At 41.8% G+C, this 288,358-nt stretch overlaps 5 protein-coding genes across 10 annotated transcripts; 2 read left to right on the top strand and 3 right to left on the bottom strand.

Annotated features, from left to right (window-relative positions):
• Positions 1 to 16,368: 16,368 nt before the first annotated feature.
• On the bottom strand, positions 16,369 to 130,128 carry LRP6 (LDL receptor related protein 6). Its single transcript, XM_036401559.2, is given in 25 exon segments — positions 16,369 to 16,531; positions 16,533 to 16,773; positions 19,411 to 19,508; positions 20,693 to 20,829; positions 21,593 to 21,823; positions 23,618 to 23,728; positions 25,381 to 25,617; positions 26,966 to 27,091; positions 28,326 to 28,535; positions 32,698 to 32,888; positions 33,068 to 33,279; positions 34,739 to 34,941; positions 38,696 to 39,022; positions 41,141 to 41,325; positions 43,493 to 43,605; positions 43,607 to 43,720; positions 44,829 to 45,118; positions 46,592 to 46,808; positions 61,444 to 61,615; positions 62,140 to 62,536; positions 71,120 to 71,251; positions 71,987 to 72,183; positions 83,172 to 83,369; positions 114,990 to 115,383; positions 129,882 to 130,128. Coding segments are annotated over 25 exon segments (4,851 nt in total). The 5' UTR covers positions 129,937 to 130,128; the 3' UTR covers positions 16,369 to 16,468.
• Positions 130,129 to 142,671: 12,543 nt separating this feature from the next.
• Positions 142,672 to 147,096, bottom strand: MANSC1 (MANSC domain containing 1). 2 transcript variants are annotated; one of them, XM_036401116.1, is made up of 3 exons: positions 146,817 to 147,096; positions 145,820 to 145,960; positions 142,672 to 143,992 (listed from the first exon to the last, which is right to left on the bottom strand). In XM_036401116.1, exons 1-3 carry the CDS (start codon positions 147,034 to 147,036, stop codon positions 143,025 to 143,027), a joined length of 1,329 nt encoding a protein of 442 aa, XP_036257009.1. In that variant the 5' UTR covers positions 147,037 to 147,096; the 3' UTR covers positions 142,672 to 143,024. The 2 variants fall into 2 exon arrangements, with proteins under 2 accessions (XP_036257009.1, XP_036257010.1); XM_036401117.1 differs by having other exon boundaries at positions 142,672 to 143,989.
• A 3,753-nt stretch (positions 147,097 to 150,849) lies between these two features.
• Positions 150,850 to 212,155, top strand: BORCS5 (BLOC-1 related complex subunit 5). Its single transcript, XM_036401627.2, has 4 exons — positions 150,850 to 150,942; positions 151,388 to 151,531; positions 192,006 to 192,163; positions 208,482 to 212,155. The coding sequence occupies exons 1-4, from the start codon at positions 150,885 to 150,887 to the stop codon at positions 208,710 to 208,712; spliced, it is 591 nt and encodes a 196-aa protein (XP_036257520.1). The 5' UTR covers positions 150,850 to 150,884; the 3' UTR covers positions 208,713 to 212,155.
• A 2,451-nt stretch (positions 212,156 to 214,606) lies between these two features.
• On the bottom strand, positions 214,607 to 275,110 carry DUSP16 (dual specificity phosphatase 16). 5 transcript variants are annotated; one of them, XM_054514998.1, is made up of 12 exons: positions 274,973 to 275,110; positions 264,247 to 264,417; positions 260,421 to 260,599; positions 259,385 to 259,460; positions 258,455 to 258,563; positions 247,102 to 247,179; positions 240,605 to 241,199; positions 239,331 to 239,469; positions 227,135 to 227,298; positions 223,485 to 223,644; positions 222,676 to 222,799; positions 214,607 to 218,300 (listed from the first exon to the last, which is right to left on the bottom strand). In XM_054514998.1, the coding sequence occupies exons 7-12, from the start codon at positions 240,833 to 240,835 to the stop codon at positions 217,166 to 217,168; spliced, it is 1,953 nt and encodes a 650-aa protein (XP_054370973.1). In that variant the 5' UTR covers positions 240,836 to 241,199; positions 247,102 to 247,179; positions 258,455 to 258,563; positions 259,385 to 259,460; positions 260,421 to 260,599; positions 264,247 to 264,417; positions 274,973 to 275,110; the 3' UTR covers positions 214,607 to 217,165. The 5 variants fall into 5 exon arrangements, with proteins under 5 accessions (XP_054370973.1, XP_036257517.1, XP_054370974.1 ...); XM_036401624.2 differs by lacking the exon at positions 258,455 to 258,563 and adding an exon at positions 250,077 to 250,190; XM_054514999.1 differs by lacking the exons at positions 258,455 to 258,563; positions 259,385 to 259,460; positions 260,421 to 260,599; positions 264,247 to 264,417; positions 274,973 to 275,110 and adding exons at positions 250,077 to 250,190; positions 274,686 to 274,772.
• Positions 272,426 to 282,180, top strand: LOC129046709 (uncharacterized). Its single transcript, XM_054514923.1, has 5 exons — positions 272,426 to 272,429; positions 274,106 to 274,605; positions 275,497 to 275,581; positions 276,573 to 276,707; positions 282,130 to 282,180. The coding sequence occupies exons 1-5, from the start codon at positions 272,426 to 272,428 to the stop codon at positions 282,144 to 282,146; spliced, it is 741 nt and encodes a 246-aa protein (XP_054370898.1). The 3' UTR covers positions 282,147 to 282,180.
• Positions 282,181 to 288,358: the final 6,178 nt, after the last annotated feature.

Here is a 288,358-nt window from a genome sequence, read left to right as displayed (position 1 = left end):
GAGGTGCTCCAGCCTTTTGTCCATCTTTGTGGCCTCTCCTGGACTTGCTCCAACAGATCCATGTCTTTCTCCTGCTGAAGGCTGGATGCATCACTCCAGGAGTGGTCTCATTACAGTGGAGTAGCAGGACAGAATCCTCCCTCACAAACAGGAATGTACAGTAATGGATAGTTCAAGAATCTGAAACAGCTCAATGATGTCAGGAAATTCAACTCAGATGAGAAAATAATTTCCACAGACAGCTGTATATGACTTTTTAGTCAATGCCTCTCTCATATTTCACTATTAATCCAGAAATTTACATATTTTGTGGTTTGGGTTTATTCTTATAGAAATAAAGGAATTAAGAAAAACTTGCTTAGAGGGGTTTTGTCTCAGTGGCTTTTAGGGAAACACTGCTAAATGTCTTATTGAAAAGGCTGGGAGAAAAGAGGACGATAGTCAAATATTTTGCTGACTCCCATGCTCTGGAACATATCCTTGGCACTCAGGACAGATCACAGCCTACAGTATCCTAAACCAAACTGGTTAAAGGGCAGGGTGGTGGAAGACTGCCGTGTCTTTACCTTATACCACCTGAGCTGTGCTGAGCTACCAGTCAGAAGAAAGACAAGAAGTGACTGTAAATAACAAGAAAAATAAAAGAACATGATTTCCACCATGCAGTGTACCAAAAGAAATCCAGTCCAGGATTACTTTTCTACTGGCAGCATCATGGCACAACTGTGAGGTTTCTGAGAGCCTGGGTGTCACCAGAGCAGGCTGCTCCATAGGAAAAGGGAGCCAGGAGCTGGAGATGACAGCAAGCAGCCTGGAGCAGCATCCTCATGGGCACAGGACAGCCCCCAGTACCTGTGCAAGGTGGGCAGAGCTGGCTTGGTGATCCTTGGGACAGCCAAGAGGCTCAGAGGAGTCAGGTCTGGATAGGCAGAGCTGCAGCACAAAGAGTGAGGGCCTGAGTGAGATGTGACCCTGAGCACACCAGGGAAAAGCCTCCTCCCCAGTGAAGGCTCCTACTGTGGCTTTCCCTGGCATCCCATCTGGTGTCACACCACATCTGGTGGCCTGGAGCATCAGTGCCAAACCCTGGGGAGAGGAGGGAATGCCAGAGTGTTATAAGAGGAGGAGGAGGAGAGCAGTGCCTCCCTGACCCCCAACCTCACTGTGCCACACCACTCACTCCATTGCTATACACAGAGAGAAGATGAGACAAAACACTTTGGAAAAGCTCCATCATCTGGTAACTTAAAAAAAGAAGAAAGTTTCCATCGAAAATTTTCCATCTAAACCAAAGAAGCAAGGGTAGCAGCACCTCTCAGAAACACGCTTTAATGCACAGTTTATCTTTGTGTGATCTCCCCTTGCACTCATTTCAGGTCTGGCACAGTGACAAGCGCCAGGAGGGGCACTCAGCCGCTTTTCGGTGCCTCGGTCTTCCCTGGAGCTCAGTGTGTGTTTCACGGCTCTGGCCGGGCAGAACTGCCCAAGTCCTTCACGCCGGGTCGGGCTCTGGCCCTCTACGGAGCCATCAGCTCGTCCCGGGCTGCGAGTGCCCATTCCGAGCCGAGGGAGGGCGGCTCTGCCGGGCCCGGCAGCCGCTTCCCCCACCGGGTGTCGCTGCCCGACGCCTTTTCCGGGCCGGGGCCGGGGCTGGATTGGGGCCGGGGCCGGGGCTGGGTTGGGGCCGGGGCCGGGGCTGGGTTGGGGCCGGGGCCGGGTTGGGGTTGGCGTCGGGACTCGGCCAAGGCCGGGCCGGGGCCGGGCTGAGGCTGAGGCCGGGGCTGGGTTGGGGCTGGGGCAGTCCCGGGGCCGGGGCTGCGTTGGGGTCGGGCCGAGGCTGAGGCTGAGGCCGGGTTGGGGCCGGGGCCGGCCGAAGGCGCTGCTCCAAACCCCCCGTACCCCCGTGAGCTCTTGCTGAGCAGCCCGAACGGCCATGGTGGCAGCTGCTGGGCAGAGATGCTGGTGTGAAAAATGCACGTATTTTATGACTGGCTCTTCGCAAATATTAAAACGAATATTATATGTGTTGTGTTAGAAAGTGATGCTGTATTAATTCTCTTAAGTAGTGTGTTGAATATAGTTTTAAGTTATAAAAAATGTTAAAATAGAAACTATGCTATGGAGGATACTTTTTTTAAAGAAAGGACTCGCAGCGAGATAGCAGCCACAGGACACCTGAATCTTTCAGAGAAAAAGAATTTATTGCCCTCTTATCAGAAGAAACGAACTTCTTCCCTCCTCGAAGGTGCTGTTAGGATTCGGAGGAAGTTGACGATGACAGAATCCTGTATTTGATTGGAATTTATGCCTCATGTATGAAGTGTATGAATATGCAACAGGCTATTGTTTTTAAGGGTTAATCCTTTGTTAACGTGGGTCCTTTTTCGGGCTTGTGCTTCCCAGAAAAAGGTACCCAGACGTCCATAACTCTTTGTCTCTATTGTCTCATATTGTCCTAATTCAAATTGTCCAAATTATTATTACTCTAATTGTATTACTATTTTCATAACCATTTTATTACTATTAAACTTTTAAAATTTTAAAAACAAGTGACTGGCGTTTTTCACCCTGGCATTTGTTGGCAGATGATGTGCGGAGGCACCGCTGAGCCGCCCGTGCCCAGCTCCGTGCCCTTGGAAAGCCCCCAGCACTATTGTTGCTGGTGAGGAAAAACTGTAACCCAAGCCTTTCCATCTCTCAAAAGAAGTTCTTTCCCTGTTTGATTTATTTTTCCCTCCTGGAAACAAATATTTCCTCTCAGCAGAGCTCACAGTCTCCTCCTATTTTTAAAGGGAATCTTCTTACACTTTTGGCTCGATACATATCATAAAAATCAACATAGTTTTAGTCTTAATGTGAGAAGCCTCATGAAGAGAGCTGAGAAGCTGAAAAGAAACCAAATGTGAACATCGTGGAAAGTGGGGAATAATAATGCCATTATTCAGAATGCCTGCTCTTCTATTGTCTTCCAGGAAAGGCTCTTTAAATAAATTTTCCTTGTGAGACAAAGCAGTGGGATGAAAATAGATAAGCACAATGAAGCAAAAATAATTAAAGCACATTAAAAATTATATTGTATTGTCTCTATCAGAGTTTCCCCTTTACATCCATCTTGCCTACTCTGGGACAGTTTCCAGTTCTGTTTGAAAAAGCTACTGCTGAAATGAAAGAAGGAGTCAGATCACACCTTCCCTTACACCCACATCCACCCAGGCTGGCTGTAACACGGTTCAGAACTATCTCTGTTATACTACTCCATAATGGACAAAGTCAGGTCCCTCCACCCAGAGGTTATAGGAGCCCAGAGCTCCAGGCAAGAAAGAGAGCTGGCTACAGCTTCTCCTGTGTGCAGCCAGCACTGGCAATTTGCAATCATGGGCTGATGCACTATTCCTTAAATACCACCAGAGATTTAAAAGAATCAAGCTGTTTTGTTTTTGATTTTCAGTTTAAAACTATGGGTAGAATGGCCATCTCAAGGGTATATTCTGAGGTGGAAAGTGGCAGAAGATGATGGAAGTAGCGGGTTGGGTTGGCTGTATGTCAGAGGAGGACATTGCTCTGTGGGTAGTGATGCTGCCTCAATCCAATCCAATCCAATCCAATCCAATCCAATCCAATCCAATCCAATCCAATCCAACCAGATGAAACTTATTCTTTGTCAGTATATTTCAAAAGTTATGCAGGACTATAAATACAGGTGTGGTTATAAGATCAACATAAATGCCAAGTGGAAAATGGCCAATTTTCCCCTTTTTTGTGGTGATAGGACACAGAACAAGGCAATAATTTCTATGGGAACAGGATAGATAAAATGGGGCAGAGTTGACATTAGCTTGGTTTTGCTCAGTCTCTTCTCTTTCTGACTGTTTCTATAAAATACAAAAGTACAAAAGTTCACCTTTAAACCTGTGGTTTAGTTCTTTTTTTCCTGTTCCCTTCAGGCTGCCCTTCCCTTTACTGGGCCTCAAGTACCACTTTGCTTTCCCCCCACCCCCTGCCCTCCTTTTAGTGTTGGAGCAAATATATTCTGCATCAGGATATGGGGTATGTTTGAAAAGAAAACAAAATTTGAAGTTTTTGCAGTTCAGGGCATGACAGATCATTAATAATCCTTAATATGCGAGCTTTCCCTCAGCTATTCTTGCTCTGAGGTCAGCTGGTCCAAGGAAAGCAGGAAGGAAATAGGAAGCTTCAGTGAACATGAACAAAAAGCCTTCTATAAGCCTGCAATGTATATGTGAACTCCAAGCTGCTATTCCCTGGAAAATCCAAAGTTCATTCTGCCCATATTTCTGCTCCTACTAGTAAATTCCTCTGTTGGAAGGAAAGGCACCAGGATGAGCTCATCCATGCAACAGCCTCAGATGAAGGTGCAGCCTCAAGTGCTTTTGTTTTCCTCCTGGACCTGGACAAAACAGAGAGATGGGCAGTCAACAACCATGTGAAGTTCAACAAGGGCAAGTGCCAGTCATATTTCAGAGTGACTGGCTGTGCCTTCATTTTACATTAATCTTTCACAAAACATCTTTGTGTTCTGTTGTAGGACCCTCTGGTGCCTGTTTGGGGTATTCCTGCAAAAGGTAGAGAGGTTTATTGTTAATACAAGTGCCAGTTGGGATTTTTCTTGTATATCCACCCAGATCAGCATCAGTACTTGTTGTATCAGCAAGCTGAGGTTTAAAACTTGCTGATTGCATGGCCACAGTGTTCCTTGCTCTAGCAAGTAAACAGGAGGCAGAAATACTAGAAAACAGCCTTCAGTCAAACCCAAATATTTTACTTGCCTGTTGCTTACCTTTGCTTCAGCTCTCAGGAAATGATGGTAAATCCAGTATTTCTCCAAAACCAGGCTGATGAGTCATAGAAGGCATCCTTGGCTCTTCTCACAGCATCACAGAGTTTTCTGTTGTAACATGACATGAAATGAACGACACTCACACACTGAGATGTCCAAGGCAAAAAAGGCACATTTATTTCTGGACCTCGATATTTATAGAATTCCAAAAGTGACAATGGATTGGATGATGAAATTGCCACCTCTCCAACCACACTGGTCAAACCAACAGTCCATCGATTTTCTCTTCTTCCAGAAAGGAATTCAAAACAATCATTATTTACATGAAAAGTGAGTGAGAAACTCCATTACAAAAATGTAAGCCTCAGAAGGCTTAGAAGAACTTTAGAAGAACAGAGTGACAGTCTTCCCTTTCTTAGGCTGCCCAGGGGTGAGCAGGATGCTGCTCCCAACTCCTGTGTGAGTGGGCAGAAAGGCAGCAGGCAGGAGGGAGGTGAATTGCAGGGAGGCACAGAGGGGAACAGCTCCATTCCCCTGTGCTCAGGCACTTGTCTGAAAGTAGATTTACTGCCTGGGACTTGTCTGCTGCACAGGCTCACAATCTGGAACAAGTTCAGGGTTAAAAGTTCACAGCTGGGGTGTTGCAGTGTGAGTGAAGGGTGAGAACCAGGCACAAACCATTAGAGCTGATGCTGTGCTTGTTTGTTATCTGAACATGGGGCACTCTTGCCAGGGGTGGTGCAAACTCCAGCAGCCAGTCAGGAATTCTGGTGCTGTTGCATGAAATCCCACACAGCAGGTTGTGGGCCAGGGTTAGGAGACATCTGGGCTTGCAGCTACTGCAATCCTTCCTAGCCAGCCCTCAAGAGGGTTTCTCCTGTGTCCCATGTCTTGCTCCACTGGGTACCTGCTGCAGCCAAAGTAGAAAACTTTTCACTGTACAAAATGCAGAGATGATGCATCTTCCTGCCTGGGGAGGTAGAAGTGATGGGTTCCAAAATTTTCTTGCTGGAGTCAGCAGCTTTACTGACTGATATTATCTCTACGCTGACTTTTAAGCTAGTCTGCCCCTCACCTTTCCACCCCAGAGTCCTTTTGGAAGACCCATGCCAAACATGGCTCTTTTCTCTTAGGGGAAGCTCAGATGCTTCCCAACCAAAGCTGGCATGCTGAAAGAGAAACCAACCAAATTCATCCCTGGTTGCTGGAGGGAGATAAATTTCAGAAGTCTAAAACCCAATGTGGAACTTTCTGTCTGCCACTGCAGTGGTCCTGCCTTAAATATTAATTACACACAGCACTGCAATGGAAACTTTGGATTATGCTTATGATACCTTTCCTAGAGATCTGGACCTGGATTTCCTTGAGTGCCAGCATGGGTGGTTTCCATGTGCCTTTTCCCCAGGCAGTGCCAGCACAAGGACAGCCCAGCTCCAGAGGGGAGCGTTCCCCACCACCTCAAGCCTTAATACACAATACACAGAGCTCCCTTATTAAGCTTAAAACTTCCTAATATCTTGCTAGATAACCTTTTCTGCAGCTTGGTGAGTTATTCTAGACAAGTGTTAATACACAGACCATTGTTCTATTTGTCTTTACTTTTCTACTTTTTACATAATTTTTCTGCTGACCTATCTCATAACTGCTAAACTCTAATCACAGTTCTGCTGTCTCTGAAGCCTACCTTTTGCAGCTTTCCCAAAACCCTCAAACTTTATAGGTTCCCACAACCTCTATACCCCACCCCTTCAGCCCCTGCTGCCTCCTGGTTTGCAGCATCTGTACACCAGTTTGGGAGAGTGAGGCTTCCTTTGTTACACTTCCACTGTGGCCAGGCCAGGGTAGCTACTGCAGAACCCTCCCAGTTCTCAAAGAAACCCAAGGGCTGCTGAACACCAGAGGTCCTGTGCTGAAGTAAGTGATGGGGACCTGAGCACACAAAGTCCTAAATTTAGTCATGAAAGATGGAAACCCCAAACCTTGAAGGTTTAAGCACCCGACTCCAAGCCTGAAACCCAGACTGGACATTTAACAGACAACAGAATATCTACTAGATCCTAGGTCCTGCCTGAAAATGGAATTCTGTCCCCCCAGGAACTTGCAGGTGCTCTGTTGTGCCTTAGCATGAAGTAATATGTGAAGGTCCTAGCAAGGGCAGAGTTCAGGGCTGAGGCCACCCCTCTGCTCTCAGTTAAGGCAAGTAGGAGAGACAATATCCTATTTTTGAGTGCTCGAGCCTGTCATGTTGGACACAGTGTCTGCATTCAATTAAAGAACACAAATTGGCCCTTAGTGCCAGAAGAAAAACCAAAATGAGGGCAAGTTTGATGGACCAAAATAAAATGTGAGACAGGAAAGATTTCTCACCCCCACAAAAATGTTTGGAATACACACTGGAAAGAAACTTCAAGAAATGAGTGGAAATGCTTTGAAAGGGGTGTGACTCACCATCACTTTGAAGGCTAAGTTTTCTTTTTATTTTCTGCCTTGGGAAAAGGTTTTAAGATTCAGAAAGTGTATTTTGCTCTAAGTGTGGGGGCCTGGGGTAACTTTCCTTTCCCCTCAGCACCCCAGCACCTTGTGTTTTGTACCTCAGCTTTGGGGAAGGGAAGTGGGTTGAGGCTGCCACCTCCTCTCCTGCTTGGACAGAGCACAGGACAAAGCACAGGAGACCTGCATGGAATCACTCACCAGGGCTCTCACACAAGGAAAAGGAGCAGGAAACCTGCAGAACATCCTAAGTGCCAGCATTAAATACTAGGGGTGTTCAAAAAAAGGGGTGAAAGGGGTCATATTTTACCTACAGGTAGTGGCTCAAGCAAAGCAAGGATGGAACTGGAAACAACTCTGGGAACAAATCTGGTGTTCATACCATGCATGTGAGCTCAAATTTATTCATGAGGGTTCAGTAGGGACATTATCAAGCATCTCAGCCTTAAAGTAAGTCAGCTAATTACCTTCTGGCCTCAGGGTCCCTCCTTCTAGCAGCCCAAGGATGGATGAAGATTGGTGCTCTCACAGCTAGCACAGAGCTGAGCATTTTTGCTGTATCTGTTCCCAAGAAGGATGGGACATCAGCTTCTTGTGCACATTCTGAAATTAACATCTACATAAAACCAAAAATCCACCATCTGTGATTTTTTCTGAAAAAAATGCAACAAAAACAGTGGAGATGGCTGTAATTACAAATAAGGCATTGAGTTCTTCTAGGCATATATATTTAATATAATATACATTAAAAGCCCACAAAGAAGTAAAAGATACATCAGATCACTGAACTTATTATGTCTGGAAGGAACCAAAGTAGAAATCATTAACTATAAAACTATCACAGTAGCAATGCAGAAGGAACAGAAAGAACATTCAGAGGAACATTATTCTCTTGACGCTGCACGTGAAATTCAATTCTTTCCAAGGACTTTTAGACTTACAAGAAGCAAATTACTTTTGGACATGGGGGGGGGACCTTCACATTTAATATAATCTTTGCCTGCAGTGCTTTTTGCTTTTCACCAACTCTTCCATGTCACAAAATAACACAGGAATAGGACTGGCTGGGGATACTTTCAAATATGAACTGGTCTCACACAACTGTGCAATAGTGAAGATCATCTGCCAAAAACAAAGCCAAAAAAAGCTCACCCTAAATCCTTTTCTCTGGAACAATCTTTTTAGTGGCTTACAGCTGGCTTCCAGTGCATGCTGGAGACTAAATCCACCAACAAATCCACCAACAAATCACCAAGTACCTGCTGACAGCAACTGCAGTTAAATGTGCACAATGACAAGTGCCAGCTCCATTGGGAAAAGATGTTGGAGAAATCCCACATTCAATGATGGATCTGAATGGCCAAGCCCTCCCAGGTCTACAGGTGCTTTGCCCATTATCTTTTACTCTCATGGAAAGACAGAAGTTTCATTACCAACATAAAATTAACTGGGACATGATGGTTACATGTCTTGTCTTTTTGGTCCTCATTTTGGAGCCATCCAAAGCTGAAGGACAATACAAACATTAAATGAGAAGAGGAAAGAAATTCCCATGTGGTCAAAGGAGCCAGGTATCCCAAACAGCAGAACTCCTATCTCTCCCTTTCCCCCCTGTTCCCACATGCCTTGTGCTGACAGAGACCTGCAGTTCTTCCTTACCTGCTGCCATTTGCCAAAATCTGTCTCTCCAATTCCAGCTTTATCACAAGCCCATACTTCTGATTTTTTACTCCTAAGCATTTTTGGATCTTTTTAGGAGTCAGAGGGATGCCAGTAAAGGAGAGAATTGGTAACCCTTCCCTTCCTTTTTCAAAATTTGTGGAAATCTGGTTTTCTTCTTCCACTACTTAAGTTGGAACACAGAGTGGAGTGAACCTGTGGCCACTTACCATCACACTGAAAGGTAAGAGAGAGAAGTGAATTTTTTCAAGTACATCAACCTTCTTTATTAGTGCTGCTGGTGGAACAGTTTTTTATTAGAAGCATCTGAAAATGGGTTTTCTTCCATCAAATAATGAATCCCTCACAGCTGTGCTTCAGACGATCAGCCCACATGAAGCCATCTGCACAGCAATACTGCAGCCACAGGGTTTCTTAAAACATTTGCAGGATGGAAAGAATACAGTGGCATTTAGGGAGGAATCACTCTCTCTATATCAAACAGAGCATTCCCAAAACCCACAAAGTTAGGAAAAAATACACCAATGGATTTTTATTTTTTAAGCATCTATTGCCTCATGAGCCATTTAAATTAAAAATTCATCTCCAAACTCTTCTCCTGTCCACAGTGGGTGTCACGTCCTGGTAATTTCTTCCCTGACTTTTCAGCACAGGATGTGTTTATCTAAAATCTGGCTCAGTGTCAGGACTCCCCTGCTGCTCCCTCTGCACAGGAAGCAGAATCAGTGCCAGCAGCATTCCCAGGGGTGTGATTCCAGAGCCAGGACAATGGCTCTGTGCTAAGGAAGGAGCCACAAAAGCTCAGGGAATGCCCTCAGAGGCCAAGGTCTGGTGTTCCTTAGAGAGGCAGGGGGGGTGCAAGGCAGGAGGGAGGCTGAGCACAGGTGCAGCTCAGAGGGGAATTTTGGGAGAAGGAAGGGCTTGCTCAGATCATTCCTGATGCCATCTCCTCTTCTAGCTTGCCTGTTTCCCTCTGGCTGGCCCCAAGCTCTGGCAGCTGGTCACCCTTGGTGTATTACACAAATTACAACTGCACAGACACCAAATGTAGCCACCATCATTTAAATGATGAAAAAATAAATAAATAAATAAAGGGCTGTTGAGCCTTTTGCAGCCCAGCAGCAATTGCCAACTGGCACTTTTAGGGAAAAACACAGCACCCTGTAGCTCCAAACTAAAGGCTTGTTTTCCAAGGTGAAATCAATGTAGCACCTTGAAACAAAGTAAGCACAGCACCCTGGCTGAGAGTGAACAGGAGGCGTTTTTTCACTGCTCTGTGAGATTGAGAAATGCAGACCCTGACTTACTGACCTGGGAAGTGGGTGACTTGTCCAGGCCTCCATGCAGGAAAACTGGAGCTGCAAAAGAGTCTCAGTAAGCCAGACACAAACCAATACAAAACCATGCAATTTTTTTTTCCAAGACCAGTGGATGCAAGTGGAGTGGGGAATTCCACTCCAGAACTGGTTCTTCTCCAATTACTTGTTACAGCAACAGGATGAGGGGTTGGGGGAATTTCTTTTACATTTTGAAGTTAAATGCTTCTCTCTTGCTGAACATTTCAATAGAGATTTCAAGAATCAGCAGTGTCCAAAATGGTCACCTGGCACCTGATAAAGATTCATGTGGTAAAATAATCTGGTTGGTATCATCCAGTCAACCAATCTCAGGGATCAATAATTGAGACTTTAAGCTTTAAAATATCATCAGTTGCACTTCAAATCCATGTGTCTGCAGAGCCTTCTACAGCATTAGAAAACTCAGCTCATTGTGACTTTTATGGAGAGCAAAGACACACATTGTACCTTTAATTACCTGTCCTCCAGATGCTGAAATAAAATGAAACATACTTCTCCTTTTTCACTCTTAGTTTTATTATAAAAATCAACATTTCATTTGTTACAACTCAGTTTATAGTAATAATTGGAAAGGATTTTTGTACAAGGTTTATATACACCGTACAAGTAAAGCACTTTATTTTACAAAAAAAAAAAAGTTAGTGAATGAGTGAATAGGGCTGGCCAAATGTTGGCCATTATAATATAAATACATCCTTGCAAAGCACCATCATACTGAAGTTGATGAACAAGAGACACCAGCTGGCTTTAAGACAATGACAAACAGTGATTAAAGCTTACAAAAAAAAAAAAAAAAGAACAAACAAAACAAAGCAAAAACAAAACAAAGAGTTAAAATCTGAAAGCAGCACCAGATCCTTCACTTTCAAACAAGGCTAGTTCAGCTTAAGCCTGGTGGTATCCTCTTTGCAAAAAAACCCCTTCCCTTTTCCACTGACACTCCCCTGCATGGCTTAAGGCTGCAGCCATTTTAATCAGGACTTCAGAGCTGCTCCTGGTTCATTTAGTGGGGAACACTGGCTCTCCAACACTTTGTAACAACTAGGACAAACCTGAATGAAACACCAACACTTTACTTACCTTGCCCTGCACAGTTCTGGTGTGAATCACCAGTCCCTATAAATGCTAAAATCCCTTCCCTTTTTAAAGATGGAAAATAAAGAAAATTTCGGGTCACTACTGTATTTTGACTTTAGAAAATAAATCTACTGTTTTGTAACCCTTTTCAAGCTATTAGTTCATTCCAAACTTAGTGGCAACTTTTATCTGTCACCTGCTGTTAAGTTAAGGGTTAATTTTCAAGCCATACCAACACCAAAATGCAATTTTAAAAAATCTCATTGCTAAGAAAGCAATTTCTGAATAGCAATGCATAAATTACTTTTGCACTCAATGAGCCAGTTATTTTTCTGCTGCAGAACTAATCACAGTACAGGTTCAGAAGCAGATTCTGTCACTAACAATACTGTGTGACAAACATGCTCAAGGCAAAAAGGTCAGGAAAAGAAAGTGATTGATTTCTTCTAAAGAGGTATTTTGAAGAAGTCATCTGATCCAACAGCATGTGTGACCAGGGAGTTCTGTAGCTCAAGCAGTTCCCCCAAGAATGGTCCTAATTAATTAATCTGACATTTGCCAAGCAATCAGGAATGGAAATAATATTCAAGACAGTGTCCTTTTCTTCATCTTAGCACAGGTTTAACTATTTTAAAGCTTAAACTGTGTTTAGGACTTACCAATGAAGCCATGCCTAGAGAATAGATAGAGAAGCAATGCAGAGCTGGAGACAACAACACAATCAAGGCCCATTAGTGTAATAAATAGGAACGACAGGGATTTTCCATGTGCACCTTCACTTGCAGCTGACTGCAGCACCTGCCCTGCCAAGCAGTTTGGGTGCAATTTTCATCATAATTACTCTAGGGCTGCAGCAGACTGCTTTTCCTGTCCCTACAAAACACAGAGGAGCTTTACTCATCTGCAAAATGGACTCCACAAGTAGGGGAGCAGTGTAAGAAATGTGCTTCCTCTCCTGCCTGGCCTGACAGAGCATTAAGGATTCAGGTGCTCTGCTGTCTGTTGTAAACCTGGCCAAAAGGAGCCCAGGGCAGGTGAGACACAGCAGGACTACACTCTGGGAGTCAGGGAGGCTGAATCTTTGCACAAGAGAAAATGACCAGCTTTGGGTAAGTGCCTGGTACAAAGATTTGGGTACCTGCACGCCCACTTGTACTTGCACATGAGGAGGGAAATGCTGGGGCAGAAATCCGGAATTTACAGTGCAGAAAGTTCCAACTCACAGCAAAGGGAATCCTTTGATATCAAATGGCTCACTTATGTATTTTGCATTACTGTAAATATTTAATTTAATGTATGTGCACAGGTTGCATGAATTTATATTCATGGAAATCATTCTTTATTTCAAATGCAGATGCCATGTGCCTGTTCCATTTATCTCATCCAAGTTATTTCCTAACAAATACCATGGTATCCAAAAGCAGTAGCCATGAACTGCATGCACCATGACACGCCAGGTATAACTATAAAAGCTAGACTTGGGTCTCATTAATGCTGCCATTTAAACATGCAAAGTTAGTTTTCAACAAATGATGCTGTAATTTGTTGATTATGCTGTAATTATGCTGTCTTGCTTTGGTTTTTAGCTACAACAGACTGGGCATTCCAGCTATTCCCATCACCAGCCAGCCAGCTCAGAGCTGCCCAGTATCTACAGAGAGAAAAAAGTACAAAGGCTCCCTGTGTTAATGCCCTACTGAACCTGATGCTGCAGGATAAGGACTGGAAGGACAAGGAACAATTTCCACTGCCATCAGTGAGATCTAATGCTACAAACCCACTTCAGCAATCTCCTGGATGGGCATGTCAGTGTTATCTATGGTCCCAATATCTCAGTCAGCTGGGGAAGCAGGAGAAAAGATGATCCTCACTGAGGGAAGGAGAGAATATGAATCACAACTGGTTCAGTGCCAAAGGGGAACAAAGAGAAAATGTTCAGTCTCAGCATCTATCCATTGATAAAGTGTCAGGTGTAGGTACTGGTCGCATCAATACTTTTGTAATTTGGAGATCTGCCCAAGGGGAACTTCACAGATCAGAGCCTCTTTCAAAAATTTACTCCACATTTATTGAGAAAATACATGTATTTGCAAAATCATATCCCAGCTTCCTGCTCAGAAGAGGAACAGCCTGTTCTCTATGCTGGGCATTTTCACTGGAAAACCCCAGCCTGTCCACTTCCCCTCTCATGAACCTCCCAGAGGCACCCAAAATATTTGATGCACAAACTAAAACATCTGTATCAGAAAAACCTCATCAAATCCTACACGGAATTCTATGGCAACCCCACTGACTCTAGGTGGGTTATGTGGATGTGAACCAGCACAGGAGACAGCATGATCCATATGCAGAGAATGTCTTTCTTTTAAACAAATCCTTGCTTATCATTAACATCCAGATTTACCTGCAGGAAGCTCCCTCCAAGGGGATGCCTCAGTGAGGCAGTCCAGCTGCACCAGAAAGAGGATACCACTCCTTAAGCTCAACCATCCTGGAGTTTTTCAAAAAGAAATTGGCACACTGAGAAAAGCATTTTGCAAGAAGAGACCATTGCCATTGCAGTACAAGCACTTGGACTGAAATACAACAATACAATATTCTTCTGAGTTCATTAGTGCAAGTTTCCACATGTGAACCCCACACGGAATGCTGCACATGAAAAAATGTAAACAACAGAGAAATTCTAATTCTCATCGGTGTGCCAGCCTCACCCCCACCCCGACACACCCGCCCTCCCCCCCTTCATATAAAATGGTTTTCAGTTCCCTTATAGTTCACAACACCCTCCTCAACATCCACCCTGCTGGACAACACAAGGAGGCTTCTCCACCAGCAAGGAAGAGCCAGAAGAACAGCTACCACAATTCCTAGAAACCTAGAATGAAGCTGGGCAAAAAACCCCTTAGTACACCATCTTCAGAGACCAACAGCAAGAGCCTGGAGATCACCAAGGCTTTTTAAAGGTATTCTGGACTAGTAGGAAAAACCCTTTATTACAGATGGAATCCCAATGAGACAGTTTTCCTTGGAGCTGAAACCAAATGAGGATCCAGTGCTCCAGATGAGTGGCAGCTAGCAAGAGTAACTTGTCACTAATTTTGTCAACAGTGTCAACTGCGAGCCCATGCCGTATTTTCAGATAACTTCTCTTTTAGGTGAAACTGGCTGGCAAGGAAGCAACAGAGAACAATAAAACCCCAAAGGCGCCTCTGGAAAGTTGCCATCCCCATTCCATAGCCAAAGGTGAGGAGGCAGGAGCTCCCAGGACCTTTGTTTTGAGAGAGAAGAATCAGAGGGCCAGTCTGTGAAGGCACTGAGCACCTTGAGTGGATGTGATGTCAGAAGAAGGTGCAAATGCACAATGCCATCTAAGACCAGGTATACTGTGTGCTCTGCTGCAACAAAACAAATCCAAAGCACTGCACTGGAGTCCAAGAGGAGTTAACAATATCCTAGGTTGCCCCTTAAACTACACAAATAATGTTTTCACTTGATTAATAATCTCCCTGTCAAAACCACCATGGTGAGGCTGATGGGAGAAGGGGCTAAATATGACAATATACAAAAATAGAGATGTGAATATAAAATGGTTTGGTTAAGAATATCTTAAAATTTGACATTCACAGCAGTTAATACCTAAGTATTAAACTCACACCACGCAGAAGAGGAGGTATGTCAAAATCATACTGAGAAAAACTGGCTTTACCTAACACAAAGAAAACAGAGCAGTTAATACAGCAGGGGAACCCCTTCCAATGATCAAAACATCTATTTTTCTTACGGACAGTTGTTCCACTGAAAGTTAAATGCTTCCTTACTAGGAAAAAATAATATATATATTTATATATATATGATTTGTATACTGTGATATCAATATACACTGAAAGTACTGCAAGGATATATTATTCATTTACAGTAAAACTAACAATCCATGGTTAAATTTATAGATTATAAATATGCTGTCTATATTATATGTGGTATAAAAATATTTGACATTTTGTGGGCACTAGGTCAAAATAAGATTTTCTTTTTTAAGGGACTAAAAATCATTCAGGTATATGCATATTACCCTTGTCAATAATGTGAGAATTGTACTGACCTGGTACAAAACAGAGTCCTACCATGCTGGCAAAATGAGGAGGGTAATGTATAGCATGATTAGCATAATAATCACTGCATGACAAGGCTAATTAGGAGAAAACCCGGCATTTACAGCAGCCCAGTTCTAGCAGTACTTTAAATAGAAATACCATGAATTTAAGTGACACGGGCAGGAGGAAAGGATGAAGAAAAGACAAGAAAACCTAACTGGGATTAAAAACCAAATTTTAAGATACACCCAACAAAAATAATTGAAATTCCAGAAGCGGGGAGAAAGCTTTAAACGCTCTCATTTGTTAAATGCATTAAGGAAAAACAGAGGTGCATTCATTTAAAAAAGTGTGCAATTGATTTTCTGGATTCACTGCTACGACTGCTGTATTCCTGTAGAAAACAAAGCCCTTTGTGTAAGGTTAATATCTGTCCTGACTGCATTTTCAAGTTTAACTTTAGTTGCTGGCCCTCTGCAGTTAACATAGAGGTTATTTGGCTACTTCCAAGTATCTATGGTATGCTGCTCTGAGACGGACTTCTTTATTATTAATTACTTTAAACATTTTTGGTATTGACAAAACCCACGTATCACCTCACCGGACAAGAAACACATCCCAGTCCTTCCATTTCCTTATGTGCTCAGTCACTTCACTGGATTAAGGCATGTTTTTGTGTTCCATTTGCAAAAATAAAAACTTTTTGTACAAACGTCTGGGTTCTTTTATACAAAAATTTCTTTTCTTCTTATGGCACAAGCAGCAGCTGCTGTTTAAGAAAATATATAAATATCCTTTTTTTTTTTCTTTTTGTGTTTGGTTTTTTTTTTTTTTTTTTAATTCTTCTGTACAAATATCTTCAGCGCTCCTCCTCCTCCCCACATTTACCTGTACACGCCCGGCTCCCTCCCCCCGTCCCCGGCGGAACCTTTCGTATTTACAGCGCGGCGGGCGCGGGGCGGGGGGGCCGCGCCTCAGGACGAGTCGGTGCAGGGCGACGGCGGCGGCGGGTACAGGTGGTGCGAGTAGCTGCGCTCCGGTGTACGGCGACGGCGGGCAGCTCTCGCAGTTCTCCTCGGCAGACAGGTACTGGCTGCGAGGCGTGGGCGGCGGCGGCACCGGCTCCGAGTCGTAGTTGAGGTCGCTGGTGTAGCCCTTGGCGGCGGCGATGGCGGCGGCGGCGGGCGGGCGGCGGCTCGGGCCGTAGTCGCTGTCGCACACGTCCGTGCTGCAGGGCGTGGTGGGCGGCGCGAAGTGCCGGTAGCTGTAGGGCCGGTAGCTGTGAGGGGACATGGAGCGGGGAAAAGGTCACTTTTCCTTTCTCAAGGCGGAAACAGAAAGCAGGGTGACCTCTGCAGAAATGCACAGCATCTCCTGTCTAAACTTCCCTGTGTGAAAAATGCACGTATTTTATGACTGGCTTTTCGCAAATATTAAAACGAATATTATATGTGTTGTGTTAGAAAGTGATGCTGTATTAATTCTCTTAAGTAGTGTGTTGAATATAGTTTTAGGTTATAACAAAATGTTAAAATAGAAACTATGCTATGGAGGATACTTTTTTAAAGAAAGGACTCGCAGCAAGATAGCAGCCACAGGACACCTAAATCTTTCAGAGAAAAAGAATTGATTGCTCTCTTTTCAGAAGAAACGAACTTCTTCCCACCTTGAAGGCGCTGTCAGGATTCAGAGGAAGAAGCTGACGATGACAGAATCCTGGGTTTGAATGGAATTTATGCATCATGTATGGGGTGTATGAATATGCAACAGGCTATTGTTTTTAAGGGTTAATCCTTTGTTAACGTGGGTCCTTTTTCTGCTTGTGCTGCCCAGAAAAAGGTACCCGGACGTCTGTAACTCTTTGTCTCTATTGTCTCATATTGTCCTAATTCAAATTGTCCAAATTATTATTACTCTAATTGTATTACTACTTTTATAACCATTTTATTACTATTAAACTTTTAAAATTTTAAAAACAAGTGACTGGCGTTTTTCACACCTGCAGAAGTGCTACAGCACTGGGCTTTACTGGTAGAAAATGAATTTTGTGCTCCAGACTGCTGGGATTGGACAGCGGGCCGCGTTTGGTGTAAGCATTCTCTCACTATGTTCAGGTTAATTTAATCCATAATGCTGTGGGGTCCCCATCCCTGGAGGTGTGCCAGGCCAGCCTGGAGTAACCCAGTCTAGTGGAAGATGTCCCTGCTCATAGCAGAGGGTGGAACTGGATGGGCTGGTCATTCCCTCCCAGTTCCCTCCCAGCCACAGCGCTCTGTGATGCCAAAATCACTGCAGAGCCCAGGTTTGCTGAGTGCTTCCCAGTCTCCAGCTGTTCCCAGTGACCCTGGCACTGCCTGCTCAGAGATGCAAGGAGCACCTGTGACTGCTTGAACAGTCTCTCACACAACAGGCTCCCTAAGGACTTCATTCAGGTAGAAAAAGTTGCTCCTAAGACAGTGGGGCAGGGGTGTGCATGTGCCTCTGTAATAGCTGTGTTCAATTATGGAGAAGATAATTCTGTTTCCATTACGAAGTTTCTGGATACTAACTTCCAAAGCCAGACAGGAGGACTGAAAATTACCTGGGCACACTCAAATCAATCAGGAGAAGCATTCCTTAGAGAAGTAACAGGGATGAAATTCTCAAAGGCTGCTACCACAAAACATCTTTGAAAATGAGCCCGAGATAGTTTCAAGGAAACAAATTAGAAAGGGAAATGCATGGTAACTACAACTCCCAGCATCACAGTCAGTGGCTGGGAACACCAGGGGATGCAGCTCCTCTATAGTCAAGTCAGAATATTAGGAAAGAAGTAAGATCAGAAGCAGCAAGAGCAGTGTTTATTTTTGGGTGAGGGAGCATTTGGAAAATATCAAACCCTCTGCTACATCCCTAATATAATTTATAATACTGAAAGTCACATCAGCTAACCAGCAGATGACCCATGCTGGTGCCTGAATTTGGTTTCTTTCATTAGAAAATTACTTGTAATTTAAAAAGATTTTTCATATGGCTGCAAGGGATCATTATAAACATCTGGTCTGACCTTCTGCACAACAGAGGCCATATTTTCTGCTAATGGAGAAGAGATGTCTGCTCAGCCCCAGAGACCTCATTACCCAGAGCCCCCAAAGGCTCTGTGTTAGGGAGGCACATCTTTCAGACAAATACAGCACTCTCTTCTCACTGACCACACATCTACTGGTGATTTGGGAGGGGAACCTTTACACCCTTGGGTAGCAGGGGTCTGTTGCTCTATTTTTGGTAACTTGTTATAAAATCATAACTAACTCCAGCATTCTTACAGGGAAAGTAAGAAAAATACATTCAAACAGAGATAAAATGCATGCTTATAAATACTAGTCAAGAGAAAATAAAGCAAAAGATAAGCAATCTTTTCCAGGTATTAACCCTTCATGGATCAACTAGAAATTCTGTGCTTTATCTAGACAACAATATTAATGTTACTTATGACTTATTAGCCTTTATATTGCCAACTTTTCCTCCACAGGGTATTTGCTTATAATTTCTGATAATTACATAACAAATTATTTATGGCAGAAGCCTAAAAAAGGCAGGGTTCACTGCAGGGTAAGTTATTTTGGCTCAAAATTCTCATGGCATTGCATTTCTTTTGGCACGTAGCTCGTTTTGTGATGAGTGCTCTCACTCTCCCTAAGGAATATACCCCAGGGATGTATCACTACCCCCTTAGTGTATGATTTACCTCAAACAGTGCTGCACTTCCACACAGGCAGCAGTGCCATGGTACACGTGAGCCCATTTAAGCACCAGTTTAGTGCTTGCAGAATTAGGGCCTTTGATTGTAATTCTTGCAGAGCAGAGGCTGCCTTTATTCTGCATTTTCTACACTAACTGCTTTGATCCTGACAGAAGCTATTGTAATAGTAATTACCTGTAGGATCTATGAGTGGATGGGCTGTTTGAAGAATAACCAAATTCCATGGTGTAGTGTGAACGTTCAGTGGCTGGTGATGGTGGTGGGTTCAAAATCTAAATAGTAAGAAAGAAAAAAAGGCACTTTTAAAAAGGAAAGATACAAAGGGAACTCGAGAAAACATCAGTTTATAGTTTTTAGTACTGTCTAACAGGAACCTGAAGTAAAGAACTGCATAGATAGCCCACCCAGCAAATGGGATTTTTTCCTGTTACTGCCCAGGTCTGCTTAAGAACAGAAGTGCCATTTGTTGCCTTTCCTGTTACTTACTCAAAAAAACTCTTCTCAAAAAACATTGACTGCTTTGGCCATTTTGACATAGCCAGTGCTGAGAAGTAAAGTTGCAACAAGCTGTTCAATTCTAGATTGTCACTAGGGCCACCACTGCCCCAGACTGTCACTAGGGCCACCACTGCCCCAGGCAGACTGGCAGAGCTCTGCTCCTGCCAGCTGCAGTCCCCAAGTATTGCTCTGCTTACAACACTTGCAGCGTGCTGGCCAAAGCAAGCATTCCTCCCCTATGCGGGCATGTTCTTACTCCATGTGTTTGGATTAATTTAAAGCTGCTTTAAAGCCTGATCAGTTGATTCTCAGAACTGAAAACCAACCATTGGGAGATTCCAGCCTCCACTGACCAAGCATGGGACTCTTTAACACTCCACAGTGGTTTGGTGAGCTCCATAAAAATTCCCAAACCGTCCACCACAGATGCTAGAAGTGAAGAGGCAGGGAGACCTCTAGGGCTGGCACCAACTGTTACACAGCAGTTAGTGCAGCACACTACACATTGGTGATGGAGCTGCAAAACACTTGTTTACTTATTTACCTGTCACTTGTAAGACACAGACACAAAGCTTCATTTTAATTCCTTGAAAGGTCTGTACAGAATCAACCTTAGTTTTACCTTCACAGGCACATGGCAGAGCATAATGAAAGGAGATCTCTCTGCCAGAGCTGCTCAACATCTGCAGGGATTTTTTCATCTCCCCTGACAGTCAATCTTATATTTTTGTTCCTGGCACTGAGCTCTCTCACAACTTTTTTTTAATTAAGTGAAGATTTCTAGACCATTTTGGAAAAAGACAATCCTCTTCCCTTTCAAAATCACTCCATATCCAAATAAGTTTATTAGACTAGAATTCTAAATCAAAACATTAATCTGTCAATTGATTAACCTTTAGAAAGATAGTGTGACTTCCCTGAAAGTTATTAAAGGTTTATGAACTACAGAATGACTTACTGGAGGAAAGTAAGTGCCTTTGGTACTTGAGGAACTGCTGGAGGAGGCTCCTGTAACATGGGCCCTGTCATAGGGTGGGCCACTGCTCCCTCCCATGATGCTGAGGGAGCTGATGACAGATTTACCTCGAGACATACCTGAAGAACAGAGATGTATGTCAATATTCAATTTTTCCTCAATTCACAGACAAAAGGAAGCTTAAAAAAATAATCTGGAGGACAACAGCAGTATAAGCACAACTTGCAAGCCCAGAATTAATTATCTTGGTATTAAAACCAAGTTATGCTCTGAGAGGAGCCTGCTGGATCTAAAAGCCACAAGTTACAGTACATATTTAATCAATATATACAGAAGTAGTGCATACAGATGATGTGCAATGTTGTGGTTAAGTTTTACTTTTTAAACAGCAGTAGCATCATGTGCTTGGACTGATATTGGAAAATTTATCATTAAATGAAATAAGTTGAGACCAAAGTTATTGCTGATCATTACAGACTTGGCAAGAAGTCTCACAAGCATACAAACCTAGACTGCAAACCCACCAAGAATGATTACATAATGTTTAAAGTCCCATGAATATAACTCTGTGTAAATTTACCTGTACTGTTGTGAAAATTTGCTGCTGCTACAATGGCCCAAAAAGGGGATTCCTTAGTAGCAAAAGAAGAATATGCACAGTGCATGCATTTATTTAAGCTTAAGTTCTGCTAAGTACCTAAATGCTTGGGTAAAATAGCAGTTCATTAGTGTGAAGAAGGATGGCAACAAGCCTGGGCAGTCCTGGCTTCCCACAGCTTCCAAGAACTGCATCTGGAGCAGATTCATTTCCTGTACACAGATGCACAGCATCCTCAAGTACAGCTGTGGGGTGCCAGGGACAAGGATCAGCCCTTGACTTACCAGGCAGAGAGCCTGACAGAGAGCTTGGGTGAGGCACGTAGCCCAGAGGCACCGGGGCTGGCCCGTGCACCACGTAGTCATTGGTCATGGTTTCCCCATCGCCCTTCATGCGTGGGCACAGCACCCTCTGGCAGATGAAGTACATTGCTCCCACCACAAAGACTGTAAGGATCACACCAATGATGGAGCCTATGGTGTTGTTGGGCTGCGGTGCAGGTTCCTCCGTTGTGTCTAAAAGAGAAAAGGAAAATCAGACCATGGAAGTTTAGACCAACCTTAGGTTTTCTTGCATCCTGCCACTTTGCTCCTCTTCTGTAGGCAGACAACAACTTTCAAATTAATATATGGGAGGAACAAACAGGCCCTAGGACAGGTCTGTTCAAAGACTCTGAGTGTCCATAAGGGCTACCTGCAGCCTCCAAGATGAGCTCCAAACATGCCATGAGGTTTTTTGGATCACAAATGACACAAAATGAGTAGTAAGTACATGCATGTCTAGGGGGAGTGATGGCCCTGCTCTTGCTTCAGGCTGACAAGCAGAGCTTTCCTTTGAACTTGATGAACAAGACCTGCAGCCACGTCTCCAGATAACACTGTGCAGGGGACTCCTCTTGTGCTTTTCTTGTCACTGAAGATGGCAACAACTGCTTTTCATGTCACCCTCGGCTATCAGGGTAAGAGACTGGCACTGCCTTTTCTCAGCAGTGTAACAATCACTTATGGTGCACCACCTGGACTGTTCAGCAGTGATGAATTTGGGGAGTGCTGCTGTTTATTAAGCTACCTAAAGTATTCCACATCTGACCCACTCTTCTGGTTACAGATACAGCTGAGCATCAGCCTGAGAAGTGCCATCTTACAAGGAATCTGTACCCAAAACAATTATTCAACAGTCAAAATGAGTGGATTTCCCTACAAGACCAGTTCTAAGCAATGACATTTCTGGGAGTAACTGACAACCCCCTGCCTGTGCTCATGAATTTGACAGAAAGGCAGACTTTAAAGTATTTTCTGTTCTAGTCAGTGTTTTACATCTTAAGCATTACTGAAAGTTTTTTTCTCTACACATTTTCTTCTCCCTGAACACCAAACCCACACTTGAACCAGCTTGTCACAGTCTACAGATATAAGTAAACAGACTTCTGATCATAGTGAAAGAGGGATGGTGACAACTGCCATCTTATTCTGGGTGGGCCAATTTTCCATCCTCTGTTAAAAAACTGGAGAACATACAAACTCTAATAAAGGGAACTAGACAAGCCTGTGATAATGTCACTAGTGACTTGGTAGCATGACAGAACATCTCTTAATACTCCTTCTTAAGATCAAGGGTCCAACTCTGGCTTTGCATTTTCAAATTATCTGTGTGCCAGCTGTGATATATGGATCTCTAACACAAGACAAGATGTCCCTATTTACAATTTCTTTTAAAGCACCAACAGTGAAAGTGAACTTTGGAGTTTGAATTTTAAAGGCAGTGGCTTTCTTGTAGAGCCCTGGAGATTTCCAGGTAGGGGATATCACATGTTATAAATCAGAAATCAAGCTCAGAATTACATCCTTTCAAGATAAAAAAAAAAGAAATTTTAGAAGGTTTGCTCTATAAACAGAGTGTTCCTCTGATTCTAAAAGCACCTGCTATTAATTCTCTGGATGAGAAAACCATGAAGCAGAGAAGTTATAGATGAACGCCTCATGCCAATAGATATTTTTTAACATTGCAGCGACTCAGCATATAAACATTATAGTAAAACAAACCTTTTACTTCTTTTAAAATTTGAAAAAGTAAGAAGAAAAATAACAGGCATTCTCTGCCTCAGAAACTACTTGTTCAGAATACTAATTATTTTTGCTATTCCTATTCCACCACGTTGTGCATTAATTGCATGACAGCAGTTACGAAGCATTAACTCTGGGAACAACTAATTCAGTCTGCTTGGCAGAATAAAATCAGACTCATAGGAAAGGTGAGAAGCAAATTTTGGATGCTGCAACCAAGTCTCCAGTCTCAGGCAGTACACTTACAACATCCTTGCTCATCAGAGCTGTCACTGCAGTCCAGGTTGTGATCACACTTCTTGCTTTTCCCGATGCACTGCCCACTGGCACAGCGGAACTGATCCGTTAAACACAGCACTGCAAAGAGCCCCCAACCAACAGTCAGCACCAGAAACTGCTCTTGAAAACCATTAAGAAATAAAGACACCAAAGCATACAATCAGGAGTATCTTGGGAGAGCTTGGAGTGCTGCAAGCTTCATTTCTGGAAGTGGCCAGTGGCACACAGAGTCCCTCATGTGAACCAAGCAGATCAAGGGACTCAGTGTTCTGTTGAGGATGGTACCTGGGCCTTACTGCCTGCCCACAGTAAGAACACTACAAGATAAAGTGACCCTCATCTAAAATAACTCAGAGGCCATTGAGAAGACAGGCACTAATCCCAGGACATGGTTATTGCAATATTACTATAAGAATCTCCAAACCCAAGCATTTACAATATAAGAGAGAATAATTAGGTTATGAAAAATAAGTCTGCCAAACCATGATAATAAAATTGTTTAAGAAAGATCAATGTCCTTCTTAATGTCCTTGTGCTCTTCCTGTAAACCAGAAAAGTCCTCAAACATGAGACAATATATTGACTTGATAGTATGTTTTTAAACTGAAATGAAGGACAAAATATGAAACTGAAGCTTTTCTAGTACCCTGAAAAAATAAAAGGTGCTGCAGGCAAGATGTTGGCTGCTGCTGTTTCCACATATTCCTGCCTCCTGTTTCTCATAAATCCAGAAATCCTTTTTTGTCTTCAGCTGAATTAAGAAGTTAAAGTAAAGGCTTTTCTGATTTGTAATGAACTTGAATACTCTCAGCAACAGGACCCCTTTGAAGGTGATAAACAGCCCCTAGTCTGACATCTCCAGTTGCTGAATGACAACTGGAAGTTAACTTGCACAACAGATTTTCAGATGTCAGCATCTCAGCTGGCTAATAATCACCTTTCAGCACACAGGAATTTCAGCTCTATGTTTTTGTTTGAGCTGGAGCATATCTTTTGGAAAGAAATTTAGCCTTGATTTAAAGTCATTTCAACAGTCTCCACAAAGAAGGAATATGCACTGAAAGGATATAAAGAAGAAGCATCCTTTCAAGCTTACAAGCTGTCCCTACAACTCTTCACTGCATCTGCAATAGGGAAAATCTGAGTTTGCTCAGATTTAATGTTTTGTAGTGGTGGGGCAGTTCAGATTTCACCAGCAAAACCTTTCCAAAATGAACTAAATTCTTATTGTGCTGGCAACAGCACTTCCCTCTGTAAAGACAGCTTAAATACTCTCTTTTGCTGTGCTCTACAGGAAGAAGAGGTTTCCAGAAATCTCCTGTCTCTCACTCCTGCTTACTCAGAAAAGCTCATTTTGTTCAGGTATTGTAAAATAAACAATCCCAAAACCTTTACTCGGTACAAGACACACAAAAAGCTATGAGAAGGATTTGCTCCACTTTGTAGTTCAATCCCAGATACTAGGTTTTTAGAGCTTAAAATCATGCCATTTTTGATAGTACTTTTCACAAACAGCATTTAAGCCACTCTGCTGGAGATCACTCTTAATTTCCACTTCACATGTAGAGAAACAAAAGTATGGAGTTATGAAATAACTTCTATTTAACAGAGCAGTTTAAAAGCTAGCAGAACTTTGGATTTTTTCAAATCCTACTCAGCAGTAACACTGGTACTCATCCCTGTTCCTGTGACAGGTACATCCCCATCCCGGTGGGCAGCATTCCCCGTACCTTCGCAGTTCTTCTCATCTGAGTTGTCCTGGCAATTGGCTTCGCCATTGCAGCGCAGGGCACTGTCTATGCACTGCCCACTCTCACACTGGAACTGGCTCTCAGAGCACACTGGGCAGTTCTTCTCATCACTATGGTCCTCACACTCAGTGAAGCCATCGCAGCGCCAGGCCACCGGGATGCAGTCAATCTCACCTGTGAAACAGGTGAACTGCTGAGGGGAGCATGTTGGTGGTTCTTTGGAAATCAAGCAAACAAACAGAAGTTAAGAATCCAGGTGAACAAAGAGCAGGACAGGTAAGGACAGGTAAGCTGCTTTCCTATATCAAAGCAACTGATGAACAGCGTGCCACATCATAAGGTCACTTCCACAGCCACTGCATTCACAGCCACTTTTGCAGACCTCGAGGCCAGTGTGACTGATGCAGGCTCACAGCAACAGGGGCTTGACAGATGAAGAACAAGAGGAACAGAGAAACATGCACACTCAAAACACAATTCTTTTCTTCCCTTCCCACTTCAGACTGTCACACCTTTCTCATAGTAAGACTTCATGTCAAAGTCATCACACTCTTCAACTCCCCCTTTCCTGCAACACCACCGAGTACATAGCCAATGGCTTACCCTCTTTTTCAAGTTTGACAGCCATTGTATAGAAGATGTTAAAAGGATGTAATTTGCTGCAGATGGATGCACTGTGTGACTCAGTGTCTAGTTATGTGCCCTTCACAGCTCTATTCAGTCAAAATTATTTAAAACAAAAAACTGCTCCATCTAGTCAAGTTCCACTACCTCAACACATCTGTTAGCTGTTATTTAACATTTACTACGTTAACTGTTAATCTCAGGCAGTAAGTAAGTGTAGATCTTTTCCTTTTTTTAATCCCCCTTTTCCTCCTGCAGCTTTTTGGCCTGGTATTAAACTTGCTCTGAGAAAATATCTGGATTATGTTTGCTCTTGTTCCATTGTGAGACCCCACGTCGCCTCGATGGCGAGATGATTGCATAATAAACCCATTCAGTCCAGTGGCACCAAAGTGCCTGTCCTCTCCCCCATTCCGGCCCCACCCCTGGAGACACCAGGGCGTGGGCTACAGTGGCCATGGAAGGAGGCAACTCGCCCTTCTGGGACTGCAGTTCAGAAAGACACGCACAGGGGGAGCTTGGGAAGGACAACAGAGAAGAACAGAACAGCACAGACTGTGCAATGTGCCAGAATGTGAGAATCTACCACTGCCTGAAAAGGCAGAAAATGGGGAGTGACAGCAAAAAGTAATAAAAATCATACAATTAAAGAATCAAGTTGAAATAATTCAAGTTGAGTCTTAAGTGTAAGTCTTAAGTAGAAAGGGTGAACAGAAATCCTTATTCAACAGTTAGGGATTTTTTTTCCTCTTCCCTTACTTCTTCTCAATACTTGCAAATTTAGCTGGAGGGTGGAGGGAAAGAGGTGAGTCTGTACAGGTGTGTAACAGCACCTGGTGCACTGTCACATTCCTTGGCTCAGAAGCCATCCCTGAAGATGGAGACACTCCCCAAAGCTGAAGCTAAGAGCTCAGGGACACAGAAGTGGGGAAGGACTCACCTCCACAGGACAGCTCATCCTGCAGCAGCACCAGGTGCACGGGGCAAGAGCAGCGCGTGGAGCCGTCCCCCTTCACAATGCAAATGTGGGAGCAGCCACCATTGTCCTGAGAGCATGGATGTTGTCCTAGGGTTTTAAAAATAAATAAGAAATAAGAAATCCCCAACTATTTTATGACCTTTTAGTCATTTCTTCATTACCTCCTACCCCCTGGGGAGAGGATTAATGAAAAATCTCTGGTAATGTTGTATTTTGTTGTGTGTATTTCTCTCTTTACACACATCTAAAATCATACATGGGTAACTCTCCATGATCTGAAACTACTCTAAGAATTTATACTAAAATGTACTCAAAGCATTTTGCTTCTTGTGCGAGGTAGCAGTAGTTCTCTGCAGCAAATGGCACATTAGTAATACAAAAAGATGTCTTGGATTCCCTACTTCATTTTCTCTACCAAAGACCATTAAAAAAATAAACTTCTCTAATTTACGAATTCTGAAGCTTCCACACAATCTCTGAAACTCAAATTAACATGCTCTAGATAAATATGTCTCTTCATTTTAATGTTTAATAAGGACAACATACTTCTCTTGGAACTCCTGACAGATTTACTGAGATTAATAGCACACAAAACTAGTAGTAGTCTGCACTGATGTTTTAATTAAACATCCCCAGACATTTTTCTACATATTTCTCCAAGGCATGCACCAGAGCCTACTAACCAGGCCTATTTCCTCCAGGATGACAGCAACTCCACTGCTTTAACCATTCACCTCCCACCACTTCAAGCATGTGTGTGTGGAAAGGCCTGGTAAGCAGAAACTTTTTAAAAGTACAGCCACAATCAACACAAATTGCTATTTAATACACACTTCCTTTGTGCAATGCAACATTGCTCCTCTGTCAATTCACTTTCAGTATGAAATACCACCACCAAAAGTTGTTCACTTTGCCTTCAAGGCAGGCAGTCCACTGAAACATTGACAGCTAGTGACAGGCCCTGAGAGCTGTGCTTGCCTAAACAGTGAACACCCAATAGCAATGCACTAGCACGATCCAGAAAGTCCTCTATTAAGGATAACAGGATGTTTCCACTGTGTCTAGAGACACTCAAATGCCAGGTGCCTGCATGGGACTACCAATCAAGTTGTCATCAGCAACAAAACACGATGCTGGGGTTGTGATAGATTTCCAGTCTGTTGCCAAGTGCCTGAAGGAAACAACCTAACAGCAGTGATACCAACTCCTCACCCCCTCCATCTGCACTGATGTGGATCAGCAACAAGGCACGACAGGCTCGTGTCTCTTGGCTCGAGTCTCACAGGCCCTGTTTGCACCTGCAAGCAGGGATTGCACTCACTGTATTCCTGCAGGTTGAGCTCCTTCACAGCATGGATGTCACTGAGTTGTGCAATGCGAGCCTGGACCTTTGTACGTCCTTCTCGACCGGTCATATCAATCTTCTCAATCATCTGCTGCTGCCTGTCAATCCAGTAGAGCCAGTTCTCAAAGACAGTCAGTCCCACAGGCTGCAGGATATTGGAGTCTTCCAAAACGATCCGGTTAGCACCTGCAGAAGGGAGACAGGGCTTTGGTTCAGCTAGGCAAAACTATCAGAAACATCTCCTACACCACTCACACCATTATTTTTCACTCCTTTTATGCTATTGGGTAAGCCTACTACAAAACCCCAGGCAATTCTGGGCCCTCTGATGCAAGACTGATGCATTTTGCAGACAGATGATCAAATTTTTTTTTCTGCTTTCACCAAGAAGAGAGTTTTTATGCACAAAAAATATCTAGTGTATTTAAGAAGCACCTGGAATGGAGGGGCTCATCTCTCATGAGCCTTTCCAGTCTCTTATCAATATGATGGAAATCAGGAGCTCTTTTCATTCTTCTTTCTCTTTTTGAGAGATTAATTGCTTTGTCTTGCAGTACAACGGGGAATAAGATGATGGATTATTGGCTTCAGCTAACCCATACAAGATAAATTCCAAATGAAAGGAGGGTAATTAGGACTTCTCACATGAATGATGAGATTAACACTTTTGACTTCCTCATGTTCTTTCCTTTCAGCTACATTACCTTCACTAAGCTATTAGTGCTAAATTGGGAATGCTCCTTTCTTTCTAGCAAAGACTTACTTTCCTAAGTTCCTTTAGCAATCACCAGGAGCAGACAAGAGGCCTTACACCTCTGAAGAGTGGGTGTTGATTTCTCTGCCAGATTTTCCGGCATTAAATACAGTCAAGAGCAACTGTCACATTTCATGGTTTACTCTCCGCATGAACAGAACACAGCCAACAGTTGTTTTAAAAGTATCACTAAGGTCTGTCTGAAGACAGTGAAGACTTTGTAACTCACACAGAAGAAAAATGTTAGTCAAAACCTGAGGGCTCAGGAGGGAGGCTTAATCCATGCTTCCTTTATTTAACATGATGACGTGGTCATTAACAGTCAAATATTCAGTGAGTGGATCAGATTCTGAGCACAAAATTACTTGCAAAGCACATGGAATCTGCTTCACTTTTGAGAAGCTGAAACAGGATCACACAAGTCAAGCTAAAGCTTGAAAATTTACCTCTAAATCCTGGTATTTCTGATATGTAAGCTCACTGCTGTGCTTTTTTTTCACTTCTACTACAGCAAACAATAGCTTTACATTGTTCATCCATAGAATGATTTACTGTATTTTTTTTATATTTTTGTTCTGTACAAATATACTGGAATTACTGAATACCAGGGGGAAAAAATCTACCTTAGCCACACAAGATAACCTTAGAGGACAAAAGACACATGTACTTCATGATTTTATACTTCAAATAAATTCTGTCCCTCTCTGCTTTGTTTAGTAGCACGAAGGGTTTTTTTTGCTTAATCAACATTATGTCAATTATGGTGACTTAGAAACAAATTGAGCTATGAAAAATGTATTTATCTCCTTTTCACGAAATGTACAGAGAGCTCAGAAGTTAAGTAACCTTCCAAACATTTACCAAGCATTAAAACCTGAAGGAAAACATGGGAATTCAAATCAGCTAGGCTGGGCTCTCACCACCACTTTGGAGCAACACCAGCAATGATCTGATTAAGAAAAGACGTTGATGAGTTCTGGAGGAGGTTATACCCAGACTGACGTAGAAATTAATAGACTGAGTGATGTAAGTCAACCTAAATAACTGCAACCATCTATTATAAACTCCAATAACATGACTAATTCTGTCAGGAAAAGGTAAGAAACAGAAACCTGCATCTTGAGAAATAAAGTTAAGCTGAGAATAGGGCAAAATGCAAGGAAGACAGGAAGGAACACAAAAGGTAAAACCTTGACCTACCCAAATGGAGTCTGTACACGCCCTGCTCTGCCATGCCCACGTCAATCAGCATGGCATTTTGCACTATGTTCCTAATGCTCTGAAGCTTAATATTTTCATTCCCTTAATGTCTTAATCTTTCTTTTTAATATTTGTGACCAAGTGTAACTGACTATTTCTGACTAAACTGAGACATTAAATCCCTTCTTCCATAAACCAACAATGAAACCCAAAGCTGACTCATCAGGGTGCTAGTCTCCTTTATTGGGAATGTCAGATGAAAGGGAGACATGATTAAGAGGAGCTTTGTCTCCTGGCATCACCATCCCCTTTCCAGCAATACCATTTACAAAAAGACTTAAAACCAACCAAATAAATACAAAAATCAGGACACACCCGTAGCTCATTCTATTTCCAAATAAAAATTACTTAATTCCAGAATCATTAGACATTTCCAAATCACACTAATTATTCTGGAATAGAAGAACTAATTTCCAAATAGTTTCCATGGTAGGGAGCTAATTCCAGTCATCTTTTCACAAACAACCCCTTAATCATGTGAAGAATCTGGTTAACTTCAATAGGATCTCCCATTTGGGCAGAATAACCAAGTCCTAACTGCATGCCTGAAGGACAGGGAGGAAAAGAAGGACTACATCACATAAAAGGCATCCTAGCTGTCCCTGTCTTTATGGGCACTGGAATCTACAGAATTGACAGAGCAAGAGACTAAATGTTTTAAGAAGCTAACATGCAGAAAAATTACTCTGCTGGTCAAAAGAGCTTATTAATCAGCATTCCTAAGCACAGGAATGCATCTCAGCAGTTAGCAATTTATCCTGGTGATTATAGCAATCTATCTGTGGTGCAAATGCCAAAAAGCAAGGGAGGTTTTGGAACATTTTTTCTTCGAAATATGGTTTGTAAAGTAAATCTTTTACTACATAGCATTGGTGATCCAACAGCCACATCTTTAAGGAAAAAAAAAAAAGAAGCAGAATCATTAAACCTAGACTGAATTAGAATTTAGACCCATCTCCTTGTCTGATGTCCTAATTTCAAGCAGAGAACAGACAAAGACAGAAATAAAGCACATGTAATATTCTCCTGCCTGTTACTCTACTCATGCAAACCCTGGATCTGGGACAGCTTGGAACGTACTGAGCAACACCACAGCACTTTTTTGTTGTTGTTGTTGTTTAATAATTCACTAACTCAGGTTGTGTCTGCATTTTAAAACAGTAAACAATCATGATATCACAGTTCAGTAGTGACCCTGAATCTTCCAGTGACACACCACCGAACAAAAATTACTGTCTTTCTGAGCTTTAATTCCAACCATCTAGGAAAAGCAAAATGTTTTCCAAACCAAAAGCTTATTCTAGGAACTTAACAAAAGGCTGAAAGTCCAAGTGGTGTCAACAGGATTACATGCTGCCACTTTGAATGAAGGTACCATGTCATAAGTGGAAGACATTACTACAAACATTACTGCAAGCTGTCATAACTCCTTTTATGTTTTCAACTCTCACTTCCAGCAACAACATCCAGCCCAATCTGTATCACAAATTGGTACTGATGTTTCATGAGGCAGCTGAGCTGATCCAGCACTTTGCTGGATTAGGCAAGTAAATGAAAGACATTTGTCTTTCTTACCCAATCTGGACCATATAATTTTCCCTCTCATATATTCCCTCTTCTCTTGCTCCACTTCTGGTTGCTTGCTGGACTCTTTCCTGAACCAGTGCAGCTTTCCAAGCCAACAGAACACCATTCTCTATTTGTCTTTTTCTGTATAATGTTGTTAGGTTATTGTTAAATGGGCTGAATGAGCTCATAGAGGAGCTCAGACTAACAGCATAACCAATCTTGGGGAGCAAGCAAAGAGAATTCCACAGCTGGAAGAGGGAGGTTTTTGTCTTTTGAGGGCAGAGAGATGTTACATCTTCTCTATCCTTCTCACATCTTTTCACCCCATATGACAGGTACAAAAGTAAACTGGACACCTGCTGCTTCAACTCTGCAGGGCATATTTTTCCACTAACAGGGAATTTTCCTCTGATTGACAGATTACTGCACCAAAAGCAATGCCTTTGAAAAGCAAAGCGCTTTTTCTCCTCTTTCCAAAACTGCTGCTATTTATTTGTCAACTGACTTTGGGAAACTACACAAAGGTTTTGCAGTGAGAAACCAAAGTAAGTAGCATGTATAGCAATTAATAATGCAAATCACAGAGTCATGAAACTGTAAAGACACGCTGCATGAATCATGCACATTCCCTGGCTGGGAATTCAGGGAGTGATTAGAATCATAGTACAGACTGTTTATAGTAGGAAGGAAAAGATGACACCTTTCTCTGCATTCCCCCACACCCACACCACACACATGAGTCACTGAATTAAGGTGCTACTCTACCTGAAAGGTCACTGCTTTCAATCCTGCGCAGATCTGAGTCAGCCCAGAACAACTTGCCCAGCTGGCTGTCAACAGCTAAGGCGATGGGCTTGCTCAAACCACTGAAAAAAAGGACTTCTCGCTCAGTTCCATCCAGTGCTGCTCTCTCAATTTTAGGAGATCTCTCCTGGAGGTTGGTGAAATACATGTATCTGGAACAGCAATGATTGGAGGAAAAAAAAGGTTCATTTGATCTTTCCACATTTTTGCTACAAATCCAAGACATCTTAACAAATGTCAAAGTTGTTTTTCATTCTGCCAGACAGAAAACAAGCTGCAGCAAGAAAATAACTTGATTCTCAAAACCCTGGGCCTGAGTTTTCCCACATACCCTTTCTCTGGATTGACCACAATGGCTCTGGGCCTATCCTGATCCCCCTTGAGCACCACTCCCATGGGTCTCCCATCCAGGCGAGTGACATTGATGACGTTGGTGGCCTCGCAGGTCCAGTAGATGTAGCGGCTGTAGATGTCAATGCTCAGGTCATAGGGCTGCATATCCAGGTTCTGATTGGGAACTGGACTTGTCACAACAGTGAGGCTCTGCAAAGGAAAGAGAAACAACACACATCTTAATCTAATGTGAATAACTTTATTTGCCATGGATGCACCATTTCTACTGCTCAGAAAAAGGAGACAGCCAAAATATTAGCATAAAGTAAGGAGAGACCCAGGTTCTGTTGCCACACCAACACCTTTGATAAGATAGAGACATTTAGTCCTGATAGTTTGCTGTAATGGCAATCACACAAGCTGACTGCAGCTTGTAAAACTTTGCAAGTTTGACCAGTAAGTCCAAATTGTCTCGGTGTTCAAGGTCCAGAGTCAGCTCCTGTATTTCCTCTACTTTTTTGACAATTCAAGAGTTCAGTTTGGATAGACCCAAACCCAGCACATTTAACACTCTATAATAGAAATGGACCACCACTAATTCCCAAAGCTGCAGTTGAGCAGAGAAAAACAAAGGCAAAGTGAGGCCAGAGAGCACTTGAATGCTGGCCTCATTCTTCTCTACCATTGCTGCCATCTCAGTTGGAGGACGTGAGGGTGGTTAATAAATGGAAGGCAGCTCTGCCAAAGATGGAAAGGACATCAGCTAGCGTACAACACTGACTTCAGAGCACTTCCAGCTAACACCTTATTTGTTCAAGGTCTTGCCTTCTAGTGGTCTAGACTTCTGGAGTTGGCATGCCTTTTTCTTCTTTTTAATTATTACTACTTTTAGAAAGAACCTCATCAACATGTTTCATAGACTTTTCTAAAATTCTGAAGAGGATTAATAAATCAGTAAACATGGCCTACATAAACATTTTGGAAGCCATGGTTATGAAGTGAGCAGCACATCTACCCTCTCATCCCCAAATTAAACTTCACCAGAAAATTTGCCTAACTTTATTTGGCCTGTCACCTCTATGGAATGGTGTGCCTGCAAGTCTTCCATTTGCTTATTCTGCTGAAGCTGGCAAAAACATGGTGGCTTTGACTAGTTTTGGGTATTATTTAGATATTCCAAAATTAAAAGCATTGCTAAATTAAGAGTCAAGGCTGAAGGGCATACAGCAGGATCCAACTACTACCACACCCACCACCAGAAACCACACTCTTAAAATTCAACTGAATATGGCACCTCTCCTGTGTTGTGTTGCTCATCTTAGTCTCTCGCTTGCCCCACATTCAAAAAATCAGGAAGAAAAGATCTATTTTAAAATGCAAAATTGAATAAGCAGTCACTGGTCACACTTAACCTCACTAAACTTCACCATTCTACGTTTGGTACCTACACACCTTCCTTTCTCTTCCACCCTCTTTTCCTCTTATTCTTCCCTTTTTTCCCCAATTCCTCCCCAACTCATTTTTCTATGGTCATTCAATAAAGGCACATTGGTTTTTGATTAATGCTGCTAAAAACACCACGGTGTTTTTTTGCACTCTGAGAGCAATCCACGAAGCATCACGAAACCCATTTGTAAGGAGGGCTCCTGACAGCACCCCCTGAGGATACCTGGCTGCCATCTTCCTGTGCCTTGCGGATGATGTTCTGCCGAGAGTCGATCCAGTAGAGCTGCTTGTCCAGGGGGTCGTAGTCGATGGCGCGCACGTTGCGGAGGCTGTGGATGGGCAGGATGATATCCGGGCTCTGCTGCTCGTCTATCACCATGCGGTTAATGGCGTTCTTCTGGCTGAACAGCAGAAAGGTGGTAGGAGCTGCATGGGTTGAAAAAAAAAAGGGGTTGAAAGGGTTACACGTGGCAATAACATTTTTATGTTTAAGAATGACAACCACAATCCATAACCAGACATTTATTTCCCTTTTCCCTCTTCCTTTGCCAAAACTAAACAAAAAATCAAAACATAACAATCCCAATCTCTGTTGAGTACGAATAGCCTTTCAAATTAACTCTTTTTACAATAAATGTCTGTATGTGAATGTGATAGGCAAAGATCAGATTTTTTAAGTGGCAGGACTTGTGATTGTGAAGACTTCTGTCAAAGGCATCTCAAAAAGGAATGGTCAATTATGCCTCTCAAAGAACTGTCCATTTTCTTTCTAAAGGGGTCTCAGGGAAATGCAGCTCCACTGTATTGAAGTGGACCCCTTTGCTAGGTGCACTTCTACGAGCAGAGGAAGGTAAGAAAAAGCCAGCACTGGTTCCTTATTTAGATGTTTCAGGGAAAAGAGATTGACAGTGGTTCAGTCCTATTCCTACAAATCCTTTTTCTGCCTGTACTGGAATGAAACAGCTAATTCATAGGAAAATTTCTGAACTGTGTGTAAGGCTGTGTTTTGGAGAAAAATGCATTTGTTCTTCTCAAAGCTATGCATCTTTACTATTTCTAGGTGGTTATCTGGGAGTGACAACCTGCAATGAGAAAAAGAAATCCCATATTCTGTCCTGCAAAAATTTCCTGACAAATGTTTGTTCTTTGTAGTTAGAAATACCATCAAAGAGCAGAAGGTAAGACTTCAACACCCCATACAGCTGTAGTTTACCAGCTGTAACTTACAATAAATACACAAAACATTTAATACATCATTGAGAAAAATTATCTGTGTATTACATAGCGGGGTCAGAAATCAGAGAAGGTAGTGAAAGCATTTTCCTTTTTCAGAGGGTTCTTTTCAATAATGCTCTACCTGAAGCCACTGCTGTGCAAGATGGTACAAGAGCAAATTGCCAGAAATGCAGCTTGAAGCCTCCCTGAAGTTTGTACAATCAATTCTCTACAGCCCAAGCCTGTAGAGAGATTAGCAGTGGGACACTGCATTCATTTACCAGCCTGTAAAACAGGTAATGCAGCACCTGGGAAAGGGGAGGAAGCAAAAGTCTCCTAGAGAACATCATCACCTTGCTTTGTTATTTTAGCATAGGCTTTGAACAGCTATTCTGACTGCTGGAAAAAAAAAAGGCAGGGAGGAGTTTCCTTGGAAACCAACACTCTCTCCTAACATCCTATAACAATCAGGCCTAATTGCAAGGTATTTTTGCTTTCTGGAAAATCTCTATTTTCCCTCCAAGCACTTCTCCAATAATTTAAGCTGCCTTCTACTTAACTCTAAACTGTGTAAGAAAGCACAAAAAGAAATAAAGTGAAGACAAGTTTATATGAATGTGTACAGCAAAATAATGGATTCAGAAACATCAGAATTCTTACCAAGAAATTATGATAGAAATGGAAAGGGAAAAAACTTAAGGTAAAACAATGCAGGTAAACATATAAGCACCTAAAATTATTTCTACTCTTCCCCCAAAGATACCCTCTCACTTTCTAAGACTGCCTGGCTTACAACCTTGAATTGATGGCTCATTATAAAAAGCAACGGTAGAATTTCTCCCCTTGAGACTCCACATCTCTGAAACAGTACCAATTTCAGAAATCCCTTTCCAGTTTTCATCATTCTCCCTCCCAATAGTCACATATTTTAACTGTATTTTTGGCAGCAGGCAAATGGAGTGCATTGAGTATGTCTCCTGTGTAACCCTGCCTTCCAACTTCATGACACGTGGTAGGTCTGAAGAGATCTCACCAGAGTATAATTAAAAGAACCTATGCATGCATGAGCAGGGGATTCTGGAAGGGAGGACCTCTAGACAGGGCCTGGACTAATAATGTTCAGGGGGTACATAAGCAAGTAATACAGGCAAAAGAAAGTTAAAACAATTCATGCTCCAATTATGGTGTCCAAAAAAAGGAATTAAAATATACACAGAGAGGCCTAAATCTCCAATTAGCTACAAATGAGAAGCTGGAAATTTCCCAGGTTTTAATATAGCAGAGGAAAACTCCTAATACCACACAAAGAGCCCTGAACTGTACCATGGGGAAATGGTTCTATTTGCTCACAATGTATTTCCTATATTTTGCTCCTTGCTCTGTTTCCAGGAGCATTTTTGCAAGAAAAACATGACCTTTGATTTTTCTGCTACTTTTTCTCCACTCAAAGTCAAATTCCTCCACCTAGAAGATCACAGTCACTATCAGAGAGATGCCAGCTGTGCCTCTAACTTGCACAAACACGTGAAAGTATCAGGGTGCAAGAATCCAGCTATCATGCAAGGGGCCATTTTAGTAAAAAGGAGAGGAGAAGTACAGAACACATGGGGAGTAGAAAAGCACAGTGTTTTGAAAAGCATGGTTTTCAAAAAATGCCATGAGGTGGCATTTGTGCAACAATCTGCCCAGCTTTTGGCTTTAAGACAACAGTTGGATGTCTCTACTCATGCATAATGTGGATGAGATACAATCTGTCTCTCTGTACCAGGAATCTCTTCACCCACTGACTAATGTGAATGACACCAGTGGAAATCAGCCATCCAGAGTCGCTGCCAAAATTATGAGAGCTTCACTGCAGCCAGTTATTGAGAGATGGATAAATTATTTGGTTAGAAACTAATTACACACAGCCTGAGGGGCATTGTGGTTTGTATTCTGCACAACAATAAAGAAAAATGGGGCTTGGCTGCACTGAAATCAGGAACCAGACTGCTGGGGAAGCCACGGAGCCCAACCCATCCTCACTGAGGAAAAACACTTGTAGAGGTCTGAGAGTGGCCCACCTCAGCACCTCAACAGCCAGCAAACACAGCTACTGCAGAATGAAATCCTGACCCCATAAAAGCTGCACAAAGTCCAGAATCCAGACTAAAGTATCACATACCCTTTATGCCAGGCAAGACTAGGAATATATAAGCAGATACATAAACAAGCAAGCAAGCACTTGAAGAGGGTCTGACAGAGACACAGAACCAAAACATTTTTAGCTTTTGTGTTTATACAGATGTAGCCAAGCCACCAGAAAAGTTCACTAACAGCCATTCTTCTTCTTTAATTAAGATATTGGTATGTTGCAAGATTATTTTCTTGGTTTTTTTTTTGTTTTCAACCTCCTATGTTGTCTTAAAACTCAGTAAGATATTACAACTGGAAAACTGTAAAACTCTTCTTTCCTCCCAGTACAATGCTGGCATGGGTCACTAAACACATGTGCTCCTGCATTTCCTGTTCGTTCCCTATGGCTTACTGTCAGAACCCAGGAAATTCCTCTGGCTGCCCTGGAGGACTCAAGCCCCTGGCCAGGGGGACTCAGAGACCTTGGCATAGGGCCCAAGACCCCTGTGCCTTTGATTTAGCCCTTGGAAAAACCAATTACCAACCTTATATGAAGAATTACAAGCCACAAAAGTTTAAGTAGAATGATAGTGAATTTATCGTGGGGAGAAAAATAGATTTTTGGGGTTTTTAGAATGGGGGTGCAGGGGGCAGGCAGAGTGCCTCTGACTGTCTTGCTGAGCGGACCTCGGCAGGCCAGGAGAAACAATTTTATGGATAAGATACAATAAACAACCTTGAGACTGAGAAATGAAGAGTTCTGACTCCTTCTTCGACTGCAGGCTGGGAAAAGAGACTTTCTAATGTATCTTGGGGTCACTCTGACCAGCGAGAGACCCCTATGGCTTACCACTGCAGGTCCTGTTGTCAGAGTTCAAGGAATAGTGAGCTGGGCAGCCACAGACAAAGCCTCCCACGGGGACAGCCAGGCACAGGTGAGAGCAGTGCCCGTTGCTGGAGGCACACTCGTTCCAGCCCGCCTGGCGGGAGGAGTGGAACACCAGGATGTCCATCACGTAATCCAGGTGGCCCTGGATGATGGTTCGGTTCTGCCCGCTGGTCTTGTTGGCGCGCTCGATGCTGCGCCGGCTCCAGTCTGTCCAGTAAATGTAATCCTGGTACTGGGTCAGGCCAAAGGGGTGAGGCAAATCATCAGCTATGATCTCACGGTCCAGGCCTGTGTCCAAAAAGAAGGCACAGAAAAGTGGGGTTACATGGGCACAAGCAGAGATGTTGAACGTGTCCCCTGCCCAGAAAGGTTACCACACAATTACTTTAAAGTTATATTTCATCGTTGCAAGACTAAATTACAAAGCAATGTACAGTAGTCAAAAGGAATCTCAGCTTATCACAGAAATGTGCTAATCTTGCTTTCCATTCACAGAAAAAAAATGTAGTTTACTGAAGAAAATTTTGAAATTATCAGGGTTCTCAGAAAGATTCTGTCCTTTCCCTCCTGTGGTATTTTTTGGGGTTTCCTGTGGCAGGAAGGAATGAATTTGACTCGATGTTTTTAGAAGGATATCATATCCTATCCTATCATATATTATATCATATCTTATACTAAACTATACGAAACTACACTAAACTATACTACGCTATACTAAACTACACTCAAGAATAGAGAAAGGATACAGACAGAAGGCTTAACAAGATAATAATGAAAAACTTGTGACTCCCTCCAGAGTCCTGACACAGCTGGACTGTGATTGGTCATTAAGTCAAAACAATTCACATGTTGGATTAAAAATCTCCAACCACATTCCAAAGCAGCAAAGCACAGGAGAAGCAAATGAGATAATATTGTTTTCCTTTTTTCTATGAGGTTTCTCAGCTTCCCAGGAGAAGAATCCTGGGCAAGGGGATTTTTCAAAAAATATAATGGTAACACCCTCCTTCCCAAAACTGACAGGATGCCTCTCAATCTAATGCAGGATCCTAACACTATTTCCAGCTGAGCATCTCTTGCAGCACACTTTTCCTACTGCTTATAAAAAGAAAATTGTTATGAAGTTAATGAAATACTCCATTACCTTATGAGAAAAATTAAATGTACAAGGCTAATATAAAGTGTCTATGGAATGTCACAACATTCCAGAACAGCCAGAAAGTCAGGACAGGGAACAGCTAATTGTGTACACCATGGAAATGTTAAGAGACCTTAAGAAGCAGGACATGGCAGGGGGATATTATTTCAACTGTTTTATTAACTACTTCATTACCATGGTACCTCCTGCTGTGTGGTCACACAAAATGAACAGGAGATTATGAAGCACAAAGTCATTCCCTCTTTGCATACAGAAGTCAAGGATGCACAGCCCCACACTCCGCTGTCACCAGCCACAGGCACAGGGAAAAAGAGGCTCTAATGCTGTTTCCAATCCCACATTTCAGAGGGAAACATGGAGCAGGCCTCTACAGAACATCAAAATATATGAGAAGCTGAAGAAAAACTTTTCTATCACACAATTCCCATATTGCATTTTGCTGTTTTGATCTTTCTAGCTTTGTTCCACTACTGCAAGCATACTGCTTAAAGCAGACTAATTCTTTAGCATTAAATACTGGCTAATTATTAATGCTTAAATATTGACTACTGTTAATGCTAATCTGAATAATTTAGCACACAACAAGGCAGTTCACTCCTGTGGGTGCTGAGAAGTTAAAACAAGGTACTATGTAAATCTGAGAGGGCCTAGGTTCCCCACACAGTACTCTGGAACAGTGAAAGAACAAAATATTCCACCTCCATTTAGCTGCAATTACCAGTTTATAAAATCATCACAGACCCCAGCACAAGAGAACTCTCCTGCTGATAAGCACTAGCCAGGAAAAGGTCCTTAACATGCAGAATACAGGGGGAGAAAATGCCTGAGGATACTTACAAAGATATAAAACCAAATTGTATTAAACTGCATGTTGAATAAGATGTTAGCTTCTTGTTGACTTTCTTTCTACCTTTGTTATGTATTTTTTAGTGCTCTTGAGAGTAGCAAAACAAGACCCTCCAAAACACTGCAAGATGATATCTTTGTCCTACATATAACTGGAAATGTGTACACCTAGTGTAATTTTAACTTTCTGAGCAACCCAATCACAAGAAAATTGAGGCCTTGCTAACCAGTGTCACATGAACATGAATTATAGAAGCAAACATTAAAGGCGTGCGAGGTTGGGAAATTTTATTTCTGTCTTATGATGTGTAACTTTGCATTATTTAAGCCACAATTTGCCACGAGGGAGCTGCAAAAAGCAGCACTGCCCTGAGGATGCTGCCCAGGGCTCTGGGGCTCACCTAACATGTTGGAGGACTCGATCAGGTTGGTGTCCAGGTCGGTCCAGTACAGACGCCTCTTGGCGTAGTCGATGGTCAGGCCGTTGGCGCGCCCCACGTTTGGCACCAGCGTGGTCCTCTCACTGCCATCCATGGCAGCCCTGTCAATCTTGGGCTTGCCACCCCACTCAGTCCAGTACATGAACCTGAAAGAAAAATAATTGCACTCAATCCAAGAGAACTCAAGAGGAAAACCAAAACCAAAATCCTTAGAAAGCATAAGAGAAAAAGAAGAGCTGTAAATTCAAGCATTTATAAGACTCATTGTGCTAAATTAGGTTGGCTTTTTTTTCCAAAGTAGAGGCAAGAAAGTGAGTCAAGTTTCCTCAAAATGCTTCCAAGATTCCAATATTTTTTCCCACTTGGACCTGGATTTTCACCAGCAAGTTCTGTGTGACAGCACTTTGCTAGTAACTAATCCAGGCATGTCATTTAAGAGGCAGAGGCTGGCACTCAGGCACCTTCATTTATACCTGGCTATTTAGCAGGGTGGTTTTGCAGAGCACTTATCTTCTATTTCTAGTCAGTTGTCTCTCAAATGAAGGAACACAAAAAGGCAGATTTGCAGGGTACTTTTGTTAATAGGTGCCACTACTCATGTCCACACAACCAAGTTAACCAGCCATGTACACAAGACACACAAATCTGTATGGCATTTCCACTGGAGCAAAAAATACAATTATTACATACTCACATGCCAGCTTATGCCTTATTTGGAAGAAGGATAGACTTGCACATGTTTACATTTTCTTTAGGCACTGCACAGTAGAGTAGGATGTATATGTGTTTATTATATATTTGATGGCTAGTTAGTAACTTCTTCCAAAATATGAAGCTGATACCATTCAAAAATAAAAGTGAGAGGCAGCTATCCAATATTTATGCCTTTGGGTTTTAATAACTCTAGTGACAAACCCCTGGGAAGTCTTTCAGTTCCAACCAACTGCACAATAGGAAAGGTTGCTTCAGAAACTGAAGATCAACAGGGAGAAATTCACTAGACACCAGGAATACTTGCAAATTTTTCTTAAAAATTTTGCAAGTATTTTGTGTATAAATTTTGCAAGTTAGTCACAGCACGGAGCCAAGTGTTGGAATTGCCCCCATGGCAGCAATGCCTTGAAAACTTCCATTTAAAGTACAACTATACTGTATGTGTATTTATATAAGTGTATATATACATATATAAGTATACAGCTACGCTATTGCTGTAAGGAAAAAGGGGCATTCTGACCCAAGTAATTTTTTTTCTTATCTGTAATGAAGACACAAAGCACTGAATGATGATAATCCTTGGGAAAAACCTACTTCCAGTATAAAACCAGAATCATCCATCACAGCCTTTTGTTACAAATTAGTAAATGGATCTAAGAATCTGATGTTGAATTCTCATCCAGGCAACCCCTGGCACATCTGAGCTGAATCCAATCTGGGATCCCACTGGAGGTGACCATTGCCACCACTTTGTTGAAATAAAACAGAAGGAATATGTTTCAAGTTCTCTGTATTGCTGTAGCTCTCACAGCGTGACTGGGAACTGCGATCATGTCATAACCCTTGTAAATGAAGTTCCTTCATTTGAAAAATAATGCAATATTGGTATAACCTCAAAAAGTTTTTGCAGTAATTAGTTACTGTCAAGTGAGTGTTTCAGGGTAGAAGAGCTATTTCAGAAACTGAATAGCTGGCTTGATTTGCCCCATTCCTTCCTCCCTCTCCCTGTTTATTGCCCTACTTTTGCTATTCCACTTCAATCCAACTGAGAAGTTTCTTCTCAGAAAATCTTTCATTTGGGGCATAGGTGAATATAATTGTTTCTGCTCCTTCTCTGTCCCTCTTCCTTTGTCTGTACAAACTAAAAGGTTTCTTATCTGAAGAAATGAGTACCTTCCTCATGCTCAGACTATAAACTTTGCTCTCCCACTCTCAAATTAAATCATTTAATACGTTTATTGGACCCTAACTTGTGATAAAAAGAATCCTAATTTCTAAAATGATAAATATATTCCTTTCAATGCTATAGTCCTTTTCTGATTAATGAATTCCATAACCTAAAACTACTTTGATTCTGTGGTTAATTAAAAAACTAAATATAAATCCCTTTCTAATGAGCTGCTCTGATATTTTTTTTTTTTTTAGTATTTTTAACGATTATTCAGGACACTAAGAGTGTATTTCTCTAAATTAAAGGTTGCATTCCCCAGCTCAGTTCTCTCAGGGTTTACAGGCAGCGCTTAACTACCATGCCCTAGAGGAAGCATGACAATGTTGTTTTTCCCCGTTCACAAGCACAGAATTAAATCAGTGAGTTACCCCTCGGCAGGGTCGAGTGCCAGCGCCCGGGGACTGTCGAGATCCTTCCAGACGAGCACCTGGCGGTGCTGCCCGTCCAGCTTGGACACCTCGATCCTGTTGGTGCCAGTGTCAGGCCCAGTACAAGTTCTTCCCCAGCCAGTCCACAGCCATGCCCTCGGGGTAATCCAGGCCAAACTCCACCACGTGTTCCAGCGCGCTGCCATTCATGAACGCTCTGCTGATGGTCTGCAGGGATGCAAAGATACACAGGCAAATTAGAAAACTTACCAGTCTGTCACTGGGCTGCTCGTTTTCTTTGTTGGATTTTAAACACTTGCAGATTTTAGACATCTCATAGGAAAGAGGATCTTACAATATGCTACTTATTTGCAAAGCAAACAATGCTGCTATTCAGAAGTAATGATTTACTGCGCTCTGTGAATGTATTCTGTGTCAATTACAATAGCATTTCACTGGGGAAATAAATGGGATAACTAGTCTGTTTGAATTAAGCATCTACATGACAAAGTGACCTTAATAACTCAGTGCCAACTTCGAGGGGGAAATATTTTGGCTCTCCCAGGGCTATACAAAAGCATCAATGTTATAGCACGGAACACTATTTAAAGCAGCCTAATGAAAAAAGTGCAGGACAGAACAGCAAATAGAAGAAAACAACCAAACGACTGATGAGCTCAGTAGCTTCAGTACTGATGGCTAAATTTAATTTCACTAAACACAATCTCTTCCTGGACTTTTATTCAAAAGACTTTTAAAGTCTGCCATCAGGATCAGCCTGTGATAGCAGATACAGCCACAATTCCATTTTAATAATATATTAGAGTTTAGGCATTCCCTGATAAGCCTGAAAATGTTAGAATAGTACAGAATTCTTTTGGCAAACATGAGCTACCTTTCCATGTCCTCAATATTTTTATCTGCACACACTCCTCATACTCACAACCAATCAGAAGTTAACAAATCCCTGATTTTGGTTTACTTCATAGTTTGAACACAACCTGCTAATTATGCCAGTTTGTGACAGCACACTACAGGGCAGTTTACAGATGAGTCTTCATGTGTGTCACTTATGCAGCTCAAAAGAATATCATGCTTAGGGAGTTCAGCCAAGTCACCTCTTGCAGACTCATTTAAACTTTGTGCTTTTAACTATTATTATTCTCCAATTGCAAAAGTCTATAAGTTATTGTTGGCACATGTCTCAAGTCAGTTACAGAAAATGTAATTAAAAAGGAAACTATTTACATATCCCTTGAATTTTGTAAACCCCAATAATCAACCTACTCTTAAACACCTCAAGGAGTATAACAGCCAACATGGACTGAATCCCTACCTTCAGTGAAATGTCAGTCCAGTAAATGCGATTGTCTGTCACATCAAAATCCAGAGCAGAAGCTTCCTTGACTCCGGTGAGCGGGATAGCAACGTTGTTATTGTTGGTTTCTAGGGAGATGCGCCTGATGTCTGCTCTCCTGGAGAAGAGCAGGAAAGCTTCTGGCACGATGCAGGTCCTCATGTCACTGATGAGCTCCAGGCCGATGGGGCAGGCGCAGCGGAGGCCTTGGGGTCGGTACAGGCACAGGTGGCTGCAGCCGCCGTTGTCTTCTGCACAGGGGTTTGTACCTAAGCAGGCAGCAAGAGGAAAAGCAACCATGGCAAACTGCCTGCAGGTGAAAGGTGAAGCTAGTCCTCACATGCATCAGCCACACTATGAGTCCTCCAAGCAAACATGCAGTTTTTCTCCTTGTATTCTCTGATCAAATTATTTTTCATTCATTTCCTGTAATCCTTTAGACAGACCTTACTCTCCTTTCCTCACGGCAAGAAACAACCCCAGCACTTGGGAAAAGGATCTGGGCTTCAACAGCTACTGATGATCCCAATTCACAGCACAAGCACTGAATGCATGGTAGGTGTATGTTCTGCTGCCTTTTACAGTACACTGCTCCAGCTACATAGCCCCTTGCATTCCTGCAGGTAAAAAACTTGCAGAGCTATTTTCACATCCATTCAATGGTCTCTCCAGGATGCAAGTGAAGCAGCTCTTTGCAATACTCACTTATGTACATGCTGGAAATTGAACTAAGAGAGGCTTGGCACTAAGGAGTTCAATTGGCCAAACAGTTGCAAAGAGGGCTGCATTCAAAACATGGTACCTTGGGGCATCTGCCACACAAAGATACACATCAACTACATTTTACTCCTTTCCTGCAGTACAATCCAGATAGCGAGAAGCTGCAAGCCTTTTCCACATAGCAGGATACTCAGGTACTGTGATGAGTTCTGTGATGCTACAATTATACTGCTACTAGTGCTTGGGTAGCCTAGGATAGGCAATTTAAAGCTAGATGCTGCTTTTTTACAACACAAACACTACAGGGCAGGAAGTACTTCTAGGTATTTTTAAAGATAATTTTCTAATATTAATGTAAAAGCTACTGAATGGACCTGAAACTGGCTCATTCTTAGCTTTTGCATACTGGGAGCACATGTTCAGCTTGATATTCTTCCAAGCTATAGAGCTGAAGCTCCTCTCAGAAGACCTAGCCTATTGTATTTCCTGGGAAATGTCCCAATGAAGGCAGGAATGATGAATCTGACTCCATGTTCTCAGAAGGCTAATTTATTATTTTATCATACTATATTATATTAAAGAATACTATACTATACTAAAGAATGCAGAAAGGATACTTACTAAATGCTAAAAAGCTAATAATGAAAACTCGTGACTCTTTCCAGAGTCTCAACACAGCTTGGCCCTGACTGGCCAATGAGTCAAACAACTCACACCAGAAACCAATGAAACAATCACCTGTGGGTAAACAATCTCCAAACACATTCCAAAGGAGAAAAACACAGGAGAAGCAAATGAGATAAGAATTGATTTCTTTTTCTCTGAAGCTTCTCAGCTTCCCAGGAGGAAAATCCTGGGCAAAGGGATTTTTCAGAGAATGTCAATGCTACGCTAACTCACTTTATCAAGCTTCAGCCTGCATTGCCATAGGACTGAAATCTGCCCATTTCTAAAACTCTGCAGGACAGCACTGCTGACATTTTCTCTCCCATTGTCCCTTGGCTGATTAGCAGCCCACTCACCGATGACCTGGTGGACGTTGGTGGCTTTCAGGCCCATCAGATCGGGCAGCTGATCGATGATGATCTCTCTCTCTGCCGTGCACTTGTGCACGCGCTCAATGCTGCGCCTCTGCCAGTCTGTCCAGTAAATGTAGTCTCCCAACAGAGTGAATCCAAATATATGAGGCAGCTTGTCCTCCACCAGGACTCTCCTACCAGTTCCATCAGCATTCATGACCTGTGAATATAGACAAACTTTTTAGATATATAGAATAAACCTGCCACTATTTGGCAGATTAACAAACTAGCTACTTCATGCTCAGACTTCAAATTAAAAAATAATCTCCTATGCATTATAATGCCATTAATGTTACACAGCACCCTAATAAAAAAGAAGAGACTCTTTATTAACAGGTACTTACTCTAAAAGCCTTATTTAGAGGTTAGTCTTGTAACCAGATCTTAATGTGGAATTCTGACACAACACTCATTACCTTTGCTTTAGGAATTATTATTATGTAATAATAGTTACTTCTGTTATGACTCTCTCATTTCTGACATGAGTTTCGGTTCAGTTTTAAAGAGGAGTCACTGTGTTTTACACAAATGAAGACAAATTTATAATGGTGAAGGCATTCTGGCTCAGCATCTTCTAGTCCACAGTCCCTCCCAAGTGAGCTTTGCCCATATTAGAGAGAGCATTAAGAGGAGACCCCACAAAAATACTGGGAGGCAAACAGTGAAGAAGATCTAGAGAGTATATTTATATTCCCCAGTATATTTATAGTCCCCAGTCTGAATACGGAACCAGTTTTACATTCTTCAAAATTAAGTACAGTAATTTTTTTTACTACAAGGAACAGCTGTAGTCTGTAAATAATTGCATGCCTTTGATCAAGACACTTAAATTTACTGTGTCATTTTTCTCTACTGCTGAAAAGGAGTAATACCTAACTTCCTCAGTGAGGAACTGAAAGGATTAATTAAACATATGTATGCATGTTCAAGTGAGTGAGTGCCTTATGAATGCCAAGTATTATTATAAAATGTACCATACTGACAGGAGTAAAGAGTCCTGTGTTTTAAGACAAGCTTAAAAATGGTTCAGTGCTACAATTTTTCAGAAAAAATCCTTCTGAAATATTTCTACTTGTTTCAAGGCCATAGCTTAAGTTTACAGTATGTATACCACCCTTCCAAAATCAGGAAAAAACTCCAACCAACCTTAATATAAAAACTTTCAGAAACAATGTGATTCATAAAATCCAAGGTAGCATACTAATTCCTGAAACATTAAAGCATCCTTCCCACCACCCAAGCATGTTCTAAGTGAATGACTGGAAAAGGGGTGGTTTATTAAACCACTGTTTTCAAATCTCTCTCACTTATGGAACTGAGATAACCACAAACAAATCTATATGGCTTCCCATCCTTCCCATGGCTCAAACCCAAAGATTTATGCAATGACAACCTTCAGGATCAACTGGTTTAGTACCTCAGACTAGACTGATGATAGCTGGTGGCCAAAATATCTTCCCAGATCACAAGAAATGTAAAGGCTAGTTTGGAGCAACTCCTACACAGACACATATGAGAAGAGAGGAAAGCAATAGAGAAATGGAACTGAAACATACACCTTTCCCAGGACACAGTATAATAAAATATTTATAAATTGCCTTTAAAAAGTGGAAGAAATGCTATAACCTTCACACTAATTCAATTCCTCCTTAAAACTGTACCTTGTCAAACTTCCCAACATTTTGGCACTTACTCTCAGTATATTAAAATAGGAACTGAATCTTTATGTGCACATTTCCCTAAAGGGACACTGCATATTTGCTGGATTGTAGGAATGAGCTCCATATTTACTTTTGAAGAAAGGTTATAATTACTTGATGGAATTAGCTTACCAAAACCCTTCAGTCCAGCAAAATATACAGCATGCTCCTACAAATGCATTAATGCATATGTATCTCAAAAATAGGTGACTTGTCTGTGGTGACTTGTTCCCCCTCCCCTTAAACTACAGAGATAAACCATTTGTTTGCAACTAATTAATACATGGCAATTAGTGCTTGCTGAGCAGACCAAGAAGATAAACAGAATGGAAGGATGTTGAAAAGTGAACCAACTAAAACCACACAGTAAAAAGCAATAAAACATCACCACACAAAGTAGCATTTTTTTAAATTACATTTTTTGCCTTGTATTTAAAAAGAAAGAAAATTCTCTATTTAAGGGAGTGCTTAACTACTGGCAAAGAAAATTAGTTGTAAAGTGTGTGGTGGGAGATGAACTTTCTCTGGCAAACTTTAAGAGATGTTCAAATAAGCTTCCCCCTATACTGACAAGAGTCAGGAAAAGAGAAGGGACTTAAGGATTAAGTATCTGCTTTTAGGTTTGACACATAAAGGCTATTTTGAAAGACAGCTTTACATCTCCTAGACAAAACATGCAGTTTTCTGAAAGTATTTACATATACCTGCCACTCTGCTCCCACTGCAATTTTACCTGATATACACATATACATATATATACACACACACACACATACATGGTAGCAGCCAGCTACCAGCATATATATGCATATTTCCATGGCACTAAGTTGTCTGCACTGACTTTGGCTGCCTGTTAGGTGATTTCAATAGAATTACATCCATTGGCTACAGAATCAAAGAGTCTGGTGTAAGGCAGAAGGGAAGTGGCAAGGGATGTAGGGGTGATACCTTCAAGAAGAATAAAGCAAAAAGGAACAATCACTTCACAACCAGTTTCAAGGGATTTCAGCATCATCTTTTCACATACTCAAACTCAGACAACAACCAAGTCCCAGGCTATAATCCTTGCTGGATTCTTTCCCCTTCCCCAACTCCACATGGATCAGGCTCCTCACAGTGAAGCCCCACAGAATCCCCCACAGAATAAACCCACTTTCAGCTGCTATGAGGCAGTGTCTCCAGAGGTTTTATGCTGCTTTTAACCACAATGTGGTGTGAGTTTCACATTCTGAGGCCATTCTGAATACTGCAAATCACACTGAGAATATAGGCTGTAACAGGAAACAGATGTGGTGTAACCACAAACACCACCTTTACTGAAAGAGCGAGTAGTTCCATGAAAAAAAACCCCTAAAAGTGCAAAAATTAAATGGCCTCAGACAAAATACCAGATATCCTGCTTGAAGAATAAGGGCTTTGTTTATCCTAAAACAATAATGAATGCAAACCTATAGCCTCATGAACACACAGCTTATTCAAAGTAAGTGAATTACTGCTGAGAATGTAGTCACATTTTAAAATGCTGTACTTAGTGACCAGCAGGAACAATAAAATAACAACTTTGAAGCACTGCTTCTAATTTAAAGTTACAGACTGGAATACACAGTGACATATTCTAAGGGTCTTTCTTGTTAGAAAGATACCTTGCATTCAATTCACTTCTAAGTAGCAGTAATCACTGGGATAAATAGGCTAATGCAGTGAATTTACCTTTTTGATAATCTGGGATTTGAATATATGGTAGTTTAAACTTGTCACTTGACTGCTTTAGGTTTAGAGTTTCATCATGAAATCTCTCTCATTTATGAAGACCATGTTCAGCTCTGTGTGGAGGTTGAGCTGGGACCCTGGCAGAACCACATACTAGCAGTCTCCTCAGGTGCAGTGCACCAAGGGCAGGGGCAGCAGACACTGAGCAGATGTGCACAGGTTTATGTGCACAGCACTGAGGAGATGCCCACCACAGAAAGGGTCTGCCCCTACCAGGGATGCTGAGATCAATTCCAAACTAAGAGCCCAGTCCTACAAGGTGTCAAGACTGAGATGAAGGTGACAGAGGGCAGAGTGCATTATCTTTCATCTTAACTCATAAGCACAGTTGAATGTTCAGTACAGAACCACAGAATCATAGACCAGCCCAGGTTGGAAGAACCTCTGAAAGATCATTTGGTCCATTTTTCTGTGGGAAAGAAGCCTAGATAAGATTACCCAGCATCCTTGTCCTGTTACATCTTGAAAACTTCTAGTAAGGGGAGGGACTCCACTAGATGCCCCAGTAAAGTATTTCTTTCTTGTATTAAAATGAAACCTCCCTCAGGGCACCTTGTACCAGTTGTCCCTGTCCTCTCCAATGTGGCACCATCCATGTACTGGGAGAGCCTCCCTCCTCCTCCATAAATACTGGAAAATTGTGAGCCTTCTCTTCCCCATGGAGAAAAGACCAAACCCCTTCTGTCTTTCTTCACAAGGTGAGTTCTCATCATTCCTTTAGGTGCTCTCCACTCTCCCTGCATCTCTGTTGAATTTGGGGACCAGAGCAGGGTATGGCCTGACATCCCTGAGAGGGATGATCCATGTCCCCATGGATGCAGCCCAGGATCCTGTTTGCCTTCATTGCACAGCATCACTGGCATCATTTGCCCTCAGTAAACCTGCACTGGCTTGTCCCAACCCCCTGCTTCCTTTGCCTTGCAGGTTTCTAGGGGAACTCTTTCCATGGACTGGAATAGGACTAATGGGCCTGGAGCTTCCCAGGTCCTCTTTTGGATGTACTTGTAAATGATCAGGGAGCAGGTTAGATAGCATGCATGCTAAGCTCTTTCTCTGGCTGACAGGAGCAGAGCAGGGCAACAATCAATGAAAATTAATAAACAACAACTGGTAACACTATGTTAAAAAAATATATTACTTGTGAGCATGGAATAGGCCTCTGTGATGGACTGTAAGTCCCCAGCTACACTACAAGATGTTTCCAAAACTTTATTTCTTTCACAGACACACATCAGTAAAACAAAAATCCAAGCCCCCCTAAAACAAACAATCCTTCCAGTAAAATCCATAAGCTCCTCTAATTTCAGATACTTGAACCTAAGCCCTGATCTTTAAAATCAATTTTTTAAATTTGTTTTTGGACAAATGACAGATACCTTATCCATTATTGATTCTTGAACTTCAGCATCTTTACTAGCACCACCTTACTCATCCTCAGAGAGGCCAGAAGACCTCATTTAATATGCAGGACCTCAATTGCTCTGCTCAAGTACTACTGCCATCACTGCTCCAGCTCTACAAAATTTTTTATCAGGCATCACAGCTGGAAAGGATCTTCCCCCACTGAGAGATAGGAAGCATGCAACTGTAGCATTCACATTTCTTCTGGAAGGAAAAGGAATTAGAAAGCCTTCTGACCCCATGGTAATGCTTGGCATGTCACATGTGCCACAAATGCAGAGCACACTGGCTTGTTGTTTCCTTGGAACATGTTGAAATAGACTCTGGATATATAGGTGTGGTTTACCTTACAGATGCACAAAACCCCAGACATTTGGCACAGGCTTCTATGGTGGAACTGTCACCAAAAAAAAAAAAAAGCTAAACTTTTTCTGAGCAGATTTTAAATTCTTAACTCATTCCAATGACAGCTTGGGTTTCTCCCAATACTCCCAATAGTTTTAAAGCAGCAGAAAAATAATCAGAAAGCATTACCACCTTCACAATTTCAATGTGGGTCATGCTAATGCACCACAGGAATAGATACAACTTAGAACAATGAGGTAAAAAGGGGAATTTCTCATGAGTTTGATCATTAACACTGATCTACTCAAGACAATGACAAGAAGCATTACTGTAGAACCCTGAAATACTGAGTTCAGTACAAATGTCCCAGATATTCCAACATACCATGGTAAGCAAGGCTTGCATTATACCTGAAATAATTTAGGAATGCTCACACTCAAGGCTTAGTTACTTCAGCCCTGATTATCCAGAGGTAAATGCCTGCACATGCTGTTTGATGCAACAAGTAACAACTCAGTTCATGGAAATGCTCATCAGGGATATGACTGTTCATTGTCTACCTAAATGCACATGAATCTTACTTTACAAGGAAAGTGAAAACCAACACTACATTAATTAGATTTATTTGGTTAAAGAAAAGAAACTTGGGCAGCATCTCTCTTAAAAATAACTCTAAAAGATAGCTGGAATGCCTTATAATCATTATATTTGCATTTTTTCAGACTGGGTTTAAGAACAATGTATTTTCAACTTCTCTAAGCAACATAAAACAGACTGGAATTATTTCACTGTTATGGCTGCAGCAATATCATATAATTAACATATGTATTTACTGCAAAACAGCTGCTGTAAGAGAGAAACAAAGATATCTTGTCTAAATTTCCAATTTTATTAGTCAAAAAAGTCTTGATCAACTATACTCTCTTTAAGTGAACAACTGAAGCTTTCAACTCAGTTTGAAGAAATCATTCTGTCAGTGTCATTTACTTACTATTAACAGCATTTCTCCTCAATTCTAAAACATTAAGGAATGAAATGGGAAGTCCTCTCTTCATTGTGGTGAAATCCTGAGCAATCAGCAGAAGGGATCCCTGGAACCCTTTGGATTTGCTCCAGAAACCAAATGCCTCCAGCCAAGTCCATGATTTCTTACTGTTAATTATTTTATAACAGCCGTTAACAATTCCTAATTTAACAGTTCCTCAGCACCCTCAGTTTCCTTTAGAGCTCTAACAATTTTTCCAAAGAATTCAAAATATATTTTTTCTGACCATGGATAATATTCCTAATAGGACTGCTGTGAAGATAAATATGTACAAACAGTACCGAGATGACTTCATAAACACCCTTTCTATCAGGCTACACACACTCTGTAAGCTCACTTATTTCACAACAGGATAACTTTCTTAGCTCACTGACCAATGCCAACAGCAGAAATGTTTTCTCTGTGATGGAATTTAATTTTAGAAACAAGTGGTTCAGTTTTTAATGAAATGGTTAAAGTCAGGTAAAGTTACAAGTAGGCAAGGAAAAGATTTTAGAACCATTGTGACAATCACAGATGACATCTCCTAGGCAATTATATGCAACACAAAAGAACCCCTGCATTTGTAAAGAACAGGCTAAGACAAAAAAAATGAGCCAAAATGACAAATAAGATGAGAAGAGAGAAGGAGGTCCTCTGAAAAGATTCAGTGGTAAAACAGGTGACTAAAACCACTTTACTATGAAGATTAATTTTGGTATGTAATCCATAGGGTGGAGAGGCAGCAGTCAGGGAGTGTTCTGTTACCTGGGCATAGGCTGTGGGGGCAACAAAGAAACCTAATGACTGCATTTTGCAACTTACTATTTAGCAACTAAGACCTGTGGGCAGCTGCACAAAACACTTTGGAGAATGTAAACCAGACTAGCCAAGACCAACCTGAAACCTCACAGTGGGTTTGGGGGAACAGTTTTACAAGTCCAGCACAGCAACACCTGATGCTCTTGCATGTGGGCAAAAGCCTCTGTGCTCTTCTTTACCAGGGCTCTTTCTTTCAGTGCCTTGCCCCAGAAACTCATTTTTCATTTGTTCTCTACCTAACCTGATGTTTTCCACACTCTTTAGTGAGCAACTATAATTGTTTTTTTTAATAGAGGAGAAAAAATGTGGAAAGTTTTTTACTGTTTTACCAAGTCCAAGTGGTTCAGGGAATAGTGCAGTGAGAGATTCAGCCATTTATGAGATACTTTTCACCTTTGGTGGCAGTAAGCTTTCAAGCTGATTCAATTGCTTCTATTCACTAAATCACTTCGATTCCAAGGGTCTTGCATGTCCAAGAGCTTGGTTTTTCACCTTTTTCCACAGACTCTTTGCCACGCTACAAGATGATGCATGGTACCAGAAAAGATATTCAGGTTAAGACTACAAATCAAATCTCCCAGCAAAGTAAGAAGCCTGTGTGAAGAAAGCTAAATCATTATTGAGAGTGATTGGAGGTCAGGTGAATACTTCCAAAGAAGCCAAGGTCCAAGATCAGTACAAGGTTTTGCACATCAATGCAACTCAGCTTGTGAAAAGGGGAAAAATCAAAGCCAGAATTTTGGAGACTAAGGGATAATAGTGGACTGACAGACAGTACTCAGCTGACTCAGAAACACAGACAATAGCTCAGTATCTCTTCACATTGCTCCCCAGCTTGCCATGGAATATTTGAAGCATGTCAGACTCAGCTGAGCTGGTGACTCTGGCTGGCTTGGTTTGAGGGATTTCAGTGTTTTCCCTTGGGTAACCGATACTGGCTGCTAGCAGAGGCTTGTTGCTTTCTAGGTGAGACACCTGGGTAAACCAAAATACAGTTTCCTAACTCCAATGTGAAAAATCTGGGAAGCGTGTATGACATATGAGTGTAGATCCAGCAGTTATAGTCCAATCAGCTGCATGCTGGGCCATGGGGACCATGAGGCTTTCGGAGCTATCAGCAGCAAACCAGGACTGCTCATCTTTTAGCAAAGGTTGTGAGAAATGTCTCTGAATTCCCAGGGTGAGCCAGTCAGCACAACTTTCTGCTCAAATGTGTCTCAAGCATGGGTACTTGCCTCTGACATGGTGATTCCAGGCTCTCCTTAGAGGTAACAGGAAAAAACTCAATGCTTTTAGAGTAGGATTCATCTAATATATTCTAAACATTTTCAGTGTGGAAGTGCTGATTTCCAACATTTTTATAAAGGCAACATAAAGGAATTTAAATGAGCTGAATGTATCTACATCTCATGAGATGAAACCCACTACAGATTTCAGGATGAACTGCAGATCTGTGACAGAAGAACCATTTGAAAACTGAATGCCAAAGTCTTCTCCACATAATTTTTAGGGCAGTAATTTCACTTAGAAAATTACCATGTTTGGTACTCAGATCAGAGAGTCAAGTTACTCTTGGGCAGGAGTTCTGGCTCCATCTCCCCAAGAGCTTCCCTCAGTAGCCTCTTTGGTAGGAGCCTCTCCCTGTCCAATGAAGCATGACAGCCTGGGATAGCAGATCCCTCAGGACTTCTTGGAGAACTCCTCAGCACAAGTGGCTTGTAATGTAAGGTCTCAATAATCATACTTTTCATATCTGAATTTTGTTTAGGTAATCTCAATTTATCAAAAGTTAATTTTTTAATGTTCCAAATTTAAAACTAGCATGGATGTTTTAAATGTTTCTTTTTTATTTTTGCATTAAAACACCTGGGGTTGACAAAATGATCTCTAGAGGTCCCTTCTAACCCTCAAAACTCAATGATTCTAAGTGATAATTCTGTAGCCCTATGTTCGAAAGTCAAAGTAAAAATGTTTTTGTTTTTTTTTAATGAATAGTAACAAGCTTACAATGCCAGGAGGTCCTAACTCAGCATTGGAGTCCATGACAAGGGACCATTCAAATCCTTGTATCCAGCTCTGCAACAGCCAGGAGACCTTACTAATATGTTGTCTGTAGCTGTCATTTGTTTGCTTTTCAATAAAGCTTTACTATCTCGGTCAGCATCACAAAATTTCATTCAGAAGTTCAAAAGAAACCTCTCAAATGAAAATAACACCAAGTATAAACTAATACTGATTTGGAGTTTTTTAAAATAAATCCTTACTCTACTACTAATTTCAAAAATTTATATTTTTTTCTTAATACAGGCTTAGCAGATGTTAAGAAATAGCTGGAAATACCCCAACAAAATAAGCTTTAAATTTCTGAAAGTGGGATGGAGTACAGGAATCTGTCCCTACCCTCTACAGTACATGCTTATTTTTTGTTGAATGAAATTCCCAAGTGCCACAACTATCCAAAGCAAAAGTAAACAGCAAAGCAACTTCAGGCATTTGTTTCAACTACCTTACTTCTCATACCTGCAAAAGTTTAATGCAAGTACACAAAAGCAGCTGTTTTCAAGAGCTAGGAATATAATGGATTCTGCTTCTCAATTTTCAAACCTGTGCTTCAAGTAGGCTGGATGGGGTAGGATCAGTAACCAGGCTTGCAAGTCATCAGCATTTCACAGTACAAAGACTAATGGTATGAGAAAAAAATTCTCAGTCAGAAAATAATTGGTGTATACTTAGAAAACAAAATTTCCTTATTAGGGTGGCAGTAAAATTGAGGGACTTGTCATCAGAGGAAAATATAGCCCTGCAATTTCAGGATTAAAATATGAATTAGAGCATTCTCTAGATGCCAGACTATTAGCTCCTAGGTCAAAGACAAAATTGTCCTCTCTGTTCAAGATTTCTGTGCTCTATAAAGTCTTAGCAGCATCTGCTTTTCTGTTGTCCAGCAAGGCTGAGTTCTGAACACTGGTGTGTACTTAGGCTGAAAAACAGCAGGATATAATACTTTCCATATTAATCATGAGGATTAGAGACAGTAATGCCAGGCACGGCCAATAGATTTGGGAATGCACAAACACTTCGAGTTGGAGCTGCACTCAAAAATCACCAGATAAAGGTTGGCTCTGAGCAGGAGGTACATCCTTTCTTTACACTCACCACTAGTAGGTGTTAGTGGGTGCCATCTCTGGCTCTGAGAATGGAGAATAGGAGAGGATGAATAAAGAAAAATGAAGCAGAGATTGAAAAACTATGAGAAATCAGCCATATCATCATGACTTCCCCTTAACACACACAGCCACACATGCATGCAGCCATTTATAATTGCTTTATCAATAGCAGCTTTGCTGACCATTTAAAAATCCAACCTGTGCCTTAAAACAGGTAGCGTACGTGCCAGGAACACAAATATTCACTAGAGCAGGAAAACACAAGACCAATTCAACAGAGCAGATCATACATTTTTAACCTCATAGCACGGCAGGAAAATGCTTTAAACCTGTAGCAAGTCAATGAGAAATCTTCCCCACTGGTAAGCACAATAGCAGCCATCCATTTCAATAGAAGTTTATCAGCAGTGAAACCTGACCGAGATAAATGACGAAGCTGTTGAGCCACAGCCTGCTTCTGCCTGCTGCAGGCTGCCAGATAAAATGGGAACAAAAGCTCCCTGCTGTACCCCCTACCAGTCTCCATTAACCCCTGCTGATGCTTTATTATCGTCTGGGGGCTCCAGAACAGCATAGCATGAATCAGTGGGTAAAAAATAAATAATAAAAGCTCCTATGCAGCACAAACAAACCAGAAACGTGGCTTGCAAGAATGACATTCAGTTTGGCACCCCTGCAATTAAATAAGGACTCTGAGGAATCCCACATGCAAAGGCGAGTAAAATGAGAAAAGCACCAAGTATGTAAAATAATGTATGAAAAAGGCAATAAAGGCAAGTACACAAATGCATTTCTCCTGCTTTTACCCCCCTTTTCAACGATACACAAACACATGAAGCAAAGCAGGGACCAGGGATTTTATTCTGATGCCTTCATGTCCAATTCCAAGTTTCATCTTAGGAACCCGTCACAAACACCTTTCTTCTTGCACCTACGCCAGTGTCCTTTCTTCAAATATAAGTTTAAAACATTTACTGAAGGCCAAAGCATCTTCTCTTACACAGATATAAAAAAATGGATGGTGAGGGCATGGAAAGTGCAGCAAAATCTCCTCAAGATTCCTCGCTGCCATTGGAGAGTAGGCAGTGTGAGCAAACTTGAAATGTTAGTAGTATTTTAGCTATCATAGATTAAGATAGGAATGTACATTTAGCAAAGGCCACCTGGTTAGTTAAAACAGAGGCTCTACCAGTCCAGCTGGCCCTGCCCAATCGAAATCTCCACTTACTGTAGAAGGGGATAAAGTCCTTGTGGTGTCTATAAGGAATGTGTTAGGGAAGACAGTTTGGATCAGCTCTGCCTCAAGCAAAGGCAAACCCATCCGTGGGATTGTTTTTGGTCAGGACTGGGGTGCACTTGGTGAGTGATGTGGAAACAAAATGGGTACCTCAGGGGGATTTATTTTTTGGGTGAGAACAGTGTGTGATGTTGAGCTGTATAATATTGGTTGCCAAATGACACTGTCACTGCATGCCATAACTCCATGGACAGTGAGGATGGACTGCTCCAGACACACCAGTCACGAGCTCCTGATGTAATTTGCAAGCAGCCAACATCACAACAGTCCTCTTGTTCAGGAAGACACTTGGGACAGATAAAACCCACAGCCATGGACTAAATTAATAGACATTTTGGGGGGATGGCCATTGACTACAGAAATGAGAGCTGTACTTTGTGTGTGTATATAGTTGGAAGGAGTAGGACTGGGGCATGATGGCATAAAATAAGGGGTAGGACATGTCCTGGTTCTGGCCAGGACAGGATTACTTTTTGCAGTAATCAGGAGGGGGCATGGCCAGGACCTGGAGGTTATTCTGTACCCCCTCAAGTCATGCTGAGAGTGGGGAAAAGGGACTCTCTTCCAGGGAGAAGTGGTTCCTTCAAACTGAGGAAACACAGCAGAGGAAGCCATCCAGTTTTTTCTATTGTCAGGGATAGTCCGAATGAATCATTTCTTTCTGTCATTACTATTGTGCTGTTACTGTTAGTTTTCTTATCTCCTCACTGTTCTCAGTAAATTATTCTTATCCCAACCAGTGATCTTTACTTTTAGTGCCTCCAATTCTCCTCTCCATCCTGTTGGGGCAAGTGAGAGGTGTGTGGTTTGGAGAGTCTTGGTGGGAGCACCATTCCTTAATCATGACAGGTGTGGACAAAAAAAAAATCCCCTTTAGATTGAACCATTCTCTTGGATGGACACCCCCACTGCATCCTACAGAGCCCTTCCATGCTCTACTAACTGCAGAAGCCACACTGAACATGTGTGCTGATCATTACCAGGGTAGGGTCACTGATTTTCAGCCCCTTTCTGCCCCTGTGAAGTGCAGTTAGCAAGCAGCAACACTGCATCTAAGGAAGAACATGACAGAATGGCCTCAGCACAGGAGAAGAGAGGCTGTATGGGTTCCATCCAAAGGTCTACCCATCCCAGTATCCTTTCTCAGAGAATAATCAACACTTACACTCACAGAACTGTATAACAAAGGAAAGACATACAGAAACTTTTCAAGAAGACTCCTTCCTTCTACAGCAATTTACAGTTCAGTGATTTGTAGTTCAGAGGCAATTTTATTTGCCACTAAATTGCAGTGGAATTCCCTTCCACAAACCTACTCAATCTTCCTAGTAGCACGTGTAAGCCTTTAATATCTACAACCATTTCCACAACTTACAACATCTGCTTTTGTTTGTTCTGCACCCACCACCTAACATTAGTTACAAGGACCAACATCTTCTGTCAAAAAAGGTGTCTGTGTGGGAAGTGTTGGTCACCTTACACAAAATTTTATAGATCTGCGTCACATATGCCTAAATGAACACCTTCAGGAATCAAAAAATACAAACCCACATCCTCAAACAAAACTAAAGTCCAAAAGCACCAAAGAAAAACTGTGGGAGAACTTCTCTGTTTTAGCCCGACTGTTTCAAAATTTACTGCAAGCTGATAAGAGTTAATAAATGTTAACTTTTTATAAAAAGCAGCAGCAGTAATATAACTCTAACACTTGGAGACTCATAGGAAAAAATAACTAGTAATTCTGAAATTCTTAGAGTGATAAATCTTTTCTGACGCCCTGCAGAGATGGTACATGACAACCTGGAACAAACTCATTTTGCTGGCTTACACTGATTTAAGAACAATGAAATGGAAATTGTCCCAAAGAACCTTTGTGCCAAATCAGATATCTTCTGTCCTGCCACAGACACTGTAATGTTGATATAAACATTCTATGATGTGTTCTAGCCAGTTTGACAGAATTGCAGCAGTGAGCTCATGCCTGATCTAGATGAAAATTTCTGCCACAAACTGATCCAGCACTGAATAGAATTATTATTAATGAATAAGGAATCTCAGTGTTCTGGAAAACATGAGGGTGAAGAATGCCTAACTTTCCTTTTGCAAAACACATTCAAGGCTGAGACAGTATCAAGGCTGAAGTGCTCAATAAATAAATCTCTACACATCACTAAGACTATTGTCTCCTCTTTTTTTCAGAGCTGGTGTAATATTAGGAGAATTACAGATTATAAATCTTGTTTTCAGGACAAAGAAAATTCTGCTCCCTGAGGCTCTCTCAAGGACTGCTTCAAAGCAACTCACCTTGCAGGACTGGAGTTACTTTGGCTCTAAAGGAGAGCTAACAGTTATGTGACCTTCCAGCACATGACTGTGACTTCACCTTGACTTATTTGTAGTTATAAATGAGTAAAACCAACTTTGTAAGACTAGAAAAGATATGATTGTGCCAAATATGATAAGTGCTCAAAGTTATTTGCAACGGTTAGGAATCAACAAGGAAAGCCCTAATTTCTCAAAGGAAGGCAAATCTACCAGGATACAGCACAGGCAGACCTGAGCACCAGGTAGCAGTCAGGTCTTCCACTTCCATCAAAAGCTTTTGACAGCAAACTGATCAAATGCTAAACAATACCATTTTCTCAAAGACTGACAGATAATAAATGCCAAATTTGTTTCGTAACTGTTACACAACAAAAATAAATGCAAGACTTTCAATGTGGGAGAGAAGAAAAAGTGTCTTTTTTTTAAATTAAAAGTTTCAACTGGACTTGTCAGAAAAAAAGGAAAATCTATGCTCTTGCTGAAACTCTAATTAAACAAGGGAGATGCAAAGTATAAAGGACTTCTGGAAGTATAAATAAGTACATGTGAAAGAAGATTTATTTCTTTAAAATATATTTTACTAGGCTCTAAATTGAGCAGTGCAAAGACTGAAAGATAATTTTTTTTTAAACTATATACATTAATCCCAGTAAAAAGCTTTTTCCCCTGATGACCTAAGAATTTACTTATTTAACAAGTCCTTATCACACATTCTTACAAAGACAGCTCTACTACATAGATATAATTTCTATTTTATGCAAAAAATTGTGGGAAGAATAGCAAGTAACTTGCCCAAAGGCTGAGAAGAACAGAGTTGTTTCTAAAAGCACAACTCAACCACCATCCCATCACCCTTTCCGGCTGTATCAGAATATGAACACCTAGAAAAACAAAACTACATTCTATAACTTCATGGAATAAAAAATGCAGGTACAGTTACAAACCTCTATTTTGTCTGTTTTGGCATCTCCCCAGTATATTTTGCTTTCTGCATAATCCAGTGCCAACCCGTTTGGCCAGCCAAGCGAGGTGTTCACCAGCACAATTCTGTCTGAGCCATCCAATGCTGCCCTCTCAATCTTTGGGATTTCTCCCCAGTCAGTCCAGTACATGTACCTGAAAAGGAAACAAAACCTTATTAATCCAAACCTCCAATATTCTTATAGCATCTTCTGGACTGCTCTTCCCCAAAACCACATAGCACACAAAAAGTTACATCCCTAAAACAGAAATATTTCCTTACCTAGGTAAGAATGCCCAAACCATTCAGAAAGAATTGGCATGCAAACACACAAAATTCCTGTATCAGTCTGCTCAGCAAGACAATATAACCAGTGCTATTAGCTAGAATAAACAAGCTGATTCACGCAGTCTACAAAAATATTTTTAAAAATAATAAAATACAGACACATAAGGTGACTACCCAGGTGGTCAAAATAGAGCAGCAGTGCTTGTGCCTCAGAGCCTTAACTTTCAGAGAATCCCAGTATTTTCATTTGGAAAGCTCAGAAGTTTATCACTACACAGACAGTAGATAGATAAACTATGTAGATAGTTTGCCACTATCTACACAGAAGCAGACAGAGGTATCTTCTTTGCATGATCAATATGTTACAAAACGCTCCCAAACAGCTCCTCACCCAACCATGGGATCCAACACGATAGCTCTGGGTTCTTCCAGGTCTTCTGATATCAAGATTTTCCTCATGGTGCCGTTAAGCCTGGTGACCTCGATGCGGTCCGTGCCGGTGTCCGTCCAGTAGAGGTTGCGGGCCACCCAGTCCACAGCGATGCCGTCGGGGTGCGCGATCTGCGCCGTCACCACAAACTGGCTGCCCGAGCCGTCCAGGAAGGAGCGGCGGATGGCCCTCACTTCGTCATCTGTCCAGTAGATGTATCCTTCCAGAGGGTCGAAGTCGATGGCGATGGCGTGGCGGATGTCCTCCAGCGGCAGCACGATGTCCGTGAAATCCGGCGTGTCCAAGGAAATGCGCCTCAGGTCCGTCCGGCGGGCCAGGAGCAGCAGCGCGGTGGCACCTGCAGGAACAGGACAAAGCACCTTGGAAACACTCCTGGAAACAGAGAACCTGAGTCTGTTCTTTCCCAACAACATGGTCTAGCTACCTTGATTTCACAGTGTTAAAAATAGGTTAGATCTCGGGTTTCTGTGGTTGAGATGACCCCCGAGGTATCAGAAAGGTTTTTTTCCCAGCCCCATGACTGCTGAAGAAGTTGAGATTCGTTGGTTCTGCTTTTCAAGGCTGTTTATTTTTTCTTATCTATTACATTCTTTCTCTGACCTGCTGAGATCTGTCTGGCAGGTTGGGTTGTGGCACAGTGGCTGCCCTTGGGGTGGTGATAACTTTTTATACTACGAACTACGAGTACTTTATTTACAATAATTTTCCAATACCTATCACCTATGTCAGACAGTCTGTCTCTACTCTAAACCAATCCAGAAGTGTCACCATCCCAGCAGAAGATGGAGGACAAGAAGAAGGAGAAGAAGGACAGGACACACCCAGATTCCTCCATCTTGCCTCTTGAACCCCCATTCTAAACCCCCAAAATTCTACTTTTTCACCCTGTGACAAATTAATTATCATTCTACTCAAACTCTTGTGGCTTGTAAATCTTCACACTAAGGTGGTAATTTTTTCCATGGACTAAAATCAAAGGCACAGGTGTCTTTGACCCCGTGCCAAGGTCTCTGAGCCCCTTGCCAGGGTCTCAAATCACCCAGGGCAACCAGAGGAATGTCCTGGGTTCTGACAGTTAGAAACTGTTGTAAAAAATAGTTGATAGATTGTTAAGCATATACTATTAGTTTGGTTGTTATATTGTAAAAGGGGTTAAAAGAGTAATACACCTAAGTAAAGTGCACCACCCCCCAAAGGAAACCTGCCAGCCTGGACAGAACTGTAATGGGCCAATCAAGCACCTTAAACCTTCATGCAAATGAAGGATCCAAAAAGAAACCAGTCCAAAGGGACAAAAAAAAGGATAAAAAGGGGCTTCTGACCCACTGAATCTGTGCTGCTCCATGCTCCATCTGGGACTGCTGGGCCCGCGGGCCCCCTTGCTTTAGGCCTTTCTTTTTTTATATATAATAAAAGCTGAAATCACTTTAGTACCGGGAGCCTGCTCTCGTTTTTATCCACAGGACCCAACCAAACTGCTGGGTATCAGCAGAGAATTCCATTCTAAATGTGAAGCTGCTCACAATATCTCTGCTTATTCTTCAGAACAAGTCAGATGTGTTTACAGAGAAAATTCAGTGGTCCTTTCCTTTCCCAGAATGTATCATGTTGCACATATTCTCGATCCATATAGTTCCCTCCAAATTACTGAAACAGATATGCAGCAACTATGCTGCTATTTTATGCAAATCAACAGATGGCCTGCAACCTCTTAGATGAGAAATTAATTATTTACTGACTGTTTGCTGCTGTTGGTGAGAGGACAACCATGACAAACAAGCTGTATATTTCAACAACGCCTGATAAATGGAGAAAATGTAACAGAACACCACGAGTAAAACTCTTTTGAGAAACTCTTGTTGGAGAAGTCAGATTTGGGAACAGACCACTGTTCAATGACCATGCAGAGCAGGAGGGCTGTGACCTTCTCCCACATTTGCTAAGAACAAGCTTATTGAAGACATAAAGATAAATAACAGTGTCTTATAAAGTAATTTTGAGCCAAAGCATACAAAAGCCTTGCTGGCTTTTGGGTGAAAAGTCAGAATCACAATAAATAACTAAGATCAGCTTGCACTGCAGAAGATGTTTTCACATAGGCAACTCAGCATGTTTAATGGTACTATCAACGACAGTTGCCTTTATTGTCTAATCTAGTTCATTTTCATTTAATTTTCTATTCTATGTCCCCAGTTTTCAAGGTAATGAAGGATAAACATGCACCACACCCCATTCCAATTAAACTGGCTTATCAGTTTGGAGTCTTAGGGAGATAAGAGCAGCTTAGGCCCGAGGGAAGCCTGAGCTAAGGTGAAAAATGCATGTATAATTGCAGGGAAAGTGTGGTGCAATGGCTCTCCTCAAAGAGTGAGAGGACAGGCTTTGGCAGGGACTGATGGAGGGTGAGGGGGAGGGTGGAGAAGGCTTAGGAAAACAAATGCATGAACATGCAGTGAAAATGAGCAATTGCCAAGCCACATTGTGTCCATGTCTCGATTTTGATGTGTAAGAGGTATAAATAAGAGCTAGAAGACTGAAAGAGCTAAAACTGAAGTAAATTGCTGATGAAAGAATAATTTTGGTGTCTGATGCCAATTTTTTTTTTAAAAAAAAAACAGTGATTGATGTCAGTGCTAGCTGAAATCTCACTGCATGCTAAACTTTGGAAAGATGCCAAAGCAGCCACTGCTTCATTTACAGCACGTTTTAGGTGTTAAAAACCTCTAAGACACTTTCACAGTGCTGCAGGAAACAGCACCTTTCAACAACTGAAGTTGAGGATATTATTACAAGTGTTTCTGATTGGTAGTCCAGAATGGACTAAGACCAGCTTTGGGATCCTCTGTCCTAAAACACCTTGTGTTCAGAAATATATGTACACACTACTCAGCTGTTCTTCTAGTGAGTAACTCTTATGCATTAATTAATCAGCAGGGGAGAACCTGTAATTACATGCCGATGTATCCTTCAAAATACTGTAAAGCACGAGACACAGCCAATGGAAAAAAGGCCGGGTTGAGAGGGGTTTTTTTTTATAATTACAGAAGCAATTAATCTTGACACAGTAGTCACTATGTTCATCTGTGTTTGCTGCTACTATGTACAACAAAAAATTCAGCATCAAGACTCAGGCAGACAGGTGTATTATGTTCACAGAAAGTCTTAGTACATCACTAATCCCTACAACTTAGGTTCAAGGAAGAAAGAAACCCCTACCACATTTTCTTAGCAACTTCACAGTCATTTATCCAGCATAAATGGATTAAACATGATAATGACAAACATATTAAAAACACCTAAGGTTGAGCAAATGCCCTAGCCTCAGAGTTCAATATATATATATTGTCTACCATATACAGAAATAGCGTAAGGGATAATTTAAAAATAATTTGTGTGTTCTGGCTGAAGTTGACAGTCATTTCAAAGAACCAATGCCAGGTTTCCAGAAAGACTCAGTTCAGTATAACCATACCCTTGCTCAAACTCACCCTTAAAATTGACCAATTGACCTTCCCATTCTTCCCAAAGACAACCCATTTCAATAGCTGCAGTATCCTGCTTTCAGCCTGCAACCCTGTTGTTTAGTCAAACAACCCATGTTTTTAAACTTTAATTCAGCACTGGGAAATGAGTGGCTTTCAGCTACCCCGTGCTGGACTCTGGACCCCGAGCTAAGAATTTCATGGTCCTTATCTGGCGGCTTTGCCAGCATTCCAATCCCTCCATCAAACACCAGCCCTGAGCCCTCCAACCAGGCAATAAAAAGTTGAAAGCTTGCTTCAGAGCTATTACCCAAACATTTGCAAACCAACACCTCAGCTGCTCAGTTAGATCAGAAGTCATTCAGCTCAGGAAAAAGAAACCCGCAGCAGAGAAGCATCACACCTCCAGGCAGGTTGAGGGAAAGATGGCTCTGAATAGCTCCAGGCTTGTCCTGACAATAGCAAGAGCTGGGAGTATTTATAGACTGATCCCATTACCGCCTTGAGAACAGCCAGGGAAAAGAACCCCAGGTGGTCTCAGAAGTGTGGCAAACACCAGCTGTGCAAAGTTTACCTGGCTGGGCACTGATCACCACTCAGAAGATACTCAAGGGTATCAGGACATGACAAAACCAATCAATTTTGTTCACTTCTACTCCAAAGATCAGTTATGAAGCAAAAGCTAAGATGACAGCAGGATCTCCAGACCTCTTGCCATGCCTAAGAAAAATCAAGCCTCTAATGATGAGCATGAGGGAGAGAGTATCATGAGTACAGAATCATATTTCAAAAAAAGGAAAAGACAATGCAGGCTGCATGCAAGCATAACTTTATTTTTGGCTTTAAAAAAATTTTATCAGCACTTATTAGGGGAACTGGAACAAGTCACAAACGTATAAAACTCCTCAAACCTCAGCTGGCTCAGATGCTTTCAAAGAGCACATGGAGGCTGCAGCCAGAACTCTGATCTCACACACATATGCAGACCTGAGGCAGTTTTCCCTCTGTTTCTAAACCATTCAACTTGTGGACTAAGCTCGAGATTCTTTTCAGCACTGCCTCAAGTCACAGGATATTCAAGAGAGTTAGCAATTTTTTGAAAGTCAAGTCCCTTACTTGTCTAAATATGGACATATAAGCCTTACTACTCCAGACTCTTAGTTTTGAGAGCTTTAGCCTACTTTTATTAAGCACTTTGAAAGCTGGGATTACAAGCTCATGGACGGTGCATTACATTAGTACTGGAACTAATGCTTGCCTCAAAGATTCACTATTAAAATTCTAAATAATTTAAATCTGTGTGCTAGCTGAAGTCAAGAGAAGGGGGAGAAAGGGGGAATCAGAGCAAGCACGAAGATACATGCAATGGCACAGCTTTAAGTCCAATGCCCTTCTAACCTTTATAATTAATTACATCTTCTCAATGATATACAGGCCTCAGTCATTTGTAAGTTATTGAACTTTAAAACCATCAGTGGTTGCTGAGCTACACAGACACATGCTCAGGAATGCATACAACTGAAGTGCTAGACCTAAGACATGTATAATGCATTCCCTGTATCTGAGAAATCACGATTATTAATACATCCCAAATAGAATTACTTAACATTTGACCAAAACATTTAATTCCTAAATGTTTTCCCCCAGTTTTGAAGTCACTGTTGTCAAAGAGTCCCTGATACAACAATACAAAGTAGAGATTTTCATGCAAGCTCAACCTTAAAACTACAAAGGCAAAAGAACATGCATCTGCAATTAATTATATATTTATTCTTTCCTTTAAAAGAAATGAAAGAATGAAGGTATGAAACTAACATCCTGATCTGTGCTGTCAAATCGAGACCCTGGCTATTTCTGACAAAGCAAATTAGGCAGTGGACAGCCCTAAATTGCAAAAGGAAGTGTAAAATTCTGCTTCCTGCCTCCAGGCCTACCAGGGAAATAGAATGTGAGTATCCATGGGCAAAAAGAAAGATTCCTTTCCTGGAAGAGAACAGAATGGCCAAAGCAAGGCTGAAATTGAAGCATGAAGCACTGCTTTTTCTTTGTGAGGCAACACACACCTCCTTGCCCAGCTGAAGTCGCCACTAGTTTTCTCAGTTTAAACCAGGTTTCACTGTTGGCAGAAGCAACTGTAGGACACAAATCAAATTCCTTACAGGCAAAGACAGAAGCTGAGCACATGCACAGAGAGATCTTCATGTACTTGTAAGAATCTAACTCCAATGACAAACTCATTGATATAAGAAAATTCAGGTTTGTCTTACAACTATCAAAAGATCATTTGAATGTAGCACTGCCAAACAGGACAGTAGAACACACAACACTGAAAAAGAAATTGCAGTATGTTGTGCACAAGAACAATACATTACCAAGAATATGACACAAGGTGCTAAAAGCTCTCTGGCAGAAGACCCAAGTCCTGCCTGGGTGCTCAGAAAGGACTCTTTGCTTCACATGTTACTGAGAGAGGACTATCTGGCCATGAAATAACTTACTTTGCCTCTCTTTTGTTGGAGGGACAGGGATTTACTAACTTTCACCTAGGCAATGGGGGAGCTAAAACCTCGCTAGAAGCCCACTTCTCAGTATACTTCACTGTTTTGATTTGTATTATCAGGTATTAGAAAAATAGTTAGTTTTATTCTAAGGCATCACCCCTTCCTGAAACACTGTGAAGAAATATTTCAGAATTGGAACGTGTGTGTGTTATTGTATTCACAGATCCTACCAGAAATATAAAACTCCTCGAAGGTATGATTAAAAAAAAACCCTACAAAAATGGAGAAACTAGCACTGGGAGAAAGGCAAGGGAGGAAAAGATTTCCTATAAACCAAGATTATTCAAAAACGCTAGGTTGTCATGGAAACTGCTCAGGGAGGGTCAGCCAGCCTCACCTTTGGCTGCCAGCATCATCTGTCAATGCCAAAGCACTGCAAACACCACAAACACACACTCAAAATTCACCCATCAGAATCTCTCCAGCACAGCCCAGTATTCTCCGCAGCGCAGCATGAAATAAAGCTCTCTCCTCAAAGAGGCTCATTTCACCATGAAACAATTTGGTTTAGGAACCAGGCTGATTTTAGTCTACTGCTAGAAAACAAAACCATCTTAAAGAAGAGAAACTCAGCCTAATTTTTCACCTTTCTTCACTTCTCAGTCACCAGTCTCTCCCATGGCCATGTACACATTCTAATTGCAAATGGGGATTTAATCAGCACTGCAGCATTAGAGATGTATACTGAAACTATCTGAAGTGAAAATGTTCAGTTCTCAGGGTTCTGCTCTACTTTCACAGCAGGTATAGAGAACAGGCAAGTACAAGGGGAAAAAAACAGTCCAAGAAACTAGAATCAATCCAATCCGACCTCTGCACACTTAAAAATGAGAAAATAAATTTACTTCCCAGGAGTCCTAGAGGAGCCTAAGAAAGGAAGTCCCCACAGAGACAAATCCAGATTTACCTCTCGAACTCTGGTCCATGACTACTCTGGCTCTGTTCATGTGCCCTGCTCTCCTCCCTCCCCCAAATCAATAATTGCAGCCATTGCACCTACAGGAAGGAAGGAGTTCCAGGGGATCTGTGCCTTGAAGAGCTCTGGAAAGTTGTAAGTCACTCACAAAAGCCCTAAGTCTGCTTAGGGATCTGCACCTCCCTTCAGGGAGAGAGGAGTGAAAAAAAATATCAGTTTTGGGGCATGCTCAGCTCTAAATGCTGAACTTCTTGCATGAGTATGTCAGAAATTAGCCCTGCACAGGATCAAAGCTGCACAAAACCAATGGACCTGATGAATAATTTGAGTAGGTTGTTTCATCTGGGTTATGTGCTGTCTCCTTTCTAAGACCAAGTTAAACAAACAGTCTCAATTTTCTCCCCTCTTCCCACCCTTTTTTTTCCTGAAAAGGCAGAGGCAGAATGTGCCCAAAAGATAAAACAGGAGAATGGTTGTTTAAAATGCAACATGATATTGACAAGCATAAGAGAAATGCTCCTGTATAAAGTTTTTTGCATACAACTGGACAAAATACTGTAGCAACTTGGTTAACAATATTTCTATTACAGTGGGGGCTTATATTCTGTAAATCAAATACCTGTTATGACTGACTGGGAACAGAAAATTTGGCTTCTCATGTTCAAGGAGTGGGAGAAAAGAGCGACAGTTATAAATTCTGAGACATTATAAATGGCTAAAAAAGTGAAATGATGATTCTGAATATCTCTGCATGAAAAATCCTTTTAATAAGGTTCTGGGGTGGATTTTTAGTACCATTCTTCTACTTACCCTTGGTAATTTACTTTGATACACTGGAATTTATCTGTGCATATCAAGTATTTTTGAAAAAGCACATGGATTTGTGTCACATTCTGACTGCATACAACCAACCCAGAGCAGTATTATTAAAGCTTCTCCTTACACCAAGGGAAATGGAAGAAAAACATCTTGTTTGTGTATTGGGAAATTCTTATAAACAATCCTGCCAGGCTAAATTGGGAGCTGCTTTTCACATAAAAGCAGCAATTTATTTTAACAAGGTTCACAGAGACACTCAAAAATAATCAGCAGAGAGCATGAAATAGCATGAAATTAAAGAAAACTCTGAACATAGCTGACAAACCTGAAATAATTTTTGAAATACAAAACTCCAATTAAAAAATATTTCTGTATCCATTTTATTTGGCTTATTTACACCAAGCTCTGCTGTATCATTTCTTCTTCTATTTACTTCTGTCCTAGGGAGATGATCTGCATGAAAGATGGTTATTTATGATCCAGCTAATTATCTCCCAGTGTTAATTTTGAGCCTGTTAGTGTACTACAGCAACCACAACACAACATCACAAGACCTACACTTACAAAATGTAACAATTTAAAATCATGTATATTAGCCCACAATGAGAAACTAAATGCAGTTTTTGGTCAGAGACTGCAGCTCTAAATCTTGATCATGTCTTGAGATTTAGGGCTTTTAGCACCTCTAAAAAACATGTCATTATTTTCAGAGAGAGATGTCAGGTGTGTGTATAATAAATGGACATCAGACTTAAAAAAAAATTAAAAGGAGCTATTGTACAATCTAATATGATCAATGTCAGAAATATTTTAGAGACAGCAGAGGATGTAGGTATCTTTTTCTCTAAGAAAAAGCAACAACAGAGCCCCCCCAAAACTTAAAGGGAGTTAGTGACAGAGATAGAACTGCAACTTAAATTTTGTAACTGGAGGTAACCTGCCCTTCAGTCATGAGAATTCTTCCTTTTTACAACGTAGAGGGCATTTTCCAAGCACTTTTATCTGTACTGCAAAAGCATACATAGTTTCAGAATTTGCCACCCCTAACATGCATCATTCATATAGTGCAGCTGGAAGAACCCCTTTCCCTCCAAAAGCTACTTTGTGCTTAATCTAAAGGATTTTTTAAAAACAAAGCCTACCATCTTTGCAGGTCTTTCCATTCTCAAGAAGTCTCACACCAGTGGGACATGCACATTGATAAGAGGGCTTGGTAGGAGACATCAAACACAAGTGGGAGCAGCCACCATTATTAGTTCCACATGGGTTTGTAGCTGTTAAACATAAATCACACAGATTAATGCTTCTGATAACGAATGACCTCATATCATGTGTTAAGACACAAATGGCATTTGAGTGGTAGAATCAGTGGCAGCAACACAGATTAAAGGAGGAAATGATAAACACAGAACAAGTAAAAATTACTTCCAAGTGTTGAGTAGTGGGGTACTTATAGTACCAAAATGCACGGATGTTGAATGTTTCCCTTCTTGGGAAAGTAGCACTTGGCTCTAAACAAGAACTTTGTTTCAGCTCTGCTCTTCTCATTTTTACAAACTCTTCAGCATGCTGGTGCTGAATGTATATATAAAAACAAAATGCAAATACAGTAAATTAACACAATGGTTAAGACAGTGCACAGAGCTAGTCCTGCTTAATATCATCTGTCAGATTAACACTCCTTTCCACTCAGGAGCTACCACTTAGAAAAATAAAAATACTGTGTTGCCTGAAGTTATGGTACAGGAAACAGAAAAATACAACAAGAGCATAAATGTGTCGGGAAGAAAAAAAGTGTAAGAGATGGGGGGGGTTTCTTGCACTTAAAAAGCCCTACAAAAATGCAGAGAATATCTGGTTTCCCTTTGGATCTTTTGCTATTCTCTGCACTGGAAAAATTGCATCATGACGTGGTTGAAGCCACCCAGCACCATACAGAAAGACTAATTAAAGATTTTTGCAAATCAGTTCCAGATTGCAATTAAAAAAAGAACAGCAAGACAGCTTACCATTTGGCTGCCTCTTCTGGCTGAAGGCATGGATATCCATGGGGGAGAAGATGTTGGAATGGATCTCACGCAGGTCCTCCCCGGAGTACTTGCTGCAGGCCAAGATGGAATGCGTGTTCCAGTCCGTCCAGTACAACGTGTCCCCAAACAGTGTCAAAGCAAAGGGATGTGGAAGGGAGCCTTTAACCACTGCTTGCCTAATAGAGCACAGGGAAATGAAAATGAATGTTCAAACACAATTCATGTGACAGTTTTGCCCGAACACAGCTTCTGTGAAAAGATGTTTGGGTATTGTTGATCAGAACTTTGTGTTTGTTTATTTCTGGGAAACAAATATACTGCCCCTGCTTTGGGGAATGATATGAAGGAACAGCACAGGAATGCTATTTTCAGGCTGCCTACTGATGCTGAGAAACTCAAGAGATGCTAACTGAAATCCTTACTGAGATCTGTTGGTACTTTTTATCTCTGGAACAGTCCATGCCTGTAGGGCTCTCTGCCACCACATGAACACCAGCTGATTTTATGCAAGTCTGACTGCTACCTGCTGATACACCATGTCCACCAATTCCAGCCTCAGCAGATTTCACACTGAGACAAACTGGTCAATTAGCTATCCATCCATCTCTTACAGTTCCTCTTTTCAACCATCAAAAACCACTATAAAGTAGTTTTTCACTCTAAAGAAATCCTTAAAGTTACTTCTATTATTATGAAATTATTAAGCTATTGTTTTTACTGTAAGCAGTGCCATTAAACAGAGTTCTAGTGATTTTCTGCCATGGTAATGATGTAATTTCTGAGCAAACTGGGTCACTGCCTCTCTCCAGGTTCACAAACAAAATTAAAGCATATACTCATATATTTTATGTATATATACAAAGACATGCTCATTAGCCATCACAAAAATGCAGCACAAACATTACTGAAGACAGTTTTTCCAGGTTCTTGTGATGTAGAAACTAATTATCTGTACCCAAGATTCTCAGAACTGGAATTAAGTAGCTCAAGTCTTATTTTTATTTTATTCAGAATCACAGAAAAGTTTAAGATGGAGAGGACTGCAGAGGTCATCTACACCAACACAAAGCATGGTCACCACACAAGTACCACTTACAGGAGTGCTTCTTCCCACCTCCTTTCTTCTTAACTGCCTAAGTGGAAGTGTGTTCCCACCTAGGCAAGGTCCTTCTGAACAGTGGGGATCACCATCCCTTTCCTGAACTGGAAGCACAAGGGATTGATACACAGCCCTGCTACTCCTTCAGAATAAGGCCCACTATGAACACCAGCCTCCCATTTTTCTTCTTGCAGGGAAGACAGTAATCATCCATACATTTACTGAGAAAACACCCCCACACCATAGGCATGACTTCTGGAAAGAAGTCTAACTGAAGTGGTTTAACAGATGACAAAAGTACTCTTATTTTCCAAATATTTGCTGTTAAAATGTAACAGAAGAGTATATTAAAGCAAGAAGATTGAAGGTGTCTTCTGAATACAAAGAAACTACAGTCATTACTGTCCTTTCACCTTAGCTTCTGGAAAAAGATGCATTATCTTGAAAGATTTTTTTTTTTCCTATAGATTCCCTTGCTTATCACTCTAGTGTTCCAATTCTACACGAAATGAAATCTTCTATTTCTTGGTATTTTGCACTCAAAAGTAGGACATAGTATCTTTTCTTTCTTATCTCTCTCTGGAGTCAGGTATATATTTGCCTCTAATTAAATGCACCAACTAAGCATCTTACAAAAGACCATTGTAACATAATTTAAAGCTGAAACCTGCCAGCCAAACAGTGAAGCCAGAATGACACAAAACATTCTGGTACCAAGTATAAAGGCATTCTAAATCTGCAAACATTTTAACCAACCCTACCCCCAAACCCTAAATATCTTCAGATTTGAGTTTTAGTTTAGAGCAGGCTAGGAGACTAAGTCTTTATGTATGACATTTGACAAATGACACATACAGCATTTTGTCATATGAAACAGAAGCAATCAAAGACCAGAACTCTCACTATACCCAAACTTGCAACAAAGACAGCATTCCCATAATAAAGAAGCCACATTTTTATGAAGCATTCTGGCTAACTTACTTTAAAACAAAACTAACCAGCCAAAAAAACCACCAAAAAAAAACCACAGAGAGGAATTGTACATGGGATTTCTACCCACCAGTAGTGGGAATAAATCTTTTAGTACAATAGCTGCTGTTAGACATACCTCACTTTCAGACAACCCTCTATTCATATGACAATGCATCAGGTGAACTGTGACCCTTATTCAAACCAGCCCTTATCTGGAGAGATTCAGAACCCCTTCATTTGACTGTGCTGTCAGTCACAGTCTTGAAGCAATTACTCCTCAACTTGTATTATTTTTCTCAGCAGGTATAAGGTTGCAATGCATGAAGATGGCTTTGGGTCCAAACACAAGAGTATATTTCTTGCATCTTATTAAGATCAGTATTACCAGTAACATGTACTCTGTAATCTTTGTTTCCAGCAAGCCAGTACAAGGTGATAGCTCATCTTCCAACCAGCAAAACCAGCAGGGCTTTTTCTCAGGGCTTGAGTTGAGCTCAATGAGTCTCCACACCCTAATGAGGAGCAGGAGGAAGGGGCTGGAGAGCCCAGCTATTAGAAAACAGGAAAAGGAAGAGAAGGAGCAAGAAATGACCTTCTGATGGCTGCTGTGAGCTGCTGTGCTTCAGCACAACCTGCACTAGGAACTGCAGAGCTCTCTCTGCTTTTGGTGAGCAAGATGAGGGGCCCTGACTTCTTCCTAGACCAACTATTTATTAAACACACCCAGGTGGATGAAGGTGACCCGTGTCACCTGTAGCACTCAGCTGCTGCACAGTGCTGATGGGAGCCTGTAAGAGCTGAAATGAGGGATGTGGGACTCCAGGCAGCTCTTCAAAATGCAGTTTATTACATCCAAGGCATTACAGCAGTCCAGGGTCATGGGTGACAGAGCCTGTGCCTGTAGCTGTCAGCTCCAGCTGCAGGCAGGCCTGGAGACCCTTTAGTTTAGGTTACAATGCATTATATGCTTTTCTTTGCTGAGCATCTTAATACAGTAGAACCAATCTATACCTTAACTTTAATCTATAGCCTATCATAACTACTATAATTACCATATTCATGTTACTATTCTCCAATCACTAAAAGTTAGTACATTACAGTTTAAGCTAGAAGTTGTTTTTCAGTTTTCTTGCAGTGGAAAATTCTGAGACCTTTTTTCTACTTGCAACATCTGCTAACTTGTTCGCCTGTGCTATCTTTCTGCTTGGTAAAAACATCTTCTTGTTTGAGGTGGGTTTATCCTTTGCTCTAAGCCATAAAAACCCCTTCTAATTAACCTACCCTTTGCTTCCTAGGTTACCCAGTAAGATTAGCTCAGCAATTCTTCTATATCAAAACTTGCTTCCATCTCTATTCCTTCTTCAGATTCTACATTCAAAATCTTTCTGCTAAGCATACACATCTGTGAGACTTCCTTGTCAAACTTTCACCCTTCCCAACAGAAGCAGGTGCCTCCCACCTCCAGGGTGGTTCACAAGCACCCATACAGGGTTGGGGAGCAGAGAGGTCTCCCCATTCCTGGCCTGATGGGTTCCAGGTACAGCTCTGCAGGTGCAGTTGGGCTGATAGGAACTGACAGACAGCTCCTTGCCAGCCTTCACTGCAACAAGTGACAGGACAGCAAAAGGCTCTCCACCCTATTATCCTTCATCAAACTCCTTGATTCCTTCAGACTGCTGCACTTGTGTCATTAGTCTCGTTTAAAAGAGACACCAGAGACAATGGGAAAGTGAGAGCTGGGGATAAGGAGCAATGTTATTCATTCAGGAGATATCTCCAGGGCCTCAGCAAGATGCAAATTGGCTATATATTAGATGGAACTAAGCACACACAAACTTTAATAATCTTCCCTGCACCAGGCATATAATCACATAAATTTGCTTTAAAAATCTGGATAGTGATTGACATTTAAAAGGCCAACATCTCTGTTGAGTTGGCTGGGAAGGAAATGTGTAAAGGGACAGCAGAGAAGGAAGGTGAGGAGAGAAAGAGAGAGAAAAGAAGCAGTCTCCACAGAAATGAAATTCAGTCTGTGTTGAATGTCATGATTTCCCAAACACAACTATTTATCATCATGGTAATCAGAGATGCCATTACAATAAATATTTGTTATGGTAGAGTTTTCTACTGTCTGGAGAAAATATAGATTTGATTTAAATATATTCACCTTTGTTCTATTCTTATTCTGTTAAAGAGTCCTGTGAAACACTTTGTGAAGACAAACAAAACAAACAATAAGCAAGTTAAAGCAAGAATTGCAAAAGGAGCTACCAAACTCGGAAATAGAACAGACACGTGAAACTTCATAGACAGTCTATCCAGTTTTATATAAACAATGACAAAAAAGCTTTTGCTTCAGGATAATATGAATTTCAAAGATGAAACTCACTTGAAATAAAAATTAACAGCAAAATTACCAAAAACCATTAAATTCATATCTTTTATTTTAACCAGGATTGCCTCAGTCTGCCTTTATTTCTTTTTCAACTAATACTGGCATTCAAAGCTATGTTATAGCTATGAAATTTCATAATTCAGATCACCAAAAGAAAGCCAACAATAATCAAGATAATTTAAATTTACAATATAATAAGAACTACTATTCCCCCGAGAATATTAACAGATGTTTTATATCCAAGCATAACAGCATTTTTCCATCAAAGTAAACAAGTAAACAGCATCCATGAACCAACTGCCTTTTATTCTTGCTGCATTAGTGTCTTCTAGTCCCAAGACCTGATCAGAACACCTGCAGAAAAGCTGGGGTACTTGAGATGTTCTGGCCTGTATGTCCCTGAACCATTAACACTCCAGCTTCACAGTAGCAAAACTCCTTTCAGGTGACCCCTGAGGCTGCCTTTGTTCAGTCTCCAGGACAGGGTGCAAGCATTTTTGACATTTATGTTTCACTCCATTTCTCCAGTGTCCCTATAGGCTATCCCATACCTATTACCATCTCCCAGGCTATCAGAAAGGGGGGGGGGGAAAATCTGCTTTTAGTGGTCATCATATTAAAGAAAGCATATAAGAGGTTTGCATGAAGCAAATTAAAATATTTTAAACAAAACCTTATTTACCAACTACAGAATGCTTATTGCTTTGAGTATTAACAAAGCTGCAGGAATACACATCTTCAGCTTGTGACAATTGGAAATATTAGCAAGTGGCCAAAGCACTCAGAGCATGAATCAGATGAAGCAGGATCAAAGACTAAGATGCACCCAAAAATACCACACAAGGGATGCCACAGGGAGGGCAGGGAGCTCTGGTTCCCTCAGCTCACAGGATCTCCCTCCTGCCAACCTACCAAAAACATTTGCAACACAAACTCAGAAAAGTAATGCATTTTTATGTATTTTTACCATGAATGCTTGTCTAAATATTCCTATCAGAAGACAAGCCTGCTTTTAATTAGCTGAGAAAGTAAGCAAGAAACATGATTTGTGGGATATAATGCTCTCTTTTCAGACTGAAGTGTTTTTGCCTTTTGCCACTTCTTTAAGCCACAACTGCCATGTGTTTCCAGAAAGAATATATAATAAACAGGTCTAGCCATGACATTTCAAATCCCACCTGCAATCAAAGTCTGAAAAAGTCAATCAGAAATCGAATTATGGTTAAGAAATGAAGTCATTCTGTGGGTCATTTTTCAGGCAAACAGATGCTTTGAAGCTCCAATTTCCAGCATTTTTGTCTTCAGAAATACCATGGGGAAGAACCAAGAAATTCAACCTAGCTCTATGTCCAAATAATCTAATTAATTCTGTTTATGCAGGATTCTCTAGCAGTTTTAATTAGGGTATTATTTGGCTTCTGCACTGGCCTGTGTTGGTGAGGTATTGAAACGGGCTTCTCACCACTGACTGGTTCTTCATTGCTGAAGGTAAGCAATTTCATCACCCAGAAAAATACAGAAAGATATGAACAGAACATGAGATTTTATACCTTGTACCTAATGTCATGTACTGTACACATTATAGGCAAATAAGGAAAAAATCTTCTAAATGCAGGGATACAATATTTTCAGTGTTTCAACACATCTGCAACTAATCATCTGGCAGACAGACATGAGCTGATGCTTGAAAAGAGGAACTAGAAAAAAATCAATGCTCAAGTGCAAACTTGAAGACATTCACCTCTTGCAAGAGCTTCCCAGCTTTCTGACAGTTGCTGAAAGTATGTTTTCTTACAGTGGCCTCAAAAACCATCTCATTAGCACAAACACTTCCTGGGGGACCTTGTAAGTGCATTTCCCTTCAGCCAGTAACGTGTTAACTTATTAATTAGAACTGCTGCTGCAGGGTAAAGGAAGGGGAAATTAATTCAAGAACTGCTTTAGCAGGCCAACCTATCTTGGGGACTCTACTCACAGGAGAGCTGTCTGCATTTCAGTTTTGATTAATTAGTCCCACAAAAAGCAACTGTTCCTTCTGATAAGAGCAGGGCAAGAGCTGCAAAAAAAAACAAAACCACCTCTTCTATGCATCAATTTAGTTCTGTAATTATTGCATTCTGACATGAAAAACTGTTCATTCCTTTCTCTCACTGGCAAATCAAGGGCATTAGTCATCAAGTTCTTTGCTCTTCGTCTTTATTCTAATGAGCCCAACACTGGAGCAGCTAGGGCTAGTAAATCCCAGGGCTAGCAGGTAATGAACCATAATCATCCCTGTAAAAGTTGCTAGAGAGGTTTTCTCACGAATTTATGACTCTACCACATATTTAACTGAGTACTACTGCCAGCTGTCACGCACACTGCTTTAGTGGCTCACTGTGACTCCACTCCTACTGGAATGGGTGAAAAAAACTCCACCAAACCCCAAAATCAAGGCTTATAATTTGTTTCTCTCTCTACATAATCCTCCCACCAGCCTGTTGTACTCTTTCACTTTCCAGACCTCTGCAAACAGCAAGTAAAGGATCCATGTCCATCATGCACCTGGGATGGGGCAGCCCTGGATACACTGGGAGTGAGAGGCTGGAAAGCAGTGCCAGGCAAAGGGACCTGGAGGGGCTCCTGGTCAATGGCCAGGTGGACCTGAGGCTGCAGTGGCCTGGAGCCAGGAGGGACATCCCTGTCCTGGGGGCACCAGGCCCAGCTGGGCCACAGAGGGATTGTCCTGCTCTGCTCTGGGGCAGCCTCACCTCAAATCTTGTGTCAAGTTTTGGTGGCACAATGTAAGAAAGACATAAAGCCATTAGAGAGTGTCCAAAGGAGGGCACGAGGATGGTGAAGGGCCTTGAGGGGAAGCCGTGTGAGGAGCAGCTGAGGGCACTTGGTCTGTTCAGCTGGAGGGGGCTGAGGGCAGACATGGCAGTCACAGCTTGGGCTGAGGGGAGAGGAGGGGCAGGCCCTGAGCTCTGCTCTCTGGGACCAGGGACAGGAGCCAGGGAACGGCTGGAGCTGGGTCAGGGGAGGGTCAGGCTGGAGATCAGGGAAAGGTTCTTCCCCCAGAGGGTGTCGGGCACTGCCCAGGCTCCCCAGGGAATGGTCACGGCCCCAAGGCTGCCAGAGCTCCAGGAGCGTTTGGACACCGCTCTCAGGGATGCACAGGGTGGGATTGTTGGGGTGTCTGGGCAGGGACTGTCGGGGTGTCCGGGCAGGGACTGTCGGGGTGTCTGGGCAGGGCCAGAGGTTGACTCAATGATCCTTGTGGGTCCATCCCAACTCAGGATATTCCATAATTCAGATCAAAGTACTTCTTGGAGATATAAATCTTAAAAGTTTTAATTCTTGCGTAGTGTCAGGCGTAGAGAGCTAATATTCAGAATATAAGAATAAAAGAGCAAAAAAGTTTCGGATTTCTTGCAGATTTAGAAATACATCATAAATTTCTGGAGAGAACTCCTTCCAAATTTTAGATCTCTGAGGTCTGAACTTCAATACTTTAATACTGTCAGTGACATCAATTAAAATATTTTTCTATTTACACTGCATTTTTTCATTTTCCAAACCACAAAGTCAGTTTTCTCTAAACGGTTTGAATTTTTTTATAGAAGGATATTACTTCCTAACAAATTTTTCTCCCAAAGCAATTAAAACTTATGCCATCCTACTTTACATGAAGGTTTTACAATTGCTTACCTGCTACAGACTCTTTCCCACCTCCTGTCATGCAGCAGTAAAAAACTTGACAGATCACCTCTTTACTCATCTGCTTCCTTTTCTAAGTTACCAAAACTATCCAGATCTAGAAGACCCAATTTTTATGAAGATGTATGTCTTTCAGTAACTCATTTGCCTATTTCAATAGGGCCAACTTCCAGAAGTTGTTTTCCAGAATATTTTCCCAGACATGACATTAGATAAGGCATCAGAAAAATTAGTAACACTTCACAAGGATAAAAGAATCTGTTCTGATCAAGAGAAATTTAGAAACAAAAACCTCAAACCAACTAAATATAAACGTAAAGCAGCAATTTAGAAAAATGGTCTAAATACCAAGAAAAAAAAATCACCAGAACTGGCAGTTTCTAAATAAACCAGAGTCTGGTTTAAGTGAGATTAGGCACTTGATAATGATCTCCTCCACACTTAACTCTTAAGGAAAAACCCCTAACTGATAGCCCCCTTAAGAAGTGGTGGATAACTGTAGGTGGGGTTATTTGTAGGTTGCTTTTTTTTTTTGAGGAGTTGGAGATGGCTAGGAAAAAGGACTAAAGGCTTTGTGGATTTTGGGTGGTTTAGTGGGGTGATTTTTTCCACAGAAAAGTAATATCTAAAAAGTAATATCTAAAAGGCTTTTGCTTTGGCTGCAAAATTAGAAACTGTGTTTTCTTTCCTAGTATTGGTGAATCAGTTAGTGAAAAAGATGAACAAAATAATTAAGAGATAAAATACGAATTACAGCTATAAAATATCACATTGAAAAAAGCTGAATTTGTTGGATAGCCAAAAGACAGTATCTACACAAAAAAAACCCCAACACTTTGGACAGCCCCAGAAGATCTTTTTTCTTAATACAGGCAGTGGCTAAGAGGTCACAGCAGAAAAGCAACCATCCCATAAAACCCCACTATAGAACAGCCTAACTTCTGCAGTTCTTTCCCCCCCCCCCCTTATGATGTAATGGCAAAAAGAATAAAAAATGAAACCAAAATGCCTAGATACAGATGTTAACTGCTTTTTGAATCTTCAGAACTTTCTCACATGCCTAGGGAAAAACACGTGCTGTTAGAATTGGTTTGTGCCTCTGAGTGCTTAAGGGAAGTCAAATGTGCTTTCCTTTCTAGGAATGACTTCCCTTTCTGCCCCTCAAATAGTAATATATTAGCATACTGCCACGACATATTGCTGATACTGAAATGTATGAATTTGAAAAAGAAACTTAACCTAAAGCATTGGACTGCTTAGGGTTTTATGGATGCATAAGAAAGAATTAGTAGATCTAAAAATCTAAATTACTTGTCTATACAGGTCTTTATTACAGGCTTAAGTAATTCCAGAGAATTTAGTGTGGAATAACTGCTGGGACTCAGGTGATTCCAATTCTGTGCCACGAGGCAGCTGCTGGACACAGCTGTGTATGCACAGACAAGGCTGGCCAGCCCCTTGCACCCAGAAAATTCAGCACCTCCCCAGCCTCATCCCCCCAGGTTAACCCAGGGCAGACCAGGGAATAAACAGCATGAAAATAAAAACAGAATACCAAACCCAAATATATTTATATATTTGTGCAGCAGATCACTAGCAAGAGAGAAACTGCAAAGAAGTCAGCAGCAAAACAAGATTGAAAAAGCAGAACTGTCAGCAGGAAAGACTGAAGTAGCTCTGGAACAAGAAAGGCTGGAGACACCAGATAAAATTAAAAATACTCAAATTTCTACTGTATATGATAATTTCTATCCTTTGCTCTCCATTACTTGAAAATTTATGTGACAGTCTTCTTTTTTGAAAGAAATCTCTAGGAAATATTTCTGTCTTTTTGGTACTAAGTTTTTTTTCTTGTGAAACAAACAGCAAATGAAGGACTACTTCAAAATACATATCCACAACCCATGTTTTTTATTAACCAAGCTAGTCATAATACTTATATCCAAAGACACAAATTTAAAACTGCATCCAACTCCGGGTACTTTCCATGAACCATACTGCATGAACTTGTGATCACTTAAAAGGCAGAACTTAGGAGAAAAGTGATGTAACCTTTCAAACCAGCATTACAAAGACATTGTGGAGTTCAAAATAAATATCACAAGAAGACAGTGGGCATGTTTCGTACATGTTGCCTGTGGTCCTACTTGTCAGTCCATGCAAAAGAATGATCTTATCAATAGAAATTATTTCTTTATGTCATATTAACATTTGTGGTGAAAGGTGGGCAAGTCCCTAAGAGGCCAGAACAAAGAGCATAAGAAAAGATATTTCACACCCATCTAAACTAGCTGAAACATCACAAAAATTTGCAAAGAATAACCCCACAAAAAATCATCTCTCCATATGACACCTTGGGCACAAGCTGTGATTTGTGTGTGCAAGCAGTAATCATCAAACCCATCTAATGAAGAGAGTCATCCGCCAAATTAGAGATGAACACATATACACAAAGTACCACTTATACCATAATTAAGAAGTAGCCATGATTGGATCAAAAAGAATCACTTGATTGCTATAAATCTGTTCAAGAAAAAGTCATTTTAGCACAGCTCTTCTTTAAGGACTGTTTTCCACTAATTTCCCAGCCCCTAGGATTAATGAAATTGAAATATCAATATATGCTGATCCATTTTCTCATATTATCTTCTGCATTTCTGAATACCACAGCAACACTGCACAGAAGACCTACTGAAAAGAGACAATTTTGCTATACAGTCTTACACTATTAAGAGCAGGATTTGAGGATTTTTTAATGGAACTGGTTCTGAGAAAAGTCTTTGGGAGAGTTACAGGATACCCTGAAGAGAAGGACACATTCCACTTCACAATGCTGGAAAGGTGAGGATGGTGAAGGGTAAGTTTCTGACAGCACTGGTTTGCTTCAAATTCTGTGAGTGCTAATGTGACAATTCGCTGCAACAGAGATTACAATATTGCTCAGGCAGCATCTTCTAAGAAAATCGCCACATTACACCCATAAACCAAAAACCTCTTACCTATGACTTCCATCCAGATTTGATTTGTGGATGAAATTCAGTTTAGCATCTGCCCAGTAGAGTTTCTGTTCCTCATAATCCAGGGTCAGTCCGTTTGGCCAATATATGTCCGTGTTAACGATGATGGAGCGGCTCGAGCCATCCATCCCAGCTCGTTCTATCTTTGGTGCTTCTCCCCAGTCTGTCCAGTACATGAACCTGCAGTTATTTGAAAAAAAGACAAAAAAAGAAAGCAATCATGTATAAATCTACACTTTCAGTAAAGGCACTCTCTGTTCTGCAGAGACAATGTCTGTGGAGCTCTGCTCTACTGGGTAAAGGGCACATATCCTGGGAAACAAAGCCAAGTTACTTTACAAAAAGCTGAAAAAAAACAACTTAAGACAAACCCACAGTACTATATCAGGTTATACTTCCATATGTTTCTTTCTTTCCTTGGGTCAACTAAGAAAGTTGGAGATATCCAACAGATCTCGACAACACCTCAAAATGAATCATTTAACAGCAAAGGCAGATATTACAAATTGTCATAAAAATACAGCAGCTTCTCTAATATGGGTCAGAATTTAGGGGGGCACAGAAGAGGGTGTGCAGACTTATGGCAGACATAGTTGCATGTGATGCAGTAAAGTGGTTTTGATGGAAGATCAATTCATGCCCTTTTATTTCCAGAAAAATTCTCAGCCAAGCAGCTGAGTCAACACGTTTAGAAGCACAGCTTGCATCCAGTAACTGAGAAAAAACACTCTATAAAATCTTTTAAGACTGGACAAGTAAGTTTTAAAACATGTAACATGCATCAATATTTAAACATTTAACAACTAGTGGGGAGAGGGAAGCTACTCAGTTGCATTTAAGATTGAGGCAAAGCAAGGGAAATCACTTTGTTTTGGCTGGAGACCAGCAGGGGGTAAGAATATTTGTCCTTTTTCTGCAGGTGGTAGAAAATGGATTTACTTTTGTGGGTTGTTGACAGAATGCATAATTCTGAAGTAACATAGAATATAAACTGAAGTAACATAGAATATAAACAGACCAGTCGAAGTGTGTCCATGGTGCTTGCTCTGTTTTGTTGTTGCAGCTGGAACAGACTACTGTCCTAAATTGCTTCTCATAACCTCGTGACATCTGCCAGCATTACCTGCTTGTATCTGTGCTCCAAAGCCTGGCTCAGTCAAAACAATCCAGATTAGGAAAGACCTGAAGCCTTTAATCAAACTCAGATCATCACACAACCACAACAGGTCAGTATATGGTAGCCACATGTGAAGAGGCCTAGCCACCCATCCTCTAAAGAAAAACAAATGTGCAACACATTTAAGAAACCCTTGCAGATGAAGTTATTCTTGGCAAAGGTTTAGTCTTATTCTTTTAAAGAGTCAAGAAATTCCATGTCATATCTTCCCCCTTAATTCATGTCTACAGCATGTTTGTTTTAATGTGCAGCAAAATCTGTGGACTATAGAAATGCAGCTGATTAACACAAATATTGTCCTATTTGATCCCAAGTGAGTAATTCTTCACGCAGCAATACGTTTATCTTAACACAGAGCACAAACATATCTGAAGAGAACATGTGAGATTTCTCTAGGCATAAAAAAATGCCTCAGATAAATTGGTTTTTCATCAGGAAGAAGGACAAACACCAAATAATTTTCAGATGGGTAGCACAGTAGCAAGGCACTGGGTCAAGCTATGCAATAAGAAATCACACTTGAAAAAAGAAATGTTCAAAAAAGTCAGGCAGCATTTCACAAGTGAGCATGTGAGAAAGAAGAGAAAAAGAGAGATTTACTTATAACTTCTTTAAGACAGCCCTGCTTTGCCCCAGCTGTCAAGTCTTAGACTTCCAAATCAAGGTTAATAGGTTCCAAGGCTCTGACCAGCCTGCTGGACTGATTTTTTTGGGGCTGAAACAGCTCATTAATTGCTGTACAGCCTCATATTCTTCCCTGTCTCATTCTCACCTCTCATGCATGCTGCAATTACTCAAGCAAAAACAGGTAAAGGTAGTTTGGTAAGAAAGTAAAGGCTTCCCAGACATCACAAAACCAACCCTATTTCATTTGTCAAGAGGAAGACACACACACACACAGAACTGGTTTTAAGATTCAGTAATATTTCCAATCAGCTCCAGTGACCTCTGTGCACTTTCTTCAACACTTTGGGTTTTTTCACTATCAGGTTTGTTTTCCTCCACCTTGCTTGAAAGCCTGTGGGTTTTAATGTCTCCATTAAAAAAATCTCTGGAACCAGCCATGCTCCAGCTGATGACAGCCATGCAGACAAGGTAAGGGCCATTCTCCCTCTTCCCCATCCTCTTCAAACACATTTACTTATTTCATTAAAAATAAAAAAGCCACCACCCAAGCCCATGGGATAGAGCAAACTATTAAAAGAAATGTCTTGTGCTAAATCATCTAATTATACCTTGCAATACAATTCAAATCCAGGAATCTAGATTTTAATTTTACCAGCAGAGTCTGAAAATGGTTGTGAGCTGTTATAAAAATCTAAAAGCTGAAGAAAAACACAACAACACAACAACAAAGTGTATTTCTTTTTATATGTGCTTGTAACTTTCAGTATTACCGAGTCATGCCCCCCTCCAAAGAGTTAAGGAACATCAAGTATTTGATATACTTGAAGAGAGGAAGGTTCTTAGACTTAAATAAAAAATATTAGTTGGTGTTTTGTTTGACTGTGGCCAAAAATGTTGGTTTATCTTAAAGTTTATCCCATCATTAAAAATTACAAACAAACAGAGAAAGAGTTTTGATAGTTTTTCCCTACAAACTGTTTTCTATGCCTCTTATGCCTTTAGCATTTTTTGATTTTTGCATTCTGGTGCATAAGGTGAATCCAGGCAATAAAACTTCCTTCTAAAAGGCCCCTTTGCACTGTATAGTTGTAACGTCACAGTTTTGATTTGCCTCAAATAGAAGGATTTGCCACAGGAAAACAAAAATCCAAGCAAACAAAAGGATGAAACAGCATGTCACAGTTCATTCTGCTTGATGAACAAATCTAATAAGTAACAGAGCTTTTTTCCAAAAAGCCCATGAAGTCTAGACACTCTGATGGCAGAATATCCCCCATCCAGAGGAGGAAGATCACAGACTACCAATGCCAAGATTACATGCTGTAATTTAGCAGTGATTTCCAACAGTAAGCAGAGAAGGAGAGAAATTTATTGCCAGCACCCATCAGCTTTGCAACTTCCTGATCCACAAACGTTCACTTTCCTGAGTGTTACTCAGCTGCTTAATTAGGGCAGCTAATTATTTGGTGAGGTCCTTCACAGTGAAGGCCCCAACTCTGCAATTATGCTTGGTTCAGGGCCCTAAGAACTTGTGAGCTCTACAGGGAGCTTCCAAACTTCAGAGCTTGCAGCAGCCCCTGTGGAGCTCATCAGCTCTGCAGAGGACCCTGTGAAACACAGCCTGCTCCAGCACCAACAGGACTGGCACTCCTGTAACCAATAAATACACAGTTAAACACGAGGCACTGGAGTAGTTCAGGAAAACTATGCACAATAAGTATGTTTGGTTGTTGAAAATACTGAAATTTCTTCTTGGCTCAAGAAGAAATGTTCAGGAGTTTACAAAAAGACATTTGAGTCAAGTGGCCCTCCAGGTAGCTGAATGGAGACTCTTTCTGAGGCAAGTTCACAAAGGGAGGGAAATGGCAATCCAGAAGCACACAGCAGTAATGAAAGACACAGAAAATGGATTTTCAAATAAGTATGACAGGAAGGTTTTAATAACAAGTTTCTCAACTGACTGCAAAAGTCAGAAAATATTTTCGGTCCTCCAGGAAAAGCAAAAAATGTACATATAAATTAAATATGGAAATAATTCTTCATAAAAGAGAGGAAGAAATATCCTTTGGGGATACAATCAAGATAAACATGAGAGAAAATATGTGTTTTTAGCTAGCTGAGAACTGTGCTCTTTTACAATAGCTTGTCTCTCTAAATATTAGTTGATTGACTAGATTAGTAGAATGTAATTTTCAGAGCTGCTTTACAATAATATCTTATGTTAATATTCAGTGCAGTCAACATAATTTTCTGTGCAAATTACCCTATCTGCAGCCTTTTGGTTGCCTCTACACTGCTCTTGCACATACTAAGACCAGCTATGTGAGGAATGGATGTGAATTAAGCAGGGAACTGTCAACACCCTAGCACACTGCATCTTTTACTTTTTACCCTTGTTTTGGGTTCAGAAGCCAAAGGGTTCCCAACAGAGCTGCAGTTTCCCATTTCAGGCAAGTTTTACTCCCCTACTCAGACCTTATCTAGCAGGAGAAATGAAATCATCACCACAAGACCTTCCCTTTTCTTGGAATCCATTTCTAAAATAAGGGATAAATGCAAATATTCCACTTTTGGAACGAAGAAAAGCTGTGATGAAGAGATCAAAAGGTGATGCTTTGTTTCTAGCTCAGTATCAGGAATGAAGTATAAAACTAGAACGAGATTTTGTAGATGGCATTCATAAACCTTGAAAATAATGCTTTAGAAAAGCCACTAACAATCTTTCATAAGAAATCAACACAGAAACATAAACCTACATGATACCCTCATTTCATAACCAAAAAGACAAAACTCAGTGTTCAAGCTAGTTACCATGGCCTCTGTTTCCAGGTATTCCAATTTAAAGAAAATGCTTGGCAATCTAACAAAACAGATGAGAGATTGTTTTGCATTTTCCCCCAGACATTTCTGAGGCTTCGTAGGAAGTAAGGTTTGACTTAGCTGTCAAACCAAACATACACTGATGCACTGCAGAGTCTCATGCCTATGGTTGTCCTTTTGGCCACAGATCCCCAGAAAAAAGAGAAAGATATTCATTAAGAAACAAGAAGCAGCTATTTTTTTGCTGAATGCTCACAAAGGAAGAATTTTAATTGTTTGAGCAGGTGGAAAGGTCTCCTGCTCCTTGAACTTGTAAATTAACCTTTGCTATCTCCTGACACAAAAGGTCTAATGACATGCCTTCCACAGTTAGGAAACAAAAGCCATTTCTTGGTTTTTCCTAGAGCAAGCAGGAAATAAACCTTGTCAAAACTTAGCAGCATTTGAAAAACAGTATTTGAAACAACAATTTTCCCAGTTTATGCCAAAAAAATAGAGAGGGATACAATTTCCTCTCTCTGCTAGATTAACACCATCCCTAGACTCTTGCTGACCTCAAGACAGAAGCAAGATCCAAATGTGCTTTGGAAGACTCCAGCCAGCCCCTTGCACAGGAGCCTCTCCAGATATTATACAGCAGACCCTGCCAAATTCACACAGCAGGTAAGCCAAACAGAAAAACAAAACATAATTAATGCAAGAGGAGATGAACAAAATAAGAGAAGAAAATTCCTTGCCTTCCAACCTGCCTTGGTTCTTCAAATATAACAGGAAAATAGAGGAAAGAAAACCAGCTGGCACACTTTCAAAAAAAAAAACAAGCACACAAACAAAAATACCACAAACCAACAACTGTGACAGAGTCTCTCAAGAGGCCAGGAGAGAAGCTGAGCCAGGAACATGTGCTGGGTAACTGCAGGGCTGAGGAGTCTCACAGAAACTCCAGCATTGCCCAGGAGGAGCCCACATACACAGAAAGACACCTTCCCAATAGTTCTTCAAGAATCTACCCAAAGGTGCAGATCTCTATGCACCTGTGAACTGAACAAAATTGTGAAAGCTAGTATGAAAGAATATTTAGCTACATTAAAACTACAAGTGGGGGAAAGCAGTGAGAAAATGGTGGGATCACAGTTCTTCATATTTCTCAGATAAAATTTACCTTCTTCATACAATGAAAAAAATCTGTTTCTTTACAGGGACTTGCACTAAAAATATAAAGATTTGCATTGCACATATTTAGTTGGTAAATGAGGATTTAGAATTCTGTAATTTCAAAGAGCTTTGGGTTGAAACTAGACAAATTAGCTGCTACAATAATTTTTCACTCTTTGCTTTTTCAGCTCAGACAAAACCAAACTTGTTTCTTACACTTCAATAAAAAAATCTGGGAGAATTGGTCTCCATATCTCCCTATACATCCTGAATGCAGGAAGGGCAGAAAGATTTTTTCCCTGTACTTGTACCTTAACTTGAAGGCCTAGAACTTCTAGAATTGAAGCCCCTGAACACCTCCATGGCAAGAGAGCACAGTCATTTATGCCAATTGTGTTGCTCGGTGAATGAGGGCAAGAGATAAAAATCTGCCATTTGGCATTCTGGGCTGTTTCTCAGAAACAACAACCTAGGCATACTCCACTGCTGTGCAGGGCTTGGAGTGATGAACTCCTCCATTTCAGCTGCTCCACAGATACATCACCTACACCCAGCAAACAGAACATACTGTTATCACCATCCCAGCAATCCTCAATGCAGAGTCAGCTTACAATGAGAACAGTTTTTAACCATGACCACTCATTCACCTTTACTCACTGATTTAATGGATGTTTACTCTGAGTCCCATCAATCCAGCTGCAGTTCACCTCAACATCAGAAGATACCTGTGCTAAAACATGGATGGGCAGGATGGCACAGCCAGGAACAAGAGAAAATTAGGTCAAAAAAAACTATCAGAGATACGACCTGTCTACCACCACCTGAAATTGGGGAATAATATGTTCAGTATCATGAGATCTTTTTGCAACTTTTCCTCTGTGAGATTTCTTTTTTAACATTCCAAGACTTTAATCAGTAAAATACCCTCTTGTTATTCAGCCCCTCTATCAGTAGACAGCTACCAACTGGATGATTTTTATGTTCTTGATTCCTCACTCCTCCAAGAAGCCCTACAGAACTTTAATGTTCTGCCGAGCCATGCTGAATCCTACCCTCCATATCACATTTCAGCACCCTGCTAATTCTTTTTTCATAGTTTTCATCCTATTGTCTGCTATGTAAATCAGGCTTACTTACACTTACATCATTCCTTAGGCTTTTTTTAAAATTCAATTACCTCACGTCATCTAGGGGTTCAGTACATTTTCAGTGCAGCTCCTGTCCTTGTGATTTATCAGTTTGTTGATATGGAAACCAACCTGATGCCACTTTGATCTTCCACCAGAATCACTAAATCACTTATTCTCTTGTAAGAAAGTGGCACACACCAATTAATCTTTTCACACCACAAAATTACATGAAATATGGCCTTGTTTTTAACGAAAAGCTACAAGATATTCATTACAAAACAAACCACCAAAAAAGGGGGTGGGAAGAGGAGAGATTCCTCTATAGCAGTTAAGAATAATAGAAATAAAGGATGCATTGTAATTAATGCATAATTAGACAGGTTACATTACACAAGATTTGGTTAGAGATCTAATTCTGGAGATACAAACCTAGGTAGACTTGGCTTTTATTAAGAAACTATGTTTGCCCAGAACATTTAGAAAGGTCCATGAAATGTGGTCTGAATACTGGCCAAAGGCTTCATACACAGATGGAACAAACACCACTTAATTTCTATACTGAAAACATTATTATAGAAAACCATATTATAAAAATAATAATAAAACAACATTATTATAAAATAACTGAAATGTCTGAGACTCCACTCAAGCTTTTTCTAGGTTAGATTTTGCTATAAAGGAAGTAAGAATGCTTCTACTTTTCCATTCCTACTGTAAACAGCTAAATATTTAGTACTTGGATTCAATTTTTATGTAAAAAGTGGCTATGCATACTACAGCAACTATTACACACCTGGAATTCTGAAGTTAAAAATCAATTAACACAGCTTTAAACCCAGGTCATTAGCTTTTTCTCCCTACAGGTTTCTTTTGCAGGTCACTCACAGCTCTTCAAGTAAGAGCCACTTGCATACAAATTGCTTCCAGCACAGAGATACATCAAAAGTGGGAAAAAATTCCAAATCCTTGCCCTAGTACAAGCCTCATTCACAAGGCACACAAAAAATGCCCACCAAATATTACACTAAGGGAAAAACCCCAAGTATGTTTCCAGTCATGCATGACTGGTCACAGGGTCTCTCACTTTCATAAGTTCTGGTCCATTAAGATATTGGAGTTAATGGTCCAATGATAGCTTTAGGTTATGAAGTCCCATCCTTCTTGTTTTTCTCTCTTCATTCTGCCATTGTTTATGCTCTTGGACCCGACATTTGGATTGGTTGTCCTTGGTCCCCAGCTAGAGAAGGAATTGTTTTGTGTCCCTACTCTGTGAAGAGAGCTTACTATCCCGTAATATGAAGCTCAGAACTGCACACTAAAGCAGTACAGAATCTGAAAAATATAAAAGCTAAACCTGAGGCATCACTACTGATGATCTTTGTTAAAAACATCTTGATACAACCTCCCAGAACTACTGCACTTCAACAGCGAGGACCAAGCAGAAGAAATATCAACTTAATGATTAATAATTTAATCACAGAGAAATTGCATTTCCCAATATGTAAACTTGTGCCACATTCTGCCCTGTAATCTTCATGCTAGGCAAGATCAACTGTTCTCTAAAGTAAAACTGCAACAGGAGTGCAAGAGGAGAGGTGCTGGTGTCAGCTGCCACAGAACTCCTTCCTGACCACTGACATACAAAGGTGGGGTGCAGTCCTTTTTCCACTACAGAATTGCATTAGTGGCATGACTGAGTGGAAGGATGCAAATTCTCGAATTTCTCATCCCTCAAACCACACTTGATTTATTATTGCTCTCCCACTATATCCCTGTTACACCCAAAAGCAGATGTTTTAGCACTTGGTGTAACACTGGTCCTCTCCACTATAAATTAGTTGTTTCTCAAGCGGACTGAACACAGCATCTATTTGCCATTAATGCAAGTCCACCAAGCAACCATGATTCACTCTCTTGGAATCAGGACAGCATTAGCACTGTTTTATTGAAGAGGATAAAGCACTTGTATTCCAAAACTCTTACAGTCACAGTCTTCAGATTTGCAACCAGGCTGTAACTTACTGTATAACTTACAGGTTTTGCTGTATATTATTTCTTCTTAAAGCAAAGTATGGTTAATACATCTGTCTTCTGGGTTTTCCTTTGAGCTTACATCTTTCATGGAAATGTGTAACATGCTCAGCCAGTGCTTGTAGAAAAACATAAACAAAATCCCCCATGATGTGTACATATGTATGGATGTTCTTCCCCTCAGGAGCTGAGCTTATGTCCACCAGTGATCAAATCAAATCCCAAGCGCAACAATTTCTGAAAACTGACCGCATACACTTCCAAAAAAATTGTCTTTTGCTCTACATTTAATTTACTCCTTTCATATCAGGTCCCCTTTTAGTCTGTCCATTCCATGGTCTGCTTCAGATAATACTTTCCTTTGTTATAAGTCATGAACAGTAATCCCTTCACGGTTGTTATCCAATTTTACCAAAGGCTTTAATCTGCTTATTGACAATAACTCTTTAACTACTCTTCTCTGAACTGAATTGTAGTAAAATGGATCTCCAGTTCTGCAACTGAACAAAAAACCCCAAAAACCCAAACACATCAACAAACAACCCAGAGTTTAGAATCACCACTGAGGACAAAAATATGTTTAGAAAATCAATTATATGAAGCAATTCAAACAGAGTATTTCTAATAATATACACAAGTGGTAGCAACAGTAAAAATTTCCCCCAAGTGTTTAAGAAATATAGATGGTTAATTGATTCAAAAGAGACTTAACTCTTTATAACCTTGCTCTTCTTCTGTTCCATGGACTGCTGTGAGCTGCCAGGATAGGTTGGTTTTGCAGGATTAGCAGTGAGGAAACAGAGGACCAGCCCTTTAGATAACAAATGGCACAGGGACTTGTGACACAAGGAGGTGACCAGACACTCAGAGACAGCAGTGACAGCCCCCAGACTTTCCTGCTCTTAGACTGAGAGGGTATAAAAGGCCAGGGTTTCCTTTGTTCAGGGCCTCAGTGCTCAGAGGCACTCAGCTCCCTGTGTTATTTAGCTATTGCACCAAGATAAAATAATTTAAGGATTGACACCTGTGACACTGTGCTATGGGAAACCTGGTCTGCCTGGGTGAGTGTGGGGCTGCAGCTGCAGGGAAGGAGGTTTGCTCCGAGCTCAGGTAGTGCAAGAGCTCAGGTGGTGCCAGAATGGTCCTGGATGGTCCAACAAGGAACTTCCCTCAACACCAGCCATTAAGAGCTTGATAGAATCACACCAATTGTATAAAAGGCATGGCTAGACCACAAAGAAACTCTGTTACTTGGTAGTGGAAACAATGCATATTTAGCTTAACTTTACTAATTAAAAATGCAAGAAAACAGGCACTGCAGCTTTGTCACAACATGAGGAAAGAAAATTGACTTACTGACAGCAGTAGATATCTTCTAATCAACTCCCTTTCCACACCAGCAGCAATACCAATCCCTGAGTCACAACTCAGAAATTTGAAGAAAGGGGGTAGGGGTATCAAGGTACTTTTTCCACCTCGAGTCTAATTGACTCATTTCTACAGGATCAACTGAGTGAGCTGACATAACTACTTGCTTGAGAAAGGGCTTTTCAAGCACAGCAAGAATTCATTCTGTAAACAAGCCCTTTTCCAGGATAGTATTCGATACCATGCTCTGTACTCAGGGAAGCTAAGAAGCTGAAATTCCAAGTAATACATAAAATTACATGGTTGTACATACTGATGACTTTATTATCCCCTTAAGATTTTCAGTATAAAAATCTTCTCAGAGCTCTTCAGTGCTCCTCTACACTGGGCTGCAATGCCTAAAAGAAGATTTTCCAAAGCAAATTCACACATCAGTGTATAACAGCCATGAGGACTCCCATTAAAAAGGGGATGGGGAGACTCCACACCCTCTCTGGGCAATCTGTTCAGTGCCTGGGCACTGCCCAGGGAAGAAGTTCTGCCTCATGTCCAGGTGGAACCTCCTGGCATCAGCTCCTGCCCGTGGCTCTGGGGCCATTGCTGGGCCCCCAGAGCAGAGCCTGGGCCCTGCTCTGAGCCTCCCTGCAGGCAGGGACACCCAGGGCTGAGGGCCCCTCTCAGCTGGGGCTCCTCTCCAGGCTGGACAGCCCCAGCTCCCTCAGCCTTTCCCTGTCAGGGAGATGCTCCAGGCCCTAAATCATCTCTGCAGCCTCTGCTGGCCCCGCTGCAGGAGCTCCATGTCCCTGCTGTGCTGATGATGCCAGAGCTGGACACAGCTCTCCAGATGTGCCTGACAGGGCTGGGCAGAGGGGCAGGATCACTGCCTGCCCTGCTGGCACTGCTCTTCCTGAGGCACCCCAGGCTCCCACTGCCCCTCTTGTCCCCCAGGCCCTGGCCCAGGGACAGCTCGCTGTCCACCAGGTCCTTCCCCACAGAGCTGCTCTCCACCAGATCAGCCCACACCTGTACAAGTGCTCAGGGCTGCTCCTGCCCAGGTGCAGGACCTGCATCTGCTCTTGGTGAATGCCAGAGGGTTCCTCTCTGCCCATCTCTCCAAGCTGAGTCCCTCTGAAGGGCTGCACAGCCCTCAGGGCCCTCAGCTGCTCTTCCCAGCTTTGTGCCATCAGTGAACTGCTGAGGAGGCATCGACCCCTCAGACAATCCCTGATGAACAAGTTAAACAGCACTGAGCTCAGAACAGAGCCCTGGAGGACACCACCAGTGACAGGCCTCCAGCTGGACTCTAGGCCACTGATCACAACCCTCTGGGATCTGCCACTCAGCCAGTTTTCTGTCCACCTCACTGTCCACCCATCCAGCCCACTCTTCTGGAGTTTGGCAGTGAGGATGTCATGAGAGGCAGTGTCAAAAGTCTTGCTGAAGTCAAGGCAGACAATATACACTGCTCCACAGCTACCATCCAAGCAGCTGCTTCACTGTAGAAGGCAATCAGGTTGGTTAAACATTACTCACTTTCAGTGAACCCATGCTGACTGCTCCTGATCACCTTATCTTCCATGTGGACAGAGGTAGCCCCCAGAATGAGGCATTCCATCTCCTTTCCAGGGATTGAGGTGAGGCTGACTGGTCAATAGTTCCCAGGGCCCTTCTTCTTGCCCATTTTGAAGAACTGAGTGACATTTGCTTTCTTTCAGTCCTCAGGCACTTCTGATCTCCATGATCTCTCCAAGGTGATCATGAGTGGTTTCACTATGATCACCTTGGAGAGGTCATGGAGAAAGCAAGATTACCCTCTTGTTCAGTCTTTTACATCACATTAAGAAATTGTCTAATAAGCTCACATTTATGGGGTTTGCTTTATTGTAGGGGCATTTCAGTTTTTCAATTCAATTGTTAAACTATAGTAATTCTTCAAAATAAGAACATACATTTTTCCTCCATTGTTTTCACAATCCATAGAAGCAACTGTACTCAGCAAATCTGGCACTGAAACAAATAGTTATTAATTCTAAATAATCAGAGTCCTTTGAGGGTAAGTGGCATTAATCACAAGGTCCAATTTTAAAACCCAGTTTCAAAGTGTGAGCTCACCAGCTAGACTTCTCAAACAAAAGGTGGAAAGAAGTAGCTTTTTGCAACTGCTCTGACTCAGCCCAGGAGTCAGAGGAGAAAGGAGAAAGCCACCCTGCTCCAGTGACTGCAAAGGCAATTGAGGTGGCTGTAAAGGGAGTTGAGGTGGCCAGCTCAGCTCAGGGAGTTGGGTACCTAAGCATGGCAAAAGAATATCTCCCCTCAAAAATTGCTTTCTGACTGTCAAACAGAAAGAAATAGGATTTGTGCCTTTCTTGAAGTCCCAGATAACAGTGAAAGAAATAAGGCTGGCTTAGAATTCTTGGCAAGAATTGAACTTTCATTTATATCCTAATGAGAGATAACCATGTGGGTTTTTTTGCTCTTTTCAAAGGCAAAGAGTTATCCATCCAAACTGATGTCACTGAGGCACTTATACCTGGACTAAGTGAAGTCACCAATTTCTGTATTTAAGCAGGGCTATCATCTCCTCTGTGGATAGAGAGGTATGGAAACTTCTGTCAAGGCAGAAACTAGAGGGTTTTTTCAACACAAAACTCATGTGACAGTGTTCACAGGGTTCTTGGATGAGGCAAGAGACGAGAATGTTGACTCCATGTTCAGAAGGCTTGATTTATTATTTTATGATATAAATAAATTACATCATAACTATACTAAAAAGAAATAGAAGGAAAGGTTTTGTCTCTCAGAAGGCTAGCTAAGAATAGAATAGAAAAGAATGATAACAAAAGCAGCTGGCTCGGACAGAGAGTCCGAGCTATCTGGTCTGTGGTTGGCCATTAATTGTAAACATTCAAAATGGCCCAATCACAGACACACCTGATGCATTCCACAGCAGGTTATTTGTTTAAACAGGTTAAACAAATAACCATTGTTTACATTTTGTTTCTGAGGCCTCAGCTTCTCAGGAGAAAATCCTAAGAAAAGATTTTCACAAAAAGATGTCTGCAACAAACCCAAGCAAACCTTTCCTAGATTATTTAAATAAAGTTCACATAAAGAGACTGTTACAAGAAAACATAGTAGAGATCTATTACTTTTTCTGTTGTGCATCCCCTGCAATGAACTGGATGTTGACTCATGTTGACTAATGGGCAAAACCCCTGAAAACAAACAGAAAAAGCCCATAAGAACTTTCTCTGTGAACAATGGAATGAAGACAATTTGATCATGTAGAAAGAGGCACATCAAGCTAGATTCCTTGAGTTTAAGCTGTGAATACTGCTTTTCTCAGCTGCACAAACCTCAGATGCATAAATCTGTAACCTCAGAGGAGCTAATGAAAAGTACCACAAAGTTGTGCAGCAACCCTTTCCTTTGCACTCTTCCATGTGACCCAAGGTCAGGAGGGAAAACTGCAATCTATCACTAACAACTTCTGGCTTTTAATCACATGGGCAGAGGTAGCAAGAGGCTCTAGATATCCATGCATGAAATATGTGGAAAGCTAGACAGCCAGCAGAGTTCTTGATTAAACTTCTTGGACAGAGCAACATTAGCTCCTGTAGTATTCTCATGGGAGTGGCTTGCTGCTCTTTGGTTCAACCCTCCATGGGAAGCACTAATCTGTGCATATTTAAGACAAAACTATCAGAGAAAAGAGGTATTAGTTTGCAGAATAGCCTGTCACTAACTATGCCACTCCACCACAGCAGTATCCAATCCCCACACCACTAAGCAGCTGAAACACTCAGCTAACAGCTGCTCTGACAAGACTGGAGTGCTACACGAAGCCCATGAGCTATTTATTTTGGCATAAAGTGATGCTACTTCTTTTCTGTTCTCCCAATCCCACCTGTAGAAGCAAGAATGCATCCTGTGCTAGAAGCTGATGGAGCAAGAACATCTAAAAAAATTATTAAAAGGGTCTGTTAATAACTATGTATATTTCCTCTTTTGCATCTGCTCCTATATTTAAAAGCAAACTTTCACAAAGTAAGCTGCTTAGTGCTGAGACAAAAGATGAACAAATCAAAAAGTGAATTAGAAGGCTGCTGTAGCAATTTAATGACATTGCTTTTGACAAGTAATAAAGTTAGATGTTTCTGCATTTCATAGTGTGGACTTTAAGCCAGCAAGAAAATCAGACCTTTAAATAAGGATACCATGTAACTAAAGTGTCTTCAAGTCTGCAATAACCTAAGACAAAAACCACCAGTGAGCAAAAATTACACAACTGATATGACAGCTTAGTGCCTATTAAAAGAAAGATTGCCTATGAGAACAGCAAACAGATAAATACCATTCCTGTATGTCAACCAGATTATACAATGGAAGTATACAGGTCAGAGGCACTGGAAGCTAAAACTTCTGCCAAGGGGAAGAGGCTCTATCTCTCTTTAGCTGCTTTGTTTGTATCTCATGAAAAAAGACCTCAAACCTATAGTTTTATCACCCTCTTGGCCTTCTAGGGTCTACAGGACAGGTATAAAAATTCTAGTGAGCCTGACAAGCCTCGATCCTGCCTTCCATCTAGGCAACAGGCAGTGTAAGACAAACCAGAGAGCCAGAATTGAGGAAGAGCTGACAAAGTAATGAGGACTGGGGATGTGGAAAGGGCAGTATGTTTTTTTAGAAGTAGGCATTTCACTATCATCTAAGCATTGCTTAGTTGTCACTGCAGTGGAACAGCATGTGACAATAACATTTAAAACTGAAATATCAGTGTGGATAGAACACCTAAGAAGAGTAAGATCACAATGCTGCCACGGCTGAAAATCCTCATCCACCTTATCAGCTACCCACTGTGGAACGACTGGAAGAGAGCAGGAAACTCAAGGCTCCCTCCATGTGACCCAGGATGTCAGCCTTATGGAAAGCTGTCAAAACAAATGTTCCACCAAAAATGTCGATTTTGATGAATCAGCATTCCAACTAAAATAAATGGTCAGATAATTCTACACCAACTTCAACTAACTGAAAATCCTTTAATGAAAGCTTTAGCTCTTACTTCACCATTTAGTGCAGTTTATATGATTTATCTCTTCATTAAGAAAAGATAAATCATATAAAATTAAGACGGTTCAGCACCTCTGTTTCTTTATATGCAGTTCAGCAGCACATTAGCACCATGTTTTATAGTCATAAGGATGCAGCAATGGCAAAGAATGCTTTTATCACAAGCATTCCTAGAGTTCATCTCAGAATCTCCCAAAGCATTCCCAAAAGTGTTTACCTTAATTCTAGGTTTTGAAAGACATTTTTACTTTTGCCTTTTTAATTCATCTAAACTGTTTGACAAGCAGTGCTGTTAGAATGAGTACATAACAGCACAGCTGCTGCTCCACACATTTTAAAACCATCACAAAAGGCTGGCACAGCTTTGGCCCAGGCCTATCCCATTCAGGCAGAGAGAATCTCAGTACCTCTTCCAGCAGGAATCTGCAGGAGTGGAAGATGAGAAAAAGAAAAACAGAGAACCACGTTGTGCTCACAAACCAGCTAAATAACATCAAATGTTTTGAAAAAGAAGGTTAAGTCAGAAATAGTGATTTGCTCAGGATTTGTCATCAAAAAAACCACCAAAACCACAACAAAGGCACACAAAGAAGAATCAGAAACAAAATTCTCAGTTATCCACCCCTTGAAAAATGTTGTAGTACACAGATTCTCTGCCTGATACACAAATTACTCACTCAGCTATAGTGAAAGGGCAGACTGCACCACTACTAAAACTCTTGTCTTTTAATATCACATCACTAAATATGTGATGTTTTTGTAAAGTTACATGCTTGTAACTATTGCCATTTCAGGGCATATAGTCTTCAACTTAATCAGTACCTAAACATTCCTTATCTAAAGAAGTTCTGAAGCTCAAATGATGCAATGCTACCATATACAGTTATTTTCTACACACTGACTTCCTTGTGTAAACCAGCTGTTGGCATGTTCAGAATTATTTCAGATTATGCTGTCTGGATGCCTGATACTTTATATCATGGCCCACTCTGCTGCTCATCACAGGAGCTGAGCATTCATTATAGCAAGAGTTACACACAGAAACCTTCCTTTGAGACATCATTTGTTTATCTATGCAAGTGGTTTGACAGCTTTTAACTTAGATTTAATAGCATCTCACCCTCAACTAAAACATTCAGTTGCTAGATTTCCTGACTTCATTTCCCAGGTTACATTTAGACCTTTACGACACCAAAACCTCTCAGCCTGTGCCCTTTTGGGTGACAAACCATCAATTAAATGCTCTCTTAAGAAATTGTCTATTTAAGGCTCTGTGCTGTGATTTTAAAGCTGTCATTGATATAAAATATAAATATAAAATATATTATAATAAATATATTTTATATTTATTATATAAAACCACTACCCACCAACTCAGAACCGAGTGCACATGACAACAGATAGCTCCAAGCAGTCCCTGGTTCCAGCCCAGCAGCCACCATTTCCATGTGTTGGTGTAACATGACTCACACAAACATTCCACAAATCACACAGCTAAGTGTTTCTATGCAAAAAAGAACCTACACATAAAAAAAAAAAAAGTGCCTAAGTCTCTGTGAACAGCACTCCCAACAGAGTTTGCATTTACCTTACTCACAGTCACCTTGGCAATGGTCACAGATTTTATTACTGAAAATACACATCAAAATGCCAATTCAATCAAATGGTAGTTTTCTTCTGGTAGCAACAAAAATTTGTCTGTAGGATTATTCAGCTTACTTATGCTGACATGTTTTGCCCAAAGAGATAAATAAAAGAACTGCTTCCTCTAAACAAATTCATCCAATGCACTCTGGAACACGCCACGAGTGACAGAGACAAAACACTACAATGCACACTAAAAGCCTGAAAGAGCAGAGGGAACTCTTAAAATGTGATTGGCCAAAAAAAAAAAAAAGGTTTGCTTCCTCTTATGATATGTGAAAGCAACCCTACTTCTTACAAGAAGAATAGTAGTAAAACACTTATGTTGAAAAGAAGTGGCAGAAAGGAGGAAAAACAGAAGTTGGTGTTCACATGTGTTTGTGAAAAACACCTTTATCAGGTCACACTGTCTTCACTACTACTTATTTTTATTTAATGTAAAACTTCCTATCTTCTCACTCCACTTTCATACCTTCCCACTTCTACCATGGTGATAGACACAAACTTAAATTCCGTGAAACTTGTGAAAAATAGACCAGGACCAAGATAAAACTGAATTCTGAAAGAACCAATTCAACTCCTCCACTACTAAACTGCAGTCATACCCTCACTGAAGGGCAGCTCTGCCCCAAACCAGAACGCTGTCCATGCCCACTACTACCTCCAAAATCACCAGCTGACTACAGAGAATTTCAGTTTCTGAAAACAGCTTAAAACACCTTGAATCCTAAAGAGGGTAACAAATCTATCCACAGAAAAAGTAAAGGAAAAATAAGACACTCTGAAATAAAACTGGGCATGGCCATTCCTGTCAAACAGTTCCTACTGCTGAAACACTGAATGAGGTGTTGTAATCAAATTAACTATATAACAGGGCATGTGAATTGCATAACCCAGTCTACAAATGTCTAGGTGGAGACTGCACCAGGCCCTAAATTACCACTTTCTTAACTTACATGATTTCTCATCAGGCATAGAAACACAGCTACATTAAAATGGTGTTGTCTTCAGTTATGGAAGACAGGGTAATTCTAGGTGAAATAAAACTATTTAAAGTCAAAAGCTTTATGTACACAGTTTGCCTAGGAATTTTTGTTGACTTTCTAGATATATATTAATCAATAAATCAATATCATTCATATCTCATTATGATTTTGGAGCATTAAATGGTTTTATTTTTTTCCTTAAAACTTCACAATTAGTGACACAAAGAAAACACCAAACCATCTCTGTGAAGATTAGTACACAGCTCTCAACAGTATTGAGAAAATAGAGCCAGTGACTTTGTAATTCCAGAGGGACAGGCTGAAATGAAGAAACAAGTCATGTAATATCTTCAAAGTCAGACATAAAAAGGCTAATTGTTCCCATTGATTTTTCTTATTGTTTCATAAAAAAGGACCCAGAACTTTTCCATCATAAGAACATTAGTCAAGCATTCACTCAATATATGTTTGACAAGCTTTGTCTTACATTCATGTGAATTTCTTGACCATGCTCCCACCAAAGGAAACCTACCTAGAAGCAATAGAATATCATGAAAATGGCAAGTTTCATGGTTCACAAGAACCATACATTTGCCACAAAGATACATGTGCAAAAGAAAAAAAGTAGCCATTCCTTCTGTTGAAATGAATTTTTAAAAACTTCAAGCATAAAATTAATTACATACTTGTTTCTAATTACGTAGCTTAGGCATTTTTCAAATTCCCAGCTAAACTCTACTTCATTAACCAATTTTGGCACATACATAGGGGAGAGCAGTCATCACACTGTTTTAAATGTGATTTTGGTCAGAAAAAATTCATAGATTAAGCTTAATTGTATCCTTTACCATCTCAAGGGGAAAACCCTTGAAGTTCATATTCAGCACTTCCTGAAAAGGAGTTTTATAGGGTATCTAGGGTCCTGTACTAAGAAAACAATCATTTAAGTCTGGACACTGGAATGCCACAAACTCTTTGTACAAAACCAGAGCTCTCTACCTTAACAGCATGGTCTGCTGTTACCACTGCTATGGCAAAATAAGGATTAATACTGTGATTTTATCTGTCCAAGCTGCATGGTCTACCACAACAAGCCAGCCTGAAAAACCAGACAGGTGACAGGACAGATTCTAAGGAGCATCTTAAATATAGTTGGGAAAGTAGAACTTGAGAAAGAAAAGCACTCAAAAAGCCACAAGCCCAAAGGATATTCCTAATGCTTACATTACACACATTCCCTGCAAAAGCTGATGGCAAAGCACACTTTGAAAGTGGGAAAAGTGGATGGTGTACATGGTGGAGGCAAATGGAGGGGAGAGAAGGAAAGAAGAATGGCACAATTAGATGATCTTGATAAATATGTATTCTAAAAAAGTCTCATCTTCTTCAACCTCAAAGCCCACATATTTGCTTATAACTAGGTGTTTTTAATGCAGAAACTTGACTGAGTAACCCTATTTTCAAAATACTGCATGCTTTTCCATTAGCAGAATTTTTTCTTTTAGTATATTTACTCCATAAATTTAGTTTATAGATAACTGGCTCTGCAGATTCTTTCACTGTGACAAAACATTTTCTTTTCCCTAGCTAAGCAGGTAGTTGTACATTTAGGAACAACAATCCCTAATCAAATTTAGTCCTGAAAATCAGCAATAGAAGAATGATGCCAAGCCACTCATGAGTTTAAGATTAGACAGGCAGTAGTCAAGGCAAGGTTTAAGCATCAAGTAATTCCCATAGATGACTTTCCACTAGATTTCAGGAGTGTTATCAAGCCTGTTTAATTGTTTAGGGTCACTGTATTTGTGTTGTCTTTTCTTACCTTAAATATAGGACTTCTGTTAGTCTATGAAGAGCTGCCAGGCAGCATGTTCCAATATGACAAATTTTACTTCTGATTTTTATGAACTTACTTTTAGAGTATCTTAGGGAGTTTCTCTCTCCTCCATCTTTTCCAAACATCCTGATAGCTGTTCCAATCCCTTAGCTCCAGGACCACAAAGTGTGAGGTGAAACAAGCAGCAAGGAAGGATGCTTGTGAAGGCTTCTAGATAAAAGTCTAAAGGCTTTGGGGACTCTGAAATAATTACACCCAAACCAAGCTGTTCTGCAACTACATTCTGTTTTTAATGGTTTGGCTTCTGTAACACATTTCAGGCACTTCTTATTCATAGATCATTTGGTGTATGTACTGCTAACATTATACTGGTGAACTCTGCAGATAAAATATTCAGCAGTTGTTTGCAGAGATCACTCTTTGCAAGCAAAAGAATGACAAAAAACTTTGAGCCAGAGCTCAAAAATCTAAAACCTCCCACCCTGTTGCACAGGTGGCCCTTGGGCACCTGGAATCCTATTCACACTGGAGAAAATGTCAAGGCTATCTCTTTATGGATGACCATAAAGCCCCAAAACACAAAAATTACCAAGCCTTTCTCCCAGCCACTGCTTGGCTCTATTTCAGGTGTGTCCTGCTGGACATTTAAAATTGCTGATGCATAGAAGTCCTCCAGGTTCTGGATTCTCCTTTTTTAATTTTCATGAGCTTATTATCTGTGTGTGACAGCAGCCATTTTATTCTGAAGAGGGATGCAGAGAAGACAGGACTTGCAACAATAGGGCCACAGTTTAATGAGAATCTGCCCCAGACAGGGAAACTTGTGACTGCAAGCAAGGAGAACCTGTTTACATTTCATGGCTATCAATAAGGCTGCCCTTTGTCTACTTAAATAGTGGGCAAAATGCTCTGGTTATACAAGCTGATGAAAGATTACCATTTTTAATTACATTAAAACAAATACATTTATATTAAGGACTCAGCTTTCCAAGTCTCATTTCTTTAAATAGAAGAACATTATTTTATGCAAGGAGACAATTCTTCTCAAGTTAAGTAACACATTTCTGTCAAACCTCAAGAACACATTGTACTTTCATGCTTTCATAGTATCCATCATTTAAATCCAAATTTGGTTTGTAGTTATAAAATGTTGATTAGGACTATATAATTTATTTAATGCTAAAGCTTTTAGTGGTTATGAGCAGCAATCAGAGCTTTACTAAAACAAATCTCTGGTTACAGTGCTGACTGGTTGGCCAAGCCATGCTGCGCCTGCCAGCTCAGCACTGAGGGCTGGCTTGGACACCACATCCAGCAATGCTCCTGCTCAGCCAAGAAATTGCCTGTACACGTGTTGAGAGACAGGGCAACAGAAATGCTCAGCCAGAACCTCCAGCTACCACTGCTGGCCACAGTAAGCACATTAAAAAATACTGATGATTAAAACAGCATGCCATCCTATTGCAATAAAACAACAAATTGTTTAATCAGGAAGGCACAGTAACATTACAGCCCAACCTGGACTTTTTATACAGCTAATAGAGCATTTGTGTGACATCTCGTGATCAGGTGAAGCACCAGTTCAGCAACATAAGCAGGGACAATAAAACCAGACAGCTCTGGACTGTTAACAACCGCTCAAGCTCCATCACATTTCAAGTGTTTTCAGTAAGAAATAGGCATGTTTTGGTTTATGTATCTGAAAGTTCTTCCAGGATGTACTTACAGTTCCTCTACATTATAAACTATATAATCCTCTGGAGTAATTTCCCTCCCCTGCTTAGTTTTTACACCAGGCTAGCCAGGCTTATAATCAGATATAAACCTGTACTTCACAGAAATTTTTTTTGCATATACAAGAAAAATGCATGCTAAAAAAATCATAGAAATATCAAAATAGTATCTTTTAGTACAAGAGTAAGTTTGTCAGAATTTAACCTGGACGTTAGATCATTATATAAGGCACAGTTTTAGTCTATGACAAACATCTTGTTTATAGTAAAGGAATCTGCTTCTACTCGAGAATTAAAGACATTTATATGCTTTGCTACAATACACAGCAAAAGAATCACACAAGCTTACACAATCACACAAACAAGACTATTTTCTTGAATTTTAAGGGAATTTTTAAACAATGGGCTAGAGCAGAGATCTTACTTATCCTTTGAATAAGAAAAGCAAGTTTCACACTTAACACAGATTTATTTAGAAAAAAGCTCTTAGACTTAACAGTGCTCTTAGCTGCATAATTTCCTATCTTTACTACTTCTTGCTTGAAGTGACAGAGAAAACTTAATACAACTAATACTTTATGCTGAAACATGAAATTAAGATGTAAAAGTGAGAAACTACACGGTTCCCATGAGAAATGAAAATGAGAAATGAAAATGTAAAGTATGTGTTAAACAACCCTGGGGAAAGAAAGGAGGCGGGGGAGGAGGGTGGAAGAGAGAGGCCCAGAGTGCTGACTTTTTTTTTTTTTTTTTAGGAGAGTGGTATTAGAAGGATTCTAATTAAACCATTAAGGTCCAGAAAATGTATTACTATTCTTTATATTTCCACTCATTAGTTCAAGGGGGAAAAAAAGGGTTCCATATTTATGGACACTTATGGTTTGCTGTTTGTGTTTGGTTTTTTGGTCGGGGTTTTTTTGGGGGGTGGGAAGGAGATGTTCTGTCAGTTTGTTTGGATTTTAGGTTTTAAGGTACAAACCAATTAGACTGTTTCAAGTATGAGATACAATTAACTAGACACAGACACCACAAACACATATTACATATACATTCTCACCCACACATATGCATTTAAAGTACACAGTCTAAAATCTAGAGCAATACCATGGGACAGCATCACTGGCTGATCTAAGTGACTCTGCTCACACTGACAGGGCTCAGGTTTTTTTCTATTGCCTTCCCTTATTACAGAACACCCACAACTGGGCCAAAATGCTTTAAAAACAACCTAGAAGGGGGAACCCACTACCAAAGAAACAGACTAACCAGAAACTCACAACTTAGAAATTACTCCTTTTAACTCCTTTTTGCTGTACAGCTATAGCCTTTCTCCAAGTGTCAAGCAGAAATCCAAAGCAGTAATTTTTGTCTTGCTCAAGCTGATTTTTAGGGCATATATACACAGATCCTAAAATGGTAGAATAGTACTGGTTCAGATATAGGCTCAACTAACAGCCCTGACATCCTGTAATGTGAACCAACTCTAATCTGCTCCTGTCCCAGGGTCACTGCACAAGTTCTCAAAATGCTTATTTAGGTATTTTATTAGGCCACCTCAGCATTTGTCCCTGCTATGTCCTCCTTTCTCACTGGCTGCACTGTAAAAGCTGCATGTGCTAAACATCCTCCATACAATGTATTATCCTGTAACATTTTATCTGACCACTTTACAGAGATGTCAGAACTGGAACACATTCATTCTCCACAGGGACAGTCTTATTTTTTCCAGGAATGCAGCCAAATAAAGATGGTTCTTCTACAGACTATTTTCTTTGTTAATAATGCCAAAAATTCATACAGCTGACTGCTCTGATTTTCATTTTTTAAACACGTGTAATCCATAGTTTACGTAAAGAATATTATCAGTCTGTTTCAAAAGAAGGCTAGCAAAATAATTTATCAGCTTTCTTCAAGAAATGAACCATAAATCAATCCTTTTTTTGTCAAACACATAAATCCAGTTATCAATGTCCTCCAGAGGAACAAAGGCAACTTTCTGCTCCACTTTCTACAACAGAGACCAAAACCTTTCTTCTAAAGTTTGGACCAAACTTTACACCCTAAAATGAACACATTTCAGTAACTCCCCAAAACATGGATGGAGGGCAGACCCAATCCACAACCAACCAGTCCTACTTTGATTTTAAATGAAGGAAATGTAAGATTTCTTCATCTGTGCACCCCATGAAAAGGCCAGACACCACCACGCTCCTCTGACCTGCTGTGACTCAGGCTGGTCACAGCTCTGCACAGCTACAGATGCCCCTGGTCAGCTGTACAGGTGTATTGGCTGACACAGCACAGCAAGAACTGGGAGTATCACTTCATTTTATGGCAGAAGGTGTGTTTGTGGTGCTGCAGCTCACCATGAAAGGCATGAAGATGGTTGCAGGATGCACAAAATAGTTCAAACCTCACAGCAATGAGTTGTAATCACTAAAGGCTAATTTTGTCTTCTGGTGCAGATCTGCCTTAAGACACACTGTGTGCAAGGCTCATCATAATTTCTGAAAAAATCCCCTCTGTAATATCCTGCTTTGAGATAGTCAAGAGATTACAAACAAAACTTTTTTCCAAGATGAATTATGAAAGTAATTCCTTGTGATTATTAAGCTCAGTCAGCTGCAGTGGTTTTAGTGAGCAATCACAAGCTCCCGGCTACGGCTCTTAACAGCTGTCATGGATTCTGAAGTTATGATTTCCTGACAAACACTGCCAACTTATCCAACTTCCATTTGGGGGAGGGAAGGATTATTTGTAGAGTTTTTGGTTTGTTTGGGGTTTTTTGACTTTTTTTTTTTCCACTCTGGCCCCTTCCTCAGAAACTGCAGGGACTTTTTTAAAGCCTCTCCACTTCCTTCACAAGCAATGCTACTTTGGACTTCTCAAGCAAGAACATAGAATGAACAACTTACCAGATTATAACTCTCTGCTGTAAATTAATATGGTCCCTTTGAGTTCTTGTTAAGTTATTAAAAGTTATCTTCATATTTTCATTTTTAGAAGTGTGTGAAAAAATATTTTTCATTAACATAATGCATAATAGAAGCTTAAAATCATGATTTTTCTTTTTTAAAATACAACAGGTCTTCATAGTCTAGACTTGGATGCTAAATTATAATTGCAGGGACTGAAAATGCAGATACAGAAGCCTGCCCAAAGACTCATCACCAGATGTTATTCATGCAGAGCAGAAATTACTACCTCACTTTAAATACTTCATTCTAACTTATTAAATAAACACTGCATGCAAATCTGAAGTATACTTTGATACATGAATACTTTATAGCAAGATGCATGAAGTTAACTAATTCCTGTCACCCTTATCACTACAGCACTGACCTGTTAAAGGACAGGACAAATCCTACTCTTGAAAGTCGCCTTAAATTGCCAATAGAACATCATTTTATACATGTCTCACCCAAACAAGTCTGAAGCTGAAGATAAAGTGGAAAAAAAAAAGCCAAAGAACTGAAGTGCTCTGACAAACTCTACAGTGCTGCAAGATGCCATTGACATTCACAGGAAGGTTTGCAGGAGCTGGAAAGCACAGCTCTCAACTGATCCCCTCCACAAGTCTTGTTTTCTAGCCCAAGAACTGAATGAAGGAGGTAGGGATGTAAGACTATTTTCAAACTTGCCTACAGCTAAAAGCATCTACAACTTTGTTATACAAGTCTGTAAGAAAAATGTTTGTCCTGCACTAATCAATTCTGTGCATTCTGGTTTGATTTTTAGCGAGCCAAATCTCTCCCATCTCCTCCCACAAGGAAAAAACTAGGTAAAACAAGTGCAAAATAAAGAAAATACATCAGCAATCATGTTCCTCTGAGCACTTGGCAACCTCTGGCAGTAGGGTGAGGACAGGCAGACAGTGGCAGTAACATCTAAAACCAGCACAGCAAGATTTACAAGAGAGGTCACTCTCCAAGTCCTCACTGTTTTAAGTATGTGGGTTTCTGGTTACCTTCCTTCACCTCCTCCTTCACACAAGGAGAAAAAAGATGATGAGGAAGAAACTAACATTTTGAGCAGTGCAATAAAATGACACCTTTACAATTTCTGCATCAATCCTACCATAGGACTAGAAACTAGCATGGACCATACAGGACCAATCTCAAACAAACTTTGCCAAGTTTTGCCTGTCAATGAGATTAAAACTAAGCAAAAAAAAACCCCCTAAATAATAACACACAACCCCCTAGAGTTAAAATTCAAGGCTATTACAGTAAATTAATAATGTCTGCTCTTGTTCCCAGTAGCCACAAAGACCTTCATAGGACCAGGAGCCAAGCTCCAAAGAGCAGCCGTGGAGAAGCAAAGGGAGCTATAGCAGTTCTGGGGCAGGAGATGGCAAGAACATTCCAGATGCTGTGCCAGGCTCTTGGCAGTATAATCCTGGCCTAGGCAACCTTCTCTGCTCTGAAAGGCCATGCCTGGAGATTAAGGTCAACCAGCAGAGCAAGGATCACCCACCTATGAGTGACAGCAGAGATGCATTTTAGATCTTCCCAGAGCTACATGCAGCCCCAAGAGGCAAGGTAGGCCACTCCTGGTGCAGTTTCATCAGGACAATCTCTGCAATGCTGTTGCAATCTTTAAGTAATGAAAAAGTACCTTGTGGTTTGTTTAATATCCCAGCTATTACCCGAATTTAGTGATGTATTAGCAATCATCAACATCATCTGATCAACAGAGCCTCCTTAGGTGAAGAAAGATGAAATACACCTTATAAATCTCTGTGCCATAATCAGAGGAGTCTGCAGATTTCATATCACCTGCCTACATGTCACCTGTAAAACCTCAAAATTACCTCCTTGGTACACAGGCCAGGCTGTACAGCAGATGATCAGCTGAGTGCACTGATCTGTCACCTGTGAAACATTACTGTCAGCAGAGGAACAGCAGAAAGATTTCCAGTCAGAAATCATCTGCTCAAGGGAGAGGTGGCATCAAGCAACAGAAGGTATGAAGCAAAGCCTTCAGTTATTTGCCTTATTTTTGCAATTTACATCCAAAGTGCCATTTTATGTAATGTTAACTTGCCTGAAAGCAAAAATATACTGTACAAGTGAATTTACTGAGAAATCCTGATTTTTTTTTCATTTTTAATTTTTTTTTCCCCAAATCAAAGGTACTGTAACTGGTAATAGAACTGTTCATTTCCCTTTTCTTATTCTGTTGTATAACATCTATCACTCAGCAGAAGTACTACCACTTCCCACAAATCTTTTGTTGCAATGCTAAGATGTAAGCCCTGCTCTGCAGTTGCTTTTGTGCTTGACATGCTCAGACACCAGTTTTCAACTTCCAAAAAACCAACAGAAGTAGGTCCATTTAAAAAGTATATGTTCCCTGCAAAATTTTGCATGAAAAAAAATGCAAGTGTGCTGGGGGAAGGGTACCCATTAAACCTGAAGATCTTCCCCAACATTCAAAGTACTTCATCCAGAAATCAACTTCAGCTGCCATAAAAAGCATTGTAGCTCTTTGTACTCTAATTCCATTCATTAACCAAAACCCTTTACAACCCAAAAGTTTTACAAGACCTTAACAATTAAGGTAACTCTATATAGTCACTTGATTTAAAACATGTACTGAAAAGCAAGCAATTAGTCACCACTTCTAGGAGACACTTAAAATTCCCTTTGTGGTGAACAATACACACATAAAAGTGAGAAAAGCCAGCTCATTCTGATAGTGCTCCTCATGAAGAAAGTTGATTGTCTACAGGGTAATTTCGGGGGAATTGAAACTATGATAATGAAGTCTTTACCATAAGGACAAAAGGGATGCTCAAATTAAAAAGCAAAAATAAACAAACATACCAACCCCTCAACAACAGAAAACCCCAAGACAACAAGAAAATAGCAGTACAAATATATAATACTGCACTTTAAAGCAGTACTTGCTCAAGAATCTGGATATGCCTTTTTTTTTTCATCTTGAGTGCTCAAGCAGAAAAATCTCTTTTCTACTTGCTCAACTTTCATGTGAGCTGCTCTTAAACACAGTGCTCTCCTGCACTTGGTGATCTAACTCCTGGTCTTCTCCTGGAAAAAGTCACCACTAAAGTGTCAGTGTTATCCCCAGCTGAGATTTTATTAGAAAGGGTCTTGTGTTTAACACCAGTCAGGGAAACAGTTCCAGAAAGGATGGATAGGACCAAGGAGCCTTCCTGGAACCTGCCAGCTCACTTCAAAAGAAGGCTAAACTAACACCCCATTCCCCTCACCTTCATCTTGGGCCCTTCTCTCTCCTGCTACACACAGAGCATTTTATTGAGTATCAAGACAAGTAAAGCAAGGAAGTTGTAGTGTATGAACATGAGCCATGAGAAGCTGCAACCTCAGAGTGTACAAAGGAGATGGCCAGTGAGAAGAATATAGATGTTTCAGATTGTAATGCCTTCCGACAGAAAATAAAACAAAACAAACCCAGACTTGGCTGATGTGCCTCAGTTACCCTATAAGAAATATTTTCCATTAGTAAATCCACTGCATTTCTTATTACTGGACATGGGAACCAAGTCCAGCTTGTACTCCAGTATCTCAGTTACACATAGAACCTCACACACAATCACCTGATGGTTTTGGCAGTGAAGTAAAGGCTGCCCAAACCCCTTATACTTTAATGCCTCAACTGTTTCTGTAATGTGCTCTGAAAGAGCCCAGTGACATTGCTCCAAAGCATCATCAAGCAGTGACCTTCACAACCCTGGAGTACCCTACAGCAGCAGCTGTGAGAAAGACCAGAGCACTGGTGAAACATTGAAATTTTACTAAATTTCACTATGTGGGACACTTCCAAGAAAATGCATTATTCATCACTGTGTATCTCTGCTAGCTTATACTGTTAACATTTCATTTCCAAGTAGGCATTCTCATGTTTTCAGCAAGACAGAGACTTTTAATAAATATACATCCAACCCCAGAAAATACTAATAGTTTGGGACTTACATCAGCTTTCAGCTTTTTCATGAAACACTTGATGCATGCTACGTTAGATAAACTATTTTTCACAATTTAACTTTGATGAAAAACTGAACTAATTGGTAAAGATGACCTTAGTGTAAGTTTTGCTGCTAAATTATTTCTTTTCATGAATTGCAAGTTTAGAAAATTTTATCTGAAACAAACATCATCTGAGCATAATAGGAGGTGGATTAGACTGCAGGAAAACATGAGGGGGTTTGCTTTTCCAGGTTTCATATTTTATTAACTGCTCTTAGAATTTTTTATGGCTTACTCCTACCACTATTTGCCAGGCAATATCTTGAAACCAGAAGACAATTACAGGACTAAAAAAAAAAAAATGTAAATACTAGTGAAAGAAGCATCCGTACATGAACAGTTTGGGGAATTATTTTTCTTTTTAAATTTACATCTCTGTGCTCATGCCACTCTTCCACTTATATTTCAAGCTTTGGAGGGTATTCTGAAATGAAACTAAATTTATTAAAAGCTGAAAGGTTTTCTGCTATAAAACTGCATGTGAGAACTGCAATTTTTGCACCTGCAATATGGTAAACCAGAAAGTGGATTTACTGCTGTATTACCTTCTTAAAACATACCCTTCACGTAACTTAGAAAGTGACCTTCCAATATTTGGAAGAAAACCTATTTTGTCCTTAAATTACAGTTGTTGGAGGGATTTTTTTGCTTTGGTCAGAGGGGTTTTGTTTGAGTTGGGGAAGGGGGTTTGGTGTTTGCTTTTTTTTGCTTATTTTGGTTTAAATTTCAGCATATTTTTAGAAGTGTTTACTCCTACTGCTTTAACAGATCATCAGTATGGAGAAAGTTACAGGTTTGCTTTACTTTTGACCTATTTCATTTGTCTTCTTGTATTTTCCTCTTGGTGTAAAGTATTAAGAAAGAGTAAGGAGTGTGCAAACATCAAGTTGGGATTACTGAGCATACTACTCTGCACGTTCAGAAAATACAAACACTGTTCTAAAAAAGACCAACTGGCTCCACAACAGAGTTTTACTCCTAACCAACAAGAATCTCATTCTCTCTGGTTACAAGCCAAATCAAAGCCACTTTAAATGTGGGCTTCCTTCCTTTTTCTTTCACTTTCAGGATGGTGGGTAGAAAATACATGAACATTACACTTTCTTTATACTCTTAAAGAGTTTTAGAATCTAATAAAATACACCTAACACTATCATTGCCTCCAATTTACAAGTTGGGAATACATGGAAAAAGCATACATCCATACTTTTGTTATTTCCAAAGCTTGAAATATAGGTACAAGAAAATAAACAGATCTTCTGTTTATAAATTGACAAATAACTATTCAAACTGTAGAAGAAAATACTCAAGATATAGTGTTTCTATGAAGTTCAGGAAAGAAGTTGTGTTTTGCAGAGATTTTCTTCTTTTGGAGGAAAAAAGCCAAACAAAAATTAGAATGCAAAGAAATGGCAAGCAGTGAAACACAATTCTCATCTTTCCAAAGAAACAAGGCACTAATTTGTTGCCCCCCCAAAAAAAGAGTTGACTGAAAACCACATGTGAAATGGCAGTACAACAGATTAACTTGCTTGTTCAAGGAAAAAAAATGTACAGTAAAAACTCGTTCCATTCTACAGATATAAAATATTTCCAGAAGGTTACATAGCATCAAGGACATTCCATTAGAATTCCAATTTGGCTCTCCCAAATGCTTTGTCACAGATGACTGCCTTTGGGGTACCCTCAAGCCAGCCACTCGTGTAGCATCACCAAAACTCCACTGAATTTTCCACTGTTGGCAAACGCTGCTTTGTCCAAAGAGCAGAGCAAAAAGAGCCACATCCAGGGACTCAAATGGGAGCTGAGAATATAACATCAGTTCCTCAAGGAGCTGAGACAAAACCACAGCATTTTTAAAACAGGAGTTCCCCCAAGGGTGGGGAAAGGAGCCTCTCTTGTAAATTTTCTGATTAAGCTTCAAAACACATCTCAAGTTGTTATTAATACAGTATGTTGACTTCTCCTATTTCTTCAGATGCTTCAATAAAGCATGAATATCAACATTGAGTAAAGCTCCAAAAAATTTCATTTCCTGACACTTCAGAGAGGCACAAGTCTGTCTGTTCACAGGCAGCTGACACAGCTTTTTAAAGCAGATTTTATTAAATTTTAGGTTAGAACTTCTCCATTTCTGCTAATCTTCTGCACTACTGCCAAACTAAGTTTCCAGTGCTGTTTTCTAAAATCTGATGATTCCTGATTGCTCACAAACCAATATGAATGGAACTTCACAAGTCTGCAAATCACACCATTAGAAAGAGAAACAAATGATGCAAAATGGCTTAGGATAACTTTGACAACAGCATTTGAAATCATTCAACAAACAAGTGTTATAGTAGCCTCTTTGAGCCAGGTCTCATAAGCTCTCAGAGGTCTAGAACACACCCAAGATACCTCAGCTACCCTTGGAGGCATAAAAATCAGCAGGATGGCTTCTGTTGCAGTGTTGAAAATAAAAAGGTTTAATAAAAAGGCAAAATAAAAACCAGAGAAAACCCAAGCCAGGTGGCAGAGGTTCTTGCTCCTGGTAAAACACCTTACAAAAGCGATTAGTTTCTTTGTTCACTTCTTTTTCTAGTAAATTGCACAAGTGGGACTTTTTGGCTTCTGCCCAACTAGCTATCCTTAAGTCTGAGGTGAAGTCCCCTAGTGAAGCCATGATATTTTCTGAAAAATCCTTTCCTTAGGATTTTTTCTCCTGAGAAGCTGAGAGGCCTCAGGAACAAAATGTAAACAATGGTTATCTGCTGCTGTGGAATGCAGCAGGTGCATCTGGGATTGGTCTCATGTGGTTGTTTCTAATTAATGGCCAATCACAGTCCAGCTGTCCAGACTGTCTCAGTCAGTCACAAGCCTTTGTTATCATTCCTTTTCTATTCTTAGCTAGCCTTCTGATGAAATCCTTTCTTCTATTCGTTTAGTATAGTTTTAATATAATATATATAATAAAATAATAAATCAAGCCTTCTGAAACATGGAGTCAACATTCTCATCTCTTCTCTCATCATGGGACCCCTGTGAACACCATCACACCCCTAGGCCTATAAGGTGGCTTTGTCACCTAATCAAAGAGAGAAACTTCTGGGCTTCTTTCCTTTTTGAGGAGACAAGGGATAGTTTTGTCACTCCGTCAACAAAAGGCACAGTCCTATAAACAAGAAACAGTACAAACTTAGGTATTTGTAACTATTTTAAAAAAGACTTACCCTCTTGCAGGATCTAAGGCAATCGCTCTGGGTTGATCCAATTCTTGCCAAAACAAAACTTTCCTCAGTGATCCATCTAAGTTAGAAACCTCAATCCGATTTGTTTCCGAATCTGTCCAGTAGAGTTTCTCCCCCAGCCAGTCACAGGCCAGCCCGTCGGGCGACAGAAGCCCAGAAACCACCACGTTTTGCACGCTCCCGGACCTGTTGAACTCTGTCCTTTTGATGGCTTCCTCGCTGACATCACTCCAGTAAATCAAGCCCTTGAGGAACACGAAGTCCACGGCGGCCGCGTCCTCCAGGCCGCCCACGATCACCGTGGCGTTCTCCTTGCCGTGGGCGGCGTCCACCAGCCGCAGGTCCCGGCGGTTCGCGTACAGCAGCAGCGGGGCAGCTGCACACGGGACAGAGACGGGGGGACACACAGACAGACAGGTGTTAGCATCACTCACATTCATCACAGCTTGCACTGTCAGGTCATCTGTAGCTACAGATTTAAGATATCTTTACAAAATTAAGAAATAACGGAGAGCCGTTTTGAAGTTTGACTAAAAAGCACCGACTCGAACCTTTTCAACTTGGTTACGAGTCTTCGTAATGGGCAGCTCGCTATTCTGGGTTGTGCATTATTAAAATAACATTAAAGAAGAAGGGAGAGAACAAAGAAAATGGAGGTTTGAAGTGCCCAAATGACACTGCTCTGTAGAGAAGGATCAGAAAGACAAGAATAAAGCAGTTTTCTAAGCACTCACGACTGGCTCACTTGAGCAAGGATTACTTTTCTTGATAGAATTTAGTAATATGCACCCCATCTCCACAGAAGCATAATTCATGTCAAGCTATCAGAGCCACCTGCATGTCAATATTCCCTGAAATTATGTATCTCAGACATTTTACATTTAATACATAAAAATACAAAATTCATTGCACAGCATGAGGCAAATGTTGGTTTAGAGTGTTGAAGGTAGTATGAAGAAGTAGGGAGAAAAATAATTCTACAGGAACGGACAACACAGTTCTTTCAAACTCAACTCTACCATTTCTGCTTAGTTCTCTAACATAAAGCCTTCATTTTATATGCTTTATTAGCTTACCCTGTCTGTATATTTTTCATAACACCTAAGATGACTAATGTAAAGCAGTAACCATGAAAAAAAGACAGCTTCTTAAATGTAATATGCCTGCTTAATTGTCCTTAACCACAAGCTATATATAGCATTATGAAAATTCCAGCCCCATTCCTACTTCAACAAAAGGTTCAGAAAAACACTACATTTGTATAAGGCAGACAATGACACACTTTAAAACCCACTACCAGAAAACATTTCTGCCTTTCCCTGCATTTACTCAGAAACTGTAGCACCAGAGCTCCACACAGGCGTTTAGATCTATAAATGCTCCTCTATCTGTCACCACACAAGTTTCATAGGAATCTTGCAGATTTACTCTTCAGCATAGGTGGGCACTTCAAATCTGCAGCAGGATGGATATCCTAAGCAAAAGGTCAAAATTTACAGAGCCAGGGACATGTATGGTTCAGTAATGTCAAAGGCCACACTGCCAGAAGAGGAACAGTTCCCTGTATGTCAAACTCACACTGAAACTGGAAATACTCACAGACTTCAGTAAACTCAAAAGCTGGTTTCCAAGATTGGACTACTCCCCTCATTATCTTATCACAAAACAATTTCTCAACAACCCTGTCAGATGTGAATTGGGAGAAGCTGAAAGAACTAAGAATATTCCTTCACCTACCTGCAATTAAATGAGTTCTATATATGTTTTGGGGTGGTGGGAGTTTTGTTGGTTTTTAAGAAAACTGAATTGGTTAGACTGTCATCCTAAATTTAGAAACACTGAATATAACTTGATTTATGCTGAACTTTAGCTAGAACAAGGGAGGGGTGAAACTGTGTTGGTTTTAATAATACCAAATTTGTATTTGTATTCCCTTCTCCAGAAAGCAATTTTTTATTGTGGAAAAAACCATGCAAGTTTAGAGATTATCTTCCCATGGAGAAGGAGTAGACTTTTTAAAATTAGATGGAGAATCTTTATAGTAAAGTAAGTTAATAATAAATTCTTAATATCTCCTCCCCTTCCTTGCATAATTTCCTACCCCCTAAGATTTAAAATTAATTACAGTACATTTTCTTGAAGGGCAGATTGCTTATGAAGACCACATGTTCCAGAAAAAAAGTATTCAATAAACTGCAAGGTGTAAAAATTTGTAATACAATAAAAACCTTTGCTTTTTAAAGCCTGCCTACAGCTGTGACCTGAAAAATCTAGTTAACAGCCAGCTCAGTGTCATCTAGTGCACACAGGGGTGTGCAGCCAGCTGGCACAGCTTTCTCTGGTAAGACAGCGTGCCCAGCATTTGGAGAAAAGTAAATCCACGCAGCAGTGAGTACAAACTTCATTATTATGTGCACCATGAAGCACCCATGCACACAGCATGCACTGAAGTGGAACACCAGGTAACCAGCCAGGCCTGGAGGCACTGCTGAGCCTCCCACAGCCATGTGCAGAGGTTACTCACTCCCTGCCGGAGCTCAGACTGGCTGAGCAGGGACCGCAGACAAACACCTCTGCATCAATCAGACAGCTTAGCTGAATGACAGCTCAGGAGAAACACAGCCACTCTCAGGATGTGTAGCTTCATGCAGATTGATACAAAGCCTCAACTTGTAACACATTCCAAAGGGCTGGCAGATGAGCGTGTTAAGCTTTCCAATTTGTTGCGACATTCAGGAATGAAGCCTGCATCACCAAAATAATAAAAACCAGGTTTGTTCCCCACTGTCTCCAGCCCTTCCCAGAACACACTAAGGCTTCAATGGGCTATAAAACCCAGTTACTGAAGTTGGCAGCATTAGGACTGAGTATCATCTCTGCATTTACTTCACCCAGGCAGCAGTGCCAAGAGCAAAATTGTGCCAGAAGATCCCACCCTGTCCCAGCTCCAAAAGCACAGGCCACTGAAGAGATGGAGAGATGGCTTTCTTGAATAATGAAGTTATGACCTGTGCTAATGATCTGGGAAGAAGTCCAGGAGCATCCCCTTTCAAAGCTGGGCAACTATTTGGCAGTTAAGTTACAATGGGGCAAAAAGATACAATTCAGATTTTATTTTAAAAAGCTGAACACTTTACATGTTTTTATTTCTCTTTCTATAGACATAATAACAAAATATAGTGTAACTACAACAAACTACAATACATTGAAGAGAGCCACATATTCTTGAAAGATAGAAACACCTATCCTGGAAATCAAGAACTGAAATACTAATGAATATGACTATGTCCTCTATGACCTGAGAGGTCTACATGCAGCTAATTCTTCTAATTAAAGTACCCAATACTTTGGGTACTCTTACTTACAAGAGTAAGAGTTATGCTTAGTTATAAACTAAGGGATTTTTTTTTTTGTATCCACCATCAAGAAAAAATATTTCCTTAAAGAACATAAAAATTACAAAAACTCAAGTTCAACACATTTCAACCACAACAAAAATAAATTTCATGGTTAGAAACTTCTGCCAGTAGTGGTCACTGAGCCTGTAACTGTTTCTTAACTCCAATGTTCAGGTAAGACCTTTCCTAAGTTTACCACATGCAGTATTAAACTCCAGATTTTAATATCTTTTATCCAGAATTTAATTATCTTTTTTGCCTTACTTGCACATCTAGAATTCTACCAGCATCCTTCTTCCCACCACCAATCTCCAGTTCTTACACCATGTATTTCTCTTGGCTGCAGCTCCTGTCTCTCTTACTGAAAGTTGCTAATCCCCAGGACACTCAAGTCTGCTTTCCCTTGCACTTGTTTACTCAAGCCTTGCTTTGTACATCTGACTTACGAGCATCTGTTACAGGCATAAAAATGCTACTGCCCACAGGATGCAAAGTGACAAACCAAGGTAAAATGAGCATTTTACCAGCTAAAAAGGATTTTTAATGTTTTTGGTGTTTCAGTGGCAGTTTTAAGCTGTCAGAATTTGTCATGCTTTTCTTTAACTAGTCCAGTGGCCTTTTCCACAAATTCCCACTTTCTCCTTTCTGCCTTCAGTGATCCAGGACAGCTCTGGGTGCCATGAGGTGAGAGCAGTGTTACCTTCAACATGCTCATTCTCTTCCACTGACGTGGAGTTTTGCCTGGCTAAAACAATTAGCACACACTCATTTCCCCCAAATCCTTTTTCTCAGTCCCAAACCCCAGCAGTACTGTTCTACCCCCTCCCTCAGTTAAGGGCCCCCTCCCAAGCTGATCCAAATCCCTACGTCAGCGAAAGGTTTGACTGGGTTAGCAAGTTGAATCAACTCAAGAAGTGCTTCAGCAAACTCCAAAGCTGACATAAGGCGAGCAGCAGGGAGCTGGAAGGGGGAGCAGCTCTCCCCCTTCCACTGGCAGCCTGCTGTATCTGCTCAAGATGTGACTGCAGCCATCTCCTTTCTCCCCAGCTCCACTTCCAGCTGTCGGTTCCGACCCCTCTTTTGCGCTGGCTCAAGCACTTGTCCCGTGCCACAATTGCAGAGGGACAATGCAGGGAACTAAACCAGCAGAAGGATGCTGAGCTCTCCCCACCACCTGCCAAAAAGCAATTTTTAGCCAGCCATCATCCAGAACCAGTTCAGACCAAAAATCAAATCAATGTAAGCAGTAGCACAGCAGGGAAAGAAAGAACTGCATCAGCTTTGACTAATTAGCTGAACCAGTTCCTCATGAACCTCCAGTTAAGGAACAGGACTCAGAGCAGAGGTGGCCACTGATAAGTTGTGGCAATCTGCCACAGAATCACAGTGTGGATACCACTGAGCAGCTGCTGACATTGTGAAAAGGAATATCCATGCTGAAGTCACAGGAAGAAGCCCCCTGGACTGTCACACTGAAAGATGATGTTGTTGAGTTGGGAAGGGAATACTCCCCCATCTTTTAAAAGTCTTGCTGAAGAACTCTGAGTGTTTAAAGTGAATTGGCACTGCCAAGCACACTGCTATGAGGACTGGAGAGAGAGGAGACAGTGATGAGATGTACCAAACAAATACATGCTGACCTGGATGAGGCACAGTAAGCAAGGACTCCAAATGCCTTGCCAGAATGACAATGCACTCACATTCAGCTCACAAGAGAAGGAAAAGCAGAGGAATGGACATAGATAACCAGCAAAGAATTGCATCTCCCTAAAGCCATTCAATACACAAAACTCCTTGTATGCAATACAATAATCATCCCCAAGATGTCCCACAGAGAACCAACACAAGAATGTAAGGAAAAGTTTCTGGACTGGCACAAGGACTCTGGAGCAGTCAGTTGTGAGGACTGTCCCTTCTCTCCTTAGGTTTCTAATTTCTTCTTTGCTGCTCATGCTTCTAAGAAATTCTGTATATTTATTTTCTGCAAATGTTTGAGTTTTGCTGCTCACTTTGGAGAAGCAAGAATGCAAAGATTGAGGTAGCATTGGGAATAAAGCCTGGGAGACTTGTATCAAATAAGAGGAGAGACAATTTGAAAATTAATATAAATTTTTCCAAATAGCAGGGAGCCAGCCTCAAGAAACTTATACAGAGATGGTTTATATTTTCAAGCAAACAATAAAATCACCAGGAAATATATAGGAGTTTTAAAGCACAGCAAGCAACAGGCCAGGATTTTGCACCCAGTTATCTGTTGCAGCACTTTCTCAGTTTTTTCCACACAAGACACAATTCCATACATTTTAAAAAATAAAAATAATTAACTGACTTACTAATGCCCACCATTCCTCTTTCACTGTGAACAGAGAGCACTCTACTCTGTGAAACTACTTATTCTCACAAATAAACTTGCAGAACACAGCAGACAACCAGGAATTTAGTAGACAAACATGAGGCAGCCCAAACTTGGCGGAAAGGGATCTTTCTCCTTTCAGCTAACCTTAAATCTATTCCTCAGGTTAAAGCCATACAAGAGCTGTTCAGATGGTAACTCAAAAGGTCACAGGAGCAGCAGGCCAGTGAAGAGATGAGTAGCCATATCAGTGCAACAGCAAACACACCAAGCTATGCAACAACAGCATTTGGATTCTGCACTAAACTTTACTTTCTTCAGGCCTTTGGCCAGATACCAGCCTTATAGACCAAGACAGCCTGCAAGACTAGCTGGTACAGAAGCAGTAAGTCATCCTTTAGCCTCCTAAATGCAGGGAAAAAATTACCTTACTAAAGCTAGAAGGATGGAGACATGAGAATGAGAGGAGGAAAAAAAAAGAAAAGAAAAAGGACTTCAGGAAAGAATAGAAATACCAGGTCCAGGCATAAAAAGCCAGTAGACTTGCCAGATTATAGCAAAAGCACTCATGATTGAAATACACCACGAAGTCCCAGCCTATGACAAGCAAAAATCCTTCTGAATAGCAGGTATCACCTGCCAAATCATCCCACTGGCAACAAAGCCATAGAGCAGGACTACCAGAGCTTGGCTCTTCTCAGTGCTAGGTAGCACACTCACACAGACCTTTTGTCCACCTTTCTGTAACATGGACTCCCCTGTTCTCAAGTTCTTTTGATTGCACTCTCATGGGGGTGGAACACAGCACTTCAGCTCTGACATTTTTCTGTCTTTATATTCTGAATCTACCTGGCTGACAAGAGGATGAGCAGAGAGCTGATGCACCATCTCACAGCTGCACTGCCATGAAACACTACTAAAATGTAACACCACAGAGTACCACCTTCTTCCTTGACCCTTCTGGTTACAGAGCAGCAGCAAAATAAAGGTGGCTTGGCACTTTCCAGGGCAAACTGCAGGCTATGGAAAGCAGGAAGGCTCCTTAGGGATGTGCCATTGAGTACTTCCGTGATCCACATTAATGTCTGCAGAACTTCAACATTATACAGCTCATTTTCTCAGGTGTCCTCATAATTTTCCTTCAACACTCTTCCAGCCTCTCAAACAATTGTCAGAATAACACACAGGGCTGCAGATGAAGTCATACCAGTTCCACACACATTGGCAATAGTTCCCCAGTTCTACAGGCAACACCCATGTTTAAATCAACACGATCTGTTTAATGAAAACGTGAGTTAAAAGCACCTCTGCTCCTGCAGAAAAGCCTTGTTGGGCTCCACCACTGAGAGTCCCACATCTCAGCAGGGATGGTATTCTGCAATCTAAACTAAGGGAGGAGAACTGGATCACACTGAAACAAAATACTGCCCTTCACACCTTCTGGCATCACCTTTTCCTACAGTGCTCCTTTTCCTAACAGTGACAAACAAGCCAAAAGCCTCGATCATATTCCTCAGGAAGCTGTTGAAGCTGAGTTCCTCTACTAAAGGACAGCACTGAGACACAACACTGTGCTGCTGGGACAGCTGGAGCCCATTTTCCAAATTCTGGGAAGGCTAAAGGCCACAAGACACACTTTGTACACCCTGGCAAGCCGAGGTGGGAATGCCCCATGGTTTATTGCTACTCTGGAGCAATTGCAGCTCATGTGTTCCAGCCTAAACAGTTTATGTTTGAGGGTGTATATCCAGTCAGAATGGCCTGAAAGTGTCACTCTCTGTCACTCACCTTCACTCACCTCCTTTGCTGGAGCGTAACCCAAGCACATGGGAGCAGCCCAAGCCATGGGGTCCTATCCCAACTGCTCTCAGTTCCACATGGATTAAAGAATTCACACCCTCAGCAGCAGCACACCTCCAACAAACAAGGCCTTTCTCCACACTGACAAGGAGCTCACAAGCAATGAACTACTCTCAGATGACTTTTCCAACAATTTATCCAAGGTTGCACAGCAGTCTAAAAGATACTCAAAAAATATTTCCTGAAGCGTGTCAGTCTGTCTCACCAAGTACAAACCAAATCAAAAAAAACCAGGTTATTTAGTCTGTTTGAGGCTGGGGTTTTTTTGCTAGTTTAGATTTTTTAAGCACTATCAGGAAGCTGCTGTAAAGCAGGAACATAGAATTTAGCACAAAAGGCCCCATTTAGAATGAATAGTTATGGACTGGTTTTAATGGGTAAGGAAAGATACGCACATACGTCAGTAATTTTGAGAATTACTGGACATTTAATTTTTATTTTGTGAAATAACTGTTGTAGCATAGTTTTAACTCTCATACTTTTAATATCCCAGCACTACTAATGTCAAATGTTGAACAGGCTTACATTAGATGTAATGACACATAGGGAAAAAACCAAACAAACCACCCCATGAAACAAAACACACGCACACACACATAAATGCAGGATCCCTTGGAAAAGGTGAATGACCTTGTCTTTTTCAAATTGAATGGGACTCATTTCTGGAAATTCAAAAGAAAAACAAATAAACCCATAAATACAAAACCACCCAACTTGGAATTACATTATCCTTTTACCCTATAGGTAATGGTAAAATGAGTAACTGCTGAGCTTCAGTTAAGTTTTTGAGTTACAAGAACATCACTGCATTTTCTAAATGGACATAATAAGACTCAAGGTCTTAGAATATTAAGAATAACAGAGGAGGAGGAATTTGTAGACCTTGTAAATTATAAGGTCTACAAAGACCATATAAGATACAAGGTCTACAAATTCCTCCACCTCTGTTATTCTTAATATTCTTTCTCTATTAATTTGTGCATAGACAAGAGGATTCTTGGATTTCCAAAGTGTTAATATTTTAATTAACACTGTAATTAATTTATTTTAACTAATACTATGAGTATAAGTAGGAGTTTTATTCCCTGCTTTGATAGAACAACTAAGGGAATATAATTCTATAACACCTTAAATTTCTGTTACTTTCCACATATCCTTAACTTCCAGAATTCCAGCAAACATATCAGCTACTTTCTATAAGCCTGAACTCTGACAATGGACAGAGGAGAATCTTAGTTATTAAGGAATTCTAAAGGCATAAATGGTTTAAAAACCCCAGCACACTACATACAAACTGCATTTTTCCTCTGGGAACTAACTGGGCAGAGAGGGGAGGAATAACAGGAAAAATATAAAGGTATCATAGAGAAGAAAACAAAGCATTTTTGATTATGCAAAATTATATAGCTAGCTGATTAAAATTTTCTGTCTCAAATATGATTACTTTTCAAATTGGACATCAAGAACTCACACATGGCCCTCAAACAGAGTTAACACTATAATCCCATTATTGCTGCATTGATTATATCACAAGGGAGTAATTCTATTTAGGTAATGTGATCCTGTAACAAGATACTAAAAAAATCTGTATGAATGTTGCCATTTTCCATGTCTGTTTATACTAAAAACATTTCCTTATTGTTCTCTCCTTAGAAATACTGAAGCTCAAAAGGCATTCCAGCTTTTAAACTAACATGCTTCTATCTCCAATTAGTTTATAACATTTTGCAAAGGAAGCAAAGTTTTACTAACTAAAGCATTGCCTCTTTTAACCTAGACTTTGACTGGTTAGTTTCTTAAAAGTCTATTAAGAATAAGGTATTACAGACAAAGGTATTAGCAGCATTCTCTTTCTATTCATGGACTGGTATGTTTGACTCCATTTCAAAGTTGGTGGGGAGCTGCTCCCACTACATGGAAATCAAAAGGTCTCTAGCAAGATAATAATGAGACAAAAACCCCACCCTATTTTCATAACCATTTCACCAGAGAATATATATCCAAAAGCAGAAATGACAACAAGATCATTTCTACTTGCAAATGCAAGCACTGTGTTCTGAGTAAGTTAGTCCATGTGGAGCCAACAGCAAGCCTTTCACATTGTGAATGTCCTGACATAAATATTTATCAACTACAAGGATATCTAGAGAGTTTAATGAAGGCTTTGTCAGCTTGCCTGGTAAATACATAAATTGGAAAAGGTTGATTAATATTTAGGGTGTCAATACCCAGCATTTATGTATAATCTGTTAAAGATCCAAAGCTTTCCCCTTTCAAGCCTTGGACAATGACCACAAAAGAATGACACAGCCTCTTTGTTTGGAGCACTGTGCATTCTGTAGCTCTGCAAGTGGTACATACTCTGAAGCCACACCTGATGTGTGAGCTGAAAAACTAAAGGTTATTAGGAGAGTACTTCGTTCACTGAACAGCAATTACACTTTGGAAGAGTCATCAGTACAAAGTGCTTGGCACAGAAGAAGTGGAATCACTGGCTGCTGGCTCATCCCAAACCTCATGTGCACACACCAATAGCCACAGCATTTAAAACTTCAGGGCCCAGTTTTAAGTGGGGAGCACCAACTGTGAACACGAACAGCCCATCCCTGAAGCCTGCAGGGCAGCTGCATCCCCCTCCACATCTTTCTAAGCAACTTACACCTCTGACTGGTACAAGTCCACCTGAGGGAAATTCCTTATCAACCTAAATTCTGCCCAAGGCTCTCAGGTGAGGGGGTTGAAGCATGAGGGCTCCCCAGCAGGAGGACTGGAGAAGGAGCTGAGCAGGCTCCCAGACCCAGCAGAGTCACCAGCTCGGCCAGAAGCAGGAGTGTCCAACAAAGCTTTAGTTCCAAAACTAAATGAGGTCCATTTCTGGCACCACAAACAGTAATATGGACCCCTCCCTACAGTACAAGTAGCTTTGGAAGATAGCACCAGCAAAGTGCTGCTGCTGCTGCTCCAACCCAAGTATTTAAGATTTCTTAGGAAATTAATGAGGTTAAATATGTGGGGGACAAAGAATACAATATTTAAGTCTGCAGACCTGCTACCAGAGGAGATGAATGGTGACAAATCAGAAACAGAGACCAGTTTGTCCCTGTTTTCCTGCCTTAGCCCACTCCCTCAGAGGGAAAAACAAATATCTTCACTGTAGTTGGTTTAAACTAAAAAGTAAATCCCATATTACATGCACTGCAGCAGATATTTTTGAAGCTGGCATTTTTGAAATGCGACATCATCATAAAGGTGAATTACAAATGTCCAAAGGAATCAGATTTCTCCAGCTCCCAAAGACAGAGCTTGAAAGGTTCCTATATGCCCAATCCTTAGAAACAAAACAAACCAAAACCAAAACAAAAACAAAGCCCTTCTACATATTCTATTGCTTATAGCCAAATTCTTTACCTAGAACTCTGGAATGCAGATTGAAGCAACTCTTTAGGGAAAAAGGAAACACGAATACAGTTCATGCCCCTCTAACCAGTATTGCTGTGAAACAAAAACAAAGCTTTCCACATGAATACTTTCATATAACTCATGCTGAAGGATACAAGAAGTCCTTTACCTGCATAAACCCCTGACCAGAACTTCCCTATATCTTGTCAAAAATGCTACTTTACCTTACCTCCAAGACAGTAAAAACTGCCACCAAACTTTTTAAGTCCTAATTTTTCATTTTTAAATAAAAGCTAAAGCAATCTGATGATAATTAAACTGTATCACAGAGATGCAATTGAAAGAACTGTAAAATTAATAGTGGATTTTGGAACAACTTAGATCACACTAATTTTAGACTATTCTATGAAAAGATGAAAGAGGAAAATGGCAGACAAGGGCACACTGATTTCTGAGGAATCATACAATGAAGAAACATGACTAGAAAATTGTTGATTCAAGTTTGGGAGAAGAAATAGGCTATGATTATTTAAAAAATTATATTTCCAAGTGCTACTGCCATAGTATTGCACAGCCTCTAGGTGAAGAGACCCTTCACCTGAATGCAAAAACACAGCTTGACCTGGAAATGCCACACTTGGTCTCCAACTTGAGTGCTTCAGGAGTAAAAACCTATTCTGCATCCCCTTCTCTGATTTCTGGTAGAAAAATATATGCACACAGCACCAAAGTTTAGCAAAGTTTCAAACACACCATCACTTAGCAAAGTTCTGAACATTAAACTCTTCTAAACAACATGCAAATGGATCTAAAAAAAAAAAAACCACAAAAAACCAAGGATGTGTTTATGAAAACAGAAACAATGGATTAAAATCAATTTAAACAGTAACAATATTACAACAATAATAATGGATTCAAACAAACTCTCTTCTGAACTCTAGGAAAGCATAGTTTGAAAATACCCATTACCAAAAAGACATTTTCATTTCTTCACCATCTGACCCTAAACACAGAGGTCTGTAACATTCAGTAGGTTTTTACAAATGTCTTTTATAAGATTTCTATTCAAGCAAGAGCTTTATGCACTGCCTGCATGATCAGGGTTTAAAGCCAAAACAAAGCAGCAATTGCATGCTGACTGGAGAGCTATTTCAGGAAGAAAGCAAGTCATGAACACTGGTGGAGGAAGAACTCTATTTATTACTTTTAAAAAAGTTGAAATCTCAGTTCCACAGTTATCTGTAGTGTCCTTACAGATCTGATGACACTGCTTTTGCCTCTCTGCAGCTGAGAGTTATCTAACAATTCTCTCTCTCTTTGGTTTCAGAGCTGTCCTGAAGAACACCTCAGAGTGCCATGGAGCAGCTCTAACTCCACTCCTCTGGAATACCCTGAGGGAGTGGCTTCACTGTTGGTCAGAGAGGTGGAAGCCAAATCTCCCAAATCAAATCATGGGCTAAGGGCAGAGAAGAGACCAGGGACATCTTTCTTCTAGCAGCTAGAACATTAAAAAAAAAACCCCAAGCCCAAACCACAGAACCTCCACAGCATGCTGTCCTAATGGTAACCTCCTGTCTCAGAAATTCAAACACTTGCCCTGACAACACCAGTAGGATCTGGTTTATTGCAGTCCTTGGATGATTTTTGAGACAGGTGCCTCGCCCTGTGCATCCATTTCTAGCCAGTAACAGCTTTATACTTCTTCAAGTCCTTATGCATTTCCAGGTACTGATTTTTTCCTTTCCAGACTGGTAAGCAAGTCTAGCACAGTTTCTTCAGAGTAATTGGTCAGTTGTCATAAGCCTTTGTCCGTTTGCCTTTTCTATGAGAATGGGAGGCTGGCTCTGGAAGCAGAGAGGATGCTGCAACCCACAAACACACACCAACTACATTTGCTGAGTTTCTGTCTCCAGCACTGTCAGCCTGGCATCCTCTACAGCACTGAATTCACAAACTAAACAGTGAACTTCCTAACTTCAACTCTACTTTCATGTATAAGCTTATTCATACTCATGCTGGCACTGCCTCTGCCTCATTAAGGAACTGCTGACACCTCTCCTGAACTCAACACATCTTACTCCAACCTACCCCTCTTGCACAGATGCTGTTTATTAGGGAGGATGTGTGCATTAAAATTTGATTTTTGTTTCTTCACGGTTCAGCTGTTCCTGCTGTTTATCTCTATCTAAAGTAACAATTAGACAGTAGGAAAATTACTGTCATGTCACAAACAGAGGATTACAACTTCAGGTAGGCAATCAAACAGCAGGGCACCATGAACACAGAGGAAACAGAAATGCTGCTGGGATACAAATGTCCTTGGCAATAGACAGAGGTGAGAGACGAGAAAAGAGATGACAGCCATATGATTTATAGACTTAATGCTTCTTTAAAGTGTCCCATTAAGCATGAAATATACAAAAATTTGCAAAAGCACATACCGCTATTTTGAGGTTAATTCGCAAAAATTACTGTAACAATATTGTGACATCACAAACAACAGCTATTTCTGTGCTGTCATTTGAACTAGACTGAACATCAAATTAAAGGCAAATACATGGTATATTAAGCATGGGTATGATTGTTATTAAAATAAACTAATCAGGAAACAGTTTCTCCCTATACTCGAGAGCCAACTTAACTTTTAAAATTTGGGGTCTAACAGCCACAATGTAAGTATGAAAAGTTACACATGCCATTTAAATAAGTATATTTGTATCTCTGCAAACAGGATACAATATGGCAAACAGATGCACAGGGTAAAAAAAAAGGCTATGGATGAGATGAAAATCTTTGTTTTCCAGATTACTGAGCAACTGGAGACTGAACACTTACTTCAACCTACACCACCTTTAGACTAACTTTCCTCAAAACACTCTAATGGGGAGGAACTCTCTAAATCAAAATGTGGATGATTAACAGTAGCAATTAATCTCTTGCTCATCTAGTATGAAAAAAGTCAAAATCAAGTAAACAGAAACATCATGTATGCAAGCACCACAGATGATTTCTTCCCAGAAAGACTGAACACAGATAATAGTTCCTGTAGTTAGGTCTACAGCACTTTAAAAAAATATATAAATAAATAAAAATCCTGTTTTCTTTCAGAGTGTGTCCCGTAAGACAAGAAATTTTGTTGGAGCAAAATTCTCAGCTACTTTAAGTAACATCCCCTCGTAAGGCACTCGACTGCTCCTTTAAAGCTGCATGAACATCCGTGGTGTTTCACCAGAGAAACACAAACTTCTCCCAAGTCCCAGCGCAGCGCCGGCCGAGCCGAGCGCTGAGCCTTCCCTGCTGCCCTGGCTGCGGGGCGAGGGTCGGAGCAGCAGCGGCTCCCGGGCATTCCCCGCTCCCGCAGCCGAGCCCGCGGGGGCTCCGCGTTCCCCGCACGATGGAACGGCGGGGGGTGAGCGGGACCAGCCCGGCCACGGGCACAGCGGGACCAGCCTGGCACCGGCGGGGCCGAGCTCTGCCCAGAGCCGCCGGTGCCCACGGACTGCTGGGCTCGCAGAGAGACACGGCGGGAGCGTGCGATAGTTTAGGGGGATCCTTAAAAAATAAAAGAAGGAAAAAGAAAAGAAAAAGGCAAAACTTGAAAACAACAATGGGGCGGCTCGGGACGCGGCCGGTGGCCGCTGGCAGGGCGGGCTGCTCCCGGCGCGGCTCGGGAAGTTGCTCAGGAGCCGCCGGGGAGGCGGCAGCGGCCGGCAGCGAGGGAGGGAGCGCTGCCCCCGCGCCGGGCCCCGCGCCCCGCCGGCAGCCAGGCCTCGCCGCTCCCCTCCCGCACGCCCAAACATGGCCCCTCGCCACCAACCCGGCAACTTTCCCCCTGCCCCTCCCGCCGCCGCCCGCCCCGCTCACCTCGCATCAGGGAACAAAAACTGCAGGCGAGTAGGCTGCGCAGGACGGCCCCCATCTTCCCTCCCTCCTCGCTCTCACCGGCGGGGAGGCGGCGGCGGGGAGCAGCACCTCCGCTGCCAGTTCATGCTTCCAGGCGGGCGGGGGAGGCGGCGGGGAAGGGGAGGGCGGGAGGCGGGGAAGGGCGGCCGCGGAGATGCCCCCTCGCCGGTCCCTAGCAGGCCACCGGCCCCGGCGTGCCGCCGCGGGAGCGGGCGCTGCCCTCCATGCCGGCTGCTGCTGCTGCCGCCGCCTCACCGCGACCGCCGCGGTCCTTCCCCCATCCACCCCTCCGCCTCCGCCGGGCGCGCACAGGCGCAGGGATACAGTCCTCCTCCTCCTCCTCCTCCTCCTCCTCTTCCTTCTCCTCCTCCTCCCGCGCCGTGCCCGGCCGGCTCCCGGCGCAGCGCCCGCCCCCCGGCACCGCTCCCGTCGGGGAGGGCGGGAGCGGAGGGGCGGGGGCGCGCAGCTCCCCTCTCCCGGGCGGGATCGCGCACACCCCCGGCAGCTCCGTAGCCGGCAGAACCGCGGCGGGGAGCGCGGCCCGGGGGGGTTCCCTAAGGGAGGGAGGTGAGCGGTGTTACGGCACCCCCCGAGCGCAGGGACGGGGCGAGCTGGGGGGCAGCCGCATTCCAGCGGGACTACTTTGCCTCCCCTCGCCCCCTCCGCCGCCTGCGATGCGTTCAGCCCTGGCCCGTGCGGACGGGACTACTTTTTGCCACAGAGCTGCGGTGGCGTCCGAGCGGCAGCACAAAGGCTCCGATCCCGATCCCCATCCCCGTCCCGCTCCCGGGACGGGCCGTAACGCCGGAGCATCGCCCGGGGGGCGGGCGGCGGGCAGAATGAAGTTACGGTCCGTCCCCCCGGTGTGCGGGCTGAAAAGCGATAAATCCCGGCCTTTCCCAGAGCACAGGGAGCAGGCGTTCCTTATCAGCAGGAATTGCTGCCCGGCTGATGTAATGATGCGTGATTGATTTCCCAGCGATTGTGGGGGGTGTCCTGCTTATCGTCCCCCTTGCTAAACTAAATGTGGTGGGCTGGGTTTGGTGTTACCAATAATATGAGTTTAAACGTAGTCTTTTTCCCTTTTGTATAGCTCAGATTTTGTAATACACCCTCAACTGAAAAAAAAACTTCCCTCCTTACCTTCTTTGTTTGTTCCTAATAAACAATGTAAAATGCAGCTTTCTTGCATTTCCTCTAGATGAGAAAATCTACTTCATGATTTCAACGCTTTCATTCAGTCTAGACGTCTACATCACATTCTCCCTCCCTCACAGAATGTGACAGCTGGTGAGTAGAATAATGATATGAAGCAGAACAACTTAGAGCAACATTTGAGGCACTTACATTCCAAAATTGGTATTATTTTCTGGATTATTAGAAACTCACAGAAACATTTAACTTTTACCTTCATATGTGTTCAACATATATTTTCATAGCTTTTCTTGTTATTACAGTAGGAGATAACATCTGGGCCAGATTAAAGGCCTGGGCATTGTAGGCTGACTCTAAAGGGCTCCTGGTGTCATGTGATATTATTGGACTCTCAGCTTTTACTGGGGAAATTTTTTTAAAAATAGAAGAAAACAGAGGTATTTTTTAAAATGAAGTGTATTTCCAACCTTCAAGGTTGCAAAAAAAAAAAAAAAAAAAGTAAACAATTCAGCTCAACAGCAATATCTGCCTGAGGCCAGGTCTACATTACAAAATTTGTCCTTGACTGTCTGCTGGGTGAAATAGCCCCCTCTGTTACAGTGCTGTCAGCTGGGAGGATTAGCAAACTCGAGCAAGATCCACATAGATAATGGATGGGAAGTCTTGCCATACAAAAATGTACCTTGGAGAAGAGAGAACCTGTGTCTAATCCTTGTTTGTCACTTCCAGATTTTGCAGGAGCAGGCAAAAGGAGCACACTTTTATATTTATTTTCACTGTTTAAAAGGAAAATGAAGTTGTTGTTGTTTTGGGGTTTGGGTTTTTTTTTCCCCTCACAGTGTTTCCTTATACTTTTTCCATACTCAGAGTGTTTCACAATCTGTCATTAACCTCTTGAGAAGCATGGCAGATCTGTAGTGAATTCTTTGTATCTTAATCATACAGTGCACAGCTGAGGAAAACCTCAAGCCTGCACCCCTGCATCACAAAACCACATTTCTCCACATGCCATTCCCTCTCACATCTTATCTGTTTCTGCTGGAAACACTCTGGCGTCTTGACTATCTCCCTTGGGAGCCTGATCCCCCGCCTGGTTGCTCTGACTCTTAAAGACATCTTCCCTGCTGCCCAAGCTGACTGGTTTTATTTTTAGCTTTTGAACACTTCTATGCTATCACTTGTGCATTTTGCCATTTTTCTATAATTCAAACCCTTTCCTACTTGGATTTCCTCTAAGCCAGTTAATGATTATTGCCTTCGCCTCCCTCAGTGTAGCCCCTTTCCCCACAGCCTGCCTAGAATCCTTCTCTGTCTCTTCCAGCCCAAGTATCATAAAATCATAAAATCACAGAATGGTTTGGATCAGAAGGGGCCTTAAAGAACATCTAGTTCCAGCCCCCTGCCATGGGCAGGAATACCTTTCACTGTCCCAGGTTGCTCCCGAGTCTAAGTCCAATCTGGCCTTGGATGCTTCCAGGGATGGGACAGCCACAGCTTCTCTGGGCAGCCTGTGCCAGGGCCTCACCATCCTCACAGAGAAGATTTTCCTGATGTTTGACCTAGATCTGCCCTGTTTCAGTTTGAAGCCATTGTCCTATCACAGTATGTTCTTGTAAATAGTCCCTCTTCATCTTTCTTATCGGCTCCCTGCAGGTACTGGAAGGCCCCAGTTACATCACTGTCATGGTTTAGGAATGGTGCTCCCCATTTTAGTGCTCCCACCAAGACTCTCCAACCATGCACTGTCATTCACTCCCCAAATCCCTTCTCTCCTCTGCAGCAGGATGGAGAGGAGATGGCGATAAGAACCCAAAGATCATGGGTTCTTATCATGGGATAAGAACAATTCACTGGGAACAGCGACGAGATAAGAAAATGAACAGTAACAGCACTATAGTAATGACAGAGAGTACAAAAAAGAAACATTCTTGCTCACTGCAGGAGCCTCAACAACAGACCAGACAATAAACTGTTCCCTCTGGTTTAGAACCTGGGCCTCCCCACTTCTCTATTCAGCTTAGTAACTTGACTGGAAGGAGCCCCTTCTCTTCAGAAGAGTTCCCTTCCCCTCACCCCTAGCACTGACAGAAGGTGTATGAGATAAATTCCATGTCCTTGCCATGACCTCTCCTGGCTACTACAAAAATTTACCCTCTTGGGTGGAAGCAGGACAGTCACCCTGAAGCCTTCTCTTTTCTAGGCTGAACAATCCCAGTTCTCCCAGCCTTTCCTCATAGGAGAGGTGCTCCATCCCTTTACTCATCTTGTTGGCCTTCTCTGGACTCATTCCAACAGGCTGATGCCTTTCCTGTGCTGGGACTCCACTTCCCATGGGCCGTTCTGGGCTCATCCAGGTCCCTCTGGACTGGCCTGTCCTTCAGGTGTGTCCCTGCCCCCTCAGCTTGGTGTCATCTGCAAACCTGTTGAGAGTGCACTTGATCCTTCATCTGTGTTATTAATGAAGATATTTCAAGAACTCTGGTCCAATGTGCACTTGTGCACTCCATCCCTTCATCTATGTTATTAATGAAGATATTTAAAGAATTCTGGTCCAATATGGACTCCTGAGGGACACCACTTGTTGCTGAGGTATATCAGGACTCTGGGCCATTGATCACTACCCCTGCAAAAATGGCCTTTTTTGAACCCTTTTCCCCATCAGTGCTTAGGATTCAAGACCAAGTCTGTCTCCTAAATGTTTGTCAGCTTTACTTCTAATTCATCCATGTAGCATTAACTTCATAGCAGAGGCTTTTACAAAGTAAAATAGGAGGCAAGATTACCACACACAAAAAAGCCTCCAACAGGCATGATTTCTCTGAGGTGATTATGTTCCTTTACTTGAGCTTCAAGTCAAAGTAAGTGGAGAGGGAATGTCTCTTTTATTTTAGTAAGAAGCTCCCCTTGTTGGTCACAGTTATTTTCATTCACCTTAGAAAGAGAAACCTTGGTTTGCTGGGTCAAATCCAGCTGAGGCTGAGAAACCTGGACAGCTTTACTCTTACCTCTGAACTTGGATGGTGGCTCGATGACACAAGAGTTTTCATGGGATTTTTTTTAAACTTGGGCAAGTTCCCTGGTTTAGTTGGTGGTCCAGCTTCATGAGGAGTTGTGTCAGCTCCCAGGACAGCAAAGGACAGCAGCTGGAGCTCATGAAACCAGCAGTGACTGCCAAAGTCCCTCTGCTTTTGAGCTGTGCCTTGAGTTTGAGTGGAGTCAATGGGATCTTCTGTAGAACCAGAACCAAAGTCCCTAATGAGCAAAAGCTGTTAGAAGAAGATGGATGCTCAGCAACTGAATTTGTGGCTGCCCACATCACAGAAGCCACTATCATAATTAGCTCTCTCACTGAATGTTTCCACAAGAATTAATGGGCATAGCATGCTGAAATGCTGCTCCCTCTGAAGGCAATGGTGAAGGTCTCACTGATTTCAAAAGGGCCATGGTTTCATACTGAAACTCAAGCTCAAGTCCTCATGCCCCCAGGAGGAAAGTCTCCAGCACAGGAGCTGGGGAAATGGGATCTAATGTTGCCATCCAGTGATGCCTGTTACAAGCATTTCACAGAATAAGATAGGACACTCTGAATTGTGACATCATCATCATCATCTTGCCACATTGCTTAGATCTTACAGTTTATAAAGAAAAATGTTTCATCCAACTCTTCCTCAAAACAAGGTCAGTTCTAATAAATGTGATAGAAATGTCTGACACAGTTTATCCTATTCCAGGAGAGCAATGGGTTCACCACAGCACTCCTTCTTCAATGAATAGAGGATGAGATCATAGAATAATAAAGAATTTCTTCCTAATATTTGCATTCTTCCAGTTGGAAGCCATTCTCCCTTGTCCTACCACTAATGCCCTTGTGAAAAGCCCCTCTCCATCTGTAAGCCCCCTTCAGGCTCTAGAAGGCTTGAAGCCTCCTCTTCTCCAGGCTGACCAACCCCAACTCTCTCATTCATGCAGAGGTGCTCCAGCCCCGAGCTCATCCTTGTGCCTCCCCTCTGGATCCAGCAGGTCCACATCCCTCCTATGTGGGGGGGCCCAGAGCAGGATGCAGGGCTCCAGGTGGGGTCTCATGAGAGCAGAATCACCCCCTCAGTGATCAAGTTTTCCTTCTTGAAGTTCAGCCACAAGCATGGATTCTTTTCCCCTCACTTTTCCTCCCGTGCCATAAGAACTGCCTCTTTTTACCAGGATATAGGTGCCTTATAAACAGATTTCCTTGAGCAGAGAGTCATCTCTCTAGTCCAGCAATTTTTTGCAAGCATCAAACCTGACTTGTTTTTGCCATTACTATCACCACAACCAAATAAGAGCAAAAATTATCATTTCCACTAATTCTGGGGCAATTTTCCCATCAAATAGCCCATCAAATCCCCTTTTTTTATCACACATGGAGTTGCATTTTCTCCTTGTATTTCAGTACTACTTTATTATTCCCCCAACTCTCCCCTCCCTTTCCCCCCATCCTTTCTTTCCCATCTTCTCTACCAGAAGAGGTTGCCTGGTGCCCAGGATGAGAACTGCATTTCTTTGTGGCTAAAAAAAAATCCTTGCAACAAAAACTTCACAGAGGAGAAGGTGCTTGAGTTCAGCAGCCCGTACAGGCAAGCTAGTCTAACAGAAATCCAGCAATATCCCCACAGGGAAAAATGAAATAAGATGACCTGGAAGGCTTGGGCATTTTCTTTGTGACTTTGGAGGAGTGTTTGGACTCCTGCTGGTGGTGCATTCAAGGTCAGGCTGTCTACCTAGTACCTCTTTTCTCCTCTCACATCTCCCAGGGAGTTGAAAATAGCACTGCCTGAGGATACCCTTCTTCAGCAGTCATGTTTTTTAGTGTGAACCATGCAGGATTCTGATTTTAATTTGGCACTGCCCACCACCAGACCACAGGGCAAGTCCAAGATTTTCCTTAGGAATATTTAGCTGTGGCTACATTTCAAAGCCATATTACAAAAATGTCATTTGAGGAAGTTACTGTTCTAAAATTTGTAAAGTGCTTTAATGCTATGTTGATACAGCAAAAACATCCTTTTAAAAGAGCTCACATTTCAGGCTGACAGACACCAAAACACTATTTTGTTTTAGCTTGCTCAGCTTTTCAAAACCAGTCAGCATCTGGGCTCTATTAACCATAACGTGCGTGCCTTTTAAGCAACAACAATTTAAGAATATTTCCTTTTCAACCCCCTTTCAAACCCCTTCAGCATTTTGCAATATGCATAATATTTAAGAATTCTGCTTTGCACTGCAGCCTTTGAAGTTTAAAAATTAGTTACTGGTAAAGCCTTGTACATTTTCTTGCACTCTTTTAGTCACAGGGATTAGTGACTAGAATTTATGCCTATGGTCAAGACAGGTAAGTCACTGTGTCACAATAATTAGCAATCTTTCCTCCAATAGTTTTCAATCTTTATGTATGTCTTATGGTGTGACAAACCATGTGTGTACAGAGAAGAGCTCATTTGCCACCTGCAGTAGCCACTTCTGGGCAAAAGTACTCTACCACAGAGTGCAGTGTATGGCAAGGAAACAGACCCATCCCTCTTCATTCTGACTTTGTGAGGAAGAGTCATATTCATATTTCCTACTTGTATTTCATATTTATAGCTCTGTTAGTGTTATATTTATGTCAATATTAATATCATTATTTTTATGTTCATACATAAATTAGTCTGCAGTTCAGCAAAGACACTAAGCACCTCAAGAATATGGGTGTGGAGCATCAACCATGGTATCTCTTCAGGGGTGTTGTTTTTATGAGCTGTTAGCCAAGTTCTCAATATAGGCTAGAAAACCACGCTGAGCTCCTCAGAGCAGGAAAGATTGCCCTCTAATGGTTAATCTCTAGGTTTAATGTCTGCAGTGCTTTATGAAGTGCTCCTCTTCTACGTGATTTGTAAGGTAAGGCCACACAAATGCAAGATGTTGGAACAATTTATTATTTCAAGGAAAACCCAAATCTTTCTTATACTCTTAATTGATGAATAAATAAATTATTAAAAACAAAGATGAAGGCATATTCTTGGTAACATTTTCATTAAACTACCATTAACCAGGGTTTCTCAGAGGAAGAGGGATGCCTCTGACAATTCAGAGCTATTACTCATACTGGATTTGACAAATTTTATATTTCACTGTGGGAAATGTTTCAAGGTCTGAAAAAATGGCATGAAATATATCCAGTCTATTTCAGTATCATAAAAGTTATTGTGAATGCCCTAGAGATTGATCTCACTCTTGCAGGAGTAAACTTCAAGGAACAAAATTCTTAAGAAAGTCTTTAAATCAACTAATCACAAGGCATTGCCTGTTAAAACAGGGATGCATGTGGGTCCTTAAGCTTGCACTGGCTGCATCTATAAAGGTTTCTGTGGCTTATGGCCTGTAACTGATTCTTCATGTGATGAGGGGATAGAAGAGGCAATTATACAGGGCTGAAGTGTCATTCACTGCTTTTCCATTTTCATCAGTTCTTAGAATAATTTCCTTGCAGTGTAGATTTCAATAAATGCTCTTCCAATGTAGCCGGCAACTAAATGTAGCCGGCAACTAAATGTAGATAAATGACAAAGGAATACTCAGAGAAAGCAAGACCCAGTTCCCAAATATATTTATTAAAAAAGTAGTGGCTGCTATGAAGACATTATTGAAAGATAATATATTTTGGAATAATTAGATTATATTTTCTCTTTCAAGAAGAAACAGTGATTAGAGTGAGGTTACCCAATCCATTCCTCATCCTTCCTTTTTCTACCCTCTTCCCACTCAAAACCACAAAGACAGTATTTGGTCACATGGATCTCTGCATAAAAGACAGGGAATTGTGTCTGAATAGCCCTGACTCGTAAAGCTCCTTCCAATGCCTTTTTCAGTGTCAGAGCTTTGCAGTTAATGCAACTTCTACTATTTTTTTCCTCATTTCAATTGTGAAAAATCTAATACCTTTACAACAATTTGAAAAGGGCTTACACAGAGCAAAATCCCCGTTTAATCTCAGCATATTAAGAAAATTTTTTTTAACAATACATTTAAAGTGCTATTTTCCCAAAACACTTTTTTCTTTCAAGATAACCAAATCTCTAAAAGTGTTGAAAGGAACTATGATTTAGAGTCCTATCTTCACTTGTGGTTTAAGAATCCTGGCACTTTAACAGGAACAGCTAGTTTATGTGTGGCCTAAGATACACCGTAGCAGTTAATAATTCAGTATAGGAAAAGGTGTTCCAGTCACCACAGCTAAAAACCCAAAACAATGAGAACCACAGACCAAAACCACTTAAAGATAGGAGACAAAAATGCTTGCAGACACTTGGCCTTGTCAAATTTCTGACTCTGACATTTGTGGTTTAGGCACCCATTGCTTTCACCCTGTGCACCCCAGAGACTACAGCAGACTCCTTGGCATTACATGGGAGAGCTAAAAAGCCCTTCCAAGAAAAGAGGGTAAAATGAGACAGCTTTGGCTAAACCAAGAGCTGATTCCAACTGATGCTGGCTTTAGCTGTATAAGCCCACTGTTGGCTGGAAAGGTTTGCAGGCTTCTGCAGCGTGCACAAATTATCTGATTACTAATCCTGGATATTATTGATATGACAGAATTTTCAATTTTCTTCATCAATTTTCTATTAAAACAAAGTGAACCAAAAAAAAAAAAAAAAAAGGATCAGAACAGCTTGAACATGGCATATCGAAACTCTTGCCACTTATGAAAATGACATTTTATAGGCTGGAAGGAGAGGAGTAAGAGAAAAAGAGAAAAGAAGTAATGCATGGCCCTCACATCTTTCTTTTTAAATTAAGTGAGCCAATATACAGGAAACAGTGATACAGCATAGTTGTACTGAGGGTTAAAAATACTTTTATACATTGTTTATAATACCAAACACACAGGTGACAAACAGCAGCAGTTTTATGCTTTGTGCTTTGACATTCTCAAGAAGTGTAGAGACCTAAAGGAAAAAAAGCAAATTTAGACTGTGAGATTGAATGTAGGCTTTCTGAAGAGGAAGAAAAATGTTCAATATATCCTAGCCCTTCAGGGGACATACCTATCAAGACACTGGGAAAGCATCTGGGAACAGCATGTATGCTCCTGAAGGGATGTGCAAGACCTCAAGGATTAGGGGATGCAGCTATCCCACAACTACCAACGAACAGGAATTCACTGAGAATTAATGTAGAGAAGTGCATTACCTGTGTGAGAGGATGAGTAATGCACAGGGAGAGCACAGCTGTCTAGGCCCATTTCAGGAGGGTGACAAAAAGAAGTCTACAGGAGTATAACTCTCTGTGTGATGGGACACTGCCTGGGAACTGCTGACTGCAGCACTGGCACTTTAAACTCCACGTTTTTATCAGCATGGAGTGTGGGATGGTGGGATCAAAGCATGTCATCAGATTCAAATCCACTAAGATGGCTTTGCAGGAGGCAGGAAAACAAGATCCAGTTTTGAAACTGTCTTCTCATGTAATTTTTTTTTTTGGTGGTTTTATTTCCTTGTTTGTTTGTTGGGTTTTGTTAGTTAGTTAGTAACTTACTTGAAATAATCCTGAGTGTAAGCATTTCCTGCTCCTACAGGAGTTAAAATGAACTGAAGCACTATTTGCAGAGAACACACCATGCTGAGTTTGCTGCCCTTTGAGGTGGGGACTTAGCACCCTTCTCATCCATCTCAAATAGAGCTACAGTTTATTTCTTTGTGATTGTTTGCAGTGGTAATAAAATTTGGGCTATTTGCTTTACTGTGCAATACCACAAGATAGTTTTGTTCATGACTGTCTATATTTACACACCTTGTGTTTGCTCAGCACTGTAAAGCAACAACATGAAAACAAGCAGCTACAGGATTTATGACACTCTCCAGGTGACAAAAGTCAATCAGTTTTTGGCCTGCTGCCATAACAGAACTGGTTATGGCCAGAAAGAGCCACCCCAATGTGAGACTTGTCATCACAGTGTGGTGATTAATGATCCACTTCCATGTGTGGTGCACAGTGAAGACCACAGGAGATGTCAGTGGAAAAACAGAAGAGTGCACAGAAGTTTTATTGTTGGAAAGCATAACAAACTGGGTGGACTTTTTTAGTTACTTTGTCTCACTCCTTTCTGATTCAAAATACAAGTGCATTATCCAGGCAAATAAATAAGCTCCAAAAATGCATATAAATAAAGCATCATAGTCAAAGGGATGATGATGGGAAATCTCTTTCTCTGTTAACTGGAAATGCCAATACATAAATAATAATGCAACCTGATTCAATTTTATTAAAATAGAGAATATGCTTAGTTTTGTTGTCTTCTATGTTATGTGATGCAGTAAAAAGTTTTAAAAATGTGTGTCTATAATCCTCCACCCAAACCCTTTCAATAAACAAAAACCTTTCCTATAAAACCTTTCTGCAATGAAATAGCCATAGTTTGGGAAGTTAAAAAACCAATCTTACTGAAACTTTTAAAAATCATCAAAAATCCTCATAACTTGTCAATTCTATTTAATAAACTGTTGTTGCCCTCTAGTGTTCAAACACAGCTTGTAAAGGCCCCTCCAGAAGGATCCAGACTGGTCAGCTACCAATTAATTCCCTGTTAGTTCTTAATCCAACATGACAAATGGATGGGAAAAATAATTTTTTAAAAGTGTTTCAGTACACCTGCCCAATGCCTTGTTTTCTTTACTGGATCATAAAAGATCTTTCATGTAATGACTTCTAATGTTATTTGTTTTACTCCAATGTTGTGAAAGGCCACTGAGGTCAGCATCCTCACCAAATGAGGCGTGGTGCTGGAGCACCTCTCAGCTTTACCTCTGCCAGTCACTGTGCTGGATGTGCACTGCTGACTGGGCTGCAGGGCAGCTCCTAATGACATGGGCCACACTGAGGAACCAGAGAGTGCTGTGGGTTGGAAGGGATCTTAAGGATCAGCTCATTCCAACCCTTGGCCATGGGCAGGGACACCTTCCACTATCCCAGGTTGCTCCAAGCCCTGTCCAACCTTGGCCTTGGGCACTTCCAGGGATGGGGCAGCCACAGCTTCTCTGGGCACCCTGTGCCAGGGCCTCACCACCCTCACAGGGAACAATTTCTTCTCAGTATCTAATCTAAACCTTCTCTCTTTAATTTAAAGCTATTCCCCCTTGTCCATCACTGCATGTCCTTGTAAAATGCCCCTCTCCAGATGAATGCATGACCTGTGCTCTGAACAACCCTGAGATACATCTGCTGGTTTGTCTTGAATATTTTGCTACTGTACTGTAACCATATCAATTAATACCAACCATCTTTCCCTCCAACAAATTATTTATTGCAGCAGAAATGCACAGTGAGCATTCAGGGATTGTTCCCAGCACCTCTCCTGCTGTGATAACACCAGCAACATAGAAAGTTTCTCATGAAGGTTGCAGTTCTTATGAGAGAAAATTATGGTGAACCTCAGATGTGCATCTGAATTTTTAGAGCTAGGACTAGTACTTATCATTCTGTGAACTCATTTCCCAAAAATGGTCCTCCTTGTTATATTCCTTGACCAGAAACCTCTGAAAATAGCTATTAAAATAAAAAACAAAAGAAGAGAAAATTAAGTTAAACAAAGCACAGTCAGAAAACCAAGCTGATAAATTTGAGGTACATTTCTAAATTTGAGGTACATTTCTTCAGTAATTTCATTCACTTTTAAGAGGTTATCCAGACTACTTTTCTTTTAACCATTGTCAGACTTAAACAATGTAGCAGACCAGCTGTTTTTATATATATAAAGCAATTTGCAGCCTCCATATAGTAAGAATTCAAGTTCTTGACACAAGGAACACTGACTTTTCTTTGATCTCTGAATAACGGAATTTTCAGAGAATTTTCTGCATTTAGTTATTTAGAGCTTTCAGAAAACTTGCCTTGAGGCCATTTTTTGGATCACACCTGCTTCCCACCACACTAAACTCGACAGATCTAAGAATCTCTTGGATGTGAGTCAAATTTCATATTTGTAATAGAATTGTTTCCTTGCATTTGTGAGGCACCCTTCCTTCTCTGCTGTGACATTTGCTGTTGATCATGCCACCTGACATGAACACTTTGAAATCCAGCCTTTCATTCTAAAACCAGGTTTAGACTGAATGCACATGAAGGGAAATTTAAATAACATGAACTGGAAGCTGTGTGGCAGTAGATGCTCCCACTTACTCTCCCTGCTGAAGGGTCAGGAAAAAATAAAACCATAGAGTTGTTTAGGTTGGAAAAAAACTCGAATATCAAGATAACTGTTACTAAGCAGCCATGCTTATTACCAGCCACATGAAGGGGATGCTGGAAGTGAAGAGGGTGTGCTTTGAGAGCACTCACATTTGCAGTATGTAGTTTTAAGGATACCTGTGATGTATGCAGAAGAACTTTAGAGATATGTATATAACTGTCAACTATATTTTGATAAGGAAAATTAAATTATGTCATATGTAATATAATTTTTTCCTGTTTGTACCTAAAACCATTTGGATGCAAAGCTCTATTACTAAGTATTCCTTTAAAGCTGCAAATAGGGTCAATAGGATTGCACCAGTATTTGGTGCAAATAGCACTGAAAACACCCATGTGCTGCACAGGTACTCAATTTATTAGGTGTACTTCAATTTCACTAATCTTGTCACAGTACAGATTAAGCTCATGAAATGCTTTTTCTCCTTAAATATAAGACCTTCTTAGCTTAACTTGGATTTAGATGTTTACTCTCAGGATTTAGGAATAAATCAAAAATGACAGACATTATAGTTCAGCACAGACAGAGCATTCCTTCTCACCACCAAACCCATCTCCTGTCTCCTGCTTTCCCATTAGAGCCCAAAAAAGGAATCCATCCTCTTCTGAGATTTCAATATCTACTGTTCCATTTCAGAGTTCTCCTCTCAAAGTGAGAGATGCCCCCCAAAATTTTTTTCCCTCTCCCAGTCAGACATCAGCATAAATTCCATTGATCAAATAATCCAGCCTGGTGTAATGCCTCTTCTGAAGAGATTCATGGATTTTCTTCCCTGTCAGCACAATAACTAGCAACAAGAACATCACCCCAAAAAACAAAGCTGCTACAAGGCTGCTCTTTTCCCCCAGCTGAAAGACAGCTTTCCCTCTCAGAACACCTTCTGACAGGGAGCTCTCAGAGTCAGATGGCTCATAACCCTGAAGGTCATTTTGGGAAGATGTGGGGGAATCGCTGGACAGAATGAAACCTGGAAAAGAGAGGAGGGTCACATAGCTGGTATCACTGGAAGTGACAACTGTTGGCTCAGGAGCCATGGCTGGAGTCCTTAGCCCTGACAGGGCAGTAGCAGATCCAGAATTTGTGGTCACCTGCACGGTTGCAGAAGGAGAAGCAGAATTTGTGGGCTTGGAAAGAGGGACATGAGTAGCAGTGATGCTGGTGGCAGGGACAGCAGGTTTAGCTGCAGTGGCTGCAGCAGGTGGAGAGGCAGCTGTGGTTGGTTTGGCAGCACCAGGATGCAGAGAGGTTGGAAGGGACTCCAGCTGGGCTGTGCCTGTTGGCAGAGCAGCAAGAGAAGCACTGCTGGTTTCAGGGACACCTGCCCAAGCAGTGGTGAGGATGGAAGCAGTGGGGTTTCCAACTGGAGCAGCAGAAGGAGTGCTTGGTGGCACTTTAATTACCTGCTGCCTTGAGATGGGGTCTAAGCCCTCAGATTCTTTTGCTCTTTGAGATTCAGGAGCAACTGTATGAAGTTCCATGTTGTCCAAATGCTTGCCTATGTGGTTCAGGAGTTCAGATGCCTGATGAAAGACAGACTGCTCCAAACTGGCAGTGTAATTCTGATGGATGTCCTGACTGTGAGAAATAAAGGTTCCAGCATCCGAAGGCAAAGAATGCTCATTTGAAGAAAAGTTCTCAGTTTTGATGGATTTATCTTCTGGAAACAGAAATACTTGTATTTAATTATTAAATCTCCTTTTGACTAATGTAGGCATACTCTATTTGTATTTCTTAGAAATATTTATGTAAGGGGGCTCTAAGAGATAATGACTAATGAAACTTCCTTTCTTTAAAATATGCACAGTGGCATTTAAATTCTATGTTATAAAAGCTGTCAGCCTCAAGCCTACTCACATAACAATGTTCTGTGCAGAAACACCATACAAATAATAATCCTAAAAGCTACCTGATTTTACAGTATTTTTTCGACAGTATTTACCTCAGGTACTTAGGTAGGCATTCACAGGTATTATAGAAGGTATTTGGCTGAGTAATTGTCAATTCATATTATATATATAATTTTATAATTTTTATAATTCTATATTTATAAAATATAGAAATATATATAATGTATTCATGATAACCATGCAGCTGCTGCACAGAATATTTAAAGGGGAACGTGCTCTCACGTAGTTCTGACTCTCACTCATCTCTTTTTAATATTGAAACAAAAAGGTTTGTTAAATGCACTGGAATTGAAATAAATAAAGTATCTTTCCCCCTTTCAGCTTGGTTTTCAGTGTAACCACATACAGATTCTTATATGAAAGAACAAAGTTTGATACATTTGTTGCTACCGACACTGCTCAGGTGCTACCTTTGAAAACTTACCAGGAACATTAAACAAACTAGCATAATCTTTCTGCAATTAAACGTTCACAGAAGATCAAGTCTCCAAAAAGAAAAATAAGTGTTAAATGCAATCACGTTGTTCACTCAGCATTGCATTACAAAGAAGTGTTAAACGCAATCACGTTGTTCACTCAGCATTGCATTACATGCCGAACAAAAGCACAAGCATGATTGCATTTCTTGTTTCTTTGTTTGAAATCCCGAAGTTCTTCTAGGGGACAAAGAGCTGGAGGGAAATGTAATTTTAGTAATAATTTTACAGAAATGCAGTTCATTTGTTGCACATTGCTTTTGCACGATTCCTGTGAGACTGTGCTTGCACAAAAATACTTGGTAACATTACGTGAGGAATCTTTCTGTATATCATACTGTTGCTCCTTGCATAGTTCCTCTTGGAAAAGTTCTCTTTTTCAGCAAAAGTTTGGTCTCTCAAGCAGCCATACAGAAACCACCCTGGCAGGACATTCCAATTATCAGTTTCTTATCTGAGCTGTTCAAACAGGTCTGGTGCAAGTCAATGTCAATCAACAAGTAGGCCTTGCTGTTAAAAAAAACACCACAGGCCAGAGAGCAAGAAATTCCTGAGTGTGCAGCCCACATGCCATAAAGCTCTGACTTTAGAAAATTTGTTTTTGCACTTCAGGTTCCCTAACTGAATGCAGAAAAAAATGATTATTTATTATTATTGCAAATTATTCATCAGTGTAGCGTGGGTCCTTTAAATACACAGCTGGCTACAAGGGCGTGGTATTTTCATTGGTTTTTGTGATATTTCTCAGTATTATGTACAGGAAATTTTCCTTCCTGACTATATCTAGATGGAAGCAGCTTCTTTTTGTTTTAAGCAAGGACAAATTATGAGAATTTCTGAATCTAACGTGAAGGAATATTATAAGGGTTGGGACATTAATCCAAGCTGGAATCTGGGCCCACAAAGCAGCTCACCACACACCTGCCCATCCGTCCTCCACAATGAAAAAGAGCAATATTTTTAAATCATAAAGCTTGGCTTAGAACGCTTTACTAAAAATATGACCCCCCCAAACAGTTCCTGGTCACTACTGAAAGTTCACAGGTGCAAAAGTAATTTTGCAGTGTGGTGTGGGGGCTGATGGCTCTCACTATGATTTACCTGTAGTTATCTTGTAGGTCACAAGTCCTCTTGCAGGTTTCATTGGACAAGCCTCAGTGCTAGGACAGTAAAACAAGTAGCAGTTTGGATGTGTACTTGTTCTTGCAGCATAAAAAATAATCAAATTACACTTCTTGTCTCCTGCAAAACAAAGTAAATACCTGTTTCAGCAGTAGGAACTTTTATAGCAGTATGGTAATGAGATCTAGTCTGTTAACTTTTGCTCATGTGAGTAAGAGGAAAACTACTAACACATAACATTCCTACCGGAAAAAACCGCCAAGGACTGCAGAAGAATGGCCCAGGGCCAAAATATGAAAGGTCACACCTTCCTTTTCCTGTACAAATAAAGTTGGGGAAATTATGAGTCTAAGCTCTCATCCTCCCCTCACGCAAACCACACTGGCACCACTTTATACAACAATTGATCGCTTACAAATCCTGATAAATCTGAAAACCTCCTCGACATACTCATGGAAAAAAAAATATTTAGACATTTTTCCTTATCACATCCCAGGAATCGCTTGGCTAGTTGCTGGTTCAGGGAGTCACCTTCACCACTGCCATTTCTACTTGCTTCTCTGCCTCCTACTGCTCCAAGAGCTTGAATCAAACCAGCTCTCTCAGAGGAGGGTGAGCATTCTCATTTTTGGCTAAAATTAAATACAGTGCAAAACGTCAGCTACTTTTAATGCATCTACTAAACACAGCTTATGCACCTTCGGGGTTGGGGATCTGGAAGGTTTTGACGCCTAAAACTAACGCTGTTTCTGTGATGCAACTATTTTCCTGAACACTTTAAGGAAAGGCTTGCGTTAAGTTCTTCTAACATCCACTGGCAAAAGAAGGTAGCAGCTGCAAGCTGGAACTAAGCGCAGCCTGAATGAGAGGGTAAATTCCGTGCTGAATAGGGAGAACACCGGCAGCTGACCATCCCGCGAGCCCAAACTCCAGAATTATCCTGCCAGGCGGTGGCGGAGAAGGAGGCCGAGGTTACCTGCGAGCCTGTGCCCCGAGCAGCAGGCGCGGACACACGCACCCGCGCCGGGGACGCGCAGCGGCTCCGCGCCCCGGACGCCGCGGGGCAGGGACAGGTATGTATCGATGATGGAATTCTCCATCTTCTCCGCCGAGCACTCCTGGCTCAGCGCCGGCCCGGCCATCAGGCAGGCGATCACCAGCAGGCGAACCGGCCAGCGGCTGCCCCCGCGGGACATGGTGACACGGGCCGGTCCCCGGGGGCTCCTCCGGGATTGGCACCGAGAGGGCTCCGCTGATCCCGGGGCGGGAACGCGTTCCTGGGGCACCTCCGGGCTACCCCTGCCCGCAGCGCGGGGCCGGGAAGGCAGCGGCGGAGCCTGGCCCGGCTCGGGGGAACGGCGGCTGTCCCGGCACGTCCGGGAGGAGGGGCCGGGGGAGGCGGGCCCGGGACGCCTGGTGCCCTTCTTCTCCTGCCTGCCTGCCCTCCTCCTCCTGGAATTCCTGCTTACCCATCTACCTACCTGCCTTCCTTCTGCCTTCCAGCCTGCTCTCCTCCTCTCTTGCTTCCTTCTCACCTGGAATTCCTGCTTACCTGCCTACCTGCCTTCCTTCTGCCTTCCAGCCTGCCCTCTTCCTCTCTTGCTTCCTTCTCACATGGAATTCCTGCTTACCTGCCTTCCTTCTGCCTTCCAGCCTGTCTGTCCTCCAGCCTGCCCCCTCCTCTCTTGCTTCCTTCTCACCTGGAATTCCTGCTTACCTACCTATCTGCCTTCCTCCTGCCTTCCAGCCTGCTCTCCTCCTCTCTTGCTTCCTTCTCACCTGGAATTCCTGCTTACCTGCCTTCCTTCTGCCTTCCAGCCTGTCTGTCCTCCAGCCTGCCCCCTCCTCTCTTGCTTCCTTCTCACCTGGAATTCCTGCTTACCTACCTATCTGCCTTTCTCCTGCCTTCCAGCCTGCCCTCCTCCTCTCTTGCTTCCTTCTTGCTGCCCACCATTCTTCTGTCCCATTCCTGCCTTTTCTCCTGCCTTTTCCCTTGCTTCCCCCCTCCTGCTCTCTTCCTCCTGCCTGACCTTCTCCTGCCTTCCTTCCACCCTCCTCCTCCTGCCTGCCCAGCGGGGCTGCAACCACTCGCCGGCACCGAGGGTCCTTCTTGAGCGTCAGACACAAGGCAAAACCACCTAGAGAAGCTCTTGGTGGTCAGGCTGAAACGGCTTTACCCACAGTCAGACTTTTCCTCCACCTGAGAACTGGTTTTGGGAGCTGTAATGAAAGAGATTAATATGCATATCCTGGACTAAACGGACGTGGACGTATTTCCGTGTGGACTCCTTGCTACCTGAGTAATCCTGTTCAAATCATAAGCAAGCACAAGGTGTTTGTGGAACGGGAAAAAAAATGAACAAGAAAGCCTGTCTACTGGAACCCTGACTGGTGTCTTGGCCATTCTTCTGTCAGCTGTCTCAGTGCAATTGCTTGCTTAAGTCATGGTTTTGCTCGGAAAATTTTCATTTCCTCTTTTTAGTTTTTTTTCCTTACTATTTTGGGGTAGTGTTTAGAAGTAAAAGTAGACCAAAGGAGTGGAAAGAATAAAAGGATTATAAGACAGATTCCTTCTTTTTCAGGAAAGAGACCATTTTCTTTTCAGACATGTGCATTACCTGAAGAGATCCCAAAGGGCAGGTTAGTTTATGTATGGTAATGGTTAGATGCCAAGGCATGGGTGGCTGTCTTGTTTTTCATGCCCAGTCAGTCCCCTTTGTCAGTACTGCTGGGTTTTGGCTTTTATTTGGACATGAGTGTTGTAAGAGACTGAGCCCACCATCTTATTTTGCATCACATGGCCATCTTGGGGCAATTAATAAATGTTTGTTTGTGATTCTCACAGTCTTGGTGGGATGGTTTCTCCTAAAATTTTCAGCTGTACTTGTTTAAGAAAATATTCCTTTCTATGTAAACTGGTGACATTATTTTCACTGCTAAAAGAAAAAGTACCAAGAGAATCTGAACATTAAGGTGTTGCCTGCTAAGTGCATCACCCAGTGAATAAACAGGAGAATGAATAGTAAAGGCAAGCACAGGTATTACCCCTGCTATGTATTAAACAAAGTTGCAGCTTCTACCTGCCTTTGCTTAAAGTAGAAGTGGTGGAAGAGTCCCATCAGAAAGAAGCTGAAAAATAAGGCTAAAGGTCTGGCTGAGGTGGTCAGAACAGCTGCTGAAACTGGTTTTTCACCTGAGCTGTTGGGATGGTGAATGTGAGAATATGCACAGAGACCGCTGGGGTCAGACAGGCATAGATGACCATGGGGAAATGAGAAGGGTTGATGTCATCTATAATATAAGCAGGGCAGAAGAGATACTGGGGATAACATGACTGCCCCAGTCCAGCCACCGTGGCAAATTTCTGCTCTTCCTGGTGGGGAAGTTACATATCACTCCTAATATTATTTCTTTTGCTACCTTTAATCGAGGCACCTTGATATCGTGCACTGTTTTATGTTATGCTGTAATCTACCCCTAGCTGTTTTAGTTTTATACTGTGTAGTAAGTAATTCTGATTAAGATATTTTGGCTGTTTATCCCTTGTCTGCTCAGTAAATAATTCTTATAAATTTTTTTTCTTATAATTTTTATAAACAGACCTGATCTGCCATCACTAGAACTTGCAGGCCAGAGTGAGTCCTTACATTTAAACAGTTGCCAAAATCTGAGCTAGGGCAGAGCTTATCTCAAGCTGCCACTCCATGGCACTCTTCTTATAGGAGAGGTGCTCCAGACCCACATCATCCTTGTGGCCTCTGCTAGACCCTCTCCTCACCACAAACTGGGAAATAAGCTCTCTCACCTGAGAATACCACACTCACCCAGTTTATTAGGTTAGAAAGCTGACATTACTTAATTCAGCACACAGGTACATGGGTATTGCCTCGCCAAACATATTAATCAGTTATCAAAACTTTTGACTATTTATACATTTTGATAAATAAAGGAATTAGTATTCCTTGGTTACCGGTAATGTAGTTCTCTTATTGATTCATATTCTGTCTTCTATTAGTTAATGATTCACTCGTTTTTCATGTTAATTAGTCCACATTCTCAGTTTTTCCCTTCTTTTGGGTCAAGGAGTTTCTTGGGTCAGTGGCCTGTGATCAGTGGTTGGAGATCCCCCCTACCAGAATTACCTTTTCCCAATTGGAGCTGATTTCAGCACAAATACTGAGCATCCCTGGCCAGGCCAGGGAGGGATTTTCCTGCTCTGCTTCAGGCTGGGGCAGCCTCAGCTCGAATATTGTGTGAAATTTTGGGTGCCACAATATCGGAAAGATATTAAACTATTAGAGAGTGTCCAAAGGAGGGCATGAGGATGGTGAAGGGCCTTGAGGGGAAACGTGTGAGGAGCAGCTGAGGGCATTTGGAGGCTGAGGGCAGACATGGCTTCTGCTGAGGGGAACAGGAGGGGCAGGCCCTGAGCTCTGCTCTCTGGGACCAGGGACAGGAGCCAGGGAACGGCTGGAGCTGGGTCAGGGGAGGGTCAGGCTGGAGATCAGGGAAGGGTTCTTCCCCCAGAGGGTGTCGGGCACTGCCCAGGCTCCCCAGGGAATGGTCACGGCCCCAAGGCTGCCAGAGCTCCGGGAGCGTTTGGACACCGCTCTGAGGGATGCACAGGGTGGGATTGTTGGGGTGTCTGGGCAGGGATTGTTGATTGTGCAGGGCCAGAGGCTGGACTCGATAAACCGTGTGGATCCCTCCAAACTCAGGATATTCGGTCACAGGCTCCTTTTTAAAGAAATATAACTTGTCCGGCAACACCGAGGAGCACAGAAGGGGACACAGCACTACAAATATTGTCCTCACTAGGGCCGAGCAGGGAGGAGGAGCATCCTTCCATGCCTCAGAGACCAGCACTGCTCTGCCGCCCCCCGAAGCCCCGGGCCGCCGGTTCTGGCGGGGCAGAGCCGAGCAGCCCCGGCCCCGAGCGGGGCCCCGCCCGCCGGGCGGAGCCGCCTGACCCGGCGCAGCCGGAACCCCGTGGGCGGCGGCGGCGGCCCCCGCGCTGCGGCGGGCGGGGGACGGAGGCAGCGCCATGGGCGCGGAGCAGAGCGCCGAGGCCGAGAGCCGCCCGGGCGAGCCCGGCGCCGCAGGTCGGTGCCTGGCGGGGAGTGAGGGCTGTGCCGGCACTGTGGCTGTGGAGAAGAGCACGGCTGTTTCCTTGGGAGGGACGGCGGCTGTGGAGAAGGGAAGGGCTTGCAGAAGGGAAGGGCTGTTGCTGCGGGAGGCAGCGGCAGCGCGGCCCGGCCCTTCCTGTGACGGCGCGGGGGCACCGCCCGGGCCGGGGGAGCCGAGCCGGGGATGGGCAGCGCCCCGGGCGCCGTGCGGAGCTGGCGGGGCCGTCCGTGGTGCAGGTGTTCGGAATCAGCTGTTCCCCCGTGGGGAGAGGGAAAGGAGCTTAGAGCCCTTCAGTGATCTCGGCGATACGCTATAAAAAGCGTGCCTGTGCAGTGTTAAATAGAGTAATATTCGCATAGGGTTGGGTTCTGGTGTAATCTGCTTGTAAAGTTGGTTATTCCCTCTCCATCCAATATCCAGCATCTCCGTTGCCAGCCAAGCAACGAGCAAAAATGGACGACATTGTGGTCGTAGCCCCAGGAACACAGTCCTCACGGAATGTCAGCAATGATCCAGATGTCATAAAACTGCAGGAAATTCCAACTTTCCAGCCCCTTTTGAAAGGTAAGTCATTGTTCTTCCTCTGTTTTTAAATGCCTTCTTTTTTGTACCTAATGGCATTTATGTATCCTGAGGTTTCTACTGAAGTTCATATTTCTCTCCCTGTTTTTCACTTCCCCTCTTATTTTAAACCTTACTCTCTTTTGTTATGCCATAATTAATCCCAGCCTTCTAAACAGTGGGTGAACTGGTTTAGAGGTGTGCTGGTAATGTTCTCTGCAGTGGAAACATCTATTGTGGAGACAAAACTGCTCCAAGCATACCAGCTTGCCCTGTACCACTGGTTGATGAGAGATGCTGTGTTATGTTCTAATATATAATAGATGACATTATATATAATCCTGTTTTGCTCTAGTTTTTTAAAAACAGATTGTGTGTTACTCTCAGAATCATAGCCACCTGTGTGTGCATTCAGCTGCTTGAAATCAAGGTACCTTGTGGGAGTTTTCAACACAGAGCAGGTTTTATTCTTGTTTTTTGTAGTGGGGTAGATGGGCTGAGACTTTTCTTTGTTTCTTTTCCTCCCACTCTTTTTTTTTTTTTTTTTTGCTTTCATCCCTTGCACTCATTCTTTGTTTCTTCTGTTCAAAGGAAAGTGGTGAAGATTTCAATCATAGTTGTTGAGCCTGCAGTTTAACAAAAAACCTGGCCTGTGTGTTTTGTGGCCTGGCTTCTAGCTATCTCTTTTTGAGGAAAATGCAGAGTATCTGAGAAGGCATCACTAGAGGTAATCTACCAGAGGTAGCATCACACCACCACTTTTTGGGCAGAAAGTATTTACTTTTTGTTTGTTTGTGTATGCCTACTGCATGAGGGTACTGAAACGTGACTAAAACTTGTAGACATTATTATAGCCTACTGGGCCATACATTTAACATTTTATTGGACACTTTATTTTATGAGTGTGTTCTGGATGTGCATGGCACTGACTGCTGTTTCCTGCAGAAGGGACAAAAAGATAGAGAGGCCATGAAAAAAAAGCAGAACATGCTTTGTCCTGCTTTGTATGTAAGACAGAACCAGGGTCCTGCTAGTGACAGCTTGAAATGTAAATGCTGGAATCCAAATCCCTAAAAGAAATCAGGAAGTTTTAATATGAGAGAAAAAAATTTAGAAGATGCTACAACATCTGGCATGAAAGTTGTTGTGTGTGTGTGTAAGAGTGTGATGACAAAGAGTTTCACTTTCACCCAAGCTCATGAGCACACCTGGGTTGCACAAGACCTGTGCAAGGAAGTTTTGGGAAGTGAGATTGGTGATCGCTTCCAGAGCTGGTGTTCCTGTGAGGCTGTTAGAGTCCAGGGCTTAAGGTGGGAAGTGAGAAAGAACAGAGAGCAGCAGCCCTGTGGCTGAGATGCAAAGGTTGGAGAGCACTGCCTTAGATGATCAGTCCAGGTCCTTCAGCTCCTAAATGTGCACCCTTTAAGTTGTCTTGGTGACTGAGTTGCTTTTTCTGGCCTTACTTTGGACCTAAAGCTGTGGATGTATGATACAATCATTCTCTTCTGTTTTTGTCACTTGGCCTGCTGCTTCCCTACGAGTCTCCTGAGACCTGATGACATCTGGTGACTGCTCAAGAGTTTTGCATGCTGAATTACTTTGGTGAACACCTTTTTCAGCCTCGAGTACTTGTTATTACTTGAACAACCAGACTGTGATACTTGTGTTCACTACAGAAAGCAGTGTGGGCCTGTTGAGTGAGTTGACTCTTGAGAGGTGGCAGATCTACCAGAGGCCCACTTGAGAAACTGTTCTGGACTGGTCTCTTATCTTTATTCTTCCCATGCAAGATTGTTTCTGGAAGGGTTGCAGAAGTTTCAAGATCTTATAGGAGCTCATTCTAAAAGCTTGTGTCTTGTGATCTACCAGCTTGCAGGTGGACTTACAGTCCACAATGAAGTGGACTTCATTGTTCTATTCAGTTTCTCCTTGCCTAAGCAAAGCCAGTGGGTTTTATTTTGCTTTTGAGTTTCAAAAGGGGAAATAATCATTAAATAAATGGACTGGCAAAGTACATGGTCATGTAAACACTGCATGTTCTTAAAACCAAATGCCCTTGTTCCTCCTAGCCATAGTGAGGTGAGTTTATGATCAGTGAACCTGGAAATCTTTACCATTGTGTGCTCTCACTTGGAAGAAAATGCCAGTGGCCTGTCCATTACATCTTTCATGCTTTCCCTTGACTTCTACAGGGAGAATTGCACCTCAGAGGTACAGCTAGGACCCCTTCTAAAAAGTTCCTCTCCATATTTCTTGTAGGCTCACTTCAGGAGCTGGAAAGCTGCTGGCAGGTTGCTCAAAGCTCTGTCCAGCTTCACCTTGAAGACTCATGGTCTGGACAGCCTGTTCCAGCCTCATCATAAAAAATTTTCTTCCTTATGTCCAATCTAAACCGACCCTCTTTGGTTTAAAACCTCTGTCCTTGCTCATTCATTGCAGGCCCAGACCAAAAATCTTTCTTTCTTACAAGCTTTATTTGTCTCTGGAGGCTTTTTGGGGAAAGAAACATTTTCTTGCTTTGGCTAGAATTGTGCACTGGTAAAAGGTATTCAGCATGAAGAAGCAGTAGAAACAGAGCTTACTATATCACTGCAAAGGCACTGTGTGAGCAGCAGAACCTTCTTTACATACTATGCCTCCTCCTGTTCCCATAGGATTTTGTGATTAGTTTCCTCTCCAATCTCATTTCATGGTTCTTCAGGTCAGCCTGGTGTTCTTGTGACCATCTGAGAATCCTGACTGGTTGACAAAAGCTGCCAGGTAGGCAGTGACTGTCAGCTGCTGCTGGCAGGTCAGGGAGGACTGTGACCTCCCTCTCGTGGATCTTGTACATTAAAATTAACCCCTAACTAAAACAGCACCTGTAGTAACTTGGAACAAACTTTTGGTAACTGATCCACTGTAAATACTGATTATGTTTTTGTGCTGCCCTTTCCCTTGTTGTTTCCTCCTTGTTTGGAGGAAGCTGTTATGGCAGCATCCCTTGGAAGTGTTAGAGATAATTCAGCAGCCCCCTTTTGTGTTCTGACTTATTTCTTAGTACTAGTAACCTTAGTACTAAAAGAACAATTTTAATGCTAGATATTTAGCTGTTGAAGCTGTTGGTGGTGCCTGCTTGGCTTTCTGCAAGAACTGTAGTGATGTACTAGTTGAACAAGTAGTGATGATACTTTTCTTTCTGTTTTGTTTTGTCTGATGGTGTTTGGATTGTTGTGTGCAGGTTCCCAGGAGAGCAGGGATTGTTTCTGTGAATTAAGCCATGTGCTGCTGAAGACTGGCCTATGAACAGTCCAGCTATGTCACATGCAAATTACATTTGTCATGTGCAGCATGCCTTCTCTCATAGGAACTCCTGGTGCCTCAAACACTGAGAGAAAAAAGGTCAGCAGAGGCTGCTGAGGCTCACCTGCATTCCAGATGTATCACATAAATGTCTTTTTTGTAGGCATTCAGCAAGTTACTTGTGCACTCCATTCCCCTTTGTTTTGAAGACCACTTTGTCTAACATAGGTGGTCTTCATCTGACTGCCTTGTGAAGGGTATTGTGTGCAGCTCATGAGCATCCTCTAGCCCAAAATAACTGGATTCTTGTCCTACAAATAATCTGCTGTTTTTCTAAGAATAGCAAGTACTGGGAAGAGGTTGCTCAGATAAGGTTGTGGCATTTCTGCCCATAAAGTTTTTAAGGGCATGTTAAGCAAAGCTCTGTCAGTCATAAACTGGAAGTAAATTAGCTAATTACATTAAGGAGTATGCCGTGAGAACTTTACTTACTGTGCTGCTTGTTACCCATATTTATTATTGTTATTTATTTATTAAGAAAGGCATTTCATAAAGAACACAGTGAGACTTTGAAAAGTTGATGTCGCAGACATCTTTCATGAAAAATCCTTTCTTAGGATTTTTCCTTGTGACAAGCTGCAGTTCAGCAACCAAAGTAAACAATGGTTATCTGCTGCTGTGGAATGCAACAGGTGATTAGTCTCCTGTGAGTGTTTAGATTTCTTGACCACTCATGGCAGAGCTGACTCTTGCTCTGTCTGAGACACAGATCTTTGTTATTCATTCTTTTCTATTCTTAGCTTAGCTAGCTGCTGAAGAAACTTTTCCTTTCTATTGCTTTTTAGTATAGTCTTAATGTAACATATATCATAAAATAATAAATCAAGCCTTCTGATCATGGAGTCAACATTCTCGTCTCTTCTTCATCCTGAAAACCCTTGTGACCACAGTCACAAGTTGAGGCTATAGTTTACCTGGAAGTAGTGCAACAAGGAAACCCAGGTTGCATGGCAGAAAGAGTAGGTCCGGCATAAGGAGTTTCCTTTTAGGCTCAATATATTTTGAAGTGGAAAACTTGTCATATTTTACAGCTGGTGTACATCTTCAGCTGAGAAGAGCAGGGAGATGCTGAGAAATCTGGGGTGAAACTTGTGATGCTGTACAGATGCTCTGTGGATCTTCCCTTGTCCTCCAGGGTAACACAAGCTTGTGTTACCTTGAAATGATTGTTTATACTTTTATAACTTCTTTTATGAAGCCTTTTTTCAGGTAGGAAAGCTACTTGTCTAAAAAAATGCCAGTGTATTTTTCTTTCTAGCATAGTGTATAAAGGAAGGATGGATGTTTAGACTTTACTGCATTTAAAGCAAGATTTTGTCACATCTCACTCCTCAATATTTTCCTACATCCTCTCTTCTTCCCCTTTCCTCACTGTATGCTCCTACTGCAATTTATAGGGAATTTAGCTAATAGCACATGTCAGTGAGCTTTATTCCTATAATTCTCTACACATGGTACTTGAATAGTTTTATAATTCTGTCCCTGTGTCTTACAAGGAGAATCTGCTGCTTGCAACTGCTGAGGTTATAGGCCTCTACTAGAATTTGAAACATCCAAGTTTGTTGGATGCACCCCATGCCCAGTACTTGTAACAAAATGTGCATGTTGGGTGGAAAGAGGAACCAAGAATGTGAGTACATCTGCCTGGTGAGTTTGAGGTTTTTTTAATTGTTATTTTGTTTGTTAGTGGGGTTGCTTTTTAGGCATGGGTTTGGTGTTTCTTTGGGTTTTTTTAGGCTTGTAGAGCAATATTCTGTATTGTAGAGATCTGTCTCTCCATTTTGAGTTCATGACTTGAAAGTAGCTCCTGAAATCAGAATCTAGAAGGTGCTTCAGTTTTGAGGAAAGGAGCTTTCCCTTCAAAGGGCAGCTGAAGGAATGGATGAAGATGATGTTGACTTCCATGTATTCCTCAGTTGTTTGTTGGCTGTTTGGAGACCTGAACTGAGTTTCCTGTGTGAGGGGACTTGAGTCTGTGGTTAGACATTTTCCAGTCAATATGCTCAGCACCCACAGGGAGAGCATTAGGAACTGCAGATACTGAGTTCTCTATCTTTCTACCTTTCCCTTCCCCTTTGCCAGCCGTTCCACACCCCGTGGTGTAGTTTGTGGGTTGGCTCAATGAGTGTAAGCTTGTCTGCCTAGGGGATTAGCCTGGCCTCTTCCCTGGCTGGGGACCTTGAAGCTCCAATTTCTACTGAACCCAACAGCTGTGACTCTTACCTGGATCTCCTCAGGCACACACTGCTCCTCCCCACCATCTTGCTGCATTGGAATGAGCCTTGGTGGTCAAGTCTCCTGCAGATCCTCCTTCCTTTACCTTCACAGAGCCTGGCAGAGCTCTTCAGCTGGCAGTGCTGCCCTTGGGGATACATTAGAAGATGTGCTGAGCAAAATAACCATGTGGGAGGGAGTTAACTGTGTCCTGGCTTATCAATTTGCCACAGACTTTAATGAGGCTTTATCTGCATGCTGGCCAGTGTATCTTGAAATCACTATTAACAGGCTAAGGTGAAAGGCAAATAACTGCTTATAACATCCAGAATATCCAAGTGTAATCATAAATGCTAACAGAATGTGTAATCTCTTTATGTTGGGAGGAGACTGGAAATCAGATGCATCTGATTGATTAGGCAGAGGAGCTGGAGTGTGTTCTGCTGGAGTGTAGATGGGGAATCTTTCCAGACAAGGATAAACATGTAATGGGAAAGCACATGGAGAACTCTTTTTTGTCCTCAAGGATTTTAGGCATCAAAATCTGGATGGATTTTTTTTCTTTTCTCTCTCTCTCTCTCCCCTTTACATTTGTGTATTTTATTCAGCATTACTGCCTTGCTCATAAGTTAAGACTTGATTGAGTCTTTGACTGAGGGGCCACGTCTTTCTCTGATGGACGTCCATCTGTTGAATGTTTCTATAATAAAAATTGCAGGCAATGAAATGTTCATGTCAGAAACATGTCTAGGAGATACATTTATGTATCCCTGCACATCTGTACTGTACAGACTGTCTTTACTGTATATACCAGCTGTACATGTGTAGATTGCTTCATGTGATTCTGTGTGACCCTCCCCTACCCCTGTTAATATTTTTTCTCTTGACTGGTGGCTGGTTTTGGAATGCTTCTGTCTTACTGCTGGACCAGCAGCAGCGTTGCATTGCATCACTTTTGAAAATTGAATGTTTCTGTTGGATCTTAGGCTTGATAGGAATTAATAAGTTTATCCAGGTCCAGAAGGTTATTTGGTTTTGGGCCAGTTAGTTTATTGAGAAATGTTATGCTTACCCAAGAGGGTGTAAATTATTGCACCCTAATTATTGATTTTTTTTTTTCCCCTATGGGCGCTGATTCAGTCAAGTGACTATGGTAGAGGTAAAAGATGAGAGGATGCTTCTGTATGTTCTGCCTGTCTGCAGTTAACTGCACTTTCTGTAACATCACATCATTCAAAAACTCCACTCTTGTATTTGTTTCCTGCCCAAACCCTATCAGCAGAATAAAGAGCAGATTCCAGAACGTCATATGTGTAAATAATACGTCCCTTTTCTAATTAGTGTTTGACTTACTAAAGTAGTATAAAAATGAAAAGGGTTTTAAGGTACAAATGAAAAAGCAGGTCTGCTCCAGCCCTTAGCCTTGTTATCAAAGCAGTGTGGTGGGAGCTCAGCTTTAACCATGTTCTCTCTGGATGATTGTGTAAGATGAGATCAACAGCTGACCAATAAAGCACATGTCAGCAAGCTCATTGTTATGAAACCTTGAAGTTTAGAATCAAATTTGATCTGCCTCTATTCCTTTCTTAGGGCATCTTAACAAAAGGGAAAATAGGAATTTTGTGGTTCATTTGGCTTAAACAGTGAGGTCTGACATACTGAATATTCCCTCTATTTTCCATGTGGGGCTGGCCATGGTATGCTTGGCTTGTTGACACACTTGCATGCATAAACCAGAACATGTGCAATTGCAGATTGCATATGGAACCCTGAGGTGCAGATGATCTCCTGGACACCCTGATTATCAGTTTGCAGTAGTAATAACAAAGTGATGAGTATTAATGTTAGCAGGGAGTGGAGTTGCTGCCTGTTGTAGCTGTGCATAGGCACCACTCTGCCAGCATGCCTGCAGGCTGAGCTGAAGGGCTCCAGGCAGCCTTTGGTGGGAGCTGCTGAGACACTGTGGTCATCCTTGGAATACTGTAATGCTTATTAGTGTGGGACATGTTTTTCTTTTTTATGGTGGAAATTCTTATCTTTCAGCAATCTTAAGCCACTTGAGAAGTTCTGAGGGATAGCACTGAAGCGATGTGAGCACCTTCTGTGTGTGAGCTGGTTATCTTGGATGCTTGTGGAGTTTGTTGTTCAAGGTTTTCCTGTGTGTGACTGTTTACATGGTTGCTTTTACCTGTGTTGCACATGTCTACTTCTCTCATGTTTCAAAATATTTATAATATTATAACTACGTGTGTAATTGTGGCAGTAATTTCGGAGAAGACACAATATGTCCAGGCTGCCCCTTGATGTGTTCATTAAATGCAAAATGTGCAATATTTCCTGCCTGCCTGTTGTATTAAAGAACCATATGAGTATACTCCTTCATGTGGTAAAGGGTTGAAGGGCAAAATTAAGTGCACTTGCTACTTATGAGAGCTTTTTTAATGAGGTTAAGGGCAAACAGTAAAAAATACCAGGCTGCTGTTTGAATACATTTGTGTGGGGTTTTTTTTTTTGGTTTTTTTTTTTTTTTTTTAATATGCTCATGCATATAGAAATTAAACTCTTGAAAAAGGTAGGTGAGTCTCTACTAACACAGTGAAAACTGAGACTTTGGGATCCTGTGCTGCCGTTGTTAGTTAGGATGTTCCCTGGAAGTCACTTGTGGAACTTAGACAGCAGTATTGCAGTGTGAAGTGTCATTCGGTGTTGCAGTAAAAGACCTGAGAAGCTCAGGCATTAACATTAGATTATTTTCCCCATGCTACATCGGCATGGCAGTGACGTATTTGTACCCAAGGGAAAGGTGTAACAGCAAGTGGGATACTGGGACAGCAGTGGGTAACTGCTGTGCAGGAGAAATCTGTGCAGTTTGTGCCTTGGGAGTAAGGAGTGCACCAGCAGTTCTTCAATTCAGGCTTGCAGTGTCCTTTCTCTGTTTTCTGCCTTGCTGTTTTTTACCGCTGTAGTTAAGAAAATGGATATTGAGATTGGAAAGCCTGCAGTCTAGGTAAGTGCCACAGGGTGTCAGTGGAATACAAAAGAAGTAGCAGACGTGGTTGCAGTCTGAAACAGCACGCTGGAAGCTGCTTTCTCTTAAGGCTCTTTCCATGAATATTTGTGTTCTGTTTGCACTGGTACCAAGTGACCAAGGTCTTGGTGATCTTGCTGGGTTTAGTACCCGTTGGAGCTGTGAGTTGAGCCACAGTGCTTTTTACTGAGAGGCAGCTACAGGCTGAAACACTACTAATTCTGTGAGGAGGAGATGGTGCAGTGATCTTCAGCTGAAAACCTTTCAGAAAGCTTTATGGCCTTGAAAAATAGAAATTTTGGGTGCCGCTTATTTTCGGTTGTTGTTACTAGCAGGCTTCCAACTGTATGTGGTAAGAAAATGTGAATATAGATCAGCAGTAATTCAGGTGAAAGAATTTGAGTCAGAGGCTGTCCATGGCTCTTGATCCTCACCTCAGTACACCATCTGTAACAGGGAGTTCAGTAATTTTTTCTTGACAACTCTGTTTTGATCATAGGTGTGTTGAAGACCAAGGTGATCTCATGCCAAGAGTGGTGCATAGTAAGTGCTTCCCTGGTGGCCCATTGTGCTGAGAAAAAATGTTTATTCAGCAAAGGGGATGGAGCTCCACAACTGTGTCTAGAAAATTATTGCAACACTCTTCCCTTCTCCCCAGCTCAAAAATGTTCAGTTCAAGGAGGTCTTCTTTCCAGTTCATCACCAGCTCTACAAACCAGTGTTGCTGCAAGAGTGCAGATCATGGAATAAATTTCATGAGGGGAGAGACACAAAGTGAGAAGGGGAAAGAGGAAGAAATAATGTGTCTGTTAAGTGATAGCATGAAATCCCAGGCTTTTACCCCACCTTCCTTGTGTATGAGTACAGGTAATCTCACATAAATGAAGACATTTGTTTGGGAGAATCTTTGTATTGATCACATATGTCTGTTCAGCTAAATCCAGTGCCTTGCTAATTCCTAAGTTATTTTTAGGAGAGGGAGTGTGGAAGAGGAATGTCTTGAACCTTAATCTCTCTTGCCTTGGAAATGTCATGAAGGTATCTTGTGTCCAGTCTATCGTGCCAATAAAAGCCCTTTGAGTTGGCAGGGGATTTATGTGATTCTCTTCTCATCAGTGCATTAAGGGGAGGTCTGTACCACAGCATCTGGACATCAGCTGGAGAGTACTGTCCTTCACTGTATGCTGCCCAAACCTTCTGGTGCTTGGGAAGGTTGTTGGTGCACACCAGGAACTTAAGATTATAACCTATTTGCATATAACCATTTAAAAAAATTTAAAATGCTAATATAGGCAATGTTACTGCTTGCCTGAAGTTGTTCTTGGTGAGACACCATGCAAAATTACTTGGGCATGTTCTTCTCCCCCTGATCTCAGCTGTCCAAAGTGAAGTCCCTGGCAAGGCATGCCTCATCAGCACATGGACTTTGGTGTAAAAGTACTGGAGTCTGAGTTTCCTTATTTAAAATTCACTCTTTCTGCAGACTTCTTCTAAACTCCTGTGCCAGCTACCATGGATGGGAAGCCATATTTCAAATTAAAACAAGAAGCATAGTGCCAAGGAAAACCCTTATCCTAAAGAATCCCTTTCCTTTTCAGATATTAGCTGGCCAGACAAATGATTGTCTCTTCCTACTGTGTTTTTACTCTGCTGTGTCCTTATTGTGGTGGGTTTTCTGCTGTGCATCCTCCACCTTCTCTCTGACTGTTGTGTGTCATTGGAAGCTGACCTGGCATCTGCTGCAGGTACCATTTGCAGTTGTGGTGCTGTAAATGGAATGCTTCCAAAGAGCTCCTTGGAAAGTGTGATATTATGGACCAGGGAATTATAAATCATGGTCATCAAGAGATTTCAAAAAACATAATTTTCATCTGGAAGTATTTCAGTGAGTAACCCTTGATTTTAGTTCTTAGTCAAACTAAGATGGTGTTGACAAACTGGGAAGAACAAATCCTGGTGACGCTTCACAAATTTTACATCAAATTAAAGGGTTCCTTTTGATATTGTATCAAACACAAATAAAACTGCTGGAAAGGCCCTACCAGCCCTCCTGGTGCTGGCTGATCTCTCTGCAAGGAATGGCTCAGGTTTGGTCTCAGCTGGCTCAGGAGGAGGATGGGAAAAAGGTTGGTCAGAATTTTATCCATTCTCATTCTTTGTAGGAGTCTTGGAAGATTTCTGTCAGCTAAACAAAGCCTGAACCTAAAGGGGAAGCTTGATTTTAACCCTGAAGTCTTGACTTCATCCGATTAAACAGAACCTTTAATAGGAAGTGGAAGAGATACTGGAAATAAAACTTCTTAAGTACTGCATGCTGCTTTGCCTCCCATGAGAGCAAATCTTACTTTTTCTGTGATGTGAAAGTAGCAAGATGCAGGTGACTGAAATGGAGGTACATGTTTGCATTTATATATTTGCAGAAACAGGACAAATCAGGATAGAATACTTACTCTTGGTTTTGGTTGTCTCCCCTTCAGGGAGCTTGTCACCAGTTTTAGTATGAACTGAAATTTGGAGTCACTTTGGGTGGTGGCTGAATTGCTTTTTTTTGCAATAGTTTGCAATTCTCCACTGTTGTACATTCCCTCAGTTATTCATCTGATTTATTATGTTCTGTGGTAGAGAAGACAGAAAGAATTTGTAGATTAATCACTTGGAACATAAATGATTTCTTTTGTCTAATGATCTCTATTATGACAAGTGATGATTAAGTAACAGTGGTGTTTTAGACTTTCACTTCTTTATTTTAAATGCCAAATGCCTTTTATTACTATCTGAATCCAATTACTTTTGTGGTCAATGTTTGCATATGTATTTAGATGAGGAATGTGAAGGCTTGGGCTAGATTTTAATGCCACGCAACGGGACAAATGTGGTTGGAGCAGAATTATTTTTCATATCATAGCTCTTGCCTGTGCAGAGAAAATGGTGGTGGTATGTCAACCTTTGTACCACCTCAACTTGCAGAAGGAAGCATCTAAAAAGGTTAAAGTTTTGATTGCATCAACTATTTAAGATATAAGTGAAAATAAAGCAGTTTTTTGTGCTGTGAAACACAGGAGTGTGAGTTGGATACTGAAGTACTGTACTGCAGGAGTAGGATTGATGTGAAAAAAGGTGGTCTCTCCATAAAGATACAGTGAAATGGTTGAGTGATTGGCTAAAAATGGGCTGTGCTGATCTGCCATCACTGTGAATGTGCAACAAAGATAAGGGTAGTGCATTCAGGACACAAGAAAAGGTAGAAATTGTTAAATATTAACAGATTTGGTAGAGTTTTGGGAAAAGGTGAGAAACTGAGGATGTTTGTTTTCCAACCTCCAATCAATTAATATTTAACCAGTGGTCCTGAGTGACTCATCTCTACTCCTTGTAAACAAGATTTTAAGATGAAAGGAAGATAGGGTGATCAATGTAACCAGGGAACTCCCTGGGAAACAAAAATGAAAAACACTTCTGGGCAGGCAAGGAACTTGATTTGGCTCACCATGGGATCTGGCAGGCACTTGGGCTGGTGTGGGGAGCAATTCCAGGGGTTGTGGACTGAGGTCATGTGGGCACCAGCTGAGATCAGCTCTGCCAGCTGTCCCAGTTAGGTACTTTAGGACTAAGGCAAGCACATATCCAAAATTAGTTTCTGGGCTTGGTGCAGGAGAAGATAACATGTGCAGGATTTATTGAGGCACTCTGGCCTCCCACAGTGTCCCTTTTGGATTCACTGATGCTTTGCTGACCAACATACTCCTCAGGAAAGTGGGACAGGGTGGTTTTGAAGCACTGGGTGGTGATGCTGTGGCAGGAGCAGAGACAGCTGGACTGGTGGACTTGCACCTTTGGGGCTTCTGTACAAATATTTTGTATTCTGCTCTTTAATCCTCAGTTCAGTTTGGTGATTTTTCCAAGAGCAAGGGTGAGCAGAACAAGCTAAACCTAATGGCTTAGGACTCTTTTCCCTAAAACCAGCAGAATTGGTCTTTACTTTGGAAAGCTGCCATCCAGAAGGAACTGACGTTGGAAAAGATATAAAACATGCTGAGACTGTTCATAAACTTTTTGTTTAGAAACTGTTTTGATGCCAACTATTTTGATGGTTTTGATTTTCCTGCTCCCTTATCTTCTTAACTGAAGGGGCTTGGTAAGAAAACAAAACCTGTACTGCTTCTAATTTTTAATCCTACTGAAGTTTTGCAGAGGACTGATCAAGTTCTCTGCTGCGCTAAACTGCCTCCTTATTATCCAGATTGCTAGGCTTATTTTTCTTGCAAATCAAAATAAGGTACAGTGAAATCAAGATAAGATAAGCTGAGGAGCAGATGGGCTGAGGGGCACACAGGTTGCTGTCCCCCTCCTCAGGCACAGAGCTGTGTGCCTCCTGCCATGCTGAGCTGGAGCAGAGACAGCCAGAAAAGCAGAAGTAACATGGGGTGAGATGCAGTGAAAAGGGTCTGGATCCCCTTTTTGAGCACTAGGGAAAGAATCAGTGCTAAAGTTCGAGGTTGTAACAAGCCTTAGTGCATTTCTACTCCCTCTGTGTAGTGGTAAAGTAAGGTAGTACAGTCACAAACTCGCTGCACAAACTCTGTTGTCTCTCTAGAACTGTAATTTCAGGGAAGAGTGAGTTCTGCTGGTGAGCTCTTAAGTACTGTTTCATTAAACTTTGGTTAAGAGCTATTGCTGTACCTCTTTGGATTTTCAGCTGTGGGATATTTTCTCTTGAAATTAAGCCAGGCTGTGCTCACTTGCACAAAGTTGTGTGCAAATGCCTTTTTTTTCCCTTGAGTCTCAGTTATCAAAGTTTGGAGTTTACTGTAACTTGTAACTATTTTTATTAATTTAACACACTAGGGTTGTTCCAGCCAAAATGTTGGTCATGAAACAGTGCTAAGAAAGAAAATTTTGTATTTCTTCCACAGGAAATGTAATAAGCGACCTTAAAATAGTGTCTTATCTCATGTTTATACTGAACTTCAACTCTTGTTTATCAATATTTTCTTATGAAAGGAATGAACATTCTTTCAATCCTTAAGGATCAGAGAGCTGAAAGACTCCTGTGTTTGTATGTTGTTCTTCCTTGTATTTTTTTCTTCACAGTGACATTTTAGGACTTACCTACCTGAAATGCCTTATCCTTAAAATACAACTGCATTAGGATGTGTCTTGGTGAAGGAGCAGCTGCTCCCTTTGGAGTTCCCTGTAGTTCCAGGGACACTCAGAGCCAAGGATGCTGCAGCTGCAGGAGACCCTCATCTGAGCTGCTCCCTCACAGGTGATGGTGTAGGTATTGTTCTTGTTAAACAGGTCAGGAAATGGAGATGTGCTGCATCACTGCCCTGAAAACCTTAGTTTTGCACATAGTTTGGATCAATACAGATGATTTCTTAACAGATTAGGTGCCTTGTTGGGTTTTGTTGAGTTAGGTTTATTTTTTGGTTTTGGTTTCAGCAGTGAGCCTTTGAAATGAGACCTGGGATTTCTGACTATAGTAGAAAAGCAAAAAAGTTTAGTAGCTGGTTTTAATTTTCATAAATATTTACCATTAGACAGAAATGGTTCATCAAGGCTTCTGCACATTAGGAAGCAGTAGGACAAATGACAGTGCCAACATTTATTTTTTTCCTTATTCTTTAACTATATGCTCCATGGGGCAAAAGACAGAACCACTTAACAGTGGGTCCTAATGTTCTAAATGGCCTCAAGTTTCACTGTGGCAGCTTTTTATCTGGAGCTGAGCTAGGGAGCTCACCTCAGTACTCTTGTCCTTGGAAGGGCACTGATGTGCCTTCACTGAAAAGCCCTCACAGGAGGATGACTCCATCAAAGACTCTTAAGATTTTAAAGGCATTTGTTGCCTGAATGTAGGTAGGGGTTAACCTGTGGTAAAATGTACAGATTAGTTCACTGACTTACTTTCTCATTCTCTTGTGAAGTGACACTGTAAATATACTGAGGGGATCTCTTCTGTCCAGGAGGGCATACTGCCCAAACCTAGAAGGGAAAAAAATTGTTAGATTGATTTTTTTTTTTTAATAGTGGTTTTTGGGTTTTTTGTTGGTTTTTTTTTTTTTTTTTTGGTTCATACAATGTAGAAGACAATTAATTGCTGTAGCCCCAAAGAGCTCTGCTCTTCTGAGGTGTCATTGAGGAGTTTGGCATGACAATAAATAGATTTGCCCTCAGGCATGTTCTTGTTCCACAGTTCATGATTCTGTCTAAAGGAGATGCTGTAGCTAATGGATTTTTTAAAAACTATGTGAATGGGTTGTACTTATTCCTGTCCCCCTGCTTTAGGATAATAACCATAGGTTTGTGTTAGGAAGCTGTTCTGTATTGAGAAACTTGTTCCTCAGGTGGAATAACTTAGAAATCTTTGACATATCTCTGTTGAATTTATTTTTTTGTTTTGGGCTGTTGGCGTCTTGCAGTGAAACACATAAAGGTGACTGTTTGTGATGTGCTTTGCTGTTTCTGCTTCTGGGAACAGTTAAATTTAACCAAAAAGAACACTTTACTGTTAAGAACATCCTAAACCACTGTAGTCTTTTATTCAGTGACTATCTGTCCCTTTTCAGTGAATGTTAAAAACACAGTCACAAAGTTGAATTTTCACTGTCCCCTGCTTCAGATACAAATAAACAGTCACTGCATACTTGTTTTCAGATGTCTTTGAAAGGAAGCTATTTCTGCACAGTGAATACAATCTCTGTTATCTGAGTGAGCAGCTATCCCAGTGCATGGCTGCATCAATCCCTGCACAGAGAGGATGCCTGGAATATAGTTCAGAAATGTTTTTAATAGACAGATCAGACTGATGCATTAGTTTTGCTTTTTGGGCACATCTGATGAACTAACCCTCATGGAAGATGTGGAAAAATAAAATAAGGAAAAATGCTACTTTTTTTCCCCTTAAATGAACATTTGATTCCTATCAAAATAACATTTGTTGCCTTGCAGTCATATAGCCCTGTGTTAAAGTGAGGCTATCACTGAAGAACTGCAGGTTTAAAGGGTATTTGCTCTGCAAACTTGCAGAAAGCAAAATTCCTCTGGCCTGTGTGTGGAAGTGCTTGGCTTGGGCTCTGCCTGTAGGATGGGTACCATGGGGAGGGACTGTTGTTCACTGCTTCTGTGCAGGTGGTACCTGGGGTTCCTGGAGTTCATTTGCCTGTGCTGATGGATGGGAGAACATTAAAATGGTGCTGAACACTGCATGGAGAGGCTGATAAGAGAGGCTGATGGCCCCTCCAAGGCAAAGTGAGGCAGTCTGGCTCCTCAAGGTATGCAGTGTAGCTTGAGCTGATGCAATAGCTCAACTCTCCAAGGAGGAGAGTACACCCACCCACATTCCTCCTTGGCATGTCCTCCGTCCTCACCCAGTCTGACATTGATCTGACCTGTGTGAAACTGATTTGTGCTGCTAACCTGGCAGAGAACTCTTGTTGTGCCAGGTTAATTTTCCACTGTTTATAATCTGCTTTGGTCTCTTGCTCTATCAGACAAATGCCAGGGCTGGTAGAAGAGAGGAGGTGGATGCAGGGCCACCACCCCTTTGTGACAGTGATGAACCTTTGGGAGGCAGCTGATGGAGCTTCATGCCAAGGCTTTGCTCCTCTGGTACTGAGTGTTGCTGTTTGATGACCCAGTCCCTTCCCTTTACTCTGTGCTGGTGCCAGCTCTTGTTTGGGTGATGTGCCGAAACACACTGACACTGCCATGAAACTGTGGTCTCCAGGTGTGATAAAAGAGCTTTCCTTGCTTTTCCCTTGGTGGAAATCATGTTTCACAGAGAACTGAGCTCCATGATGCATTAGCCTGGCCATATGTGTTCTGGCATCCTGTGGCACACATGTGCTGTTCCTGCTCAGAACTCCAGGGTGCATCCACACCTGCATGCAGATGAAGTCATGGCTCCCACATCTGATTGCAGCATTTGCTGAGTAAAATAGGTCTAGTAGATCATCTTCTGCCATTTATATTGTCAGCCACGTGTATATTGTCTATTTCAGCTGAACTGTTTATTTTTATCAGCAAACTTCAGTAAGACATTTGGACCCAACAGTGAGTCCCTAGTGGAATGAAATTAGATTTTTTTTTTTTTTTGGCCATGACTGCAATTGTTCTGGATATCAAAGACACTCTTAAATTCTTTTTTGTTTTTAATGACATTGAATAGCCTGTTCATTCTTGGCTGTTGTTTTCTATTTCTCCCCCTGTTAAGTGATTGCACAACTTGACATTAAAATCAATAATTCCTCATTGATAATTGCTCTCAGGCTATGACATCAGGATTTTCTGGAAATATAAATTCATAGTGCTGATAGCAGACTATATGATTTCACTCTGGAAACTGGCCAGTACAGTTGGGTTCCCTGATGTGCAGGAGATGATACAACACGAGTCTGTATATGTGCCTGACACATTTGGTCTGTGTTTTTGGGGGACTGGTGTGTTACAAGAGCCCAGTCTGTAATTCAGGTACACTCTGATGAAACCAGAGCACCTCCTTGCTGTTAACTGCTGGACTATTTTGCTGCTCTTATTCAGCTGTCCTGTTTTCTGCCTTTGCATTATTTATTTTTGCCTAGCAGAGTGATTAAGTGCTTCTTCCAAATATTGCTGCAGGGATTAGTCTGCCATAGGCTTTTTCCTTCTGGCATTCCCACAGTTCCTGGCAGTTTAATACCTTCAGGAGGCCTGGTGCAGACCTGCATTGAGGCAGTGCTCTGCTCTGAAGCAGATGTGTTCACAAGGATTATCAGGAACATTCTTTGCTTGCACGTGGGTGGAGTGGGCTCAGTGTTTAAGTGAGACAGACCGCGGCAGGCGGCTCCAGAAGTTAGGAATTGCAATTAGATGCTGGAACAGTCAACCACAGGATGCTGCTGGGGCCAAGAATTTAACAAGGTTCAAAAAGGAGTTGGATGCTTGCTTAGGGGTTAGGAATAGAGGGAGTTGTCAGAATAAATGATTACCAAACGTTTTGGAGGGAGTCTCATGCCTTATATTTCTGAGTCTGTGCTGGCAAGGTTACCTGTCTTCTGCTGATGCCTGGGCTCCTAATATTCCTGTTAAGGAGTATTAGTGTGACCAGAATTGTTCATTCCTCCTAGGGTACGATGCAGCACTAGTCAGTCCTCTAGTTATGATCCACTTTGGCAGTTCTCTTTTTGAAAACTATGCCTGAGGCTTTTGGGGAACTGGGAAAATTAAATTTGCAGCTTTGGCATGCGATGCAGTTACAACCTTTTGGTTTTATGCATTTTAGGGGAGGGCTGCTTGTGGTAGGGGAAGGTACATACAACCCCAGCAGTAATACCATTGCTGTGAACACCCCAACTGCCTTGGGAAGGAGTAGATTTGGGTGTTAGGGACTAACTTTTAGGCTGTGCCAGGCAGTGTCAGGGAGTCTCAAACCAGAGTAGTGGGGCAGAATCACTCTCAGCTAGTAAAGTTGTTGCCCTGAGCTTGGGCTGTGCATTTCCCCCAGACCTCAGCCTGTATCTTTTGCAAGAGCCTATACTGGGCTCTGTAGCTTTGCCTGCTTGTTCAGCATTGACTTGTCCCTCTTCACAAAGCTTTTTAGTTTTACACATGTGCATTGTACACACCTCAGGCACTGCAGTGGTCTTTGGGGAGTGGCATGAGCACAGCAGGTTTCATCTCCTGACCTTCCAGCTGGCTCGCCAAGTTACCTTGGAGCTTAAAGCTGCTTGAAGGCAGTCTTGTTTTCCCTACTCCCCTGTGTTATCCCTGCCTCTCATGCAGCCAGACAGGCAGCTGAGCCAACTGAAAACTTAACCCTACCCTCTCTAAAACAGCACTGGTTTCTCTCAATCTCATTTCCCTGAGCTAGCTTTCCACCTAGCTGTAAAAGCAGCAGTGATGTGAAGGAGAGGTCAGTATAGTGTATTTGGCTTGCATGTGGGGATGTAGGACAGCAGTTTTGGCTTAAATTTGCCTCCCTTGTATGCTGAAATACAGAGTTTCTTCCAGCAATCCTGAGCACAAATTCAAAGGAGAAAAAAGTTTGGGGGTTTATACCCTTACTTTAAGTGTTTGAGCTTAGGTTTCCATGAACTGTCCTCATTCCTCAAGGGGTTATTTATTTATTTTCCTGCCAACTTTAAGAGAAAAGAAAATAAGTAAAAAATCGTAAATCCTATGGGTTAATTCCATTGCTTTTGGATAAGAGAATTTTCATTCTCTTCCTATGCTTGCTGTAAAGACAGCTTGCTGTATGCTTTGCTGTTGCAAACAAGGGCAGTGATGTTGTCGAGGGCTGCTCATTAATGCTTTCTACAGCATCAGTATAATTTCTTGGTAGCTAAATGGTAGGATTTTACACTGTACTTCTACTAGTTCTAAAAAAAATTTTCCTTAGGAAATAAGAGTAGGATGGAAAGAGACTTCCAGGATTTCAGGGTGTACAGCACCATGGATGAAAGAATGAATGAAGCCTTGCAGAATATGGTCTAATGGTAGTGGGGAAGGTGACATTTGGCTGTAGGGAAAGTCACCATTCTTTAAATAATTTCAGTGATGTGAGTCAAAGACGTGGTTCCTTCAATATAGTGTCATTAAAGAAGGAAACTTGACTTTCTTTACATTGTGATTTTTGTGCTGCAGCCATAGTTGAGAAGTGATTTGTTTCTCCAGAGTTAGGGTTTTCTGCCCTGTGTTTCCAGCCTGTCTTGATGTCTGGCAGTGGCTGGGTGGAGGTTAACATCTGGGATGCAAACTGCTTCCTCTTGTCCAGGTTCTTTGCTGACATCACCGTTCTCTCAAATGGAATTCTTGCAGTCAAAGCTCAAGGATGCAGACAGAACTGCTCAGCTCCTGCCCCAGCTGGTTAAACCAGGACAGATTGGTTAAAGCATGCACAGAAATGATGGTGCTATTGCAAAATGTTCAGCCCTTGCTTCTCCTTTTTAAATTGTACTGAGACATGAGAGTGTTTTGGTCTCAAAACTGGTGAAGTCTGCCAAACATGTTTTGTGGTGTTAGTCTGGTGGAGAAGAGATTGTCTTCTTAAAGACTGAACATAGGCAGGTTGGAGATAAATAGTTGTGAAATTTGGTGTGCTCTGAGGGGAGATGTTGGGTTAAATGAAGCAAAGGAGTGGCTTTCAGTCATAGATCTTGGAATGATTTTGGCAAAGAGGACCAGAGCAGGGCTTCATGCCCTTTGCTTGGAGGAGAGAAGGGTGAAGCTGCTCCTGTTGGAAAGACAAGCTCTGTGTGATTGCTGAAGCCAGTGGGTGCAGGTGGCAGGAGGTGCATGACTCATGCAGGAGGGGGAGTTGTAGCTTCTTCCTGTGTGACCTCGGGGGAGTGTTCCTGTGCACAGCTCCTTTGGATGATAGTCACGCATGATTTTGAAGAACTTACGTGGGCATCACAGAAATTTTAAGTTGAAACGCCTGTGTTTACCTTAGTTCTCTCTAAGAAAAGACTTGATGTGGATTGAAGTGTTCTGGTTGAATGACAGTTGTCTATATCAGCCACAAGCACTGAAGAGTTGCATGCTAACCACAAAAATTGCCACTTAGACATTTTGCTTTGTAGACAAAAATCAGAAGGCAAATAGAGAAGTATGGGAAGAACATGTGTTTTCAAGCTCTGTGAAGCCAGCATGTCTAGAAGGACAGGAGATAGTCCTATAACTTTGCTAATGCTGAAAGAAAAAATACTAAACATCCTGAAATTAGCAATGGAAGTAGCACTGAGTCTCAGAGTGGGTGATGGATGCATGCACACATTCACATGTACAGTAATTACAGTGGCCTGATATTGTGTCCTGACCACAGTGAGCTTGCTCCATTTCTCAATAACTAAGAAAGGAATTTGGCCCTGTGAATGAATTTGAAATGCTGTCAGAAGCATTATTTCATGTTACAGGAAACATGTGCATTCTGTGGTTGCAGGCAGTGATGGCCACATACCAGAAGGCAAATGATGTGCTCCTTGCTGCTGCTTCTCCCACCCAGGCTGCACTTGGCCAGTTTGCATTAACCAAGTGGGAGAAAAGAGGCAGAGTGCAAACACTGAGTTAGAGCTCAGTGTGAGTTAAAAGTTCTGTCCTGGTAGCATTTCTGTGGAGCTCTTTGTTGGAAGGATATAGAATGATCCTACTGCAAAGGGGTAATGTGCTCAGAAGTTTTGTAGTGTTCTTTAAGAGTAGCAGGGATTACAGGAGCACTGTTTTCAAGTCATCAGTGCCCTTAAAGACTCTAACATTTGTCTTTGCCTGTTGCTCAGAATTGCTGAAGGTGGCTGGTGCCTCTGGAGACACCCTAGTCCAGTTTCCCTGTACAAAGCTAGGACAGCAAAAGTGGGTTGCCCAAGACCCTATTTAGTTGTGTTTTAAGTACCTCCAGGGATGGAGACTCCAACTTGGTATCTGATCCACTGTTGGATTGCCTACATAGTAAAAAAAAAAAATCAACAAAACCAAAAGAAGCTTATGTTTGTGCATTTCAAATTTTGCCCACCGTGTCTTATCCTTTCACTCCATACTTGAGAAGAGCTTGACTCCTTTTCTACCTCCATCAGGTGTTTATCATAGATGGGATTCCCCTCCATTCTTTCTTCCTGAGGATAAGCAGCTCCAGCTTGCTCAGCCTTCCCTTGTGGGACAGTTTTGTAGCCCCTTAATGATCTCTGTGACCTTCACTGCACTGGGCTGTGCTGGGCAGAATGGAAGGACCACCTTCCTTGATCTGCTGGCAGCTCTTGCCTGTGCAGCCTGGGATCTCTTGGCTGCCTCTGCTGCAGAGGCTTGCTGTTGGCTCATGTTCAGTTTGCTGTCTGTCTGTCTGTGAGTCCTTCTCTGTGAGGCTGCTCTCTCTCTCCCCCAGCATGAGCTGAGGCTCGGGGTGGCTGCTCCCCTGGTGCAGGACTCTGCATTTTGTGTTGCTGAACTTCATGAGATTCCCATCAGCACATTTCTCCAGCCTGTCAGGGTGCCTCTGAATGGCAGAGGTGTTTTCAGCTATTTTATATAATCTGAAAATTTGCTGAGGAGGCTCTGTCACTTCATCTGGGTCATTTATAAACATGTAAAACACGATTGGCCTCAGTAGCATAGTCTGGAGTCACACCACCAGTTACTGTCCTCCAGCTGGACTTCATTCCACTTACCACAACCCTTTGAGCCTGGCAGCTCAGCCAGTTTTCAATCCACCTCGCTTTTCTCCAACCCATTTAGAGGTTGTAAGAAGTTAAAATCTGTGTCACTAAATAAGGACCCATTGAACCATTGCTAATTAAAAGGTCCAGATAAATATTTTTTGAAACAGGAAATTAAAAAGAAATAGTAATGCAGAGACAGAAGGTTGCAGAAGAGCAGGGAGAGGAAAGGAGATGTGGATAAAAGTATGGTTTTGGGTGGGAATTCTGCTAATGAGCTGTGGCTTAGCTTTTCCTTTGTCTGTAAGAGACTTTGGAAATGTGGACTCATTTTTGGAGGAAAGTAAGTCAAAATGTTAGGAAGGAAAAGTTCACAATCTTGTTTGGAGATCTCAAAAAGCACAGAAAACCTGAGCTGTGCCATGGCTCAGTTTCACAAGGACAACTGGCTGAAATAAATGTACTGGATTCAAACCCTTCTTGTCCCCATAGGAGAAAAACTTTCCTTTGATTATTGTTGATTTATACAAACTTTTCTCTCTTGAGTATGGGAAATGATCCAGTACTTAATTATTAGGCATTGTGAACCTCAAGGTTATGCATGCTGTGTACACGTTTATCTCAGCTGGTTCTGTTTCAATTGATACTAATTGGTTTTGTTGAAAGAAAAGCTTCTGATAAGATGTCTTCTTATCAGGCTTCATTTGAAGCTAATTAAACCCCTGAGACAGCACTGCTATATGTTTTTTAATTCCTGTTGTGAAAAAAAAAAGTGTTTATTTTGTTCCCAGGCATGTGAATTGCTGTATTGCAGCTCTCACCTCCCTCATTGCATGGGGTGCATCCTACTGGAGGAGAGCTCTGGCAATTTCTGCAGTCTGTCTGTCTCTTGAAACAAGCAGCCAGGGAGGTGTCAGGTCAGCCAAACGCCACTAAAATTAGATGGTTAATTATAGTCAAGGTCATTTGGGAATTTGTGTTCCTGTCAGTATTTCTGTGACCAAACATCCTATTTCTGGGTACTGGAAATGCTCACATACTTCAAATGCTGTAAAAAAGATACCCTAGAAAAGAACTCAACCCTAAAATGAGCACAGGTGGGACCCGGCACTCAAGTTTCCTATGGAGCTGCATCCCTACTTGTCAGCCAAGGTTTGTGTCACCTTTAGGACAGCAAAACAACCACTGATGGGGTAGCATCAAATGGACATGCTTCTCTATCCCTCCAAAAACAGATTTCCCCCTTTTCCACTCCACTCTGTCTGGACACTGTATTAAGATATGTTTCAATGTAAATGCTTGTAAGCAATTTTGTGCTAAAAATGTTCTTTGTGTCTTCTGGAAATCAGTCTTTTAAAATTTTGCTTTAAGACTGGTGTGTATGGTTTCTGTTTGTGTGGGGTTTTTATGGCAAGCTTGTCATGTTTGGTTAAAGGTTTGTAGTGTTTCTGTGTGAGGTGTTGGTGCATCTGCCTGCCTGTCTAGTCATGGAAAGGGACAGGATAACCTTGAGGGCAATCTGTTACAGTAGTGGTGTAGCATCTTATCAGGCCTTCAAGGCAAGAGGAGAATTTCCATTTATTTAGGCTGGCTGTTTTATTGGAAAGAGAGAGAGGATCCCAATAAGATTAAGCACGCCACTTTGCAAAATTTGTATTCAATGGCTTTGTTTTTCAGCTGCTACTAATATTTTACAATCTTGAAATAACTGTTAAGAAAAGAAGAAATAAGACCTTGATCTTCCAAACACCTCTCTACAAGATGACAACCTTCTCACTGAAAATTGAGATTAAAAACTCCCATTTGTTGATTAAAGTTAATTTGAGAGCCTGCATGTTACTCTCATGGTTTGAGAACATATTTCTTGCCTGACCTTGATTATGATTGTTACTTGTACTCTGCCTTTTTCCATTATAGCAGTCAAGGCTTTTAGAAAGTCAGGGGATGAGGAGGAACTATCTTGTTTGTTAACATTTTCTGTGTGAACTAGGGAAAAAAAAAAGGGAACTACACAAGAACAGAGGTTGCTGTTATTATGTGAGAGGATGTTGCAGGGACCCCTGTGGCAGCAGGTACCACTGGGATTTGTGAACTTGAAAGTGCAGTTGGACCCAAGTGATAGTAGAGACACCACTGAGAACTGGAAAGGTTGAAGAACCCAAGGACAAGTTGAGTGGCCTGTCTAACCACTGGATTCCTGTGCTTTGTTTGAAGCCAGGTTGTCATCTTGCCTTTCCTCCTCCTAACAGCCTTCTCTAAGTTATGGTAGCAGGGCAAGGAGTCATTTCCTGTGGGTTTTTCTGGGTACTTCTAATGCTCTAGTACAGCTGGCATATGTTCATGGTAATATTCAAAACCAAATTTTTTTCTTTACTTTCTTTCTGAAGGTACTCGTTGTTCATTGTGTCACATAGAAGCTAAAAGAACATTGTTTTCATGAGCTGTTAAGAACAGCTCCAGCCTTTTCGTGAACACTGGGGGAGATTTTAGGATGGGTTTCCTAGAAAAGTGGGAGACTGTAGGTTGGTGCCAGCAGAACATCTTCCATTTACAGCAGACCTTTCCTTCTGGATAAGTGTACAGATGGATTTTTCTGGCTCCCCAATGACCCAGTGAAGGATGCAGTTCTAGTTGCAACATATCAATTATCCTGTAAGTCAAAGGTTTTGTAGACTGCTTGCTCTTTGATGGAATTATATGTAAGAGCCAGTCAGGGTAAAAGGTGTCTGTATCCAGTCTTTATTCACTGCTAGACATTTCAGGGCTCTTGACCTTTAATCAGCCCTTTAGGTTTTGTCAAAATTTACTCTACTTCTTGCTTTAATAGATTGTCCATGGGCCCATGGACAGACAGCAATGCATTTCATTCAGCACTAGTTGTCTGAAGGCACAGGTTGATGTGCTTCAGATAAATGTCAGCTTGGTTAAGGGGGATGGGGAACATGCCTGGAAAAGGATCATTTGCTTCCCTTTTCTCCAGAAAGCTGGTGGCTTGTGAGGAGAGGATGGATAAAGGAGGGAGGGGAGAAGAGGAAATCATAGGTTCTCCATCAGGTGGGAGGAAGGGACACCAGCCCATTAATCAGCTATGGCTCTTCACTGACTTTACAGCATGCTAGGAAAGGATATAAGAAATTATCTTAAAAAAAAAAAAAAAAGAAACCTAAGGTTAAAAATACATAGGTCTGCTCTCCTAAATTTTTTTCATGTTTGTCCTTTTTTTTTTTTTTTTTAGCTTCTCTGCAGTATCAGCTTTTTCTTGTTCACAGAGAGACAAACAGACTCTTGTTTCAGGGGAAGGGGGTGGTGGGAGACCCGGGTAAGCAGCAAGGAATGTCCTGTTCACTGCTCCAGGTCGGAGACATGCAGGGGGGAGGATTTTAATGTATAACGAGCAGCAAAGTGTCAGCAAACAAACAACAATGAAAGCAAAACGCAGCCAGTAACCTTGGGGCTCTGACACTGAGCAAATGTTTATCAGAGGAAGATTCTGCCGGACATCACCGGATAAGAATGAGTTGATGTCACTCTTGGCAAGGGCGGGAGCTCGTTTTTTTCCACACAAACAGCACAACACAGCAAGAGGAAGGAGAGGGAACGGTGGGAAGGAGGGGAGGGGAAAGAGGAAGAGGAGGAGAGAGCTGTTTGCTGTAAATTGTTCTAATAAAAATGTAATAAAGCATGGCTTGTTTTGTTGGAAGGGGTCTCAGTGCTGGGACATAAATAGACAGAAGTTAAGGATGGACCAGGGCTCCTCCTGCACTGTGGCTCTGCAGACCTGTACACAGATTCCTGACAGCTGTTGTGTAATTTGCTTTGACTTGCTCCCAGTCCAGAGTGTGCTACAGGCTTAATTCCTGTGGCCCTCATTCAACAAAACCTCATTTGGCTTCAATGGGAATTTCTGCTTGAATAAAGAAGTTCAGCTTTTGTGACCTCTGGTAGTTTCTGTGCCTGGCCAATGAATAGGAGGACATCCCCTCACCCTCAGTCTCTGTATGTCCTTATTTTGAAGCTTCATCATATTTTATACTTCAAGTAATGCAGAGTTTTCTCTGTAGAAAAAGACTTATATCACAGAGGCAGCAGAACAGTGAAAACTGCCTTTCAACAGGGACCACTTGCTTGCCAAGAAGCCACAACTGGTAGGTATTTGAATTTCAAGGTGAGCAGTCTTGAAAAGCACCTCAGAAAAGATGTAGGTATGATGAGTGGATGTAGTGATAGAACAGTTCTAGAAAAAACTGCTCCTAGAAATGAAACAATCTTCTAAAACCTAAAAACCATGGGAAATCTTTAACAGCATTTAATCTATGGGTTGTCCATGCTGAAACATGTACTGCTCATCATCCCCTGTATGAGTGCTCCTGCAGAGCACAGAAGTGACAGGAACTCTAAGAAAAAATTGTTTTAAAACATACAACAAGAATAGGAGTTGTATGGTGTTTGCTCTGTGTTCATGCACTCTAGCAGGCCATTTCTAAAGTGGCTCAAGTTAAACTAGAAAAGAGCTCTCCTGGGCTGGAAGAGATGCCAGTACTGAGCCTTCTAGCAATATGTCATGTATCCTTCCCTTTCTCAGCCTCACCATGTACATGGGTTTCTATCAGCAACCTGAGCTATGCAGACATCTCTAAGGTGTTTGTGTGGTTACCAAACAGCCCTTCAGGATACTGAGCACTTGTGGGAAATGGGGCCATTCTCTTCCAGAGCCTTACAGGATTTAAGAGCTGGGTTGTTTAGAGCCCAAACTTTTCGGATCAGTTAAACAATGTTAACATGTTCAGCTGGCTCTCACCACCAGCCTTGTAAGGAGGCAAAGCTTTACATTTGACCCTCTTGCCATGGGATTCCCTTAGGTATTTGTGACCCTCTGGAAGCTTTTCCATTTGATCCCTTCCTGCTAGACCACACTGGTCCTTCAGAGCACTCAGCTAGCATGGTGAGGAGGGAGCAGACTGGGGTGTTCTCTGCTGAATGACCTTACTGGACTCGTGTGCACTGGAGACCTTTGCAGTGACTCAGCTCTGGGCATGAGCAAAGAACCGTGCATCAGCCCTCGAGGCACCCTGGACAAGGAAAAGAAAAGCTGTTGTGTTTGTATTGGCTGGAGCCTTTCATAAGTGCAGGCAGTTTCACTTGGGAAGGAGGGAACAATCAGGTTTGTTGCATGTTCCACTCCTTCACCAAAAGCTTTCGGAATCGAACAAATAATTTAGCTGCTGCTGCAAGTGCTGTCCTCCTCCTCTCCTAAATTAAGTCAAAAGAAGAGGAAAAAAAATCACACATTCATTACCTACACAGTTGAATGAAAATATTTAAGGTTCTAGTGAATTTTTAGGAGAGTCTTAAGAAGTCAAAGCTCTGGGCTTTAAGGTTCTAACATGTTACAAATTGTTTTATACCTTAATTTTAAATAAGTTCAAGAGGCAGATGCTGTTACATGTTGCTGTTGCTCATGTTTCTGTAGAGCTGATTTTCCTATTCTTTCTTCTCCAGTCCAGGAAGAGATGCATATGTGTCTGCACTACCACAGTTTGTTTTCTTATTGCTTTTAGACTTTTATTGTTAGAGCAGAGATGTGGAGTCAACATGTTGATATGTATTTATATTAGTAAGAAATGCTTCATAATTTCATAATTGGTTACAGATGATCCCAAATGATCAAAATTTCTTGCCCTGCAACTTCAGAAAATGTGTGGCCTTTATTGAAATCTACCTGTCAGTCTGTTTTTGTGTTGTTTGAAAAAGCAGTGCTAAAATCTGCTAGAATCTCCACTGCAAAAGTGGAGATGTTTGCATATGCTGATATGAAAACAGCATCTGGAACAGTTGCTTTCTGTTAATAGCTGCAGAATTAATTGTTGTCAGTGTCACAAACCAAGAATTATTTCAATGAAGAGAAGGTGAGCTCTATGGGCATGTATATATATTAATATTAAACTCAGCAGCTGAGTAGCTGTTCAGTGTTTTTAGTTCTATTTGGCTGTTGTGCATATTTTCTAGTACGAGGAGCATCTGGTATTAGTACGTCCTCGTGTACCACAATTACTCTCCCTGGTGGTATTCCAATGCTCTATGTATCTATAACATGATCTTCCTCACAGTGCAGGAGGATTATGCCAAGAGTGAATTCTGTGCTCAGGGAGGTGCTTATAAAATAAGTTTGCATGCCAGACTCTGCCCCAGACTGTGGAAGAATGTCTGTCTGTCTGTCTGTCTCCAGATCATCCCCAGAGCAGGAGAGTCGATGTAACAGCTGTGAGGAGGGAGGACATACCTATGGCTTTGTGTGAGCCAGCTTGGCTCAGGGGGATGAGGAGAATCCAGGAGGGACAAGCAGGAAGTTTTCTGGTAGGTTGGTGGCTGAATCCATCTGTGCAGGAGCTCAGTGAGAAGCAGAACTGGAACAAGAAAGGCAGGGAGGGGTGGCAGAGCAACAAGATGAATTCCACTTTTGGGACAGCACCCCAAGATCTACTCAGGGTGTCATTCTGAGAGTGTCTTTAACAGGGCCAGGGGATTTTTCCAACTTCTAGGAGGCTTTCCAGTTAGAAAGGCTTTATAGGTATTGTAATGGACCTTATAAGTACCTTTGTGGAAACTTAGAGTATTGGAAATATTTTTTTGTTTGTTTGGGGTTTTGACTTTTAGGGAAGCACTGACTTTGACTTTTATTCATGAGAAAGTTTCTTAGACTTTAAGATAGACTGGAATCTATGAAAGTGTAAAATAGATTATAGAGAGTAGTGTAGGTGTATCACTTAGATGAAATATTTAAGTTTTGAGATTTTTAGTATGTTGTAAATAGAAGCAAGATAGAAGACACAGAGTGTTGTCCTAGGTGTCTTCTTCATGCTTCTTCTTCCTTCTTCTCCATGGGTTTGAGTAGCATTTTGTAATTAAGCAGAAAAGTCTGCATTACAGACTCTTGGGAATCAGTTACTGGGTTAAAAGAAAAATAATCTAAGTGTCAGTCCTTAATTAAATTGTTTAGTCTTAAAAGACCTTGTAACAAAAAATTGTTAACCGTTTTGTACCTTCTAATGAAAAGCTACCAAACTCACAGTAATAAAACTATTTTACTAACAAAAATAATAAACACTTAAGTCCAAACAGAAACTACCATCTCAAGTGCCTTCAATCCAAACCCAAAAAAACCAACAACTAATACCCCAACATACCTCGAGGGAGATGTGAATTAGGATGAGCAAAACTCCACCTGCCAATTATTTAAAACCTTTGTGGTGACATTTTGCTGTCAAGTGACTGATACTTTCCATGACAGACATAGGAAACTGGTTCATGCTGTGTGTGAGCACACCATCAGCAGGCTGGATATAGAAGAATAAAAAATAAGGGGGGATGTTTTTACAGCTGCCCTGTTTTGAGGGGGCTAAGTGGAGGAATGAATGAATTGTTATATTCTGGCTATTTCTAACTGCAGAGAAGTGGTGCACGTGCTCCAGTCAGGTTCAAGAAGCTCCCAGGCTTCCTGAGCCTGGGCTGTTACTTTTGCTGTAAAAGCAGCACTCCTAGATTGCAGTTGCCTGGAAGGACAGGATCACACAAATGTTGTCATTAGGTATTCAGAGCTTGCTTAAGTAGCAGCTTATTTTAATAGTGAGATTACACTCTTCATAATATTTTTACTAATGAGTTCATTTACTGAACTGCAGAAGGAATGTAAACTGAGGAGGTGCAGTTTGCTTTATTTTCCCCCCCCCCTCCTCTGGGAATTTTAAAACACTTTATGCTAAGGATTCCTTTTTGTGCTTTGTCTTTCTTCAAGGCACGTTGTACTTGACAGTATTTGACAGAAGATGATAAATACAGAGGTAATACAGAGCACAGAGGGCCACTTACTTCTGTAAGCATAACTGTTGAATGTTTTAGGTGCCATAATAAGGCCCTCCAAGCTGAGTGATTAGTTTCTTAAAAATACTGTCAGAAGTAAATAGTGTGTGTGTTTTAGCCTGTTTCCCTCCCCAACTCAGCTTTTAGGTCAATTTAGTATCCTAAATTTGGTTGTTATAGTTTCATACCAGCTCCATGTTTCTCTCTGAACTTTTTAGTAATCACTTACCCTAAAAAACAAGAGAATCCAGTTAAACTTGTTAAAAGAAAAAGTAAGGAACCATTTCTTAATTTCTGTAAAGTATATGATGTATGAGCTATGTATGTATGGATTATAAAATATCAAATGTTTCCTCAGCCCCACGTGGACTTTGCTACTCCTGAGTAGTGCAGCCATTTCAAGTCAGGCTGGTAAAGCCTTCAGAGTAGAAAAGTGTCATTCAAATTAAAATTGCATGTGACATGGCAGCCCACATTGCTAGCAAAACTGCTGAGTGACAAGTTGGGTTGCATGTGAGAAAAGAAGATAAAGTAGAAAATGTCAACTCTGTTGCATTTACAAGTTTACTCCTGTTCTTTGCTGTATTTTCCTGAATGCACATGGTAGAGATAAATCACTGTTCCTAGTACCTGTGGATAGAACATGCCAATAGTATATTTTGGACAGTGCTTCTTTAATGTACATTTTAAATAGTGCTCTTGAAAAATAGGCAAAGGCCACAATATGGCCATAATTCTTTTTATCATGGCAATGTGCCATCATTCTCTCCACTGTATTGTGTGGGTACAAAACTGGTAGGAAGTAAATGAGTTGGAGTTGATGATTGTTGTGAGTCCCTTCCAACTCAGAATATTTTCTGGTTCTGTGAAAAGTACCGAAGACGAACTGGGTTTCATGAATATAAATGATGGTTATGCCAGGATCAGGACCAGGCTTGGTTTGCAATTATAAAGTACTGATAAAACATTCACCCAGAGATCCTATTACTTATTTAAAAAGGAACTCTTTTTGTGAAGGTTTTCTCTACCACTTTTAAAACAGCTTTCTCTGTGCATGGAAAAGAACTGAAATCTTGGACTTGCTGAACATGTTAGTAACTGGCCTGTTGATCAGTCTTGCTCTGTACCATGCTGTGAAAATAAATTGCAAACAAGACTCTGAGATTTACATCTGAACTGAAGAAAATGCCCAAAAGTAAACTGACACTGCTGTCTGTTAATTTTCTCCAAACTTCTGGGCTCTTGGTGTAAGCAGCACAGTGCATGTGTCCCCATTGTTTACCTGGGGTTAGTGTGTGTACACAGGCTAGAATAGCAATTATTATTTGTTATTATGGAATTATACTATATTATTTGTTATTGTGGAATATTATTGCTATTGTGGAATAGCAAGTGTACCCCAACTTCACATGGGTGCCCTTGTGCTTAGAAATGATTTTAGATGTCACCTTTTCTCTAAATCACAAAATGCTGGTATTTTGGGGCTTTTTTTTTCTGTTGGTATGGGCTGCGTTGTGGATGAACTCCCCTGCGCTTTTGCCTAAAATAAAATAAGCATTGCTGTGAGGCTTATCTTTAACACTAGTAATAGAATCAATTGCATGGGTTTTGGCTGGTAGATTTTTTTTTTTAATTCTTTAAAAGAAATTGAGTTTTTGATCCTGCTGTCCCGTTTCTCATCCATCTACAGCCTAGAAAACTTTGCAGCAAGAGAGACACAAAAGATAGTTAAGGTCACATTATTTTAAGGAAGATGGATGGGCGGGTAAAGTTGAGACTCACTCAAGGCTTTGCACACATAAACTCACTCACTTTGCACACATAAAATAATTGAAGTGACATCTTGTTGCTGCTAGAACAGAGAAGTTCTCCTCTGTCCTTTCCTTCCCCCTCTCCTGCTTCTCCTGGGACTAGCTCTAGCATTTGATCTTGTGGTGCTCTGATTCCTTTTGCTACCCTAGAGGAAAGAGAAAACCACAGGATTAGTTGTCTGTGGTTTCAGTGGAGTGAATAATTTTCTGTGCAAGAGCTGTGGTGAGGCACATGATGAGGAAGGTGGGAGTTGGACCTTCCTTTCTGTGGAGCATGAATTTGGGAGTCAGAAGGAAGAAGCTGTTGATTTGGCTCTGGCTTTTATGACCCTTTAGTAGGTATCTGGGAATCTGTGTGGGAGAGGCTGTGTCAATGCTCAGTGTTCAGCCCTTTTGTAGGAAATGAGGCTCCTCTGCTGCCTGTCCCTCTGGTGTTTGGAATTTGAGGGTCAGAGAAGGGGGAGGGATGTTCTGGTGCTGAAGTCATCAGGCCAAGGGACAGCAGCTTCCATTTGGTCTCTGATAAATAATCTAATGTCTTGGTGTCTCAATTCCTCATCTTTTAAGGTGATGTTAGTCCTGTAGCTTTTGGGTTTGCCAATAAGTTAGAATAAAGCTCAGAATATCAGCTGCAGCCCTTGGATATGACATGCTTGTATGATCAGGTGATTGTACCCCATGGGTCTCTCATAGTGTTTTCAAGAAAAAAAGGGTGTTGCAAAGCAAACACAGTTTATTGCATAGCACAAGAGCATTGTGTCTCACTTCCCTGTGAATAACCCTGTCCTTTTTTCCACCCTTGTGTCTATTTTTATACTTTGAGGTCTGTTGCAGGAAGTTGGCCCTATGATATTGGAACTGTGTAGTCAAAACCACTTCTTTTCCATATTACTTCTGTGCTCTAGAAGTGAAAAGTTCATGGGGATATGGACTAAGTAGGATTTTGACACTTTTAGTTGACAAAGTGCAGCTGTGTGCTTTCTTCAGAGTATATTGTGTACCTTTTTCCCTACCTGAAGCTTCCAAAGAAGTTTCCAGTTTTGTGGCAACCTCTAGGAACTTTTTGAAGGTGTAACCCCTGGGCAGTCTCCTACTTGCAGAGAGGCACATCTTTAGTGACTCCAGACTGAAATCTCAGCACCTGCAGATGGTGCACTGTTTTTTCCTTTTCTTTTGGACATTCAGGTTCCTAACAACCTAAAGGAGGCAGCATTTCTGATTTATTTCAGCTTCATTTCTTTTAAGTATCACAAACAAATACTTACTTAATGTAAATAATAAGTAATAATAAGTAATAGCAAATTCCCTTCTGAATCACTGTTTCTTTAATGTAAGTTATGTGACCTCAATAGGTGGAAATGTATAACAGTGTGGGGGGTTTGTCTTAGAATGGTAGCAACCTGCATTTTTATAGAAGCCTAAATGTCCTGAATCCTCTTAATGCTTGTTTTTTAAGCACATGGTGGAGGGACAAAAGGGGAGGTGATTTTATATTTATATATCTCAATGACTAATGTCTTGCAGGCTGTAACTTAGGGAGTGTTAGGAGACCCAGGTGGGGAATTCACACTCAGAGCATATTTGGACTCTGTGGTCAGAAAAGTTGCCTCTTAAAAGATTTGACAAGAGGAGAGTCCTCAGCCCATGTGTCACCCATGCAGAAGTAAATGGTCACATGGTACCCACTCCAAAGTAGAGGGAAAATCTGCTGCTGCAGCCAACATTCTTTGCAACAATACAAATGTGTTCTTTGCTCACACAATAGCTATTCAGTTTGCCTACAGTCGTTGTGCTCCCCCACTAAAGTTCAAAGGAATTGAAAATATACACAGGCAACAAAGCCAACTTTTGTTTTGGAGTGAATATGTGTTTTAGTACAAGGTATTTTTTCAGTGAGATTTTGAGAAAATTAACTGCTCTGAGTAAAAGATCATGTAGTCATGAACACTTCAGCTTAAAGATTTCTGGATGAATAGTAGTGATTTTATTTTTATTTCATTTTTCAGCTTCTTTATGATTGACTTTTACTAATTGCCTTTTTCTTAGGGGTGGCCTGAATTTTCAAATTTGAGTGTATAAATATTGATGTTTCCTAACTCAGGTGTTCTTAAAAACACACAAACAAAACCTTCCTCAACCAACCAAAAGCAAACCATCCAAAACCCCACAACAAAACCAAAACAACCTTCAGAAAAGTTATTTCAACTGTTAAGGCTTTGCTGAAAAATTTTGTCTTTTCTTGGGTTTTGAGGATGAGAGAGGAAGTACAGAATTAGAATTCAAAGCATTTAGTCAGTAAGAGTCCTGCAAATCTGATTACAATATCTGTATGCAAATATTTTAATAACTTTTATTCTGCTGCACGTAGGTGTGCCATTCTTTCTTTTCAGTGGATGATATTGAAGTGCACCTGCCTAGAGAATATATGGAAATGAGCTCTCTATTGCAGCTAATAACAAGCTGCTGCCTCCAAACACGAGCAAGGAGCAATGGTCAAGAAACAAGACTCTGTCTTCAGGGATGTAATTTCATCTGTTTCTTGTGTGGATCTTTTTTTAGTGCTTAGGAATCTTGAAGGTACTGGCAAAACAATCTTGCCATGCAAATAGCAACAAGGAAGACAACGATGACAGTTAATCTGGGGCCACTGAGGCCAGACTTTATTTAAGAAGCTGACCAGACTGGGTAGCTTCTACCTAAGAGCTTTGGAAATGCTTGATGAGGCAAGTTGTGGGGTTGATAGTTTTTAAATACCCTTGGAACACAGAAAAATTCCTGGAGACTTGAAAAACACTAGTTCTTTTTGAGCTGGAACTACTGTTGCCTTGATGATAGTAAATGAAATGACTCTATTATATATATACTACATTATTATTATATACTATAGTAACTGTAATCTACTCAAATTCATGTGGAATAGAAGAGCTGTAAAATTTTACTGTCTTGGATTAATTTTATGAAAAGGAATATCATAAAAAAATGACAGTGGCAGGAGAAGTGGGGAATGGCTGAAATAAGTTTCAGGCAGTACAGGTGGGCTTGAAGAATGGTAGAAGGAAAAGCAGTGTAGTTAAAGCAGTATGAAGGGACCTGTAGGCAAAAAGATACCCACACTCCAAAAAACAACAAAAAAACTCCCAAACACAAATAAAAAGAAGCTTGTGTTAGGAGAGTGAAAGGTTAAAACTGTAGTGGATTACTTAGAAAGTCATCAGAAAAGTAGAACAGAAATCTCCTTCAAAATGACTTGAAGGAAAGCCATTTTCTACTTGTATGTACTAAAAAAAACCCCTAAAAGCTGTTTAGGTTCTCTAGAAGCTTGCTGGAGAGTCTGTGGGATTGTCTTCAGAAAGGACTTGCAGAAAAGCATCATTCTTTAGGAGGATGGATGAGAAGTGTTCACAGAAGAGGTTTTAGAAAAAATGGTAATGCCCATTGTAATAACCCTCCAAAACCAGGTACCAGCACCAGGAATGCCTCTGTAAAGCTGACAAGCCATTGCTAAGCATGGTGTGCAATCTGATGCTTTATTTAACCTTGGGAAGAAGTGATGATGTGCACTGTAATGCACACTCTTAAAAAGGGTGTTGGTGATTGGCAGGTCCTGCAAAGGGGTAGCAGTTATAAAAGCATCTGCATTTTTAGAGGTGTGACCAATATACTCAGGAGAAGAATTTACTTGGCTTTTAAAGAGAGAAGTAAGGCCTCAGGTTAGAGGTGTTTGAAGGTATTACAGAGGTAATAATTAAAAAAAAAAAGTTATCTGTGGGAGAGGAGACTGATCCAGTGGGGTTTTTGAGCTTGGAAAGATATTGGAATGAAGTACAACCTGCTCAGATTTCTGTTGTTTCACATCACAACTACAGAGCATAAAGCAAATGAGAAGGGGTTTTTTCATGCTGTGTAAATAAGCATCATACTTAATGTCACAAGACATTGTGGAGATAAAAATACACCTTTCAAAAAGGAGTAGTGAAATTCAAGTATCCACAGCTTCACTGAGCACAGTCTTTTCTGCCTGAAATTTTTATTAATACCTTGTGAGGCATGAAAAAGATGTTTTTTTCCCTAAATGTCCACTGTTGTTAGATGTTGGAAGCAGTATTCTGGGCAAGGCAAACTTCTGGTCTGATTAAGGAAGGCGTAACTTCTGAAGTCCTCTCTTATATTCCATGGAAAGATTGGTTAGCTCATGACAGCAACTCCTTCTGGCCTTAGAATTAGTAACAAGACCCCACAACAATCATATGCTTTGCTGTCTGTAATAATAAATTAACAACCTACTGGTTTTCTTTTTGTAATGCCTGCTGTTACTGGTTGAAAAGGGGATTACAAGTGGAAGTACAGAAGTCAAAAAGAAATATTAATGCTTTTCAGGTTGGAAAGCACTCAAAATGTTGTTGGGATTGCCCACTAAAGCAGCAGAACATGACCATGGTGGGGTCCTGTGTTCTGTATGTGTGTAGAACCAGTATTGCGTGAAAAGCTTGCTTTCAAGAACTTCACTTCTAGTCATAAAAATGCTTTTTAAACTAACAGCTTTCTTCTGCTCAGTAGGATATGATTTGTTGGACGTGTATGTTGACCTGGAACCAGCAAGGAGATGACTAAGTAGGAGGAAAATGGTTTTAACATGCCTCTGCTTTGCCAAGGAATATGGAAACAATAACAGATTTGTCAAGTCTGTGGGTCAGCTAGCCTTGTAGTGATATATGATATTTCTCTGTGCACGACATACTTGGTGTATTGAGCTGGTTTTTTCTGAAGCATCATTGTGCTTTAGAAATGTGACTCTTTCTTTGTCCCAGCTGCTGTTTGTCACCTCCTGGTTGTGCTGTTTACTGACCACATGTGTGGGTAGGTGGGAGATTTGCCATCTCGTCATCATGGCAGGCACAGAGGTGGTCCGTGGTCTTCCTTGTTTTATGGTGTAATTGAAAAGCCAGGACTGTGCAATGTTTGGCACTTGCCAAACTCTTCTGCTCCATGCACTGGAGCTGTGCAGGACTTCTCCTCTTCTCCCATTCCTGTTTTCTCCAGCCACGACGCCCCCGTGGAGCCCTCCCTCCTCATGCTGGGGTGTGTTGTATCACTCATGTGCCAAGGAGCCTCTTCCCAAGGCTCCAGACAATCCTCCACACAGAGGATTCCTGGTGTGCTTCCTTCTTTGGAAGGGAACCAGCAGCTTGAAAAATGAGTATTCGGTTTAATAAGAAGTGAAAGCTCTCGATGCTGATTTCTTTCCATTTAAGAGCAGAACTGTGCTCTTGTGGGGCTGGGGAGTAATAATCCCACAGAAGAAATCACAGGAACACCATTTCCTCAGTGCAGGAGGGATAGTACACCAGTGCTTGGTTGCTCTGAGATATGCTGGTGGCCAGGTTCAAGTTCTGGATGTTTCAGGAGCAAGCCTGAGCCACTCAGTGACCTCTGTCTCTCCCCTTTTTGGCACTTGTAAGAGTGACCTAATAAATATGTTATTGCAACAGATGTGATCTCATATCCTCTTACAAACCACATGTAGACCAGCCACTGAGGGATGGCCCTGTTCAGTGGAGAGGTCAAAATGTGGGACAAGGCTTCAAGAAGGAAGCAATGATTTTCAAAAGGAGATATTTTTACTAATACATTATAGTAATATAAATAAGATTTGCTAAAAAACAAAAGCAGCGAATTAATTAAATCATGGAATGGTTGTGGTTGGGAGGATGATCAGATGGTTGGGAGGTTTTGGTTGGGAGGATGACAAGATGATCTTTGAAGATCACCTAGTCCAACCGCGCTGTCATGGGCAGAGACATCTTTCACTCCCTTTCACTAGATGAGATTGCTCAAAGTCCCATCCAACCTTACCTTGAACACTTTCAGGGATGGGACATCCAACTTCCCACCACACTCATGTTTACCATGTTTAAAGACCTGTTTACAGTGTCATCCTTATGTCCAATTTAAATTTCTTCTTGTTTAAAACTATTGTCCCTTGTTCTGTCACCTGGTAAAAGTCTCTCTTTGCCTTTTTGACAAGCCCCTTTCAATATTGACAAGGTCTCCCTGGAGGTTTCTGTTTCTCAGGCTGAACAACCCCAGCACTCTGTCTTTCCTCACTGGAGAGGTGTTCCAGCCTTCTGACCATTTTTGTGTCCTTGATCCATGTCTGTCTTGTGCTGTGTCCCCAGAGCTGGATGCAGTGCTCCAGGTGGGGTCACACCTGAGCAGGGCAGAGGGGAATGTCAGTAAGAAATGTTAACATTTATAGTGTGGTTAGTAAGTGGTTCCTGCCAGGCTGCACGGCCTTTTGGGGCTCTTGTTTACTGTACTTTTTCCTTTCTTGCAAGTTGAAAATAAGCTAAATTGTTCTCTGGCATTGTCAGCATTTCCCGGAGGTCTTTGGAGAAGTTAAATCCTTTGGTTTCTCCCTACTGCATCACCCAGAATAATACCATAGTCTATCTTTAAGCAGCATATGATGTTTGTTTTTTATCCCTAGTCCAAACATTTGTACTGGATTGTATTTCCCCCTCTGCTTCTTATGAAGGAATTCCAGCTGAATAGGGAATGTCTCCCTTCGCTCGAGCTTGTGTTTTTCAGGATAGGAAATGAGAGGCTTAGGTTTATTAATTTTTGTTTTAGCATTATGTAACCTGTGCAAGGCTGTAAGTACATGAGTTTAAGTAGCATGTTCTTTATTAGCTCATTTTACAGCCCTTGGCCTGTTCCACTTCAAAATTCTCATAAGCAGCATAAGTTGGCCAAAGTACATACTTCATGTTAATTAAATCTCTCAAACACTGTCTAATTTTCTTTTTCCTCTTGAAGTTGGTGAGAGATTAGTAATAAAAGAAAATTAGTTGGCTGATAGCATCGTGCATTTGATCAGTGCAGAGACAGGATAAGTGCCTCAGGTGTATGGTGAACTCTTCATTCCTGTGTGAACATTCAGCATATTAAAAGTTGACAACATTATTTGAACATTCATCCTGACAAGATGATATTGTAAAAGATCCCAATTTGTGAACTGAGGAAGCACTAGAATATGAAACATAAACAATTTTTAAAAAGTCTTATTTCACTCAGTGGTTTTGTTCCTGTCAGTTTTGTACTTTACCTGAAAATAGATTTGAAAGATCTTCATCTGAGATTTTGTTTGAGATTATTCCCTCCAAAATAAAAAAAATAACTTGACTGTTGCTAATACAGGGTTTTGAGACTAAATGGTTTGTTTCCTCTTCTGACCTCTTGACTGAGGCTACACAATTGTAGTGGACAAATCAGTAAAACAAAATTACCTTTTTTTAATCTCTTATGATGAGGTTTTGTGTAGAGAGCAATTGCGAGCATCCAGGGAGAGTAAGACGTTGAGTGTTGATGAAATGTAAACCTGATTCTTCTTCATATGTGATGAAGTTACTGTCCTAGTTTTATTTTCATTTTGGTCTGCAAATGTTTTCAAAAAGGTTTAACTTGCTCATATTCATAAGATATTTCTGACTTGCTTCTTGGTTTCTATTTTGTTCTTCTGCTTTAGCTAGAACTCAGTGTCACCAGTTGCAGCTTCCAATAGGCACGGGGGCCATTCAAAATACTTTCCATTTTCCAATGAGGTACATTCTTAGAAGAGCTTTTCCAATCCAAATAACTGGCATTTATTACTTTTTAATTGCTTAGTGTGATACTTGCTTACATTTGCTGTTTTAATGTCTTTTCCTGTCTGTAAAATGAGAGTCCCAGAGGGCACATGCGTGCAGTCACTGAATTCAGTTTACATAGCTTGATGGATGTTTTGGGAAAAGCACATTGTGTGTATGTGCAGTTTGTCACAGATGGTGTCCCAACAAGAAAAGAGTTGTGCTAATGCTGAAGGAAAATCTTTTCCAGCTGCTGTGGGGAAGGTGGTCAGTGTGGCACACACATGCTTGAGCTCAGCAGACGTTCTCAAGTTGCACTATGTAGGCAACAAACAATGGGCAGGAGAAATTTCTCTGGGCAATTTTGCTCCTCTGAATATTAACCAGTGTCCCACTTTTAAGTCCAATGTCTTTTTTTTTTTTTGGTGAGCTTTTTTGTGAAACCTGGTCATGAAAGTAGGTAGGGATCTTAATTTCAAACTAAAGAAACAAAAAGAAGTATATTGCTAGTCTTTGAGAGTGTAAAGAAAGGCCTTAGAAGGTAGAAGAGTTCTGAAGCTTTAAAAAAGGCAAGGTAGGCAAAATGCAGACAATTCACCCCTAATAATTTACCTTAAGGTGGGCCATTTGTTTACCCAGGTTTATTTTGAGGGACCAGTGAATTTTTAGAGCTCTGGTCTTGGCAGTGTGAGTCTGGTGAAAATAGTATGACTCCAGTGCCCTTCTGAGAATGCAGATTTCAACTCCTTCCTCTGCTGTCTTACATAAATTAGGAGAGGGCTCATTCTTCACAGTTTAGGATTGCTTGTGGAGGAGAAAAAACAGGACTTGCATATTGCTGAAAACCGAGGAGATGTGCATGATGGATCTGCATTTAGGCTCTGTCAGGGAGGACCAAGCTCTGTGGCAAACTGTTCTATGCACTGCTGTAAATTCAAAACATCCTTAAATGATTCTGAATTAGCTTTTCATCACTCCTCATAAATCTTGTCCGCTGGGTTTGTTCTGCTGTATTGTATTTGCAGGGTGCCCCATGGCAGGAAGGAACGATGAATCTGACTCCATGCTCTCAGAAGGCTAATTTATTATTTTAGGATACTGTATATTAAAGAATACAGAAAGGATACTTACAGAAGGCTAAAAAGATAGTAATGAAAATTTGTGACTCTCTCCAGAGTCCTGACACAGCTTGGCAGTGATTGGCCAATGAGTGAAAACAACCCACAGCAGAAACCAATGAAACAATCACCTGTGGTAAACAATCTCCAACCACATTCCATATGTGAGAAAGCAGAGGAGAAGCAAATGAGATAAAATTGTTTTCCTTTTTGTCAGAGCCTTCTTAGCTTCCCAGGACAAAAATCCTGGAGGCAGGGATTTTTCAGAAATGTGAATGCCACGCTGCTGTCTCTTGGATCGCAGCTGAACCAACGGCATGAGCAGTCAGATTAACTCTGGGCCTTCTTTGCTCTGCAGGGCTCCTCAGTGGGCAGACATCTCCAACCAACACCAAGCTGGAGAAGCTGGACCCGCAGCAGGTGCTGCAGCTGTGCCTGCGCTACCAGGAGCACCTCCACCAGTGCGCCGAGGCCGTGGCCTTCGACCAGAACGCGCTGGTGAAACGCATCAAGGAGGTGAGGGCAGGCAGGGGCTGGGGCTGGGGCTGTGCTGCAGGGCTGGGAGTGGTGCTGGACGAGCTGCTCTGTGAGCTCAGTGCCCGGCATGGCACTGTGGGCACACCAGGGCAGCTGTGGGAAGGATGAAAGTTTGACAAGAAAGTCTCACAGATATGTATACTTAGCAGAAAGGTTTTTAAATGTAGAGTCTGATGAAGAGATGGAAGCAAGTTTTGATATAGAAGAAAAGAAGTGCTGAGCTAGTCTTACTGGATAACCAAGGAGGCAAAGGATAGGTTGGTTAGAAGGGGTTTTTATGGCTTAGAGCAAAGGATAAACCCACCCCAAACAAGAAGATGTTTTTACCAAGCAGAAAGATGGCACAGGCAAACAAGTCAGCAAAGTAGCAAGCAGAAAAAAGGTCTCAGAATTTTCCACTGCAAGAAAACTGAAAAACAACTTCTAGCTTAAACTGTAATGCACTAACTTTTAGTGATTGGAGAATAGCAACATGATACGGTAATTATAGTAGTTATGATAGGCTATAGATTAAAGTTAAGGTATAGATTGGTTCTACTGTATTAAGATGCTCAGCAAAGAGAAGTGTATAATGCAATGTAACCAAAACCAAAGGGTCTCCAGGCCTGCCTGCAGCTGGAGCTGACAGCTGTAGGCACAGGCTCTGTCACCCATGACCCTCCCTGGACTGCTGTAACCTCTTGGATCCAATAAACTGCATTTTGGAGAGCTGCCTGGAGTCCCACATCCCTCATTTCAGCTCCTGCAGGCAGCCCTGTGGCTGTGCCCTGTGAGCTCAGTGCCTGGGCTGGCTCTGCAGCTCCTGCCAGGCTGGCTGTGCCCCAGGAGGGCTGGCCATGAGCAGCGGCTGCTCCTCTGTGGGAACGGCAGGTGCTGCAAGCAGCTCTCCGAGAAGTGAAAGATGAGTGAAGGTTTTAGGTAGCATTCCTTATTTAGGTCTGTACAGCATTGTGGTGGTGTTCACAGGGGTCCCAGGATGAGGGAAGAGATGAGAATGTTGACTTTGTTTTAGAAGGCTGATTTATTATTTTATGATATATATTATATTAAAACTATACTAAAAGAATAGAAGAAAGGATTTCATCAGAAGGCTAGCTAAGAATAGAAAAAGAATGATTACAAAGGCTTGTGACTGACCGAGACAGTCTGGACAGCTGGACTGTGATTGGCCATTAATTAGAAACAACCACATGAGACCAATCACAGATGCACCTGTTGCATTCCACAGCAGCAGATAATAATTGTTTACATTTTGTTCCTGAGGCCTCTCAGCTTCTCAGGAGAAAAAATCCTAAGGAAAGGATTTTTCATAAAACATGTCTGTGACACAGTATAGATTTTATTGTGCTCCATGGTTAGGCTCTAATTTAAGGAAGGAAGCAGTTATCTGAACATCTTCTGTGGCTGGACAAGGTAGTACTTCAGGGGATTTGTTCTCAAAGTCCATAACATGCCATCTCATTTCTGACCTCTATGGCAAAAAGGTCTCCTGTGCTACTGCTTTTATCACTAAACCATCATTTGGAACACTGATCTGTTTAAATATTGAATGATACTGTTTGGGGTTGAATTAATTCCTGGAATGAGCATCCTGCAATGAGATTGTCTTTCTCATGTGTGACTACTGATGTTGGAAGCAGTAGAATGACTGCCAGATTTTTTATTTTTTTGAAATCAAGAGTCTGGCGTGACAGGGAAATGTTGCTTGAGGTGTTTCCTCAGATACTCCCAGATGTGTAGAAGAGCTGGTGAATTCTGCATATCTTAAAAGTCCTTGAGACCAAATACCTTTTCAGTGTCAAAAAAATGTTTTTGAGCGTGTGGTTAATTTTTATTCACCAAGTATAAACACTGACCTTGATTTGTTGTTGCTCTATTGGCTTAGAGTTAAGAAAATCCCACATGACAAACTGGGTAATAAATTTGATTCATGTGCTGTTTTGAGAAGCTGCTGTCATCATGAAGTTGTAAGTCCAAAATAATGTGGGAAGCATTAAAAAGGCCTTTTTACTTTGGTCTATCAAGATCTGAGGCCAGCTATTACACAAGATGTAAAGATATTTGCAGATGTTGGTGACTCAGATCACACAATCTCAGAAATGGGATTTAATTGCCAGCCTAATGACAGTGTACTGCATTAATCCAAGAAGATTGTAATTCTTTTGGCTGTTAAAGTGTGAGAGGGAATAGTGACATGATTTAAAGTCATGGTAGACACCACCAGAGCAATATTCATTAATTGGGTCTGCCTTCTGTAGGGCAAGTGGCAGAGTCCCTTTCAAATTAGCTATGATGGTTTTCTTCTGGTTCATAAGGCTTGTGATTATCTTTCATCTAAAATAAATTAAATTGTGATACTGATATTCTCACTAGCTTCTTTATAACAGCCTCCTCTGATAAAGTGATGGAGAAATGGGGGATTCTGTAAGTCTGAGAACTGAAAAATCAGCTGAGGTTTGTTTTTGGTTGTGGGGTGGGTTTTTTTTTTGCCTTTTTTTTTTTTTTCCTTTTTTGTTTTTTTTTTTTTTCATTTTCCTAATAATTTTAAAATATTTTTCTTGCTTTGGCTGTTCCACATGTGTGTTCTGGAGGATCTGGGTGGGACCCACTTGGCTTAAATCATTCTTTCCAAATTGTTTGGGCTCTCCTTGATGCACTAAATTGAACCACTGCTGACAGTTGTTGACAAGCCAGGGTGCAGCTGAACCAGAACAGGGGATGTCTCTCCTTACAAGTGCAGACAAAGGAAATTGCCTTTGGCTTCACCCATTTGTCAGCAATGATTTCGTTTTGCCATGTACACAAAACTTTGACCCTTAGTAAAGCATGAAAATGAAAGAGAAAATCAAGTGTATTGTGAAAAGCAGAATGTGTGCACAAGCTGGGACAGTAAATTCTTTTATCCTCATTTTGGTAGCCAGTACTTCCCTTTCCCTTTCTTTAACCCTGTAAATACTGAAGTGTTTTCCTTCTGATAATAGATTTGTCAAGTGACTGATGGTTTTAACTTTCTACAAAATGTTGGTCAGCTTCAGTCTCTGATTTCCTACCTTTTGTCTGAGGTCTGTTCACTTCTCAGACTCTAACTGTACTAATAGTCCTGCTATATAATATGCTGCACTCACACTGCTTGCAGCCAGGATTTTTTTAGTCTTTCCTTGACAAAATGTCCAAGAGCAAATATCTTTTGTTCATTGTCTGTGTCACCAGGAAAGAAGTTTCCTGGATTCTGTCAAAACCCAGAAGTAGTGCTGTAAATTAATTGGCCCTCAATAACTCAGAATTAACTGTGGTGGTTTGCACAAATCAGCACACAGTCTGAATTACAATGGTTCTGAATAGGAAAGAGAATGAGCTAAATAAAAAAACCCTACTTGCATGGCAGTGACTGCAGGTCTGAGCAGAGCCATCTGTGCCTTCAGGGAGCAGTGCAGTCTGGCTTTGCTCTCCATCCCATTTCCCAGCGTAGCCAGAATTTCTTTGCAGTGTTGGCTGATCCATATCTGCTCCTAAATGTAGAGCCCTGTGCAGCTTCCAGGTGGCTGTGACTGTTCTCTCTTGAACAGAAATCCATTTATCCAAGAGATTCCTTGAAGGGGGAAGAATTGAAGAGAGGATGGAAGGTGATTGACTCAGGTGCCTTTTTTCATGCCAGGATGAGTTTTGCTTTTGGGAGGGAGTGATTTACTTATGACAAGAGGTTTTGTCTTCACTGTCAAGAAGAAAAAAAAAAAGGAGGACGTGCTTGCTTCTTTTTAGGGAAAATACTACAGATTTGGACTGTAACTCATTGGAAGTTTTGAGGAGCTCCAGCTGCTGTGGGTTTGATAGAGCCACATGGGCTCTCTTCACCAGGAGTGTCTGCTCCAGTTTTGTGATCTGCAAAACAGAGGTTTTGACAAGATTAGTTTGAAGGCAAATGTTGACCAGCTCTAAAGGTTTGAATGGGGGGAAAGCAGCAAATAAGTGGGGAGAGGACTACTTTACATTACGTCCTTACAAGGGAGGATATCTGTTTTGGGTGCCAGGGAGACAATTTCAAGAGTCATGTGATGGAGGATGGTGAATACCAGGGAATGGGAAACAAGTAGAATAGGGAAAAGCTGGGGAACAGAGCTAAATTTTCAGAAAGTGTCCATGATTTTTTGTGCCTTCAAAATAGTCTAGTTTCAGTACCTTAAAAAAGGATTATTGTGTGCACAATGTACTAAGCTTCTCAAAAATCACATCTTGCAAAATATCTGAAGGTAAGCTTATAAAAATTACTTGTCACACGTGAAAATTGAGACCTGTCTTCTTTCTATGAAAGCAGAGAGAAAACTGAAAGCCCTCTAAGCTCCTTTCAAAGAAGCTCTGAGTGAAAAGATCTTCAGCATTTCTTACTAGACCTCCAGCATTGTCAATGGGGTTGTGCTTTTGAAGTATTTGATGTACCCTTAAAGGCAAATGTAATTCCTGCATACTCCGTGCTTAAGATGTATTTGAAAATGGGTTAGTGGGAGGGCTCTGATGCTTTGCCTTGAAAACAAATGTTGATGTAGTGTTATTTGTAGCTTTTATTATTACCACAAGAATCCCAGACTGCCAGTAATTTTGAAAACAGAGCAGTTTTTACAATACAAGGTGAAATTTCAAATGTTTCAGTCTAAGCTGGCACGCATCTATGGGTGGGAGTTGGGGGAAACCCCCACATTTTTAAATATAAAAAATATTGCTTTTATATTAGTGATAGTTAAATGAATCTTGTCCAGGCAGGCATTATGTCTTGTTTCATGCCTGTAAATTCTTTGGGAGGGCTGGCTGTGGTAGGGACAGCTTGTAGCAGTCTGATGTTCCTGCTGGAAATTGAAGGGCAAGGTCCCTTAAGGTGGTGGTAAAGGGGAAAACTGTCCTAAGTGCAGGAAGCTGTTCCACCACCAGGAATGAATGAGATCTGGGCCAGAAACTTTGGCTGGACATTGCCTGGCTGGGGACTGTGTCAGCCACGGCTGCAGTGAGACTCAAGGTGCTCATCTGCTGTAAGCACACAGAGCTTCTACTGTGTGAGACACCACAGACACTTCTCCTAACTCCATCCCTCCGTGGGCAGAAAAATCTGAAGTGCCTGGGATTCATCCCATGCTCCAGTCACAGCTGAGCTGTGTCCCTTCAGGGAATAGACTCAAATGAAGAGCAAGTTTCAGGGAGGTGTTTTTAGCCTGGTCTTTGGTTTGTTTTGTTTCAGGACTCATCTGAGTGAGGTGTTTATTGCCATTTCCTCTTAGTTATGGTTTCCCTGTAGGTGGTTTCAGGTCTGAATTTCCAAGACTGTTTGTGAAATCTGTTTTCAGCAGATGTGCCCTGAGAACTTCTGACTAAGCTGAATTAGGCCAGGAAAAGATGAGTGGCTTTACTAAGTCCAGAATGCATCTTCAGCTTCAGGCCTTTGTTTAAAGGCTCATATTGACCAGCCCATGAAGGTACCTTTCAGCTCATTAAAGGGGAGGGCTCAGGGAATCAAAAGTAAGCCTGTTGGAAGAAGCCTGGCCAAAGTGAAAATGGAGATGTGTTTAATGTTGACACTACATATAAAGATGTTCTAGATGAGGCTGTGTTAACTTGCAAGCAAAATTGAGCCTTTTGGTTCACAGACTTAAATTACCAATGCCTCACATCCAGGGAAAGGGGTCTGAGATCCCTTGTGCTATAATATTTCTGAAAAGGGGAAGAACCTTGGTTGAAATGCCACTTGTATTTTCAAGGGATTTAATGCCACACTGCCCTTTAGAAAAAATTAGGGAACGTTGTGTTCTGTAAGAAATAAATACCTTAAATTTAGTCTTTGGCATCTTGGAAGTTGATGGATGAGGACTGTGGCAATCTATCCAGCTCTTTATGTCTCCTCTCATCAGCAATGAAGTGTTGTTTATAAAGACTGGAATCTCAACAGGCACCATCATGCAGAAATAAGTGCACAGGATTATTAAGCTGGAAACATGTTAATCTTCATGTCCTTTAGTTGATCTTGCTCATTTTTCTCCAGTCTGCTGTGCAAGTAGCTTGAATACCTAAGTGGTGGGGTGGTGTCTTAACCAGCCAGCACCAAAATGTGAAAATGCTCTTGAAAAGGCTTCACAATTGTTATTTAATATAGAGAATTAATGTCTAGAAGTGTATGCCTGAGGCAGATGGCCAGTGCTCTGCTGTACCTGAACTTTATGAAGGGATCTAGCAGTTATTAAGGAAGAGGAAAGATTGTTTGCACTGGTGGCAGTCTGAAATCTGTTTTGCTGACATGCACTGCTTTGGCTGGTGTCATAAAAAAGACCAGTCCCTTGCTCCTAGAATATATGTGTGTAATCAGTTCCAGCATGTTCCCTTGTCTTGTGCTTTATGGACTTTTGAGAAAAGATCTAAACTGGAATCCTTTCCACAACTGAATTTCCAAGGAAGAAAATTAAGCTTGAACAAGCATCTAGCAGTCGGAAAGGTTTGTATTATTATAGAGTTTAAGTGCTTAAGAGACTGTCACTGAAGATCCCAAGTTTAGCATGCAAAGCCTTTTAGTAACACTTTCATTGGGATTAGTGCATGGAGTTTATGTTCATCAGGTACCAGAAGGAACATAATTCACTTCCTTCTCACAGCTTACTTAAACTAGGAAACTGCATTTCTTATTCTAGCCTTGTTTTCCCAGGTGGAAAAACTCTCCAACAACCCCCTGCCTCAAGTTTGTAAAACTTCAAATAGGAATACAAAGTGCTAGATTTCATTATAGAGCTAGCAGACTTGATGGTGGATTTGGGCATGAAAGGGGTTTGAGATGGGAAGAAAGCAAGTATCAACCTGGGGTGCATCCCAGCTTGCACTTGCAGGAGAAAGGAGAGGATGCTGACTGTCTTGCACAAAGCTGAGGGATCTCACCTGACACACTGTGCAGCTCTCATAATGCTCAAACACAAGTAAAGGGAGTTGAGAACCTCGGGAAGGAAACTGGAAAAGCTTTGCTCATTCGGCTTAGTCAAATGATGACAGAAGTCTTTAGAAAGATTTCTCTTTCTGAATCAGTTTGGCATTAATGTAGACTAAAAATGGCCTTCTCTCTCCCTGAAGGGTTGTGTTGATATAGGAAAAGCCAGTTCACAAGTTTCATTCTTAGCTATTATGTCCTCTTGCAGTGTTGAATTGAAATTTTCAAGGTGTCAACTCTGCCCTTAGGTGAGAATTGGGCTGGGGTGTGGAGGTGCCAGGAATGTTGGCTAGAAGCTTTTCAGCACTTTAATCTTTGTTTTAGACAGGTTAGCCAGCCTTACTTGCAAATATTTGGAGTTGCACTGATGACTTTTAGATGGTGGTTGGTACTTGGGGGAGCAGGGTGGGCCTTGTGTTGGCAATCCCATAATGAGCATTGTGGCAATATTCTGATGTGATCTGCAGAGATGACTTCATGTTGAAAGCATTACAAAACCTTAGTGCAAGTAATCTGCCCATCTTGCTTTTTATGAAGGGAAGGGTTTCCTAAATGTTGCTGTGCCACTGGGGCATGAATGCCTCTACATGAGAACATTTATTTGCCATTATTGCAACACTGCTCTGAGGTATGAAACATATGATTTACTATTAATTAATTCCTGTGGGCATTGCTCCTGACTGGATGTGTCATCTACCTCTAGAAGCCTGGATAAAATGCTGAACTATAATATAGTAGAATTCCCTGTAATCACATGTATGAACTGTGCCAAAACTGTAGTGAACTGGACAAAAAATAAACCTTTTAAACTTTTTTTTTTTTTTTTTTTTACCTGGACCAGCAAGTGATGCATTTGAAGAGTGGCTGTTGGACTTGCTGCAAATTGTCTGAAAGATAAAATCCCCAATCAGATGAGTTCCAGCTGAAAAAGAGGCTCAGGTAGCAGTTGTAAAAGAAATCAACTAACAGCAGTATATGGTAAAGAATTTATAGGAGTTTTTAACATCAGAAAGGATTTTGGGGTCATAGCTTTTCCTTTTGCTTTATCCAGTCTAGAGAATTTAATTCTTCCCTATGCCTGACATAAGACTACACAGAAACAGAAGTACTTATTTTTCAATTACAAGTTCTTCTACCAGACTGTAGTACAAATTTTCAAATGCCTTCTTGCATTTGATCAATTTATTCTAGAGATTCATTAGTAGACATAAAAAAGAGGAAAGAAATACTCAGCTTCCTGGGAATCTTGGGGCCACTGCAGCTGAATACAATAAAAATGAATGCTCAGAGTGCATCAGAGGTGACACTACTGCCACACTGAACTTTTGTGTGAATCACTGATCTCTGATGGTTTGTACTCTTGTTACTGTATTTTGAACAACAGTCTATAGCCTCAGAAGAGCTTGGTCTGTAAATGATATACAGGGCTCAAGATTTCCTTGAGGCTTTCCTGAAGCCAAAGATTTACTGTCCAGATGTTGGGACCTCCAGAAAATTGCTGGGATGTCTGAGCTTCAGCACTGTGGAAGTTATGGTGGAGTCAGCCTTGGAAGTCTCTCTTCTGGGAATGAAGGAGTAGATCCTCCCCTTAACATAATGGGGTGTGCTTGGCTCATTTCATGTGCTTTTCAATCATGGAAGGAAGAGCTACAAGTAAATATTTCAGGAGTTTTTCAGGTTATCAGTGACTGACTTTGTTAGAACTGACATGCCTTTGAGTTTCCCTGGTGAAGGGAAGTTGATTTGGGCTTTCATTGAGAAATGCAGCTGGCAGGAGAAGAGCAAAAGCTTCATCAGGGCTCTCAGGTGTCCAGAAATCCCCAAATCCTGACTGCTGGGCTCATGTCCATGCTCATCTGACACTGCAGCCTTCTTGCATGTCTCCAAGGCATGCAGAGCACATGGAGGGAGGTCTGATGCACCCAGAGGTGTTGCACTGGCAGGGTGAATGTGTCAGGGTGTGTGAACCCAGCTTTGTCTGCAGTTCCCCAGAGAAAAAAGAGGGAGTCCTCAATAATCCTTTTAGCACTTCACACACAGTTGGAAATAGTTAAAGCTCAGCTCCTTTCCATTCTGTGTGAACAGATTTAAGAGCATTTTCTACTTAAATATAATTTTCTTTTAGTGTGTCCAACCCTGACTAAACACAGCAATATCATTCCCTTCTGTAAGACTTCTGTGGAAAAGAAGACCTACAGCTATCAGGTCCCATCTGTGAAGCTGAGAATAAATAGCAGATGGCTTGCAAATGTAATGGTGCTGACTATTTTCACTCTGAAATGAGAACGGTGGTGTTTTCTGAGAAACATCTCATTAATGATAGTGGGCATCTCTTTTCAAATCAAAGCTTACTTGTGATGGGAAAATCGACTTGCTTAAAGCTAGTCATTGTGACATGCTGAAAGTACAAAACTGAAATTTATTATAAAATAACCCCCTACATAACATTTATAATAAATAATGTAAATAACATTTATAATATTCAAATAGTGTGTCAGCAGCATAAAATCAGGAAATGAGGAGATGGAAGGTTGTGTTTTCTAGCAGAATTATTAGGTAGCCTGAAATAAGAGTTGTGCAAGTTGTCCTTTAGGCAATAGATCTGTAACAGATACATATTTTTTCTATTCCAGGAACAGCTGATTGAAGACAGATCAGGAATGTGTTATTAATTACTGTGGAATTCTATTCCACAAAAGAGAGGTTTTGTGAGAATATTGCACACACAGGTGCAATAATCTTCTTTGGGTGGGCCATTTGTATTTATTTTTCTTAAACTTGGTTATTTAGAATAGGTATGGAAGCATTTCTAATGCTCAGGATGTAACTTAGCATTTTTAGCCATGATAAATTTTAGAGGTGAGTTCTTAGATGGATGTAGATTGATTAATACGAACACCTTTATAGAGCTGTCATTTGCTGCTATTGTAGAACAGAGACAATGAGCTAGAAATTACTAGGACCTTTTCTTGGTGACAGTTTAGAAGGCTTACTAATAAAATTGGGTCTTTGGCATTTTTTCCTTTCTGCTTTTTCAGGGATCTTGTGCATTAAAGTCTGATAGAGCCACAGCAAACACTGGGTTTGAAGCCAGGATCACATGCAGGGGGAGAGATGGTGCTTTTAGCCGTGTGACCCTGCTGGTTTGTGACTGTCAGGCTGGTAGCCAGGCCAGCTCATGGGCCAGAACACCAAACCACTGAAGAGAGAGGCTGGGAAGACTGGGAGGTGTGGGAGTGACAAACACCCCCTGTCTGATAACACAAGAGGTAGGGAAAGACTGACATAAAGGTGGAAAAGCTTATTTCAAGAACAAGCCTTCTTATTCTTTGAATTCTGAATGCTTTTGTGTGTCCCAAGGCCTCCCAGAATAATCAGATTTACAGGTGCAGCAGCTTATGTTGATACATGTTTTCACATATCTACTGTAGAACTAAGGGACTAAACATGGATTTAATTTAGATCTTAAGGAGTAAGGGCCTTGATGTACCTATTAATATTGCTATAATTCATTTCCAGAGCCACTTAAAATGGTTACTCTTCGTTCTCTAGCTTGACTGTGATCTGTGCAATGCTTAGACAGAATAACCCTTGGCAACTATTTACAGAAATGACAGATCACAGAGGGAGCAAAAGGAATATTTTGGCACTGCTTTTGATCTTAGATAAGGAAATCCTAAACACAAACTATAGTTGTTTATGTGGCAGTGAGGCAGAGGAAGGGTACAGCTCCATGAGAGCTGAAGCTGGGGTCTGTGGCTGGACATCTCTGTTCTGTAGCCTGGCACAGAAGCTGCCCAGTCAGGTTGTCACTTCCTAGTGTGTGCTGGGTGGGAGAAACAGGGGATGCTCCCAACCATCAGGAAGTCATTGTGATCTGTTGTGCTGACTTTGCGTGACATTATCAAAGAGAAAGGGGAAGAGGAAAAAAATCCATTCATTGAGCACATTTGTTTTCAGGCAGTAGAGAAAGAGGAGCTGTCTTCAGTCTGAAGTGTGTTGATTGAAAAGTATTTTCACACCAGCACAGGGTGACTAATATTCCATGCAGTCATATTCCTGCCTGCTGCCTTCTGATGTGGCTTGTGTGCAGCTGCAGGAAAATGTTCCTTTAACCCCAGTCAAGCACCTGACAATGGGAAGGAAAGGCTGCTTGTGCTCAGAGTGCTCTTGTAGAAAAAGAACTTTCTGGAATAAGGACTGCACCTTAAGAGCTGTGTGTTTTTGGAGAGGCAGCCATAGGGGAAATCCATAGGATGGATTTCCAGCTGAGAGGAAATTGTTGGGACAGAAGGACACATGCATGTCTGGATGAGCTCTTGAAGGCTGTTACTAAATGTGGGGGGAAACAAAAACATCTTCTTGACTTTTGGGTATTTTAGGAGGGACTGGAGAAGCTGGGGATGTCTGAACATCCTCTTATGAGATGTATTTGTTTTGTTATGAATGTCAGCAGTGCCTCTCTAGAAATTTGATTCCAAGTTTAATGAACTTCTGGTTGCATTTGCATGCTCTGCAACCATGTGTCTAGCTGCAGTTTTCAGTCTCTCAGTCATTGACCTAACAAGATATGACCTCTGTTTCTGAGAGCTTAAGACACTCATGTGCCCATGACAGGGGTACTGTAAAACCATGCCAGGTAAGAAGTGTGTATATATATATTTGTGTGTGTGTTTTATATATATGGGCACTGGTTTGTTTTCAGTGTGGTCTCTTGAAAAGAATTGGGCATTGGCCAGTGCTGACCTCAGTCTTTTTGTGGGCTAAATTAATGTCTTTATTCTGCTTGGCAGTGTGGGCCAAGAAGAATTTTTAAATGAATGCAAGAATTTATGGTGTGCAAGATGTCTGACAGTATCCTCAGTTGTTTTTGTGTTTCACCAGTGTGGTGTTACAAATGGGCCTGTGTAATGCAGAGGAGACTCAGGGCTGACAATGTGAATGGTGTAGTAGGAGGGGCTGTGCTGGGGCCCTTTTAAGTGAGGAAATATCCATCTTGCAGTGTTGTTGGAAGTAATTATTAATCTGTTTTCATTTGATGATAGAAAAGCCCAGTAGATGTCATTTCATGTTTAAATGTGAAGCTGAGGCACAAATTAGTGTCCTGCTGATGATAATCCACAGGGGAGGCATGAGCTTTGAAACAGAAACAGACACAAATTCTGAATGTAACTGGCTGTACAAAAAAAGTGTGCCATGCTGGAGGGTGAGTTTTAGGCTTGTCTATTTTTATGGACCTGTCCTTCTGAAAGAAAAACTGAAGAAACACCTCCATCCTTTTTGATGTAGGAAGGGGAGAAAGATCCTGTCTTCTACTCTGGGCATGTCCAGCCTCAGGTTTACTGCTTTGACAGGAGGAATGATTTCTGGGAAGAAATAACATTTGCATTAGGAACTCTCACCCCTTCATTGAGAGCACATCCTTTTTTTTCTCCACTCCAGATGGGGCAGAACCTCTTGGTTTGATGAAAATTAAGATTCTGACATCACATGCTGGGCTCTGCCCTCTGCTTTGTTCTGTCACTTCTTAACAGGCTTCAAGTCCAATCTTTTAACTCTCCAGAAACTCGTATACCACTAAGCTGGGGATGTTTGTAGCTTACTGAGTGGTGATGTTTGAAGGACAGATTGGTTGTCAGGGGCTGGTGACAAAGCTGCTGCTTCACATCTGTCACATTTGATGGGTTCAGGGCAGTAGGGTTCAGTTGTCTGCAGCTCTGGTGGCCTGGCATGGCAGGAAGCTTGGAGCAACCAGAGCAGAAACAATGGCTCAAATAAACTCTCTCAGATGGTTTTAGGACTGTGAAGAACTGCTGGCTCTGGGGTGTCTTGCTGGGCTTCCCAGAGAGCTTCACAGTCTGGGATGGGCAAGAAGGCTGAGAGTTGAATGTTTTCCACATGAGAATGTTGGCAGGGCTTTGTGGCAGGGATGTGGAACTGTTCAGAGAAGGCAACTTCACTCACTGACCCTCAAGGGTGTCTTGGACTGCCTTGGCTGTAGGCAAGGGACCAGACTCTCCTTCAGCTCCCCTTTTCCAGGTGTTTTTTATTGCTACTGTATGAGGTATGGAATTAAATAGATAGGAATGAGGTGCATTCTTATGTGTATTTCCTGCTCATTATGGATTCCTGCAGGCCAGTGTTAGTCTCTGTGGTGGGTAAATAGAGCTGACCCTCAGAACCTGAAAGCCCCATCTGAGTGCCAGAGGAATGGGACTGCATGCCAGGAGAGATAAAAGCACAAGGTCTGGCACTGGAGGAGCTCACTTGGAGGGGGAGGAGGTAGGAAGGATGTAAGTGTGTACTTAGGCCTGCTTCAAGGAAAGCTGAGAGAAACATTGGCATTTATCTCCAGGAATTAACATGTAGCTTCCTTTCTTTTTTTTTTTTAATAGTTAAAAAGACCAGGTTCAGACTGAGTAAAAATTGACCTTTCCTCACAATTGCTCCATTTCAGTTCTCCCTGTTGTGTCTCAGGCTGTGCAGCTGCTGTGGCCTCCCTCAGCAGGCAAACTTGGATGGTAGGTGTAAGGAAACACTCACTTCCACCCTTTCTCGTGAGGCAGCTTTTTTTATGGCTCTTGTGAATGTGTCCAAAGGTAGCAAAGTGCTTGGAGGCCACTTTGCATTTCTCCTTCCTACTGCAGGTCAGTATCAGCTTCTCCCCTTGTTCCCCATCAGTAAGTGGATATTACTCATACTTACTTACACAAGCAGCCTAAAGGCAGCAGATGGAAATAATTGGAATGGAGAGAAAGAGGGGGCCTTGTGTGTTTTTTGCTTGGAAGCTTGGTGGGTGCCAGCTTTGCTTCTTGTACAGTGCTGTGAGGCCATGTGGAGAACCTGCCAGTGGAGGAGAACTTCAGAACCAGAGGAGGTTTCTGTCTTGGTCCCCGTGCTGGTCCACTTAATGAGGCATGCTGGCTTTTGGCAGCTTTCCCACTGGCTGCCCCTCCAGGCCACTGTCTCTCATTAGGTTGGATGTTTTTAGGCACTGGATTGAACTCGCTGGTTGGTGGTGGTCTGCTTTTTACACACTGCTCTTTACAGAGCTAGCGCCAAGCTACTAAATTATTAAGCTGGGGTTTTAATAGAAACCCCTGTGTAGGCTTAAATTGTTTCCACTCTATTTGGAGTTTCCTGCTCTGCTGGTTTTTATTTTGTCCCGTGCATGAAGGCATGGAGGAGGGAATTCACAGGAAAGCACAGAGGCAAAGAGGAGGAATTCAGCCTGAGAGCAGTAGAAAATGCAGGCAAAATAAAAGGTCAATTGGTACCTTATGCAGCTCTGATGGAGGGGATGGGGGAAAATGCCCCCTAATCCCTGTGACAGTTCAGCAGAAACTTGTGTGGTTTTTTTCAATGCTCTTTGTAACTTAGGTTTCTCAATAAAATATTTTCTTGCCTGTTTTTGACTTGACCTCTTCCCCAGGGCTTCAAAGGGACGTTGGTGAGCACATCAAGCTACAGCAGTTTATCCCTAGTGCCAAGCCCTGCTGCCACCAGTGGGATGGCAGAATTCTCTCTGCTGCTCTCCCTCCTCAGTGGGGCCTTCCAGTGTTGTACCACTTTCACCCAGTCCTCCCTGCTTGCAGGTTCTCCCCTACAGACCCAGAGCACTGGACATGGGGTCAGGGTTGAACCTGCCTGCTCAGTGCTGTGTAACTCAGGTCAGGTCAGCACCTTGTGTTTTCTTAGCACTGCACTGATAACTGTGTGTTGTTGTCCTGGGTGACAGGTACCTGTAGGGGGATACAGTGTGGGTAAGTGAAGGTGGTATAGAATGTAATCTTAGCCCCTAAAGAGTTGCAGCTGGGTTAATTACTAAAGATTAGGAGCAGGCCTGATGTTAACAGGCCACACCTGTAGCCAATAAAAAGAGTGTTCTAGAAGAGTGGATTGGTGGGAACTGGAGTCAGTTGGCTGCTGTGAGGACAAGGAAGAGTCAGTGCCCAGAGGAGCTGCCTACAAGAAACATCAAGGAGGTCGAAACTCTAGCAGTATGGAACCCTTGCAGTGTAATGGCAATAGAAATGTTGCACTATAATGACAACAGGTACAGTCACTGTCCTTCATCAGATGGGTTGATTCTGTCATACAGTTCAGGAGAGGGATGTTGTTTGCACCTGTGCTTCTTGCTAGACCAGAAGTTCTCAGCATTGATTCCCTGAGGCTGCTTCATCATGAGCAGTGACCTCCTTCCTCTGGGATCAATTAGATGGGAAAGGTTTGAGAAAACAGTGGGAAGAGGTGGCAGTGGGCTAAAACTGCTCAGAGTGTGTCCTCTCCTGCCCTTCACTCCCAGCCACTGTGGGCTTGTACTGAGTGCCAAGCCAGGGGACTGCTTTCCACAAAGACATCCCAGCTGGAAGAGCCAGTGGACTGGAGTCACTGGGGTTGTTAAGTACAGCTGCAGGGAGCCAAGTAACCGAGCTTGGAGTGTGCACTTGAGGGCTTGGAACAGCCCTGTTACTGAGCTCTTGGAACATGTGGTGCACATCTTAGGATATGTAAAGGATATGTATCTTAGCATAGTTTACAGCTTAAACCATCTGACTGGGCTTGTGTGTAAAGTACTGGCTGAATCCTGCCTGGAGATTGCAGGTCTGGCTGAACAGAAAAATGGGCTGTGAATTATAAAGGCTGCCTTCACCACTCAATGGCAGGAACAGCACTGCAGTTCCTGTCATTGTCATCATGCTCAAGCCATGTTTGGGTACTGACTGTGTTTAATTGCATGGCTAATTTACTTAATGTCTCTCCTGGGGTCACTTATAACACTCTTATTTTTGGGTTTCAGGGAAATTAGGGACACTAGCAATCCATTGTGGTTCTCTCAAGGCAGGAGTTTTCCAGATGATGATGGTAATAACAGCTGTGGCTTAGTTGCAGAGTAACCTGGCTAAACTGAGAAAAATTATCACTGGCAACTGTGGTAGAGCTTAATGCTGCAAATGAAGGATCTCCAGTGAAAATATACTTCAGGTGTAGGCAGAGGCCACGGGTCCCCTGGGTTTAGATAACTTGGAGGATGTTTGTTGGTGTATTGGGAAAACCCTGGCAGCACCTGTTGGCTCAGTCATGCAAATGAAGAATTTTCTGATCAGATATTTAGGTGTTTGGGTGGAGAACTGAGGTCATCATATGTCTTCCCTAGCAGACAACTATGAATCATCCCATTCGATGACAGACTGGTTATGTACCTTGTGAGGAGCTCCTCTGTACCTGCCTGTTACCTCCTGTTAGTGGAGCATCCAAGGTGCTTGCTTTTGGGAAGGACAGTGTGCTGAAAGGTCTGTGACAACAGTTGGCCTAATGAGCCTTGCTGTGCTCGTTGTTTTTCCACAGATGGACCTGTCTGTGGAAACTCTGTACAGCCTCATGCAGGAGCGCCAGAAGAAGTACGCCAAGTACGCGGAGCAGATCCAGAAGGTCAACGAGATGTCGGCCATCCTGCGGCGGATCCAGATGGGCATCGACCAGACGGTGCCGCTGATGGAGCGGCTCAACAGCCTCCTGCCGGAGGGGGAGCGCCTGGAGCCCTTCTCCATGAAACCCGACCGGGAGCTGAGGTCGTAGCGCTCCGGCAGCGCCCCCTCCTCACCTTCCAGGCTCCACGGAAGCGCTTCCAGCAGGCTGCACTGGCAGCGTTGGGAGCGGGCAGCGCTGCTGCCGGACTCTGTGCCAGGGCAGCGGAGGGAGAGCGGCGGCAGCTGCCGGAGCCGCACAGCCAGGGAATCCAGGAGCTCCAGGAGGAGAGGATTTACCCTTCTCTCAGCTCCCTCCTCTTGCCCTCCTGTCTCCTCTGCCACTACACTGTCCGTGCAGACGCATTTGTTTCATTGCTGTGACTAGTCGGGGTTTACAGAGGAGGAATTTCCTTTTATCTGATTTAATTTTTTTACTAAAAAAATTCAAAGGGATATAGGGTGTGACGAACCCTCTAACACGTTTTTTGTGCCATTGGGGTTTAGACAATTAGATGGCTGGAAGGTATTTCTGAGATCCCCTGGCCTTGAAAATATGTGTGTTTTATAGGTGAAAGTGTGGGAGCCAGGAACTGGCTTACTAAAATATGGCCATTATCATAATTAACATGGTTTGCACGGCAGGGTTTTGGCATGTCCTTGAGGCTCCTGTTTCTATGGGCTCACTAATTTATGAGGCTGTAAAGGAGTAACTGTTCTAGATATGTATGTCTGTTAATGTAAAGCAGACCTTATTGTTCCTCTCCCCCTTGCCCTGGCAATGTCCCCATGCCCCAGCTGGTGGCATTTTGTGTCCCTCTGACAGGCACCGGTACCAACCTGCTCACTTTGCATCTCAAAGTTGGACATAAGGTGTCTTTTTTTATTGGGACACTTGAGTTACCTTGGTGCTGTCTTTTTTACCACTGGGGTGCAGCTGCTTCTTCAAGTCCTTGAGGGTGGAGGGGAGAGACACGAGAAGTCCTCTGGCTCTTGGTGTTAATTTAGCTGCTCTTTGTGCCAGGAGCTGGTGGTGGCATGCTGCTGAATGACTGAAGCCACAGGGCCCTTCTCAGCCACTGCTCCAAAGGCAATGGGATGTTCTTGCCTCCTGCCAGGCAAGCCAAGGCTGAAGAGCTCATGAACCCCAGGGGCTGTTGTGTGTCAGGAGTGCAGCTCCAGCAGTGAGGACAGTCAGGGACAACCCAGCTTCCAGTACAGCACAAGGTAGGGGCACTTGCCAAAGGCAACTTGCTTCCATACTTCTTAGTACTTAAGAGCATTTATTAAGCAAAAGGTTGTCTCTGAGCATTTGGAAGTAAGAGTGCAGTAGGTTTTTGACTGTAATAATTATTGCCTGGTGGCAAGAAGCAAGAGGCTGTTCTCTTGTGGCAATCCCAGAGGTCATGTAGTGTGAGTTTTTGTCATGCAGACTGCAGCCAGCTTAGATGTGCATCTGAGCCACAGTGGTGGCTGGATCCCAGGGCCTGCTGAACACTGTCTAGATGCAGAGTCCTGTAGAGGTGAAGCCCCCTGGAATGATGCCCTGGGAAGTGGGACTGACTGCTTCAGGGAGGGCAGGGAACTCAGCAGGAGGGTTTTTAGCAAAGGCAGCAGGTTTTCTTGCCTGCTGCTCCCACCCCAGAGGTTTTACACAGTTGTATGGACATAGGCATATGCTGTGCGTTGCCCAGGATAAAACATCAGAATTCAATCCTTGTTCAAGCTTCCTGCCATGATTTAGACTTGGATTGTTAAAAGCTTACATGAGACCTAACCCAGGAAAAGCTGCTTGTCATGGCTATGCCCTTGTGGGTCCTCATTGTCCATCATGGAATGTATCTCTGCCTCCCACCGTCAGACACAAGAATATTGAGCTGCTTTAAATAGTGGCTGCAGCCATTTTTGTCCTCTTTGTCCAGATGATGCTGTCTGGATGTTTAAAATGTGCGACATTCAGCTGTCTGCCAGACAGGATCGTGAGTGTCCCACACCCTGCTGTGCTGGAAGCCTGTGCCAGTGGGAAGATCCTGATACTGGATGTCAAGGCAGATGCTCTCTCCTGTAAGACACTTCTCTGAGGCTTGTGGACATTTGGCCTCAGGCCATTAAGTATCAGATCAAAGCACTGCTCCCTGCAGTGCTAATGAGGGCAAAGCAATAGTATTCCCAGCTGAAGGCTGCAGGAGGAGCGCTGCAAATCAGTTCCTTCCTCATTTGCCAGAAAACACCAAGGCACTGGGCTGGGAATGGGAGAAAACCTTTGTTCCTAGGAACAGTGCTCTTTAAACTTGTGGCTGTGCTGCTGGGCCTCACACACAGAGCTTCTGGAACAGCAAGGGCAGGTTGTGGAAGGTGTCCTAACTGAACTAGAAAGAAATTAGAGCTGAAATGTGAAGGCCAGCCTTTTCCAATGCTCACATGCCACCACCTTCATTCCACAGGTGATAGTCTCTCCTATGGGTACTGTAAGAAGCATGCACCCTGTAAATGCCCTTGAATGATGGTTTACAGTTTTATTTAAAACATTGTCACTGCCTTCAGGAACTACAAGTCTTTGGCCCTCTTGCTGAGGGGGAGATGTGTCCTGCCACATCTTCTTGAGCTGCTGTTTGTTGCTTGATTGCTCCTTTGTTGGCTTTGCTCCACGTGCTGCTTTCAGCTTCAGCTCAGATGCAAGTGATGCTCAGGGTAAGACTGACGCAGGAGCTTGGAGATGTGACTGGAATCACCTTTCTGCGCGTGAATTTCCTTTTCCAAGCCAAACGCTCTTGGAGGAGGCCTCAGGTATCTTTAGTGAATGTACCAGCTGTTACTTCTGTCACAAATTTAGTGCTATGAACAGTGAATAATCTGGTGTGCTCCCCTGAAACCAGACACTGCTGCCCTTTTCTGCTTTCTGGTGGTGTGTGCTCTGGGTACAGGCTAAGCTTCTTGATACCTGATCTTGGGGAAAGCTGGGGAGCACGACGAGTCACTGGAGCTGGGGTTCTCCTCTGCCCTGAGCTGCTCTGGCCCTTCCCCTGACTCTGCTGTTGCCACTCCCCCGTTGTGCTGCCTCTGGTGCTCCTTGTGTCTCACACTGGTCACTGTGCTGCCCAGCAGAGCAGGTTTGCTTTGTTGTTTCCGTTGTTTTTGTCACTGTATGCATTGACAGGGTGCTAAAGTGCCAGCCTACCTGCAGGGCAATTCTTGTGAAGATCTGATGAAGGGGAGAGAAAAAGAGTTTTTGTTGTTGCTTTTTTTTTTTAATATATGTATTTTAAATTAAATATATTTAAATATCCTTAAAATTTTAAAGTGTGTGTAAAAATACATGTTTTCACAGGCCCATTGGTTGCATGAGCCAGCCCCTCTCTCAGACTGTGTGCCAGTAGTTTCCCAGGTACTGCTGTAACATCCCTCCTGTTCCCAAGTGCCAGAGGGTATTTTGATTGCCAGCCTTGTGGCTGAGCACTCCATGGTTTATGGGTGGTTGGTTACCCTGTTCAGCTTCCTACATGCTCCATGTTCCACAGCTCCAGCATTAAAACTCCTGGTGTGGCTCTTTTCCAAGTGTGTTGTTTCTCCAATTGCCTTATTGCTCATTCTTCATTCCCGCTTCCCACCATGGTGTCTGGGCAGTGCAGGCTGATCTCAGCTTTACTTTGCACCCTCTCTGTGACATGGAGGTGGCTGATTGCAGCTGCCCTGGGACTGTTTCTGCTATGGGATTGAAAGGAAACATATTCCCAGAATGAAAAGAAATGCTGGTTGGTTTTTTCCCCCCGATGCTGTCCCAGTTATGGTTGGCACTGGTGTCCAGTTTGAATAGAAGATGTGAGCAGCAATGCTTGGGGCTTGGCATTGGGAAGGCAGAATGGTCGTGAACTCTCACCTGCACAGGTGATACTGAATAGAGAGGCAGATTTACAGGGTTTCTTTTCATTTTGCTGCTGTTTTGTTTTTGCTTTTGGTTTCTTTTTTAATGGCCTGATGCCCCAGCCTTATCGTGTCCTGTAGTGTCACACTTTGGCATTTACAGCAGTGGAGCACGGTGAGGGTCCCTGGGAATGGCAGCTGAAATCCACTGCTCAAAGTGAGCAATCCCTTGCAGCAGGACAACTCTCCAGGAGTGTTTGGCAGCATTTTACATGCCAGGAAAGCAGCCCCTTCCCAGAGGGGTGGGTGTTGCAGAAGGCAAGAAATAGCTCCCTTTCCTTTTCTATTTATGGTGACTCTTATTAATATTCTTGGAAGTGCAGAACTAGCTCAAGGCTTTAGTGCAGAAACATTTCAGTTTGCCTCAGAGCAACCATTTGGACCTGGGGGCCAAGAAGTTCTTTGCAGCCAGCATTCAAAGAGCAAGTGCTGTTGCCAGGCAAATCTGATGGATTAGGAACACTGTTCTACCTGAATTCTCAATTGTGGATTTGTATGTGTAATGTAACTGTGGTATTGTGTATGTTACACTGTCTAAAAGTGCTAGAATAACCACTTTTATCACAGATTAATAACAAATACAGACTAGCTAGGTGTATGGCCGGCTAATTAAGGTGTCTGGCTAGGTAAATTTGGTTGAATCACAATGATTTTGGATTTAAAAAGTAACAATCTTATTAGAACCCTAGTGCTGTTCCCCTTGTTCTGGTAGAAGTCAGTTTGTAACTTGTGCTGTGAATCACAGCATATTGAGCACCTAGCTGATGAATACAGGTAGTAAAGACAGTAGTTCACCTGATTACCACATTTCTATTCTCTTATCCTCCCCAGGCCCCCTCAAAAGCAGGGCTACCTGATCCCTGCTGGGAGGAGGTTTGCTGTTTTCAGTTCATTCTAGGAATTCATTGTGATGGTTACATCAGGAGCCCGGTGACCTTGGGGATCTCTTCCCAGTAATGCCAGCAGAGAAATGAAAATGAGGTGTTGGTGACATGCATGAGGCAGATTTCAGTTGCCCTTGGGTTTTTACTGGAGGTGGAGTTAGACTGTCTCTTCCCAGAGCTGGCTGGTGGCAGGGCCAGGGATGCAAAGCAGGCAGGAGGAGTGGTGAAAGCTGAAGTGAATGCTTCAAAAACCAGAATTTGAGGGAACAGAGCTACTGCAATCAGAAGTGGGCTTCAGAGTGGGGTGAGCAGCTAAATCTTAGAAGATTGTCATGTCAACCTCTTGTGTAGGCTCAGCAGCTGATGATGCCATTGAATTTGCATGGTTCTTTTTTGTTCTCTAGGAGCTGCTAGATCTTGTTTGTAGAAAATAAGCACAGAAACTCACACAGGTTGTTCCTTGTGCTCTGACGGATGGTTTGGTTTCTTTTAGAGAGGATGAAGATTTTGCATTTCCCTTTCTGGGATTGTGCTTTGAAATTCTCAAAAGAAAAGGCTTTGTTACTGCACCCTGTTTGAAGCTGCTGTTACATAAGCTCAGAGCTTTCTCCTCTAAGGATACAACTGTGGCAGCCCTCTTTAATTCTAATCTGTGCTATGTTTGTGTGAGCCATTCTCTGAAGCAGCAGTGGGGGTGTGCTCCAATCTCAGTTAGCAGAACTTGCCCTGAATTTTTCAAGACTGACAGCATCAGTCAAAACAAGTATTTAAACAAGTAATTAAATTATTTTTCAAATAAGTAGTATGGGAGGGAGGCAAGAAAAAAGCATGGGGTTCATTCTGGGTAGCTTCAACAATTTGAGATACTTGCTTCACCAAGACCACACCAGCTGCCTGAGGAACAGGTTACTCACACCTGGATTAGACAGTGGGGGTGTTAATGCAGGCAAGTGCCACTGCTGCTCATCAATGGAGAAGAAGAAGGGGGATGATCAGGGACAGGTGAGAGCCCTAAATGGTTACTGGTGCTGTAAAATCACTGCTGCCTGTGAGAAGTGGTCTAAAGCTGCTCCAGCCCTGTCATTCATGACCACACCTGCAGGGAAGGGGTGTCCCATAAAGGACAAGGCCCCTGCTCTCCTGGCTGCTGGGGGAGTGGGTCCTGCTACAGGTAAGACACTCCACAACTCCTTCCCCAGCCTTCTGTATAAACAGGTACCATTTCTGATTTTATTTCATCATAACATACATGTAATGCTCATGACACAACAAGATGAGAAACTCACATCTCTCTGAACCATTTCACCAGCTTGCCATACACCAAACATGCCAAGTATGCCACACACCAAATGCCATACGTTATATTCATTGTGAATATGTACACATTTTTCCCTCTCACATCCTCCACTTTGCTTTTCAGCCTTCTGCAAACCATTTCCAGTATTGTTCAGGGACAGGACTCTAGTTCAGGTATGAGCCAGGGCACCACCCTGTGCAGGACATGGGGTTAAGGCTTCCTCCTCTGGGAACCTGCCCCCTCTAAGTACTGAGCCTACACCTTGGATTCATCCAGAACACACTGGGAATCACGAGGAGCCACCAGACCAGATTTCAGTTCTTCAAAAGGCAATCAACCAAACCAACCCCAAACATACAAAGAAGGGGAGCACACACATGTCTGAGGAAGCACAAAAGAGGAAGAATCAGTTTCTGCCTCTAGGGATTGATACGTGTTCACTCCCATTAACTGGTTTAAATCAAAGCCACCCGCTTTTCCTGAAATGTGGCTGAGAGGAGCCCTGCTCAGCTGTTAACACAGGCAAACACACACACAGCTGAAAATAGCTGTGATGTCATCACTTCCACTGGAGATGTAAACAGAGACAAGTGGCAGCACGTTCAATGAACAGCCAGCACCTGACACAGTGGCCAGGGTGGTGTCAGCCTCTCCCTTGCCCAGGCCCTTTGTCCAGCCTCTTGTACACGCAGCACAAAGAGCCTCTGGGCTCAGGGACTCCTGGTGCCTCCTCTCTCTGTGCCTTTTGCACTTTTTAGGATCAAGTTAATCAATGCTGTAGCTTTCAGTGCTATTTTCAACGGTCCATTGTAGGAAATTAAAGTCACATCCTAGCCACAAAACAAAACAATGACGAAAATCTTCTCCACTTTTCAGTATAGTAAAACCTGAGATTTGAGTCACAAACTAGCTAAACTTACAGTAAAAAAACCCCAAACATAACCCAAGCTGCTGACTTGAATTAGGGCTTCAGTTTGCTGCTGACAATTTTTTTTTTTTTTAAAGCTGTTGGTCAGGGTTAATTACTTGTTACTACAGTTTTCAGCTGCCTGCACTGAAATGGGACAAAAGAATGCAGTTTCCCCTCAACATGTTCTGAGGAGAGCTGGGAAGGCCCTGAGGGCAGGAAGGATGCAGCTTTACACAGTGGCTCTGGTACCGTCCCTCGCTGACCATAAACCTCGTGGCAATGAGCACACGGAGCCCAAGGTGAGCAGCAGCCAGGGTGGGAGGGGAAGCAGCTGGGTTGCTGTTAAAAACATGAGCAGGGCTGTGCCTCATCTCCTGTGAAACCTCCATCCTCGAGATGCAGGTGTCTGCCCTGGGGTGCAGAGGGTGAGAACGTGGTAGAGAGCCTTGAGCATCTGCAGTTCCACCCTGGAACTGCTCCATTAAGGACAAAACCCACTACAGCTCAAACCTTCTTTAAGGTATCTTTACCTTAAAGAAACCCCAAACATTTGAATTGTTTTTCAGCAATTGAATTGTTAATGGGCAAGAAAAGTGTCTTGTGGCCACTCATACCAGCCACTTCTCTTGCACGTAGCTCTACGTAGCAACCACTCTTTTATAGCTTAGAAGCCAAAGCAGCTACCCCTCTCCCAGAAGCCAGTTTAGTATCAAAAATACAAATACTTTATCAAAAGACTGGGGGAAAAAGACTGGGGGAAACAGTGCTAAGTATGGTTCATTCATCTTTTAAGATTAATTGCTACTGAGCCAACTGAAACACTTGTGCGTGGACAGCTTTAAAAAAAAAAATTAAACGTGGCCAGTCATTACTTGTTCACATTGTTTATGAACTCACTACCAGCATGTGGCAGCCATAAAGCCCTAGTTTATTTTATGTATTTTTGAGGTACTGGGGTTTTTTCTTTCTCTGAAGCAGCTCTCTAGCGAATCACCTAAAGCCTATTCATTAGAACAATAGTTACACCAGTATTTACATTTGTCTGAACGGTGTGTTCAGACCAGCCTTGCTGTAACCGGTCCCTATGGCCTTTGGAATCGCTCCCAGTCTCCTTTTCTTTTAGGAAAAAGGTCTCCCTCCAGAGGTTGGCTCAGTGTCAGGGCTAAGGTGCACTGGTGAGGACGTGGGGCACGGGGAGGGAAGAACAAAACTAGTTCTGACAGGTAGGAGCATGGTTCAGTGGAAGCAGAGAAAGGGTTTGACACCAGGAGAGCTTCCTTGTTAAAAGCCACTGAAAGGATGGGCAATCCATTGCACAGAGTTGCTTCCTCTGACAGGGAAAGGTCTGTGAAATGTTCTACCCTTCTCCGGGAGAGGAGAGAAGCCCAGCAGCAACCTCGGTCTCCCTGCAGTACCACACCCTTTCCCTGGCTCCCAGCAAAGCCTCCGGTTCTTCCCTCTCCCCCCACCTTTTTACCCAAAGTTTCAGATTTACAGGGACCTCTCACACGCCGGGGGAGCAGCTCTGCCACAGTCACAGGAGCCTCCGCCCCTCAGGACACTTCAATGATTTCCATGCTGCCTGAAAAGCTGGACTGACTGCCCACTTTGCCCAGTTCCTCTCTGGATCTGTTGTCCGCCAGGATGCTCTCCCCGAACTCCATCTGGCAGCTCCTGCGCTTGAACTGCTTCTCGAAGGAGCTCTCCTCGTGCCAGCTGCGCCGGGAGTCGCCGCGGTCGGCCTGGCGGGCCCGGCGGCGCACGGCGCTGGGCTGCTCGCAGCCCGAGGGCAGCTGGCTGCAGCTGTAGGCGGGGAAGGCGCCGCCGCCCCCGAACACCGCCGAGGCCGAGTAGAAATGCGAGGAGGACTCGGCGGCGAAATACCAGCTGTTGGTAAGGGACGAGGGCTGCGGGGCCAGGATGTCCGAGTGCCAGCCCTTGAGGCCCAGCCCCGCGGCGGACTTGGCCAGGTGCTGCTGGCTGGTGGAGAGCCCGAACACGAAGTTCGTTCTGTAGGTGTCTTCCACGCTGCCGCTGCGGTGCAGGGGGTACAGCAGGGGCCGGCCCGCGTGTGGCCGTGAGGCCGCGCTGTCCAGCGGCCACGGGCCCGGGCCCTCCTGGGGCCGCGCCGCCTCCTCCTGGTCGGGGCTGCTCTCCGGGCTCTGCTCCGACACCTCCTGCACGGGGGAGAACTGGCACAGCTTGCCGCTACCCTCCAGGGCAGCCGCGTGTTTGTAGTACTCCAGCGTGTCCTCGGAGGAGGCGAAGCCCTGCACCGATGCGGTGACGCAGCTGCTGCTCGCTGAGTAGGACACGGATTTGATGTCCAGGGAAAAGGAGCGCTTCAGGCGGTTGCTGTCCTCCACCTTGTCCAGGGAGACGTGCAGCCCGTTGATGCCCTGCACCAGCGGGCCGTCCTCCAGCGGCGCCGGGTGCCCGCGGGTGTCCGTGGGCTTGGGCTCCAGCAGCTCCGAGGCGGCCGAGAGGCAGAGCTGGCCGGGGGAGAGGCTGCTCTGGCCGCCCTCCAGCACCTGCACCTGCTCGCTGCTCTTCTCCAAGTGCAGCAGCTTCAGCTTGCTGATGGGGCCGGGCTGGCCGCTCTGGTTCTTGAGCTTCTTCTCGAAGTCCAAAAGCTGGCCCAGGAAGTTGAAGTTGGGAGAAATGGTTGGCCTCTTTTCTTTCACAAATCTGGTAAGAGGGGACAAACAAAGGGAGAATTAATTCAAGAGCCTGCTGCTCAGGTAAAAGACAACCCTACACTGAATGTTGTGCCAGCCTATTCTTAATTTGGACTAAGGTTCAGTCAAGCATAAGTGACTTGAGGATGGAGTTTAAAAAAGGCAAGTTTAAAGCAAAATGATGTTTTCTGCATGCTCTCAATTGTCTCTGTGAAAAGTGCCAATCACTTCTTTTTAAAATTTTAAAAGTTTAATAGTAATAAAATGGTTACAAAAATAGTAATACCATTAGACTAATTATAATTTGGACAAATTGAAGTAGGACAATATGAGAGAATAGAGACAAAGAGTTACAGACGTCCGGGTACCTTTTTCTGGGCAGCATGAGCCTGAAAAAGGACCCACGTTAACAAAGGATTAACCCTTAAAAACAATAGCCTGTTGCATATTCATACACCCCATACATGATGCATAAATTCCATTCAAATACAGGATTCTGTCTGGTCATTGTCAGCTTCTTCCTCTGAATCCTGACAGCGCCTTCGAGGCGGGAAGAAGTTTGTTTCTTCTGATAAGAGGGCAATAAATTCTTTTTCTCTGATTTAGGTGTTCTGGGGCTGCTATCTCGCTGTGAGTCCTTTCTTTTAGAAAAGTATCCTCCATAGCATAGTTTCTATTTTAACATTTTTTATAACCTAAAACTATGTTTAACACTTCAGAGAATTAATACAGCATTACTTTCTAACACAACGCACATAATATTCATTTGAATATTTGTGAATAGCCAATCATAAAATACGCATTTTTCACATCTCCATAGTTTAAAGGTGGCTAAAAAGTGTGGAGGGAAATAAACATTTAACTCTCCATGATGCCCACAAGTGATTCAAGTGAATCATTTCCTGTATTTACTTCATCACTGGGATCTTTGCTACCTTGGTTTCTGACCAGAGTAAAGAACTCCTGGAATTTTGCACGAACAGCACTTGAGCCTTAGCCAAGAGACTACTTCCCATGTGCTACAGAGAGTGGACACCTTCCCCACCATTCCAGTGACATCACCTGTTCCTGTCAGCCCTCTCTTGTCACCACTGCACTGCCTACCCTGTTTGTCACTGTCAGGCAGGACAGAGTGCCCTGGTGCATTCTGACCTTGTCCAGCAAGCGCCAGTGATTTCTGCCCCACACTATAACTGACCACTGATGGGGTGACCAAAACTAGAAAGGTGCAAATGCAGCATTAAAACAAAAACCCTCTCTCAAGCCCTGCAGGGGTTCAGCACTACAGGGAAACAAGATTGCCAAATCTCTGGAAGAGTTCACCTGTTTTGGGTATTTTTGGGTGCTGTAGGAAGCAGCCTGACTAGCACAGGTGTGCCCATCCATTCATGCACTGCAAGTGCAATGGTAGGGAAAATGTTTTGCTGAACCAGGATTCTAAATGTACAAAAGACTTGTATCACATGATTGCTGTTATTTATTTCAAAGTTAAACATAAATACTTGTTTCCTACCTGTCTGATTTGCAATACAGATAAATAAGTACTTTGCTTTTAACAGGCTGCAAAACAGAGGTGCCCAAATCCCTCCTCCTCCAGTTTTGGTTTTGGTTTTTTTTTTTAAGAAACATTCCTGGAACTATGCTTAACCAGATGACAAGAGAATTAACAAGGAAAGAAACCTTGAGGAACTAAATCTAGTACAAACACACATATAATGTGTCACTGGGAAAATCAAATACTATTAAAAATAAAACCTGAGGAAGTGTACAGAAGATGAGTGTGCAGTCATTAAAAGCAGTGTGAGAAAAATGGAAAGTTGTACTTGTGTATGTGAGTACATGCTAGCACATGAACAATGTCAAAACTTGCATTTTTTTTATTACTATTTTTTTTAATTTGCCAGAGAACAAACAATCCTAGGAGTAGTCAAGCTGACACTATGACCTGGAATACCAGATTGCACAAGCTGATAATGGAAACTTCCACCAAGAAGTGTAACACTGGCAAATGGAGAAATCTAGTGAGTCTCCTCAGGAGAAACTCAGTAGTTTGTCCTCTTAGCATTTGATGTGAAGTTTTTTAGCAATTTGCTCAAGAATTCATAGTCTTTGTTCATTTTTTCCCAGTCAAAATTGTTGTACTTGGGTTAGTTATTAGAGGAAGGTCCTTCTTGCCAGTGTTCTGGTAGCATCCTCAACACTGATCTTTCCACTTTCTCCTCTCTCTCCAAAATACTGGGCAGTCCCAGATTTAAAACTAGAATTTTTAAAAATGAAAAGAGTAGGGAAAGCATGCTGGATCCTCTGCTTTGCAAGCTTTTTAATCTCAAAATATGCATTATTTTTTTCCAATTGGAAAACATGTGTAATGTTTAATTCTTATGTTTATTTCTGTTAAATAGTCCATTATACAAAAGATTTTAAAAGTTTATTTCTTTGACTTTGGCTTCAAGTAATAGTATCACCTTTTTATTTTTGTAATAGTGTCAGACAAACATTTTATCTAATGACTTCCACTAATTCAAAGAAAAGAATTTTTCTTTTAAGCTTGGCCAACAAGAGATCCCAAACCAATGAGTGAAATGTTCTGCAGATGGTTCTCCCTGAGCCATATCAAAGGAAATATGACAGAATATAATCTAAATTTCACAGCAGTTGCTCCCTCCTAAGAGAAAAAGACTTAGTGGGATTAATCCTTCACACTCTGCTCATGCTTTTGATTAAGATACAAACTAGAATTTAATGCAGAGATTTCATGGAGGAATTTAGAAGCTCCCTGAAGAAGTTCCTTGAGGTGTGTGCATTTTAGCAGTGTTTGGTTCTCTACAGCTCTGCCCTCAGCCACTACAGCCTCAGACCAGGCAGGTTTTTCACTGAGCTCACACCTTGCACAGTATCTGTCCATATTGACTATAATTGTTATCTGTACCTGAAAAACTGAGCTTTAACTTCTTAACCAAACCTGTTCCCTGTTGAAATTCCTGCACAACACCAAGCTACCAGCAGGCTCTAGTAAGGAAATGTGGGAACTGTCCCAACACAGCAGGAGAGAGCTGTAGCTCAGGCCCCTCTTACATGCAGCTTTTTCACTGCACACATAGCAACATTCATCAGCTTAAAAGAAAAGTTTCTGTGGAAATCACACTCCACATGGCAATACCCAGTGCTCATCTCTCTGTCCTCATCCCTGTTTTGGGGATGGTGGTTTGGAATCACACACAGGTGATTCCAAAGGGGCTCCTCTGCCCCTGCTCCAGGGCAAGTGCTCAGACTGGTTCTGTGTAACTCCTTACAGTGATGCACTAGCTGTGCCAGGGAGCCAGCAAAAAGAAAATCACCATTTTCTGTACAACACCACAAAGCAGTTGGCTAAAGTAAATAAAGTAAGAAGTCAACCAAGACACCTGGTGGAAAGTGCTCACAATCCAAGTATAGAAAAAATGGTAACTGTAAAGGAGGAAAGGGAAGGGGGTCTCCACAAACACTACCAAATGCCAAATGACATGATACTTCAAAATGCTTTACCACACAGTCACTTCAAAAGCAACAAAGAAGCTCTCTCCATTCCTGGGCATTTCACTTTCAGGCAGCTCTTTGTGAGCACTACCAGACTGCAGGAAACAGATCCAGCCCAGTATTTGTCCTAAGTGTGGCTCTAAATACCAAATATCCTCAGTTCTCTCTTCAGCCTTGACCACTCTGCTGTCCCTGTGGCTCACAAGATGCTGTTACATGTGTGTGTTTGTACACAGCAGCTGTGGGTCAGCAATGATGCTCCCACCAAAACACTCCCAAACCATGCACTGCTCCTCTGCAGCAGGATGGAGAGGAGAGCTGGAGGCACATGGGCTGAGATAAGAACAATTTACTGGGAGCAGTGATGAGATTAGAAAATGAACAGTAACAGCAGCATAGTAATGGCAGAGGGGTGAGAAAGAAGGCAAATGATTCACACATGTGGGAACCTCAGGGCACCCAACCCTTCCTCAGAAGGGACCCTTCCCCTGCTCCCAGCAGTGACAGGAGGTGGCACAGAATAACCTCCAGGTCCTGGCCATGCCTCTCCTGGCTACTGCAGAAATTAACCCTGTCCTGGCCAGAAGCAGGACAAGACACATACATTGAATAGGCAGTTTACATACCATGTGATTGCCTGCTTGGATCAAAGATCATTCTGCAGTGGGCAATTAATATTAGCTGTGTGATATCTATTCAATACCATTAATCTGTTTCTGGAGGAAACCTATGCTTAAAACAAATGTGGCCAGTGAACTACCAGATAAAATGTCTGCTTCTACCCTTGGTCATAGAACCTTTTATCATCCACCCTATAAAAACAGGGCAACAGGCACAAGAGTTAGTAGGAAGGGAAGATTTGTCCCTACCTGTAAGCTTCATCCAAGGACATATCCATTCTTTTCATGATGTATGCAATGGCAATTGTGGCAGAGCGAGATATCCCAGCTAAACAGTGCACCAACACATGGCCATTGGATGCTTTTGCTTTTTCTACATGGCAAAAGAAATTGGCAACTGTCAAACTCAGCAGCATCATACCAGGATAAAAAGTTTTTAAAGAAAGCAGTGTTATTGAAAATTATTCAAAGCTTCCAATTGAACTGCTAATTGCAAATCTCATGGAAGCCTTGAAACAAAACTCACTTATTTCCTCCAGCACTGTGTAGTAGCATTGAGTATAGAAAAAGCATGACTACACACAGGAAATATCCTGCAGTCACAGCATAGCTCATTTTAATGTGCACATAAACAGCCCTATTTAGATGTCTGGGAAAGGTGATTGTTTCTAATTTTATATGCAAGTAAAAAGCAAGCATTCATGATGGAACAATCTGGCCGGTTCAGACATGGCTAGTTCACTTCCCAAAGGTAAAGGCAGAAGTTGTGTGTCCAGATTTCTAACCCCCTCTCTGCAGACATACATCAGGCTTCTGAGAGGCTGCCTGAAAGCAGCTCTGAAGTGTCTTTGTTCTGGAATGCAGCAACATGCAGTGGCACAATCTCCCCACTTTTTGCTCCTGTGCTTATGGAGTGATGCTGATCATGTCCATAGATCCTGAGGATATTTTCACATTACCCAGAAAGAGCTCTGGGCTACTCCAGCCAAAACAGCACAGCAGACACACAGAGAAACCCAAAGACTGTTTGAGAGGGAGAATTAAAATTTTCCACTCACCTATAAAATCGACTGATTTATCCAACCAAGGTAGAATTTTCTCACAAAAACTGTCATTCACAGGCACTCTGAGGAAATGGGATTCTGGAATAAAATCAGGCTTTGGACAAGTATTGCTGGCATTCAGGACGTAGCCAATGTCATTCTGCTGCATCAGCTCCTAGGAAAGAGAGGAAGATTGAGCCTAGGAAAGTCAAATGGTACCTTTGGCACATTACAAAGCTAAAGACCAAACTGAAATTTGTGTTGGAATTGCTCTAGCTGTGTAAGGGACATTCTTCTAGGAAAAAGAGAACTCCTCAGCTTTGAATTCTTTTAACAACTTCTAATGAGACATCCAGTGTGTCCAAATAAGATATGGCCTGCAAATCCCATAAAAATAATAAAGAACAGAAGTAATGGTAGAATACCTTCTGCTACTCTGAAGCATCACTTCCAAGAGAATGAACTTTTTACTACTTTAGTTTAAATTCTCAGCATGCAAGCTCACAACAAACACTTCCCACATGCAGTTTGCTGACCTGAATATGTGTTTTCCAGATCACATATCTGGGACTGAAATTGCCCCATCACAGATATTGGTGGGAAATAGGAAATGAAATGGATGCCTCCTGCAGTCACCTCTCAAGTCCAGGAGTTTCTTGTTTCTAAGGGAATGTGCAAAACTCTCTCAAAACCTCAAGGAAAGAGATTAAGATCCTAAATTAAACCATTTCCACACGGCACTGAGTGGCATTTTATAGGAGTCCTGTTCTGTGATGTACAATTTCAGTTTTCAGCCTCTAGGCCTCTTGCCTCTCACAGAAATGTCACAGGAACAAGCAAAGACACTCAGTGTACATTTAAGAGTCAACTGGCCTTTTAAGTAAGTCAGTTTCCATGACTGAAATAAAAGAGAGGCACCTCTTTTCTGCATCTCTCCATATGCATGGTATCCAGAGTTGTGCAAAGTAGTTTGTGATGCAGTGGGTACCTAAGTACAAAAAGAAGAAGTACTGGAAGAAAATATGGAAGAAGTACTGGAAAAGTAGAGATGGCTCCACCACAAGCCATCCAGTCTCCTCCAAGGAAGCATCTTGACACAGAAAAGCAATTTAGCATGTTAGGGTAATGCTTATCAAACTGCCATGGTTCAGAGAGGATCTGGCAGTAAGTGACATGCAACACGGCTTGGACACTACTTACACTGAACATAAACACTGGGGAGCTTTTGGCCAGATTTTTATGGAAACTCTTATCTCAAAATAAACATTAAGAAAAAGGAAACAACGAAAAATCTGGTTTTAATCCTTTTTCTTTCATAGCAGATATATAATAAAGTTTGCCAATCCATAGGAGCAGCAGCATGAACGAATTCTTACAATGCTGATTTCAACTCGAGACCTACCAGCAGAAAAATACAAAGTCACAAAGCCAAATGGTTGATTCTTCCCCAAATTCTTTCTACAAGCCTAGACATCTTTTAGTGAGGAGAAACAGGGAGATGCTTATTGAGCAGAAGAGCCAGAACTGTGTCCTGTTCAGTCAGAGCAGTCTAACCTGTGATGTTGAGCTCTGGTACCCCACACTCATGGCACAGTATGGACAAATGGACTGCCATGGTCAGGTTTGTTAAGAACATAGCTAAAGGGGGGATGATGAATTGGGAAGAATAGAAAACCTTATTATTTCTTTTAAAACATGATCATTGATGGGCTGCACAGTCCAGCCATCACAGTTATGCCAGGTTTTTGATGTAGGATTGATTATTCGTATGGAACAAGAAGGCTGCAGATGCCAAAGTCCAAAATCTGCAAGCCAAGAAAACCACCCCAAAATATTAGTGCTTGTATTTCAGACTGAGGCTAAAGAAAGAAGTTATGCTTCCTTCTGTTCTGAAGAATCAATCATTCCCACTGTGACATGCTCCAGTGCAATAACCATAACAGTGACTTCATTGTAAGGCACCCAAGAGGAAAAAGTGAATTACGATGGGAGGAAGATCCAGAAATCCTAATACTAACAACTCTGTGACAAGAAGGTAAATGCTCTTTTGTAAGCTTATTTACATTTTATGACTTGTTTAATCTGAAAATTAATAGCACCTTAAAATGTCATTTTGTTCCAGGAAATCAAATCCAGGTCTGGAAGAAAAGAATAGTTATGCAAGTGGGAAGGCAGAAAGTTATACATTTTAAATGCTGGCACAAGCCATGAGGTGTAAGTAGGAAGCTCCTTCAGGGCCATAACCACACTACAGATTGCTTTCTGTCACACTAACTTCCAGAAAAGACACTGCCACTCCTATGTAGGTTAGAATGCAATTTTCCTCTCTTTCACAAAGAGCAAGGAAGATCTTCAGTAAAAGTAAATACTGTCTTGCAATGCCACCAGTCTATCACAGGAAAATAACCACAATGTAGCACACTGAGAGCCAAAATGAGCAAACTTTTCTTAGAACTCTTAGGAAGTTTAAATGCTGTTTTTTCCTAGCACTTGAAGGAAATACTAAAACCAGACAATCTTCCTTTGTCCTGCTGTAACCATGAATATAATTGTGTCAACCTCCAAGACCTGCCAAAACAAGCGGGTCAGAGCTGTGACAGGAATGCACTTGACCTGCAGTCATGGCAGATGTGACAATTGGGTTGATAGGTTCCTGAGGAATGTACCATTCCATCTGCCCCAGCATGAAGGAGAAAGACACCCAAGTTTCATATTGCATGACCCATAGATTAATTACATGGTGTGGGGATCACTGTTTCTCCCACAGCTTTCCATGGCTTGTGCATTACCTGCCTCCACTGCTGCTGTTTCACAGCTGTAATGATACCCCATGATGGGAGATCCCTGGAGATCAGATCCTCCTTCCAGTGACCCAAATGGCACCCAGAACGCTCACCTTGTTGAGGACATCTCCCTGAGGACATCCAGTGACCCACATGGTGTCGCCCTGAGTTTTTAAGTTCTTCTAAGCCTTCTGATGTTTACATTCTTGTAATGAACTTTCTCACACACTTTATGTAAATAACTTATTGTTTTTCATTCTTTTATGGAGGAGGAGAAATTTGATGGACTGTTGGTTTGTCCAGTGCCATTGGAGAGGTGGCACTTCCACCCTCCAATCCACTGTCACTTTTGGAAATCTATAAATGTTGGAGTCAGAAATTAAAAGTGCTTTTTTCACCTTGGGAGAGCTGCTTGCCCATGTCGTGTTATTTCGTGTCCTATAGCGACAACATGGCACCCAGAATGCTCACCTTGTTGAGACATCTCACTGAGAACACCCAGTGACCCCATGGCACCCAGAATGCTCACCTTGTTGAAGACATCTCACTGAGAACATCCAGTGACCCCATGGCACCCAGAATGCTCACCTTGTTGAGGACATCTCACTGAAAACACCCAGTGACCCCATGGCACCCAGAATGCTCACCTTGTTGAAGACATCTCACTGAGAACATCCAGTGACCCCATGGCACCCAGAATGCTCACCTTGTTGAGACATCTCACTGAGAACACCCAGTGACCCCATGGCACCCAGAATGCTCACCTTGTTGAGGACATCTCACTGAGAGCACCCAGTGACCCCATGGCACCCAGAATGCTCACCTTGTTGAGGACATCTCACTGAGAGCACCCAGTGACCCCATGGCACCCAGAATGCTCACCTTGTTGAGGACATCTCGCTGACACCCAAGGTAGAGATGAGGCAGGATTCTAGTTGGGCCAGTGTTGGAAACAGGTAGGCAGGGTTGAGAAATGCAAGTAGGGATGAGTGTGGATTTTCCTTCACAGAGACCAGGGAAAGAGCTGGAGAACTCAGCAAATCCACCTGTGAGAGGAAGAGCAGGTATTTAATCTACAAATGTGGTGGTGCCCATGCCAGTTCTGGGAGAGCAGCATTTAGCATGGGAGATGGGGAGGCACTGAGGGGCAGCAGGAAAGCCTTGGCAGAGAAGCTGTGCATGTGCCTTTCCTTAGGTCAGCTTTGTGGTTCTCCAGACAAAAAGGGAAACAGTAATCCTTGGGTTTTCACTCCCTAGAATATGAGAAGAAATACACTTCTTTCTGTGGAACCATACATCAGCAGCCAAGGCTGGCTACATATTCCCACTCTGCCTGGAATATTTATTTCTCTCCCTCCACTTCTCAGAAGTTTTTGATCCTCCTTCACATTCTTAATATGTGGAAATGATTCTTCAGAAAAACAGGTACAGCACCCACCACACCATAAGCTGGCACACCTTTTAGTCTCCACCCTACCAAGGTGCTTTCTAGACAGTTCCTTCTCCCATATTAGCTTTATACTGAGAGCTCATTAGGAAAAAAGTCATGTTTACTCCATTTGGTAAAAGCATTAATATGCATTTGGTAATGCTTACTTTTAAAATCCTACAGTACTAATTAAAATCCTGCAACTATTTTGTGTGCTGCTCCACAATTAATGTATTTCATTCAGGACACTGGAAGAAGTTTCATCTTTCAAAACCACACCAAGCCAAGGCTTCTCCATCTCGAGTGGGGGAGGTGAAGCAGAGGGAAGACTCACAAAGCACAGTGAAAATCCCCAGCTCTTTCCTCCCCGATGAGCAGAGTTTTAACTGAAGGAAGAGTAATTATAGCCTATTCAGAATGGAGCACCTTTTTATCATCAAGGAATTGAAGCACTGACGTGCTCAATCTGCCAAATGCTATGTTCACTATGATTACAGTTTGAAGATGTGAATTAAAATTACTCAGGAATAAGCTAATGTACTGTTTTGCCAGGGCTTGCATTACCATTGCCTGAATTATGCCTATTCTTTAGCTTTTAAAGCCTGTATCATTAGTAAATGTTGAAATACCAAGGCAATAGTGTGTAACAACCCAGTTCATCTAATAAAAAAGCCAGCAAGCAGATTCTAGAGCAAGCATTTTATGAATTAATTCCTGCTCAGTCTCCTGAATTAATAAATAAATGAATGAACAAACAAAATAAATAACTTGACTATTTTGTGAGACAAGCTAAGGCACTGCCCATCAGAAGCACAGATCCTGCTTGTTCCATCAAATGAGAAGAAGAGTTTGCAAAACAATTCTCTCACATACTTGCTAAATTGTCTTCTATATGGCCCAATTTTCCTTTCTGTTACAGGAAGCATTCCTTGAATTTATAGGCAGTATATATCTCTGAGATTGAATGTAAGCAGTTATTTGAGAGGATAGTGAAGAAGAGGAAATCAAGTATTTTCCTTGCTTTCATTTGCTTATCCTTTATTTTCTGGGAGCATTGTTGGCTGCTTTGTGGATCCTCTCACTGACATGGCTGGAAATAGCAAACTCCTTACAAAGAAGCTGCAGAAGCAAGGATTTTACATCTGTGCTGTCTTTGCAAAACACTGTATGGGAAAAGTTCAGCAAAAAAGGCCTTCCCAGCTACCTAGGGATTGGTCTCATTTCTGTGTGAAAACTGTGGCAAGAAATTAAGCAGGAAGCTAATGTGCAAAACACCTGAGATTCTGGGGAGATGGAACCCATGCTCTGTCACCCTAAGATAAGGAGCACTTATTTTTATTCCAGAACTCTTTCAAGGCCAATTGAAATGATTCAAGATTAGATGCTTCAATACTTCCTCTATGGCATTCATCCTTTCAAAGTCTTGTTTTGTCTTTTCTACTCATGCTTTCCTAGTAACATGTTGCTTCAGGATCTTTACAACATGAATTACACTCACAAAACTCAAATCTTCAAAGTCTGACATTATACTGCCTGCCTTTACATGTGCACCAAGTGAACCCTCCTTTCCTCTGAGCATATTTTAATCTGGTTTTAGTATCTGTACTGAATTGATTTGAGAAAGCACAAGCCCAGTGATTTTTTGTTTCAAATATTAAGCTGTCTTCCCTGCCATCCTCTAGGACCAAGTTTCCAAAAGGTTAGTAGCTTTTGAAGGAATGTGCCTTTGATTTTTGGCACTTCCCAATATGAAAAGTCCATTCTAGGTTAATGTGTATGGAAAAATTGCTTTAAAAGCCCACAAGCAAGCAAATCCCAAACCAAGAAAACACACTCACATATGCATCCTGCTTAAGTACCAATTTCTTTAAGTGCCACAAACTATCAGGGGTCTGGAACAACAGCATCTACATGTACAATCTCTGAGCTGTCATGGCATTATGAGACTCATTTCTGTTCAAAAGAACTGTACTCATCACTCTTTGCTTGCACTAACTTACAAAATATACATATTTTTAAAATACACAGGGAAATGTATTAAAAAACTCCTCAGCATCTAAAAATGTACAGAGAAAAGAGATTTATTTCAAATGTCTCTGTTTTCTAACACAGATGGTGGCTCCCCAGATGAACTCTATGACCAGTCTACATGAGGAGCCTCTTATGAGGAAAGTGTTTTAAGCACTCAGACCACCTGTACACTTCTGCTGTAAATGAAGCAGTTTTCAAAAAATAAACCTTAAACACTTGGAAAATTAATTTAGTCTACAGGTAGGAATGCAGAACAGAAAATTGAGCCTTGAAAGAAAAATGGGCCAGGTTTTGTTTCATATTCCATAATTTGGGGATGACCTTTGCAAGAAGGCAATTTTTTTCCTTTAAATCTCGTTACCTACCTCAGTTGGAACAGGGACATTGGCAGCACTGTGCAGTTTGTTTTAATTAGAGAAAATACACTTTTCTTCTGGAGCTGGTTTTTAATAACACCCTTTCTCCCACCACTGCTCCAGCCTCATGTGAATAATAAATCAATTGCAAGAGCATGTTGAAACTATGGGGGGGAGGAAAGCAAAAAATCCACACATCATTAACAGAGCTGCTGGGTTAATAGAGTTTCACTGAATTCTTTGATAAATGTCACTGGGCCTTGGAAATACATGACTGACAAATAACTCCAAAATATTCTCTCCTCAATAGCTCTGAACCACACAGGTTTTCTGTATTCTTAGTGGTAAGCTGAGCTGAAACAGCTCTCTTGACATTCAACAGGATGTCTCTACAAAAGCATGTCAAGGTGCCAAAAAAGCTCTCTGCTTTTGCAGCCCTTGTGTGTGGCAGACAACCCAACACCTCCCAGTCCTTACAGCAAAGTGTTTCTTGCTTACAAGCCTCCACATCATTAGCAGAAATCTGGCAAGAGCCAGTAAACCACTTGATTGCCCTGTTGCTATGGTTCTGCAAAGTGGTGACTACAGACTTCCCTTTGATCAAGGCTTCCCTAACTACAGCTGGGATCATAAAGGTATGATCTCTAAGGGAATCTTGGTGTCAGAAGTGTCAGATCCCTTCTCAGCCAGCTCAGGAAACAAAACGGGGCCAAACCCAGAACGGATGAAAAAAGTTTCAGCAAAATTCTGTGGTAAAAGTTAGTCCTCCTTATAGATTCACTGCCTAAGTCCTTATATAAACAGAATTCCCAATTAACTTTGCTAGAAACAGGAAGAGGCAGGGAAAAAAATATGGGATCAGGAGGCAACAAATGATAAATACTGTTGATTTGGGAAGAGCTTCCTTTCACTGAGGGAATGGAATCCATCCAGATCCTTATGATTAATTAGTTTAACTACAACTAAACACAAATCACAAATTAATTCAGAGGAATGACTCCTGGGAAGCACAAGCAGTTACAGCAGCTCATTTCTCTGTTCTGTGGAAACAGAGCAGGAGCATTCCAGTGCTGCCAGCTGCCCTGCTGCAATCACAGACAGAGCTCTGCAAACCACTCTGCAGCTTTGCAAATGAAGGATCAGCTAAGCCTCAAAGGTCTGGATTGAACACTTTGTTTTCAATCAAAAGTTGTGAAGTGCAGATCATATTTCATTGTTTTTGTCCAATATTTAATAAAGCCTTTCCAGTTAAATGACACCCTAACAGGACAGATGGATGGTTCTTAGGTTCATTCCATGTTACACTGGTTTCTCTTCTTCCTCCTGGTTTTTATATTTCCTTCAATGGGATGTCAAACCATTCAGAGATGTGACCATAATTAGACAAGACAAATTCACAGGGAACATACTAAGTACTGATTTGGGCCAGGGAAGAACAAAAAGGTTAAATAGAAGGATCAGTTTTCAAAATGCAAGCATTATTCCTCATTCACATCACAAACCACAGATGCTCCCTCATACATCCATCCTATCTCTCAACTTAGATTCAACTTACATGTATTTCTAACATATAGAAAAAAAACCCCAATAATCAGGAAGCAATCCTAATATCTCTTTATAGTTGCTCATTACATTAATGTTGAAACAGCCAATTCTTGAAACAGGCAAGTTCCTTTTCATCATCAAGTGTCTGCAGAAATGTGCACCAGAATTTTTATCCTTAATTATCTAGAGAGAGCTGCTCTTGCTAATCAGGCATGTGCATACTGGCAAAGCAGACAAAGGAGCAGAGATCTGACTGTGCTTCAGAGAAAAGTGGGTTAAGTTTGTGTGTGAAACTGAAGAGCAGCAGCTGAGGTGCAACTCTGAGTTTCCACATCTCTGCAAGGAAAGGGAAAGATGAAAAGAGGGGACCTCGGCATTAGGTGTGATTTGTTTTTTCTAACTCTCCATCCAAGTACAGAGACAACTCCTACAAAGTGAGAGCTCCATGCATACACAAATCCTAACAGTTAAAAAAGTAGAAACAAGCTGACAGTGCATTTGTGCCATGAGGATTTTGTACTATTTCTTTGCAAATGCAGTCATGAAACCTAACTTGGAATGAAAGAAAGGTGAAAAAAGAGGTGTTCACATCCCTTCACATGTTTGCAGTGAGCCTGGCCAGCTACAGCTCAATGGAGAACCCCAGCAATTGCTCCTGAGCCCCAGAGCCTGGCAGTGTGGCCAAGGCAGAGGGGAGAGGAGATGCAGCTGGAGAAGAGGTGGTAACCAGGGTGAAAGTCTCTGGCATCTTCTCCAACTAATGGAGACTAACTCCAAAGACCAGAGGAGCAGATTTCCACTTTCAGGCTACATAAACATGTTTTTCATCCAAGTACCTGAGGGGCTGCAGAACCAAGGGATCCCACCTGCCACCAGTGCCCATCTCACAGCAGATCCTTGCATGCTTCCAGCCTGAGCTCCCTGAGCTGCTTGGTCACACCAGCAAATCCACTCCCAGCTCAGCTTTTCAGGGAGAGACACTAATTTGAGGCTCTGCACTGTACCAGTGCTCATTTCATACAGCTCACAAGAACTTCCATTATTTTTTTCATTTAATGACTCCTTTTGTCAAGCCTTATTGAAGCTGAGGAATAAGCTTTTGAAACATCTTTTGTGGGTGACAGCAGAGTCACAGACAACGTGGCAACCCCTAAGAGCTTGGCTTCCCTAAAACTCCAGGCTAAGAAAAGCCTAAGAAGTGTTTAATACAACATCCCTGCAGCTCCATGTGCCTCACCCAGGAGGCACAGAAAGATCCTGTCTGGTGCTCCTGATGAAGATGTAAGAGACAGTGGATGTGTCCTTTTTTCACATGGAGTCTGCTGGAAAAGACCACAGACAAGGCACACTGGTAACAGAGTAAACTGGCATTTTTCTGAAGTGCCATTTAAATCAGATACTGCTCCTTTCCCCCCGTTTTGGATTCTGACTGTTCTGAAAAAGCCAAAGGGAGAAATTGGTTTTCTTCAATGAATTCTTGAAAACAGACTAGAAGCTACTTCCTTCCTTTTCCCACAAGACCTAATTGTCTGCCAGTACATCAGTGTTAATTCAGCATCAAAACCCATTATTTTAAAGCAGGGAGTGGAAAAGGTCTGAGACCCAAGTGATGAGTCAGAAAACCAAAGACTTCATGCATGTACTCAGACAGCATTGCAAGAAGGAGAATATGAAGCTTGTGGATTTAACAGACAACTTCACCTTTTTAAATCCAGTATTTTCTTCTTCATTAAGGGCACTAATTATTCACAATTTTATATAACCACATAGTAATAAACATTATATTGCTATCCCTTTCTAAAAAGGAATATTGCCATACTTTTTTTTTCCTTTTTCATTTAATTTTACCTTTTAAAGGAAATAAAGAATAAAAAAGCAGGAAAATTTGCAGCTGCCTCTAAAACATAATATTTAGCCCCTATGATTCTAAGTAAGCCTCACCAAACGCCTGTATTCACCAAAGGTATGTAGTGGAGTAACTCATATTTAGCTTTTGGGGCTTTCTTTTCCTCTTCTAAATAGCAACTAGAATTTGTTACTGTAAATACTGATTAGTGTCAGGGCAGTAAGGTAACATTACCAAAAACTAGGCTAAAAAAAATAAATCAAACAGCACTACAGCAAACACAAAATATCCAAACCCCGAAGTTTTCAGTTTGCTTTGCCTCGGAGTCTCTTGGTGCTCTTTCCCAGTCACATTCCTGTTGAACATTAACATGTTTATCTAAAAGCTGCAGTATAGATTTTTTCCCTTGCCTTAAGGAAGGAAAGCTGTAAACTTTCTGACTCACAAGTTTTATGAATCTGCAATGTTTCCACTCTGTTTAAACGAGGCACTACAATTGCCGCATTCCAGCCCCGCTCCGCAGGGACCCGTGCCATTTTCCATTACATAAGCTCAGGCTGGAGAGCCCTGTTGGGAGGGCTCCCATCCCATTCCTGTCCCTCCTCCTTCCACAGGATCCAGGGTTTCAGAGTTTGGGGAAGCCAGGGGTGTTTTTATTCCAGTGGTGTTGAGAAAGCGGCCCCGTTATTCCAGGTGTTTTACAAGCACAGTAGCAGGGGAAGTTCTTTGCCCTGGAGGGTTTCTGCCTTTGGTAAGACAAGTTTAATAGGCAGGTTAAGCAAACAAGGAGGGAAGATGTGTGAGAATGGGCTCAAGCTTCCCATCCCACCCAAGTGCCATATTCATTCCATGTGGCATGGCAGGTACAAAGAGCAGAGTGGACACCCTCACTCACCCTTTCTGCCTTTAAGGGGGAAAAAAAACCCAAAAAAACCTTCACCATAATTTCAATTAAATTTCACAGGCATCCAGAGGTATCCAAAACAAAAGCAAACTTAACAAGTTATTCTTGGGTTTGCGAAATGTTACGTGAGCTCTATTTTAGTCAAACCTTGCTCTCTCTCAAAAGACAGGATACACATATGAAAGTAATAAACCCTACTCCCATTCTTCAAGTGCTTAAAACAATTATGGCACTAAATGAACACTGAAAATTGCATTTTAAGTACAGAGGGTGGGAGGATAGTCAGAGGTCTGGCTGTAGCCAAGGGTACTTGCTTTTCTAGGCTCTCTTAAAAATTGATGGAGAGGGAAACTTTTCAAGGGGGTGATTCAGAGCTAAGCTCCTCTCTCATCTCCTCCCTGCCAACACTGGCTGTACTCCATGGGTTATGGGACCACTTGGGAATATTGCATTCCCTCAGCAGCAAGATTTGACCTCTCTCAGTAGAGGCTTCCTTCTGATGGAATCAACCAGTCAGAATATCAGGAAAGCTGGCATCATTGTGCCAATCTCTCCTCCTCCAAACGGTGGCAGGATATTTAACAGCTCATTCACACTATACTTATTTCAATTTGCAGATAACCTGATTAATGTAATTGATGACACCACCATTTTAAGGTGTGCTGGGGTACTCTGCAAAGACTTATATGTAGGAAACACTCAGAACATCAGTAAGCCACAACTGAAAGCTATAAAGCTCCAAATCCAAATGTTTAAAAGGTGTCAGGATGTTTGCCAGGACTTTATCAAACCCTGTGCCTTCTTTCAGTCCACACTGAACCACCCTTACTTGCCATAGGGGACTGCAGAAACTTGGAATAAAGCCCTTTGTCACAGCCCTGGTCCCTTTAGCACATGGAAATGACCAGCTCTACCTACAAGAGAATATTCTTCAGATTTCCTGCTCCCCTGCCACAGGGAATGCTTCCTTGGAGATAAAGCAAGGAGAAAGCACTGGGCTTTTCTCATCTGGGCTTTTCTTCAGGCAAGTAACACAACACAATGGTGAATATACCCTAGAGATACTTCAATATTTTTACACTAAAGATTTCTTTAAATGTGAATATACCCTAGAGATACTTCAGTATTTTTACACTAAAGATTTCTTTAAATGGGCTTCCAATTTCAAACATTTCTAAAATGAATAGCAGGATAAAAAAGACTGAAGAAGAGTTCCTGACTTGCTTCCTTCTCCTCATATCTTCCATGCAAGTCTTCCATTTGGTATACACACACCTTGTGAGGTGAGGGACAGGTCAGGGGAAAACAAGGAATTGGGAAGTTTCAGCAAAAACATACCTTTTGCCACACTCCCTGGGTAATCACTCACGGCTTTGTTTCCAGGACCTTTGTCCAATCTCACTGAACTCATTCTGCCTAGGATGCCCTTCACTGTCCATGCATATGACCCCAACATTTGTCACTGAATAAAAAACCAATAACTTATTTATTTCTCCTTATTACTCCTTCTCCTAGGAAGAATCCACTACATCCCATTACTGCTGATATTTTTCATAGGCAGAAGAGATTAGAAGGCAAGTCCCCACCAACCACTGTTTTGAGAGAGAGGCACACAGTGTTTCAGTGTTGGGCTATCACAGTTTTTAATGACAGTTTGTACATATAGAAGGGTTTTGTTCAAGTTTTTTACCTTCCATTTAAGTGTTCTCAAAACACAGATAAAAAAATGTTTTTAAAAAATCAATGCAAAATGAAAAGCTGGGCTTCACCTTCTTCATAGGAAACATTTGAAAGGTGACTGTCATGAAGACATCTGTGCTTGAATGAGCAGAACTAAGCCAGATTAAAAGCAGGGGAGAACAAGTAAGGAAAGCAGAATATGAATGCTTCCATTCAGAAAGTGGAATAGAATTTAATCAAGACTCTTGACGTTTACTGCCTTAATAATGATCATTCAAGCAAAAATCACTAGTCTCTCCTAAATGTTTCTGCAGAGCAAGCAGGAAAATCATAACATTACTAACTAGAAAAGGACTCCATTGCAAGTAAATCCAATTCTCAAAATATGAGAAGGAATCAGGTGACATCCCTGTGTTTAAATCTTACTTGAGTCAGAGTAGAAGATGCCAAGATGGAAAAAGCATTAAGCCCTTGGTGTCCACATTTCAGTATTCTGTGCACTGTTAAAAATTAGGTACCACATGGAATATTTAATTCCTGAAAACATTCCTCACCAAATTATAAGTATTTTTATGAGGTTATATCAAGATCTTAAACTAATTGGTAAGGGTTCCTTTGAGGTCTTTACAATAGTTACTTCAATCAAAAACAACCTCCAGGGCAGAGCACACCTTTATGCACAACCTAAATAAAAAACCATCTTACTGAGTGCTCAGTAATGGGGGGGTTTCAACAAGAACAGAGGCAGGAATTTCAGATATTTGTTAAATACTCCTTATTCCATCCCAACAAAAAATATTTTCCTACCCCAAAATGTTTATTTAAGGTCACTGTTTTAAATAAACCAGATTTAGTGGCATATGGAAAACTCAAGTCCAAAGGTTCTTCTTTTTACACAGTACACTGACCCCTGTCCTCATTATGGGCCATAAACATTTATTAGATTTCGTCATCAGCTTGCTGAGACAACATATTTTATCTAGTTTCCTACAGCCACATATCAATAAACTCCAAGGAGCTTTCTGCAAGACTGAATTCTCTCTCCAATTCTCCTTCACCCCACATCCTAAAAGGTTACTTGAGTGTGCATTGAGTAGCTAGATTTTTAACAGATGTAAAAAACAAAAGTACATGAAATAAACACTTAACTGTAATAGATCAGTAGTAAATAATTTCCTTATATTTCCCTTTTTTCTAGTCCTCGTCTTCCACTGGTTTTAAAGCCATCACTTGTTTCTGCATTCATAAATATCCCCATCCTAGCTTTAAACAAAATTTAACAAATATATAAACAAATATACAAAAAATAAACAAATTTCCTCTTATGTAAACAAAAATAAGAGGAAATTCTCAAACCTGATGTTTGCCATTTGACACACTAAAGTAAAAGTCCTGTTTTTTATAAGGAGGATTTTGACACATTCGATTCCCAAACTAACCCTTACCAGCTGTGTGTGGCTAGGTTCACCCCAGCTCATGTGCACTCCCATCCTGCTTGTGGCTTAGGTAACATTTTCATCTTGACTAGAAAACAACCACATGCTGGAAATGAAAAGAAAACCATTTCTCCCAGTATCATCATGATACATGCAACTGGTGATTGGCCAGATGATGCACTGGGAAGCTGGGAACAGCTGGGAACAGCTTCTCTTCCTGGTCCTGTGCATTCCTAGGAGAGCCACAGGCAAGTCTGGGAGTGGAGACTCTGAGCACTTCTTTCACAGGGTCCAGCTGATGAGCCAGAACATGAAAGACATGTCTCACACAAGTGAGGAACAGAGTGAGGAAGGGAAGTTCATGACACTTTCCTGTGCTTGGCCCCTTCCCAGCACATCCCTGCCATGAGGTCTAATTCTCAGTTGTGAGAGAGGTGTTTCTGTCATGGAAATTAAGTTGAGGATAGTCTGATTCCTGCCTGGAGCTGTAATCTGCTTCAGGTTATTTAAAAACCCCTCAGGACAGCTGAGCAAAGTTGGGAATTTGAACAAGTAAAGGATTTCTGAGGAGATAATGTTTCTAGACTGGCTTCTTCTTCAAATAACAATTTTCACTTTAGGGGATTATTACCCACTTATTTCAGCACTTTTGCATTAAGCATTTACTGTGCCTACACACCACACAATTCTTGGTATCTCATATGTAAGATGAGTTACTTAATCTAATACTGTAATCCACCACCCACAGGTGTAATTCTTACCTAGACAGCAAAGAAAACAAAATCACCAACCCTAGCCAAAGCAAAACCCACTTGGCTTACTGTAAGTAAAGCTCACAGGAGCACCAAACTCATGTCCAAGTGCAGAAGTTATTGCTTTTCTCTGCAATCACTTTCAAAACAAGTTGAGAAAAGTTCTCTCAGTACCACAACCTCTCACTGTCATGTGGAGTCACTACAAACTGTAGTGAAACCCTGTTGCTAAGAGGAAGCATCTCTCAGGAGTTATTTCCTTTCTCTCACCATTATGCAGTCCCTGTGTTTCAGCATTTCTCAGACACTAGGTGTACACTTCATTAGATCACTGATCCAATCACTGCAATAGGTTTCCTATTTAAATTTGTCATTCCCTCTTCTTTCAGCCTTGAATCTACTTCACACCCCTCCTTGCTCCTTTTTGTGAATACTGTCTGCTGTTCCATGACAGAAATAATGGCACTAGCACATGCTGAGAGCAGCAAATCCTATGTTATAAGGAATTGAATTTCTATAGGTGCTTTGACCTGGGTTTTAAAATTAAAAAAAAACAAAAAAAAAAACAAAAAAACCAAACAAAAAAGGAGGGTGAAGGAAAATACCTAAATAAAGTGCTACCACTTAGGGAGCTGAAGTTTAAAATGTCACACAAACTAATCTCTGTAACTCTGGGAGATCATTTCCTTTGTTCTTATTTTAGCAATTACCAATTCAGTAAGGAAGAGATTTTCTTCCTACCATGTACAATACTTAAAAAACCAGGGAAGCCCATTTTTTTTACTATTTTTTGACCCTAAAGTAGATGACATCTGCATCTAAAAACCTCTGCATTGCTCCATTTCCATTTACACAGAGTAATGGTGTAATATATCCCCTGTAAGATGCAATTTCTAAGCACTGCATGTATTCAGAGTGTCACTATGTGCAAAAAGAACTACAGAAGAGTCTCTGCTGTAACTGAAGTTTATGCCAGCACTTGCAAAACTGTACAGGTCTGCCATACCAACAGAATTTTATTTCTTCTCTTTATTCAAGTGTTTCAGAGGTTTCTTTTGGTACATGTCAACTGAAAGGCGTTTCTTTTGTTACATCTTACCTGAAAGCAGATACACAGAGCTGAAGTTCTTCTCCAGTTTGCCCAGGAGCACAGTAAGAAAACAGTCAGATGAGAGAGAGGTCACATCTTTAGAACTTTGGTCATACACCACCACTTCCTGCTTGCAATCAATTTCAATCTGAAACACAAGAAACTCAGAGTAAAACAGGAAGGAGGAAGATGATTAAAAGCCCCACATTATCACCTCCATCAGGGTTCCTACATATTTGCTATAAGACCAGTTCAGATATATAGATCTCTTATGTACTTGTTCACCAAAGAGTTTTTATTTTATACTTCATAAGCCTTTCAGATTTAATTCCCTGGCGAGTTTGTAAATTGATTATTTGCTGCAAGTTGAAGCCCGCTCCATGAATTTCTATCATTTGGTAATTTTATGTCACTTGTGAATTGCTCTACCTTCAGCTAGGCTGGTGAATTTGTTTAAAAGCTGAGCTTTTGAGAAGGTGGCCCTACCTCACTTTCTCCTTCTGAGAGTTTTGTACATAAACAGTAAAGAGACCTGAAACTGTCTCTAAGCCACACACATTTTGGTTACCTGCACAACTTACATATAAAATAAAGTTTTGTTTTTAACATGTCAAAGCAAGAACATAGTAGATTATTTTTGTACCCAAAACACGTGAAACAAATATCAATGGATAAAAACCCCCAATATCCCTTCCATACACACACGCATTAATTTTAAACAGCATAGCTATTTTCTTTTCACTGATAACACTATTTGGAGAAAACCACACCCCTCCTCCCAAATAAACAAACAACAAAACAAACACCAAAATTCATCAAACTATCCCCATGAAAAGCCCTTTAAACAGCAAGTGGGAGCCAGGACTGACAGAGAGGCAGTTTCTTTGCAAACCAAATGACCACTTGCTAAGCAAGCCCCACCACCACAGACCCCCAAGAATCCTTCAAAGTTTAAAAGAGAATGTTTCCTGCTTTAATTACATACATTTGAGAGACTGTGCTTTGCAAGACACACAAGAATCCTGAGAACATTCTTTGAGTAATTTCTAAGTCCCTCCCCTTTGTCACTGATTCTACAAAGAATCCCAATGATAAAATCAGTAGTAATCAATACCCTCTTTGATCAGGTAACATCTCAGCTAAACTCAGCCCTCTAATCTTGTTGGGTTTTGGTTGTTGGTTTGGTGTTTCTTTTATTTAATTAAATATGTATGGAAAAATTATTACAAGTTGCTTTCCAGCCTTTAAAGAGATCCAAGGAATAAGAGGAAAATGATCCTTACCTTGTGTTTTGCTGAGTGCTGAATGAGCTCGGTGATCAAAACTTTGTCCTGCTGCAGCCTGCGCTTCATGAGCTTGGAGCAGTTGATGTTGATGGCATCCAGGATGTGGGAGGTGTTGTACTCCACAAAGGGGCGGCTGTCAATCAGCAGCAGCTTCTCTGTCCCACTCTCCAGCAAAGCCACCAGCTTCTCGGGGACAATGAGCTGGGTCCTGATCATCTCATGGGCCATGACAACAACGAGGCCTCTTTCCCCACTGCCCTCTCTAATTTGCTGCGATGATGTAATGGCTGTGTACTCAAAGGCTTAGCCACACCATTGTGCTGGAAGTGTATGAGGTCATGCTGGTTGTGACTGGCAAAAGAAAAGTTAAATCCATTTTCAGAAAGAGCTGTTGGACTGAGCGTCTCCTCCTGCTCCCAGCTGATGTACAAAGGGTTGGATCCACAAAGCGGCCCCTCACGTCTGATTCATCGGGACATGACTACGGAGTGGCCATTGCACAATTCACACAAAAGATGCTTTCTGGCTGCTGCTGCATTACATCATTCTTTACCTTTGCTCCCACCCATCAGCTTTACACCAGATTGAGAGCCTGTAAGAAGGGGAAGATGAAAAAAAAAAACAAAAAACACAAACCAGATGAGGCCATGAAACTTTGCAGAACAAAACATTCAGCTCTGAGGCTTAGCTGTACAGTGGGCCATACATGGAATAAACACATTCCTGAGGAGTTCTCCTCTCTGCTGGATGTGCCAAACACCTAGAGAGAGCATTGGCAACTGCAGGCTCTGAATCCATTCCAAAGATCTTGCCTGGACAATTATCTTGTATTTCAGGCAACATACCCTGCCTTAATTGCAGACTTTTGTTGCCACTAGCTCTGCCTCTTCACAAGACTTTGTTAGAACATAATTAAGAGATGCTGCCCTAAATCATGGTATTCCTTTCAATAGCAAAACTATTTAAATGCATTTCAGCACTGCACCACTTAGTAAGAAGTAAATTTTTTTTAAAAACGCTTAAACATTGTAAATATTAAACATTTCAAAGTTTAATGACTTGGAAAATATTTCACAAAACAGCACTGCAAGCTGGAAAACTGAAACTACACAAAGGAAAGGACCAAATTTACATCCACCTCTTTGAAGGAAATGCTTGAATAGAAACCAGGACAAGATGCCACATCAGAACACAAGCATTTTATTTGAATTAATCACCAGAGATGGACGAGGTCTCACACTACTGGAAGGTAAAGCAGTGAGCTTTCTGTTCTTTTTTTTTTTTTCTGTTCTTCCTAGAGCTGTGTGATGCTTATGGTGGGATGTGTAACCCCCAGCACTCATGCTAAATAATCTTTGAAACAAACTATATTTCTCTAAAATTAGATCCTGACAGCATCTGAACAACATCAGCTGAAAGAGTGGCAGCAGCAGAGCAGTCAAACCCCAACACCTTTAGCCCCCTCCTTGTAGCACTGCCTCACAGCTGCCTTTAGGCTCCTCAGAGGGTCCCAAAACACATTCTGATGGCACAAGTCCTTGTAGGAACACTCCTCAGAAAGGAGCCACCACAGGGCTACATCCTTTGGGGATTTAGCTCACATTTGAACTTAGATTTTATGGTGTTGACTTGCTTCCATTTGAAATGTTTGTTACTTACCTTAATTGCAAGAGAAGTAAAGAATTCTAACTATCAATAGATTTATATTAAAAGTCCTGTTATACCAACAGGCCACTTGCATTTGGCAGTGGGAAATGCCAGGTATGAAAATGTTTTACTCTTTAGATATATTGTACAAATCTACATTTACACAACGTTAATAAATAACAAAATAAATTCTGCAAAAAAGTACAAACTTGACATTAACAACCCAAAAGAGGAAACTGGAAGTTGTTTCATGAGTTTCATGTGGCAATACAAGAAAAACATCAGCTTCCATGTAGACAGACATTAGGCTGACAAAATGTGATCTTCCATTTGTCCTGATTTAGTGCTGTTGTGACAGTGCTGTTAAGCTTGCCCAGATAAATGGAAGCACATAGCAGTGAAATACACATTGCTCTAAACTACAGTAAAAATATTGGGAAATATACAATACCAAGTTTTAATTAAATGTTTTAAAAACCTGGTTGGCAGGTGTGCTCCCCTCAAAGAGCAGTCATTATACACTAGTCTCAGGAAGGTATCAAAAGACCATTGACAATCAAAATGACATTTTGCAAGTGGGAGGGGGAGGTGGGGGAGGAATCTTGATAGTTATGTCAAATTTTCCCCCCCAGGAAAATAGTATTCTGCAATTTTAAAAATTTCTCTCAACATGTTCTGTCACAAATTTTGATTCTCTTTTATTCACATCAAAGGTTGCCAGATACCAAATCCACTGAACTCAATGAAAACTTTTCCACTGGCTCTAGTGGGAATTGGCTCCAGCTCCTTTGCAAGCTAGACAGTTTGTTCATGAACTAGACAGTTTGTTTTGATGGATAAATTGCTGACTTAAAGCTCAAGTAATAACAGGAAAATATAGCAGCTGAGAAAGTACAGAACTCTAAAACGGATGCTGTTAGAAATACTTAATCTTTAATTTGCAACTTTCAGTTTGGGTATGCTTCTGATCTTCTAAAAGCTTGCTGTTTGCTTTCTCAGCCTTCACTTTCAGACAACAGAGGTTTGTTTCAGAAGACTCTTGTGAAGAACTCAAACCAGTCATATCTGGTGACAGGGTAAAGAGCATGTAAAGAACATAAGGCAAGTGGGCTTCAGTCAAGAATCCTTTAAAATATCCCTATTATCTTAACATACCAAGTAGCTTGAAAGGATTCTGCCCATGGTTTGAAAGCAATAAACTTAGCAGTAATGTCACCTTGAGTTATTGCAACTGAAGTCCTGTTTTGACAGGAACATCTCAATGGTGCTGGGGAGAAACAACATTTTATGAAGTACAGGATTTTATTTTAATTGTCTCAGTTTCTGGAACTATCAGTATTTGGGAGTCTTCCCTGGGACCTATCTAAACAAGAACTGGCAGCCTCTTGCTTTAGAGAAACACTTGAGCACTCATCCCATTCCTCATGACTGCTCTTATCATTCAGCTTCTATGAGGTGTTGAAACATCTGTTTAATTTCTAATGCATTTGTAAAACAGATAAAATTAAATTTCTTGACTGTTCTCTTTCTACTTGTGACTTAGATCTCAATGGTATAGGATCTCTTAAAATGATCTCATGTAATGCATTGCCCCAAACAGGCCATTGTGCTGATGGCCTTAAAGCTAGGAAGCCATCCTAGTCACAAGGTGTTCCATGCTGAAATCAGGATTATGAAAAGTGATCCATAATTGAGCCATGAGAATCTCCCACAGGGTCATTCATGTACCCACTGGGAACACTGCATGTCTGCTTCCTCCTTCTAGAGGGACTGCAACACTGGCACTTTTAAACAAGAAAATTAAACATCTAACTCACTATGAAACAAAAAAGGTCTGTTCTGCACTTTTCCAGTACTTTTACAGCTTTTCCTTATTGTTTAAAGAACCAAACCAACAATCCTCCTACTATCTTGCACACAAACAACAGTGGATGACTAATGTTTACATGTATGTTTAATTTTACAGGATCTCTTGCCTCAGGGATTCCTGTCCCCATCCCAACTGGTTCAGATGCAGTGAAATAAGCCAGTGCCACGTTTTTGGTTATGTGGTTATGTTTGGTTTTTCAGTCACTATAACTCACATTTTGTATGCACTCCTTTAATTTCTACTGCTATCACTTTGACTCCAAGCAATTCCTTTCCATCACAACAGGATGATTGTTTGAGTTCTCAGGTTTTGGCTCATAGAGAATCACAGAATTATTTAGGTTGGAAAAGACCTCCAAGATCATTAAGTCCAACTGTTAAAGTAACATTGCCAAGTCCACCGCTAAGCCATATCCCTAAGCTCCACATCTACACATCTTTCAAATACTTCTGGGGATGAGAGGCAGATGTGTTAGGAATATATTTTAAAAACTCTCAGAACAAGAGTGTCTAATTCTACCCCAATTAAGGAACTAGAAAAGAGCTTCTCAAAGCCTTGATGCAATCTCTGAAAGATTCTGCCTCACTTAAGAAGATAACCTTGAAGTTGAACCTTGCTGTCATAAATGTGTGGCTACGTCACTAATGCCTGCTTTGTCAGGAGCATCAGCAGTGCTCCCACGTCATGCATAACTCTGACAAAATCACTTTACAGCACCTGAACAAGGTCCTGATGGGCAGCCTTTATGGACTCAGCTGAAACACCTGACAGAGTTGGCTTTTTTTAAACTGTGTATTTTTCTACTTTTAACAGGGAAACACATGTACAAATGAGAAAAATGTTATCATCCCCTGGAGTCCTTTTGATGGTTCTTAGGATGGGCACCCTTGTAAAAGAAATACTGAAAAGCTGAATTAAAATGCAAACGTAGACCATCCCAAACTGCAGGACACAAGCTACTGCTGGCTGTTACAAAAGGGGTGTTTGGCTTCAGGGTTACTGAACCACTGGGAGTGATTCAATAGCTGGTGCCAATACCACCAGCACCAGAGCCTGTTACCACAGCCACATGTGATACCGGACAAAGAAGTGTACACAAACCAGAGAGAAACTCCAGATCCAGGGACCACAGGGTGAATTCCTACTCCTGCAGGAACCATTCCCTCACCAGCCGCAAAAAGATGGAAATAAATTGTGTTCTGGATGGTTCCTTTTCCCAGTGCTACAAGAGACTAAGTGACAGCTGAGAGAGGTCCAATCCTTGCTCAAGATGCTACTCAGTGTTCAGAAACACAGAGTGTTTAGGGAGCACAAGGGAAATAAAATTTTTAATTGAAATTGAGGAATAGCTGTTCTTTTGAATGCAGCAAGCAAGCCAGTAAATTACAGAGATCAACAAATGTGTAATAATGTGCAAAGACTGGGGGAAAACACAGTAGCTGAAGTTAGAGAAGCACATATGTATTACCTGTCATTGTGCAGAACACATAGGAGTGAGATAACAAATGCTCATCAATTCAAAGAGCTCTGTTAGCAAGGGCTCATGTCATTCCCTCAGCTCAGGGGAATGAGGGTGTCTTGGGCTTTTTGGATGATTCAAATAAGCATCACTATCTCATAAACACATCATTTCCTCATGCTTCCTGGCAGGGAGGTTGAAGAACAGACAGTTTCCACCACCCTCTGAGCACTCTTCACTGTGGTGCAAGATTGGACAGCAGCAGAGAAAGTCATTTAAATAGAAACACATAAATTTTAATTTTTTTTTTAATGTCACTAATGTACCATGTTCATGAAAAAGAAGCAGTTTAAAAAATTTCACCCTGTTTTCCCTTGCTTATCTATGGGTGCTCCCTCTTCTACTTTTAACATACCTGTACTTTTATCCTATATATGCAGTCAAAATGCAATGTGTTAATTTTCTCTTCCTTGTAGAAACACCAGCCATATGCATTTTAGGTTACACACTCTACCACCATGAGAAAGACAAGTGTAATGCATTGGAAAAACCATAGATGAGGGTGGATTTTCTGTTCAGTACTCTTGTCCTTCATCCTGCTTCACTAATCACTCAACTTTGATTACTAGTTCTAAAGAAAAGTCTCCCCACTTCTTTGTGCTCACCAATGTGAAAACAGACGCAGAGAGAGAATCAGAAAGGAAATCAAGCTCCCACAAATACACTGCATAAAAGATGTCCAGTTAAGATTTTTAAGCTCACTTTATTTCTACACCTATGGCTCAGCAACATTTTACCACTGGCACTCTGAGACAGCTGGGCTGACCAAGAGGAATAGGCCTTCCATTTAGATAACAGATATTTCCTGTCACACAAATAATCATATTTGAAATAATGTATTATTTCAAAATAAAACCAAAAAGCACACCAAACCACCACATTTTGCTGACCTACTCAGCATAGCTCTCAAACATCTGCAATGTTCTTGCAAATATCATCCATGCACCATCACTATCTCTAAGCAATAAGCCAGATTATCATCACTTGTTCTTACCAAGGAGCCAATCTCTTTGACATTCCCAGTGCAACAATAAACATTTATTAAATGTGACTGCAGGGAAACCTGACTGGCAGAACATGGCCTCCTGGGAAGCATTAGAAGATGCTGTTGATATGTTACATCACTCTATTCAAATGACACCCAGACTTAATCTGGGGACTCCCTTCTCCACCCAATCGAGTGAGAAGTTCTTTCCATTTCAAAATACTTTTTTACTGCAAGTTCACAGCATATAGGTCTGTGGCAACCATAATGAAAGATTAAATAATCTGCTTCAAACATATACTATAATACATGACATTTTTAGGTTCCTATTGCCCAGGATACCAGGAAAAGTGTCAATGGATTTTTAAAAAATGGTTTTCTCTCTATGACCTCCAAGTCAAAGCAACATAAAATTTTGGAGTATAAATTTTTTGTTAATTTATTATTATTTCATGTCAAAAGCTGTTACTCACCTACATTTAAGTCACAATTTATATGGCCTGAACAGGACAGAAGGTGGTCCACATACAAAGGCCAGCAGAAGGAATTACCTAAACACAGGAAAATAATAATATTAATAATAACAGTAATAAAATCCTTATTACAAGGTTAAAAGACACCAATAAAAATCCAAACACCCCCCAACCCAAGCCAGGAAATGGATTTTACACTTTCAGTGCAGTCATTTGCTGTACAACTCCCCCAAACACATGAAAACCTAGGTGAGAAGTTATTTATGAATGCTGACATTCATTTATGTGGAATGGGTCCAAAATAGAAAGTTACACTACACTGATTTTCTAAAAGAAAAGAGAAAAAAAAACCACCACAGCAAATCCCTGTACTATATTTAAATTGAAATTCAAAAAAAAAGTCAGAGATGCTTTAAAAAACCCCAATAAACAAAAAACAACCAGTGATAGCCTTCCAAACTCTTTGACACATCTCACTGCTAGAAAACCAAAGTACAGCTCAGCATTAAAGGTGATGCATTTGCACAGAATTAAACAAAGTCACAATCTCCTGATCACTACCAATTAATGTGAAAGATTGCCACAAGTAAGTGTGAATACAGCTATATTTTGCATGGACAGAGACCAATGAAACAGGACATTTGTGTAATTAAGCCCACCTCTCCACACTCTAAAAAAGCCAGCACTAGTGTCACCAATCATTACACACAGTCATACCCATACAACTTCTACCCAAAGCATCTGCTGTTCAACAGGAACAATTTAAATTACAGCTTTTACACAAGGAAGCAAAGACAAACACATCAGCATCAGTTCCAAACTGTTTCCTGGGCAGCTAAACCCAAGATTCAAATCATGGCTGCCAAGAGATGACAGCTCCCCTTAATCACTGTGATATAAACCATGACAAGAAATTATTGCCAAGCAGTGCCTTGCTGTGAGATCCAGGAGAGGCTCTGAAGCACAGAGTAAAGGATATGACAACTGAGAAGAGCCACCCCAGCAAAGGGCTGGAGGTGTTAAGGAACAGCCTGAAAACCCACAGCATCCCACAAGGAAAAGAACTACAGGGATTAATCTGTCTTTTTCCATAATCCAGTGGCAAAAGCCTGGCAGAAGGCAATAGAGAACAAAGAGAAAACCCATCCTACTCATCGTACTTGTGGCTATCCCTTTTTCTAAAATCATCCCAGAAATGAACACTAAACTAATGCTCAGCACTGATGAGGCTCTGCCTAGAGACAGGGCCCTATGATCTGAGACCACCTTGTGACAGCCCACGAAAACAAAGTCCTGAGCCAAAAAGCATCTCCTCTTTTGTTCCTTAGTGCCTCACATGCAGCTCCTGAAGTCCCCCTGAAAGCTGTCAGGTATCCTTCACACTCACCAGTACCTGCCTCTCTGGGCCATCCATGCCATGCCATGACTCCTTCTGCCAGCCACACTTCTCTGATGTTCTTACAAACAAACCAGCTCTCATCTCAGGACACTATATTCTGTTTTCCCCACTTTAATAAATACATGTAAATCAAGTATTTAAAGCAGCCCCCAAGAGGGGTCATTTCACCACAGGGAATGATTAATTCTGCTGAAGAGCAGATGAGAAACAAAGCATATACTTAATTTCAACACAGTTTACTGGAAGGAGGTGTCACATTTTAAGAACAGGATCCACTCATGATTGAAGACTGAACTGGTGTAACTTCAGCCATAAGCATTAAGCATATTTGGAAATTCCCTGGCAAAGCTGTTTAAGGAAAAGACATTTCCTGTAATTTTCAGAAACATTTTATATCCCTCTCCCCTCCCCTTTTCAGTCTTGGTGGTAAGGAAGGGAAGAGAGAGAGAGAATACCATATTACCATTAAGAGAAATATGAATGAGCCACCCAAGTTTAAAGTGGAAACTTCAGCTATTTGTGCTTAGAAGAAAGTTTAAAAAAAAGTCTTTCATCATTAAGAGGCCAGGATTTTTCTGCTGACTTTAGAAAAAGAAATATACATCCTTTCAATTAGGGTGAGTTACAGAAGGATATAAACTTGTCTTTATACTCACTTCTGGCAAATAAGAAGTCCTCCAGGCCTTTATTTAAATACCTTTTTCTCTTTTCCAGAATTAAAAATTGAAGCCTTTTTTTCTCCTCTCTTGCTCAAGGCCTTCCCTAAACTGCAGCTAAACAAACCCAACCAGTGGGGTCACGCAGAGAACTCCTCCCACGGCACAGAGTGAGGAGAATTGAGCAAGAGAGAAGCCAGGGAGAGATGGAACAGTCAAATGTGACAGCATCCCTCTAAGGACATCACCACCTTCCTCTTTTGCCCAAAAATCTAATCTTGTATGAAGTATCTGATATAATATTTATAAAATTTACAGTAATTTAGAAAATTATTTAACTTATCTATGTAATCCAAGTCTGAAGAGATCCAATCCAAAACCACAGCATATAACACATGAATTCACAAACCAATTTAAAACTGAAGGACAACTGAATGGCAACTGCCTATCCCCACAAAACACATCACAAGTGCTACTTTGGCCCTGCACACCAACTGGCAAAGATTGATCGTGTAATTGTGGCCAATTGCCCACACCTGCCACCCTCTACCAGCAACTGTATGGTAGCTTTCAAAGGCACAAAGAAAACAAAGTAATACAATGAAAAACTTAAGGTGTTGAACTAATTCATAAATCCTCAAGCTGTTGCAATTCCAGCATATCTTTGTATTTGTATGACACAGGGGCCTTACAGCAGCATCTTTCACGACACCAAGGTTTCCATCTCCTGCACAAGCTGCACGTTCTGAATCACCTGTTCTGCAGCTCTGCAGACCAACACAAACAGTGACTTCTGTATATTCATGGTCATCTTTTTGCTGAGAAACAGATTAAAAAGAGGAGTGCTCTGAAGAGTAGTGCTAAATAAACATCAAGCACAGCTGTTATAATAGTCCACGCTATTTCTTTAAAAGGCTTACCAGGAAAGAGGGAAAGATGGGATCTCAGAGTCTTCAGAGAGTGGTTAACTTTTAAACATAAGGCATTCTGCCTAATGAGAGCCTTTGAGGGGGAGACATCCAAATAATATGTCCCTGCAAATAAGGAGCCAAAAACTAGATTTAAAAAAGGGTAACTCTGATCTACTTCATGGTCACTGTATGATAAAAACAGAAGGTGGATCGGAAACCAAGAACTAGGATGGATTAAAGACAGAGGATAATGATGGTAATTCTATTAGGGAAATTAATCAGAAATTCATCCCTGCCTTCTGGGCAAGACAGGGATGAATTTCTTGCAGCAGACTTTTTATTCACTTTTCTCTTAAATTAAACTGAATGACTAAAATGAGTCAACCTCCTTTAAGAACAGAGACTTGTAATTTGCTTGCATGGTATGGAACAACGTGGGTTAAAACGTTCTGGTCTTTCACCCATTTGAGGAAATGACTCCAGCTCTCCCGGAAGGCAACATGCACATTCAACCCCTTCACATCAGGGCATGAGAAAGTTTGAAAGGAATTTTTTTTTTTTTTAACTGTCAACATTAATACTTTGTTTCTTCCTGCTTGTGTCTGAAAACACAGTGCTGCACTGCGCTGCATGCATGTCCTGTCAGCTGTACAGGGAAATATCTAGAAGTTAAAAAAAAACCCTAATAAAAGTGTTGATTAAGTTTGCTGTCAAACTCATTTTAAAGCCTTCTGCATGCTCTATACAAAGTAAATATTGCCACCAGTGTATGCTTCATAGTGATAAAAGCATGCAGAAGCATCTTCAGAAGGGAGGCTGGGCCAAATAAACATTGACATTACACATATGTAAGCTCAGTCCTACTCATTACAGCAGTTAAATTTAATTGGGTTTCTCCTTAAATGACATTTACATGGCAAGGAAACAGAATAGATGCGGGAAAACTGCGAGTCCACAAACAAGGGACAGCCCAACTATCTTCAAGTGGGAGTAGAAAAGGAAACTTTGAGGAATATGCTGTACAGCAATGGCTCGCAATTAACAGGGAGAAATAAATCAAGTTGTTATAGTTCCCAGAAATTAAACAGTTGCAGTAATCCTGCTCAGAGGCCTCCCATTCTGGGCTGTTCAGAGTACTGAGTGGTTCAGGCTATGATATGGAGTGATGGCTGAATTGCAGATGAGGCACAGAAAACAAATTAACAAACCCCTAGATCCAGATGATTGTGACTCAAATCTCTCACCATGGTATAAGACAGCTCACACTCTGGGAACAGAACATGTTTTCATACCTAATTTGTACCCACAAAGGTAATTATGATGGCTTGCTTATTACAATTGCTTTCAAATATTAACTCAATTGACAAGATGCTACCAACAGGGCCTCAGTCAGGAACAGAACCAAGAGTCATGGTACCTCACTGAGCTGTGATCCCAGTCATGTGCTCTGGTGTGTCTTTCCCAAAGGATCCCAAATGTTTCTTTGAATTTGAACCATGTTATACCAGACCTGCAGTGGTGCCAAAGTCACATTTCTAACATGGTAACCACGTGGCTGAAAAGAGAAGCCACACACATCTCTACAATGAGAGAAGGAGGGCAGAGGATGACTTCTGTTCCCCAGCTGTGCCTCTTGCATCACTACAAACATTACCACTGAAGTAGGATCACAGAGTCAAAGAATGGTTTGGGTTGGAAGGGACCTTAAAGTCCATCTCATTTCAACCCTCCTGCCATAGGCAGGGACACCTTCCACTATCCCAGGTTGCTCCAAGCCCTGCCCAACCTGGCCTTGAACACTTCCAGGGATGGGGCAGCCACAGCTTCTCTGGGCAACCTGTGCCAGGGCCTCACCACCCTCACAAGGAAGAATTTCTTCCCAATCCCTAAACACACCCTGCCCTCTGTCAGGTTGTAGCCATTCTCCCATTCACTCCATGTCTTTGTAACATCTCTTGTAGGCTCCCTTCAGGTGCTCCTGCCTGATGTAGAGGATGAAAAGTGACCTAACCACGAAATACAGAAACCCCCTCAAGAACAACTGCCAAAATGTGACCACTGTTTTATGTAGTGGGCAAGAACCAAAAGGGACCTGGATTTTTGTAATTTTGAAGGGAAAAAATGAACAATATCAAACCAAGGGACTAAATTATGTAGTTATTATCTGATAGGCATCTTACTCAAGGACCAGGGTCAACAAGAAATGTTTTATAGCAACCTCTCCAGTTTATAACAGAATTCTGAATATCAAAGAGAAACTAAATATACTCCCTTAAAATACACCCATATTATCCCATTTGATGTGTGCTTACATGTATTCACAGCTCTGTACAAAACTATAAATGTTACATTTCTTCAGAATCTGTAGAGGTGCCTTGTTTTACAGTCCTTTAAAAAGCAACTGTTGTTGAAGTAATCCCAAGCGTGGAGAGCTTATAATATTTCTGCAAAAACTGAAGTAATACATCAACAGAATGGATCAACGTCAGGGCATGCAGAGCCAACTAAAATACTTGGAAAGAAGTTTATTATCTGCAAACTGCAAGATCCTTGTATTTCTTAAGTATTCAGCAATGGAAGAAGCATAGGTTCCTTGTCAACAATCATGGATACATCAATAAATGATACTGATTGGTTTTATAATAGCTTACTCATTCTATATAAATTCCTGCTGATACCCTTGGCACGTGTTCTGGCAATTTGCAGACAGACTTCCAGTCTGCATGTGAGCAGCCAATAAGAAAGAGTTGGGATTTGGTAGCAGTCCTGAGGTTTTTACCTCCAGAAACTGATCCTGAAGGATGAAGGTATATGATGGGTGGTCCTTAATCACTTCCTTTATGTGCAAACTGAGGTCAGAGTAGAAAAAGAGCCAAGGAAGGAAGTCTGCAGCGCCCCTCAAACACCCCCCACCTTCCTGAACGACTCTTTTAACAGTTTAGAGGGTTAACTTGCAGTTTAAATGAAGTAGTCAGAGGCTGGGATAGAAATAAACAGCTTGCACAAGCAAGATACTGTGCTATTAAGTTTTTATAAGTGACTTAAAAATTAGGTCAGTCTAATTTGTGGCTGATACTTTGTTCTTTCACTACTATGAACTCACAATGATGTCAGTCTCATGTTCAAACATGCCACATTTAGCAGCGCACAGGCTTCCTGAGAGACTCTCTCAACCTTCCTTTGTGCAAAAGGCTTCTGCCAGGTTCTTAGCTCATACTTCACTGACTCAGGCATGCCACTCCAGTTTCAAGGCAGTTACACTGGCTTCCCGTCAAATACTGCACAGTTTGGAGTTGTTTTTTTTTCTTCCTTTTCTATTTTAAAAATTTTCTCTAACTTTACTAACTAGAAGTTTAGGAAAATGTATCTGTATTCAGGTTATCATTTTAGGCCTCAACTTCCTCACAGCATCCAGAAAAGAACCACTCACTAAAAGGTGTGGGAAACAGGTGTTTTTAACTAATTCAGCCCAATAATTTCAATAATTAAAGGGGGCCTACAAAAAAGTCAGGGAAGGGCTTTTTACAAGGTCATGTAGTGATAGGACAAGAGAGAATGGCTTCAAACTGAAAGAGAATAGGTTTAGATTAGATATTAAGAAGAAACAGAAATTGTTCCCTGTGAGGGTGGTGAGGCCCTGGCACAGGGTGCCCAGAGAAGCTGTGGGTGCCCCATCCCTGGAAGTGCCCAAGGCCAGGTTGAACAGGGAACATTCTCCCAGACAGGCACAATCAGGTTTTTGTGTGAATATCCTCTTAAGATGAGAGCACAAAAATTCTTAGGTGAGAGTAAAGGAAAGCCCTCTATAAATATAATGGGAGGTTAAAAAAACCACAAACCAGGTCACTGTTGAAAAATGGTCACCTGCAAGTCTGTTCTTAGCAATCCCAATTCTCACCATTTGACTCAAGTTTGTGCCTGTCACTAAACAGCTGTACTAAACATTGCTGCAGTGGAGATGCACACAGTCTATGTTTCCCACTGCAGAGACTTTACCTATAAACACCAAGCTGGAGCAGAAGGAAAAGAGGAAAAAGTGGCCATTTTTATGCTGCTAGAGCATTTCTCTAGGGGCTATGCTATGAGACATGTAATGCTAGCCCAAGCTCTCCCACTCTCATTCATGAGGTCATGTTCACAACTTATACAGACATTTTTATTTTGTCATAAATCTATTTTGTAGATTTTAAAGCATCATGCCAGTATGTTCAAACCTGTATTACATATTCATGCAACAATGCTATTGCATGAACCCTTAACATCCTTAGAAAAGCATCTCACTCTGTCTCAGGAAAAGGCACATCATCCCAGAGTAATTTCCAGCACCACAGTAAATCCCGGGTACTTTATGAAAGAAAACAAACAGATGTGGTCCACAAGAACTGCATATCCAACAGATCCCTGCTGGTCCTGCTGCATCTGCAAGTGCCCAAGGATACAGGAAAGGCAGGTCTTGCAGGGAGAGGTGATATCTTTTATGAGAGAGGTTAATATGAAGTGATAAGGAGAGGGAGGCCATGAACTCCAGAATGCACAAGCCCTTCCTCACATGCACTGACGTGAAACAGAACCAAACTGTGACACAGAAACAGCAGCCAAGGCTTCCAAAACATCTCCAGAGCCTGTCCCTCTTCCCAAACAGGAAAAGAAGTCCAAAGCACATCCCCAAGCATGTAATAAATTACACAGTGAATCATATTCTTATGGAAACTGTCTGGCTGAAGTCACACCACTGGAAATATGTGATAAAAGACAGAAAGAAACCTAAAAGATAGCCTCAAAGAAAGAACACTCTCCCCACCCAAATTCTTGAAGTTAATACCAAGACAGGAAAATCCTGGAGTCATCAAGAGTTACTAGATTTTTGGTAGATTTTTCCCATAAACAAACTTTTCCCTGGATTATAAAGTTGTTTATTGCTATTAACTGACACTTGACCTAGCTTTATATTCACTGGTTTTTTTTCAAGATTTAAGTGAAGTTTGTGTTCCTGAAACCTTGCCTGTTTCTGCCAAATAAGTCAGTTGAAATTGAAAAAATTCTTCTCCTTACAAACCCTTCTTGCAACCTGTTTGAAAATACAAAAATATTTGTATTTCTGAAAAATTAAACAAACAAAAATTCACCCAGACAAATAAAAGCCCTCACAAAAACACCATAGGAAAATTACTTTCTTTTAAAGTGTTCTCCAGGTTACTGCAAAACTTTGACCATTTCTAAATACAACTTAAAATGTCGTGCATTAATCAAAATTCTAGAACTAGAAGTTTCATCCTGCAATGCAATGAGGAGACAGTAACTTAGGTCTTTTAAAGTAAAACAAATTTTCTTCTCCTGGAGTTCCAAGCTGACTTAGGTAGCAGTGACAAAGACAGCAGGTGAGATAAAGCATATTTAACAAAGATAGCAGGGGAAATTAAGCACATTTACCTTTATAAAGTCATGACAGAGATAGATGTAGTTGATGTGTTTGTTACCTGGGGTCATTCTGCTCATTTTTTTAACTTTATTTGAAATGTTATCTGGAACTGGTTTGCCCCTGGGAATGGTGTGTGCACTTAGGTTCTCCCCAGGAACACCAAGTGGCATGAAAAGATTAACCCTGGTGCTTTGAACCACAGAGCAAAAGGAGCCAATTCCTACCAATGAACACCAAAAGCAATTCAGATGTGCAGACTAAGGCAAGAAATGTTTTCCAGCAAAGACTTCATCCCTGACTGCAGCTGCCCTCTGTGATAGGATTCTAGCACGGGTCAGAACGTGCAGGAAGAGAGCTGAGCACACGCACAGAAGTGGAGGTCACCAGGAAAGGGGGGAAGGAGAAGGGCTCCTCCCACCCTCTTCAGCCTTCTTCCTCTGCAGCCACACCACTGGGCTCAAGTCAGAGCAGGAATGCCTGGGGCATGTGCTTCCAAAGACAAGTAATTCACAACCTGGGAGATGGGAAAGATCAAGCACAAATCCAGATAATTCTTGAGAACATCTATGTTTTAATGTAGATTCGATTGCCTTGGAAGAGGCAAAATAAATAAAACCTATGACTTAGTTCTAGAAGAAAATGTATCTAGGCTACAATGCCTATCCAGGACTAAAACATTCTTCCTAAACTTGTTCTCACCATGAGCTTAAAGCCCAGTCTTGCCAAGGTTTAGCTTTCTGGCACTCTATTGAAAGCATAACCACATAAGACCTTACTCAGAACCAGCTTTAGGTTTGGCAGGGAGACCACCTGACATCAAAGGTATGCTTAAGGCCATATCCATGAATTTTAGTGAAAAAGCAAGAGCTGCAGGTTTTAGAGGCTTTTTAAATGGGTTTGGCAGCTAAATTATTCTGATATTCCATGCATGCTTTGGTGCAGGACAGCATGCAGGGGAGATGCTTAAACCAAAGACTTATGAGCTACCTCTGAGCTAAATCACCAGTGTAGAGCTCAAGCCGGCCTTGATAAAAAGGAGGGTTTATTTGTGCAAGCTCACCTCATGACACAGCTAGAGAGCTTTACATACCCAAACTAAACCCTTCCTCCTTGGCAGATGGACCAGGCTGAGCATCTCTAGCTGCACCATCCCAGAGTACCATGTCCAGAATGATTTGTTCAGCAATTGCTGCCATTACAGTACCAAACACTGGACAAAGCAGAGATCTCTAAGCTCCTGCTCAGATACACAAAGAGTGTAAGGAATGGAAAATAAACCTGCCACCAGCACAAACAGGTTGCTGCAGACAGCAGGGGCTGCATATGGAATTGAGTGAGAAGTATGTTGGAATAACTGAAGGAGAGGAAAAATACCCTAGTGCTCCAAGAGATCAACCCAGCCACCAGATATTAGTCTGTAAAATGTACAGTATTCCCCAGGATACACCTTTGGTTTTAAACAAAGTATGCACTGCTTGGATGGGAAAAGGGAACTTGGCCACACAGAATTCCCACTCCACTGGTACAAATGGATGGTGCCAGGGCATGAAGGTCCAAAGTCCTGCTGCAGAGTCTGAAGTGCAGTATTGTCCCACATGCTGGACTGCCATGGATTTTTGGTGTGTTTGAGGTAAAATTGAAGTCAAGAGTGCATTTCAGCACAGGTCTGTAGAGTCAGGTATGAGCCAGCCCCAGCGTGATGATTGCTCACAGTGTCAGCACAGCGTCCTTGTTCTTACACAGCACAATAGGGACGCTCATTATTACATGAGTACCTCCCTCAGGGCTGTTCCCTCAATCGAGGAGTAATTATTTAACCGCAGTCCCATCTCCTTTGCATTCCCGTTAAAGAAATTCTCATGCAAAAAGGTAAGAGCTTGGCTACCAGTCCTTGGCCCAAATATTCTCCTGCTAGAGCTGTATTGCTTGCCAAGCCCTCACTGTTTTTACTTCAGGAGTTTGCAGCAGACAGACTGTGCCAAATCCAAAGAACTTTGTCATTAAAAGAAAAAAAAAACTAACAGTAGCAAGTGCTCTCCATGCTTTGCTAATCTTGTCAAACTGTACGGGCAATTACAGTTAATAAAAATTTTCTGAGGAAGCTTAACGACCATTTTAGAGCCAGACCAACTGTGCTTCAGGTAGACTGGTATGAACAAAGCAGCAGGGAAGAAACTATCTCTTGCTGTACCTTGAGCCCCTCTCAAACAAGAAAAGGACTCCCCAGGGAAACTGCCCTACTTTAGATAGCAATTTAAGTAGCACAGATCTACCCAGGAACATCAGCTTCTCTCTCTGCCTGCCCAATGAAAACACCCTTTCTACAAGCACCTGAGCTTGTAACCACAGAAAAAGCATGATCCTTCTCTGCATGAGCTGCTTAAAAGCACTTGAGATCTTTCTTCCAAAAGAATAAACAAAGTTCACCAGCTCCAAGAAGAACACGTGAAAAAACACTCACCCTATCCCAACTCAACAAAGATAGAGATGTGCAGTAAAATGCCCTGCTCCACTACACTTGGCACCTACTACTGCATGTGACACCTACCACTTAAAGCAGTGGCTCCCAGATGGGGCAATGAATAGTCTAGGTAAGTATCTTTTAAGATGTCTAGCTTGGAAAAATCATAGTCATATCCAAAATACTTTTGGTGAACAACTGACATCAAGTGAAAATTTACTGACTTGGAACTCATGTTTCTTTTTAGGGATAAATGATCACAGAGAACCAGACTAAGAATTCAAATATGGGTGCCTTCTTTTTGTATTTTTAAGGCATGGTCAAATCCTCCTGAGGCCTTTCACAGGCTGTATATCCATCCAGCAAGGCTAAAGGCAGTTCCCATGGTAATCCACCCCACCCCTGGGTTTTTCAGACATTCAAATGCATTCAGGTCTATTCCTGAGAAAGCTTTTCTAAGGAGCAAGTTCCCTGTCTGAACCCAGCAATTAGATTACCAGCACTTACAGACACAGACAAAATTGCAAAATCCACCTCCAGACTACTGATGCCCCAAGCAGGAATGGTGATGCATCCACCATGGCAGAAGCATTTGAAACTCCACAGAGAGAGCAGCCTGGAGGAAACAGTGCCATCAGGTTTGCTGAGATAGGCATCCTTTGATTGTCTCACAACAATTAAGAAAACCTTAAAGTTAAATAATTATGAAGGAGAAGAGCAACACTGGGCCACCCTTTATGATTCACAGATCTCAACTAAACCATAAAGAACAAGAGATTAAGCCTCCTAGAAGGACTGGTAATTTTGTTACCCTATTTATACTGTCATCATGATCAACTGTGATTTGATTTTAATTTTTGAATCCAGAGGAATTATTTATTCTGCTATAAAACTATAAATATAGCTTAATTGTTTGAGGTTGACATCCTCACTAAGAGATAAATAAATCTGTGGCAACATATACAAACAATTCAGTGAACACCTAGCATTACATATTAGCACCCAAAAAGACACAGTCAGATCTGAAAGTTCCGCCAGAAGACTTGGCCATTTGTTGTAGCTTTGAGTTTTCTAAGAAAACCAACACCCTGAAAATAAATCTCCATTCAACACACACCATATGCACTAAGTTCCCAAGATAACACAGCAGCAACACTGCTCAAGGGATTTGTCCAGGTAGAGAAGAAACAAGGTGACATGAAATGTTTTAGGGATTGTCGGCAACCATCAGGTGTGAACCAATCACCTTGAAAGCTCATCTCATCTTAGACTGGGTGTCTCAATATTTAGCTCTGTTAAAACCTCTACAGCAAACCTAATCACATGTTAAGAAAACCAGTACTGCTTGTAATACAGTCTCAAGAGAAAAAGCAGAAAGACAGGTATTCACACCAGAAGTTACAGAAAAAAATGTGGGTTTGTTTGTTAAAGACTTACTTTGAAAATGTCATCTTGTGCACGTCAACTGTTGGCATCATCAACAAAAATACATTTTTTCTTTTAACAGGAGTAACTGAAAAGACAAACAACTTAAGATGTCATTACACTTTCTCCTGGATTTCAACCACCACATGTTGCAATAAAAGCAGTGACAGAAAGAAAACATGATTAACTGATGGCCAGTCTAGAAAAATGCAACACTAATTAATGGTTTCACCTTCAAATCAATGGTTTCACCTTCAAAAAATTTCCAGTACCCTCCTGAAGGAATTGAGCTACCTGCTACAGTCAACAGGTTCCCCTTTTTCAGTTTTCTTCTCTTACACCATTTTATGTGATGGATTTCTCCCCAGATTTCTACATTGAAGTTAGAGTTCTTATTTTTCTACTTCATCCTAAGACACTTCAAACACACAGAAGGATGAGAGATGCTCACCTAGGCATTTGATTTCTTCTCTAGTAGCACAGTAGTGTTTCTTTTTGCCTTAACTATGCTGCTCACCCCTACACACTGCAGCAAATGTAATTTGTCAGACCTGTTCTTAGACCAGATGCATCTTTATTTTCTTCTTAAGCTATATAAAACAACATTAGACTGTCACCTCTGTCACACTCCCTCCAAACCATTATTTGCTGAATTGTCTACAAGGACTTTGGCATCAGTACCAAGACTATTTGTGCTGACCAGAACACACTTTGCCTCTGAGACCACCAAACACAGCAGTCCATGGTCTGTGCCTGGCCTCCTGGGTTCTGTAATAAATCTCTTTAATACTGTATGGAAGGGATACTCTAAAAAAAGTGTACACTAAGTAAAAATAAGCTGTGTCTTTGGTTTTGTATGCCAAAGCAAACAAGATTAGTTCTCCACAAAGAAAATAACCAAGTTATTTACCACTTTGGAGTTTTACCAAGTATTTGATACAACCAAGCTAAAGCTGAGGATTTTAGGATATTTTCATTACAACTTGTTTTTGAATAATTGAGTCTCAAGACAGCATTATTTTGCACAAAACAATGCAAGCTCCAATACCTTTTCTCTACTTTTGGAGTAGAATCATTCTTAATCATTCCATTTCACAACAGTGATCAAAACAAGATGAAGAAACAAGTATTTTGATAGCAAGGTCTCTGTGTTCAGCGTTTCATAACAATTTTGTGGCTGCAGAGATGCTGTGTCATTCCAGACAGAGTGTATCTCAAAATGGAAACCTATCCAGAGGGAAAATGAAATGAACACAGAAGAAAGAGTTGACTCTACTGCTGTACTGCAGCCCAGCCTTCCTTAGTTCCATTGGTGAAATGGCACTGAAGTCAACTGAAGCCCTCTGCACACAAGGAACCATAAATTGCCATGAGGACTGATGAGGTAACGTCTTCTCCTAGGGGAAATAAGAACAAACCAGCTCCCAAGAGAGTCCATCAGGGGAGGAGGGGAGGAACAACAGGAAGGAGGAAGAACTCCCTACAAATCTGGCATCTTTAATTCAGAAAAACATCAGAGCTCTTGCAATTCCCACAAACTAAACAAGGAATCACACAGTTACTGTGGAAAAGGGGGAAGGGTCCAGCCAATTCTGTTTAGAGAAGGAAGTGAGGGGAACACTGAGCCAAGCACAAGTGGAATTTAATTTGGTGGAGAATCTACATTTCAATTTAGCCATTGAACCACTGCAGGTCATGCCAAGGGACATTTTTTGTTCCGTGTTTGTTCTTTACCTGGCAATAGGAAAATAAGCCTTTCCCCTGCTCTTCACTAGAAGGATCTTACAATATGTTGGAAAGGCAGGTCACTGTTTGCATCAGCTCACTGCTGAATGACAGTGCCCATAACACAACCAGCTCACCACATTCCTGGAAGTGCTCCCACCAAAACCCCTGCCATGCTGCTGTGCTTCAGAAACAGTGGTTTAGACACTGCTGATCGGTCCAAAAGATCCTCAATTCGAGAAGGGAGAGGAAATGAAAAGCTGCGTGTTTAGCTCCCAGCTGAGTCTGGAAGTTGTGGAAGGTATACATACCACTTCACAAGGAAAGGGAACAGGAAGCCATGAAAGAAAAGAGTCATTATGTTGAAATGGTAACATTTTCTTGAGGTTACACAGGCCAAATGAGCATATCCCAGAAAAATGTGAATCAAAGCCTTGGTAAGAAACAGAAAGCAATATAAGTGACAGCAGATAGAAAAAAAAGGAAAAAAAGAAAAAAAAAACTTTAGAAGACCAAAAAGTATCATATATAAGAAAAATTCTAAGAGCTTATACACAGAAATAAAAGAGTGCAATTAAATTTGATATCAGGAATTAGATAATAATAATTGAGAAAGCAAAAAGAGGTTTCTTTGCAAGGGCCTGTCCCACACACAGGTGCTGGCAAAAGGTAAGTTCAAGATGGATTAAGTCAGGGCTGACACAGCACAAGAGGAGGGGAAAAAATTGATTAACTAAGAGTAAAAAAGTTGATTAAGTAAGAGTAAGGCACCATGTTCTCAACATTTATGAGGGGATTAAGTATTTAAGGGTCGAGCAGAAAACAGAAATATGTAATGGTCAGTAATGGTCACAATAGTCACAAAGCAAGCTATTCAACCATAGGTACAAAATGTTTGTAGAAAGTATTATACATGGCAGAAAAGAAGAAAAAGACAGACAGAAAAGATTGCTGAAGTTCAGTACCAGAACAAGTTACTTAAGAGCAGCCACACAGAGCTTCTGACAGACCTTATGACAGGCATAAAAGAGGATATGGCAAGAAAGGAGGGAGGACACAGAACAACCCTTCTCTCCCAGACCCAGAGCCACCATTAAATTTCCTCATGTGTCTTTGAGCATGTCAACTCCATTGCTTGAAGGGACTTTATGTAGACTTTCTGGAAAGCTCACTTTGAAGTCTACAGCAAAAAGTTTTAAAAAATATAAATTTCAAGATAAATGTAATATTTACAACCATATGCACCCACTCCCTACCTGAGGAGATGGGAATAGACCCTCAGTAGAGTGGTAGAGGGGGAAAAACCCCCAAATTGATGTGTCTGTTGATAGTAGCAACATTGGATGAAGCCAATGGGAGCTAACCACTTTAGATCTGCACCTGGCTGAAGGGCAGAGCTGTGCTGACATGACAGACAGGCTACTTCAGTTAACTGGTTTGCCAAACCCACATGCAAACTTGGCACAAGTTAGCAAAATGCAGTCTTAATGGTCTGGCAGGGGGGAAAAAATCTCTTCCCTGAATGACAAAAAGCCTTGAGCTGACAAAATGTCACCAGTGACATGACTAGTCCCAACAAGCTGTGGGGATGGCAGGCTCACCAGTAGGATGTTCTGGATTCCCATCTGCATTAAGACAAGATTTTCTGCAACACCACCTCTTCCAGTGTGGACACCATCCCATTACAGCAGTGCCATGCAGCACCAGGAGCTCAGCAGAGCTCCAGCTGAACCTGCAGAATCCTTTTACTCCAGGCAGGACTCCAAGAACATGGTCCTGGTATCACCATGCTCTTACTTAGAGTAAATGTAAGGAATACTCAAAAGCCCCAAATGACTGAGATTGAAACGATATAAAAATACAGCATTAGGATTAAAAAGAATCAGACACCACCACTTGAACAGGAATGGGAATGCTAAATGGAGTTGTAGGTTTAATCAAAACTTCCCCCAGAGCAGTGGGCAGAGATGACACAAGCTATTAACAAGTGAGAAAACTGACAACTCTGAACACACTGGCAGCATTTAAGTTAATATAAGAAGGGAAAAAAAAACCCAAGAAAACAGGGTAAAAAATGAATAGACATTACTAGCTATCCATTCTAATGTCAGAAAAGAGATTTTTCATTTTACCAAATAAGTATCATACAAAGTAAATGCTTTCCAGTAGGAAGAGGTTTTTATTTCACTTTCCTTTGAAAGATAAGTAATGAATATGCTTGTGATTTCTGATGAGACAGACACACCATAACATACCAAATATACAAAATTTACCTGCCTACTTCAGATAGCTATGACAATAAAGCTGCCTCCTACATGAAGACCATGTAACCAGATTTTCTCTCAATTCATTATCCCTAGAAAGAGCCTAAGAAGCTTTATCATCTGCAAGGGTATTTTGTTCTCCTAGCTAATTAATTACTTTATTAATAATTTTTCTTATCCTATAAGCCATCAAAAAACCCAAAAAGAAAGTCACATTGAGTGAAAGCTTTATAAGATACAAACTCTGGAGAGAGTATATGGGTATATTATTCACATGTGTGTACATTCACATTCATGTAAATGGCTTGTATGTGGGTGTATGTATGAAAACACACATGTACGTCTATATTCTGGCCATGTTTTAGAGCAAAAGCATCCTGACAGAACCCAAGCTCTAGAATTGTCAGGTTGCAGACAAGGGTTTCCAATGGAGCACCAAGCTCCTGGAGCCCTGGGAAGCCAAGACAAGCCAACTTGAATGTGCACTGGCAAACAAAGAGTAATCAGCTTAATAGCAATGGCTCCAGCCTTGGTTTCCAGCGGGTAAATCCGTGCCATGAATATACTTCTTGCTGCCTCTGCAGAAGACAAGCTTGAGGGGGTACATTCCATGGCAGCTTAAAACAAGTGAAGTCAGGGCTACCAGTGAGCAGCCTCCCTCATGCCAGCTCACAAGTTAATCCAGCAAGCTGACTCAAAGAGCTACATCAGTCACAAACCGACTGCACAACCAAGTAGAATAAACAAATGCAGCAGTAAACGACAGCCAAACAATCTTCAGGCATTTCTGGTTCCCAGCTCTGGCTCACTGTGGGATCCTGACAGCCATTAGAAGAGTGAGTTTGAAAAGACAGTGGCTGGGAAGACAAGAAAGAATCTCAGTACCTGCAAGGCTTTGGTGTTACTTGCCACAGAAATGCACTCTGTGTCATCCTCACGTGAGAGAGAGTTCCACTGCTTTCAGCAGATCCATGTTAATGTTCTCCAATTCCACTTTTACTGCGACTGAACCCACTTCTTTTGGACAACAAAGATAATAGCCAGCTGGGCAGAGCACTGAAGAAAGGAAAAGACAGTCTACAAAGTATTTTACTTCTAAGATTTTGAGAAGGCAGGTAATTTAAGGTCTGGCATGGAGCAAACAACAACCTAGAGTCTATGGAGCAAACAGTATGATGGCTTTCTGGTCTGCTTCAAACCAAACACAAAGAAAATAGGCTACTTGTGTATTTATTCCCAGACTTGGCCTGGAGTGAAGTATGAACAGTCATACAAACTACCCTAAGCAGCAGGCTTAGGGTAGCAGCTACAGGCAGAGGGACTGGGTCAAGCAGCCAGCCATGGTAACCTTCTCTACATGCACAGCTGGAAAAAGACACTTTGTCAATAATCTTTAGCTGCTGTTCTTCTGCTTTGTGTATTTAGGTTAAGGCTCCTTGGGGCACTGACTACTTGTACTTACAAAGCACTCCCACCAATGGCACCATTTAGCATGACCCCAAAATGTTAGAAGAAAAACAGCAAGGGCCTGGGGGAGCTGGCACATTTGTACCTACGATGTATTTAGAGGATATCAGCCTTTTGTACTCAACATATTCTAGAGGCAAACACAAAATTTGCCAACTTTCTTCTTTAATATAAGTTTCTCTTCTGTCTAGAATAACTCCATACATACCAGACCTTAAAAGAGCCAACAATAAATTACTAACAGCACAAAGAAAAATAGCAACTCGCAATAGAAGCATTCAGACAGATCATTTTCCACACTTCTTCCCATCCCCTCAGTTGCACTGACAGACATGTCTTTATGTGAACACAGGAGCATGCTATTTGAAGCTTAAGCCTCTGAAACTGTAAACTTTTCAACATGAAGATATGGTTTATAATGAAAAGTTCTGAACTCAACTCATGCTTAAATATTTACAAATCCCTAGTGATAAAGATCAAATACACAAACCCACACAATGTTTTTTTCTCAAAAGTCACCACATAATCTCACCCAACATTGCTAGGTTTTAAGGTGTATCTTCAGTTCCATGAATTATAAATCAAACAAACAGTTTAACAATCTTCAGAAGATATTTTCTAGATGCACAAATAGTATTTACTACTATGAACTTCTTAGAAATTACACTTTTCCCTGTACTTCCTGAAACTTGTCACTAAGACTTTATTTAGACAGCCTGTCAAAGACTTCTCCTCATACACACAGAAAATAACTCTTCTGTTATCTACTCCTGCAAGCCTAGCATTACCAGCCAAAGTGGAATGATCCTATTCTGTTGTCAGACAGAACAGACATTAGAACTACAGCGTCTGTGATTTAAATGAAATGTCATTTTCATGTGCAATTTCTTCCTTCTTCTTAGAAATAGTTTTAGTCTCTGTTGACTCTACCTTCTTTTATTTAACAAACATAGGTATATTTTCTCAACATCTGATCAATACCTCTTCTTTCTATTGTGCCCTGTCCTTTCTCTCTCTCCAGTTCTGTTCCTTACACATATTCTCCTTTTCTAGTATTTTCACTATGACATAAGTTGACCTTTATAACATACAGCTTTTGAAACTGGATAAACTGTTGGAAACTTCAGCTTGAGAAACTGATAAGACTGAGTATTCCACTGTAGTATAATTTAAGTGCATTTTGAGTAAAAGCAGGATCACAGATCTGTCCACAGACATCAGAAAATAGAACTAAATTTCAAGTTAAACATTTAAACATAAATCAGAACAAAATGTGCAGAATTTGGAATTCAAGGAAGCCCATTTTCCTGCTGCTGGAGAACCTGAAGGATGTGGTTACATGTTGGTGGTTCAATTTCTTTATCAACATCTTGTCCCAAAGCAACTGATCTACTTAACACCCATCCCACTTCACCTTAAAGAAAGAGTAATTCTATTTTCTGGAACTACTCCAGCTGTGCTTTCATGTATAACAACTGACAATTGAAAGGGAGAGACATTTCAAGGAGGAAGTAAGATTTGTATATTCTCATTTTGCTACATAAATTACAAAAATAGGTAAATAAGTAATAAATAGCTAAGTAAGCACAAGGTATGACTGTACAGAAAAGCAGTACCACAAGCTGAGCAAAATACTAAGCACTCAATAAAAATGCCTTACTTTGGTGGGTATAACAAAATTATTTTTGTAAGTGCACTTAATAATTCAGTTAAGCTAAGATATATAAAAATGCTGCTACTGGATATCTACTCCAGAATCAGGCAGGTTCTACATCAGGGAAAAAGCATATTAGGTAATGTCTCTTTTTTTCCTTAGGATCTCTAATATCTACCTTGTACTGAAAGGTTTGTTTTCTTTCTTTTCTTTTTTTTAACCAAAATTGAACTGGAGATCACTTGTCAATACTGAGGTGTGTGTATATATATATATATATATGCTGAGCATGTACATACACAAAAATTGATATCCCCAACATTGCTCCTGAGTTAATTCATGACAAATTCTTGGCTTTGAAATAGTGAAATACTTAAATCATCAACACAGTCTTACATTTTTTTTAATTATTCATCATGCCATGAAAGCAATTTTTCAGTCAAAGTAGACAGCCTCTACAGGGGAAAGGGAGGAGGAAAATAAAATGAAAAAAAAAGTGGGAAAGCCACTATCAAACAGCTTAGGAGCCTTTAAAAATTTCCAAACCAACTCATCTCTCTAAGGCAGCATTTGCTAAGAGTGTCACTGTATCCACTTTTATCTGTGCCAGTCACTAAGCAGCACATTCAAAGATATAGTCCCAAAGGCCTCTGAAAGACCAAGACCTGAACCTTTACCATGAAGCAGTCCCCACTTCCCACCCACCCACCTCTCCTACTGCATTACCCTCCTGTTGCTGACTTAAACAGCAACAGACAAAATCAGTGACTGAAAAGAACATTCTGCCTATTTTAATGCTAAATCCTCAAAATCCTCACCATGATTCAATTAGAAAGATTAGATGATTATTGGTTGAACCCTCAATATCATGTAAGTAAAAGAAAAAGATTTAGTGTTAAACAGCAGCTGTATTTTCACTTAGCTATGCAGACTATAGCTATAGCCACTTTGCCATACTGGCTTATGTCTGGGGGTTTGAATAAAAATAGCTAATGTGCTTGCTTGTTACACCATGAAATGAAGTGCACAAAGCAATTGCCAAGACTGGTTTTGCCCATGAAAGGCAATGGTCATTAATAGCTTGTATTTGCAGAAGGCTGTCAGAGGAGCAGTGTGCCTGTGCTTCCTCCAGTTTTCTATAGTTTAACCATACATGAGGCAGCAGGAACAAATGCACTACACATTTCCTCATTTCACAACAGGTCATGCCTGCAGGAGAGATGACAAGTCATGCAAGCCTCAGTTGCAGAAAAATATTCAAATCCTGTAAATTTGAGGGGGTGGAAAGGTGTGTGTCTCTTCATGGAAACAGTATATTGGGAAAATGTGCAATGACAGTAATAGTTAATCAGTATTTCATCACTTTCTTTTGCTGTCCAGACCAGTATCTTGGAGATTTGAGCTCCTGTTCTTTTTCATACCTGTTTTTCTTGAAGGAGATAAATTTCTTTCAGTAATATTTAGACAGGAAACAGGCAACAAATGGACTACTCATACAATCATGTCTGGGCTGGACAGGCAAATTTTCAGGCATCTTCAAATAGGTCTACCTGGAAATCCCAGCAGACAGCAAAGTGAGCCACACTGAGGAAACAGACTTTTTCACCTGCATGGGAATCACACATGGATCTGTGTCCATGGTTATTAAAAGTGTGGCCTTCTCTCTCTAACATTATGAATTATCTAACAAGCAGAACAGAGGACTGAGAAGATGACAGCATGCCCACACTGCGTCAGCCATGAGAAGTCAGGGATTTTCAGCAGCTGGACAAGAAAAAAATGGACCAGGAAAATCAGACCTATTCAGCTGAAAAGTTACATGCAAGAAAAACCAAAACAAAAAAAGTGACATTCTGAGAAACAAACAATGTAGCAGCAGATAGTACAAGTACAAGCAGCTCTCTTAGCTTTATTAGACTTCAGTGTAAGTCTCCTACTAGGCAGGAGAACATGAAGTTTACCAGCTCTCATAAGGATGGCGCCTTCAGCTGCCCCTGCCTTCCTGAGACACAGGACTGTGAACATACAGACCAGTCGCTGGAGATGACCCTGCTTCAGTAAGGCCTCCCAACACCCACTGTGTAAAAGCTGGAGGGCTTTTAGGAAACTGAAAGGACATGGGAGTAGCCTGGGAGAAAAGGGAAGAAGGTTCAGGGTCCTCTTGCTAGGAGAAGAGACTTACCACCAATGCAGAACTCCAAGCAGACTATGGGAAGAGAGTCTTTCACAGCCTATCCTCAGTTTGGAGCACACCTGCCTTAAACGCAAAGTCTTCTGACAGGTGGAGAGAGCCCTCCTAAAGTGGTGACATCATTTACCTTCTGCTGATCTGGATTCAGACTATTGCATATTTTCAAACTTACCAGAATCCAATAACATGTCAACCCAATGCACTAAGATTACTGCTGTACTCCTCTGCTGTAAGCTGCAATAGTTTTTCTTCTTACTTAAAAATTGGCAAACATTTATCAATCTTTGTAGAAACCAAGCTGAAGCTTATTCTGTTTTCTCCCCAACTGTTCTTAGTAAGAGGCCTCTACCTAAATTCTCTTAGTTTGGAAAGGCACTTCTGAGTATGATGGCATTAGAATGACATGTAACACAAGGTTTCTTCCCTCTCCACCTCTCTTCCCCCACAGTTTTCCAGAGTTCAAACAGATTCTCATGAAAGTCAGGGAGAGCAAAGCTGGAAAGCAAGAGAAAACAGTGTCCTAAGCACGAATTTTCAAGTAGGGAGGTATGAAACCCCAACACCTAAGCACTTGTAACAAAACACCTGTGGGAACTGGGTAGGTGATAGGTGCTATACCTATTGCAGGTGACATTACCAGAATGAGCAGAAAGTAACCCCATGCCTGTTCTTCAGGTGATTTCAATCCACCTCTGACACTAAGGCTTGTTTCAGTGGCAGGATGGCTGAGAGAAGCCCTGTGAAGCGTAGCTCAGACTCTTTGTATGTATTTGTAAGATGGTGTTTAGAAGATGGGTGCCTGTCCTGCTTGAGGGACTGCACAAACTTAGTGAAATATGCACTGTGGAGAAAGGCACTCCCCTGCAAAGACCATCTTGCAGGTAAAAACCCAAGTTCTGCCAGGGGATTTGAGTCTACAAAATCTGGGATGAATGATTCTTACAGCTAGTAATCAAGAAGCAAAAACAACATGCAGGCTATTAAAAGTGTGGCATTTATATCTCTAACACTATGAACTATTCAGCCTAAACAGAACTATAAAGCCTATACATGCTTTCCTAGGGGTTCAGTAGGAGCAAAATGCAGCACTGAATCAATTTTATCCGGAATAGCGTGGGAGGAGGGAGAGTTCCTTTCCTATTTTGAGAGCAACATCTATGCTACACATGCAGAGCCAAAGCCTTCTAATCCAGCAGGCTGAATACATACTAGTTATTCAAACTCAAGAACGTGTGCATAAAAGGAATTTCATACAATTAGTCCCCATTGTCCTCCTCAGTTCATGCTCTCTGTAAAGTTCTTATTCCAGTGTTGCTACATTACACACTCAGACCCATCTTTTTGCCTCCCACATTGCCCTCAGTAACGTAAAAACATTAGATAAGCAGGCAGGGAAGTGTAAAAAGAGAGTATCTGTACAGCCACTGATCTATCATTTAGTCAACAGGCTCCATTCATAGACCATTTTAGCAAAGCAAAAATCAAGTGAGGCAGAATGAAAATGGGTAATGCTATTTCAGTCTCAATGTTAGGAAATGTGTCAATTTTCTGCCAAACTAATGTAATGGAACACAGTTCCACTGTGATTTTATGAAGATTTTTTCATACTATCTTAGCAGACCATCACTCTGACCAGTGTGCAAAAAGATCTTATGGAGAAAAAAAATACATTTATTCTCAACTAATGAAAGATTCTGCACATCTCTTTTATACAAAGATACAAACTTTTGTATCTTTATTTGCTAAACAAATGACAGAAGTTTATATCTTCAGCTTGAAAGCAAAGAAGAGTGCAAATGAGGAGCACTGAGCAAGGAACTGATCCTGGTTTATGAGAAACAGCATGAAAACTCACACAGCACAGGGAAAAATTAGTTCCAAAAACACACTTAGAGAGAAACTGTGTAAGTCACTGGCAACATAAGTATCATATTGTAACCAGGAAAGAGAAGAGATAACTAAATTCCCCTCAAAGAAGAACCTTGTTTCAGGAGTTCCTTTGATACCTTCCAGCTTGGGACAGTGAAAGTACAGAAAAGCAGCAGGAAGGGAGCTTGGGAATGTTCCCACTGAATCCCTGCAGCCCCACTGGAAACCTCCCATCACTGAAACAACACTCTTTCCCCTCTTTCCTAGCTTCCCCAATTATTAATTTTGGTGGGGTTTTTTTTCAGCTGCTGGAGCATTTCATAGGGACACAACATGGAAGGCTGCCAGCCTTCCCAGAGCCAGCTCTGAGTAGAACACTCTTGGCTCAGCAGCAGACCACAAAGTGCAGCAGAAGGAAACACAGGGCCTTGAACTCACACCCATCTTGCTCTTGCCCTCCATACACACCCCCTAGACGCAGGTCTGCTCTGAGTCCTGAGCAGTAACTCACTGGTGCCCAACACCATCTCTGCTGGAGACCATGGTACCTGCCAGCAGGCCCTACCCATGGGCAAACCAAGAACTGCTCAGGTTAAAACTAGGCAAATCTAGAAGTTAAGATGCCAAGCTTGACCATTAATATATATTTTTTGCTTCCTTCAGGAGTTACAAGAACTTACAGAGTAACTATAATAGAGACTCGTTATTTGGAGCTGACAAGACCACACCAATGCAAAGATCAGACATGGTGGAGCAGAGAAGTGGTGATAGGAGCTGCCCTGTTGTCCTCAGACAGCAGGAATACTGCAGGAGTACAGGGCATCCCAGCCAACTCCCTTGCTCCAGAGGCAGTTTGATCTCCATTGGCTTGGTCAGGATACCATTACAATAATGATAAATTCCTGGGAATAGGGTCTCCCAAGTAACAACTATGAAGCAGCATGAACTTAGTGTTCACTTTACTTTCTTGCCAATGACCCCTGGTCTTCAGTCAATTAAAAGCTTTAGTCTAGAACAACATCCTGACACACACCACCAGGCCAGCCATCACCAGTGGCTTTTGATTTGTGCAGAAATAGAGGCCATGTATGCAACTGGCAGCCTTAAAGGATGCTACACTTCCCTTTGTTTATGAGGGGAATACAAATAAACCACAGATATACTAGCAATACTGATATGTACTTATTGGTATTTAAAATATTCTACAGAAATCCTCCATGTCACAACGCTCATTCTGGAAGCCATCCCTAAGGAATTGTAGGGAAAGTGAATGTGCCATTTGACAAATTAGGGACACACTTTCTTCCCTATTACCAAGAAAACCAGCTTCTTGAAAATTCTTAAATAATCAAGGATTTAGCATTACACAACCATGCACAAAATACTACAAGATTGCAAGAAGCATTCAGTCACTATCATAACAATAAATCCATAGGGGCAGATTCAGTGGAGTCACAGACCAAACCCATGTTTCTTTCAAAGGCTGGAAAAAAACGTGGAAAAGAAAAAGGAAGGGATGTGTCAATCCTTCCACACCTCATCCTTTGACAGTAACTACTCTATGCCATCTGGCTATTAAGGACTGTCAGCACTTGAAGAATATCCATGATGCTTTCCTGACTGCTTCTACAGAAAAGAAAAAGGAAAAAAAAAAGTCCTAGAAAATTCAGCTGACATACTACAAAGTATAAGCTATCATCCTGCTGCCTCCTTTTTCTTTGGGGGGAAAAAAATACCTCAGCTGTACTTACTGTATTTCTTAGCAAAATTGCATTTTGAAAACAGTGAATATTGCTGAATTGGTGTGAGGATTATGACACTGAATGTTAAAAACCCAGATGATGGAGCAAAGCCCTCACCCCGTGTACACCTCTTACCGCCCAATGCGTTGGAGCAGAGCTCACTTGAAGATAAATGCAAGTAACAGAAACCAACATCTAACTTGTCTATTTGACATTTCTTACGAAGGCCGGCCTTACAAAGAGAGCCTGAATTCAGCCCCCGAGGGCTTCGGCAGGCCTACGTGAATCTCTTATCTGATAGGCAGAGGAGCGACTGGCCCATCTCACATCCAGTTGCCAGTGACTCCGAATGACTTCACTGCCGCTGTGGCAGCAGCACAGGGCTCGCAGGGCAGAGCTGATTTGCCAGGGAAGGTGCACAGGCACATGGCAGATACAACCACAACTCCTCCCACGGGCTGAGGGAGGGCTGGCATCCCGCCGGGGCTGCCTTGGGAGACAGAGCTCCCAGCGAAATCCATTTAACACATTCCTGCACAGCTTCTGCCGATACCGTCCCTATGGTCAGGCCAAGCTAAAAACAAACACCCCTGCCCGGCCAGCTGTCTTTGCTGGAAGAGGAGCATGCATTTTTACAGAAACAAAGATAACTGAGCTCGCTATCTTCTACAGAAGTTTTTCTGGTGTGATTTTGTTCCATTACATCTGCCTGGGTAGCTAACAAAAGCAGAGCTACTGGAGCAGGAATGTACTCAGGTATCTTCATACAACATGTTACATTTTTAAATGCTTGGTTTGTTTTTCTGGACCTTCCCATATGTATTAAACCAAAGCATTTCGAAGCTACCATCTGTAGCACAGGAACTGACACATTCTCTGCTGCTTTTATGTATTTGTTCATTTAAAAAGGGACTTTAGAATTGTGTATTAAGATTTACTAAAGCGCTATTGTATAAAGCAAGCGCAACAAATGGAACTTACTACAACTCAGACATTTCTTATAGATTCCATCCTCACAAAATATTAATGAGCATAGTCAGTAAATGCAAGATTTACTTGTGAGTATCACTATTCTTTGTATCTTTTGTCATTAAAAATGAAAGCTAAAAATACATGTACACCTCCCTGCTGCATACTTCGGTCCACATTCAAGCAGAAACTCCCAGACAACCAACATAAACAACTGTGATGAATGTTTCAATCTCCAATGGGCAGTGGGATGAACACCATAAAAAGAAATTAAGACTTACTATTTTCCACCTCCCCTCAAAACACAAGAGTCTAAACCAACTCCTGTTTGGTCAGTTGTGACTTTGTAAACTCTGTATCTACCAAACCACACACTGCTAGGAATAGCATAAATCTCAGAGCAAGGACTACAAAATCATTCTCAGATTTTGGTTGGGGTTTTCTCTTTTAAGAACCCCAACAAACATCCCTGCAAAGAGAAACAGTTCAATCTGCTTTTAGGTTTCAAAACTAGCACAGATCTATTTTTTCTGCTGGGTATACACTGAATGTTTGAACAGAAGATTAGTCATAGGTCAGACAATATAGCTTGTTATCACTACACCCTTCATTTGAAGGAAAACCAAATAAATTGGGTATATATTTCAAACCGCTGAAAAGATGGTAAAAGAAAGTAAATTCTCCTGGGTTTCCTTTTCTAAAAAAAAAAAAATTAAAATAAATTTTTAAAAAATTTAAACTCCCAGCTTCTCATCTGACATATAACCAAATGTTTTTTGGCCGCTGAAAAATCCTGCCATTGGTCAGGCTCGGCAATAGGCACATCCCCTACACCTGGTGATGCGCGCTCAGCCCCGCATCCCGGCCCGGGGGGGACCAAGCCGGGAGCGGGGATCTGTCAGGCCGCGTCCCGGCGCCAGCCCCGGGCCGTCAGCTCAGGCGAGCGCGATGCCAGGTTAACAATTTGCCTCCCTCCTGGACGCCGCGGCAGCCCTCCATTTTGTCAGCCGCCTCAATTTAAACGTTTTCCAAGGCGAAGGCAGAACTTCAGCATTTCTTCGGGAGCCCTCCGGGGCTTTAAAGCATCCCCGACCATTTTGCGGAGCCAGCGCTCCGGGCTAAGTTTAGCAGGGCAGCGGCGCACGCCGCGGCTCACGGGCAGCGCCGAGCCCCCCGCGGGGCAGCCCGCGGGCTCCTTCCCATCGCTTCTCCCGGCGGCGCCTCCTCCCGCCCCGCGCTCCGGCGGCGCCCGGCTTCCTCCCCGCACGGGGAGAGGCAGGTGGATGTCGGGAGGAGGGCAAGGAAGGGACGGGAGGCAGGAGCCGCCGCGGGCAGCAGGGTGCCGGCAGCAGGTAGGGAGGGCAGCGCGGGGCGGCCGCCGGTGCCGTGCGGTGCCTGTGCCGTTCCCCCTCCCTCCGGCCCCCGTTCTTACCACCTGCGGAGGCGGCCGGAGCCCGCCCGGGCCGGGGCAGCGACCTGTCCACTGCGGGCGCTCTCCTCCGGAGGTGAGGGGGCGGCGGGGAAGGGCATGCGGGAGGAGGGAGGGAGGGCTCCCGCCGCCCGCCTCTCCCTCACCTCCCTCCCCCTCCTCCTCCTCCTCCTCCCCGCCCAGGCCGGCCCGGCCCGGCCCGGCCCCCCCCGCGCCCCTCGCCCCCCTCCCGGCTTGGCTTCCGCGGTGCGGCCCCGGGTCGGGGTCCCCTGCGCTGCTGCGGCACTTACTGTGTCACCCCTGTCAGTCTGTCTGCCTGTCCCCTCGGCAAGGATAGGAGCAATTGCCCACTAGCCTCGCCGCTGCCGCCCGAAACAACTTTGTCTTCTTCCAGTCGCTGGGAAAGCTCCTCTTTTTCCTTCTTCTTCAATAAGGGGAAAAAAAAAAAAACCAAACCAAAAAAAAAAAAAAGCCCTCCCAAAAACAACAACCAAGCCTCAGCAAATTTAAAAATTAGAAAAGAAAAAATATATTCGGCTTCTTTTTTTTTTTTAAGAGTGGGAAGCGTGAAGGTGGGAGGGGAGAGGAGCAGAAAAAGGAAGCATTTGGAGCTTTGGAGCTCTTTTCCCTCTCCTTCCCCCCTCCCAAGATGGCTTGGAAAAATTAAAAGGGGACAGTGGTGAGGGGGGCACACACACACCGAAAAGCTCTGGGGAGGAGAGAAAAAGTTTGGGAGGTTGGGGGTTTTTGTGTGTGTGTTTGGTCTTTTTGTCTGTTTGGGGTTTTTTTGTTTTGTTTTTTTTTTAAGCCTTAGAATCCCAGAATGACAGAAGCGACTACAAACACCCGGGAAGAGCAGGCACAAGGAGAGGAACGAGCGAGAGAAAAGAGTTTTGCTGGTCAGTAAACTTCAAGCTGCTGCGATGAGGTCATTGGTGTAAATATAAAGCGATGGCGTCATTTGAAACCAATCCCAGTGAATGAACTCAGCCGGGGGGTGAAGGTGGGGGGAGAGGGTGAAGGAGAAAGAGGAGGAGCAGCGAGAGAGGATCCCTGCGGGGCCCGGCGGCAGCGGCGGCCGCGCAGCCCCGGCGGCGTGAGGCGATGGGGGGGGGGGGGGGGGTCTCACTGTCCCCAGGGGAAATACGGGCCCCGCTGCCCACGGCCTCCAGCGACAGCCGCCGGGCCGCCCCTGGGAGGAGCCGCGGAGCGATTCAACCGAGCCGCCGGCACGGCCCTTCCCCGCCCTTCGCCCGGCCCTCGCTCGGCTCCGGCCTCCCCGCAGGCCCTCCCCGCCCGCGGCCCCTTCCCCGCGCGGGCCGGAGCCCGCCCGGCGTGTGGCGCCTCACGACGCCTCGGGCCCGCAGCCGTGTCCGCTCGGCCTTGTCCGCTCGGCCGCCTCCCCTCTCCTCCCCTCCTCTCTGCCCTGCGCCAGCTGAGGGGGCATCCGTGAATACTGCCCTGGCCTTTGCTTTCGCAGTGTGCCGCTGTGCGGTGCGATGCACAACCACCTGGGTGTGAAGGCGTCACATCCTCCTGTGGTAGTGCTATGGGATCGTACAACCACAGAGTGTTTGAGGGAAAGGAGCTTAAAGTCATCCAGTTCCAGCCCCTGTCACTGAGGTGGGCAGAGCGCCCTGTGGGTCATGTGGAACACTGGGGGCCTTTGCCCTTTCAATAGCCTTCTTAAAAAAGCTTAAAAATCTGAAGCCACACATTGAAAATCTATGCAGATCCACAGAAGTAGATGTTATTTTTGCCTGACATGTATCTGTTAGGGCCAGTGCCAATCCGAACTGGCAAGGTACATCCTTCAGGGGCTGCATGGGTCCTGTGTGTCATGCATCCCTCTTCCAGACAGAATATTCTGCAGTACACTTTCTCCCTTAGGGACATCATTACTACGGGGAACCTGCTGGCACTGCTGGGCATGCAGGACAGCTTGCACACCAAAATTCAAACTCCAGTCCATCACCTCTGACGGCTTTGAATCCCTGTGCCAGAAACCCTTGGAAGACAGCACCAGTAAGAGGATTAACTGCATGGATCCTTACATTCTTGGTGGCTGTCTCTTCCAAAGTGCCATTGGAAAAGCACGTGGCTATCGCTCACAGTAAAATGGTTTGGGTGTTTGGTGTTTCAGGAAGAAGGTCATTCAATAAATTGTATGGGGGGAGGAGGCTCTGTCCTGTCAATATTGACCAAGAACCACCTTGATGAAGGCCCTCGTGCTAAGGAGTTGTGAGCTGTGTCATGAGAACGCCTTGTTGGCACTTGTACTGAACAGTCATGTCCCGTGTGAGGGAGTGCAGAGCAGGCAGGGAAGAGAGAAGCCCAAGCTCCACGACAGAGACAAAAGATCAAAAGCAGTGAAGAAATTATGGTAAAGCAATTAACATTGGGATGTTCACTGTTTTGCATATGTCCCTTTCCAGTAAATGAAAAGCAGTTTTGCCCTTCTGTCTCAATAAAGCAGTGGCCCCAAAGATGCCTTTCTCAAACCCCCCAAAGTGCCCACAGCATTAAAAATCTGCACAATTAACTGCTGGTTAATGGAGCTAGAAGTGACCCATTTTGACTAAGGGGATCAGAGAGTGTGCCAGAGGAACTGGAGGTGACAGCCAGTGCCCCAGCTCTTTCAGTCCAGAAAATTGCAGGAACAAACAGTTCCAGCATGGTTATCCACACAAAGAGAAGTGGGGAGCAGTGGAGAGAGGTGCGTGGTGAGGAGGAAAGCCATTTCAATTCTCTTTTCCCTTTTCTCATCTCAACTCAGTAACACCTTATGTAACAGGTTTGGGTTTTGTTTAAATTGTGAGGCTGTGAAAATTTCCTGACTGTAAAACTGTAACAATAAGAAGTACTTGTCATCTTTTGAAAATATTTTTCTTTTTAGCAAAAAAAAAAAAAAGATATATGCAGAAAAGTCTGTACTAGCACAGCAAATTAAAGCTTTTTCAGTATAGAGTCGGGATATTTCTTTTCCTAATATAATAAAAGATGTGACAAAACCAGTGGTATCACAATTAATTCCTGCACATTGAAATTATTACTAAGAATAACTTTTCCTTTTCAGCCAAGCTTGAGCCAAAAGTCTGATTTGGGAGAACATTGCAGGGTGAAACTGGACAGGTTCATTGCTAACCTCAAGACACAAACAGGAGGAGTCAGGAAGACTCAAACACAGCAGCATCAAACCTCACTTCATTGAGAGTAGGAGCTGCATCCTTTACCTCCTGTTTGCAGTGGCCAAACTGTGAGCTTGTTGGCAGCTGACATCCCTCAGCTGGCCATGGCCACTTGAGTAGCAGCAGAAACTCCTTTGCATGTCAGTGTTTTAACATCACTTAACTCTTTTTTTCCCCCTGTCAGACCCTTTTGTTCCTCCCTTCCACTTGCACACCAAGCTCCTGGAAATGATCTGAACTGCAGGTGCAAACCAGGAGAGGGTCAGGCCTTGATTTGGCAAACACCTGAACCATCTGGGAGAGAGAGTCCCTGGCTTTGCTGGTGTCCCTGGCTGCTGACCTCCTCTCCCCAAGTTTTTAAAGTCTGTCAATTCTATGAAACGTATTTTCCTGCACTTCTGGTGATGCACTTTTTGGCCTAAGTTCACTGTTTTTGAGAAAATGGTACTGAAAGAGTTAAAGTTAGTGTTCCCTTCTTGTGCCTCCTTATGAGGCTTATGAGATAAGAAGATCAGAAGTGTCTATATGGGGTGAAACAAGGGCAAAAGACATTGTGGTGGCTATCCAACCAGCTATGCCACAGCCCTTGAACTTTGACACTCCCCCCTGTCCTACTCGTTCAAGCCTCACTTCTGGCAGGAGTGGCTCCAAGTGTGTCACCCCCTGTTCCTGGGGGCCAGGGAGGGGCAATAGCTGGGTACTTTCAAGAGCTGGAGGTCATGCACCTTTTTTACAAAGGTTTCTCTTTCTTTATTACTAAAAGCTAGTGCAGCTTTTTGTTCCTTTTCCAGCTAATGGACTTTGTGGCACTTCATTTGGTTAATCAGTTAGCAGTGATTAAACAGGGGAAAGATAAATGACAGCCTGAGTAACGTCATCATGGTTTCTGCGTGGTGGAAAGGAGTGGTTTGCTAGGGAAACCTCTTGTGAAATAAGTGAGAATTGAACTATAAGCACGGAATTTACCATGCTTTAAAATCCCCTTGTGGGTGCTCACTTCCTCCAGAGGCTGAAGTGGAGTTGTTGAAGAAGTTGCCATTCCCACACAGCTCCCAGTCACCGTCATGGCTGTCTTCTGCCAAAGGCCTCCCCTCCCTACCTGCAAGCTGCTCACTCAATCCCTCCCAAATTAGCTTTGGCCAAAGTCAACCAGAGCAGCTTAAGCAGGTTAAATAGTAGAAGTCTGTTGCACTGGTTTGTTTTGGCTGAAATGGATTAGGGGAAACCCAAGTCACCAGATGGGAAGTGAGGTGATGACTTTTTCATGGACAGCTTCAGGGGCAGTGGGAAGTTGGGCCTAATCTGCTTTCAGAGCAGGCTTCTGTACCAGACATAACTGCTAGCTACTGTTCCTCAGGGTATTTAAAAGTAGAAGTGTTGCTGAGATACTCACATTGAAACATTTGTAGCATTTTTAGATACCACTTTCTTTGTTGGCATGGAGAGCAGTGTGCAGCAGTCAGAGTAGCACAGGTTTGTGGGAGAGCAGCAATGGGAACATGAGGATTTGGAAACCAGCAGCTATAGGAGATGTAGGACTGAGGGTGGGGAAAGAGCAGAAGAGAGAAGTTTGTGGCTGTAGATCAGTGGGAGATCTCAGAGCTCAGTCCAGAGAGGAAGGATTTGAGCAGTATGGGAAATGCAGAGATCAGAGACCTGGGGTGGCGAGCAGCAATGCTCAGGGACAAACAGTGATTCTTCCCTTCCATGTGTGCATCCGACCTTGGAAGCTCCATCCCTGTGGAAAATGGTTGAATGACAATAGCCTCACTAGTCTGACACTGCAAGTAGTTTTCGTAGCTCTACTTCCCTGCAGCTTCTCCAGGACTGCCAGATTCACAGCCCATCCAACAATCTGGGGGTGGTATGCAAGTGGAGGGGTCTAGGTTCGATGCAGATATGGGCTTTGGGCTGGAATACAGGACAAGATGGAGCAATATCCTTGTTGTCTGAGAGAAAACAGTGGGTGATTTGAAGCAATGAAAGAGAAAAGAAGAATTACAGGAATGGGAGCAGCAGAAAGTACAGAGAACAAAGGAAGGAGAGCATCAGCTGTTTGCTTCCCTGTAACTCCTTACTTCATAAACCCTGTAACCATTACTCAATAGAAATGTACATTATTCCTATCTCTACAAAACCCTTTATTTTTCTAAGCCTTTTGTGGGACAGAGTAGCATCATGAAACCATGTTCTATGGATGTAAGATTGAGTTACTGACATGAAGTAAGTCATCCAAGGTAGTATAGCAAGATGGTTACAGATCAGAGAAATGAACCAAGTTCTCTTAAATTCCAAATCTAACCACTAATTCATCCTTTTCCCTCTCCTCTCTTGCATCTCAGAAAAAAAAATGGCAACTTTTGCTTTACTTACCTGCACAGGCAGTTATTAAAATTAAGCATTTGCACGAAAGTTTGTTGGTTAGCTTTCAATTAAGGGGCACACACACACACACACACACACAAGGCTATAGGTGAGAGATATAACATAAGACAACGTGAAAAGACAAAGGAAGAAGTAACAACAATTTCTGGTTCTATGGATGGGCTTTATCAAGCTTAGGGGGTTTTGCTAAAATTCTAGTCATCTTGGAAAAAGAAGTTACTATTTTCATGGTCAAGCCACTTCTCTATGAAACAGCAAGATGAAGTTTCGAGGAGGCATTTGAAATTGGAGATCATAATAAATATTATTTACAGGAAAGGAGCATAATAACATGTTGTCATCAGGAAACAGAATAATGAAATACTGTTCTCAAGAAACATCAAGTTCAGACAAATCTATAGCAACTGAAAAACTTAACTAGTAAGATTTCTCACTTTCTAATATATCTAAAGAGAGAATATTTAAATAAAAAACCCAAAAAGCTGATACATTAAAAAAGATCACAAACACATTCTAGAAATTAAGATAGTTGTCACAATAAACACCCACCTCACTTACTTTTTGCTCTTACTCACTGTTAGTCACTTGTCTGTAGGCTGGTACACTTCTATGGAAATGAACTGCTAATGGGCTGTAAGCACAGATGGTGTAAATCATCATTGCTCAACTCACACTTCAGTTGCTATCCTAATTTATACTATCTGAGAATGGCTTTGTGTGTTCATGTTTTGTTTGTGGCCAATGATGAATCAGAAGTAAAATGTATTTGCGTTTATTATGAGGGCAGGAGAAAATGTATGAGGTCTTTGACAATTCATAGCCTCTTTTTAACTGCTTGAGTACTTCAAATTATGTGGGATATAGTAATTACCAGCCTTAAATAAATTTTAGACTTCCTGTTTTTCTAATAATAAATATTTTCTTAGGAATACCAAGGATATGATAAAAAAAGTACAGCATTCATAAAATGCTTTAAGGTTGTGATATGTGAAATGTCATCTGGCTCAATATAAACCATTAAGTACAAAGTTACTGTCTTGACAGCATGCTAAAGTGAGCTCACAATCAAGAAAATAGTTTAAAAGTCTCAATGTAGGAAGAGAATATACAACCTGTGGTAATGAAGACCAGATTATTTATGTTTATTATTTAAAATACTTTATTTTCAAGATATGTACACAGGAAAGGAAATCTTCAGACAGTTTTAGAATCTTTAGCATTTCTCATAATACATTTTGTTGTTTCTGCCAACTTTTAACATCTCCTGACACTTACAGGTATCCTAAACTTTGTGGATTTGATAGACTGCTGTTTATTTAATTCTAAAGTGCAGTTTGGGTCTTGCAGTAATATGCCAGTGAAACTCCATTGTTATTCAAATGGATTGTGAAATAGATTTAGATTCCATGGGGTCATTAAAATGTACTTAATCGATAAAAAAAGCCTAATATGAAAAAGGGAAAGACAGACAAACCCATACTGGACATGAAAAATAAACTTGAGTTATAAAAGGGGAAAGAAAACGAAGTTAATTACAATTTGTTGTTGCTGTGGGAAAGAAGGACATGAGCACCACAGTGACCTGCATTTATAAGCTCTCATTCATATAAACTTTTAAGTGGATAACACCCAGAACATCAATATTTTGGCCTAACAGTAATAACATTCTTAGGATAAAAGACTGTTAGCTCTGAACAGAGTCTTATTTTGTTGAATGCACTGGTCAGAAAATTGTCAGTCTGAGATTAGCTCAATTGTCAACCATAGAAAGCAGAGTTTGTTGAGAAAGACAGGTGAAAATATCAGGTTACAGAGAAAAGAAGCATGTGAAAATTTCAGAGCGTGTCTTTCTTTCATTTTTTTTTTTTTTTTAGATGCAAGGTGGAGGTGAGGTGAAGGACTGCTGGTTTATTTTTATATTGCCTCCTTGACTACCCTTCCATGGTCAGGAACAAGCTGGCTTCTGTGTGTTAGGTATGGGTAGAAGTCTTTTAGTTCTGCAGAGGAGTTGAAAATCTTGCAAGAGCATATCTGCTTCAAAGCAGTTTGCCATTTGTTCCCCTTGTAGCCAGGGAAGAATCATGATTGTATTAAAAATGTTTAAAACCCTGGTTTACATTCAGCCTGCAAAAAGAAGGGGAGAATATCAAAGAAGGTGAAGTACAGGGCTGCAAATATAATGTTTTATTTTCTTTGTGAAGGTCTGCCTCAGACTTCTCATGACTTATTTGAAGCTGCTTTTGCTTACCTCAGATAAAAATTTGGCTTGTTGACTCTCCAGTCACTAAAAATTGTTTCAATCCATTGATGAAATGATGATGAGTTCCAGATAAAGTTAAGCTGAAGAATGTGCCTCTTCATGACCATTTAAAATCTGAATGGGATATTATAAAATCAAATAGGGCAGAAGGTTTTTTAAGAGGGGGAATTTCAAGTAGAGGATGTGACTTTCCAAGACATTTTTTCTCAGCAGCTGTGAAAGCTCAGAAAAACTTCCTAGACAGGAACATATGAGGACACAGTCTTTTGTGAGCCAGTCAGTGGAGACATTTGTGGGAAAATGGTGGATGCAACTTGAGTTCCAGAATATAAAAGGAAAAAGAAGCCCCTGTTAGGAGAGCCTGTCTAATTACTAAGTTGCAGAAATTATATGTTTATTCATCTGTTATTTTGTAGTAGGACCTACCATTAAATGATGTCAGCCACAGTTTAAGAAAAATGGCTATTATAACTGATGATTCATTGAGAATACCTTCTTACCATCTAATGCCAGCAGGACAGCAGGCTGCAGTTGCACTAATGCTGAAAGCTGAAAAAAGAGCAAGGTCCCCCTTTGGTTAACAGCACGTGAGCAAAGGCTTCAGCCACAGGAGAGGAGATGGCAAAATAGGAACAAGGCTGCCCAGCAAGTGGTAGGGAAAGAGGGAACCAACATCTGTCAGTGGCATGGGTGTAGAGAGCTTGGGAAGGTGCCTTGGCTGAGCCCATCTATCAGGTGATGTTCTACCTCACAGTTTCTTGCCCTCAGCTTCTTACTGTGTGGTCCTGACCCTTTCCTTGCTGTGGATCTGGCACTGTTATAAAGCAACATGAGCCAGTCCTTCTTGCCAATCCAGCAGAATTAGAGTGAGTTACTCTTTTTGTCAGTCATTCAGTTGACATCTGTTGTCTGACAACGGAGAAAAGCTCTTTAGAATGAGAGTGGTCAAACACTGCAACAGGTGCCTAGAGAGGCTTCCCCCTCCTTGGAGATAGTTAGTGCTGGAACAGACAGGGTCCTGAGCCACCTGGTCTAACTTTGGAGCTGGACTGAATGTTAGCTTGGCTCTGCTGGGAACAGGGAGTTAGACCAGCTGGCCTCCAGAGGTCCCTTCCAACCTGATTTGTTAGAGGGGGCACTCATGATTCCTGTATCTTTTATTTATTATTTATTATTATTTATTATTTTACATTGAGAAATCTTAGTGCATCAGTGTCCCTGGCTGAAGTTTTATCTGTCAAACATCAGGACAGTCCTGTCACTATTATGAAATTTCAGTGTAGGAATTTCTATGTTTAAATTGTTGTGAGCAAAGGGATTTCAAGAGGAAGTCAGTTCTTTTCAAATATAGATACTGTAAGGTTAATCCTATTATTGCTAAACCAAATATTCTATTCAGGTTATTGAAGATGAATTTATGCTGTAAAAATTACTAAAGTAACATGTACACAATTAAAGTTTACAAGCAAGCTTAACTTTATGTTAAAGAGACTGCAATAACCATACAATAATACACAATGTATTTTAACTGATTCATCTCAGTGGGTGTTAAAAACATACTCAGATCCTGTCTCTGCCTCTCTGAGGCATGCCTGTGATGCAGTAAGGCTTGTAGATTTTATAGGACAGATAAAAGTTGTTGTGCTTAGCAATTGGATACTTTTAGGGTAGCAAATCACATTTACATCCATAGGGAGGACTTTTTACATTGGTAAAGGTGTGAAAAAAGGCCCAGACCTAAAATGAGTCAAGGCCATATATAAGTAATTTAAGGAATGAAGGTTTAAAATCCTTCAACAACAACAACAACACTACCAAAATTCTTAGTAACAAATGGAAAGGCAAATATATCTTCAAAAAAACCCAGAGTCTTATTCTGAATTAAATACCTCACTCTCCATGGCTGTTCATAAGTGGACAGTGTAGCTGCACAGGGTATATTTACTTCCAGTTAAATGTTTCTCAACACTTCTAGAGTGATGCAAAAGGGCTGTATTGTATTAGTTTCTTCTCAGTTGTGCAGCCAGATTGTGAAATGTATAAGCCAAAACATACAAAGACTAAGAAACAAAGCCATCTGGATTGTTTATGAATGATTTGTTATGCCGAGGAGCTTTATAGTTTTTTAATAATTTTTAACTTTAATATTTTTTTTCATTTATTTTTGCAGACTGCCAGCACTACAGAATCAGGGACATCTGTCTTTTCTGCAATCCATAAGGCACTTGTTTTTTTTTTTTTTTCAGTGGTTTACACAGGTATGCTCAAGTAGTTTGAGATTCTTGTCTTTCAATCAGACTTTTCAGCAGGTATGTGCTTCCTAATGGCACTTCCATGTTTTTTGATGGGAACACTGCTATAGAATCCACACTGTGTTCAGAGAGGATGGCAAACCACACTGTACGTTGTCTGACACCAGGGATTTGGACCAGAGACGTGCTGGACAGATCATACATGATTACCCCACAGTGCCCACCAGATACATGTGTTGCAGATAAATTTGCCTCAGGGTACTTGCCTGCAAAGATTGTGTCTGCCCAGTGAGAATCTGTACCACACTGGTAGTGAGGGCAACCTGTCTGGCACTATGTGTTCTTTGCTGAGAGTTTTCTGTATTCACAGTGAGTTGTTCCAGGAATGTACACAGCAGCACTTTTCTGGGATTCCCTGTGAGTTCCTGTCTCACAGGATGCCCTGTGACACATCCATTAAAAGTCGTAATCTGCTGCCAAAACTGATGAAAATCATCAGGAATTGAGGCAGATGAGACTTACAGTGTAACTCAGAAATTCCAGTTTCACTCCTTGAATTGATGTGTAGGACATCAGTCACCAACCTAAGTTGTGAATCAACCATTCGTTCTTGAAACTAGGAATTAAAAAATAATTTTTGTTTGGGCTTCATTTTGAAAATCCCAGTTGTCTCTGAAACATGCTGGGTCTAATCACTGTTTAGAGCAACTTAAGATCTCATTTATCAGGTGTGGATCTGTGCTGCCTCACAGCTTCTACACTCAGTTAAAAATTATGTCTAAGTGGGAGTCAAATGCTGGCACTAGAAGGCAGGCAATTGCATCTTGGTGGTATTCTACATTTGTGAGTCCCTCTTTTGCCTGGCCAAAGCTGTGTGGAAGAGGAGATTCTGCCCATAAACCTCCTCATGGAGCAGAGCCAATAAGAATCTTTCAGTACACAATATAGTACAAAGAGACATAATAATCCAGTTTATTTTGGATGATTGATTAATGGGGATATTGCTCATACACCCAGTGTATGACATTTCCTATTACTTGTTCATATCATTGGAGACTTAAAGGATATAAATACTTAGGAATTTCCCAGCAGTTGGGTTGCCACATGTCTGCTGAACACATTTAAGGGGGAAAAGGGTGAGTTGTAGTCCATTTATGAATGCTGTAGCTATCTGAGCAACTCTGAATAACATTTCTGACACTGTCAAGGGAAAATTTGCCACAGCAGTCTCAATACAGATTCAGCAATAAGGTCTTGTCTCCCTGACACAGCTAGACATTCAAAGGATGTTAACAAAGGCAGAGGTAGTGGGAAGGGAGTGATGGCACTGAATAAAGTTTACAGTGTTCTGAAGCTGATGCTTCTTTCCATAAGACAAGTCACAAGAGAGCTAAAGCCTCTGTATATGCAATCAAAGTGAACATTTAGCAAGCAGCTGTCAAGCTCTGTATAAATTCATCACCTCCTTGGTTAATGTTTATACCTGGCACGGTAACAGTTAGTTAATAAATAGCTCATTTGTGTGAAGAACTGGAGATGGTAAAAACCAATAAATATCTGTAACAAACACCCATGCAAATCCCCCACCTGCATTTCTTTTTGTGAAACACCTGTTGAACTGATTGCAAAGCTATTCTGTGGCATGACATCATTCAGTTCTATGAAGTGACTACCAGTGGGTCTGCTCACAGCATCTATAATTAGCTCCTTACCTCTAAGTTTCAGTGATTTGAGCAGCACACTGATGTAAATGTTTTAAATCAGCTCCTGGAAATGCCTTTGAAACCAAGCAGCACCTAACATGGGCATCAGCACTACACATGTATGTCAGGCTTTCTCCTGCAGCTTAACCTGGGCCTTACAATTGTGAGAAATACTTGGAGAAAACTCCAGAATGTTCTGTCTGTGAACACATAGCTGTGGATCTCAAGGGATCCTGGAGAGGATGAAAACTCTGCTTGCTCTAGGTTTACCACCCCTGAATTACCTCAGAGCATCATTTAGCATTTTTGTAGAGATATGTTCCAGTAGATAAAAGCCAGGAATGGTCTCTCATGGGGAGGGGGAGCCTCTCAGAAATTGGTAAAGCTTTAATGTCCACTGCTCCTGGGTGTGACAGCAGAACTGCTGGACACAGTGCAGGAAAGGGGCACAGACAGAACCACCCTGCACAGCCTGACCAGGAGTGGTTTGTAACACCAGACCATACATCATACATCATATTTTGTATAGTTTCTAAAACTCTAGTCTTAGTTTCCAGTTCTGAAGAGACAATACAGTCACCAGTCACAAATTCTAACAGGAATTCATTAAGTAGAAGTTCAAAACAGACCACTTGCTTAAAAACCAGATACCTTGATTTCAGTGCTTCTGTTTCACAGAATCTGTTTCCTTCTTCCCTTGGATCAGTCTTGTCTGACATCTGTTTAGCAGTCTGGTAAAATTCAAAAGAAAGAATAAGAATTCAGTGTGTGGTTTTTTATTATGGTCCTTTTAGATGTAGGGGACACAAATACACACCCACCCCAGCCCTGCCCTGATCTTGTACTGAAATGCTTTTTGCAAACTAGAAAGTACTTTCTAATTTTGATCTTATAATTTCAACTAATCCTTCAAATCTTCAAACAGTTGTCACAAATCAATTATGTTTTCAAGTCAGAGATAGTATGGAGCTTACAATTGTTTTGTGTACAATATGTGCATGTGAATGAGAAAATTAGATATTTATGTGCATTTGTAATCAATCTTCTTGGTTGTTAGATTTTTGATATGATAGTTTGAGAACTATCAGCAGTCTGACTTGCAAATTTAAATGCCATTTCTTCCAGTGGTGCCAAGATCAAAGTGAGCAGAGTTAGAGGCATATGCCTGACTGAGGAGTTTAACAGAACTTCTAAGTCTCTCATTTAAATTGTTACCTAAATTACTCCAAATACCTGAGAAGCCATTCCAATTTGCTTTGGATTGCCAAGAGAGAGGCATAGGGGTATTTACAGTCATTGTTTAAGTGTCAGTAGTACTTTTCAAGGAATCTGACAAAGCATCAGGTTGCCTAAAAGTAGAAAAAGAAATTCAAGAGTATCTGCACTTTTTTAGTGGGTTCTACCTGGCCCACCTGATAGGCAAATTTTTGCAAGCTCAGCGAAGTAAAATGCAAAATTTTATCAGCCTATTTTTTGAAATACATGCTTAAAGTAACATTCTCATTCTCTAAAACCAATCTACCCATGTGACTCAAATTGTGGTAGCCCCAGTCATGTTAAAAAAAGTGTTACTTGTTATTGTTCTTCCCCTTCAACTACCTGGAGACTTCTCTTCTCCAGGCTGAACAACCTCAGCTCTCTCCAAAGGAAGGGAAAAGCTGGTGGATTTTTTTTCAGGAGATATTGGTGGAATGGGAATGCTGGGACATGACAGGAACATTTTGGGAGCCATGAAGAAGGGAGCTGACAACAGGCTAAGGGGTAACACTGCTTTTTGCAGTGTATTTCTGAAACAACCCACTTTTATTTCCCCTGCATGGATATAGATGGGTGAGGCAGGCAGCCTGTCACCTCCTAGGTACCTGCTGCATATTTTCCCTGTTGCAGT

Source organism: Molothrus ater, chromosome 5, assembly GCF_012460135.2.
Source record: "Molothrus ater isolate BHLD 08-10-18 breed brown headed cowbird chromosome 5, BPBGC_Mater_1.1, whole genome shotgun sequence".
Taxonomy (NCBI): Eukaryota; Metazoa; Chordata; class Aves; order Passeriformes; family Icteridae; genus Molothrus; species Molothrus ater.
Note: the sequence above shows the minus strand (reverse complement) of the source record. Positions and strands in the feature narration are given on the sequence as shown.

Coding starts and splice junctions, on each gene's coding strand:
- DUSP16 (XM_054514998.1), bottom strand. CDS start 240,835: ATGGCCCATGAGATGATCAGGACCCAGCTCATTGTCCCCGAGAAGCTG. Junction 227,299..239,330: donor CTCTGTGTATCTGCTTTCAG/GTAAGATGTAAC, acceptor TTCCTCTCACAG/GTGGATTTGCTGAGTTCTCC. Junction 223,645..227,134: donor AGCGAGATGTCCTCAACAAG/GTGAGCATTCTG, acceptor TCTCTTTCCTAG/GAGCTGATGCAGCAGAATGA.
- LOC129046709 (XM_054514923.1), top strand. Junction 274,606..275,496: donor CAGCAGGGTGCCGGCAGCAG/GTAGGGAGGGCA, acceptor TTTAAGCCTTAG/AATCCCAGAATGACAGAAGC. Junction 275,582..276,572: donor GAGAGAAAAGAGTTTTGCTG/GTCAGTAAACTT, acceptor TTTCTCCCTTAG/GGACATCATTACTACGGGGA.
- BORCS5 (XM_036401627.2), top strand. CDS start 150,885: ATGGGCGCGGAGCAGAGCGCCGAGGCCGAGAGCCGCCCGGGCGAGCCC. Junction 150,943..151,387: donor GGGCGAGCCCGGCGCCGCAG/GTCGGTGCCTGG, acceptor TCCAATATCCAG/CATCTCCGTTGCCAGCCAAG. Junction 192,164..208,481: donor TGGTGAAACGCATCAAGGAG/GTGAGGGCAGGC, acceptor GTTTTTCCACAG/ATGGACCTGTCTGTGGAAAC.
- MANSC1 (XM_036401116.1), bottom strand. CDS start 147,036: ATGTCCCGCGGGGGCAGCCGCTGGCCGGTTCGCCTGCTGGTGATCGCC. Junction 145,961..146,816: donor CTCGGGGCACAGGCTCGCAG/GTAACCTCGGCC, acceptor TTTGTTTTGCAG/GAGACAAGAAGTGTAATTTG. Junction 143,993..145,819: donor GACCTACAAGATAACTACAG/GTAAATCATAGT, acceptor TTCTGTTTCCAG/AAGATAAATCCATCAAAACT.